The sequence below is a fragment of the Aquarana catesbeiana genome, linkage group LG05 (genome assembly GCF_042186555.1).
Source record: "Aquarana catesbeiana isolate 2022-GZ linkage group LG05, ASM4218655v1, whole genome shotgun sequence".
Classification (NCBI taxonomy): Eukaryota; Metazoa; Chordata; class Amphibia; order Anura; family Ranidae; genus Aquarana; species Aquarana catesbeiana.
This window is the reverse complement of record NC_133328.1, coordinates 398537671-398805878: the sequence shown is the minus strand read 5'-3', so window position 1 is coordinate 398805878 and position 268208 is coordinate 398537671. Positions and strand designations below refer to the sequence as shown.

General features: G+C 42.2%; 1 protein-coding gene across 2 annotated transcripts; it reads right to left on the bottom strand.

The window, feature by feature from the left end:
• Positions 1 to 42065: 42065 nt before the first annotated feature.
• Positions 42066 to 254375, bottom strand: CAP2 (cyclase associated actin cytoskeleton regulatory protein 2). 2 transcript variants are annotated; one of them, XM_073631112.1, is made up of 14 exons: positions 254006 to 254375; positions 240712 to 240789; positions 212600 to 212732; positions 193253 to 193353; positions 168298 to 168375; positions 106231 to 106374; positions 104714 to 104799; positions 97874 to 97979; positions 67687 to 67876; positions 63508 to 63674; positions 61649 to 61772; positions 61193 to 61275; positions 59137 to 59277; positions 42066 to 52675 (listed from the first exon to the last, which is right to left on the bottom strand). In XM_073631112.1, exons 3-14 carry the CDS (start codon positions 212721 to 212723, stop codon positions 52592 to 52594), a joined length of 1428 nt encoding a protein of 475 aa, XP_073487213.1. In that variant the 5' UTR covers positions 212724 to 212732; positions 240712 to 240789; positions 254006 to 254375; the 3' UTR covers positions 42066 to 52591. The 2 variants fall into 2 exon arrangements, with proteins under 2 accessions (XP_073487213.1, XP_073487212.1); XM_073631111.1 differs by lacking the exon at positions 240712 to 240789.
• Between the last annotated feature and the right edge of the window lie 13833 nt (positions 254376 to 268208).

Genomic DNA, 268208 nt, shown 5'->3' with positions numbered 1-268208 from the left:
TGAAAAAAAGTCCCTGACCCTTTCCAAAAACGCAGAGGCACAAAAATGCATTGATGTGAACATGTTCCATGGGAACCCATGTTAAAAAATTCCCATGCATTTCTGAAAAATACAAAATGCATCAAAAAATGCATTAGTATGAATAGAGCCTTAAAAGCAAAACGGTGCTTTTTTTGCTTTTTTTGGTTAAATAGACTTCAATGGAGAAGCTGCAGAAAAGCATGTAGTGCGTTTTTGCCACAATTTTGCTGTGATTTTTCTGCAATTGTACAGTGGTTTTGCAGCAATTTGCATTTTTTTAATCTGCCCAACAACAAATTAACCAAAAAAAAGGATAAAATATGCAAAACGCAAATTGCAGCAAAATCGGAATGTACAAAACTGCAAAATGCACAGCAAAAAGCACCACAGAAACGGATTGCAAAAGCTAACTGCATAGGTGTGAACCAAGCCTGGCATTCAGTGATATAGCTGCCCCTACTTTCAGGGACTTTCCCTTTAGGCTCGATTCACAGCTATGCATGTTGCGGTGTATTTATTATTTATTATTATTATTGCAGTGTTTGCTGCATTTTTGGATTTACCGCGATTTTGCTGCGATCTGTGTTTTGCGTTTTTTTTTTTTTTTACACTGCATATAGCTGGTTGCTAAGGAGGGGGCCAGGGAGCCAGCCACCACGTCCTTAACAACCGATGAGTCATCAGCTGTCAGCAGGCTTCCCCGCTCCGTTTGAGAGCAGGTTCTAAAATTTTCCGACAACAAAACTTGTTGTCGAAAATACAGATCGTGTGTATATAAGTCCAACGCACAAAAATCCACGCTTGCTCGGAATCAAGCAGAAGAGCCACACTAGCTATTGAACTTTTTTCGTCTCGTCGTACGTGTTGTACGTCACCGCAATTTTGACATTCGGAATTTCCGACAAGATTTGTGTTAGCGTGTGTATGCAAGATAAGTTTGAGCCAACATCCTTCGGAAAAAAATACACGGTTTTGTTGTCGGAAAATCCTATCGCGTGTATGAGGTGCCAGTCTTATAGGGCGGACTGCGCTGAAAGGACTGCTTCCGGTATGCGGGCGGCCAGCATTCCGCGCAACTGTGGGGGGGGGGGGTGCTTTTAATTTTGACTGCCCTATCATCCTGGACCACAAACCTTCCTAAATGTGCTATATGTTTTATGCTGCACCATTGGCATGGTTACATCTTCTTAGTCCTCTCCATAAAATTATCAGAAATTTGTGCTTAATATTACTATAGGCAACACTTTTTTTTTTCATTTTGGATAGAGTAAGGGAGGGGTTTGGGGTGGGTCATATTTAAATTAGGGGGGTACACAAGTTTAGTCAGGCCTAGGGCAGCACAAAACCTATATACACTAATGTATGGATCTGTTTTTTTTCGGCAATGACTTTGTCATTAGTAAAGATAACAAGGTAGGCATCATTCACATTAGCATGTCTCCAAAGTTTCCAGTGTGACTTTGATCTTACATTACGAGACCAAAGTTTCATCAAAAGTCGCATCAAAGTAGTGCAGGCACCTTTTCAAAGTTGTGGCGACTTTAGGTTGCACCAATTTGAACGAGTGCCATTGAAAAGAATGGGCTGCGACTTGTCATGCGACTTTGATGTCCAACGTCGCATGAAAAGTCACAACCGTGTGAAAAAGAGCCTAATACATATATTGTTTTGTTTTTTTGTTTTTTTAGGGCAAAATGAGACTTTCTTTTCATGATATTGTCTTGCAACAATATTTTTTTCACAATCCGTAGACAATAAAAACTAACAAAACAAAACTAAATTCAGTGTTAGTTTAAAAATAATTAGTAGATAATAAAAGAGAAAAGAACAAAAAAATCAGTAAGAAAATAATAATTGAATAGAAAAGAAGGAGATGAAGTGGAACTAAACCCAGCCATGGAGCATCTTAGTTGGCCAACAGAGTGTCAGACTTTTGTCTGAAGGGCGTGTGCCAGGAACTTGTCTTGCATACTAACTGCACACAATTGTCGGCCAACAAACACGAACATAGTAACGTACTACGTGGAGTTCCAGCTCTTGTGCGCCACCCTTTGGGCACCTTCTGCTAATGTTGTGTTTGGTAAGCATTGATTCCGAGCATGCGTGTTTGTACTTTGGACTTTGGTGTGTACACACGATAGGAAAATCTGACAACAGACCGTTGTCCGCCAAAAATTTACTAGCCTGCCATCCAACATTTGTTGGCGGAAAGTTGGACAACAATTGTCTGAAGGAGCGTACTAACGGTCGGATTTTAGGCAAACAGTCTGTGATTACATAATTCCCTGCCGAAAATCCGATTGTGTATACAAGGCTTTAGTCTCTATTTGATCTGCAGTTGTTATGGTGCTGCACATGTGATCAGGTATAACCGGCATGTGATCAGCATGTTTTTTGAAACTGTTAAATTGATGTGTTTAGTTCTGCTTTAGGAAAAAGGAGTTGAAGGGTTATACCCTACTATTTCTGGACTTTAATGGCATGACTTGAGACAAAGACCATGATATACCATGATATATCATGGTCTTTGTCTCAAGTCATGCCATTAAAGTCCAGCAATAGTAGAGTATATCCCGGCAACTCCTTTTTCTTGCTTCTTGATGAATTGGATGTGGCATTGGTAAATGTCTTCCTTTGCTAGTTCTGCTTTAATTATAGCTGTTTAGAGTAAACTAAGGGTTACTAAGGGGTTAAACAGAGGAACATTTTATTTACAAAAAACCTACTTGTCATGTTGCTTTAACTGACATCATCTTCAAATTTGATCTGCAGATGAATGAACAGAAAGATACAAATGTAGCAATATGTTACATTGTATCTTTCTCTAAGCAAGTGTTATTTATAAACAGTGTCAGACTTCTTTGTTTGACAGCTGAAGCTGCTGACCTTCTCTGTGCACACAACCAGTGCTGGCTCTTATTAATCAAAGACCTTTTTTTGGAGTGTGTAGGCACGTAAAGTCTACAACTAGTTAAGGTAGGGTAACCAGATGGGGACAAGCCAGGAGTAGGGAGGGGAGTGTGTCTGCTCCCCGCTGTGTCAGGGGTTACTGATGTCATCACATGCCAATATCACGTGGTCTACCCAGGCCCTCCCTTCTCATCTTGTGTGGACTTTCTCTTTGGAGGTAAATGGATTGTTTGCTGTTATGCTCTTCTTTGTAATGTTGACCGGAAGTGCACATCTGGGTCTCGGGCCAGTAAGTCAACAGTATGCAAGGGTACAGAGCAAGGGGGTGGGTGGGGATCCAGGAGGAGCAGTTGCCCCACACACAGTGGTTTAATGTAGGGCTGCCATGTGACTAATGCCCTGTACACACGATAGGATTTTCCGACAACAAAATCCATGATGGATTTTTCTGATGGATGTTGGCTCAAACTTGTCTTGCATACACACGGTCACACAAATCTTGTCGGAAATTCTGAACGTCAAGAACGCGGTGACGTACAACATGTACGATGAGCCAAGAAAAATGAAGTTCAATAGCCAGTGCAGCTCTTCTGCTTGATTCTGAGCATGCGTGGAACTTTGTGCGTCTGAATTGAGTACACATGATCGGAATTTAGGAGAATGGATTTTGTTGTTGGAAAATTTGAGATCCAGATCTTAAATTTTGTGTGTCTGATATTCCGATGGAAAATTTCCGACAACAAGCTCCCATCGAACATTTTCCATTGGAAAATCCTATCGTGTGTACGGGGCATTAGTAAATCTGAAGCAGTAGACACCAATGGCACTTTGCAACTTTACTATACTAAACTGGATTGTGACTGGACAGCCTTCTGCTGGCAGCCAACTCTAAATGCAGCCTGGGACATGAAATATTAAGCTAGATTCGCATTACTTGTGCAAATGAAAGCAGCTGGGAAATTGTGTCCAGCAGCAATCATCGCAGGTAAGTTGCCGCCACCACCGACCTGTATTTGAGGTGTACAGAGCTCAGTGGCCACAGCTAACCACTCGCAGGTTTTAGAAACAGCTGTAGGAATCAAAAGATTCTGGCTGCTCTCATTCGCACCAGGGCTATTCGCACCTGTAAATGTAGGCTCAGGCTGCGTTCACACATATGCGAATTGGATGTGGATTTCTCTGCATCCAATTTGCATAACAGGAGAATGTGACCAGCTCTCAATGGAGCCAGTTCACACAGGTCCGGGGCGGCCACGGTCCGCATTTAAAAAGGGTCCTGTGCGTCTTTGGTTCCGATTCAGGTGCGAATTCAGGCAAAAGTTCAGACCTAATTCACGCCTGAATCGTTAAACAGGGACGCACCGGATCCCATGCTGTGAACCTCGGCGGCAGCATATGTGAACCCAGCCTTATATAAGTGTGTTGGTGATTGCCTGTGCAGAGAGATTAGGAAGGTGCTGGAGAGGTGATATGCTCTATCTGATGCCACAAACTCCTTCCCATCCTGTAAGTACAGTGAGGGAAAAAAGTATTTGATCCCCTGCTGATTTTGTACATTTGCCCACTGACAAAAAAATTGATCATTCTATAATTTTAATGGTAGGTTTATTTTAACAGTGAGAGACAGAATAACAACAACAAAAATTCCAGTAAAACGCATTTCCAAAAAGTTATGAATTGATTTGCATTCTAATGAGTGAAATAAGTATTTGACCTCTTCGCAAAACATGACTTAGTATTTGGTGGCAAAATCCTTGTTGGCAATCACAGAGGTCAGACGTTTCTTGTAGTTGGTCACCAGGTTTTCACACATCTCAGGAGAGATTTTGTCGCACTCCTCTTTGCTGATTCTCTCCAAGTCATTAACCACTTCCTTACCAGGCCAATTTTGACATTTCTCTACTACATGTAAAAATCATTATTTTTTTGCTAGAAAATTACATAGAACCCCCAAACATTATATATGTTTTTTTTAGCAAAGACCCTAGAAAATACAATGGCGGTTGTTGCAACTTTTTATCTCACACGGTATTTGCGCAGGAATTTTTTTTGGGGAAAAAAAGTTTTGTGTTTTAAAAAAAAAACAAAACAGTAAAGTTAGCCCAATGTTTTTGCATAATGTGGAAAATGAAGTTACGCCGAGTAAATAGATACCTAACATGTCACGCTTCAAAATTGCACACGCTCGTAGAATGGCGCCAATGTTTAGTACTTAAAAATCCCCATAGGCGATGCTTGAAATGTTTTTACTGGTTACATGTTTTGAGTTACAGAGGAGGTCTAGTGACAAAATGATTGCTCTCGCTCCAACGTTCGCAGCGATACCTCACATGTATGGTTTGAACACCGTTTTCATATGTGGGCGGGACTTACGTATGCGTTCGCTTCTGCGTGCGAGCACACGGGGACAGCGGCGCTTTAAAAAATTTTTTTTTTATTGATAATTATATTTTGTTTTTTTTATTTTGACACTTTTTTGAAAAAAAAAAACAGTTTTGATCACTTTTATTCCTATTACAAAGAATGTAAACATCCCTTGTAATAGGAATATAACATGACAGGTCCTCTTAATAGTGAGCTATGGGGTCAATAAGACCCCACATCTCACCACTAGGCTGGGAAGCCTGAAATAAAAAAAAAAAATAAAACGATCACCGCTTCCCAGCCGAAGCGGCGCCGTTTTTTTGAATGGAGGCCGGGCACGATGTTATGACGTCACGCCCGGCCTCCGATGATCATAGAGACTCCGGCGACCATCTGGTCCGCCGGAAATCTCTATGATCTACATCTGGCGCCGGCAGATCCGCTCTCCGCCTCACCGATCGTAACGGTGAGTCGGAGCAAGCACCGGAGGGCGGCGGGAGGGGGGGGACGTCATATGACGTGGGCGGGCGGGAAGTGGTTAAGGTTTCGAGGCTGACGTTTGGTAAGTGACCCTTCAGCTTCCTCCACATATTTTCTATGGGATTAAGGTCTGGAGACTGGCCACTCCAGGACCTTAATATGCTTCTTCTTGAGCCACTCCTTTGTTGCCTTGGTCGTGTGCTTTGGGTTATTGTTTTGCTAGAATACCCATCCATGACCCATTTTCAATGGCCTGGCTGAGGGTAGGAGGTTCTCACCCAAGATTTGAAGGTACATGGCCCTGTCCATTGTCCCTTTGATGCACTGAAGTTGTCCTGTCCCCTTAGCAGAAAAACACCCCCAAAGCATAATGTTTCCACCTCTGTGTTTGACAGTGGGGATGGTGTTCTTGGGGTCATAGGCACCATTCCTCCTCCTCCAAACACAGCGAGTTGAGTTGATGCCAAAGAGCCTGATTTTGGTCTAATCTGACTACAGCACTTTCACCCAGTTCTCCTCTGAATCATTCAGATGTTCATTAGCAAACTTCAGATGGGCCAGTACATATGCTTTCTTGAGCAGGGGGACCTTGCGGGTGCTGCAGGATTTCAGTCCTTCATGGTGTAGTGTGTTACCAATTGTTTTCTTGGTGACTATGGTCCCAGCTGCCTTGAGATCATTGACAAATTTCTCCCATGGAATTCTGGGCTGATTCCTCACTGTTCTCATGATCACTGAAACTCCATGAGTTGAGATCTTGCATGGAGCCCCAGAGAGAGGGAGATTGACAGTCATTTTGTGTTTCACCCATTTGCGAATAATCGCACCAACTGTTGTCACCCTCTGACCAAGCTGCTTGGCGATGGTCTTGTAGCCCATTCCAGCCTTGTGTAGGTCTACAATCTTGTCCCTGACATCCTTGGACAGCTCTTTGGTCTTGGCCATGGTGGAGAGATTGGAATCTGATTGATTGACTGATTGATTGATTGAAGAGAGTGCTCCTAATCTCAGCTCGTTACCTGTATAGAAGACACCCGGGAGCCAGAAATCTTGCTGATTGATAGGGTATCAAGGACTTATTTCACTCATTAAATTGCAAATCAATGTATAACTTTTTTTAAATGCTTTTTTCTGTGTATTTTTGTTGTTATTCTGTCTCTCACTGTTAAAAAAACCTACCATTAAAATTATAGACTGATCATTTGTCAGTGGGCAAACGTACAAAATCAGCAGAGGATCAAATACTTTTTTCCATCACTGTATATGGTGCCTTCTCCAGCTGTACAGGTGTTACCACTAGAGATGAGGGGAGGGAACTCACCAGCAGATGGTGGAGTGTAGGGACTCACCAGCAAGGACATGTCAAAGTTCGGTGAGTACAATTCAGGGAAGGAGGAATTTGTGCTGGAGGTGGCTCTGGTATGGGGTGGTAAGGGTTTGTATTAGGAGCAACAGGGAACATGGGCACAGGTACACTCCTTTCTTTTTATATTTTGTTGAATATTTTTTTGAGATAGCTCATTGAGCGAAATTATGTAAGAGGTGTGCTCATCGAAATTTATTCATAGATTACGTCTTCAATATTTCTTGAAACTTGATATATTGTTATTATATGTTAGCATACTTATTTTCCTATGTGTATAAGTATTGGAAACGTCTAATTATGTTTGAATCTTCAATTAAAATAATTGAAAAAAAAGCCGCAAACAGGACTTTTAAAAAGGCAACTGACCTGTGTGAATAGTTCCATAGGATTTAAAGGGATGCATTTTTCATGCTTTTTTTCAATTGAAAAATGATCAAAAACTGATCAGTGTGAAAGTGCCTTTAAGTTTAAGCCTGCCCCATGCCATTAAAACCCAAATCCAAAGTAAGAAAAGAACCCCCTAAATGGGACTTTACCTGCCCAAATAGATTTATACAGTTATCATAGGAAGGTAAATGATCAAAAGGGTATATAAAAATCCATACAAATTTATATAATAATGGCTTTTTAATAACAGAAAAGCCATAAAGAATACAGTTCTACATAGTCCCTGGACTATGGTGATGAAACCACCATGGCACAATGAGCATGTGCCGTCCTTGCTCGTTCTGCCATGGTGGTTTCATCACCGTAGTCAAGAGACTATGTAGAACTGTATTATTTATGGCTTTTCTGTTATTTTATTGACTTGAATGTATATCAGCCACTACTGTTGTTCTTTTTAATAATCCTTTTAATAAAATTAGTATGTATTTTTATATACCCTTTTGATCATTTACCTTCCTATGCTAACTGTATAAATCTATTTGGGCCAATAAAGTGCCGTTAAGGGGGATCTTTTCCTACTTTGTCCTACATTTGGGATGTGAGCCCAACTCACTAATCAACCATACCTCCATTTTTTTTTATTTTAAAACCCAAATCCTGCCAAAATCCTGCCAGGTGAGAGCCCTGTCAAGTTCTTGTTCATGTCAATGTCCCTTTTGGGGAGATTTCCCCTTGCTTCTTACCAGGACAAGTCAAATGGAGACACATACAAATACACATTTGGGCCAGGTTGACATTTTTGTAGTGTGTTTGTTAAGTCGCACGTGCACATTATTTGGGGATAGGGCAGGCAGTTCATTCTGAATGGACTACAAACAGTCTATTATGCCGCGTACACACGAGCGGACTTTACGGCAGACTTGGTCCGGCAGACCGGAGTCCGTCGGACAATTCGATCGTGTGTGGGTTCCAGTGGACTTTTTTTTCCCAAAAGTTCGACGGACCTAGAAATTAAACATGTTTCAAATCTTTCCAACGGACTCGAGTCCGGTCGAAAAGTCAGCTCGTCTGTATGCTAGTCCGACGGACAAAAACCGAGGCTAGGGCAGCTCTTGGCTACTGGTTATGAACTTCCTTGTTTTAGTCCGGTTGTATGTCATCACGTACTGTACGAATCCGTCAGACTTTGGTTGATCGTGTGTAGGCAAGTCCATTCATTCGGAAAGTCCGTCGAAAAGTCCGCCAGACCTAGTCCGTCGAAAAGTCCACCCGTGTGTACGCGGCATTACTGTTCCTGCACATTTTCCCCAGGATTCACAGCAGTGCTGGGACAAGTTTATCTAGAGCCCAGGGTAAACATGTCAAATTGCACCCCCCCCATTATGTATGAGCATTATGTGTCAGCAAAAATTGATCGCTAATCTGCATGCTCACCCCCTAACCAGCCAGCTCAAATCCTCTCTCTCCCCATATGCCCCCAGCACAAATCCCCTTCCGCCCCCAAAAATAAATATTCCCCCTCCTAGCACAAATCCTCTACCCCTCAACTTTCCCCTCCAAACACAACACCCCCCACTAACCCCCCCCTTTCCAGCACAAATTCCCCTCCCCCAATCCCCTTTCCTAGCACAAATCTCCCCCCACAAACTTCCCCTCCTAGCACAAATACCCCCCAATCACTCCTACTAGCACCCCCCAAAAAAATCCCCTCAAGCATATTACTTCTATAGCACAAACCCCCCAAATCCCCTCTCTTAGCACAAATCCTCTTCCCCCATCCCCCCTCCCAACACAAATTCCTCCAAATTAGCTTTCCTAGTACATCTCACCAAATCTGCCCTTCTAGAACAATTCTTAACCCCTACCACCCCCCTAAATTCCCCACCCAACACAAATCCCCTCCCCCCAATCTCCTTGTGGTGCCCCCCTACCCCACATAATACCACAGTGCCCAGGGCAGTCGCTCCTCCTGCCCACCCCTTGTCCCGGTCCTGATTCACAGTGATATCTATGCATTGTGTATACTAAAACACAGGTCCATTGTGGTTCAATGGGGATGCACCATTCATAAGGAGCAACATAACTACAAAACAAATATATTAATCTGGCCTTAGGAGGCTGAGAAGGGGCTAGGACCTGTGACAATGTTTTTATTGCTAGCCAGTGGAGAAACTACCAAGGCCGCAGGAGTCGCATTTGCGACTGGGCCCTGTAGTTCTGCTACCCAAGTCTTCTTGTTGGGATGACAACTATTCCCTCCACTTCTTCTATGAGACTCACAGGAACAGGAAATGAGGTAAAAATCTCCACAATAGAGTCATAAGCAGAAACACATTTTGACTCTTCTCCACTCTTATGGGGCCAAGGGGAGGATGCCTCCTGAAGTTGCTGGTGGAACCTGCCATTCGGAAAAGAAACTGTCTGGCGTCCATACCAGACAGTCTTTTCCCATTTTACCAGTCCACAGACCCCCTAGTTGCTTCTCCTTGTTTGTCCATCTGCCTCTGAGTGATACCATCGTTGGATTTGGACCCCCGATTGGTTGGGCCTCAGTGCACATACCAGCCTGCTATTAGTCTGGATCCCCGAACTTCAAAGGGGCTGGTGGGTGTAACCAGGGGATACTTATTATCCCCTCATACTCTATGACCCCCTCCCTCCTTTTCGACAGTCTAATCGATCAGCACCTGGTGGATGGGATTTGTGGGAGACTTTATGCCACAATGTTTTTTTCCTTGTTTTTAATCTCTATGGATGCTCAAATGTACTTGTTAAAGTGATTATGATATACTGTACTCCCTGTGAAAACTCTCTGATGAAGGAGACAACAATTCATCTCTGAAACGTTGTTGGGTTATGGAAGTCGTATCATTTCTCTTTTCTAATTCTCTGTATATTGTATTGCATCTGTGGTCATGTATTATATACGCTTTTTATGTGTTTGATATTTTCAATAAACCTTATATATTTTTTCTAAAATCTTGATGTGGTAGTGCCTCTAAAGTCCCACTCCTAGGGGGTTCTTTTTTCTTTATAGCTATTGAAGCTGAAGCCCACTGAAAAAATATACCAGAGAAATATTAATTCTTTATCTGTCCGCTCACTTAGAGGGTGCCATTTCCCTGATTAAGTAAAAAACTGTGACTAACAATGGGGAAAGAGGGTGATAGCTGAGGAGATTCCATGCTGAGGAAAACCGGATTCCACAAAATATTAAGGGGCAGTTCACAGACTATTGGTGGCAACTTTTCCCACCGAAACAAACTCAGCCAATCACAGGTAAGAGCAGAATCTTCCTTTAGCTCAACAATAGCCAATCCGTGACAGCCTTCTGCACAGCCGCGGGGACTTTGTGACTTGAAATCTAAAAGAGAGCAGCAGTATATCACTCAAGGAAGACTCTACCTATAACAAATTAATATCAGAGGGATATAAGGAAATGATGAATTAAAACTCAGGGGGAAGGTAGGCAGCCACTTGGGGTTATGGCATAATTGCTGAGGCCCTAGCAAGATGATTAAATCAGAGCTTAAAGAATAAGCTCACCTTTCAAAAAAATAAAAAATAAATGCACACATTTTTGCAGGTAAAAAATATGCATTTTTATTTTTTTATTTTTTTACTGGAGCCTGCAGCTCAATGCACCCGTGATTAGCAGATTGTGGGTGCAATGTCAGACACCTGCACAGTCTTCCTCCAGCTTTGTGTCCATATCCCTGTACAGGCTTTCTGTTACAAAGATAGAGGAACAATGAACAACCTACGAGCGTGCTGCGGTGGAAGGCGGTACTTGTAGTTTTTGCATTCACAGGTCCCTGCGAATGAATGATGCGTGTGTGGGGTGGGGGGTGGGGGGCATTTGTTTCCATATTATGCAAGTAGGCATGGCTGACAGCTCTAAGATCCCCACTACCACTGCTAACATCTTCTCTGTGGCTTCTTCCACGTGCATAGTCTTCCTTCTTCGACCTTTCAGCAGCCACTGATTTAAGTTACCTACTGATGTAAACTCTGCACAGATGGTGGAGTCTTTTATCCTGGTTCTGTCTCTATTCCCTGCTAGAAGTGGACAGAGAGTGTACACCACACTGCACATAGGCTGGATCTGTGTCTGGTTGTAACATAGGGGCCAGCGGGAGTAACCATTGATTGCACCCTGGGATCTGACATTCATAGAACTACATAGCTCCCAACTGTCCCTGATTTCGAGGGACTGTCCCTGATTTGGACCAAAGTCCCTCTGTCCCTCTTTCCCCCTCGTTTGTCCCTCATTTTGGTCTGATCTATATAGTTGTATATAAAATGCACTTTTTATCTTTCAAAAAGTGTTTCCCAGTGCTAAATCTTTCATACAACTTCTAAATTGCTGCATTTGCATCAAAAGCTAATATAAGGGAATAGTAGTGGTAGAAAAAGAAAAAAAAACACTAGTGGGTTTAGGTAAAACATTTTTTTGTTTAATTCTCTTTTAAGGGGGTGTTGCAGGGGTGTGTGTCCTATGCCTACATACGTTTGCTAGTAGGTTCAATATGTTTTTATTATTACTTTTTCATATTCTAGACAAAGAAGTACAAACATTAGATCAGGACCCAACATAGGGTGTACCGATTCAGAACATAAAACGTGTACATATTCATGTAGTACCTTCTTACATGCATGAAAATAATTAGAAAAGATGTTAGTGACAAAAAAGGGTTCAGATACAATACAAACTTTTATAATATTGCCTATACCTCTGGCTCGGGAACCCCAATGGAATCCTGCTGCTCCAGAGGCTGAGGAAATAGGTTTTCCATGTGTACCTTCAGAACCGGGGTTGATAAAACGTTCAAGTATCTTGGCTGCCTAGATTGTATATATTGGCAGCTACGTACATAATGGCACGTAAGGTGATTATTTGAAAAAGATAAGATATAGAGATAGAGTAAATGAAAGAATAGGAGAGAGAAGAGAAGGGATGATAAGAAAAGGGGGAACCTCGAGAAGGGGGGTAGGTAGAGGGGGGGGTGGGGTAGTGGCAGCGGACCTCACCTAATTGTATGTGTAGGAATCACACAAAGGTTAAGTGGGGAATTGGAAGGACTCAGTCCTTTAGGTAGTATTTACTGGTGAAAGTCTGTTCTTTAGTTTGTCTGAAGTAGAGTAATGCCTCCAGATACTCCAGATGAATGAAAACTTTGCTTCTTTTTCTATAGATTTAGCCTGCATCTCCTCCATAAGCATAATGTCGTTTATTTCAGCTACCCATTCGATGAGAGATGGAGGAGAGGTAGTTTTTCAATGTCTAGGAATTAATTGTCTCGCCGCACTCAGAAAAAATTTGAGCAGGCTGTGTTTTTGGGATTTGAGGGTCCCGGGAAGCACGGAGAGAAGTGCTATGAAAGGGGAAGGTGCGAGCGTTTTATCATAAATCTCATTATAAATTTGAAAAATTTGTGTCCAAAAAGGCCGAATCACATCACATTCCCACCAGATATGTTTATACGAGCCTGTTGCGGAGTTACATCTCCAGCAGACATCGGCTGCAGATGGGAACATATTCCTGAGAGTAGTCGGGACCCTGTACCACCTCGATATTAATTTATAATTTTTTCCTGAATGTAACTCGAGATAGATGATTTGTGGGTAATACGTTTGCTAGTAGGTGTCCCTCATTCCCATCTCAAAAAGTTGGGAGGTATGGAAGTATCAGATTCTAAAGGTTTCCCTTGAATACAACAGCCCTCAGTGGTGGAGGCAAAGAGAGCAGGGAGTATTTACTATCTTCTTTTGCAGAGGGCACTTCAGAGGAACTGCAGTCTGCTCACATAATTTGTAATAAAAACATCTTTGCCATTCTGAAACTTCCCTCCAACCACTTTGCATATTATTTTATATATACTGATTCTGTACTTGCCAAATATGCTGCAGAAATCTCCCTCCACTGAGTCTGGCTGCAGCCATTTTAACTGTGGGCAGCTGAAGCTGCTGCCTGTTCACTTCCTGGATTTACACACACAGAGGCACACCTCCAGCTCTGCAGCTCTCATTGGCCCTCTTATGACTCACCCCCCCCCCCCCCCCCTTCCTGGCAAACTCTCACGAGAGTGAGAGAAAGAGCTGTGCATGATGTCATAACCCTAGGCTTTTTACCAGACAAGAAACAGGAAGTGGGCTGTATAAGGTATTTACTGGCAGAAAAAAATGTTTTACTATCCAAAGTTAAAACAACAAGGGCAGGAGATTTAATAGATGGAAAGATTAAAAAATGACTGACGTTCTGCTTTAATTTAGCGACAGAGTCGCTTTAAAGCACATCTCCCAGTTTAAAAAATAAAATAATGAACTTTCTGTTCTGACACTTGGGGACAACACATTTCCCCTGTCAGTGGTAAATGGTTTGTCTCCACCCTCTAACTGCTACATCTGCAAGACAGCTTGTTCTGTTGAAAAAAAACAGGCTTACTGACTAGATCAACGGATGAAAATAGAAGGAATTAATTCTCACGTTGAAGAATTTGTAAGCTGCAATATATAAATGTTTGCTTTTTGAATTAATACCGCTGTAAGCAATCTACGTGGAATTTTTCCTAGCCAATACAAAAGGTTACCTTAACTTTTGCTATTTTAACAGGTACATAGTAACTGTCTGATTATAAAAAGAGTTCCCAATGATAGTGACCCATTTAGTCATATGGACCTTGCTATCAAAATTATAAATAGTAACATGCTAAACTGCAAAGACTCCTATCGGCCCCTCTGTAAAGATCTTTATTGATTAACAATTGTGGTTTTTTTTTTGTTTTGTTTTGTTTTTTTTAGTTACAGCCTTTAAATTTCCTTCCTAAATATTTTTTACTTGATATTGTCTGGCTTTCGGGTAAAGTGGAAACATTTATCATTGCTATTATCATGTCATTTTTTCTCTGACCTCTTAGTGGATAAATACTGTATATTCAATATTTAACCTTCTGCTTTACTGCCATCTAGTGCATACATTGTGAATCTGTTTTAGCCAAACATTGTTCACTTTATTTATGAAGGGGAAATGAATATTTAGAGACACAGAGCACAGTTATTTTACTATATTTACTGTATGATCTAAGTAAATAAAAGAGCCTAAAACCTTATCTCTTAGGACTTGTTTACACTTGTGGTGCCCTCTGTAGAGAGATTTGTGGTGGATTGCTATTCTGAGGGCTTTGCTAGGTGACAAGGAGGCATTATGTTGCCTCTTCATCTCCTGCTCTAATCCCTAAAATCATGCACCACCAACCTGCAACCACATGCAGTTTGCGGTGAGGACCCATTAAGGTGTGCAAGCGCAATGGAGGGAAAACTTTTTGCCGCAGCATGTGTACAGGGTACATACATTACAGCTTCAAGGGCAACATTGAAAATACATAAATCCTTTTATTAACATGCTTGGGGGCTGCCCTTTAAGCTGCCTGTGTTGAGTTATTATAGAAGAGTACAGTTTTCTCAGTGGGCATCACATATTTGGCCATGAAATAGATTTTTTCCTTTACCTGGCTTACACACAGCAGGAACACGCCAATCTGATTCATTTCAGTTTGAAGAAAAGTAATAAACAAAGTTACACACCAGTGTTATTGGCCAGCAGCAGAACAATTTTATGAACAAGATTATACCCAAATTTACTGGAGACAGAGAACACAGCCTTGGGCTATCCTGCGAAAATAAAGTGATATTAAATGCAATAATTAAAAACAAAAAACAAACATGTCATACTTTCCTGCTCTGTGCAGTGGTTTTGCACAGAGCAGCCCCAATCCTCCTCTTCTTGGGTCCCCGGTCGGCTCTCCTGGCCCCTCCCTCCTGCCGAGTGCCTCCAGAGCAAGCAGCAAAAGGAGAAGTACATAAGAGGGGGTCTCCTACAGGAAGGATACCCCAGGCTCAACACCCAAATCTCAGACTCTGGATAGTATATGTAACCTGTCAACTTAAGGTCCAAGTGGACCACATCTTATCAAACTTCCAGGGACAGCACCAATGGATATAGCTTGTACATAGGAAGGGCTGCATCCACCATAGCCTCCAGGAGGGCACTCCAGGATGGGTTGAGGTCGAACGAGCATTTCATAAATTTTTTTTTTTTTTAGCATAGTAAAGGAGATAAGATATTAACAACTTAGGGCTTCAGTCCCTGCTTCTTAGCTTGGACGCCAAAAAGGCTTTTGATCGCCTTGGGTGGCCCTTCCTGTTCGCCACCCTACTCCACGTTGGGTTCAGGGGGCCTTTCCTACGAGCAATTCAACACCTATACTCTAGCCCAAGCCCTTCCTCCCAAGTCAAAACACCCTTTGCTCTTTCCTCCTCGTTTTCAGAGACTAATGGCACTAGGCAGGGGTGCCCGCTGTCCCCCTTGCTCTTCGCGCTTTGCGTGGAGCCCCTGGCCGCCACTATTCATGGAAACCGAACATAAAGGGCATATTGGTTAGAGGTAGGGAGTTAAAAATGTCATTATTCGCTGACGATATTATCCTTACGCTGACCCAATCTAGAACTCCCCTGCCGAACCTCCATGCGGAACTTGATCAATATGGTGCTCTTTCGGGATACAAAATAAACACAAAATAATCTAAATCGGAGGTCCTTCCAGTAAACACTCCAGACGTAGAGATCGCTCACCTGAAGGCCAACTTCCCCTACAGCTGGAAACTAACGGACCTGAAATACCTGGGGATCTACATCACTCCAAAATTTACCACCCTGTTCCATCAGAGCTCTCCTACTACAGTGGAAAAAACATCATATTTCCCTACTGTCATCTTTACGGATTGCCTCCGTAAAGATGACAGTCCTCCCAAAACTATTGTACTTGTTCCAAACCCTGCCAATTCCTATACCCTACGGTCACCTGAGAAAGCTCCAGACTGACTTGCTCTAATATACTTGGAATTATAAAAGACACAGAATGCCTCGCTTGGCACACTCAGATGGGGGCTTGGCTTACCCTAACCTTATTAAATATTAACAGGCAGCTCAGCTGCGAGCAATAGCCTCTTGGTTTACCCAGCGCTCTTATAACAAGTGGACGGAAATCGAAAAAATATGGCTTGTCCCAGTACACTCGAACAAGCTAGTATGGAGTGCAAACGCGGGGGTAGACCCTAAAGGTTTGCTAAGCCCTATGTCCCAACTTCGGCGACTATGGTGCAAGCTGACACACCAGCATAAGTTGTCCTCTGACAGCTCGCTCCTGACCTCATTTGTCTGCAATCCCAAGGTGCCAGATAGCCTAACTCACCGTATGTCCTCGCTGTGGACTACTCGCAATCTTTTCCACTTTGGGAACCTAGTGGATCCCTGGTCCCGCAAATTGCTACCTTTTGCCGAACTACAGGCCAAATTTGATCTGCCACGCCAGGAGTTCTATGGGTATCTCCAAATCCGTCATTACGCCCTAACTATTGCACCAAACCTGCAATTCTCCCTCCCAACCCCCTTTGAAAACCTAGTACTGGCGAGTTCTGCCCAGAAGGGCTTAATATCCAACATATACAAAATACTGAACGCATATCCCTCGGAAAATATGGGCAAACATGCCTATATGACCAGATAGGAAAAGGCTCTTGGCGGGGAGATCCCTATGGAACAATGGCGGAGGATCTGGTCCCAGGCAGCAAAAAGTTTGCTCTGTACACTTTACAAGGAAAATACATATAAAATCTTGTACTTCTGATACATGACCCCAGATGTACTCCATGCCATTTACCCTACTAGCTCCGATCACTGTTGGCGCTGCCTGGGGGATAGAGGTACCCTCCTTCATATCTATTGGAGCTGCCCACTAATTGACCCTTTTTGGACCTCAGTCCAGCAGTTGCTGGCCCGCCTCCTTGAAGGGCCGATCCCTATCACTCTAAAATTCTTCTTACTGGATTTGTCACCACTGAAAATCCCAGTACCCTATAAGAAAATAGTACGTCATATCCTCACAGTGGCACTAAATTGGAAGCGACGCTCCCCTCCCTCCCCAGAAACCTTGCATGCCAGGATTAAGGATGTGGAAATGATGGAAAAAATTACTGCTAGAATACAGAACAGATTGGAGGCCCACGATAGGGTCTGGGAACTGTGGCACCTCCAAGGCGATCCACCCCGAACAGGTAGATAAGCCAATCCGATGATTTCCTACTCTTTTTTCCCCCTCTCTCTTTCCTTTCCCCCTCTCTCTTTCCTTTCTATACTATATTTTGTTGATAACTTTATTGACGCACTTACAATGATCTAATTGCATCAGATTGTTTATGTACACATGTAACGCATAGCATTTGTCCATGTCATAAAGTATAAATGAAAACTGTTATTTGGAAAAAAAAAAAAAAAGATATTAACTTAGTATGATGAGAATGTTGTTCATCATCCTGAGTGCCCAGTAGTGCTAAGGGTGGAAAAAAGCGGGAGGGTGAGTTGTAGCTTGAGATTTATCTCCTCAAAGATCTCAGCCCAGAATTTTGCAATGTAAGAGCATTCCCAAAACATATAAATATGTCCCAGGATGGAGTCTACAATGAGGACAAATAGGATCTCGATCTGGGAATATTCTATGTAAACCCGATGCAGGAACTTAACTTGTATAAGCTTTTCTTTGGATGAGATTACCAGTTTAGGACCCTGCTCTAAACAGTTTACCCAGTACTCCTTTTCCAAAGATGAGATATTGTCCTTCCAATACTCCCAGAACTTTTCAAATTTAGGTGAGTCAACAGATAGGAGAGCACCATAAACGGTCAAGAGAGGCTTGTCTAAATCACCAAGGATCATCATCTCCTCAATGGGATCAGTCTGGAGGCTAGGCAACTGTTGGAATCGGGACCCGACAGCATGACGTAGCAGAACATCATCCAGCCCGGCAGACAAAACCTCTTTGAGAGAAATTGAGAGAAAGATAGCAGAGTACCCAAGGGCATAATGTCCTTTAGTGTCCTAACCCCATAACGTGCCCAAACCTGTGGGTCTGGGAGTGTATGGAAATGAGACAGAGCAGGGTTACCCCAGAAGGGCTGAGCAGGTGACAATTGGTTGGGCCGTGTAAATTGACGTGTAGCAGCTTTCCACACTCGCATATGTCAGCCCTGGAAAAACGGCGTATGCCCGTGGTCCCCGATATGCTAAGTTCCTAAAGTCTGACAAGGACCCAAAAAAGCAGCTTCCAAACACGTGGCCCAAAAATACATCTGAAAATTGGGTAAAGCCAGCCCTCCCAACTGCGGTGGAAGAAAGAGCGGACTTCACCAAACTGGGAGAGCACCATTCCAAATGTCATTGAAAAAAGAGATAGGAACCCAAATTGGACAATTTCTGAATACGGTATATAATTAAATTTAGGAAGGATCATCATCTTAAAAAGATAAATCCTTGGCTGGGGTTTTAAAGAGGAAGTAAACTACCCTTTACAACCCCATACTAGCACATTATGACGTTACTTTACAGGTGACCAAAATAAAAAAGAAGCAGTGTTTACTTCCTCTTTAATATAAGAATAAACATATTGCAGATGATATACAGTAGCAGTGTAAATTTGGTCAGCAGCAGGACCGTCCTTGACTTTTATTTTATTTATATGAATAAAGGGATGTGGTGAATGTGAGTGATATAATGTGAGGTAGCTTAGGTGCACATTGTTCTTGCACTTTTTTACTTACAAACTTTGCAGCAGTGTGCGAACAAAAGATGTTTAAACACAGAAGGTTATAACAAGTGAATGCTCTGCTTTAAGCACCACAGATTTTAAAAAGTTCCTATTAACCCCTTCACGCTAATGTAACACATATATGCGGCCTCACTGCACTGGCCTTTTTTTTTACGTGGGGCCGCATATGCACTATATTAGCAAAAGTATTGGACCGCCTGCCTTTACACGCGCATGAACTTTCATGGCATCCCAGTCTTAGTAGGGCTCAATATTCAGTTGGCCCACCTTTTGCAGCTATAACAGCTACAACTCTTCTGGGAAGGCTGTCCACAAAGTTTAGGAGTGTGTCTATGGAAATGTTTGACCATTCTTCCAGAAACACATTTGTGTGGTCAGGCACTGATGTTGGACAAAAAGGCCTGGCTCGCAGTCTCCACTCTAATGCCCCGTACACGGTCAGATTTTCCGACGGAAAATGTTCGATGGGAGCTTGTTGTCGGAAATTCCGACCCTGTGTAGGCTCCATCAGACATTTTCCATTGGAATTTCCGACACACAAAATTTGAGATCTGGATCTCAAATTTTCCGACAACAAAATCCGTTCTCGTAAATTCCAATCATGTGTACACAATTCCGACGCACAACGTTCCACGCATGCTTGGAATTAAGCAGAAGAGTCGCACTGGCTATTGAACGTCATTTTTCTCGGCTCGTTGTATGTCACGGAATTTCCAACAAGATTTGTGTGACCGTGTGTATGCAAGACAAGTTTGAGCCAACTTCCGTTGGAAAAAATCCATGGATTTTGTCATCGGAATGTCCGATCGTGTGTCGGCATAATTCATCCAAAAGGTGTTCTATCGGGTTAGGGTCAGGACTCATGGACCTTGCTTTGTGCACTGGTGCACAGTCATGTTGGAACAGGAAGGGACCATCCCCAAACTGTTCCCACAAAGTTGGGAGCATGAAATTATCCAAAATGTCTTGGTATGCTGACGCCTTAAAATTTCCCTTCACTAGAACTAAGGGGCCAAGCCCAACCCCTGAAAACTACCCCACACCATAATCCCCCCTCCAAAAAATAATTTGGACCACTGCACAAAGCAAGGTCCATAAAGACATGGATGAGCGAGTTTGGGGTGGAGGAACTTGACTGGCCCGCACAGTCCTAACCTCAACCCGATAGAACACCTTTGGGATGAATTAGAGCGGAGCCAGGCCTTCTCATCCAACATCAGTACCTGACCTCACAAATATGCTTCTGGAAAAATGCTCAAACATTCCCATAGACACACTCCTAAACCTTGTGGACAGCCTTCCCAGAAGAGTTGAAGCTGTTAAAGCTGCAAAGGGTGAGCCAACTCAATATTGAACTAAGACGGACTAAGATTGGGATGCCATTAAAGGTAATGTGCACATAATGGCAGGCGTCCCAATACTTTTGGTAATATAGTGTATGTGTTTCTCCCTTTGGGTTCCAGCACAGAGACTGGGGTCTCACCAAGAGTGCCAGGCCCCGTAGTAATTAATCGGACCCGGATATCCCGTTTCCAGGTCACCTAATCACTGTGCTAGCCTCTGATTGGCTACCACAGTGATCCATCACTGTAAGCCCCGCCCCTGTGCTTTTTTCTTTCTGTGAATAGAGAAGAAGGATGCAATGGGGTAGATTTACTAAGGCTGGTGCACTCAGAATCTGGTGCATCTGTGCATGACAGCCAATCAGCCTCTAACCTCAGGTTGTTCAATTAAGCTTTGGCAATAAAACCTGGAAGTTGATTGGTTTCTATGCAGAAGTCAGCTGGATTTTGCACATATATAGTATTGTTGCGATCATCAGGAGCAGCAGAATTTATTTGGGTTGTTCTTTGGTGGTAGGTTATAATAGTAACAGGAAATATACAGCTAAATTTAAAAAAAAATGATTTTTTTGGGGCCAGTTTTCCTTTGATACTAAAAAAAAAGCCAGGTGATATCCACAACTATTTACTACTGAATGAAAGCCCAATTTGTCCTGAAAAATCAAAGTATAATCCACCTGGATGCACAAAGCAGTTGTGATGATATGTACGGTTTTACTTACTTATGTCAAAATTGTGTTTAGGCATTTAGATTTGTTTTATCCTGAGGTGTGAAGGGTTTAACATAAAATAAAAATAACAAAAAACAACAGAAGTAACAAGAACCCCAAAATACCACTTTTTTTGAAAATTCTTTTTATTGGAAATTTTCACTGTGAAGGTACAAAACAGGGCCATTGAGGCATACCCGGCCAATTGGTGCACATAGCCATGTGCATAACAGCGTACAACTCACCGTGTATCTCAAAACTAAAACAGATATACAGCAAAACCTTGGTTTGAGGGTAACTTGGTTTGAGAGCATTTTGCAAGACAAGTAAAATGTTTAAATAAATTTTGACTTGATATATGTGACAGACCTAGCTGGGACAGAGGCTTTTGGAGGGGACTGAATGCCAGCCTCTTGGCCTACCGATTATGGGCCCTGGCATTTGGGGGAATGGTGCTCGTTGTGAGCTGTATGCCTGGGGACCCTTACTGGGGCGTTACTTTAGATTTAGGTCCATGTCCCCCAAGACACACAGACTCTGGGTACCCTGGATATGCCATTGTGACGGAAGCCACTAATAGGGGCACACGGTGAATGAGAACCCCAATATGATCTGTGCTAGTCAGACTCAATGCTGTATATATGTTTATATAATGTGTGCTGTCTCCTTATGTTGTGTACTATTTGCTGTGATGGTTGGGGTGTTAGTGTATTCTATTGACTATTGTGGCTGTATGCCCCAACTATTATGGGGTGTCTAAGTGTCTTGCTGTGAGGAAAGAGGGAGGGGGATTCCTCCAGCAGCCCTCCTGTTAAGACTGTTTACTGATGAGAAGTTAAACACACCTGACCTGTGTGTCCATTGTCATTGGACAGTTTAACCCGCCCTGTTTTACAAGGGTGGGTGGGAAGTGTTTTGAAGTGGGATCTGTATAACATGTGTTTGAATAAAGGGTCATTCCTGCTTGAACCTCAAGACAGAGCCTTGTCTCGTACTCGGGGGAGAATTATTTGCATGGGTTCCTTGTTCGACTGATGGAAGTGTTTAGGTAGATGCCTTTGTGTTTGGCTATGGAATGTCCTAAACGACTTTAACCCCTTTCATACTCGAGGTGTCATTACAATATACAAGCGATGTTTTGATATACAAGTAGCGTCACATCACCTCATCACTCATCAACTGAGTATAAAAGAGAAGAGAGGCGCCTCTAAGTGTAGCAATGCGGTTACATTTAATGAAGGTACAACATTTAGCAAATCACATGGTTGATGATTAAAACAGGCACATCTAAGTATGCAGGCATCCGGGGCAAAGCTGTCCACATAGAGCATCATCCTCAACGCCATCAAAGTCATCCCTTCCACGCTGCGCTCCATGAGCGCTTCAAGCCTCACTTTCAGATCGCTCTACTGCAGGATAGTCTTCCTGGTCACGATTGCAGACTGACAGCTGTGAGAGCCGACGGTGCAGGGATGGTCTATGTGGACAGCTTTACCCCAAGTGCCTGCATACTTATGCCCCATACACACGGTCGGATTTTCCGATGGACATTGTCCGATCGGAGCGTGTTGTCGGAAATTCCGACCGTGTGTGGGCTCCATCGGACATTTTCCATCAGATTTTCCGACACACAAAGTTGGAGAGCAGGAGATAAAATTTTCCGACAACAAAATCCGATCGCGTCAATTCCGACCGTGTGTGGCCTGTTCCGACGCACAAAGTGCCACGCATGCTCAGAAGAAATTCCGACACGGGACAGCTCGTTCTGGTAAACTTAGCGTTCGCAATGGATACAGCATTTTCGTCACGCTGCAATGTTAAAAATGATTTAATACAGCGCACTCTCTGCTTCTTTATAATGTGACAAGAATTAAGTCGTTTTGCTGCTCATATTCACACACACTTCTCACAAACTTTTATTTGTGTTTTTTTAGTGGGATTCCCTGAATATATTGTTATTAGTTGTCACATCTGACAATTTTATATTTTTTAATTTTTTTTTATTTTGGATTTTAAGACTTTTTTTTTCTTTAATGTTTGGATTTTTTCCAAGGCTGATCTTTGTTCAATGTTATTTTTATTTTTACTCCCGAATATTTTTGTGTGTGTTTTGTGTGTCAAGTTACCCCAACACCATTGATATCTTTTATTATTTAATCTCCAGGAGATTGTTTGTTGTTGGTGTCCCTTGTTCATTTCACATTGTATATTTGAAATGTACCTGAATCCTCACAAACCAACTGTCATTTTTGAAGTAAAACACATAGGAGAGTATAATTCAAAACAAAAATCCTTTATTAAGGGATCAGAACCAAACAAAGAGGAAGGCAACACTGGATCAACAAGAGAAATTAGCGAAGCCTGGGACCCCCACGGCAATTCATCAATTCTTCAACATCAAAATTGGTGGCCTGAGGAGTCCATATGTAAGGGAGTGCAGTCTGGTCCGGGATTCACAGAGACTCGGATAGCAGCAGATGACATCTGTGTCCCCAGGCTGTGGTACCACAAGAGGTTGCATTTTTTGGCCGACCAGACTGAACCCAGGACAATCACTGTCTGGTCTTCCTTCCACGCTTCCTTCCGGGCTGTGGCTGTGCAGTTGGAGATGTGGCAGGAGGAGGAGTAGTACCTGGAGGAGGAGGAGGAGGAGGACCTGCAGGAGGAGGAGGACTGGGAGGACCTGGAGGAGGACTGGGAGGACCTGGAGGAGAGGGAGGAAGAGGAGGAGGACCTGCAGGAGGAGGAGGAGGACCATCCCAAAGATGTGTGTGAGGTGTAATTTGGCCCCTCATACCTTTCTCCAGAGCCTCCGATATGAGGGCCTCACACAAGACTTTTTGGCCCTCCTCCATCCTCTGCATTTTATATGCTATGAAGGCAGCAATGTTCTCCTGCATGGTGTGGGGTGCTCCCAGGACCTCTGTAGCCCTCCAAAAGAATGCTATAGCCGCCTCCTCTAGGGTACTCGTCCTACTGCCACTTTCTCTTTTCAGGGGGGGTGGAGGGACCTTGATATCATCCAGCCGGCTCGGCCCGGCCACCTCCTGGCTGAGACTTCCCTGTGTATGAAAAAGGGACATAGTTTTAGTTTTTGCTTCATCAATCACAATCCTAAATTAGTACTCCCAACTAACATCTAGTTAACATCATTGATTGGACAAGCAGAAATATTTAGAGGAATGCTATACCTGGCTCAATCTGGGCTCCTCCACATGTGGCCTGGAAGGCCCAGGTTGGGCGTCAGAAGCCTCAGCCGGGGGGGAAGGAAGCTTGGAAGGAAGACTGGAGAGGGATGGCCTGGGTTCAGTCTGGCCTGCCAGAAAGTGCAGCCTGTCATAGTACAACATCCTGGGGACATAGATGTCATCTGCTGCTCCGGATCTCTGTGAATTCAGGACCTTCTTGCGCTCCCTTAGATATGTGCTCCTCAGGCCACCAATGAAAATCTTTAAATAAGTGATGTCTGCCGTGGGGATCTCCTGCTTCACAATGCTCCAGTGCTGCCTTCCTCTTTGCTTGGTTCTTGAAATGGAGGTGGGTAATCTCCCACAGACAGGGCAGCTCCCTTAGCATATCTATGAATACTGACATGAAGTCATTATCTTTCATTAAGATATCCATGTTCACTGCAAGACACAACACAAGACAAAGCCTAATGTCAGACAAAACTCTCCTAATCTTGTTACAATATAGGCCTCAATCTAGAAGCAGTATAGGCACAAGTTTGTCTCTTACCTTCGTTCTTACGATCGGCGCATCCAATGCTCCTTCCTCCGCTCACAGATCGTACGTAATACGCACGCGTGTTACGCTTTATACACACTGCGCATGCGTGTAACTCCGCCCGCCCCTGACGTTCTTTCTAGTGTATTCCCCGCCCCTTTTGGTTCGGCGCAGTGGGTGAAGAGCACATGGCGGAGTTACAGCAGGTGCGTGCTAATTCTAGCAACGAGGAGGAGGAGGAAAGCCCGGATCCAGGCACGTCCCGATCCAGAAGGAGACGTTTTAAGGCCACAAATATGTCGTTTGGGGAGATGTTGGAGATGGTCGACATCATGAAGAAGTCCGACTATGACGGAAAATATGGGCCTTACCCCAACCCCAACATCCGAAAGGCCAAGATCATGGCGAAAGTGGTCAGGAGTCTTGAGAGGAATTTCGGGGTACGAAGATCAAAAGATCAGCTCAGGAAGCGGTGGTCGGACCTGAAGTTGAGAGAGCCAGAGCAGTACCGAAAGATCCGGAGAGTGCTGCAAAAAAGTAAGTAGTTGTGCTGTGTTCCTATTCTTTCTGTCTTTATTCCGTTCGTTCTGCTCCATATGCTTTTATTAATTGTAACGTTTAAAAAGGTCAACTTTAATGTTCATGGGCCCATTATTCGTTCGTATCAAACATTTTTCTTTCGGCTTCTAGAACACCATTGTTTAGGCCATATGCATTTTCACACATTTTTGGGGGCCTACTTGGATGCCAAATATTTGTTTGTGTAGATGGATTTGTTACTAGAATGAAATGCAAACCTGATTGTGTGTAAGGAGAGGACACTGAGCAGCTGTTTTCACATCTGGACACTGGAGCACTAGTGTGGGACACAAGAACACCATTTTTATTAGGGGGGGTACACAGGTGCTCCAGTGTATACTATAGGGGGGTCTCCAACTGTGAAGCTTGTACCAAACAGGTAAAGTATTGCAGCTTGACAAAGGACACTAAAAAAGATACATCTTGGAACTCGGCTAAAATAGACAATTGTACCCCACTTCCAAGCAATGTTTCCTATTTCTAGTTCTGCCTTCAAATATCTGTGTGCTAAGTATACCATTTTTGTTTTACATAGGGGAGAAAAGACTCGGAGGACACCCCTCATCCCAGGAGACCAGAGACCCCCCCCCTCTGGAAGAAGGGGAAATACCAACCCAAGAAGCTGAGCAGGAGGAAGAAGAAGATGTGGTGGAGATTGGCACCACAACAGGTGAGTGTCTGCGACCACAGGCTCAGGTAAAAGAGATGGATGTTGGCAGATTTTTGAGACCTTTTTTTTTGTTCTTTATCTCTTTTTAGGTGATCGTGATCCAGAACGCTTTACATCTGAAAGTGCCCAGATACTCATCGGGGAGATCATGGGGTGTAATCTCCAATTGCAAAACATCCAGCAACAAATCAGTGATGTTATTAAAAAAAATAATAACATCATTGATGTTTTGGGGTGAATTTAAACCCCACAAAATCACCTGTTTTATCTTACGAAAATTGTTACAATGTTTAGAAAAGCCAAATTTGGAGGATGCACACAGTGTGCCAACATGTGCTATCTGCCATCACGGGAGATCAATGGACGCGTTTTGGGGGTGCAACCCCTTCCTCAATTATAAAGTCGCATTGAGGAAGGGCTTGCTCCCCCAAAACACGTCCCTTGATCCCCCCTGATGGCAGATAGCACATGTTGACATCAGGGGCGGATCCAGAGCCTAGTCTCAGGAGGGGCACTGGCAGAAAATACACTAACTGACCCCCATACTACACTAACTGACCCCCATACTACACTAACTGACCACCATGCTACACTAACTGACCCCCATACTACACTAACTGACCACCATGCTACACTAACTGACCCCCATACTACACTAACTGACCCCCATGCTACACTAACTGACCCCCATGCTACACTAACTGACCCCCATGCTACACTAACTGACCACTATACTACACTAACTGACCCCCATGCTACACTAACTGACCCCCATGCTACACTAACTGACCCCCATGCTACACTAACTGACCCCCATGCTACACTAACTGACCACCATACTACACTAACTGACCCCCATACTACACTAACTGACCCCCATACTACACTAACTGACCCCATGCTACACTAACTGACCACCATACTACACTAACTGACCCCCATACTACACTAACTGACTTTCTCTCTCTCTCTCTCTCCCCCCCGGGCCAGTAACAGGACTGTCACGAGGGAGTCTCACTCACCTTCGTGTCTGGCTGGCTTGCATCAGTCCGGAGGAGGAGAAGAAAGCGGCGGCTCACAATGCTTCTCTCCCCCACGCTGTAGCTGCCATGTTCAGTGTCCGGCGCAGCGCTCTGTGATTGAGTGTATGGGGGTCATGTGCGGAGGCGGGACTTCAGGAGCAATCACAGACAGGCCAGCTCTATGCCTCACGTGACCCCCATACGCCCAATCACAGGCCGCTGGACACTGAACATGGCGGCCGGAGCCCGGGGACACAGGAAGATAAAATTAGGAGGAGGCAGCCAGTGACACATACTGGTGCCCCCCCTAAATGTCACGCCCGGGGCCATGACACCCCCCACGCTAGGCGCTCACTCACCTACCAACTCCCGCTGACTGGCCCGCCCGCACACTCGTCCCTGGGCCCTGACTGGCCTGTTCATCGCACTAATTTCTCGGAGGGGGCAATTGCCCCTTTGCCCCCCCCCTGGATCCGCCCCTGGCTGACATTCGTAAATTGGTGTGCATCTTGCAAATTTGGCTTTTCCAGGGGTGATTTCCCCCCATCTGAACGCTATATCAAACACAGTTCCTAAATACTCATGTCTGATATAGCCTTCAGGTTTTACCATATGTGAACTTTGTAAGTTCAAGTTTTTTGGCTTTCTTGTTGGTTTTACACAGGCCTGTTTTATGTGAAATGGATATTTCGATTTTTGAGAATGCTACTGCAAACATTGTTATACAACAAACATGTTGGTTTGTTTTAAAAACCTTTGGGAAATGCACATGTGATTGTGCAGGTATAAAAAAGTGCCTTACTCAAGAATGTGTGGATTATTGTCTCAACACTACAACACTTTTGGGGTGATGTAATTGCTGTTTTATGCAAAAATGGGGGTTATTTCCTAAGGGCAAATACACTTTGCACTACAAGTGCAGGTTCAGTGCAGTTGCAAGTGCACTTGTAGTGAAATGTGTTTTGGCATTTAGGAAGTACCAGCCAACACTGTTTTTTATAAGGTTACCCAATCACGACATTTTCTGCACTCAACACATTTCTGTCAGGGTCAGCTAAAACAAACACAAGCAGTAAATGTCCACAAAGAATTTCTTTTGGTTGTTTTTTATTTGAAAAAGGTGTCACAGATTGTCTGGCATATTGATAGCCCCCCTACCCGCAAAGAACTCCAGGTAGCGTAACCGGGCATCACGGGCATTCAGGGAGGGCAAGCCAGGACGGCCACTTTCAAGCGCCGTCAGTGTTGATGGATTAGGGATTCCGGCCTCAGGCCCAACTGAGCCAGCATAGTTGGCTGAATGTTTTCTTAAAAAATTATGGAGAACACAGCAGGCAAGTATTATATGGTTCAGTTTATACTCCGCCATATGGATGGGTGTCAGAAATAATCGGAACCGGCTGGCCAGGATTCCAAATGTGTTCTCCACCACTCTTTGGGCTCTGGCCAGCCGGTAATTAAAAACCCTCTGTTCCGGGGTGAGGGTCCTCATCGGGAATGGCCGCATCAGGTGGTCCCCCAGCGCAAATGCTTCATCAGCAACTAACACAAATGGGAGACCTTCAACATTGTCCTCTGGAGGTGGCAAGTCCAAGCTGCCATTCTGGAGATGCCTGTAGAACTCCGTCTGGGCGATCACTCCACTATCGGACATCCGGCCATTCTTCCCCATGTCCACATACAAGAACTCGTAATTAGCCGACACCACCGCCAACATCACTATACTATTAAACCCTTTGTAATTATAATAGTACGACCCCGAGTTGGGTGGTGGGACGATGTGGACGTGTTTCCCATCAATTGCCCCTCCGCAGTTAGGAAAGTCCCACCGCTGGGCAAAGTGGGAGGCCACAGTCTGCCATTCCTGTGGCGTTGAAGGAAACTGTTGAGGAAAAAACAATAAACATTACTATTTTTTCTAAGATACATGGCAAGCAGATTAGACACAAACATTATGGGGCAACCTCCAGATAGCATTTACTAAGGGGAATTTAACAAGGCCAAAGTATAAGGTACACCTATCATATTCCCCCTCCCCCCCTCTCATGGGCCATTTCTAACATTATAGGGGGGGGGAACTCTTGGACAGGTAACCCTCTTCACTTTATTGAGAGATGAATGCCTAAATACAGGGTATTACTTGTAACAGACCCTCCTTAGTTACACTATTGGCAGCCCACTGGACAGGTAAGAAGTGTCATAATACAAAGATATAAATACACACAGTACACATTTGAGGACATTTGGACATTCTGCTATTACCTATCAAGATAATAATAGAATAACAAAACTTTAAACAGTACCATTGGAAAGTATACAGGCAGGCCCTTGCACTACATGCTTTGGGGAATTCATCCATACATCTGACCAGTAAAGAGATGGGTATAGTGTGTATGGGTTTGGCAAAGTCAGCAGATAGATGATTGAGGATAGAGAATTGGGATCAGCTGACTTAGCAGTTGGGGGAGGGAGGGTTAAAAAAAATTGGGGGACACCACAAAAAAAACCCTCTGGCACTCTGCCTGAATTGAAATCAAAAATCACATTTCCAAACATTTTAGGGGGTGTTTGGGGTAAAGCACTACTATAGAGCTGATAAAATACATTGTTAAGTGACTACATGAGGTGAATATAGGGCAGGAGACACCATGCTGGAGAGGTTATTGAAGGGCAAATATGTATGAAGGACCTAACATAATAATTACATAACAATCCAGCATGCATGAGGACAAAGGGGACATTCACAGCATATTACAATCATGGTAATTAGGGAATGAGGGAAGAAATACAATATATTATCAAACATTCAATACAATAAAATGTGATATAAAAGGATAAAAATCTTACCTTCATATACTCCTTCTGCAGGACCTGGATGATGGCAGAACAGGTCTCTGGGATAATGATCCCCAGAGCCTGGGGGGAGATGCCTGTCGAGAACTTTAAGTCCTGCAGACTTCTCCCTGTGGCCAAATACCGCAAGGTAGCGACCAACCTCTGCTCCGGAGTGATGGCTTGCCTCATGCAGGTATCCTGCCTGCTGATATAGGGGGTCAGCGAAGCCAACAGACGGTGAAACACGGGGTCCGTCATCCTGAGAAAGTTCCTGAAATCATCAGGATTATTCTCACGGATCTCACGGAGCAAAGGCATATGAGAGAACTGGTCACGCTGAAGCAACCAATTCTTGGTCCATGAACTCCTCCCCACCCTGTTCATGGACTGGACTTGTGTCAAGGTCAGGACCCCAACACCAAGCCCCCGCACAGCACGAACTCTACGAGGAGTACGCATACGAAACATGGCTAGAAAACGGTCGGCTGCTCAGAACGAAGTAACAGAACGCACTGAAGAACAGCAAGGCCTGTGAAGAGCGACCTGAAAAACAGCAACGAGCGGGCAAGATCGCACAGAAAACTCCGATACGAACTGACTGCACGCACTGAAGAGCAGATACAAACCCACAAGCACAAACTGAACGGCAGAAAACGATCTGAAAGCCACGAGTCTGAAAAACCGCGAATCGTCTCTCACCAAACTTTTACTAACACGAGATTAGCAAAAGGAGCCCAAAGGGTGCCGCGCTTGGTTCTGAACCGGCCTTTTCTAGTCTCGTCGTACGTGGTGTACGTCACCGCGCTGTTGGCGATCGGAAATTCCGACAACTTTGTGCGACCGTGTGTATGCAAGACAAGTTTGAGCCAACATCCGTCGGAAAAAATCCTAGGATTTTGTTGTCGGAATGTCCGAACAAAGTCCGACCTTGTGTACGGGGCATTAGATGTGTCTCTTTTAATCATTAACATGTGAGTTGCTAAATGTTGTACCCTCATTAAATGTAACCATATTAATACACTTAGAGGCGCCTCTCTTCTCTGTTATACATTGTAGCTCCTGCTGGACTTTGCTTCTAATCTCCTATCTCCTATATGGAGGCTGCCATTTGTGGATGGACATTTTATGGTTACACAACCTTTTGCATTACTATAAACTGAAGGATTTATGAAGAAATGGTTGTGGAATGAATCATTTCAGTTTCCATTATTTCTTATGTGGAAATTCGCTTTGATATACAAGTACTTTGGATTACAAGCATGTTTCTGGAACGAATTATGCTCGCAATCCAAGGTTTTACTGTAGCTATAACTAAAAAACCAAAACAACCACAAATTCGGTAAATTCAGTTCCCAGGTTTCACATGGTAGTATGATGGTAGGACATATCTTTTCCCATGGAATTACTCTTCCCTCCCATCTATCCAAGCTGGATGTTACGTGAACGTTTAGGATTAAGTGTGATCACTTGATCTCTGGACTAACCCCACCACTCACTTGTTTGGGGCATGGACCTCAGCACTCAACAGGGCCAGGTAATTATGGAGTGTACCTAGCCAGGGCGATGCCCCATGGGCTGATCATCCGTCATAGACTCTGAGTCCGTCCACAAGTGCCAAACTTTTTCATATTTTTTGGGGCATCCTCGGGACAAATATGTTGCTTTGTAGAGGGGTATCATTGTATTGATTAATATTTTCCATGATGACAGGGTGGGGGGATTGGGTGACTTCCATTTTAGTACTATGGCTTTCCTCGCGCAAAATAATATGATACTTATTAGAGTGCGGGTTGCTTTAGCTAACGTCAGGTATTCCACAAGGCCGAGGAGGCAGACACTGATTGTCAGAGGAATAGGTATGGCAGTTAACTAATGGATAAATTGAGTTATCTTCCTCCAATACTCTTGAATCTGTGGGCAATCCCAGAAAATATGCAGGAAGCCTGCAAGGGTGCCAGAGCATCTCCAGCAAGCAAAACAATAAAGGTGATTTCGCGCAGTGATCTAATAGACTAGGGATGTCTCCTCTAGGCATGATAAAGTGAACGGTGATAACAAGTCTACCAAAATCACATAAAGTGCATTCAAAAGGTGATCATAAATTCATAACTGATAAAAACATATAATATAAAAGGGCTAGTAGAAATAACTGCAATACTAGTAAAATGCTGCTGATAAATTCATAATAATCATAATACTATTCAATGTGCAATATAAATGAATAGTCCAAAAAGGAGGAGATGGATAGAAATGCCAGGTCCCCCTGGGGAATAAGGTGATACTAAACAGTCACAAGAGATGGGGTAGATGAAATTCCAATAGCTGGCTTCTCAGTAATAAAATATATAGTGGTGTTGCCCATAGAAACTTCATACAGTTAATATAATGCAGTCTCCCAGAACTCTCACCTCAGGGCTGGTTAATTAATGCATCTGTGAGTTCAAGTATGCTGATCATGCCACTGTTGTATGTAGTTAGTAGATGGATTGTAGATTTCTCCTTGTAAGCCCTCTGCTGGAATACCTCTGAAACTTATGTCATCATCGCTTTCTGTACCCAGTTTTGTACAGTTTTTACAGCATTGCCAGCCTATGAAAGTTTCCTCTCTGGAGGTGTCTCCTTCTATACACATCTCCAGCAAGCAGCTGATGAGGTTGGGTAAATGCGGTGAAGGCGTTGGGGTATATAGTATATTCTGTGTAGGATTTTGAATTGGATCAGCTTGTCCCTAGTTGCAACTAGTGGCTGAAGCAGGTAAACTCACATGTCTTCCCAGTCCTCATTGTCCAGTTCCTGCACCTCCACCCGCCACAGATCACGCAACCCATCCAATCCAACCCGAATGGATGGCAGCAGTGCTCGGTATATTTGAGATAGTGGCTTTGAGAGTTCAGCATAGTTTAATAGAGTTTTAAGATCGTCATGCTCCATCTGGTTCTGAACCGATTTAAATTGTGAGTCAAAAGCATGATGGAGCTGCAGCAACCTGAAGAAGAAAGAACTCGGAAATTGGAATTTGTTTTTTAGTCTGTCAAAAGTGAACAACCCAGAACCATTGCAGATATCCTTCAAGTATTTGATGCCCCTGCTGGCCCATAATCCTGGGGTCCTGTATAGAGTGAAATTCCATCAGCCTGGGATAACTAATACACCAGAGCGGTGTATTAGGGGACCGTATGGCTTTCACCAGGTTAGGTTTTATTACCACCATGTGCCAAGCCCTGATGACCGCTTTCATAACCTGTGTTAAGAGTATCGGAGAACTCCTCATCCCTCTATAAAGTGCGTTACGAAGGGCCTCATAGGATCCCAAATGTGCCACCTCCAGGACTACTGACGCACTGGTATCTTTCAAGACCAGCCAATTATAGGCATGAGTAAGCATTGCTGTCAAGTAGTACATGTGGAAGTCAGGGCAGGCAAGTCCCCCCTGTGTCCATGGCCTGCGTAGGATTTTCTTGCTAAATCTGGCTGGATGTGATTCGCCACAGGAACAAAGCCACTAGGGAATCTAATTGTTGGAAAAGGGTTTTAGGCATCCAGATCAGGGAGTGCCTTAAAATATACAATAGAACTGGAAGTACTGTAGTTTAATTTTAATTAAAAAGAATTTTTCCTATAAGGGTCAGTGGGAGATTTGACCAGGCCTTTAACTTAGATTTGCACCATTGTAGCACTGGGGACAAATTAAGTTTACTGAAATACTGAGTGTTGGGAGAGATATTGATCCCTAAGTATTTAATGGTACTTGGCCATTGCAGAGGTAAATTAGGATTACTCAGCTGCTTCGCCCCTGGATCTATTGGAAGAATGCCAGAAAAAATTGCAAAGCGATCCAGGATCTGGAGTGCTGCGGAAAGTGAAGTGCCAGGGTCTTGCAAAAAAAAAGATCAGATCACCAGCATATAATGCTAGTTTCTCGACTATTGAGCCGACCTGGATCCCAGACACCTCAGCTGACTTCTGCAGGGCCTCCGTTAAGGCCTCCATCACCAGTACAACCAGAGCAGGGGAGAGAGGACACCCCTGTCTCCTCCCCCTCCTAATTGGGATGGAGGGTGAAAGTTTGCCGTTCTATTTAATATAGGCCATAGGGGACTTGTAAAGTAGACTGATCCATTTCCGGAAGGTTGGGCTGAAGCCAAAACCCTCAAGAACCTGCATCATATATTACCATTTGACTGTGTCAAAGGCCTTCTCTATGTCGAGGGCTAACAAGGCCCGAGAGACACACTCCTCGGTTGGGAGCAGGAGGTGGGTGAAGACTCGTCTAAGATTTATGTCTGTAGACTTGCCAGGCATAAAGCCGGTCTGGTCCATATTGACAAGGGATGGCAGCACCTACATAATCCTATTGGCTAGCACCTTTGTAAGTTTCTTAAGGTCGTAATTCAGTAATGGTATGGGCCTATAGTATGAACAACAAAGATGGTCCTTCCCTGGTTTGGGAAGCAATACAATGTGTGCCTGGTACTTACTGTCTGGCAACCTCCTGGTTTCCAGGCATTCTGCAAAGAGTTGAGTTAGCCTGGGGACCAGGAAAGTCACGTGGGTTTTATGCCATTCCCTGGGTAGTCCATCCGGACCCGGGGTTTTGTTGTTAGGTAAGGAGTGGATTGCATTCTCTATTTCCTGACACCTTAAGGTCTTATCTAGTGTGTCCTTGTTCACCTCAGAAAGAGAGGGCAAGGCAATCCCCCCAATTCCTCAAGTATGGCTGCAACCGGGGTAGGGTTCCGATTGTCATATAGTTTGCTATAGAAAAGATGAAATTCCCTCAGTATACACTCAGGGTCTGTAGTTTGACCACCCATGGAAGTCTGGATCCTAGGAATTACTGTTTGGAGTGAGGGTTCTGCCACCAGGTTGGCCAGTAGTTTATCATTCTTGTCCCCTGATTCAAAAAGTTTGGCAACAAACTTCCGCGTATCAGATTGGACCAGCAAGGTATAATGGAGCGTCAAAGCTCTCCTCGCTTGAGCTAGGGATGAATAGTTTTCAGATGTGGGATGCGCCATGAAGAGCTCCAGTGCCAGTTTTTCGTCTTGTTTCAATTGAGTGATTTGTGTTGCAAACCCGGATCTCACAGACTAATAGCGGAGACATACTCCCCTTGGGCAAAAATACCACTTTTTAAAAGAAAGATTTGTAGCAAAGAAAGCTATTTATCCTAAACTAACGTCCCTATCAACATAAGATTTCAAGCAATATACCCAAAAAATAAATGTAAACTACCCCCTGAAACAAAAGCCTTTTTTAGGCTAGGTTTACACCATTGTGAATTGGATGCGGTATCCCCGCATCCAATTCATAATAGGGGGAGATTTTGACCGGCTCTCTATGGAGCCGGTTCACATATCTCCGCAGCAGGTCGGTGCTTTGTGTGTCTTTTGGTCCATTTTAGGTCCAAATTCAGCCCAAAATTCAGGCTGAAATCGGAACTGAAACGGTGAACCGCATGCACCGGACCCCTGCTGTGAGCCGCATGCGGCTCATATGTGAACCGAGCCTTAAGGGAAACCATGCAATAAGAAAAGTTTGCAATGGAAGGGACAGCTGACATCAAATCAACCACAAAATAAACATGATTGCAGAACCAGGTAAATTTACCTTCAGTCAATTATTCAACAAAAACATCAATAAATATAATGGTGTGCTGTGCAAAACGTAAGTATATCTTAGCATCAAAATTTGATATTGCCCCCCTTAGCAGAAGTTATTAAATTAGGCATTTTGTACAACTGCTCCATGGTGAAAATCTTGAACACTTCTATGTGCTAAAAAATTCCTTCGATGACAAGATTTGTGGGTTTCTATGCATGAACTGCACCTTTCAAAACCCACTTATGAAATTTCCAATGGGAATCAAATAAGAGTTTTGGTTAGGGCAGCCCATAGCATTTTATTTATTTATATTTTTAACCATTCCCAGGTGAATTTGCTGGTGTGTTTTAACCTCCCTGGCGGTATGATTATTTCAGATTTTGCGTTTCAAAGTGGTACAATTATTTTGCATAGAAATTTGGCGTTTTATATTGTAGGCCTGTAATTCTTAGCAATAAGACACTTAAATCTGTCCACCAAGAGTCTAGTAGATATCCCGGGTGATGAAGTTTGAAACACAAAATTATAAATTATAATATAATAAATATAAATAATTATAAAAAATAATAATATTATAATAATAAAATAAATTTCCCCACGATTCACTATCGCTCAATTCTGCAAGTGTTCTAATTTACGATCACTGTTTTCTAGCTGGTCTAAAACCACTTTTGAGTTAAAGGGACACTTTTTGGTTGCTATGGACAATCTCCAGTTTCCAGGCAGAAAGAACAGTATATATCATATAAAACTGCATGCAGGGCATTGGATAAAGCACTGGGGACAAAAGGGATGTGAAATGATTTCATACAGTACTGTAATCTGTAAGATTACAGTGTACTGTAGGTGTTATGAATTTTCACATTTTTGAATTTGCCGCCAGGCTCCACCCCGTGCGTTGCGACGCTCGTAGGGAACGGAGCCCGCAACAGAGAGGCTTCGGGAGGAGGACAGAGCCCACAGACACAGTGGGGGGACATCGCAGGATCCTGGGGACAAGGTAGGTTTACCGCACCAGGATCCTGAGATGTAATCCAGAGTGTGGCTCGGGGTTACCGCTAATGGTGCTGAAATTTAACCCCGAGCCACACTCGGGAAAACCGCCAGGGAGGCTACATCATTATCATGGTATTATCATTATTCATATTATTATAACTATAATAATACAGAATTTATATAGCGCCAACAGTTTGCACAGTATTTTACAAAATGGCGGATAGTACAGTTACAATACAATTCAATACAAGAGGAATCACAGGGCTCTGTTAAAGACTCTGAACAGATGACCTCACATTCTCATCAAGCACACTTTGATGTGATGCAGAATGTAGAGTAGTCTTGGCAACTGCAATCTGAAAAGGTCCTGACTCCTAAAGCAGTAAAATAATCCAAAACCATAGCATTTTCACCACCATGCTTTACAGTTGTTATGAGTTACTTCTTAAATGCTGTTTTCGGTCTTTAACAAGCATGTATACTGTTACTGTGACCACGCAACTTTATATTTGGCTGATCAGTACATTATTTCAGAAAGTCAGGTATTTGTCTATATGTCATCTTGCTCTGATGTTCTTTTTGGGCAGCAAAGACTTTTCCTTAACACACCTCTAATACAGGTTGAGTTGGTGCAACCTCTTTCGAATTGTAGACACATGCACTTTGACCCCCAATTGAGCAAGGGTTACCAAAAACACCCCACATTGGAATTTTTGGGCTCTTGGAGACTTGTTTTAGCATCAAACTGTCAGCTGTTGATTTTGCTGGGCTGGCCAGACCTATACAAGTTAGCAGTCATTTGAAATCTATGACATTTGTAGTTTATTTTCTGTTCAGTGGAATGATTGATTTCAAATCATTTAGCAGTAATTTTATATCTCTTGCCAGACTAAGCAAAATCCACAGCTTTCTTTCTGAGGGCCTTACAGAGCTCTAGTAATCTTACAGGAAGACCACACATATGTCAATAGCAATGAAAACAAAAGACCCTAGATGTCAGAGGTTTAAATAGGACAAGTTCCACCTGCATATTTTCTAAGAAGGTTCTAAACATTGGTACCTAATTTGGAACACTAGATTCTAACTTCATGTGAAGTCTTGGTACATAGTAGCTTGTACTTTTATGTGTCATTTGTTTAGATATATTACCTTCATCTATAGACACTGTTTGCTTGTTAAAGCGAAGCTCCAGCCCCCCCCCCCCCCCCACACACAGAAAAATGAAAAGTCAGCAGCTAAACATACTGTAGCTGCTGACTTTTAATATTAGGACACTTACCTGTCCTGGAATCCAGCGATGTCGGCACCCCAAGTGATGTTTCCATTGGCTGCCGCTGCCATAGTCTGTAAGGGAAATCGGCTTCACATGTTCCTGAAGCCCTTCACCACTCTCCCAGCCTTTTCTCGGCTGCCCAGCTGGGCTATTCCTGGAGCCTGCGGCTGCCCACTCAGCCTCTTAACAGCCGCCCATTCAGTTCACGACATGGCTGGGGGGCAGAGACTAGTGGTAAGCAGATTGGTGAGGAATGTGAGGTGGGAGGGGCTGGAGGAGACCCTATCTCCTGATTTTGGCATAGGTGTCACTGCTGCAAGACACCAACGAGCTGGAGACACAGTGAGTAACACTATCTGTGATTATAGTTGTCATTAAAAGTCCCCACTACAGTTCTCAGATCAGCAGATGACCTTGATCAAGAGCACCTTGATGACCTTGATCAAGTTGGCTGATCAGAACTCCCCCCCCAGCACTGCCACTCATCCCACCCACCACCAGCACTGCCACTCATCCCATTCCTCACCCCCCCCCCCCCCAAGGAGTAAGAGAAGGAATAAAAATAGAGAAAACATGGAAGGGAGAGGAAAAGAGGGTAAGGAACAAAGATAAAGAGAGAGAAAGAATAAGAGAAGAAACAAGAAAGACGGCTAGAGAGAGGGATGGGGAAAAAAAAGAAATAAGGATAGAGAGAGATAAAAGGCAAATAAAGGAGAACAAAGAGAAAGAGTGGTACATCCTAAAATGTACCAGAAGGGGGTTTTAATACTGTACGAGTGGAAGGGACTCAGCTACGAAAATAATTTTACTTTTAGGGGTCCCCACAACTTGGGAAATTTTATCAAGGGGTCATGGCACTAGAGTGGTTGAGAACCACTGACCTAGAGCTTATTTCGAAGGCATAAGCAAAAAAAAATTAAAAATAGCCAGATGCCCCTAAAAATTGCATTTTTTTCTGCCAGTGTGCATGAGGCCTACAAATGTACAAAAAAAAAGACATCTGCATTGCTGGTCAGTATTTTTACCCACATACGCGATACTCCCTTGATTAAAATAAAGTTAGAAAAATGATTGTGCATACAGGTAAATGGTATACAGTCCATCCTCACGTTTTTTTCATGCCAGAAATGTCTGATGTTCGTAGATCAGTACAGTGTGAAGGTACCCTTATAGTTTTGCTCAGTCCTAAATCTATTTTAAGGTCCTCTGTTTCTAATGATCCTTTTTAGTAAATCTTGCTCATTGTGTACATATAAATTGAGGAGAGTTTAAAAAACAGTGATAATTTGTTACCCTACAAATCTCTTTAATTGCCTATTTTTTAAAATTATTTTTATTCCGCACTCCTGACTATATGAAATATAGGCTCATTAATGATTTATTGAACATTATTATAATTATTGCCCAAAACGTAAAACAATGTAATTGCAGAGAAAGTCATACTGAGGAGCGTTTCACCTCCCTGCTACTGAAACCTTTTCCAAGTATAGGAAAACTATGACAGGTTACTGCAGCAGGAACAGCACAGGACACCCACAGCAGATTATTAAGTACTTAAAAGAAGTGTTCAGGATTTAAAAAACAAACAAACAATTATACTCACCTAGGTGGATACAGCATTGATCCGATGCTGCAACTGTCCCCCCGTCGGCTCTGCAGTGAGAACCGAGTGATCAATCACTGCTGATCGCTCAGTTCTCCCCCTCCGCTCTGAGCAGAGAGCTTTGACTGTCAGTCAGCGACTCCCTGCTCTCCCCTCCACTGCTCACTGGAGCACTGGGCTGTTGAGGGGGCGGGAGGGGCTGTCTCAGGCGCTTAGCAGATCACTGAGGGGCTAAGCCAGGTGCTGATTCAGGCATATGGGTGGTTCCTGACCACATGGTCGGGATCTTTTCAGAGCCTGGACCGGCTGAGTGACTCAGCTTTAGCCCACTGTCGGCTGAAAACAGGTGCAGAACAACGGCTCTCCTGTGATCCATAGGAGATGTATGGCCAAAAAGGCTTTGGCCATATTTCTACTTTATGTTTAATGGAAAAAAATATCAGTGTGTACCCAGCTTAACATGTTCATATGGTAGTTGAACAATGGTTTTTAGACAAAGGACGCAAAAGGCAAGAGGCCAAACCTAGGGACCTAGTGGAAATTTTGTAGTGTCCCCAGTGGTCTGGCAGGGGTCGGGGGGGGGGGTCAGTCCCCCCTCTTCATCTTGGACCGCTGAGTGTTTGAGAGAACATCTGCACTTTTCATACGAAATGCATGTTAGCAACAGACAGTAAATGCTCTTCCATACTGTAAATATAAATGTGAATGAAATGTGGATATTAAACTCAGCGCTGCTCCAATGAACAATAAATAATAAAGTGTCTATGTTAATATAGTAAATATCATAGAATTAATTAACAATATAAAGTGCTTAGTGCAAATATAGTGCAAACATATAAAGTGCAATCATATAAAGTCCATCCATATAACCATATGGTGTGTTGAACTTGTGTAACTTATGTAGTTGGTGCAGATCTTGGTGACACTCCATGCTCCCCTCCTGGGTCCCCACTCACCAACAATAATCTTTAAACACGCCCGGTATTAGGGTTGGAATATCACCTTTCACCAATAAACTAGGACTTCTAGATGTATTCTGTGTATAGGTGAAGATGTCACCTTTCTTCCACTGATGAGTTAAAAGATGTCAGGTATATCTTAGATGGAAATATCACCTTCAAAACTCTCCCGGTGAGCGGATATCCATATTATAGACATGTGGCAATGAAGAGAAAAGGATTTATAGAGTAATACTGCTAAATGTATTTGTTAAAAGTCAAAATCATTACACTTACATCAAAAATTTAAAACCATGCAAAAAACACCACCTTGGCGTGCAAACAACCGTCACTAGGTCTCCTCCGCGTTTGACGCGTTTCGCCCCTCCCACTGGGCACTTTATTATTCATTGTTCATTGGAGCAGCGCTGAGTATAATATCCACATTTCATTTCCTTTTTTTTTTTTTTTTTTTTACCTTGCACTACAGCAGCAGCCCAAAATACACATTTGTTTTTGTTTCATTTTATTTCATTTACTTTAGCAATTGTCTCCATAGCGCGGGTATTTCTATTAGTAAATATAAATGTGCATTTTCACAGCAGAAAACTTTCCAGACTGGCAAATGAAGTGTTTATATTCTCAGGTTCTTACACTGGCCACTTATTTCTGCACTTCATGTAACTTACTTAATCTGTTGCAAATGGGGTAATCAATAACAAGATTATGTCTGGGAACAGACATAAAATGGACAACTCTAGGTGGTTTCTAAATGGCCAGAGCAGACTTTGACTAGGTGGTATCAAAGTAAGCTTTCTTAGCGCACAAGGACCCTCTTCTGTCTGCCATTGGCTGTGCTATATGCATGCCATTCTTTACAGAGTAGTTTTTAATAATAGCCACACACATTTTCTAAAGGATTTTTTGATATTCTGATCCCTTCTATATTCTGAACCCAGCTATAAAAAAAAGCAAAAAACACAGAATGGTCGTTTGCTTAGTTCCAAATTAGTTGGGAACAATAGGACAAAAAGAAACATATGGACGGAATAAAAAAAATCAAAAATGTTTAATGGAACTGCAGCATGTATTCTATATTTTTTTCTATTTAGTTTTTGTTGACATGCATAAAATTTAAATTCTGACAAAATACTACAATTTCAATAATAATGATCACAAATCAAATGCAACAAAAAAAATCAAAATACAACAGTTCCAAGCATTAAATCTAATCAAAAAAATCAATCCATAACTGATGGGTGTGACCAACAAATGCCCATTGATTCACCATAAACCAGCAAATGAAAAGCAGATGAACCACCTATAATAGTTCTATGTCTGATCACAAGTGTATAGGACTAGTATTTTACTGGCTTGGCTGGTAAAAATTGGACTGATTGCCAATATTATTGATAGGAAAAAAGACCATGATGCGTGTATTTTTCCCCAGAAAATATGGCAACCCTACTGGTATGATGCCATATTAATTTTGAAAATATTTTAGCATGTATTCTTTTTTGTAAAAATCAAGTCATTAATACAACTGCAAGTATAAAAATAACACGCCAACATACCCATGTTGATAAAAAGTCAGCTTTTTATTTTAATGGTAACAAACATATTTATTTTGAAAGAAACCATTTTAACAATTCATGAAAAGATTGTTAAAAGTCAAAAAAGATGACTATTGCATCACATCACTAACAAGGCCAAGTTTGCTTTCATAGAAAAGCAGAAGTGACATAACTATCATTTACAAACCCTTTTTTCCCCAGAGTGCTTTACATGTGCGTCATTATTCAGCATTAGATGGAATGGTTTACATTACTTGTACATGAGCACAATACATAATCTAGATTCTGGGCAAAACTCCATTTTTATTAGCATGCCAAATGATTCTATATGCCTAAAATTGAAATCAGTATCTTAACCATAAGAGTTTATATGTAGAATTTATCGATTATTCTTTGTAACCACATACAGTTCTTGGGAGCTGCCCCCTACAGACATTAAAGATGGTTCACCAATGTGCCTAAAGCAAATTTTCATATCTGTAGAAAGGTCTTTCATTAGAAATATCACTGGTGGCCAAGACGTGCATGTACATTTAGCTGCTGTCTGTAGGTAGCTTAAAGGGTCAGTTCACTCAAAACTGAAATGTGATTTCGGGGCGAAACACACCTTTGTGATCTGTTCTGATGCAGTAATGCACACATCAATGTTTGTGCCATTGTAATGCACATTACGTGTGCTAGCACGTGCTGTGCCATTCATTGTGAATATTTGCAATGGCACTCAAACCCATTACATACAACGCAGCTCCAAAGCACGTGTTGGAGCTCACCATAAGACATTGTAATGCAATACCTTGTGTTGTGGTGCATTGTGTCAAAATAAAATGCTGCATGCTATTTTTTTTGGTCCATTCCTGTGCATTGGAAGCCCATTCAAAATAAAGGGGCTGTTATAACACAAGGCATATTAATGTGTGGCACAACGTGTGTTAACACCATGCACAGAAATAGAAGTGTGAATGGGCCCTTATCGGTGGAACCTGCCATGCTTAGTCACCCACAAATGTCTTGTATGGTCTCTAACCCCAATTCAGTTTCCTGACTCTGCTCCCAACTACTATGGAATTTCATATGTTCCCACTCTCATATTTGTATTTTCCCACTCCATGCTATAAAATAAAGAATCTAGGAATGAGATTGGAATAATTATATAAGTGCCACCAAACGTGGCAATGCAAGAACTTAGATTTCACAAGCAGAGCATGTGAAATAAAATGTTAGAGCTTAACTTTCCATCACCTACCATACCTATCAGTTTTATGTGCACAGACCCTTTGGGCCCATTTACACTTGTATGCTGCACCAACACTCACTACAATGTATGTTACCACGCATTTATGCAATGCACCTGCTCTATGTGTGGTGCCATTCATTAAGAATGGCACCCCAACACACAATATAGTACGTACAATGCACCACGCAGCACATCACAACACAACACACATACCGTGCATTGTGATGCCCTATGTTGCAAAAAAAAAAGGTCATGTTTTTGATCCATGGTGGTGTGCAATGTGTTAATGCCCCTGTAACTTGGCCCTTTAACATATATTTTTAAAGTTCTTCAGATGTCTAGCTATATGTTTGTGATTAGCATGGTACTAATTTTACTCTAATGATACTAACTTTACTGATTTATGTGTATCAATCCCTAACTTTAGATTTTGTCATTCAAGATATGAGGCCAGAAAGAGGCATCACAGAGCCAGAATACACACATAACACAAGGGAAATTTAACAATTTCTACCATGTAACTGTTTACACCAATGATATCACAGCACATATTACTTCACACACTTTTTCACTCACTTTGTCAGAATTCACATTGCTGTTCACACAAAAATAATTGCCATATACCGGTATTTACTGACTGGTGAAAATTGCACTTAAAGCGGAGTTCTAGCGGAGTCATAAAACAAATTTTACATTATTCAGCTGCATTAAATACAAATAACAACCTTTGGAAACATTTTTTTTTTACTCACCTTTTCAGGTCTGTTGCTAGGGGGTCCCTTGTAATCTTCCTTTTCCTCTCCAAGGCGCTTGACGTCATTTCCCTCGGCGCACGTGCTCGCTAGTGCTCCTGGGAGATGTCGGTCATCATTTCTCAGGAGTCACTGGGCAGCGCTGAGGGCTTCGTTGCCATCACAACGGGGGCGGGCACTTCCGACGACGACGCCCGTTGTGATGGCAACGTCAAAAGTCTACGGCGTTGTGCCGTACATACAGCAAATGCACGAGAACGGGCGGTGCATGCTGGTCGCTCAGTTGCACCAGAGCCCGGAAGATAGTGCTTGTGGGCTTCACATGCCCACAAGCAAGATGGTAATGTACAAGAACAAGGAATAAAAGAGATCTTTCTAAATTAAATCGGCAATCGAGCACTGTTTAAACAGAGACACGTGAGTGCTATTAACAGCTTTTTAAATATTAACATATTTATCCTAAAAAAAAAAAAATTCACAGTTGGAACGCCGCTTTAAGATACAAATTTAGCTTGGACATGCCAGCTAGTCTGTAAAGGTATTATCTCATGTAACGATATGTTTAATGTGAAATGTGTTTTCTGTGCACTGAAAGCACCAGAGCTGCATTAAAGAATGCACCTCTGTACTTAACATATGGACCTCACAATGTATAAACATTCATGAAGTTCTGAAAGCTGAAGATAGGTCTAGATGCTTCCAGAGTGAGTCCTGTGCTCCATGAATGTGTATAATGGGTGTCACGTCATTTTGTGTTCTGTAGATTTTCACCACTTAGTAAATCTCACTTACATAAGCTAGCCATATGTGGGAAAAAATTTTAGCTGATTTTTATGACTATCCAAAACGTCTACTGTTTATCTTCCCAACTTTTTTTTTATACAAGCACATAGTAAGGATTGTTTCTGAGAAAAAAGGAACAAAATACTGAACATTTGGGCCTGGTTTACTATAGTGTGAAGTGAGAGGAGCAATAAACTAAACCTGTATAGATAACTTTAGGCAGATATAAAAGACACAAAGAATTGAAGCGTTAATTTATTAATTTTTTTTTTTAAACAAAAGCAGTGTAAGTATCTGAATGTGACTTGTTCAGCCTTTTGCAACTGCATATTCAGCAAAGCTCAGAGTGGGAAAGAAAAAGCAGCACTAGTAGAAAGCAATCATTTCATGTGAAGACAAGAATCAAGTTGATAAAAGGAAAAAGCAGAGTGAGGGTGGAATACTCTCATCACTGTGCCTCTTCTCTTTCACTGTTTAATCACAGGCTGAGATATGTCCATGGTGTCCTGGGCTCATATGAAGTAGGTTAAATGATGCTGGCCATCAATAAATCCTTTGGGCAGATGGCATTTAATAGTGGAAAAGAAGCTATGGATTAGAGGTGAGTGTTGTAGTTTAAAACTTTATTATGTTGTCTTTTATTGGGCAAATAACTTTTTTTTTTTTTTTTTTTTACTGGAATTCTTTTTCTGTTCAATGTTTTTATTGGCAACATATCAAAAAACATGACAATGGGTATTCATTGTTTTCAATTAACCAATACATCGTTGACATTGAAAAAGGAATTCCAACAAAACATCCTTGACGTTTTGGGGGTACAGAGAGGTTTAGAGCAATGGTGTATATAAGCTCAAGGGAGAAATACCCTGTGGTTATCCTGATGTTGGTGAGAGTAATTTGTTGTACCATTTTATCATACTACCAGTAGGGAACTTGAGAAAAGGGGTTTACTGGAATTCTTACAGCCCAGCTTCCACAAAAACATTTTTAGCCTAGGAGTTCAATAGTGTGTAGGGTCAGACCTTTTGTCACGTTTTAATTGCTGTCTGTTCCCCCTTGTGGTGGTTTACCCTCACTTTCTATTTGACAAGAGTCAGAACCGGAAATAAGGAAAAATCTTTCCAGTTGGGACACAGTCAGCAATAAAACATTGCTGTGTCCCCACTGAGAAAAATATTCCCATTTCCCATTCAACTGACAAGTTTAAACAAAAAAAAAAAGTGAGGGGTGACACAAATGGCATCAAAGCCTTGTATGAAATTCTAACTCTTTCCTGTTCTACTAAACATGTTTTAGAGCTTTCTTTGTCTCTATGGGGGAGCTTTCTCCTCACTTTCTGTTCTGTCTGACACCAATCAAATAGACAGGAAGTGAGAGGACAGGCTTTTTACATCTAATCATATGCCAAAGAAGCTCTATTTTGTATTGTTCCTACATATGACTGGGTGTTTGTGCTCACTACACTTCACACTATAGTATATCAAGCTTTTGGTCTTCGAATACTGGAGAAGACCTATGGCTGAGGCTGCAGGTCTATATTTATTAAAATAAAAAATGTGGTTTATTTAACAAAGTGTAATAAAGCAATTTCTAGAAAAACAGGAATAAAAAAGATGATTGTGATGGATGACTACACTTTGTTTGCTATATATAAAAAAAAACATTGTGATGTGAGATAGGATCCCTGATGGGCTTATTTAAAAAAAAAAAAAAAAGAAGTAAAAGTGGTAACCAGAGTAAAGCTTACATTAGCTATGGTTTACAGTTTATAAATGCTTTTTCAACATTTTATTAACTAAGCTGCAATGACTTACAAGCAAAAGAAAAATTAGAATTTTAGTGCTCCAGCTCTGCTGAAAGGTCCATATACAACCTTATCCCAGTAAGGGTCAGGGAGACAATAAAAAGGATAGACAGCATGTTTCAGGAGTCCAAAAACACCCCCTCATCTGGGCTTGAGATAGAAAACAATGTATATGGACTAGATGTTAACGGTACTGGAATAAAGTTATGTCTGGACCTTTTAGCAGTGGTGTAAGGCTTCAGTTAACATTTTGGTCACCTTAAACTACAAGCCAAGAGAATGGTGGAGATCCTTTGAGGTGTAGAAGCCACCTGCCCAGAAACCAGATAACCTCCTTCAACATTATTATATTAGGATCGGATAGCAATACCAATAAGATAACCTTACAGTTCCAGCACTGCAAAAGAAGACACATATGTATTTACTTTGGTCTGTTTGGTGTTGACAGTGTCAAACTTATGTTTATGCTGCAGAAATCTATTGATCTCAACAGCAAGGATGGGTCAAGGTTTGCGTAATGAAAACATCTGTGAATCTGTTCTGCTAGCATCTATAGTACTGAGCATATTTATGGTGGTATGCCGCTAAACATAATCAGACTATTTATGAGGCTAGGTTTACACCTGTGTGGCCATTCTGGCCGTGGTTTGTGGGGGTACGAGAGCCCATTCATTTAAATGGGCTCCTGTGCTCCACGACACTCAGGAAAGAAGTCCCTGCACTATTTATGAAATTGCAGCCCACACGAGAACCGCTGTTCCCAGTACGGGTGCGATTTCTAGTGTGGGCGGTATGCCATTAGGATTAATGGCACCCGCCCGCGGGTCCCGCACTTCTCTGTGTGGGTGGTTGTGACTGCCGGTATTTGGGCAGGTCGCACAGTGGCATATGTAAACCTAGTGTAATTCATCGAATATACAGGTTTCATTGGGAGGAACTGGCATCAGCTCTACCAGATGAAATGTAAAAAGATAGCTTTTGTATGTGGGTGTGGAGTCCTACACTAGGACTACAATGAGATTCCACCATTTGTTTTACTATAACATCTGACTTGTTGACTATTTGACACAGTAAAGGAATTTTTAACGATGGACTATTCAAAGCATATCTAAACACTTATTTTTATTACACAATTTGAAGTTCATAGTCTTTAATTCACAAATCCAAAATTATAACTCTATTATTTTTAACTGACTATTGAGAACACTGGTTGACCTCCACCTTACATTCCTACAAAGTATTAAACAACTGCTGGAGATGTACATTTTATACAGTACAGGAATAACAGCCAAAGAACAAAATCTGTAATGCAGATAATCTGCATTTAGCTACTTCTTATGGTTGCTACAATGCATAGAACGGATAGGATGCAAGTAAGAAGGCCTGATATAAGAATTTGCTGTAATTCCTTAGCAAACATTCTGACTTTATATAGTCTTTGGCTTGATGAAGGGCTTTTGCTCCAAACTGTTCGTAATATATGTATAGCATGTCTATGGTGTCACCCAGGGTTTCCACCCATGCAGGTTGAGGGTGTCCGGGTTGTGTGTCTCATTAGGTGAAACCTGGTCTTTCAATTTTCTCCAGGATTTGTACCAGAACATATAGAGATAAACAGAACCTGTCTGAACCTGTATCTAGTGCTCCTCTGCTCCCCAGTTTAAACATAACTATAATCTACATACAAAGGAAAGAGCAGTTATACTCTTATACTCTTATATACTCGTTATACTCGTATATAATAACATAATATAAGCTCATTTAGTTAGAAATGTTAATAGAGTGCATCCAACAAGTACCGGTATATTTGCCTAAACAAGTGTGCTTTATTTCAGAATGGTGTCTTTTTATTGCATATTGAGGCAGGAAACAATACATGAAAGCCACAGTGTATGATGGCAACTGTGACATGTATTTACTGCACACAAACTAAATACCCTGTACAGAACCTCATTAGATTGTCAATAATGAAAAAAACAACAGCATTTACATAGCTGTTATAACCAGCATTAAAGTATGATTTAAATCCACAATATGGGAACAGCACTACAAAGGTCTAAATGTGGCACAATTATGTAGATGTATGGTGAGATGAAGGCCCTGATATGAGCTTCAAGTCAGATCATGCACTAATCTCCATGCCTACAACTCATTGCATTGAGAATGAATGTCCCACAAAATGTTTGAGTACACTTAGCAAAAGTTAACCGATTAGCACCATGTTCAACACAGGAATTAATTATTGAATTATTACACCCATATACCACTATCTACCTGCTTGTGAATTCAGCTGCAAAGTAGCACATAAGGAAATCCCAAGTCCTGACTCTAGTGCACCAGAACGCTTGTTAAATGAAAAAAATCTTCCCATAAACTTGCATGTGCATTTACCATATGTATGTTCTTTACCTGTAAAAGCCTTCCTTGTGTAGACTTCCAATAGCCCTGTGTTAGCTGCTGTTCATTGCTATCTTGGATGGGATGCCAGCAGCCCCAGTAGATTCAGAGCTGTCACTAACGTTACACTGTGTAGTATTCCCCTTTGTTCCTTACCCCTGTAGCTAAATAAAGGGAACTTGAGAGAGTAGCAGAGAGTAATTAGACATCTCCAGTAGAGGAGTGGGCTATGCCATGCAATAAGAGAGAGGGCTGTGCCAGGGAACTGACTCTACTGGAGTGGTCAACTTTTCTAGCAAGTTCAAAGGTACATTGAAAGTAAATGAAAAAGTTATTTATGGAAAGAAAAAGAAAACTGAAAATATACATTTAAAAGACTTGATTTTTCTTTGCTTCTACTGGCATTTTTTTTACACTGGTGACAGGGTCTATTTAAACCTTTCTCTAATTAATGCTTCTTTCCATTCTTCATATATGTTCTTCGTAGTCTCTGCTAAATTGGTCATACTGATTTGGCTAATTGAGTCAAACTTACAAAGAATACAATATAAGTGTCTCTATGATAACTGCAGACACAGGCTGCCATTGTATAACTGTTATCCAACTATGGACACCCCATGGTTAAACTAATTATGCAAAGAATAGGCCATTCCAGACCTCAAGTGCATTGTATATGGACACATGTAAATATAGAGCTCATTGTTCTACAAGTAGAGTGACTTAACTTTCCAATACATAGTGCAAAGACAACATGAAGTGAGGTGAGCAAGCTGTCTATAACTGTTCTGTAGTGACTTAAGTGCATTCTAAAATATTACTGTATTTTACTATTACTATTACAATATTACTATTATTAGTGTAATTATAAAGAAACTATAAAATAGCTGGAAGCAGACCAATAATATTTTCATTATTTTTATAATGCTATATTTTTTTCTTAGTCATAAAATATCTGGGGAAAATGTGTATACTCAATTAACTGCTTCTGAATATATTCCCCACTTTATTTCCATTTTATGGTGCGGTAAATGTGAAAGTGTGCATACAATAGAATATATAAGATATACTGAATGTGGCACAGTTATGATTGTTACAGTACACTTTGCATCAATATAAATGGCTAGTGCTTGTTTTTGGGTTGTTTGCAACAGGAAAACTATCAAACATGCTCAAGAATTTAGTTGGTTTGATTTGATTTACTTCTAGAAAGTCAAGCTTTTCCTATAATATAGTCAGAGCACAAAGAAAATGTTAAAAAAATGGTACTTGTGACTACTGATACATAAGTGTTAGATCTGTAGTGCTGTGTTACAAACAACAGGGAATATTTCAAATTTTAAAATAAATAAGACCCCTTTCACACTATTACACGCTATTTTTAGCGCCACTTTACCGTCGTTTTCGCGGCGGTATTCGGCCGATAGCAGTGAGGTTTTAACCCCCGCTGGCGGACGAAAAAGGGTTAAAACCGCTCGCATAGCGCCGCTAAAGCCGCGGTATAGCCGCACTGCCCCATTGATTTCAATGGGCAGAAGCGGTGAATACACCGCTCCTTCACGCTCCACAGATGCTGTTTGCAGGAGTTTTTTTTCTCTGCTGCCAGTGCACCTCTTCAGTGTGAAAGCCCTCGGGCTTTCACATTGGAGAAATAGCAGCGGCAGTTTTAGGTCGGTTTGCAGGCGCTATTTTTAGCACAATAACGCCTGCAAACCACCCCAGTGTGAAAGGGGCCTAAGTGTATAGGCACAAAGTCCTAGTAATATTCTGACTTCGAAAAATCAGACTACTGAACCAACTTTACAAGCAGTATACAGTCTGTACAAGTTATTCAAAGGAGATGTGTGTAAAATGTTATCCTCCTCCCAGGGAAAGAAAAATGTAATTCAAATTTTCCTTTGATGGGCACTACTCGAATGCATGATCATGAAATATTGCAGTCCTACCCAAATAGGACTTGTTCCCACCAGAGGTACTAGAAAACCATGTTAACATGTGTGCTCTGCCATGTTGTTTCAAATGGGTTCTGTTTTTTAAGGAACATACAAATAAAGGAATTTTGAACAATAAAGGTCAATGCACAAAAAAGTTCCGGATACAGGATATTTTTAAATGCACTGAACTGTACTTTTGAAGGACACTACTGATGAAAAACATTTTTTTCTTTAATGTCAGTGCATTTTTGCTGAGCTGGAAACAATAGCAAAATGCATGACGACACATTTTGTGATAATTAGGTTCTAGTCATGCATGTCATACCATATAGTGCCCGTCACCATTTTCATTCTCAACTGTAGCTGTGCTCTGAAGGTCTAAAGCAAGCATTGGTTTGCTGCCTGGCAATCCTCATCTCCACATATTTTGATTGTATTTATGTACTTATGAATGTTTTTATTTGTTTAGTATGTAGATTAATGGATAATTGCTGCTTATGCAGTGTTTAAAGTGTCTGTAAACCTCAGTCATGGAATCTGAGCAAAGCACATATATCTGTAGTATATATACATACTTATCTCTCTCCAAAGCTCAAGGTGTTGTTTCTCTCTGGTACGTCATTCCTCTGTTATCAGCATGAATCACTTCTGAGAGGTTTTCTTGACACATGAGATACATTTGTGTTGGGAGGGGGGATAACTCAGAACAGAGCTTGTCTATTCACAACACAGTTCTGCTGTGTGGAGGGGGGTGTTCGCCTTCCCTCCAAACATCTCTCACACACTGTATCTGCAGCCTTTCTGCCCCCTCCTCTGTGCTCCTGACAGATGGAGAACAATTTTAACACTTTTATGCCCTTTTGAAGGGATGTAGGGAAGAGAAGACTGCAAATAAACAAGTAAAACCTATGTAGGAGGATTTGTTTTATCTGTGTATCATCTGAGGCTGTTCACTTCACTGGGTTTATGTGAGGGTTTACATCCACTTTAAGTCCATATTCACAAATTAAATCAACAACACTTTTTTTTAATGTAAAAAATATTACCTTGTAAAAGCAAAATCATTTTAATGCCAGGCACACATAAAAGAAGTGTTTTTGTGATATTATCCAATACTCCAATGGTGGTAGTGCATTTTAAAGAGACATTTGATTATGTAGGTAGACTACTATACAAGTACCTATCTATGGTAGTCTGATCAGCATACATACACAAACAATTTTGGGATACATTAAATCTTGGTCATAATAGAAATACATTTCTATCTATTTTCAACAAAAAGAGGAAACTAGAACTGCAAATGAAACAAATTTGATAATGAAAGAATGAATTAAACAGCTGATTGCAGCTTATTCTGGAAGAATTTCTTTACATACTAAGGATGACATTTAAACTGCTAGTGCTAAACAGCCTGCTCAGTATTATTAATACATTTATTTACTTTCTCTGCAAGTTTGCTATAAATTGCTTCCAGGGAGATTAGATGGAAATGCTCATTAGATTAATATATGATTTTTAAATTTTTTTTATGTATACTGCACACTAAGGCTGCATGCAGCATGCCCCAATTTAAATGCAGCTTTAAAAACATCTACTGGGTCGGATGCATTTACAAAATGAGAGTATTAAATTAGCCCATCATCTCTGCAGGTTCAGTGACCAACTTTGAGCCATCCCATGATGTCTTGAACTGTTCAGGAACAGGAAATTCTCTCTGCAGGGAGACAAAACCAACAGAAAAGATTATGTAAACTTTTGGATACAATACATAAACCAGAGAGAATGAGATTCAAATTGCATGAATGACTAGGCCTTTAGAAATCAGACAAGCCTGGATTATAAACTTCTGCCCATTGAAACTCCCAGGAAGTTGTTGTTACAGAACAGAGATAAAAATCATGGTGAGTTCACACACAGTAAAGCTGCCTCTGTTTTTTTTAGTGGGAGCTTTCTTGTTGAAATTGCTACATATAAAACCCAAATCATACTAAACTTTTTAAAATTATATTTTTAATTTATAATACATACACCAAAGCATTTCTGAAAAATTTGGCTTAGGTACATTCAGTATTAACATTTTAGTTTACATGATAACGTTTCCTGAATATGACAATTTGAGAAAGGGCGAAACCCAAACATCCATTGAAGTCTATGAGGGCTGAACCTTGATACCAAGTTATGCCAATTTTCAAGGCTTATAGGCAATCAATAGGCTATTGTCAGATGAAGGACATGAAGGGCTGGGCACTGCCATAAATTGAAAACTAAATTGTAAAAAATACTGAGCAGCAGGGAGAGGGTCCTTTTAATTTGACTTTGAGGGTGATATTATGTCACATTACAGAATAGTACTATTTTCACTGATACCATCAGCGACACCATGTTCTGGTATTACATATTTGGATGTGTAACTGATTTTTTTAAGTGATACAGTGCATTTAGCTTTTCTTAAATGCAGCAGCAGCACCCCAATCTGATTAATTTAACGTACTATTTTTTAGGTATTTTTTTATTACTAAGCCGTATTAAGCCTGAATTAACCGGTGGAGGTAGCAGCCACGACAGATTCTAAAGCTATAGGAAAGCTTACTCTTAAAGAAAATAAAGCTAAAGCTCTTAAAGCGGGGTCCACCTATCTATCGTTTTTTTTTTTTTGGGTTCATTCACAAACTTTTCTTCTCATGATTATCTACTCACATGTTCTGTGTAATAAGTCTGCCTGTGTCCGATTTCGTTGTAAAGAATAACTTATAAAATTCACTGAAGGCGGTTTCCATCTTCATTGTGGGCATTTGAAGCCCACAAGCATGTATTTCCTGGATGCGGTGAATGCTGTGCTCCCAGCATTCACCGAGATGTTGTGATGACACTGTTGCACAATGCATGCTGGGAAGCCTGAGACTAGCTCCCAGGGGACTGTGGGAGGTCTGGGAGAGGCTAGAAACACGCCTACTCCCATGGGAGGAAAACCAGGAAGTGCTAAGAAGATTAGAAAAAAAAAAGTAATTACGGCGATTTAAATTTTTTTACACAGCATGTCAGCATCTAGGCAAGGAAGAGAATGCATAGAGATAATGTTCAAAATTTGGGTGGAACCTCGCTTTAAAATGGAGCTATAATATCCACCCAAAAGGGAAATCTCTGCTTTTTCGCACCCTCCCCCTCCACTGCCATTTGGCACTTTTTTGGGGGGCAGGGTTGGGGGGTAGCAGGTAGCTGGTTTTGACAGGTACCTGCTCCCACTTCCCGGTAAGATCGCCGATCTACGTGCATTTCCGGCCCCTCGTAGAGGTCTACAATTAAGCCCAATATGAGTGAAACATGTCAGAGGGGTGTGACCGATGGGCTGGGATCTGAGCTGAAGCTTGTCTTGCATTCACCTTACACTGCAGTTGAATACAGTACTTGCATGCAGGATTTACCCTACAGCAATTATTAGAAATTTGGCATCTGAGGTCTAGCTCAGAAACCTTTTGTGACACCTTTACAGTGCTGGAGCTCTCGAAATGGCCACAAAAGTTGAGGTTCCACTCAGGATTTACCCTACAGCAAACATTAGAAATTTTGCAGCCGAGTTCCAGCTGTGGAAATGTTATATGGCACCTTTGCAGCACCAAGGTGCCGGAAGAGGCTGCATACTTTGGAGCAATGCAGGGCTTTTTGCTTACTACAGCAAACAATAGAAATTTGGCTGCTGAGGGGCAGCTGCAGAAACAATGTGTGGCACCTTTACAGTGTCAGAGCAGAGACTATTGCAACTCTCTCCTTGTTAGCCTTCTTCTACACAGGCTATTCCCCCTTCAGTCTATCATGAATGCTGCTGTCAGAGTCATTCATCTTACCAATCACTCATTGTCTGCCAAACCTGTTTGCCAGCCCCCCCACTGGCTTCTGCTCACGCAACTAAAAGAATTCAGAATACTAACAACAGCATACAAGTTCATCTATAACTCTTCCCCCATCACCAACCTCATCTTAAAATATACCCAAACTGACCTCTTTACCCCTCCCATGACCTCCCGCTCTATAGCTTGCTTGTCACTTCCTCCCATGCTCACTTCCAGGACTTCTCAGGAGCCTCCCCCATCCTCTGGAACTCCTTACTCCAATCTATCGAACTTTCCTACTCTGTGCCTCTTTAGACAATCCCTGAAAGCACATTTATTTAGGGAAGCCTGTCTCCTCTTCCTAAAATCTAAAATTTTACTTTCTCTATCAACTTGTCCGCCACAGTTATTACCTTTTGTGTCACTGGCCATTGCCTTTTGGATTATAAGATCTTATGAGCAGAGCCATTTTAATCAAAGTGTGCTAGCCTACACTTTCTTGGAAAAGACACTGAGTTAGCCACCAACATCACTGTACTTCCTTTCAGAGATTAGAGGATCTAAGGCATGTTCATCGTCAGAGGGGTTCTGCCACCATCATAGGCGTAGGAATCTTATGCTGCATCTCCTGAAAGTGCCACATTTTTTACCTCCCTCTTGGATAGTGGCAGTAGACTGGCCATTTTACTCTTCTATCATGAATCTAGTAGAGTGGTCATCCAATAGTGTTCCCCTCTTTGATGACTGACGTCTTTGCACAGGCATCTGAGCAAAAAGACCCCTGCAAAAAAGACTGCTTGCAGTAGAGGTCCCGAGTCCTTGAGGTCACTGAGGACAACACTGTCCTAAACAATCTCAACCAACCCACGTACAACTCCATGGGTTTGGAAAAGGTGAAACTTCTCTCTTTAATTGTGCCCTGTTGCCTCCTCTTCACTGCCAGTAACCTAACCTTACTCCTTGTAGTCTTCCTCCTGTTGCCTTTGCCTCACAGGGATGAAGGCAAAGGATCTCCTACTCCTGCTGTTGTGCCTCCAGTTTCCATTCTGTTAGGCCAAAGAATGTGTGCTCCAGGAAGAACATGAGAGGGAATGAATCACTAATCTTTGCCTTGTTATGGCTCACCATTTTGGTCGCCTCTTCAAAAGATGCCAAAACGCTGCATGTGTCCTGAATGATGAGCCTGTCCTCCTACCATAATCACACAGGTACTCATTGCCTCTGCATAATGGGCAATGTTGAGCTCCAGTGTGTGGGTGAGTCACAGATGAAGCCATTGGCAGGCAGCTTATGTTAGCATTACATTTTTCCAGGTGCGGCATGGCCACTAATAACTGCCTACAAGAAGCCACAAACTCTTCTGTTCTAATGAAGGACTTCTTGGTAGCCTAGGTATTTCATGATAAATTATCTCCCTACTAGGTTTAAGACATGTGCCAGGCAAGGTACATGTGTGATTTTTCCCAAGCAAATGGCTGCCTGACTAAAAATGGCCTGGAGTCAGCTACCTCTCAGCCTGGACTGTTTTAGTGTCTAATAGGACTTGTTTTTCTTCATCAACCAATGTCTTATGAATCTTTTAGCACAGTGGCAATTAGACTAGTAAAAGAAAAACCAGCACAGGGAATAGACTCCTTAATGTGCTGCTGTTCTTTCATTGTCCAATCAGAGGGCTGAGGGTAGTGGGTCCAAGCTGTATTGCTTAACTGCAGCAAAAGCAATATAAGGTCACAGACCTGGCTGCCAGGTCACAATACTAGATGAACAGAACTACAAATCCTTTGGTAATTAACCAATTGAAGACCAAGCTTTTTCTGGCACTTTTTGTTTACAAGTTTAAATCAGTATTTTTTGCTACAATATATATATATTTTAGCAGAGACCCTAGGGAATAAAAAGGTGATTGTTGCAATTTTTTATGTCACGCGGTATTTGTGCAGTGTTTTTTCAACACAATTTTTTAATGAATTACAAAAAAAAAAAAATAAAAACACAATATATACCCCATTTTTTGGTAAAATATGAGGACTATGTTATGCCGAGCAAACAAATACCTAACATGCTTTAAAATTGTGCACACTCGTGGAATGGTGACAAACTATGGTACTCAAAAATCTCCATAGGCGACGTTTTCAATTTTTTTACAGGTTACCTGTTTAGAGTTACAGAGGAGGCTAGCACTAGAATTATTGCTCTTGCTCACCTCAGTGATACCTCACTGTTTAATAAAAGACCATACAGATCAGTTCTTGCTGGAAAAAAATATTTTAAGCAACAGACAGCTTGGGTTCACAAAAGACAGAAGTTGTCAAACAAATCAGATTTTTTTTATGAAGAGGTAAGTAAAACCTTGGACAGAGGGGTGGCTGTGGACATGGTATACTTGGATTTTGCAAAAGCGTTTGACACAGTTCCCCACACACAGCTCATGTGTAAGGTAAAGTCTACAGGCTTGGAAATATCAGTTTGTAAATGGATAGAAAACTGGCTAAAAGACCAAATTCAGAGAGTAGTGGTTACTGATTCTTACTCTGAATGGTCTATGGTTATCAGTGGTGTACCCCAAGGTTCAGTGTTGGGACCCTTACTTTTTAATATCTTTATAAATGATATAGGGTCTGGGATTAAAAGTGCTATTTCAGTCTTTGCAGATAACACTAAGCTATGCAGTGGAATAATGTCCTTACAGGATGTCTCCAATTTAAAAGCCAACCTCAATGCACTGTCTAATTGGGCAACTAAGTGGCAGATGAGGTTTAATGTTGATAAATGTAAAGTTATGCACTTGGGGGCTAAGAATATGCATGCATCATACATATTAGGGGGAGTACAACTGGGGGGATCCATCGTGGAGAAGGATCTGGGAGTTTTGGAAGATCATAAGCTCAATAATAACATGCAATGCCAAGCTGCGGTTTCCAAAGTGAGCAAAGTCCTTTCTTGCATTAAGAGAGGTATGGAATCGAGAGAGATATCATTTTGCCCCTATACAAATCATTAGTAAGACCTCATCTGGAATATGCAGTTTAGTTTTGGGCACCAGTTCTCACAAAGGATATCAGGGAACTGGAGAAAGTGCATGTGCCAATATATAACGGGTCCATATAGTGAACTTGGTGTTGAGTTATTCACTTTACAGTCAACACAGAGGACAAGGGGGCACTCTTTACGCCTAGAGGAAAAGAGATTTCATCTCCAAATACGGAAAGTTTTCTTCACAGTAAGAGCTGTGAAAATGTGGAATAGACTCCCTCCAGAGGTGGTTCTGACCAGCTCACTAGATTGCTTTAAGAAAGGCCTGGATTCTTTCCTAAATGCACACAATATAACTGGGTACTAACATTTATAGGTAAAGTTGATCCAGGGAAAATCCGATTGCCTCTTGGGGGTCAGGAAGGAATTTTTTCCCCTGTTGTAACAAATTGGATCATACTTTGCTGGGGTCTTTCACCTTCCTCTGGATCAACTGTGGGTATAGGATTGGGTATATGGGACTGTTTGATATTATTTTTTATTTCTTTATTTTTATGGTTGAACTAGATGGACTTTTTCAACCTGACTATGTAACTATGTGTGGTACGAACACCGTTTACATATGCGTTCACGACTTATGTATGCATTCACTTCTGCACGCAAGCATGGAGGGAGGAGGATGCTTTAAAAAAAAATCTTATTTATTTTTTATTTTTACACTGTCCCTTTATTTTTTTAAATCACTTTTACTCCTATTATAAGGAATGCAAACATCCATTGTAATAGAAAAAAAGTATGACAGGTCCTCTTTATGGAGAGATCTGGGGTCAAAAAGACCCCAAATTCTTCTTTACCTTTAAAAACAAAAGATCTTTTGTTTAAAAAAAAAAAAAGTGACGTCATGACTACGCTCCGGTCCTCCAAGGCCATAGAGCCAATTTAGAGGCAATCTTGTCTCTCAATACCTCTGTGACCTGCTGGCCACACCTTTGGATCATTTCTTAGGCGTGCCGGTGAAAACGGTAAACCAGAGAAACACAGGCAAGTGACAGAACGGGGGCTGTCCCCTCACACCGCTTCAGAAAGGGATCCAGCGGCTAATGAGCCACTCGGATCACTTTCATGAGAAAGCCAGTTGCAAAAAAAGATACCTGGGTTATGGCTGATGTACACAACATGTACATAGCACATCAGCATTCCTCTTTGCTGTATAGAGGAATCTGTAAATACATAGCTCTGGTATCAAATTAAAGACTATCCAACAATATTTCATTTCTGATGGGATATTGATAGTGATACAACACAGACACAAATAAGTGAGATTCATTTTTTTTATATAGTTATTTTAGTAAAAATAGACAGAGTTTTCTCTTACATAATCTCCATGATCCGGGACAAGAATGTTCATTTCCGATGATTTGGCACTTACAATCTCACAGTTTATTGAACTTTCACTCAGGTAAACATGGCAGCCATCTGTCTTGTTAATTGAAATTGTTGGCACTTTCCCTATGACCTGTACAAAAGAGAAAGGTGAGCAATATATACTATGATTTGCCTGGAAAGAGCCACCAAAGCACATTCCATTTTAGAAAATGTAGCTATATATTAAAAACAGAGCTATCTGTGGTGACGAGCCCTGTCCTCCACAGATTTTATTACACCATGGTAGCCTTATGTAGCCTTGATAAATTCAAAATAGATTATGAACTGTGTACATACAGTTAGGTTGCAGGAAAGAAATTCCCTCAATTACCCCATCAACATAGATAGTGTTGATGTGGGAATCCCTCCTGCCGGGCTAGTGTCCTCTCACGGAGGTGGGGCGGGGGAAGAGAAGACAGTGATTATCGCTAGCGGCTAGCGATAATTGCAAGAGAGTCCACCAGGCTGGTTGTACACAAGTTGATCAATCATTCAACTTAGTATATTCAGCCTGCCCATTAACGGTTCATATCTCAGCCAGTTCCTGCTGAACCTACCGAGATTCGAACCATGTATGGCCGGCCTAAGTGTGAGGTTCAGTATAGTTACAATGCAGAATTCAGACATACTGTATACTTGTACCCTGTCTCATTTGATTTAGTATACAATATACAACACAGGCATCCCTGCACCCAAGTGTTCCCCTCAATATAAAAGTCATTATACAATTATAGTACAGGCTTTTTCATGTATCCTGTCTCCCATGCTGGCAGACAATTAAAGGCATCCTCTGTATTGCCCTGCCTTGTAGGAATACAGAAGAGAAGCTAAATAATTACTTTTGGTCTGTTTGCACTTGTGTGGCAGTTTCTGTTCTTTATTTTATTGTAAACTTGATTTAAAGTTGAAAGTTAGCAAATAGAACTCAACTTTAGAAAAGGTTTATTATATTCCTTGGAAAACAATATTTTCAATTATGCAATATTCTAACTGAATAGCATCTGCAAAACCCAGAATGCAATCATAGTGTAAACTAAGAAAGCCCTGTAATTAGTATATAATTCCACTATACAGCCTTATTTAAAAAAAAAAAATAGCAAACTGTGTAAGATATAGTGGTTGCATTAGTTTTCTTTTTTCACACTTTTATTTTTACAATGCAATGATAGGAATAACGTACTCTCTGTACTTTTTGTTTACATTCACTTCTCTACTGTATCTATGTCCGAATCTGTTTTTGTTCAGCAGGGGATCCGTCCGCTGATCCCCTGCTGAGCTGACTGGAGTGGGCAGATCACAGGTCTTTGCCCACTCCCCTTATGCAGAGCGGACACGGACACAGCCCGCTCTGCTCTATGGGCATCTGGATGTAAAAGGACCAGCTGTCCGTTTAAACCTGGCTGCCCTCCATACCGGCTAGCTGGAGGGGAACAGATCCCCTTTTGTTTTTTGTTTTTGCTGGATCGAATCGGACCTGGAGGTAGCTGGGTGTAAATGGACACAAGTCTGTTTACATCCAACACTCCATAGAGGAGAATAGAGGGTCCAATCAGGTCCAGCTGAAAAATGGACAGGCAGACCCGATCGGTCTTACGTGTGAAAGGGGCCTATGTATCTATGGAAGGAATCATGGCTGCCACACAGACTGAACAAGCATGTCTGCCTTTATTCATTTCCATTATAAAGTGGACTGATTGAATACATAGTTTTCAAAAGAGAGATACCATTGTTTAAATAGTATTTCATATTTTTAGCTCTCTGGAAGTGACAAAGGACATAGCATTTTTGGAAAGATCACCAGATAATTTCTGTACTTACTAAAAATGTCCTTTGCCTGAAAATAGGAAATTAATGCAACCACATTTTTGTTTTTAGTTTTAGATATGCTTTAAAATGACATGACAAACAATGCATTTTTGTACTTTGCTGTATTTTTTTTTTTCTTAAATTTGATTCTGCGCCACTTGCCTACAGCTACATCTAATTTGGCCACTAAAATTCCTTACCTGTATCTGCACATCTTTAGAGTTAATGACTTCTACAATGCCGACAACATCATCAAACACTAGGCCAAGTTTTGTGCAATTATCTGTAAATAGTACAGAAAGTAGAACTAAAATGTTCACTTGACACTAAACAGGAAATCATTGTATTTAAAATATATTTATAAACAATGAAACAAAAGTGTAAAAAACATCATTAAAGCAGGATTAATTCCACGGATTTAATTGTTTAATAACTAAAAATGGAAAGGTTCAATAAAAGTTATTATTATTATTTACTTTTTGAAAACTTTAACGTTTACCCTAGTGAGTATATAAAAAAGAAGGAGATATGAACATCTGGAGTAGTATGTTTATAACTGGTCAATTGTAAATTTCAGATAAGTAGAACTAATATGAAGTATCAAAGTAACCGATTGACAAACGTAACTAATTTTCACTATGATTGAGTTCTCTTACCTATTATTATGGAATTGATTTTTCCTTTTATTTGTAATGTTGCTTTCTTGCACTTGTAAATGTAAACCACTTGTTTCAACTCTGTGTCAGAAATCACTAAGTTGTTCACTCCTTCTTGGTACTCCTAAAATTAGAATGAAATCATGGATGAGATCACAGCTAAACAGAAATGGTTGTAAGTAGTCTCTAATCTAAGAAAAAAAAAGAAAAAAACTTTACCAAATAAGGACTTGCATCATCTGCACCTGTAGCACTTAACGCTAAGAGATTAGGGTCATTACCTAAACCCCATACTGCATCACACACTAAGCAATCAGACACATGCTTGACTTGTCTCAGAAACAATATGATAGCACTAATGCTTACTCTAATGCAGGCTTTCAGTGAGTTATCTTTTCCCTTAGCCAGTTAACTCCAACATGTCATTAATTTCTTGGGAGAATGCTTTGTTTAAAATTATTACTTTTAAAACTTTCCAATTTTAGTTGTAAATTTCTAATAGGCGCTGGTTATTATTTTATGCTGAATTGTAACAAAGTTACTAAAAAGAAAAAAAATCCTTTACTGTCTACCACACACCAAATACCAAACACCCAGAGATGCCTCATGGATTAATAGGTCTAAGGACTCCTTCACACTGGTGGCAATACTTATCGCCTTTTGAGAAGCAATCCATGGTGGATTGCATTTCAGAGGGCAGTATAGCATCAGCTGGCAGGAGTTCAGAAGGCACGGCAAGGCTGCCCCGCATTGCAAGCCAAGCATTTGGCTCGTGATTGCAGAGCTGTCCCATTTATCTCAATGGGCAAGTCTGAAAGGCAGTGCCATCTGTCAAACTCTTTAGCCTAAGTTAAAATAACCAAATTGCCATGGTCACGGAATGTGTACAGCCCTGTCATGCTGTAAGGTTAGCATTCTGGTGGGTTGCTAGGGGGAGTTAAAACCTCAGTTCAGCCACCTTTTTTTAACACCCCCTGGCCACCAGTGTCAAAGTGCCCTCTATGAGCATGTCTGACATGTGTTTAGGGATCCTGTAAACTTCCCATTCATGGGGGTTGATTTACTGAAGGCATATAGACTGTTCACTTTGCAATGCAAGTTGCATTTTGCAAGGAAATTGGTCCCAGAGCTTAGTGAAAGTTTGCAATAAATACCCAATCATGTACAAAGAAAATAACAACGCAGCACTTTTGCTTAAACATGATTGGATGCAGGAAGTCAGCAGAGCTTCACCTCATTCACTAAACTCTGGGGCAAATTCTCTTACAAAGTGTAACTTTCCTTCCAAAGTGAACGTCCTATTTGCATTTAGTAAATCAACTCCATAGTGTTTTGCAGTGTAGGTCCAACCTGGGATGTAACTTTTCCCTAAGTACAATCTATTTGCATTGGTCTTACACACCTCATACTGCATCAGAGACCCCAATCTGTGAAAAACATGAGCTTTGCTGACTGCAGAGCTATAGGTCTAACTCAGTAGGGGGCTTCTCAGAACTCTACAATGAAATCCAACAGAGAACAAGGGTTACACTCTGCAGGTGCTTGCAGGGGACAGGTTTTTCAACTCTGTGGTTGCTTTAGAAAAAAATTGAACCACAACACATTGAACACCTTTTGTTTTGATGAACCTGGAATGTATTTCACTGATTTAATTTAAGAGTTCAGGTGCCTATTCTAATAATAATAATGCTAATAGAACTAAATATGCTAGGTCACTAAATTTGCTTTCCATCTTCTTCTGTTTACTTTCTGTCCTATTCTTGGTATTGCATATCACCCCTTATTTCTAAATGTTAAATAAATGCTTACATCTAGATGAACTAGTATTCAGGTTTCTGGAACCAGAAATAGTGACTTACCACTCTCCATTTCTTTCCCTCCAGCTCTAGCAAAGGAGGATAAGACTGGGGTGGTGCCTTCGGAGAGCCAGAGCTGGAACGATTTGTGGGGGATAGGGCTGGTACCCCTTGCCCACGTAGTTTAGGGTTCTTGTGGGTCTTCTTGTCGTCAGAAACATGTTTAAGCCCTGAAAAATGTTACCACATATACAGAGTGCATAACTGATATGTACTGCATATGCTTTTACATGCATGTTTTGTGTTAGGTTACATAGATAAAAATTAATCTAGCACAGTGACTGGACCTGTAACCCCTAGAGCAGGCATGTCCAAAGTCTGGCCCGCGTACCGGCTTAGTACAGCCCACAGGCCACAAAAGATATATACCGTATTTATTGGCACTGCTTCGGAGGGGACAGGGAGGGGGCGGGATGAGCGCCATCAGATTACATACAGGAGAATCTCCTGTTTACTCAGCGGCCTCTGTAATAGGAAGTCCCGTCTATTGGGCTGGCATTGGAGGACCGTTCTGTCTATCATAGGAGGCAGGACTTTCTATTAAAGAGGCTGCTGAGTAAACAGGAGATTCTCCTGTGTGTAATCTGTGAGTGCTCGTCTCACCCCCCTCCCTATCCCCTTCGAGGCTGCAGATGGGCATTGATCAGGCTGCATTCATGGCAATGGTAAGGCTGCATTCATAGCAATGGTAAGGCTGCATTCATGGCAATGGTGAGGCTGCATTCATGGCAATGGTAAGGCTGCATTCATGGCAATGGTGAGGTTGCATTCATGGCAATGGTGAGGATGCATTCATGGCACTTGTAAAGCTGCATTCATGGCACTTGTGAGGCTGCATTCATGGCACTTGTGAGGCTGCATTCACGGCACTTGTGAGGGTGCATTGATTGCAATGGTAAGGCTGCATATATGGCAATGGTGAGGCTGCATGCATGGCAATGGTAAGGCTGCATTCATGGCAATGGTAAGGCTGCATTCATGGCAATGGTAAGGCTGAATTGGTTGCAATGGTAAGGCTGCATGCATGGCAATGGTGAGGCTTCATTCATGGCAATGGTGAGGCTGCATTCATGGCAATGGTGAGGCTGCAGATGGGCACTGATTGGGCTGCATTGATGGGCACTGACCCTTATTTTGATACACAGTTCCTTATTTAAAATTAAATTTTTTTCCTGAAACTTCCCTCTTAAAGTGAAGATTCGTGTTATATGCCAATAAATATGGTATATCCAAATAACACACCCAAGCTCATCCTTAGTCCTGAGCGGCGCTCAGGGATTCGTTGGGGGCCACAAACAAAAGATATATATTTATCCAAATAACACGCCCCGAGCTCAGCTTTTTACCACACACAGCCACAAAGGCAAGAGAATTCTTGTTGGGCAGTGTATTAGTGCTTGGGCGAACACACTTGGACCGAATTTTAATGGTTCAAAGAATGTCAGGCAAAATGGTCGACGCTCACGCATGTTCACTTGATTAAATCCGGGCCTCTTGAAAAAAGTTTGGACACCCTTGCCCTGCCCTACTTGTATGTTGTCCCATAATATCACAATCAAATTTACATGTAGAGACAACGACACTATGCAAATAGTGTTTTCTTGTATGGGGGACAGGGGGAGGCGAGGCGTAGAACCCCAGCCTCTGAGCAGCTCTTATTTTATGTGTCATACTTCTTGGTCTAAGATCAAATGTAGTATCTGTTCTTATCAGTTCTTATTAGTGTCCAGTAGGCATGCTATGCCGTCATTCTGGCTTGACAGGAAGCTGGAGTGTCTAGTTATGTAGTAGTAGTCCCTGCTGAAGTGATGGGGGCTCTGAAGCCTAGTACCGGCTGGAAAAGAAACCGGGGCACCCACAGGCTGTTGGGGCATGGGAGTAGATCCCCCAGGAAAACTGGATGGGCCTCCTGATTTGAATGGTTCTACCTTGTCTGGCCATGGGCTGGGAAGGCAGAGAGTCTGCGGTGTCTGTGCCCCCTGATAGGGGTGCTTTTAGTAACACGTGGGCGTGAGACCTCACAGTGTAAAAAGGCACATGGTCAAGGTCACCAAAACTTTTTCTGCACTGCGTCTTTTAGGGCTAGGCCTTTTGGCTGACGTCCAGGGCAATTTTTGTTAACAGGCCTCAGGACCTAGCCAGTGCACTATTGCATGGCCACCTATTTATTTTTCCCCACTGTTTGTCACTCTTTCACTTTTCTGTGTGTTTTTTTTCTCACTAAAATGGAGGGTGTGAGTCCGCGGGCTTGCCCTGACTTCTAGGGGAGGATGTGTGGCTCTCAGGTTTAGTGCTTAGTCTACCCTTTTTAGTGTGTGTTTCATATGCACGTTTATTTTTTTCACTTTTCTGTTTTCGTTTTTCACCACCACCGCGGATTAAAAAAAAAAAATGTGTACAATAATTTTTTGCCTGTTTTTTTTATTGATTTTAGTTGTGAATTTTATAGGACCTACTTTCTTTTTATGTGTTTATATGTTTGTTCTGGTCTTGTTTTAGAAGAGTAGTGCCAATCTATTTTTTGTAGTGTCAGAACTACCCCCACAAAGCAAGGTGTGAAGCACCGTGATCAGGCACACAAAATCTACCATATATACTCGAGTATAAGTCGACTCGAATATAAGCCGAGGCACCTAATTTTACCACAAAAAAACAGGAAAACTTATTGACTCGAGTATAAGCCTAGGGTGAGAATGCAGCAGCTACTGTAAGTGGAAAAGAGGGTCAGCAATGCCCATCTGCAGCCTCACTGTGTCCATTTGCCTCCTCACTGTGCCCATTTTCAGTCTCACTGTGCCCATTTTCAGCCTCAGTATGCCCATTGTAAGCCTCACTGTGTCCATTTTCAGTCTCACTGTGCCCATTTTCAGCCTCACTATGCCCATTGTAAGCCTTAGTGTGCCCATTGCAAGTCTCACTGTGCCCATTGCAAGCCTCACTGTGCCCATTGCATGCCTCACTGTGCCCATTGCATGCCTCACTATGCCCATTGCAGGCCTCACTGTGCCCATTGCAAGCCTCACTGTGCCCATTGCATGCCTCACTATGCCCATTGCAAGCCTCACTGTGCCCATTGCAAGCCTCACTGTGCCCATTGCATGCCTCTCTATGCCCATTGCAAGCTACACTGTGCCCATTGCAAGCCTCACTATGCCCATTGCAAGCCTCACTATGCCCATTGCAAGCCTCACTGTGCCCATGTACCTTATCCGCCGTGTCAGTATTGATGCGGAGGGAAGGAAAGGGCTGTGTGTATAGGAAGTCTGCGCCATCCACTCCGTCCCGCCTCCTCCTCGTCCGTCCATGATGAGGAGGAGGAGGCGGAGCTTTGTTACAGTGGCTGTGTGTACAGGAAGTCTGTGCCGTCCGCGCCGTCCCGCCTCCTCCTCTTCCGTCCATGACGAGGAGGAGGCAGAGCTTTGTTACAGTGGAAGGCGTGGACTTCCTATACACACAGCCACTGTAACAAAGCTCCACCTCCTCCTCATCACGGACGGAGGAGGCGGGACGGCGTGGACGGCGCAAACTTCCTATACACACAGCCCTGCTGTGAATCGGAGGGGACAATGTACGGCGTAATATGGCTTTCCTTCCCCCCACATCAATACTGACACGGCGGCAGATAACCTGACTCGAGTATAAGCCGAGGGGGCATTTTCAGCACAAAAAAAGTGCTAAAAAACTCGCCTTATACTCGAGAATATATAAAAAAATATTTCCGCTGCAGGTTTTGGAACAGTTAGCATGTTTTAATTAAAAGCCTTACCTTAAATTCTGTGGACTGTTTTTTGGAGACCCAGAAAGTTGTCTGCCCAGGGGTCAGTGCTGACTCTCAGTGCCCCTATTCATAATACGTTGTAGGATACTTCAAGCAAGAAAACACAAAACTTCTAAAGGACTTGATACAGTCTTTAGAAATTTAGGAAGTTTGCTTAAAAATCAACCTAGAGTTGTGATTCAGCAACATAAATAACGACTTCTCTTTGTTGCCTACATAATAGAGGTCTTCCAGTCGGCATATTTAAATTTAGTCTCAGGTAGACTGTATCCTAAAAATTGATATTCCTATGTACTTCTCATTTTCCTGCTTAGTTTATTTAGCACAAAACAGCATGTTATTTATGTCTTAACAAGCCATTATTTGCCTGCCACCTACACACATGTTCTTGTCTCTTTGTTTACCTTTTGTAATGGCTTCTCCTTGGTTGAGTTGGTCAAAGAGTGCAGATCGATCCTGGGACATGTCATCTTTGGGTTTATTAAAAATATCTATACTCGGAGGAGGCCCTGGAGGTGGTGGTGGAGGTGGTGGTGGAGGGTGACTTGATCCTGATGTTGCATTATTGTTCTGAGGTTCTCCTTTTAAGGATAGCTGTAAAAAAATTATGTTACTAAAAATATGTTAAAAAATGATGCCTTATTGTACATTATATATAACATTTTGCAGCCAGTCATGTGGTGTTCTCATTAGAATAAAGGCACAGGAATCAGCATGATAAAAAAATAGTATAGGTTTGCTTGAGGGTAGGGAATAGACAAGGAACAGCAAAGAAGGTACAGAGAAGAACTGAGATATAGCACAGTGTATAATATACAGTGCATACAGGAGGGTAGAGAATATGATGACACAGTCTAAAGCAGTGGTAGTAAATGTAGAGGGCCGCAGATTGGCTATATGACAGGGCGGGGTTTTAATTTAGGAGAGCTTTTTTTTCCTTATGCAGTGTTACATTGCAATGCACCCAGGATAGATTATCAAAGCGGAGCTCCACCCAAAAGGGGAAGTTCCGCTTGTTTGTTCCCCCCCTCCGCTGACACATTTGGCACCTTTTCGGGGTAGGGGGTAGCAGGTACCTGTTTTTGACAAGTACCTGTCCCCACTTACGGGAAACCTCGCCGCGGTGAAGTCTCCCGGAAGTTCGGGCCCCCTCCTCCTTCCTCCACCGCCGGGCCATTCACAAAGCACAGCGCATTTCGCGCATGTGCAGTAGGCATCACTGCTGGTTTCCCTTACAAGGAGTGGTGGCAGCAGCACCCAAGAGCAAATAGAAAAATCGGCTGGGGTGCCGAAATCGCAGGATCACTGGACAGGTAAGTGTCCTAATATCAAAAGTCAGCAGCTACAGTATTTGTAGCTGCTAACTTTTAATTTTTTGGTTGGGGGGGCTGGACCTCCTCTTTAGGCTCAACTCACAGGAAGCGACAAGGACAACAAGTATTTTCTGTTCTTGCTGAAAAATGTATTTCCCTTGAAAAGAAATCTAATGCAGCCACCACATCTACAGACTGGCAAACTGCAATATACTGTATTGCATTTTAACTCTTTGATTTAGATATGCCTTTATTGGGGTTTGCACACTAACACAATAAACACAAATGACAAGCAGAGCATTTGACTTATAATTTGGGGCCTGGGGATTAAAGTGGACCTGAATTTAAAAAATATAAAATGGCCATGTTATAGGGAACAGCTAAAAAAAAAAAAAAAAGTTATATTAAAAAAACTATTTTTTTTCTGGAGCCCCTCCTAAAAAATAGCAACGCACTTCCTGGTATGTGTATGTGCCTAGACACCCGTAGCCAGTATCCTCATAGCTATATATCTGCTGTGTGAGGTCATATGCCCCGTACACACGATCGGACATTGATCGGACATTCCGACAACAAAATCCATGGATTTTTTCCGACGGATGTTGGCTCAAAGTTGTTTTGCGTACACACGGTCGCACAAAGTTGTCGGAATTTCCGATTGCCAAGAACGCGGTGATGTATACCACGTACCACGAGACTAGAAAAGGCCATTTCAGAACCAAGCGTGGCACCTTTTGGGCTCCTTTTGCTAATCTCGTGTTAGTAAAAGTTTGGTGAGAGACGATTCGCGCTTTTTCAGACTCGTGGTCTTCAGATCGTTTTCTGCTGTTCAGTTTGTGCTTGTGGGTTTGTATCTGATCTTCAGTGCGTGCAGCAAGTGACGCGTGACTCTTGTCATTCTGTTCTTGTTCGTTCGTTACTGTTTTTCAGGTCGCTCTTCACAGGCCTTGCTGTTCTTCAATGCGTTCTGTTACTTCGTTCTGAGCAGCCGACCGTTTTCTAGCCATGTTGCGTATACGTACTCCTCGTAGAGTTCGTGCTGTGCGGAGGCTTGGTGTTGGGGTCCTGACCTTGACACAAGTCCAGTCCATGAACAGGGTGGGGAGGAGTTCATGGACCAAGAATTGGTTGCTTCAGTGTGACCAGTTCTGTCACATGCCTTTGCTCAGTGAGATCCGTGAGAATAATCCTGATGATTTCAGGAACTTTCTCAGGATGACGGACCCTGTATTTCACCGTTTGTTGGCTTTGCTGACCCCTTATATCAGCAGGCAGGATACCTGCATGAGGCAAGCCATCACTCCGGAGCAGAGGCTAGTCGCCACCCTGTGGTACTTGGCAACGGGGAGAAGCCTGCAGGACTTGAAGTTCTCGACAGGCATCTCCCCCCAGGCTCTGGGGATCATTATCCCAGAGACCTGTTCTGCCATCATTCAGGTCCTGCAGAAGGAGTATATGGAGGTAAGATTTTTATCCTTTAATATCACATTTTATTGTATTTAATGTTTGCTAATGTATTGTATTTATTTCCTCATTCCCTAATTACCATGATTGTAATATGCTGTGAATGTCCCCTTTGTCCTCATGTATGCTGGCTTTTTAGGTAATTATTTTTTTTCTCCTTCATACATATTTGCCTTCACTTACCTCCTCAGCATGGTCTCCTGGCCCTATATTCACCTCATGTAGTCACTTAACAATGTATTTTATCAGCTCCATAGTAGTGCTTTACCCCAAACACCCCCTAAAATGTTTTAAAATGTGATTTGTGCTTTAAATTCAGGCAGAGTGCCAGAGGCTTTTTTGGGGGGTCCCCAAATCATTTTTATCCCTCCCTCCCCCCAACTGCTAAGTCAGCTGATACCAATTCTCTATCTATCCTCAATCATCTATCTGCTGACTTTGCCAAACCCATACACACTATAGCCATCTCTTTTGTGGTCAGATTTATGGATGAATTCCCCAAAGCATGTAGTGCAAGGGCCTGCCTGTATACTTTCAAATGGTACTGTTTGAAGTTTCTGTATACTATTATTATCTTGATAGGTAATAGCAGAATGTCCAAATGTGCTCAAATGTGTACAATGTGTATTTATATCTTTGTATTATGACACTTCTTACCTGTCCAGTGGGCTGCCAATAGTGTAACTAAGGAGGGGCTGTTCAAAGTAATACCCATTATTTAGGCATTCATCTCTCAATGAAGTGGAGAGGGTTACCTGTCCAAGAGTCCCCCCCCCCTATAATCTTAAAAATGGCCCATGAGGGGGGGAGGGAGAATCTGATAGGTGTACCTTATCCTTTGGCCTTTAAAAACTCCCTCAAATAAATGTTATCTTGATGTTGGCCAAGAATGTCTGTGTCTAATCTGCTTTCCCTGTTTATGAGCAAAATGACTAAATTTTTTTTTTTGTTTGACTCCACATTTTCTTTCCACGCCACAGGAATGGCAGACTGTGGCCTCCCACTTTGCCCAGCGGTGGGACTTTTCTAACTGCGGAGGGGCAATTGATGGGAAACACATCCACATCATCCCACCACCCAACTCGGGGTCGTACTATTATAATTGTAAGGGGTTCAATAGTATTGTGATGTTGGCGGTGGTGTCGGCTACTTATGAGTTCCTGTATGTGGACGTGGGGAAGAATGGCCGGATGTCCGATGGTGGAGTCATCACCCAGACAGAGTTCTACAGGCATCTCCAGAATGGCAGCTTGGACTTGCCACCTCCAGAAGACAATGTGGAAGGACTCCCATTCGTCTTTGTTGCGGATGAAGCATTTGCGCTGGGGGACCATCTTATGCAGCCATTCCCAATGAGGACCCTCACCCCGGACCAGAGGGTTTTTAATTACCGGCTGGCCAGAGCCAGTAGAGTGGTGGAGAACACGTTTGGAACCATGGCCAGCCGGTTCCGCATATTTCTTACACCCATACATATGGCGGAGTATAAACTGAATCATATAATCCTGGCGTGCTGTGCTCAACTTTTTACGGCAATATTCTGCCAACTATGCTGGCTCAGTTGGGCCTGAGGCTGGACTTCAAAATGAAACAACCCTGACGGCGCTTGAAAGTGGCTGTCCTGGCTTGCCCCCCCTGAGTGCCCGTGATGTCCGGCTAAGATACCTTGAATACTTTGCGGGTAGGGGGGCTATCAATATGCCAGACAATGTCTGAAACCTTTTTCAAATAAAAAAAAACAAATAACTACTCAAATCTTTGGTCACATTAACTGCTTGTGTTTGTTTTAGCTGACCCTGACAGAAATGTGATGAGTCCTGAAAATGGCGTGATTGTGTAACCTTACAAAGCACTGGTGGGTGTTATTTACTAAAGGCAAAGACACTTTGCACTACAAGTGCACTTGAAACTGCACTGAAACTGCACTGTAGTGCAAGTGGATTTGCCCTTAGGAAATAACACTGTCACAGAAAACACCAATTAGAGCACCACAAAAGTGTTGTAGCGTTGAGACAATAATCCACACATTCTTGATTAACAATCTTTTTAATACCAGCACAATCACATGTGCATTTAGAAAAGGTTTTTTAAAACAAACCAACATGTTTGTTGTATAACAATTTTTGAGGTCACATTAGAAAAAGTAGAAATGTCTATTTAAGATAAAACAGGCATATTTAAAACCAACAAGAAAGACACAAATCTTGAACTTACAAAGTTCACTTTTGGTAGAACTTGAAGGCAATATCAGACATGAGTATTTACAAACTGTGTTTGATATTGCATTCAGATGGGGTGAAGTCACCCCAGGAAAAGCCAAATTTTGAAGATGCACGAATGTCAACATGTGCTACCTGCCATCACGGGGGATCAAGGGACGTGTTTTGGGGGTGCAACCCCTTCCTCACAGCTACTTTATTATTGAGGAAGGGGTTGCACCCCCAAAACGCGTCCATTGATCTCCCGTGATGGCAGACAGCACATGTTGACACACTGTGTGCCTCTTCAAAATTTGGCTTTTCTCAAATTTGTCACAAAATTTCTAAAATTTGTAGCACACAAAAAAACAAAGGGATTTGGAGGGGTTTTAAACTCTCCCTAAAACATCAATGATGTTTTTCATTTTTTGAATAACATCATTGATGTTTTTCTTGATGTTTTCCAAGTCCCTATTACACCCCATGATCTCCCCGATCAGAATCTGTGCACTTTCCGAGGTGAAAGGATCTGGATCCACAACATCACGATCACCTAAAAAGATAGAAACCAAAAAACACCATGTATTATAAATATGCCGGCATCCATCTCTTACCTGAGCCTGTGGTCGCAGACACTCACCTGTTGTGGTGCCAATTTCCACCACATCTTCCTCCTCCTGCTCTGCTTGTCTTGGGTGGATTTCCCCTTCTTGCAGAGGTGGGGGGTCTCTGGTCTCCTTGGATGAGGGGAAAAAATAGGTCTACTTAGCACACAGATATTTGATAGCAGAACTATAAATATGAAACATTGCTTGGAAGTGGGGTACAATTGTCTGTTTTGGCAGAGTTCCAAGATGTTGCATTTTTCTTGTCCTTTGTGAAGCTTCAATACTTACCTGTTTTGTACAAGCTTCACAGATGGAGTCACCCCTATAGTATACACTGGAGCACCTGTGTGGGCCCCCTAAAAAAAAGGGCGTTCTAGTGTCCCATACTAGTGCTCCAGCATCCAGATGTGTAAACAGCTGCTGAGTGTCCTCTCCTTACACAGAATCTAGTTTGCATTTCATTCTAGTAACAAACCCATCTACACAACCAGATTAGTTTTACACAAGTAGGCCCTAAAAAATGTGGGCAAATGCATATGGCCAAAACAATGGTGTTTTATAGGCCGAAAGAAAAATGTTTGATACGAACTAATAATGTGCCCATGAACTTGAAAGTTGACATTTTAAACTGGATAACAGTTAAGAAAAGCACATGGAGCAGCACGAACGTAATAAACATAAAAAGAATAGGAACACAGGACAACTACTTACTTTTTTGCAGCACTCTCCGGATATTTCTGTACTGCTTGTGCTCTCTTAATTTTAGGTCCGACCAACGCTTCCTGAGCTGATCTTTCGATCGACGTACCCCGAAATTCCGGTGCAGACTTTTGACCACTTTCGCCATGATCTTGGCCTTTCGGACATTGGGGTTGGGGTAAGGTCCATACTTTCCATCATAGTCGGCCTTCTTCAGGATGTCGACCATCTCCAACATCTCTCCAAAGGACATATTTGATGCCTTAAATCGTCTCTTTCTGGTTTGGGACGTTTCTGCCTCCGGGCTTTCCTCCTCCTCCTCGTTGCTGTAATTATCAGACACCTGCTCTGACACCGCCATGTGCTCTTCCCCACTGTGACGAACGAGAAGGGGTAGGGAATAGACTAGAAAGAACGTGAGGGGCGGGCGGAGTTTCACGCATGCGCAGTGCTATAAAGCGTAACACGTGTGCGTAGTACGTACAATCTGTGAGCGGAGGAAGGAGTAACGGAGGCGCCGATCGTGATTGCGAAGGTAAGATTTAACATTGGGCCTATACTGCTTCTAGATTGAGGCCTGTATTTGCACAAGTTTAGAAGACTTTAGGCTGACATTAGGGTTTGTCTTGTGTTGTGTCTTACAGTGAAAATGGATATCGTGAAAGATAAGAACTTTATGCCAATCTTCATTGAGATGTTCAGGGAGCTGCCCTGTCTATGGGAGATAAACCACTCTGAATATCAGAACCAAACAAAGAGGAAGGCAGCGCTGGATAATTTGTTGGAATTTGTGAAGACGGTGATCCCCACAGCAGACATCACCTATTTGAAGATCCTAATTGGTGGCCTGAGGAGCTGTCATAAACCAGATGTGACCAGAACTGTGTGACTGCGACAGAGTGAACCAGACATAAATAGGTGAAAGTAAGTTTATTAAGGAAAATGCATATGTGAACACACCACCAATACAGAGTGAACAACCAAACAAACAGTGATATTAAACCAACCAGCATATGTAGCAAGAGGGAGTACTAGAATCGTAGTCAAGCCAGGCCAGGGTCATAAACAGGGGATAGTAGCTGGGAAGGGAATAAACAGGACAAGAGAGGATGGATGGATAACAGGAGGGACGGGTCAGGTACAAGGCTCAGGGTCCAGGGTTCAGGTAACAGACAGGAAACAGGATAAACAGGTTCCAGGAATCAGGCTTCAGGTTCAGGCTTCAGGTTCAGGAATCAGGAATCAGGAATCAGAGTCACTGGATGGAGGTCAGGGCTCAAGGACAATACCAGGGCAACATAAGTGTGCAATTGCTGGGTATTTATACTGCAGCTCTGCTAATTAAGGTCAGGTGACACCTCTCTGCAGAGGGGAATACCTGCTTCATACTGCCAGGATTCCTCCGCTGGTGGATGCCAGTACTGCGGCCCAAAGGTGACAGAATACTTGCAGGAAAGAGCTCTTCTGACAGCTCCGAACTGCCAGGAGACACCTGCTGGTGGACCTCAGTACTGCACGCCAAATGATCCATATTACCGGCGGAGGAGACCTTTCCTGACAGTACCCCCCCTCGAAGGAGCGACCTCCGGACGCTCCAACTAGCCGTTGCTGGGGAAAGTCCGTGGTGTCCAGCCAGGCAGCGGGCACCTCAAGCTGGGCAGCAAGCAGTGGCACATCAGGCTGGGTAGCAGACAGGAACACACCAGGCTGGGCAGCGGGCAGGAACACGCCAGGCTGGGCAGTGGGCAGAAACACACCAGGCTGGGCAACACTTCAAGCTGGGCAGCAGGCACGGGCACTTCAAGCTGGGCAGCAGGCACGGGCACTTTAAGCTGGGCAGCAGGCACGGGCACTTCAAGCTGGGCAGCAGGCACGGGCACTTCAAGCTGGGCAGCAGGCATGGGCACTTTAAGCTGGGCAGCAGGCACGGGCACTTCAAGCTGGGTAGCAGGCACGGGCCCTTCAAGCTGGGCAGCAGGCATGGGCACTTCAAGCTGGGCAGCAGGCACATCAAGTGGGACAGCAGGAACATGCACATCAAGCTGGGCAGCAGGCACATCAAGCTGGAACACTGGCACCTCTGGCTGGAACACTGGCACCTCAGCTGGAACACTGGCACCTCAGGCTGGAACACCGGCACCTCAGGCTGGAACATTGGCACCTCCGGCCGGGACACTGGCACCTCCAGCTGGGACACTGGCACCTCCGGCTGGGACTCTGGCACCTCCGGGTGGGACTCTGGCACCTCCGGCTGGGACTCTGGCGCTTCAGGCTGGAACACTGGCACTTCAGGCTGGAAAGCGGACATCAGGATATCGAACTGGATAACAGGCACTGGGACGTCAGACTGCATTGCAAGCACTGGGACGTCAGGCTGGATTGGATTAGCTGGTGCGGAGGCAGGTTGGGTTACTGGCAGGATCATCTTGGTTGGAAAAAACTTTTGTTTTTTCTTTGGCTTAGCCACTGAAGCTCTGTAGGTGAGGGGTGCATCAGACTGGAAAGGAGGATTGGGATATGGTAGAGAAGAGGTAACAGTAGCTGGGGGAAGTTCCTGTGGATTTGTAGGCAGCTGAGAAGAGGCTGGTGGATTGAATGCAGGATAGGTACAGGGAGCAGAGACTGGATATGAGTATTTGGTTGGGAGCAGCGTATACTGAGCTGCAACTGCGGTTGACATGGGTGATGGGGAAACATACATTTTGGGTAGGCTCGTGTTTGGTGGCAGAGGTTGTTTGTTTGGCTGGAGCTGATTGCATTATGTCAGACCATGCTGAAAGTATAGATTGTACAAACTGTGCTTTTAAATCTCGCTGTCTAACAAAAGACTGTGCAGACACAATGCACTCAGCAATCACCTGTGGGGAACAGGCTGAGTAGTGCTCACAAAAATCGGCTGGATCATCTTCAAAAAGCCATACTAGGGATACAACCTGATTCATATCAAAAGGAGGAGTGAAATCATCACGGCCCTCTGGAATACAGGGCAGGGCCAGCTCAGTGCAGATCTTGATCAAAGGCTGCACCTCCCCAAACAATATATAACCCTGATCGACCAGTGAGTGAGCCAAACGTATAGTGGCAAACAAGTGGTCACTAGACCATCCTTTCAAAGCCTGGCGGCAATAATCACCACTTTCAGATGCCAGCAGAGAAAAATAAATAACCTCATCGGCATTCATGTTTGCAACCAACTAAATCAAAATGGTTCCCCTGTGCAGCCACTTCTGGTCAGGGATGGCCCTGGTATTCTGTCATAAACCAGATGTGACCAGAACTGTGTGACTGCGACAGAGTGAACCAGACATAAATAGGTGAAAGTAAGTTTATTAAGGAAAATGCATATGTGAACACACCACCAATACAGAGTGAACAACCAAACAGTGATATTAAACCAACCAGCATATGTAGCAAGAGGGAGTACCAGAATCGTAGTCAAGCCAGGCCGGGGTCATAAACAGGGGATAGTAGCTGGGAAGGGAATAAACAGGACAAGAGAGGATGGATGGATCACAGGAGGGACGGGTCAGGTACAAGGCTCAGGGTCCAGGGTCCAGGGTTCAGGTAACAGACAGGAAACAGGATAAACAGGTTCCAGGAATCAGGCTTCAGGTTCAGGCTTCAGGTTCAGGAATCAGGAATCAGGAATCAGGAATCAGAGTAACAGGATGCAGGTCAGGGCTCAAGGACAATACCAGGGCAACATAAGTGTGCAATTGCCGGGTATTTATACTGCAGCTCTGCTAATTATGGTCAGGTGACACCTGTCTGCAGAGGGGAATACCTGTTCCATACTGCCAGGATTCCTCCGCTGGTGGACGCCAGTACTGCGGCCCAAAGGTGACAGAATACTTGCAGGAAAGAGCTCTTCTGACAGCTCCGAACTGCCAGGAGACACCTGCTGGTGGACCTCAGTACTGCACGTCAAATGATCGATATTACCAGCGGAGGAGATCTTTCCTGACAGGAGCACTTATCTAAGGGAGCACAAGAAGGTCCAGGATTCCCAGAAATCAGGAGCTGCAGATGACATTTATGTCCCCAGGCTGTGGTACTATGACAGGCTGCATTTTCTGTCAGGTCAGACTGAACCCAGGTCAGCACTCTCCAATCTTCCTCCCCCCCAGCTGAGGCTTCTGACGCCCAACCTGGGCCTTCCAGGCATCAACATGTGGAGGAGCCCAGCTTGAGCCAGGTATAGCATTCCTCTAAATCTTCATGGTTGTCCAATCAATGATGTTAACTAGATGTTAGTTTGGAGTACTAATTTATGATTGTGATTGATGATGCAAAAACTAAAACCATGTCCCTTTTTCATACACAGGGAAGTCTCAGCCAGGAGCTGGCCGGGCCAAGCAGGCTGCCTGATACCCAGGTCCCTCCCCTACACCTTCAAAGACAAAGTACCAGGAAGAGGAGTAACCTGGAGGAGGCTGCCATAGGCCTCTTTTGGAAGGCTACAGAGGCCCTGAGAAGCCCCCACAGTGTGAAGGAGGACTTTGCTGGCATAACTGCCTGCAAAATGATGCAGATGGAGGAGGGCCAACGACTCCTGTGTGAGTCCTTAATTTTGGAAGCTCTCAATAAGGGGTTGAAGGGCCAAATAACATGTGCTACCCACATTTGTAACCTCACACATAGTCCTCCTCCTCCTCCAGGTCCTACTACTCCTCCTCCTCCTCCAGGTCCTACTACTCCTCCTCCTGCCACATCTCCAACACCAGAGCCACAGCCGGGAAGGAAGCGTGGAAAGAAGACCAGAGAGTGATGACCCTGGGTCCAGTCTGGTCTGGCAAAAGATGCAGGCTCTTGTATGACCACAGCCTGGGGACATAGATGTCATCTGCTGCTTTCCGGATCTCTGGGACTTCTGGACCAGACTGCACTCCCTTAGATAAGGACTCCTCAGGCCACCAATTTTGCAGTAAAATAATTGATGTGTGCCCTGGGGGTCCAAGGCTTCCCCAATTTATGATGTTTCTCCAGCATTGCCTCCCCCTTTGTTTGGTTCTGAGCTCTTAATAAAGGAATTTTTGTTTCAATTATACTCGCCTATGTGTGTTTTCCTTCAAAAAGGACAGTTTGTTTGTGAGGAGGCAGGTACATTTCAAAAATTCAATGTGAAATTAACAAGGGACACCAACACCAAACAATCTCCTTGAGATTAAATAATACAAGATATCAATGGTGTTGTGGTAACTTGACACACAAAACACACACAAACATATTATGGAGTAAAACTAAAAATAAAATAAAACAAAGATCAGCCTTGAAAAAATACAACCCCCCCCCCCCCCAAAAAAAAACAGCCTTGAAAAAAACAAAATCAAAAATAAAACAACAAAAAAGAAATTTGGTCAGATGTGACAAATCAAAATATATTGAGGGAATCATGATAAATAATAAAGAAAGAAGTTTGTGAGAAGTCTGTGTGAATATCAGCAGCAAAACTACTTCATTCTTCTCACATTATAAAGAAGAAGAGAGTGCGCTGTATTAAACCATTTTTTACATTGCAGCATGACAAAAGTGCTGTATCCATTCCGAATGCTAATTTTACCAGACCGAGCTGTTCCGTCTCGGAATTTCTTCTGAGCATGCATGGCACTTTGTGCGTCGGAATTGTCCACACACGGTCGGAATTGACGCGATCGGATTTTGTTGTCAGAAAATTTTATAGCCTGCTCTCAAACTTTGTGTGTTGGAAAATCCGATGTAAAATGTCCGATGGAGCCCACACACGGTCGGAATTTCCGACAACACGCTCCGATCACACATTTTCCGTCTGAAAATCCAACCGTGTGTACGGGGCATAAGGCATTTATGCCTCTAACTGCTAGTTTCAGGAGATTGAGAGTGAGATTTGATGTCACTGCTGTGCTGGGCCACCTCCACATAGAAACACAGTGCAGAACAAGACATGGTAGCTCAGTAATGGAAAAGATCAGCTACTTGGGGACCACAGGCAATACTGGTGACAAGCACTCTGCAGAATTTTTTTTAAAAAGGTACAGTTTCTAGAGGTCAGTTCTTCTTCAATGGGAAGAGTGGCTTTTTTAAAATCAGATATTTTTTTTTTGCATGTTTTCCTTCAGTAGGGTGCTGGGGTGTTCTGGATCAAGCCAGTGGACAGCTGATCCAGCCCCCCATGCACCCCTGCGCCAACATTACTTCTAATACTGATCTATTTCTTGCTGTTATTGGAAAGCAATTGATCACTACTGTAGTGATCTGTAGCTGCAGGAAGTGGTAGGGCAGTGCTGGTTCTGTCCTGTCACAACAGCTGAAGCTGATTGATTCCCCTCCTGGGCTTAGTGCTGGACTGAATTAGTTAGTGACAGCTGACAGTTTTAGCATTAAAGTATGCTAGAGCTGCTGGTACTCAGCATGCTGCCCATTATGCACTCAACCTGAATTGAGGTCTGGGGCACAGTGGGCCTTATGTTGAGCACTTGTAAGTTGCATGTGGCCTGTGGGTCACATATTGGGCACCAAGGGTCTAAAGAGTATAGTGTACAGCAGTTTTTCTCAAGTTATTGTAGGCAATCCATTATGAAAACTAGTGCTTACTGAGTATTACCTGGTATGAGTTAAAGCGGGGTTCCACTCAAATTTTTAACTTAATCTTACCCCTTTCAGTTAATTGCATAGATGTTCAAATGCCGCACGAAAATTTTTTTTATCGATGTAATTACCTTTATATTGTACTTTATTGTGGCACTTCCTGTCTCTCCTCCCATGGGAGTAGGCGTGTTTATTACCTTTCCCCGGCGCCGCGCTGTCTCCTGGGAGCTTAGTGTCAGGCTTCCCAAGATTCAATGCGGGAACAATGATCATGCTTGTGAACAAGCTGTGAATGAACAGCATTCACCGCATCCAGGAAATCAATGCTTGTGGGCTTCACATGCCCACAAGCAAGATGGAAACAGCCAGCATCACATTTTTAAAGTTATTCTTCAGTACGAAAACAGACAGAGGTGGAAATATTACACCCAAACTGTGAGTATTATTTTGGGATTAGCAAAGTGTCTCAATGACCTAAAAAAAAAAAAAAAAAAAAAAAAGATTGGTCGCCGGACTCCCACTTTAACTTACATTAAAAGGATTATGCCCCATACACACAAGTGAAAATTCCACCAGCAAAAGTCCGCTGAGAGCTTTTGGTCGGAAATTGCGACCATGTGTATGCTCCATCGGACTTTTGCTGGCAGAATTCCAGCCAGCAAAAGATTGAGAGCAGGAAAAAGTTCCTATCCGAAAATGTGTTCGTCTGTATGCAATTCAGACGCGCCAAAAATCACGCATGCTTGGAAACAATTCGACGCATGCTCGGAAGCATTGAACTTCATTCTCTCGGCTCGTCGTAGTGTTGTACGCCACCGCGTTCTTGAAGGTCGAAAGTTCAGAGAACTTTTGTGTGACCGTGTGTATGCAAGCCAAGCTTGAGCGGAATTCCATCGGAAAAACCATCCTAGAACAATCAATGGGTATTGCATAGTTAAGGGTTAATTGTATATTAAATGGGAAGTGCCAAATAAATGGTCAATGGTACAGTTCTGTTTGAGAGTGTGCATCAAAAAAGGTAATGTGCAATGGGGGTTGAACAGTAAAGGTTTATTGTTTACTGGATGTAAAGTGCACAGTAAAGGGTTAATATATGGAAAGTGTTAATCAAAAATTGCATTGTACAGTAATATGAAAATGCACAGTAACAGGTTAATTACAATGGTACAAGGTAAATAGAAAAGGGTGAATGTGCACTAGCAGTACTGCAGGTCTGAATAAGGTGTGAGAGCTAAGCGGTGTTGTTGTGTGGTGTGTGAGCTAGACAAGAGAAATGCTGATGTGTGGTTTATGTACTGGTTTTAGTGTGTGGTTTTAGGGCGCACTTCTCCACTCATCACTGGTGTAAAGTGACACTACGATTGTAAAATAATTGGCTCTGGGTATCAAATGCAAGGTATGACATATTCTTATAAATTTTTTAAACAAGTATTAAGAAATACTTAGGTACAAGCACAAAAGCAGCATACATATCTCATCAAGTTCCAGTATGTTTCAAACAAGGTACAATCCAATCATTGTCTCAGCAATTCATGGCATTTGTTACAATAGCAAAAGAATTTGACACTATGGTAGTAAACAAAGAATTTAGATAGAAGCTGAAGATATAGAAATAAAATCAGCATCACAACTATTAATAAAATAAAATGGACCATTAAAGAGCTTTCTACTGATAGGGCCAAAGTGTTTAATTAAACTGGGAAGGAGCAAGGGGAAGAAGGGGGAGGGGGGGGGGGGGAGAAGGAAAGGAGCAAAAATCTTGCTCACCTAGTTATAGCTAAACGGACTGTATTTTGTCAAACTTTTTAGGATAATTTCTATTATTGTAGGTAAGCTTCTACAGAGGTAAGACAGAGTTAATAGTATGCCAGGAGGATATAATAGGCGGGATAAGAACTGCATGCATACAAAGTATAACACATAAACAATTTAACAAATTGTCCCAAGGTGGAATTGTCAAAAAAATTTATGAGTAGCACCTTAGGGTCCAATCTGAGGGTCAACTGACATACTCAATTAAAATCGGACACAACCTCCATCCAGTAAGATCAGAGGGAGGGGCAAGACCATACCATACGAAAGAAGGATGCCTCAAACATTTGACAGGATGGGTAGGAGGAGCTTGTGGAAGGGTAGATGGCTGCCAATCTCTGTGTCATATAACAGGCCCTGTGTAACTTGAGTTGGCAAAAGCTATCAGTATCTGTGAACATATTAGTGGTATACATACTCAAAATTCCCAGTCCTTTTCATATTCTTATATTTAAATATTTTGTAAATATATATTTTTAATATTGTTAAGACATTTTTAAGATAGAATCTTTTTAGCAGGGGTTCCCTGAGACCTCCAATTGATTTTTAGGGTTTCTCCAGGATAAGGTTGAGAAAGGTTGTTCTACATGTAAGTAGCTTCAAAATACTTTTGTACACATTTACTAATAGAATGTAATACATACACCAATCAGCCAAAATGTTATGACCACTGACAGGTTAAGTGGATTTAGCACCCTGAAGTTTAGGCAGGGTTGCTCCTCACAAATTTACTTGCCAGGAGTAGTTATCCTTGTTGATTGATAGAGATCTATTGATTTCTCCCTAAGTTTGGCCTTGTTGCACTTTTCTCTTCTACCATTAGGTGGCCAGGTACTTGGTGGTACTAGATATAAGAAGGGCAACGCAAGGTCAGGTTATGGGTATATGGGGTATCTCAGCCAATGGGCATGGGTTTTCTTAGAATCCCTTGGACTGCTGAGAGAGCCTATATATTCGGGTGGAGTCAGGTGATCTGTGTTCTGTGCCACCTGGATTGCTGTCTGGGTGGACTCGTGTCGTATTGCCTAGGCTGCTAGGCCAGAGATTGGGCCTATCCCGGGCACATCTGGCTGCTAGGCTGCCAGAGGGCCTATCCAGAAGTAAGATAGCAGCGCAGGGTTGGGATTGTGGCTTGCAGTTCAACCAAAAGTGACGATTCTGTCGGCCGGAAAACCTGTCGTGGTCGGAGGTAGAGGGAAAGCTGTCACCAGTAAGGGACAATCCGCCTTATTACCAGGGCCCACAGTGAGTAACTGAAGCAAGTACCGGAGCAGTATTCCCACCAACCGGGGACGGTGAAGAATCTGGAAACTTCAGTGGGAATCAAGCCAGGGACCCAGCCAGCGGAGGTGACGCCTGCAGAACAGCCTTGTGTATCAAGCTAGGGACCAAGCAGGCCAGCGTGGGTGAAGCTTGAGAGGTATCTAGAGTGCCAAGCTTGGGACCCAGCAGAGAAGCGGGGGGTGACACTTGATGGAAGATACCACTGTGAAGATTGAAGGAGCTCAAGGGATTCAGTGACAGTGAAGAGACCAGGAGCTCAGTGTACTGAAGAACTACAAGGAGAAATTGTAGTGAAAGTGAAGGAACTGTTAAGCCTTGTGTTTGGAACTGTTAATGACTGTTGGCATAGGACACAGCATTCCTGCACATGCAGATGTGGCGTCTTGCTGGGGCCTTTCCCAACATGGCTGTCTTCCTATTGAAGTCTCGGAGTCTGCCAATCAATCTTGCAACTATCTAAGGGTGTCCTGGCCCTTACCCTCTCTCCCCCAAAAAAGATTGTTAAGAGAAATAAACTTTCTTTTGCATTCAAGAAGTGTCTGGCGCCCAATAGCTTTATTCACCTTGCACCCACCATGCCTCACAACCCACCATATACAGAAGGATGTCAGCTATCTCTGGCCCTGGAGGTTCTCATCAGACCAAAGGAGGCCTGGGACTTTGCTACATGCATAACTTTGATTATTTCATTACAGTGGCAACTGAAAGTCGGTGGGCTATATTAGGCAGAAAATTAACATATTTTATTTACTAAAACTGGAACGTGCAAAATCTGTGACAGCTCTGCATAGAAATCAATCAGCTTCCAGGTTTTTTTTGCCAAAGCTTAATTGAACAAGCTGAAGTTAGAAGCTGATTGGCTTCCATGTACAGCTACACCAGATTCTGAGTGAAACAGTTTTAATAAATCTCCCCCATTGTCCCTGAATTTGATGTGTTGAAAGCAGAAAAATTGAACATCGCGGTTTGTTGTGTATGGGACTGCATTCTGCCACTCTGTAAAAACAGTTCAAGAATGGTTTGAGGAACACAAGGTGGTGTTGACCTCCAAATTCTCCAGATCTCAGTCCAAACAAGCAGCTGTGGGATGTGCCTGAAAAAGCAAGTCCAATCCATGGAGACCCCACCTCACAGCTTACAGTACTTAAAGGATGTGCCACTGGTGGCTTTATGCCAGATAACACAGCAAACCTTCAGAGATCTAGTGGCATCCATGCCTCAATGGGTTAGAGCTGTCTTGGTGGCAAAAGGGGGAACCTACTCAATATTAGTATAGCTGTATAGTGTGTATTACATGTGCTAATGATATGTGTTACAGGGAGGTTGTCACTTTCAGGATACACGAAGAACATGTGACACAAATACTATAGAGCTTGGCATATGTGCTTAGGTAACAAATGCTTTGCTAATCTCTGCAAGGACACATGGCGAGGGGTAGAGATCCCTACATATCGGATGTCATCTCTGGAGAACAGGTGGATTGTCACACAGACACTGATCTTTTGTGAAGGTGTTCCTTGTGTAAATGTAGATGCTTCTTCTATTCAGGGCACTCTTATAGCCACCTGTCCGATGTGCTTTCATGTATAGAATTTACAAGACGAAGCAGCTGATGTTCAGGCACTTTGGATGTCACTGAAAGGGGAGAGCTGCTTCTTATATATCTCAGAAAATACGTCTGTTTATCTAGGTCTCAGGCTGTGTGGCTTTGTTTAAATGCATATTAACAGGATACCTGCTCACTTCTACATGTGTTTCTGCCAGAGTCAGCCATGTGATCTCATAATTCCACAGCAGAAGTGCTGTACATTTTTGGACAGTGTGACTTGCGCCTTTACATGGTGCCAACATCCCAGTATGCAATACAATAGAAAGAAAATCAGCGAGGTGTAGGGGTCGTTAATGGCACCACAGAATACAAACAACCAAATAGATAAAATAAATTAACCGAGCTTTATTGTTGGCAGATTAAAATCATACAGAAAAATGCTCAGGCTGAGTGATCAATACCAATCAACACCCTCTATTGATCTCTTTAACCACTTCAGCCTCGGAAGATTTGGCTGCTCAATGACCAGGCCATTTTTTGCAAAACGGTACTGCGTCGCTTTAACTGACAATTGCGCGGTCGTGCGACGCTGTACCCAAACAAAATTGACGTCCTTTATTTCCCACAAATAGAGCTTTCTTTTGGTGGTATTTGATCGCCTCTGCAGTTTTTATTTTTCGTGCTATAAACAAAAGAAGAGCAAAAATTTTGAAAAAAACACAATAACTTTTACTTTTTGCTATAATAAATATCCCACATTTTTTAGGCTGATATTTATTCTTCTACATATTTTAGGTAAAAAAAAATTGCAATAAGCGTGTATTGATTGGTTTGCGCAAACGTTATAGCGTCTACAAAATAGGGGATAGATTTATGGCATTTTTATTATTATTTTTTTTTTACTAGTGATCTGTGATTTTTATCGGGACTGTGATATTGCGGCGGACAAATTGGACACTTTTGACATTTTTTTGGGACCACTGACAATTATACAGCGATCAGTGCTATAAAAATGCATTGATTACTGTATAAATGTCAGTGGCAGGGAAGGGGTTAACACTAGGGGGCAATCAAGGGGTTAACTGTGTTCCCTAGATGTGTTCTAACTGTAGGGGGGGTGGGACCGTCTAGGAGGAGAGAGAGATCGGTGTTCATACTTAGTATGTACACACGATCTGTCTCTACTCCCTTAAAAGAACCGGATCAGTCACGAGCGATCACGGGTGCCCGGCGGTCATTGCGCCTGCTGGGCACTTGCATCGGCTCTGGGCACAGGCTGCGCACGGACCCCTAGTAGCCAAAAGGCGAAGCGTCGTAAGGTAATGTCCTTTCCCCCAGCCGTGTCATTCTGCTGCAGTAAAACTGTGGCGGCTGGTTGACAATCGGTTAAAGCCACTGTGTTTACAGACCAGCACTTTGCTGTAGTGTGCTGCGCTATGCTGTACATTTTATACTCTCTGCTGTATATTAGTTAATTACATACTAAGGACCGCTATACACTGTATGCTATTCTTTACATTACACTATCTGAACGACATTCTGAATGCTGTGCTTTACATTACATTCTCCAGACCACTTTACTTTGTATGCTGTGCTGTATTTTACATAGTAGGAAGGGACCACTTCATTCTGCACTTTGTGATGTATGACACACATTGGGGTTGATTCGAGCAGGGCCCTCTGATTCCTCCTGTATTGAATTGTATTGTAACTGTACTGTCTGCCCTCATGTTGTAAAGCACCACACAAGCTGTTCTTTCTATATACAGTGCCTGGAAAAAGTATTTATACAGTACCTCTTGAAATTTTCCACATTTTGTCATGTTACAACCAAAAATGTAAATGTATTTTATGTGATAGACCAATAGGAAGTTGTACATAATTGTGAAGTGGAAGGAAAATGATAAATGTTTTTCAAATTGTTTTACAAGTAAATATGTGAAAAGTGTGGCATGTATTTGTATTCAGCCCCCCTGAGTCAATACTTTGTAGAACCACCTATGGCTGCATTTACAGCTGCAAGTCTTTTTGGTAATGTCTCTACCAGCTTTACACATCTAGAGTGAAATTTTTGCCCATTCTTCATTGCAAAATAGCTCAAGCTCTGTCAGATTGGATGGAGAGCATCTGTAAACAGCAATGTTCAAGTCTTGCCACAGATTCTCAATTGGATTTAGGTCTGGACTTTGACTGGGCCATTCTAACACATAAATATGCTTTAAACTAAACCATTCCATGGTAGCTCTGGCTGCATGTTTAGGGTCGTTGTCCTGCTGGAAGGTGAACCTCTATCTCATGTCTTTTGCAGACTCTAAAGCCCCGTACACACGATTGGATTTTCCAATGGGAAATGTTGGATGTCAGGCTGTTGGTGTAAAACCGAATGTGTGTATGCTCCATCGGACAATTGTTGTTGGACTTTCCGCCAACAAATGTTGGCTACCATGTCTTCAAATTTTCCGCCAACAAATGTGTGTTGTTGGATTTTCTGATCGTACACAAGTCCATCGGACAAAAGTCCAAAGTACAAGCACGCATGCTCGGAAGCAGAAGCGGTCGGTCTTGTAAACTAGCATTTGTAATGGAGAATTAATATTCGTGACGTGGCAAATTATGAAATCTCCAAATTCAGCGCACATTCTCTTCTTCCTTAATGGGATAATAATGAAGCTGCTTTGGTGATACCGATGGAGTTATTGCAAACAAATTTTCAAAGGCTTTTTTTTTTCCTAGTGATATCAAGAATAATATTATTATGTTTTTTTTTTTTTTTTTATTTGTGCAAGTTACCACAACACCATTATCCTGTAGTTTTTAAGAACAAAGATACAACTATGTTGGTGTCTCTTGTCAATTTCATATTGTATTTTTTAAAATGTAAATGCCTACTCCCAAACTGTCATTTGAAGTAAAACACATAGCCAAGAATTATTCTCCACAATTTTTTTATTGTGCATTAAAAAAAAAAAAATATTAGACATGCTATCTGCCAATAGAACTTAACGAAAAAGTGCATTCTATGCATCCAAAAATATAGAAAATATACCAAATCAAATCATTATTCAACCAAAAAAATAATGTCAAAGCAATAACTCCAAGGCCAATAATAAATAACACGTTATCTCCTCTGATTCCGCAACATGGCTGGTTGACGAACGGCCGTTCAGAAACAAGCTGAAAAGCACGAACTGAAAAGCGCTAAATGAAAAACATGAAAATAAAAGCGCGAATCAACACTCACCAAACTTCTACTAACACGAAATTAGCAGAAGGAGCCCAAAAGGTGGTACTAAAGAGCTGAAAAACCACGTAGTACGTCACTACGTTCGTAATTATTGGGCAACATTTGTGTGACCGTGTGTATGCAAGACAATTTTGAGCCAACACCCTTCGGACAAAATTCCACAGTTTTGTTGGCGGAAAGTCTGATCTTGTGTATGAGGCATAACAGGTTTTCTTCTAAGATTGCCCTGTATTTGGCTCCATCCATCTTCCTATTAACTCTGACCGGCTTCCCTGTCTCTGCTGAAGAAAAGCATCCCCACAACATCATGCTGCCATCACCATGTTTCACGGAAGGGGTAGTGTGTTCAGGGTGATGTGCAGTGTTAGTTTTCTGCTACACATAGAGTTTTGCTTTTAGGCCAAAAAGTTAAATTTTGGTCTCATCTGACCAGAGCACCTTCTTTCACATGTTTGCTGTGTCCCCCACACGGCTTCTCGCAAACTGCAAACGGGACTTCATTTGGCTTTATTTCAACAATGGCTTTCTTCTTGCCACTCTTCTAGGCCAGTTTTGTAGAGTGCACCACTAATAGTTGTCCTGTGGACAGATTCTCCCACCTGAGCTGTGGATCTCTGCAGCTCCTCTAGAGTTACCATGGGCTCTTGGCTGCTTCTCTGATTAATGCTCTCCTTGCCCAGCCTGTAAGTTTAGGTGGACAGCAGTGTCTTGGTAGGTTTGAAGTTATGCCATACTCTTTCCATTTTCAGATGATGGATTGAAGAGTGCTCCATGAGATGTTCAAAGCTTGGGCTATTTTTTTTATAGCCTAGCCCTGCTTTAAACTTCTTTACAACTTCATCCCTGACCTGTCTGGTGTGTTCCTTGGCCTTCTGGATGCTATTTGTTCACTAAGGTTCTCTAAAAAACCTCTGAGGGCTTCACAGAACAGCTGTATTTATACTGAGATTAAATTACACACACAGGTGGACTCTATTTACCAAATAGGTGACTTCTGAAGGCAATTGGTTGCACTAGATTTTAGTTAGGGGTATCAGAGTAAAGGGGGCTGAATACAAATGCACGCCACACTTTTCAGATATTTATTTGTAAAAAAAAATGAAAACCATTTATTATTTTCCTTCCACTTCACAATTATGTGCCACTTTGTGTTGGTCTATCACATAAAATTCCAATAAAATACATTTATATTTTTGGTTGTAACATCCAAAATGTGGAAACTATAAAGGGGTATGAATAATTTTTCAAGGCACTGTAAATCCTGTATAATAATAATAATTTACTAAAAGTTAAGTAAGAGTGCAAAATCTGATGCAGCTATGCAGCCAATTTGCTTCTAACTTTAGCTTGTTCAAATAAGCTTTGACAATAAAACCTGGAAGCTGGTTTCTATGCAGAGCTGCACCAGATTTTGAACTCTCCAGTTTTAGTAAATCAACCCCATAATATGGACCACGTCAGTTTAAAAATTTGTAAACTTTAAATGAAATAAAACTGGCCCATGACAATCATAGTTTTATTTTATAAAGAACACAGAGCAGCACCAATCTGAGTATAGCAATTTAAAAGGCAAGATTTAATCCAAAATGAATGCACTCACTAGACAGTGGTGATTTGCTTGAGGAAGGAGCATGCATGATCTGAACGTGTGCATGATTCTGTATCCGCCCACCAATAACCATCTGACACTAAAGAAGTCCTGCTGATGACGTCTTCCTGCGCCCTCTCCATTCAGCCTGGGACAACGGTAACCACTGGTGCCGCCGAGTGTGATGAAACCGCGCTGCACTGAAGCCGCCCTGGACACCTAGAACCCCTTGGTTACATTTATCGATGTACCTGCAAATCACCAATGTCTAGTGAGTGCATTCATTTTGGATTAAATCTTGCCTTTTAAATTGCTACACTCAGATTGGCGCTGCTCTTTGTTCTTTATGTTTGTATACCCAGAGTGACTTCTGCTCTTCAGCGTGCTGCCTCTCCAGTGTTACCTCCAGATCTTCATGAATTCCTGAGGTTACCACCCAGGATACATGGACTTTGTCTTGGACTACCTCCAATTAAATTAATTTTATTAATTTTACTAATTTATTTCAAGCACAACCAGTAATACCATTCCCAATCCATTTCCTCCTTTTCCTACCAATAATTTGAATATTGTTTTTATTGTCATTAACACTGACTCAATTCCAAAACAATTTCACTATTGTGTATGGCTATAAGTTGCCCCTTCTCTAGAGATGTCCCTGCTCATGCCTTGGAGTCCCTAGCGCGACAAATATTGTTGTACATAGTTTTATCTTAATATCTGTTAAAGTTGGGCTTCTTTCTTAGGCTAAAATCAAACAGGTGTTTGCCTTTAACGCACCAATAGTATTAATGCGTATTTCAGATGCGTTGCACACATGTTCATCCTGATTAATCTGTAAACTTTGCAACTGTATCCTAAACGCGTGATGGGTGCGGTTACAGCGTGTATATATTGCACTACAATAGAAGCCAGTGGAGGTGGTTGCAAAGCTTCTATGCTTGCCAAACTCTACAGGCAATGTAATTGTTGCCTCACAGTGACGTGAAACAATTCAAATCCATGCATGTTTCCAGTTCTATCTGCTCCCCATTTTTTAATCAATGAAGAGCTTTTACAGGTAGGCGGGGTTGGGGAGCAGCCAAAATGCAGTCAAACCGCGTCTTTTTACTACCTGTGTGGACAAGGCCTTACCCCAATTCCTAAGGCTGGAATAGGAAAAGGGAAGGAGAGGTAGCAGTTGTTACTACTAACTTGGTACAGAACAGGTTTGGCTTTTACACTTTCAAGATTTGTTTTCTCTTCCCTTTTGATTGCACCAACATGAACATCATAATGATGAGTTTATTAGCTAAAAAAAACTTTTCACATGCACGTGTTTGTGATTTTTTTTTACCAAATACCGATGAACATTGGGTGCAATTACCAATGAGGGATGTGGGGAGGCCATGGTTCACCCTTGACCCAGATGAACCCATGATGTGTTATTTATTTGTTTTTTTTTTACAGGGGTTTTAACAGTTCAGAAATGAACGCATGTATTCTGTTACCAAGCCCTATATCGCTTGATAAGTTTTCAACATTTGCCTTTTATGTGGCACGTGCTTAGAGGCATTCAATGGCAGCAGTTGTTCAGTGGATTATAAAGGCACTGTAAGTGTTTTCAGATTACTAGTTTGATGGTCAATGCATCCAGCATTAAAAAGTCCTTCTTGTTAGGCTGTGAAACAGCTGTTGTTGGGTTTCTTCCTCTCTGCACACAGCAGCCCCCCTAGTGCAACAAGCCACAATTCAAAAACACCGCTGCCAATTGCCTTTTGACAGGTGCTACTGCAATGAAAGGAACAGTTGCTTTATACAGCTGCTGGTGAAAGGTCAGCTATGGTAACAAATTGTAACTGTTCATCCAGAGTAGATTTTCCATCATTGCTTTGTAAATCTTTCCAGGTTGGGGATGAGCACACACCGAAACCTTAAATAACTCTCATGCAACATATTTTTCTTGAAGCATTTGAAAAATCAGTGTATAACTAAACAACTATCTAAAAATATAACTCAGTAACAGACCTGATTGGAATGTTCTAAAGAGGGCCTGTCATCAGGAGAAACTTATTTTTAACCCTTTTCTAAATTAAGCAACACTAGTGCATAATAGTGTTCCTGCATTCTCCAAAAACTGCTTGTAGTTACAAGAAAAAGTACATTTCCTAAAGCTCAAATGGAACTTTCAGTTTAAGGGCCTGTTTACCCCAAAACGCAGTGTGTGTGCATCTCCAGCACCATGTTCACAATGCACTGCACTTGTGATCTGCAGCAGGTGTCCATGCAATGCTAATAACACCCCAAACGCAGATCGCAAACGCGGTGCATTTGGCTGCACTGGATCGCATGGTACAGAAATACCATCTGATCTGGCTGCTGAGCATTTTGTAAAGTAGCACATGCACTGCAGTATGATTTCAGTCCATTCAAATGAATCGGGTGAATACTCAATGCACTCAACTTCCACAGGAATCACACAGGAACACAAGCGTGTTCCTTTGCGATTCCTGGTGTGAACCAGCTCTACATCAGCTAAATACATTTCAGGTGCATCAAGCCAAAAGGTGCGCAAAGTCCTACAATTTTTTTCTTTAGAAAGCAGCAAAACCTGTTTAGAAAAGTCTGTCTCCTGCCAGCATGCTGTAGAGAAAGACCCTTGCTCTCTGTGTCGAAGCAGTGGTCTCTCTGTTGAGGTCTGACACATTCTCTGCTGAGTCAAAGCTGGAGCTTTCCATACAACAGACAGCCTGAACCTTGTTGATTGGAGAGCTCTAGCTACAACTCAGCAGGGGGCGCCAGACCTCTACTGAAAGATCACAGCTTCCACACAAGAAACACAATCCTTTTCTTCAGTATGCTGGCAGGGAACAGGCATTTTTAAGCAGGCTTTAGCTGCTTTCTAAAGGATACAAACTTTCTAAAGTATACAAACTGTAAGGCCCCTTTCACATGGGCTGTCCGATTGGGTTTGCCTGTCCTTTTCAGGCAGACCCAATCGGACCCTACATTCTCCCTTATGGGCAGTTGGATATAAATGGACTTGTGTCCGTTTACACCCAGCTACCTCTGATCCAAACTGGCAAAAATAAATGAAAGGGGGATTATTTCCCCTCAATCTGGCTGGATTTGATCAGAGGGCAGTTGGGTGTAAAGAGACAGCCAGTCCATTTAAATCTGACTGCCTATAGAGCAAAGCAGGCTGTGTCCGTGTCTGCTCTGCATAAGCATAGCGGACACGGACCTGTCATCCGGCAGCTCCTCTCAGCTCAGCAGGGGATAAGCAGACAGATCCCCTGCAGAGCAAAACCTGATCTGGCCGGTGTGAAAGGGACCTAAGGCTTTGCATACCTTTTGATGCAACTGCAATGTATTTAGCTGATTTAAAGCAGAGTTCCACCCAAAAGTGGAATCTTTGCTTAACTGCTTCCTCCCCCCTCTGGTGCCACATTTGGCACCTTTGAGGGGGGAGGGGGGAACGGGTACCTGTTTTTGACAGGTACCCTTCCCCACTTCCGGGTGACTGCACCGCGGCGCCATCCCTTGGGAATTTGGCCCCCTCCACCTTCCTCCGCCGCTGGACTAGTTAGAAAATGCAGCACGGCGCTTAAAAGCATGCACAGTTGGGAATTGGCTGTGAAGCTGAAAGGCTTCACAGCCAGTTTCTCTTGCGAAGAATGGCTGCGGCAGCACCCGACAGCAGACCCGAAAATCAGTTTCAGGTGCTGACATCGTGGGCTCCCTGAGCAGGTAAGTGTCCATATATTAAAAGTCAGCAGCTACAATATTTGTAATATTTTTTTTTTCCCCAGGCAGAACACTACTTTAAATTGAAAGTTAATTTGGGTTTTTAGAATCTAACACTTTCATGGAGTATGTTGGATCCTTCTATCTTTTAGGCTTTGCTTCTGCCCCCACAAACCCTCCCTCCCTTTCATCTGATATGTTGTCACCCTTGCAAAGAACCCTTCAATGAAGATACCAGCAGGAGTGCAAGTGCAAGTTATATATATATATGCTCTTTCACATGATAGGTCTTCAAAAGCGAACCAATATTTTCAGTTTGTAAACAAATCCTGTCTTGTGACCTTCAGTGATCACATCTTGTCAGCATTACAATGGGAAACCACAGAGTGCAGGCTCCTGGCAGCTAGTAATATGGAATATTAAATCACAGACTGACAGCTCCAAGGGCGATACAGATCTGCTGCCGCCAGAAACAAGATGGAAGCAGCGAGGAGCAGACAGTGTTATTTTCCCATCCAAAGCATAGGACAATTTTGGAGGTCAATCTAAGACTAAAAACAGCAGGTATGTTGATGAAAAGCAAAAAAAAAGTGAGGTTTGGGTCGTTTTTAGAGGAAATTTGTACTGAGAGAAAAACAGAGGCAGCCATTTGTTTACCTCTTTCTCAGAATGCTGGTTGTCATGCTTATCCGGTGGTTTCAATATCAGTCACTGGGATGCAATAAGTATGCAGATTAGGAGTTCTGACTTTCTAATGTATTAGCTTACTGCATGCTTGTTCCAGGGCTGCAACGCACAGTATGGAAGCCAGAGATAGTCAACAAGCATTTTTTAGAAGGAGGTCGGTAATGGCAATTTTCATATTTCTCTCAAGTTTCCTTTAATTTAGGTCTTTTAGTGAAGTGTATTTGCTGTCTTTGCATATTTCCAGAACTATTAAACTACTTTTAAAGTATTGTTTTATTATTTTAATGTGGATCCTTTGGACTTTGTGCACAATGTGTTTCTGAGGACAAAGTTATTTCTGCTTGGCGGCTTTCCCTGTTGAATCAATGATTTTTAAAAAGCTGACATAAAAATAGCACACTGATGTTCTGAAGCTTACACAGAGAGCTGTATTAAGAAAGTAGACACGTAGGACCATTACTAAGCATTAGCACATGTGATAGTCAAAGGCATACTTGCGCAAGAGCTGTTTTCCCAGCCAAAGTGAAGAGAACATGACCCATACTGTTTTGAATGCCACCACACATTACCTGTTTAAATGTAAATGTTGTTTGCCCATTTCTTTAATGAATAAGTGTAATTACAATTTATTGAGGTTGTTGTATGCAGCTCTATATGACTCTTTATACACTTGAGTACCAGTCCATACATCTTCATTATCAGACAATTTCTGACTAACAGTTATTCCAATCATGCAACACTACCCAAAACGGGTAGACAGATAAAACTGTGGAGGTAGTTAATAGCCATTGTTTTTTTTTTTTTACTATAAAACAATAGGGGAAAAAACCAAACTTTTGAAGAAACAAATAGTTTCCCCTACTTTATGATAAAAAAACCCATTACAAATGAACATACCAGGAGAGTACAAACACCCCTAAATGCTCCCTTTTGGAAAGTATACTGTACAGCCGAGGTGATCTTACTTGTTACCACAATTTTTTGGAAATGAAAAAACATATTGGTATTGAGGTGGTTAAAACATGGTGCTTGGTTGCACTAGATACAGTACATCATTACAATGAACAGGTAATACACAGACAAAGAAAGAGGTGAAGAGCTTAAAGTGATTCTATAGGTAAAACTAAAAAAATACAAAACATGTCATACTTACCTGCTCTGTGCAATAGTTTTCCCCTGTCACCGCTCCTGGCTGCTTCCCCCCACAACGTGCCCCATAACATGTTTACCTATTATTTTGAATATGTTGTTGCTACTGTACAATGATTTTGCATGAGTTTGATCCGAGTTCAATTGGTGAATCAGATTTTTTCTGGCAGTGGATCTGGATTGAACTCTTCACACAAGGTTGGAGTGTATGTACCGTGTACTGCAGCGATAACATTTGCACGAAACGTGTCTACCTCTTTGTCCCCTGCACCATGCATTAACCACCTGTCATGAAGTTTCAATAAAGAGGATCTTTGAAAGTGCCCCCCATAGCAAGCTGCTTGCTATGGCGGCAATAGTGCGTGCTTGCTCCCGAGCCCTGCTCTGCGTGTTCATAAGACACACAGAGCGTGACTCGGCCCCGTCACCCCCTCCCTCCTCACTGACTGTGATTGACAGCAGCAGAAGCCAATGGCTCCCAATGCTGTGTCTGAGCCAATGAGGAGAGAGAGCCTCTGCTCTCGTTCACATCGCTTGATTGAGATCGGGCTCAAGTAAGTATAAGGAAGGGAGGGCTGGTGGGATTCTGCTTGCTGAAGGTTTTTACCTTAATGAGTAAAAAAACCTTCTGCCTTTAGAAGCACTTTAATGTGCAGGCCACCTACAGTGTGAAGATGAAGGGAGGTTAATGTGCAGATATATGCAGGATAAGGGAGGTGATGGCATTAATATACATGTCAGAGAAAGGATGCAGCTCAGATGAACAGCTCACACTCAGAAGAGCAGGGGTTGTGTTGAAAGGGTTAACAAAACAATCCCACAATCAGCTAAATCCTTCTCATTTAATCTGCTGTTGCCTCTGTTTTTCTGATAATTAATGATTCATTTAAATAATATTTCCTCCATCCTTCACTATGATAGAATGGGGTGGGCTCTCCAATGTAAATAGTACAGTGTTTACGTTTGTGATCGCTGTGATTGGTCATCACAGCGATAACAGGGTCATTCGAATTGGCTCAGTACTATGATCAGAGCGGGCCGAAAAGGACTCAGATCACAGTTATTCACAGGCGCACTGGCCACGTGTGTCTCATTTCTGCAGTGCTGTTTATAAACATCAGAAATACATGTCCACCCCTCCACCATTCTAAAATGTATGGTGGTGGTGAAGTGATTGAAGTCAGATTCCAAATAAATGCAGCTAGATATTCATTAATAAGTCATCAAATGTATTTTTAGTGCAACTATTATCACCTTTCTTGTAACCTCCTATGCAGTAGCCAGGGGAGCAGAGAAGAGGAATACTAAAGGATGTCACCTAAGTGGTAGGTCTTAGTATTCTGGGGCTGCAGATATCACAAAAAAATTTAGCACACAGCGGCAGTCTCAGGACTTTTGAACATCTACACAAAGGAGGCTTTTACAGGTAAACAAGTGCGAAAAATATTTTAAATACACATATAACGTTATGAGAAGCTTTTTGCTAAAAGAAATGGCCTGGCAACATGGTCTGTTTAACAATCCCCTAAAATCAAGACCTGTAATGGTAGAAAACTAAGGTTGCCTTTGTTGTCCTCTCGTTTTAAAAAATGCTGGATGTTGTTCCAATGACTTTTGTACTTTCAAAAGCCCAGAAAAAAAGTGAATTGATAAAAATCAATAAAAACATTTACAAATAGGAAACGTAATCATTGCTATATCAACAGGTAGAAGCAGCATGTGATTTCTTCTAATGAAGGGGCTATGTTGCCCTGAAATGCGTAGGTGTAGACATTTACTGTACATCTTCAATCTGTCAGTGTTGACCCTTTTTGGTAAATCCAGCTGGATGTTTTCTTACTGTTAGTGCATCCAAACATCTCCTTTTATACAGGGATGAACTATCTGCTTTCCCTTGGTCGATAACTTAGTGGTGAAGGGCTGCTTCTCCGTTAAGGGTTGGAGGAATCATGTGGTACATCTGACTGTTGATACACCTATGATTTTACCATATGTAAATGCAATTTATTGATTTTTATTGTTTTATTAAAAAGGTGAATTCTATTCAATTCAACATGCTTTTCCCTTTTCTCTGATGTGTTTTATTGGTTACATATTACTTATGAATATGTTATGAGTCTGCAGGGATAAGCAGCATAATGAAATTAGTGCTGCTGACATTGGGTAAAAAAATAAAATACATTTCTGCATGTCATTTGACATAACAAGCAATGCCTTTGTGTAATTATGAAGCCACAATCACATTTAAAATTAAAAACAGGACATACACAAAAAGTTACGGTAATTCTAGTTTTCCTTTCTCTCATGTTAACTTACTAAAATTGGTATGCTCGGACCTTAGTTGGACACCTTGCATCAGACTTCCCCTCATATACTGGTAACTGCTTCCAGAAGCTTGAGGGTCTCCAACCTAAAGCAAGGTTGGGATTCACACAACCCATCCAAGGAGGCCCCTAAACCTTTGTGCACTAATGGCATAGTTGAACTTGCTACCTGTTAACAAGTAGCTTTATCTTTAACAACTGCTCTAAATTTTGAATGTATTTTGAATGTGTGACGGCTATTTCATACGAATTATATGTTCTGTGAAGCTGACATTTTATTGTGTATGTCGTATACCACTAACTAAAAAATGGAAAAAAAGAAAAAAGAAAAAAAGAAAAGTTAATTCTGTGTAGTTTACAAATAAATTGGGTATGTACTTACTGCATGGCCCCATGAAGTCCCTGTTGTATGATGTTCCTTAATGTATGCTTGCAGCTGATTCCAAATATTCAGGTAAGATTTTACCCAATCAACATGGCGCACATCACTTAAACAAAATAAAAGATCAAATGTTACTCTCCAGGAGCACATCAAGAGAAAACATTAAACAGAGATATAAAGAATAACCATGGTGTGCGAGAATTGGACAAACCAACACACTTCATCGTCGTGTTGTACACTTCTAATATACAGCTCTAGGAAAGTTATTTACAATACAGGGGAGGAATACATAGTTCACACTCAGAAACGTTCTCAACAATTCTCTTTGCCAGTAAAGCAGTCTTCATTTTCTTCTGCCAGAAGATTAATTACTCAAGATATTTTTCTGAGCTGTGTGCGGTCTCCCAGGATTAACATTAAAGTGGTGCATTAGATAAAGTGTTTTTTTTTTTTTCTGAAAATGAAATGCTTGTCAATGTTTCTTTTCTATCAAAAAATACTACTGAGAATACCCTAAAATTTGTACTGAACTTCCATGTTGGCTTCTTAAAATGTCCTTGTACCATTTTAAAAAGGTTTACCTAACGTTGAACCAAGTCTATTTCAAATGTCTATTCAAATTGTATAGACGAATAGGATCCTCCCAATCGATGACTGAAAGCTGTGGCAGATTATATTTTTGGTGGTTTGTGTGGTCACCCGGGGCCCAAATATTCCAGGCAGCACATGCCTGACTGCCCATGGTTTATTGACACAACCAAGCAAAGATCCTTGCAGAGCTTTGGGGAAGTCCTCAGGGTTTAAAAAGATGCTGGAATACCTGGTAGACCATGTGGACCCTCTCCCCTACTTATCCCCATGGCTTCTAGAGTGGATGACCCTACGTGTCCTACCTAAATGGCAAAATAAATAAAATATCTGATCTAATGCACCAAGTGGTGTTTCTCCATCCCTACATAAACATATGTTATGTGTATTTAATTTTAGCTCAATTGTAAGTATTGGGTCCTTCAGGTGGCCCTTGAGGTTGAATAATACCATTAATTAACAATGGTGATATACCTTAAAATTGATATTCTACTTTACAGGTATTTATGTACGTGCATCTAGTCCTGTGGCAGTGAACAAAGATTTATGAAAATCCATTGAGTTTTAAGCATGGTACACACTAATAGATTTTTTTGTTCAACCCAGTGGGTTGAACGAAAAAAAACTGACAGCTCTGGTCAGAGCCACTGTACGAACGATCCAACGTTAGTACAGCGTTCTCCCCCACTGAGCTGTTGTGTTCTGACAGGGGGATGGCCCCACCGCCACAGCACTCCAAACAGCGCTCTCAGCCATTGGCCGAGAATGCTGATCGGGAGTCGGTCGTTTGCTAGTTTTCCAGCATGCCCATCCGACAAAAGCCGGCCAAGCGGCCCGGCTCTGTCGGACCGGCTGACATACACACGGGCCGAATGTTGGCCGGTTTTTATTAAACCGGCTGATGTCTCCCGACATTTGGCCAGTGTGTGCTAGGCATTAGGATTAATTTTTCAATTCAATTATATATTGATACTTGGAATATTTTAATCATGTACTAAATTTTATGTTATGAAACTACTATAAATCAGCTTGATATTATCTGGTCTGTTTTTTATGCAATGTAATGAGAATTGTACTTATATATTAATAAATTGGTAATCATGTATATGGGTGTATTGAGTGGCTGTGTGTGTTGCGCCTCATATAAAGTCCCAGAGCAAACCAATGTTTTTATACCTAAATAGCATGAACAGGTGCTCTAGCTCATTCACAACCTGCACATGCACAGTGCACTCTCTCCCACTCTGCTGCAGTAGTGGCTGAGCTCAGTGTTATGCAACAGAGGAATTCCTACAGGTACACCTTGGAAACTAAAGTTCTTTTTAATAATGTTAGGACTACTTTTTAATATACTGGAGCAGTTGGAATGCATAGGTTTTTTTTTTTTTTTTTGGAAAAAGTGATTTCAAGTTGAACCAACCATTTAAAGTATAGAAAAATACCTGTTGATCTACCAATATTGCACTTAAAATGTCACTAAACCTACATCATAAACAACTATCAATAAATGCTGTATTACATGCTGTTTATACTCAGTCACTATGAGATTTGTTTTCTGTTTTCTGCAAAAAACCTGGTTGATCCCTATCTCCACCTTCTGTTCATGTCCCCAATTCAGCTAGGGATTTTGCAGCTTTCAGTGAGTTTCTATGCTGAGCAGTTGACATCCCTATTACATCTCAGCAGCCCATGTGACTGTAGAGTCACACATGTGGGCATATACACAGTGGAAATGACAGCCCACTCCCTCCCTCCTACTCCATGCCTCCTAACCAGGCAAACACAACAAGATGGGATATCAAATGTAGATTGATGGAGGCTTCACCTCCCTGTTATTCTAAGACACAGGCTGGAGGAGTGTGACACAGCCTGTGGCTGGCAGAAATCCGTCCACACCATGTTATTGCCAAGAAGCTCCTCCTGCTTATGCTTCCCTGCAGACAGGCTGGGAAAGATCTGGGTCATACTCATGTGACAGCTGTATATTGATTAGGAAAAAGGTACTTAGATGGGTTTTTTTTAAACTAAAATAATTACAGTACCGTCGTCCATATACAGAAATCAAAGGGACAATGTAAATTAAACAGGGTGTGTTTAGTAACACTTTAAGCCTCGTTGTGAGCTGTCAACCCACAGCACTTATGTGGATTGAGTAGTATCAGCCCTGCCCATGGTCTGTTGCTAAACTGCTTAACTATTCCCACTCTCAGATCTCTATAACATAAAGGCTAGCCATTCTATTATCCAAGATAATAACTAGAAGGGATCTTTAGGATAACACAAGAAGGACACATGACAGCTCCACATTTCTGATCAAATTTTTTTTTGCACTTTTCATAACAGGTTTGACAAAATGCTTCAATTTGTATATTAAATTTGAACTGCAGGAAACCTAAAAGTCCTCTCTTGCAGTGTGGCGGCACCTGCACTGCAAGGGTTAACTGCTCATTTATGTGTCGAGGAAAGGGTAAAGTTTAAGCCGGCCAGGAACCTGTCAAATTTGTGATCCATGTTTGGGTACCCTTGTTGTATAGAAGTTAATCTATCAGTATTGGCCCCCATTTTTTTTCTCATTCATTCATTGAATGAAAAAAAAAAAAAGCATACTTCTTTATACTGCTAGACTGGTTCCTGCATCCTATTCTCCCCTAGGCTCTGGTGATCTAAGGTTCCCTGACACCATTAAGACAGATGCAGGGGATCTGAGGGCACTGAGAAACAGTCCACTGCTGGGACATAGGGAAGCTTTGTCTGCTGGAGAAGCAGAGGATCTGGTAAGTAAAAATTCTTTTTCTCCCCCTAGACATAAGAGAGCAGTTAACCCTTGCAGTTGGGCTTCAAAACTGATTATAAGGAAGCAAATGAGCGAACTTTATTATTTACATACACTGCAATTAACGCCAGTATATCCTACAGATTTTTACAATTTACATTGTATCCCCATATTAAAATAAACCTTATAACAGGATTCACAGACTCAGAAAGCCCATATTATATAACACTTCAGAAGGTGGTTTTTAAAATGCAAATTTTGATGCTAGCCCAGTCTTTCTACTTGCTACTACAGACAGTGATGTTTAGGTATATTGTTAAGCCTAAACTGACTTATTATCACATGTATAGTTTAATAATAGTAACATTTCCTACAGCACTGTTGCATTTCTCTGTATAGGATGAAGGTTATTTAAACAATGTTAATACATTTCATGGAGATGAAAGGGAAGGAAAAACACAATAAGTAATGCCTGACTTTACATTACATGCAATGCAAGAGACTAATAAGTAATACCATACAGAAGTCTGGCATTGTAACATACAACAGAGATGAACCAGGACCATAAACCAAGGTCTAAGTGAATAATGAACATTAGTAAACCAGTCCATGTTAAATTATGTGAAGCTGCAGGTGTGAATCTTAACATGATATTTATATTACTAGTTATATTTGTCCTATTTAAATAACTGTATGCAGACAACCAATAATTTCCAAACATGCAGTGGTAAATTAGCCACTTTAGGTTTATCCCCCTTCATGACCAGGCCATTTTTTTTGCGATACGGCACTGTGTTGCTTTAACTGACAATTGCGCGGTCGTGCGACAGTATACCCAAATAAATATTTTTGTCCCTTTTCCCCACAAATAGAGCTTTCTTTTGGTGGTATTCGATCACCTCTGCAGTTTTTATTTTTGGCCTCATAAACAAAAAAATACAGAAAATTTTGGTATAAATTTCTGGTATAAATCATAGCCAATAAAAAAAATGTACAAAATCAAATGTGTTTATCAATTTAGGCTGATATATATTCTGCTACGTATTTTTGGTAAAATAAAATCCAAATTAGCATATATTGACTGGTTTGCTCAAAAGTTATAGCGTCTACAAACTATGGGATATTTTTTTTTTTAACTAATAATGGTGGCAATCATCAATTTATAGCGGGACTGTAATATTGCGGTGGACAAATTGGACACCTGACACTTTTGACACTTTTTGGGGATCAGTGACACTAATACAGTGATCAGTGCTAAAAAATATGCACTGTCACTTTACAAATGACACTGGCTGGGAAGGAGTTAACATCAAGGGAAATCAAAGGGTTAAATGTGTGTTTAAGTTGTGCTCACTAACTGTGGGGGAGGTGCTTTGACTAGCGCAAGGCAAAGATCCTTGTTCCTGCTTAGCACAAACACAGGATCAGTACATTCCCCTCTGACAGAAGGACAATCAGCCTAGTTTGCCATTCTGCTTGTGTCCCAAACGATCGGCGGGTCCCGGCAGACATTGAGACCGCCGGACCCACTGATTGACTCTCACTGTGTTCAATCACAGCGGGAGCGGGTTGCCGGCGGCGCCCGTTCAAGACCCGGAGCTGTCAGATCACGTACCAGTACCAGTTAAAAAAGAACAAAAGTTTTTTTTTTTACTCTGGATAGTGTAAGGGAGAGTGTAACCCTTGTCATTTATATTTTATTTTTTGCCATCTGCATCCCATTGTAGAAATTTCCTATCACTTCCTGTCCCATAGCCCAAACAGGAAGTGAGCGGAAATCCCTCCATAGTGAGGGAATCCCTAATTGTCACCAGGATCACTGGAACAAGTGTCTGCATTGGAAGGTTTCCTCTCTATTCTTGTTCTAGGGATGACCTACAATTTGGGATTTTCTATTACTTTCACACTTTCACTCTTGATGATACTAATTAACAGGACAAAAAGGAGGGTGAATCTCTCTTCAGTGGCTGTTTATAAACGTGTCTGAAAATTGCTTAATGTTTCACTAAGGGCAAGAGGGATTAGAAAACATTTCAGGTTTTATTGCTGCCTGTGCTACCCTTTAGGGAGACTCACCCTCTCAATTTGTCCTGTTTACCATTGCCACCGAAACTGAAAGTAAATGAATATCCCAAATTTTGAGTTGTTCCCAGAACAGGAAAATAGGAGAAATCTTCCAATGGGGACACTAGTTCTGGTAATCCTGATGACAATCAGTGATTCTCACACTGTGGAGGAATTTCCCTTCACTACCTGTTTTGGACATGGGACAAGAAGTGAGAGGAAATCTCACTCCTCAAAACAGAGGGCAAAAATCCCTGACAGGGGTTATAACACTCCCTTTCCTTATCAAAAACGAACAAAAAAAAAAGTTTTGACTACAATTCTACCTTAACAGGGAAGCTTTGTTAAAGAAACAACAGTCCCTCAAATCAAGCTTAATACATTGCATGGGTATTGGAAAATGTCATTGCAGAATTTTAACTGTTTACACCTTTTAGTGTTCCCATTAACATGTCTATTCTCAAAGATATTCCATTTATTCTCCATGCCTTCAGTGTTATGATAAGGAAAAAGAAAGTGAGGATCAGCTGAACCCCCCATTCCCCAATGCAGTGTTTTAGAAAAGGTCTTATGGCAGAGGAGGCCTCTAATTTGATTTCCAGCTATTTGGCAGACTTCTGGAAAACATAGTAAGGAGGTATTCTCCTCTATGGGTAGTCAAATGTAAACTGGACTTGTGTCTGTTTACATCCGGCTACCTCCGATTTGGCAAAAACAGGGAAGACGATCCGTTCCCCTCTGTCTGGCTGGATCAGAGGGCATCCGACTCTCCATAGAGCAAAGTGGACTGTCCGGCCGCTCAGCTCAGCCCAGTCCAGCAGGGGATCAGCAGACAAATCACCTGCTGAGCAAAACCGGATACAGCCCGTGTGAAAGGGGCCTAGGACAATCACGCAAGCAACAAATTAGAATTCTGGGGACATGTTCTACACACACTGGGGTTGATTTACTAAAACTGGAGATTGTAAAATCTGGTGCAGCTCTGCAGGGAAACCAACAAGCTTCCAGGTTTTTTGTCCAAAGCTTAATTGAACTAGCTGAAGTTAGAAGCTGATTGGCTACCATGCACAGCTGCACCAGATTTTGCACTCTCCAGTTTTAGTAAATCAACCACATAGTGTTAGAAGTGGCTCATTTAGCAATGATACATGCTCTATTAATATATTAGGTATTGGGGAGGAGTTCCTTTAAAATTTACTTCTTTGTTTTATAGGTTAGTAAGAGCTTTCAGTACAAGTATCCTAAAGCCTGCATTCTTAAGCAAGTCAATGCAGCCGTTGTGCTTGTGTCCCTACACCTTGTCTTTACTCTATATTAACATTATTATACTGCAGCTACTGCATTAATAAGGGTTTGCAATGTTTTCTACAATGTATGAAATATACTATATACTGCATCATTCACATAATACGTACATATTTTTGTAGTCTTTTAACACCCGGTTTGTGTAAAATGCGGCAGCATCGGCCATCTCCTTTACATAGGGACCTGGAGCAGGGGTCTAAATATAAGACAAAATAAGAGAAAGGCACTTATTAGACTGACAATAAAACTTAAGTCACCTACACAAGTTTTTAAAGAAAAAGTTGAATAAAATGCAATAGGACAGCAAAAGCTAATTCCCACTCAAGTTTCCATATTGTTCAATAATAATAAACAATTTTGGTAATCATTATTATAATAGTTATTGCAACCTAGAACATTTTATACTACAGAAAGGGGCCATAAACATTTCTGAACATATTTAGTTGTGAAAAGATATAGGGAAGTATAGCCCTTGGTCTTGCTCACATGCAGCGTACACCTGTGGAGGGCCGTGTTTACCCACACAAGGATGCATTGGTGTTCCGTGCATCTCCCTGAAGTCAGCCCCATTGATGTCAAATGTGACGCGGCAGCTGAATATACACAGACTCTGCTCTTAATCTGATATCCGTGTGGGTGCAGGTGCATGGCCCTGAACACAGGCAGTGTGCTTTTGGGTCTGTGCACCCGCACCCACATGGATGTCAGATCGAGAGCAGCGTCTATGTCTATGCAACTGCTACGTCACAAATGATAGCAATGGGACTACCTGCACAGGGATGAACTGAGCATCCCTGTGTGGGTAAACAGCCCCCCACAGGCATGTGCTTTAGTACCATAGAAAGTACAGGCTGGCAACTCGACAGCTTCTCCATAGAAAATATTTATTTGAGCATTACAGCAATAACATCACCCAAAAATCTGACGCGTTTCGGCCTTAGGCCTTCATCAAAATCTTGCTTTTGATGAAGGCCTAAGGCCGAAACGCATCAGCATTTTTGGATGATGTTATTGCTGTAATGCTCAAATAAATATTTTCTATGGAGAAGCTGTCGAGTTGCCGGCCTGTACTTTCTAGGGATCTTTTGTGAGCTTAATTAGCCAGAGCACCGACTACTCTACACACCAACTATACTATATAGCGATAGAGCTGGGGTGAGTTTTTCTGTATGTGCTTTAGTATGCCCCATGTGAACAAGCCCTTTATCAACTAATGAATACCTGAAACTTCCTTCAATTTAAGAGGACTATCTTTGGACCAAAAAACACTAGTTTGACATGGCTGTACCAGAGCATGATTATAATATATATATATATATATATATATATATATATATATATATATATTACTGCAAAGTTATTGGATTTGAGTTAAAATATTAAATCAGTTGGAATATATATATTTCTAGATTGTAAGCTCGAATGAGCAGGGCCCTCTGGTTCCTCCTATATCGAATTGTATTGTAATTGTATTGTCTGCCCTCACGTTGTAAAGCGCTGCGCAAACTGTATTATAATAATAATAATAATTATATATATATATATATATATATATATATATATATATATATATATATATATATGCGTTTGTGTGTGGCTTAAAGTGTTAAAAAGGGGGTGATCTTACCACAGCAATCCAGCCAAGTGCCAGGATACTTTCACTCACAGCAGAAAGATGGTTGAACATTTGGCTTCCTCGGTTTTTCTCTCGGAATGTCTGGATCTCAAGTATTCTTTCTGATACAGGTTTTAAGATCAACACCGTCTCATCCTGTAAGTCAGTACACAGTATGAGAAATGGATGCATGCCACAATGTATTTAGTTTTGAATTAAAATCTCAATACTATGCAGCAGAATATATTCACTTATACCTTTATTATTTTTACTATTATTATTATTAACACTTTTCTAATACTACTCTAGCATAGTAGTTGCTGTATTAGAGCACCCTTAGATTTTGTTGTTTTTTCTCCTTTTGGAACCCCCTAGATGATTCAGTATTTTCCGTTCAACCTGTAGGTTGAATGCAAAAAAACCTGACCCCATTCCCCCATCCACACATTCAAGATGAATGGGGGAATCACTCCCGCTTAGCTATTGGGGTTTAATAACTACAGGAGACTAGCCTTTGCAAGTGCAGTTGCTCCAGATCTTAGTAAAAGGGGGGAAGCTCTGTTGACTTCCATCATCCAATCATGTGCAAGCAAAAATTCTGTCTTTTTTATTTCCTTTGCATATGATTGGCTATTCTTTGTAAAGTGAAGCTTTACCTTCATTTACTGAGCTCTGGAGCAACTGCACTTGAAAAGTCTAATTTGCCTTTAGTAAATCAATCCCGCTGAGCAGGGAGACTTCCATGTGAACGAGGACATCAAGATCTTAGAAACAGGTTTTGATTTTTTTTGGCTGGTGCTGCCCAGCATCAGACATAAATTTATAAACAGTAAATCTTTTGCCCAAATGTAATAAAGCATTTCATGGCAAGTGTTCTTGTTCAATGGCAGCACACAGGCAACTAGACACACTACTAAATAATAAAAGCAACAGTAGTATCCTCACAACTTTAAAATGCATACAATTAAAAAATTGGCAGTGTAACAGCAATCTTTGCTCTTAAATATATACAGAGAACCGTTCTACACAAACATTTTTCCCTTCTGTGTTAAGGCCACTGTTACAGCTGTTTACATACTGGTAGCATTTCCAACTCAATACAGTATTGCAGGGTAAGTGATAAATGTGCACAAGCTACTGTGCTTTCTTATTAAGACAAAGCTGATACAGGCAGAACAGCCAACAGAAGATCATGCCAGCCTTTCAATTATTCTCAGGCATTCCAACTTGTCTGGCAAATTCTAAATTATCAATCTGGGCTGTGCTGTTTAATCTCATGAATTTGAGTTCACAAAATCACAATTCTGTATTCAGTTTTGTGTCAGAAATTCCTATTCATTAAAGGCTTTCAAATCCACTCATTGAGTCTAGGATTGCAGATTTGGTGACTTTGGTTTTGCCACAAACCACCAACTTGGCTCAAACTACCAACTTTGGCTTGGGCCACAGTGGGAACTCTCAATTTTGCACATTCAAGCTGGACTAAACTGTATCTGAGCACCACAAACTGAAAACACTATTTTATTCATTTTTAATATTCAAAGCAAACTCACCCATCCATCCATTTCCCCATGCTTTGTTTTTTTTTGTTCTTAAGAAATCTCTTTGGAAAACACCCCCTGGCCTGGGCCATCTTAAGTAAAAACATCCATCCATCTACCCTTAGCTTGGGTATGCAACAAGGAGGGTGTGCTTAGCTGAGAAATCCCCTCCTCCCTTCCTGATGACTCTTAGAATGTATTACATAATTTTGCCTAGGCCTATAAAGTAGGAAGTAACTGAATTGCCCAGGCCTATAACGTAGGAAGTAACTGAAAAATGTAAAAAGAACAAAACAAAACAGTTTAAAAAAAAAAAAAAAGATATATATATATATGTATATATAATTTCCTATCTACTTCTAAATTTACTAATGCTAGCAGCATAAGGAATAAAAAATAGTCAATGTTGATTGAGAGAGTTTATTATTGCTTTAAGGTGCTTGGGTAAATCCTGCTGGAAAAAAGATTAAATTATTCATCTTTATTTAGGGGGCAAGTATTATGTGGTTGTATTTCAGTAGTTGAGTTTATTTCATTTATTTTCTTTGTACTTGTGTTTTTCATGTGCTGCCTTATTAAGTTTACTTTAACTTCACTTTTTCATTGTTTGTTATAAAATTCCTTGCAAAAAAATTAAAACAGGTTACCATGGGGTCTTTTGGCACAAAAATAGGTCCATAAAAGGGGGCTTACTTTACCCTCAGGGGCATTTAGAGCCTGCTGCACCCCTAAAAACCACCAAAATCACCTTAGTTTTACTGTTCCCACCATAAAGTCAATATTTCATTAAAATCTCCAGATTTTCCCTGAAATTATAGGAAAATGAAAACTCTACATTTCATTAATCTCTAATCCACATTTTTGTACAGTATATAAAGCAAAATCATATTAAATAAAAGGGCTGCTGGATTGACTTACTACTGGAGTAAACACTGTTAATCTAAATAAGTGATTTTTTGGGGGGGAAATGGTGAAGACGTTGTTCACTTTGGGGTGGATTTACTAAAGGCAAATAGACTGCGCACTCTGCAAGTGCAGTTGCACTCATTTTCCCCAAAGCTTAGTGATTGTGGAGCGTCACTTTGTAAAGAATACCCAATCACATGCAAGGAAAATTAAAAAAAAACAAAACAAAACAGCATTTTTGCTTCAACATGATTGGATGATGGAAATGAACAGCGCTTCCCTGCATTCACTAAGTGCTGGAATACATTGTTTATGTGTTTTGTGCAACAACTACATTAGCCAGTAGATGACAATGTTTTATAAGTTTGTAGCTGCATCTATGGTATTGTATACTCTGTTGTCTTTTCCTGAATAAAGTTCCTGTTTCCTGTCTGCAGTTAAGCAGCAGAAAAGCACATGTGGACTGTGCACTATCTGTTCTGTAGGGCTAAGACTAAGCTCTGTGGAAAATTACTGCAATTTCACTTGCAAAGTGCACAGCCTATTTGCATTTAGTGAATCAGTCCCTTTGAATAACCAAACATAGAATAGGGAAAAAAAAAAAACAGGATTTTTTTTCTAGCAAATTACTGGTTATTTAATGTGAACACTGCTTTACCTTATTCACTAACATTTACTTTGCAATGTGAACAAACACTACTTTAGTAAATCAACCCTTGTTTTTAATTGTTCATAAAAAACACCACTTTGGCTTATTACTGCTTGATATAGGTCTATGTTACAGACTCGAATGATGATGCATCCGGTAAGATTTGTCATGCTGCAAGAAGATACTCTTATTTTTTGTGCTTTTGACAGAATTTGTCAGCCGACGTGTGATAGCCATACACAATTTACTAACAGCGCTCTGTAAATCTGAAGAAACTCCAAGGGTCTGAATAGGCATGCAATTTGTCTGTACTGATTTTAAAACTATACAGTAAAACCTTGGATTGCATGCATAATTCGTTCTGGAAACATGCTTGTAATCCAAAGCACTCTTATATCAAAGCAAATTTCCCCATAAGAAATAATGGAAACTCAGGTGATTCGTTCCACAACCATTTATTCATAGGTCTTTAAGTTTATAGTCTATATAAAAAGATAACAATATGATAGGTTGTGTAACCACAAAATGTCCATTCACAAATGGCAGCCTCCACAAGGGGACAAGGGGCAAAATCCAGCAGGAGTTACAGAGTATAAAAGAGAAGAGAGACGCCTCTAAGTGTAGCAATATGGTTACATTTAATGAAGATACAACATTTTGCAACTCACATGGTTGATGATTAAAACAGGCACATCTAAGTATGCAGGCATCCGGGGTAAAGCTGTCCACATAGACCATCCTCCTCACCACCGCCTCTCACTACTGTCAGTCTGCAATCATGACCAGGAAGACTACCCTGCAGTAGAGCGATCAGAAAGCGAGGCTTGAAGCTCTCATGGTTCGTAGTGTGGAAGGGATGACATCGATGGCGGTGTGGAGGATGGTCTATGTAGACAGCTTTACCCCGGATGCCTGCATACGTAGATGTGCCTGTTTTAATCTTCAACCATGTGAGGCACCTCTCTTCTCTTTAACACTCAGTTGTGACGTGACGCTACTTGTATATCAAGACATCGCTTGTATATCAAGTCAAAATGTATTAAAAAATGTTGCTTTTCTTGCAAAACGCTCTCAAACCAAGTTACTCTCAAACCAAGGTTTTAGTGTACAGACATAAGCATGCTTTAAAGCAGATGATATAGTAATACATGCCACCCTTGTTTTCAGTACATTTATCATACAGAATGGGCTTACCTAAGTACAAATTCACTGTTATGCTTTCCCAGACAAAGTAAAGATTTAAATCCTCTAACGATGACAACGTCATGACCACGAATTTATTTTACTGGAGCTTTTTCATTCTTTCTGTATGTGTTCACTTGTTGGGCAAAGAGTGATTCACTTAATTTTTGAGTAGAAATTGTGTACAATATAACTCTGGCTAATTTTTAAAGAGTTTATTTACAGCCCTAACTATATTCGGGTGCCCCACTTTTAAACAGCCAAAAAAACCATAATATTTTGGAATGGTTGTCATTTTGATGAAGACCACAGCCTGGAAAATGATGGCCATGAAGGACACAGCCATAAACAATAGGGAAAAAAATCTGTATTTACAGTCTCAAATTACATTAGGCTCAACATTGCATCCCTCATTTTCCATGTCAAAAAATGATGGCTACTATATTCTAGAAACAAACTTAGAACACACCATAGGTATGGTTACAGTGGTTTTTTTGCTTGGTCGAAAAAAGTATTTTTCTAGTTTTGGATATAATGAAAAAAAAAAGAGGCATTAGAATCCCTGTTGGGTTTATATTGCTATCTGAGTCCCCGTTGGGGAAATTTCCCTTTACTTCCTGTCCCAGTGATAGTAATGTCACTGAAACAGGAAGTGAAGTTAAAGGGATACTAAAGGCTTTTTTTTTAATTAAAATGTTTTAATAAAAAAGAAGTTATACTTACCTGCTCTGTGCATCTATATTGCAAAGAAAGGTCTTTTACTGCCTCTTTTGGCAGTCCCCCGCCAATGGTGTCCACTCCTTCCACCTCTGGGTGCCTCCTTAGCAAGCCTGGCCTGCTTCCTCCTCAGAGGAGTTTGACTGACAGCAGCAGGAGCCTATGGCTTCTGTGAAAGGAGGAAGCAAGGATGTGGGCAGGTGCAGAATGGTGCGGTGGCAGTATACACTCAGAGTCTGATTGTAGATAACAGAACTTGTATTAATGCAGATTCTAACAATTCACATCATACCCAGTAGGAGGGCACCCATTCGGGAACACTAAGACCCTTTTCATCCTGTGGTGCTTTTCAGGAGTTTTAGAGCTAAAAATCGCATCTGTAAAGCGCCTGAAAAGCGCCTCTAATGCTACCCCAGTGCAAAAGCCCAAGTGCTTTCACACAGGGGCGGTGCACTTGCAGGATGGGAAAAAAAGTCCATCAAGCCGCATCTTTGGGGCAGTGCAGGAGTGGTGCATAACGCACAGCCCATTGAAATGAATGGGCAGCGCTGCCGAAGCGCCTACAAAGCACTTCTGCAGCGCCACAACACGGGTGCTTTTAACGCTTTCTTCGGCCGCTAGCGGGGGGTTAAAAGCACCCCGCTGGTGGCCGAAAAGCATCGCTATAACAGCAGTAAAGTGCCGCTAAAACTAGCGCTTTACCGCTAACGCCGGCACCGCCCCAGTGTGAAAGTATCCTTACAGTATTTAACAGCAGTTTGTAGCAAAGAAGGTCTCAGATGTGCCAGCAGCATCTGTCTTAAGGGGCCTGGCTGGTCCGCACCAAAATGGAGAAATTCACAGGAAGGATGACATGTTCCTATCCTTTCCTTACTCATTCAGAACCTCTCGCTGCTGCTAATCACTGTCCCTGTCAGAGGGGTGACACACTTTGGGATTTCAATGTAGCAGAGGAAGTGTTGTAAAACATGAAATTCGTTCACTGAATTTCTGGAAGGTTTACCAGGTATTTTTCTGTACTTGCAGCAATTTAAGAGGATAAGCATGAAAAGCAGTACGTATATTAAAGAAATGTACTGCAGATGTATTTTTTTGCCAGCACATACACTATACAGTAAGTTACACTATTATCAATTGTAATACAGCCTCATTTTGTTGAATTGCTGTAATATGTTTTAACTCCTGCAAAGCTATTAAAAAGGATTGGCTCTTTATCTTGATACTAATTGAAAAGGTCTTCCTCACAGCAGAAACAGCCCCTCATTTTCTATGTTCCTATAACCTATTTTTTAGTTCACTCGATAAGTAAATCATTGAGATAAACCAGTAAGATACCAATTCAGCTAATGTATTGTGGTAACACTATCACCAAGGAATGAGTGTGCAATGACAACTCACAAGTCATTCACTGTCCAAGTCACCAGAAGCACAGTATAACTAAGAACCCAACAGCTGGGACTCCAGAATGAGCATGCCTATCAGCGACTGATAATAAAGAGGTACTCAGTTCAAAATGTTTCAGTTGAAAATGAGAAAACCCAGCTGCTGGTCTTTTTATCACCATCGTCTATGTCTTCTGCATTCTTTGCACCTGTTTCACTGTTCAAGTTTTATGTCTTTCATACCACAGCCCTAGATTACTTGCTTAAAATAGCATGACTACAAATGACATGGGCTCTGAATGTACATGCTCTGGAAGAAAACATATATTTATACCAAAGAGTACTGACTGCTCTGAAAAAATATCATGTCCTTTGTATGGCTTTATCCATCAAGTAAATGAACGCTAGTAACAGTTTATTTTTTAAAGCCCATGATTTCCTCAAAGAGTGTCATATCAAGGTCTTGAAACTATTACTAAAAATAAAAAAAATTATATATTTATTTATAGAAAGGGTTCTCATGTGTACTGCCAAGTAATGTACTCTTGCGCCAAGTTCTGACTTCTCTAAGGGCCTGTGTGGACAGGCTTTGGGCTAGCGTCGATGGCATCAGTTTGAGATGCTTTTGAGATCATTCAGAATTCAATGACAGATACAGTGCATCCGAAAAGTATTCACAGCACTTCACTTTTTCACATTTTGTTATGTTATAGCCTGGTGGCTCCAGACTTCTTCCATTTACAGATGACGGAGGCCACTGTGCTCATTGGGATGTTCAATGCTGCAGAAATGTTTCTGTACCTTTCCCCAGATCTGTGCCTCGATATAATCCTGTATCGGAGGTCTGCAGACAATTCCTTGGACTTCATGGCCTGATTTGTGCTCTGACATGCACTGTTAACTGTGGGGCCTTATATAGACAGGCGTGTGCCTTTCCAAATCATTTCCAATCAATTGAATTTACCACAGGTGGACTCCAATCAAGTTTTAGAAACATCTCAAGGATGATCAGTGGAAACAGGATGCACCTGAGCTCCATTTTGAGTGTCATGGTAAAGGATGTGAATACTTACAGTAGCTCACAAAAGTGAGTACACCCCTCACATTTTTGTAAATATTTTATTATATCTTTTCATGTGACAACACTGAAGAAATGACATGTTGCTACATTGTAAAGTAGTGAGTGTACAGCTTGTATAACAGTGTAAATTTGCTGTCCCCTCAAAATAAATCAACACACAGCCATTATTGTCTAAACCGCTGGCAACAAAAGTGGGCCCAATTAGCCATTTTACCTCCCCGGTGTCATGTGACTCATTAGTGTTACAAGGTATCAGCTGTGAATAGGGAGCAAGTGTGTAAAATTTGGTGTTATCGCTCTCACTCTCTCATACTGGTCACTGGAAGTTCAACATGGCACCTCATGGCAAAGAACTCTCTGAGGATCTGAAAAAAAGAATTGTTGCTCTACATAAAGATGGCCTAGGCTAAAAGACTGCCAAGACCCTGAAACTGAGCTGCAGCATGGTGGCCAAGACCATACAGTGGTTTAACAGGACAGGATCCTCCCAGAACAGGCCTTGCCATGATCAACCAAAGAAGTTGAGTGCTTGTGCTCAGCATCATATCCAGAGGTTGTCTTTGGGAAATAGAGGTATGAGTGCTACCAGTATTGCTGCAGAGGTTGAAGGGGTGGGGGGTCAGCCTGTCAGTGCTCAGACCATACGCCACACACTGCATCAAATTGGTCTGCATGGCTGTCATCCCAGAAGGAAGCCTCTTCTTAAGATGATGCAAAGAAAGCCTGCAAACAGTTTGCTAAAGACAAGCAGACTAAAGACATGGATTACATGGATATCATGTGGTCTGATGAGGCCAAGATAAACGTATTTGGTTCAGATGGTGTCAAGACTGTGTGGCGGCAACCAGGTGAGGAGTACAAAGACAAGTGTGTCTTGCCTACAGTCAAGCATGGTGGTGGGAGTTTTGGGAGCTGTGTGAAACGTATCACCTTTTGCCCCTGCCATTGCCTATGTCATTGCTTTTTGTCTCATGATTTTATCTCCTCAATAAACTTTTCTATTTTTGCATCTTATTATTATGGGAGTGCTGCCATCCTAATTTTGTGTATCCATGGTGGTGGGAGTGTTATGGTCTGGGGCTGCATGAGTGCTGCCAGCACTGGGGAGCTACAGTTCATTGAGGGAACCATGAATTCCAACATGTACTGTGACATACTGAAGCAGAGCATGATCCCCTCCCTTCGGAGACTGGGCCGCGGGGGGAGTATTCCAACATAATAACGACCCCAAACACACCTCCAAGATGACCACTGCCTTGGTAAAGAAGCTGATAGGGTAAAGGAGATGGACTGGCCAAGCATGTCTCCAGACCTAAACCCTATTGAGCATCTGTGGAGCATCTTTAAACGGAAGGTGGAGGAGCGCAAGGTCTCTAACATCCACCAGCTCCGTGATGTCATCATGGAGGAGTGGAAGAGGAGTCCAGTGGCAACCTGTGATGCTCTGGTGAACTCCATGCCCAAGAGGGTTAAGGTAGTGCTGGAAAATAATAGTGGGCACACACAATATTGACACTTTGGGCACAATTTGGACATTTTCACTTAGGGGTGTACTCACTTTTGTTGCCAGCGGTTTAGACATTAATGGCTGCGTGTTGAGTTATTTTGAGGGGACAACAAATTTACACTGTTATACAAGCTGTACACTCACTACTTTACATTGTAGCAAAGTGTAATTTCTTCAGTGTTCTCACATGAAAAGATATAATAAAATATTTACAAAGAACACCCCTCACATTTACAAAATGTGGGGGGTGTACTCACTTTTGTGAGATACTGTATGTACATGTGATTTTTATATTCAATCTGTTTATTGAAAAGTATTTTTACATACAAAATTTCATACATAGATGGTATTATCATACCACCAGTCACAATACAATACAAAAAAATATATATATAAAATCGACAATACTTATGAAAGTCACTTTGGCATAGAGGACCTCGTATGCAATACAAGAATACCGCACAAAAAAAGAAGATATGGATAAGACATGTGTTATATGGACCTATATTACTAAATAAACGGACCAATATACTTATATACATATATCAATTAAAAGGGTGCTAAGCACCAATGAGTATTAGAGCACAGTGGACCACCTCCCCTCGAAACTATTAATAGTTATGTAAATAATTCAAATAAATTTCGCGCAATATTAGCAAAGGTGATGTGTATGGTGGGGGCAAAAATGTTGATAAGGTGTCTGTGTTGATAGATAGGGTTAAAGATCTCTATGTTAAAACACGTGCCTATTCCCCCTATTTGACATTGGAGTAAAGATTCTAATATTCAAAGTGAACAACGTGCCAGTGCTGAAATACCAAAAAAAAAAAGAAGAAAGTAAAATAAAAAAAAAAATTATATATAGTGCCAGCAAGTTTAAAATACCATAAATAAATTAACGTGAATAGATGCTGGTGAGTAAAATCTTTGTGTGAAATCCTTATAAAGTTGAATGAATTAATTTAAGTGCAACCCATCAAAAAAGTGTATACCTTATATACATATAAATATCAACAGTGGATTAAAGTATAGTGCAAGGCACAGTTAGATGAATTGTAATTGCACTATACTTTAATCCACTGTTGATATTTATATGTATATAAGGTATACACTTTTTTGATGGGTTGCACTTAAATTAATTCATTCAACTTTATAAGGATTTCACACAAAGATTTTACTCACCAGCATCTATTCACGTTAATTTATTTATGGTATTTTAAACTTGCTGGCACTATATATAATTTTTTATTTTATTTTACTTTCTTCTTTTTTTTTTTTGGTATTTCAGCACTGGCACGTTGTTCACTTTGAATATTAGAATCTTTACTCCAATGTCAAATAGGGGGAATAGGCACGTGTTTTAACATAGAGATCTTTAACCCTATCTATCAACACAGACACCTTATCAACATTTTTGCCCCCACCATACACATCACCTTTGCTAATATTGCGCAAAATTTATTTGAATTATTTATCCATTGAGTGGTTGTGTGAGCACTTTTAATTTTGCTGCAATATTCACATTTATTTATTTAGAGAATTTCTATTCCTTTTATTCCTTTTTTTATACATCTACCAGCGCGAAGGAAATTTTCTATAATTTATTAATAGTTATGGTCTATGGTATTCTGGTCCTTAGCATACAATAGCAACTCCAAAAAAGTGAGAAAAAGAAAAATGAAAAAAAAAAGGAGGGGGGAAAGGGGGGGGGGTAGTAAGAAGGGATGATTAAATTAAGATTAAAATGAAAACAGCCAGAGGTAGGCATCCATACAGAAACTTCACTTAGTCATATTTTGGGCCTACTATGATTCCATAGAAAGATTCTGGATTTCTATTGACTCCCTGAATGTCCTCCAGGTGGCCCATATCTGACGGCATTGTTCATCTATATCCAATTTATGTGCCAAGATGGACTCCATCCTTTCAATACAATCCATCTTTGTGACCTACTCATTCACAGAGGGGAACTGTGTTAAACACCAATGTCACAGTATAACCGATCTCGCTGCTGTCAACCAATGTCTGAAAAGACCTTTTTTGATGCTTTTGAAAGAACCTGGTAAAATATAAAGCAAGGTGGTTTAGGGGGTATTAGGGGCAACCTCCCTGTGAATGTAATATACAGCCGCATAATCCGGTCCCAAAAATTGTGGATTTGAGGGCATGCCCATCAAATGTGCAAGAGCGAGCCCTTAGCAGAATGGCAACGCCAACATATATCAGGTGCATCTGGGTATATACAATGCAGGGACGTTGGACACCGATACCAGTGGGAGAGAAGCTTATAGTTCATCTCTTGGGCTTTAATCACTGAAGACAAACAATGTGTGAGAGTGAATGACTTCTCCCACCCTTCTGCTCTAATTTGGACATTGAGATCATTTGCCCATTTGTTTGTGAATTCCAGAAGATCAGGATTTTTTTTGCAAAAAGAATCTTATATACTGCTGATAGAACAGTCCTTATCAACCCTGTCCTCTGTGCCCACTAACAGGCCAGGTTTGCAAGATAACTGAAATAAATCACAGGTGATATCATTTGCTGCTCAGAGAAGGGACTCCAAGGAGTCTGGATCTCTATTAAGATTATTCATTCATTCATAATATTATTCTATTCATTTAAAGAAATAGAAGACAAAAATTTAGACAATTGCCGATATTCCATCCATTGCATAAATGAAGTCTGTTGTTTAAAAATTAAGTTCAATAGGGGCGAAAGTGTTCCTTGACAAAGAATTCAGCTCACTCTTTGGTGAGACTCCTTGTTCTATGTCAAGAAATGTGTCTGGGCCACCGCAGGTGGAAATTGTGGGTTACAAAATAAAGGTGTCATTGGTCGTGATTGTGAGGAAAGCCCTAGTTGGGAAACCATTTTATCCCAAATACATAGTAAGTGAGATGTGAGAAAAGGTAAAGAGGAGGGTGGGACCCGTTGAGAACCACAAAGAGGCGGGTCTATCCAAGGAAGCGCCTGGAGATCATATTGATTCATCGACTGTTCAATAGAAACCCATTATTTAAAGTGAGAATGATGGAACCAGTTCACCAACCTGGTCAGAACTGCCACAGAATGATAGTAATATAAGTCCGGTGCACCTACACCTCCCTTCATTTTGGGTAGGGATAGGATTGTTCTGTGTAGTCTAGGTCTACTACGTCCCCAAATAAACCTTGAAAAGAAGATATAGATTGTAGTGTGTTAAAGAAATATCTGGAAACCGTAATAGGAATAGTTCGAAAAAGGTACAAGAAACTAGGTATTATGTCCATTTTCACTATGTTAATCCCCCCGAACCATGAATATAAGTTAGTCATTATTTTTGAGATCTTGTAATGTATGTTGCAAAAGAGGAAGATAATTCGTTGAATATAGATGAGCTGGATCAGGGGGAATTCTAATGCCTATAAATTGATTTTTATTTTTTTTATTTTTAGTAAATTTGCAAAGATTTCAAACAAACTTCTTTCACATTTTCATTATGGGGTATTGAGAAAAATAAATAAATCCATTCTATTTAGGAAAAGACTGTAACATAACAAAATGTGGAAAAAGTGAAGCGCTGTGAATACTTTCAAGATGCACTGTACATGGGACCTGCAGTCCACATGCTACTGATCTACATTTGACTTGCTTCAACTGGGTTTAGTATTCACATAGACTTGTATAGGGATGAAAAACCAATTGGTCATAGCAAGTAATTTCAAGCTTATTGTGATACTACCCCTCTCTTCTCTGGTACACTGGAGGAGCACAGAGAATGCACAATATAGATATTGCTATCACAAACTTATTTATTTACTATATTTATCATTTATATTTATATGATGTAGGAGCTCACAAAGAAAACAGTAAACTGTAAGCAAAATGAGGTTGATTTACTATAGTAGTAGAGACTGTTCACTTTGCAAAGCAAAGGATCCCTTTACAAAATGAATGTGTGTACTTAGTAAAAAGGTGAAGCTGTGCTCAATGCAGTTATCTAATCATGTACATGAAAATATCCTGTTTTTTTAAATTTTCCTTGTAGATTATTGGGTGGCTGAGGTGAACACAGCCTCACCTTTAGTAAATCAACTCACAGTGTCCCTGGGCTGTAAGGCAAGAGTACTAACTGTATAGGTAATATACTGGCAATGTAAAAGGCAAATGTGTATACAAAAATACAGAACAGATATTGCGGAATGAGATACCACATAGAGTTGCCTTTGCAGCAAAATGTAACAAACATTTTATTGAAAAAGTAGAAGTCAATTAGCATCCAACCCCCTTGATAAAAAGAACAATGTTGTTTATAAGGCAAATGTCTGCATGATCAGAAAAGTCTTAAATTCTAAAACGGTAGAAAACTGAACAACAAAATAAAGAAAGGAAAGAATTAGATATTTACAATCGTTTTACAGTGGATAAAAGATAATAACATTAGGAGCCTTTAAAGTGATTTTAAAACTTCATACTTTGTTTTATTTTAATGTTTTTAATAATAAATATATTTACCTGCTCTGTGCAATAGTTTTACACAGAGCAGCCCTGATCCTCCTCTTCTGTGGTCCCCCACTGGGGCTCCTGGCTTCTCCTTTATGGCGAATGCTCCCATAGGAAGCCACTTCCTAAGGGGGCACTTGTACCGGCTTCCTCATTTCCGCCCCCTGCTACCTCATCACAGGATTTGATTGACAGCAGCCAACCTTAAGCCTTAGAACCACATCAAGAGGAGTCATCTCGGAAGGTCATAATCCACCTGGTTGACCAACACTGGCATGAGTCTAAAGTTGGCCATAGATGGATCTAAATTTGGCCTGTTCAGCAAGGGCTAGCCAAATTCCGACCCATGTGTGGCCACTCCCGGTTGCCAGAAATATTTTCTCAATAGCCATCAGCTGCTGATCGGTGTATTTTGACAGTGAATAAGTCCTGTTGTCAGTATACAATGACACAGTGGGAGGATTAAAAAAAAATGGAGTCATTTATGGCTAGTCTGAATTAAGAATAGTGTAAACCATATTGGGTAGTCCAAGTATAAAACATCATACATTTCAGACTGGGCAAAGTAGAAAAAAATTGTAAAAGTATTTTGTATTATAGTATATGTAATAGACCTTTGTCTAGTCTTGCCCACTGCACCTAATCATGAGTTATTGTACTATATCTGAAAAGGTGGCTAGTAGGATTGCATTGCAAGTCCTTCTTTTACAAATAAATATATTAAAACGACATTTTAATGCAGCGGCTTTTCAGTAAAACAGTTAAACAACTATCAACTGCATGGAACAGAGTTGTTTACTTTATATTAATGGCTTCAACCTAACCCTTATCTATGATAAGTTGAGAAAGCCTTGCATAACTATTTATGGAATGGTGCTGCAGCTATATATAATTCAACACGTCACAGTAATCCATTTGGTTTCTTCTTAAGGTTGCAGAACAATATTGAAGGGTTAGTTATTTATGTTACAATGATGAGTTTTATCAAATCAAAGTTTCTGGACAAGTGACTGGCCCATGGGGAATGGAGGATAAGAATAAGGGTTCTATTAGTAGCAAGCAAGCAAAAACAGAGAGTTCAATCCTGAACACGAGAAAAAAAAAAAATAAGCAGAGAAGACACAGAAGTGATCTGGATAAACCTCCAGCATGACTGAGGCATGTGCTCTATGAAATGTCTTGTCATTTTAGACAGGGTACAGTTGCTTCAGATTACGTTAGGATCTTTTACATAAACACTTCTGTTTTATTACAGAGTATCTTAAGATTGTTTAGAAGAAGAGGTAAGTGCTGCAATGCCCAATGACTCATCTTGACTCATCCATCGATTTTTGGTTAATTAACTCCTTCAGTAGGTTAGTATCTCAGTATGTCATTTGAAAATCATCACTAGGCATATTTAACAAATTAAAACCAGCAAATTGAAGCCAATCTCCAACTAATACCTTATAAGCAGTTACAGCAAACAGTTTTTTTCTTCTTGGGATAAAAGGTTTTACGTGCATAAATAAAAATTGATCATTGAGCACAACACTGTCAGTAGTAAATGGTTTGTCTCATCCCTGTAACTGATACATCTGGGAACGTGTTCTTGTAAAAACAATAGACTTACTGTCTGGATCACAAGATGAAAATAGAAGAAAGAAAGCCTAAAAAAGAAAACGAATGCAGCCAACACATCTAAGAACTGGTAAGCTGCAATATAATAAGTGTGTGCTTCTGGGTTTAATACTACATTAAAATATAATGTCCTAGGTTATAGGACCCATACACAACTGCAAGTTTTAGGTATGTTCTCTAGCTCCCTCGTTACCTCCTCCCATGCTCGCCTCCAGGACTTTTCCAAAGCCTCTCCAATCCTATGGAATGCCCTACCCCAATCTGTCCGCTTATCTCCTATTCTATTAGCTTTCAGACGATCCCTGAAAAACCTTCTCTTCAGAGAAGCCTACCCTACCCACACCTAACAACTGTATTTTAATTTTCTCCATCAGCTCACCCCCCACGGTTATTACCTTTTGTTTCCACTTGACCCTCCCTTCTAGATTGTAAGCTCTAACGAGCAGGGCCCTCTGATCCCTCCTGTATTGATTTGTATTGTAAGTGTACTGTCTGCCCTTGTGCTGTAAAGCTCTGCGCAAACTCTTGGCGCTATATAAATCCTGTATAATAATAATGTTGCAGGGTGGTGCTTTGAAAAGTGACCTGTTTGCTACATTTTTTATATAATTTCCAGTAAAATGCTTGAGTTTAATGGTAATGGGTGTAAATTGCACCTACAAATGCACATTTACATACAATGCAAATTGAGATGTGAACAGGCCCATAGAGAAAGATACTGGGGCCAGCCGGGCTAGAAGACGGTCAATCTTTCAGTTGGTATTTCCATTGAGGGAGGAACTGAGGTAAACAAAGGAAAATATATGGACTCATTCGGAGTGCCATGTACAGAATAAAACCCATAAATCCAGTATTGCAAGGAGTGCTAACCACAAAAGCTACAGCTGGAAACAAGGACTTCTGTTCCTGCTCAGTGACTCTGAAAGTATTTAAGTCAGTGGGTCAGCATAATACAAGGCACTCAGCAATGCCAACCCCGTAGTTCTTCCATGACAGGTTTACTCAAAATAGATGAACTCAGAAATAGTGTTTTTACTGCCGTGTCACAAAATCATGAAGCACCATCCTAATATATTACAGTATTTATAATGAGAAATATGTTCTTCTGTTAAGTTTTTGGATCAAATAGTAAACCCTTACAATTGTACTTACTGGATGACCCAATATTCTACAGTATTATTTTAATTATTCAGCTGATTAAAGCAAGCATATAAAATGATACTATTACCATGGTACATGTAGCACATTCTTTCGAAGCTCTAAGGTAATGGGGGACATTTATGAACACAGTTGCACCCTACTTACAATCAGCTTTTAGTATGTGCAGCACTCTACATAATACCTACATCTACTATACACTCAAATGTGGAATACAAGAATAAAAAATAAAATTATCTATAAAGTCCACAGTGCAGTCCCAATTAAATTATAAAGATATAATAATGATAACAGCTTTCTTCCATGTGCTCCTCCTAATAGTAGTTCCACAGAATTTTTTTTATGTGTATCCAAAATCTTGTGATATCATGCCAAAAATCCTTCAGCATATCCTTCAACCGTAAAGACCATCAACCATACATATGGAATTATGCTTACCCTATATTATAAACCTCTAATAGAAAGTCCAATGCTGCTTTTTTTTTATATCCCAATGATTTATCTTCCACCAATTCACAATGTTTTTACTTCTAATATATTTCACAATCCAAGAAAACCTCAGCAGGTAAGAAGAAAGGACAGCATAGTGCTTACTATTTCCAAAACGGTATTTAAAAAAGGAATTCCAATATACTCACATGAGAACATAATTTCAATATATACTGAAAAACCCCCATGATATTGTGCACAAAAGGCTTTTCAGCACGTCACATAAATGTGCCTTCCCCCAAACATATGAAAACATGCTCACCCTGCAGCATGGACCTCTTAAGAAATAGACTGTCTAATGCTGCTATAAATGTCTCTAGCGATGGACTCCTTAGGCTCCCAGCATCTCCGTATCTGGTGTATCCAAAGATCACCAAGAACCTCAGCAATCAAGCAGAAGAAAACCTCATAGTGCTCACTGTTTCTCAAATTCTATCAAAATGTAAAGCGTTAAAAATGTACAACTACACACAAAAAAACAAATATTCCAGTGCATATAAAACACCTTTCAACCCTGCCTTTCATTCACCCTCATCTGTACAGCGTTTATCTCCTCCCTGCTGTCAGTGGGAATCAACTCCCAAAAGAAAACGTGATGATGTCACTGGGACTAAGCTCCACCTTACATGTTATGTCCAATTACAGACTTCATCAGAGGATAATTGACTGTCTAGATGTTTGTGTTTGTGATTCACAATTCGTGCAAGCTACATTAATAGGTTGTAATTGAATCATAGCTGTGTGGGAACACTGATAGTTTCAACTCCATTTACAATGTCAGTCAATTTTTTTCTCATTTTTTCTCATTTGTCACAAATGGTGTGAACTGGAGTGCTGCAGTATTAACACAGCGATCTGTCACTTAATTAAGAAGTGATGTGGACCACTTTTTATAATGTCGGAAAATAACTTAAATGTTTTTTCTGAGGGCTAAATTTTAGGAAGATTGCAACAAGTAGGCTAATAAAATTTGCCACACTTTGGCATAACCTGACAAAACAATTGGCACAAAAAGAATGCAAATCTGTTGCATCCCTACGACAGATTAGCAAACCATGGCCCATTTAGGAATGCATCGGCTGTGACTAAACATCCTACAATGAGTTTTATACCATGATTAGTTAATATAGGCACCACCATATACATTGCATCAGTGGCAACAAATTGATTTGTTAGCTTATTCTGCACATTATATGCTCTATAGTTTTATTGGTTAATTGTAGCCTTTTATTAATCCAGTTGCACAGTTTGGTACTTTTCAGACATAAGCACACATTGCACTCTTATGAATACTGTTATTGTCCACTAACAGATTGAGCTGGTACATTGGTATTTTGGTAGCCAAAGTGCTCAAAACCTACTCTATGTTATTATAGTGGATTTTACATTTCAAAGGGCCAGACGCCTACACACATTACTGCAAAGCATATCTTCCAGCTGTCCCAATTTTGTCTGGCCCAGTTCTGATCCCTGAATTGGTAAGGCTTACCGCATATGGCTGTGATCTCAATTGAGTATAGGCATATTAGGTGGCTAAATCGGTTCTTCAGTCAGGTTTAAAATTCATCGCAGGATTCACCCCAGGATCCTGCAATGTCTCCCCACTGTGTGTGCGAGCTGTCCTCCGCTCGATCTATCACAGCGCCGGCTCCTTTCCCTGCGAGCGTCGCAAGGCACGGGGACGGAGCCCGGCGCCAAATTCAAAAAGTGAAAAACACATAATACAATACAGATTACATTACTGTATCAAATTATTTCACCTCCATTTTGCCCCTAGTGCTTTGTCCAGTGCCCTGTATTCAGTTTTATATTATATATACTGTTCTTTCTGCCTGTAAACTTGGGAATTTCTGCAAGTAATTCTAATTTACAGTGGGGACGGAAAGTATTCAGACCCCCTTAAATTTTTCACTCTTTGTAATATTGCAGCCATTTGCTAAAATCATTTAAGTTCATTTTTTTCCTCATTAATGTACACACAGCACCCCATATTGACAGAAAAACACAGAATTGTTGACATTTTTGCAGATTTATTAAAAAAGAAAAACTGAAATATCACATGGTCCTAAGTATTCAGACCCTTTGCTGTGACATTCATATATTTAACTCAGGTGCTGTCCATTTCTTCTGATCATCCTTGAGATGGTTCTACACCTTCATTTGAGTCCAGCTGTCTTTGATTATACTGATTGGACTTGATTAGGTAAAGCCACACACCTGTCTATATAAGACCTTACAGCTCACAGTGAATGTCAGAGCAAATGAGAATCATGAGGTCAAAGGAACTGCCTGAAGACCTCAGAGACAAAATTGTGGCAAGGCACAGATCTGGCCAAGGTTACAAAAAAATTTCTTAAGGTTCCTAAGAGCACAGTGGCCTCCATAATCCTTAAATGGAAGACGTTTGGGATGACCAGAACCCTTCCTAGAGCTGGCCGTCCGGCCAAACTGAGCTATCGGGGGAGAACAGTCTTGGTGAGAGAGGTAAAGAAGAATCCAAAGATCACTGTGGCTGAGCTCTAGAGATGCAGTCGGGAGATGGGAAAAAGTTGTAGAAAGTCAACCATCACTGCAGCCCTCCACCAGTCGGGGCTTTATGGCAGAGTGGCCAGACGGAAGCTTCTACTCAGTGCAAGACACATGAAAGCCAGCATGGAGTTTGCTAAAAAACACCTGAAGTACTCCAAGATGGTGAGAAATAACATTCTTTGGTCTGATGAGATCAAGATAGAACTTTTTGGCCTTAATTCTAAGCGGTATGTGTGGAGAAAACCAGGCACTGCTCATCACCTGTCCAATACAGTCCCAACAGTGAAGCATGGTGGTGGCAGCATCATGCTGTGGGGGTGTTTTTCAGCTGCAGGGACAGGACGACTGGTTGCAATCGGAAAGATGAATGCGGCCAAGTACAGGGATATCCTGGATGAAAACCTTCACCATAGTGTTCAGGACCTCAGACTGGGCTGAAGGTTTACCTTCCAACAAGACAATGACCCTAAGCAGACAGCTAAAATAATGAAGGAGTGGCTTCACAACAACTCCGTGACTGTTCTTGAATGGCCCAGCTAGAGCCCTGACTTAAACCCAATTGAGCATCTCTGGAGAGACCTAAAAATGGCTGTCCATCAATGTTTACCATCCAACCTGAAAGAACTGGAGAGGATCTGCAAGGAGGAATGGCAGAGGATCCCCAAATCCAGGTATGAAAAACTTGTTGCATCTTTCCCCAAAAAGACTCATGACCAGGGGCGTAACTAGAAATAGCAGGGCCCCATAGAAAAATGTTGTATGGGGCCCCCCTGCAAACATCCCCCCCCCCCCACAGCTACCCTAGTGTCAATGCAGCGTGACCTGTGCCACATACAGCGTGACCTGTGCCCAATGCAGCGTGACCTGTGCCCAATACAGTGTGACCTGTGCCCAATACAGCCTGGTCTGCCTGTGCCCCATACAGCCCCACCTATGCAGAGGAAGAGGCAAGCCACCCAGATCAGCAGAGAGCGGGATTGCCCGCTGTAATAGCTTTCATTTGAATTTCCTGTCTTCCCGGGCTCATTGTCACATAGCCCCACCTCTTGGCCCGACGCCTTTGATGACGTCACATGTCGCGCATTGGATCGGCGTTCTGTCTATCAAAGGCACAGGGCCAAAAGGTGGAGCTATGTGAAGTGAGCCCCGGGAACACTGGAAGTTCTAATGAAAGCTATTACATCGGGCAATTCAGCTCTCTGCTGATACGGACAGCTCGCCTCTTCCTTTCCTCTCTCTTCCCCTGGCTGACTGAGACTGTGCCGGCGGTGCTCTTATCCTCACTGGGCCCCACTCGGCTGCGGGCCCCATAGCGCCCGCATGGGTCGCTATGGTGGTAGTTACGCCCCTGCTCATGACTGTATTAGATCAAAAGGATGCTTCTACTAAATACTGAGCAAAGGGCAAAGGGTCTGAATACTTAGGACCATGTGATATTTCAGTTTTTCTTTTTTAATAAATCTGCAAAAATGTCAACAATTCTGTGTTTTTCTGTCAATATGGGGTGCTGTGTGTACATTAATGAGGAAAAAAAATGAACTTAAATGATTTTAGCAAATGGTTGCAATATAAAAAAGAGTGAAAAATTTAAGGGGGTCTGAATATTTTGCAGAATCGAGCGATAGTTATTTGTGGTGAAATTCGTCATCAGACACTGAAAGTAACGACAGCGACAATTCTGCAACTGAGCAAATGTCAGTGTTTTTGATTTGATTACATTATGGAATATATTTTATTATTATTATATTATTATTTGTTATAATTTTTATAGTTATTTATTATAATTTATGATTTAGTGTTTCAAACTTTATTATACTTGGGATGTCTGCTAGACTCTTGTTTGAGCAGATTTAAGTGTGTTATTACTAAGAATTACAGGCCTACAATATAAAACGCCAAATTTCTATGCAAACCAATGTACCACTTTCAGCATCAAAAATCTGACATAATCATACCGCCAGGGAGGTTAAGAGTGAGCCACAAATATGGTGTAAGGTTGTTGTCAGTTGAAATGTTATCATGTTTTAATAAGGCCATAAGTACTTGGTGGTGCCGCTCCAGGCTGAGGTGTAAAGCTCTATTGGCACTCAGGATAATAGGGATGCCAGTGTAAGAGAAACTCATCCAGTGAGCAATGAACATTATAGCCTGAAAATGCCGCTCGCCATAGCTGATCCTGGTGTAGATGTATACATGTGAAAACCTCAGTCAATGCCACTCTTCAGGCCATGCCCCCTGACATGTTTCGCCACACTCACCCGGGCTTAATCATAGTTATGAAGTGTTAAGGCTTGATAGCAAGTAGCATAATAAGGCACTATTCTCCAAAACGGAATAGAATCAAAAGCTTTTTACTTACGGAAAAATGTAAAAAGATTTATTTTATAGAGGATTATGCTGGTATTTCCACTTTACCAAATACAGGTGGTTGCCGGTGTGACAGAGACAAAGGGGCTGATTTACTGAAGGCAAATAGACTTTTCACTTTGCAAGAGAATATGCCCCAGAGCTTGGTGAATAAGGTGAAATACTGCTGACTTCCATCATCCAACCAAATGCAAGTAAAGATTTTGCTTAGTGAATGTGATGACATTTCACTTTCCAGTGAATATCTAATCCTGTAAGGAAAATAAAAAAAATGATTTTTGCTTGAACATGATTGGATGTTGGAAATCAGCAGAGCTTCACCTGATTCACTAAGCACTGAGGAAAATCCACATGCAAAGTGCAGCTTTGCTTTCAAAGTGAACAGTTTGAAATAGTGTGAACGATTTGAAATATGTTTATAGTGTGTCCTATAAACATACATGGCCTTGATGATCCAAAAGCCAGGCAGGCACAGGCAGCAAACTAGTCTGTGTATCTGGAATATTAAATCAGTTAATTCATGGTAGTATTTGAAGTAGAGTATAAACATTCCTTGTTAAAGAAGCAACAATGAATTCTAAATGGACGTTTACCTCGACAAAGATAAAATCAGCTTACTACACATGCTACCCTAATGCGGAATTCCAGCCTGTGGGGAAAAAAATTAAAAGTCTTCAGCTACAAATACTGCATCTGACGACTTTTAATATAACACTTACCTGTCCAGGGAGCCCATGATCTCGGCACTCAAAGTCGATCTGTCCAAAGGCCCTGGTTGCAGGCGCTAGCATCCTTACTAAGGGTAACAGGAAGTGAAGCCTTGCGGCTTCACAGCCTGTTTCCTACTGAGCATGCATGAGTAGTGCTGCGCTTTCTGAATGGTCCCACTGTATCTGGAACCTGCATATCTCCCAGAAGGCAGCAGGGGGGGGAGGAGGAGGAGGGGCTGGAAGTTTGGTAAATTGCTGCACAACAATGTGGCGATCTTACACGGAAGTGGGAGTGGATACCTGGTTTTGTGACAGGCATCCCCCCCCCCCCCCCCGAAAGATGCCAAATGTGGCAGTGGAGGGGGGAAGGAAACAAACAAGCGGAGCTTCCCCTTTTGGGTGGAGCCCAAGCAGTGGAAAAAATTCACTGCTTCATTCGCTGGCATTCACAGAGGAGATCGTTCTCCTCTGTATGCCAGTTTATGAAACTTTGTAGATCGCTTCTCCTTCGGAGGAGTGAAGCGATCTACAAAAGCTTCAAACAGTGGAGAACGGCTCCTGATGCTGGAATCTCATGAGACTTTACGAGATTACAGTACCAGAAATTCACCGAAACACAGAGATGTCAGTTTATTAAGCAGTGATAAATTATTGCTGCTCAATACACGGACAAACAGCGTGGTTAATGTTAATAAAATAAAGAGTCCCCCTACATAATATATATATATATATATATATATATATATATATATATATATATATATATATATATATATATACACACACACACACACACATGTTATATATACATATATATATATATATATATATATATATATATATATATATATATATATATATATATATACACACATTTTATATATATATGTATATATATGTATACACATAAATATGACAGGGGGACATGGTTACTGTCTTGGGGGGTCTGAACAAGGCATTAGGAAGTTAATAATCAGATCCCCCAGGATTCTCTCTTCACTCCCTGATTCTCCACCTCTGAGCTGGTGAATCGGTGAGTGTGAATTCTGACTCAGATTACCAGTGAAGTGCTGAGATCGCAGCTTCATAAACTGGCCGTTTCTGTGTCAGTCAATGAGGATTCTCTGTGTGCGGAGATCATCGGCGGGAGAACACGTTCAAACCTGTTTTCCCCCCGATTATCTCTGTTTCATAAACTGTTTATGGAGTGTGATCAGTGGCGATCCTCTGGATCACCGCTGTTCACTGCTTCATAAACGGACACCTATGAGTTTTTTCCGTTCAACCCAGAGGGTTGAACGGAAAAAAATGTCAGCTCTGGTCAGATCCACTGAACTAATGATTCGACGTTAGTATAGCGATCTCCCCTGCTGAGCTGTTGTGTTCTGACAGGGGGAGGGTCCCCTGCCAAAACACTTCGATCAGCGCTCTCTGCCATTGGCTGAGAGTGTTGATCAGGAGCCAGTCGACTGCTGGTGTTTACAGCATGCTCATCCGACAGAAGCCAGCCAAACGGTTGGCTTCTATCAGGCCGGCTGCCATACACACTGGCTGTATGTATGGTAGATATAAGCATATAAAAATCACAAATGTTTTGATGTTTGAGGAAAAAATGTAAGAAATGAATCAGATATACTCCTGACAAAACATGGTAGCAGTAGTAAGAGTTTAATCATTGGTCTTAGATGTGGGATAATATCATGGTGAGGAAATTGTGATAACTCGCTACTTTTAAAGAATAATTGTGCGATTAGCGGAGTTATCTTTTAAATTATCCCTTCCTTTTTGTATAGTATACTTTGCTGTGCCCATTCCTACGAGGTCTTTGATGCGTGGCACATCTTTTGTCTTGTTTGTTGTATTTGGTGTGTTCACTGTTCCCCCCTCCTGTTTTGGTGCTAGATGGAACAGTCCCTCTAAACTCTACTTTTCTCTGTTGCTCAGTTTTTAGTTTCCCTTTCCAAACAAAGCAGGGCCTAGAAAAGTCATTGGCTTCTTACACTTCAAAAGACTAGAAAAACATTCTTTGTACTGCACTTATCTTAAGTAAAATTACATTGGATCTGACTTCTGTGTCTCGCTGAAGTTAAAAGAGTAGTGCAGGAATATAAAATAATAAAAAATTATACTCACCTAGATGGCTGCAGCATGAAACCAATCCTGCAGCTTTCCCCTGCTGGTTCTAAACTGAGAACTGAGCGATCAAAGACCACTGATCACTTAGTTTTCAGGTCTACTCTGAGCACAAAGCAGAGACTGTCATGCACCTCTCTGTGTTCTGCCCCTCCAGTGCTCATTGGTTGTTGCAACCAGGCCCGGGCTGGGACAAAAAATAGGCATTTTGGATTGAGCAGCCCATAACATGTTAACTGGCCCCTTCCCAACTCTCCACCCTGACGGATCCCCCAGGAGAGGGGAAGGGGGAACCCGGCAGAGGTGTGGGGGGGGGGAGGCGAGGGGGACCAGGAAAGAGCATGGGGGGGTGGAGAGCACAGGGGGGCAGTGAAGAGCATGGAGGGATGTGGAGAGCACGGGGGGCGGAGAGCATGGGGGGATGTGGAGAGCACAGGGGGGGCGGAGAGCATGGGAGGATGTGGAGAGCACAGGGGGGGGCGGCCGGGAGCATGGAGGATATGGAGAGCACAGGGGGGCTGGTGGAGAGCATGGGGTGAGGTGGGGAGCATGGGGGGAGGTGGAGAGCATGGGGAGATGTTGAGAGCATGGGGGGAAGCGGAGAGCATGGGGGAATGTGGAGGACACAGGGGGGCAGTGGAGAGCATGAATGAATGTGGAGAGCACAGGAGAGGTGTGGCGGAGAGCATGGGGGGAAGTGGAGAGCAAAGGAGAGCAGCAAAGAGCATGGGGGGAGATGGAGAGCACAGGGGGGCTGCAGAGAGCATGGGGGGTGGTGGAGAGCACGGGGGCGGAGAGCACAGGGGGGCAGCAGAGAGCATGGGGGAATGTGGAGAGCACAGGGAGGGGGGTGGCAGGGAGCATGGGGGAGGTGGAGAGCACAGGGGATGCAGCAGAGAGCATGGGGGAATGTGCAGAGCACAGGGGGGTGGAGGAGAGCATGGGGGAATGTGGAGAGCATAGGGAGGGGGCAGAGAGCATGGGGAGATGTGGAGAGCACAGGGGGCTGGCGGAGAGCATCATGGGGAGGTGGACAGCATGGGGGGCAGCGGAGAGCATGGGGAAATGTGGAGAGCACAGGGGGGGTGGAGAGCATGGGGGAACGTGGAGAGCACAGGGGGGTTGGTGGAAAGCATGGGAGGATGTGGAGAGCACAGGGGGGTGGCGGAGAGCATGGGGGGAGGTGGAGAGCATGAAGGGAGGTGGAGAGCACAGGGGGGTGGTGAAGAGCATGGGGTGGGGTGGAGAGCACAGGGGGGGGGTGGAGAGCATGGGGGAATGTGGAGAGCACAGGGGGGTGGTGGAGAGCATGGGGGATATAGAGAGCACAGGGGGGCAGCGGAGAGCATGGGGGGATGTGGAGAGCACAGGGGAGCTGGCGGAGAGCATGGGGGGAGGTGGAGAGCATGGGGAGATGAGGAGAGCAGGGGGGCAGCGGAGAGCATGGGGATGTGAAGAGCACAGGGGGGTGTGGTGGAGAGCATGGGGGGAGGTGGAGAGCACAGGGGGCAGCAGAGAGCATGGAGGGAGGTGGAGAGCACAGGGGTGCAGCAGAAAGCATGGGAGGAGGTGGAGAGCACGGGGAGTGGAAAGCACAGGGGGCAGCGGAGTGCATGGGGAAGGTGGAGAGCACAGGGTGGCAGTGGAGAGCATGGGGGAATGTGGAGAGCACAGGGGGGTGGTGGAGAGCATGGGGGAATGTGGAGAGCACAGGGGCGTGATGGAGAGCATGGGGGTATGTGGAGAGCACAGGGGAGTGGTGGAGAGCATGGGGGAATGTGGAGAGCACAGGGGGGGTGGTGGAGAGCATGGGGGAATGTGGAGAGCACGGGGGGGCAGGGTGTGGCGGAGAGCATGGGGGGAGGTGGAGAGCACAGGGGGGCAGCCGAGAGCATGGGGGAAGGTGGAGAGCACGGTGGGTGATGGAGAGCATGAGGGGATGTGGAGAGCACAGGGGGGGCGGCGCAGAGCATGTGGGAATGTGGAGAGCACAGGGGGGGTGGCGGAGAGCATGGGGGGAGGTGGAGAGCACGGGGGGCAGAGAGCACAGGGGGCAGAGGAGAGCATGGGGGAATGTGGAGAGCACAGGGGGGTGGTGGTGATCATGGGGGAATGTGGAGAGTACCGGGGGGTGTGGCGGAGAGCATGGAGGGAGGTGGAGAGCACGGGGAGGTGGAGAGCCCAGGGGGGCAGCAGAGAGAAGCAGGATAGGAGGAGCAGTGGGGACAGCTGCATATAGAAGAATCATTCTCTCCATCTTCCTCTTGCAGTCTTGCCTGATTCTCCTCTACCCCTCGCAGGTATTCAGAGACTGCAGGAGGAAGATGAAAAGAATGATTGTTCTATATGCAGCCGCCCCCACTGCTCCTCCTATCCAGGTTACAGGGGGGCTGCAATCACGTTTTCTCTTACCGGTCGGCTCCATGGTGTCTGCTATAGCTCTTCCCCCTTCGCAGTCACGCCCCCTGGCACCGGCGGCTGACCTATATGGGCGAGGCCGTAGGTGTCTCATCTAGCTTCTCCCCTTTCATGTTTCCATCCCCCGGCACTGATGGCTGAGCTTAACTGCCAGCCGAGGAGAAGCTGGGTGAGCGGTGCAGGCTCAAAGAGCAGCCCAGCTGCCTTGGGCCCCGCAAGGACTGGCAGCCCCGGCCCACTGGGCAAGTGCCCAGTTAGGTTTATGGCCAATCCGGGCCTGGTTGCAGCCATCTTAGGCTCTCAGAGGGACGCTGAGAAGCTGAGCCAGCTTCAGGTCAGACATCTGGGTGGATCCTGACATTATTGGATCCTGAACAAGCTCTGTGACATCAGCCCACAACAGACTTTAGTCCGCTGTTAGCAGAATCTGGGTCACAGGAGTGCAGAACTAAGTGCACTCCTATGACCCACAGAAGAATGGCCAAACGAGCTTTGAAGGACTGACGTAACGCATAGGGCAGAGCTTTTTGTCAGTTGTGTGCTTTGAATAGAGGCCATTCCCCTGTTCCATTGCTGCTGCAGCACGATCCATTGACTCCCTGAACTGTCAGCCCGAGGCTCTCGCTTAGTGTTGAGCCGTGGGTATAACTCGCTGTTTTAATTCAGCACACATAGTACTCTGTGAAGCGTTTTTATTGTTTTTAATAAAGAGACCTGATCAGTATTTAAATAGAGAGCACTTTTGGGTCATCTTTTTGTATTTTCATGAGCTGCATCAGTGGTAAATCTGACTTGAAAAAGGAGGGGAATCCACACTGAATGTTTGTCGCTTACAGCTGATCCAAGCTATTTAAAGGGAAAAATGCATGTTTTGACCTTTCAACCTAAAGATACATATCTTAAGGTGAGCGGTCAATCTGTGTGGTGGTTTGTTCCTGTCCTAATTGATGATTGATTACACTCTGCCATGGCCCTGTCAGGTTTCGTTTGCCATGTGTGTCCCATTGGGGTTCATTTCACTTCCTGTCCCATAGCCAAAACAAGAGGTGCTAAGAAATCCCTCCAAACTGGGGAAATCCCTGGTTGTCATCAGGGTCATCAAAACTAGTGTCTCCGTTGAAAGATTTCTCATTACTAATCCATAATATGAGAATTTCTTCAGTAAATATGACAAATACAGAGGTCACCCTTAACGGGGGCATCAGCAGCAATGAAAACTGACAGGTGTTCTAATCCCTCTCCACTCGATCCAAAACTAGAAGGGGAAGTGAGGAGAGGAAGAGGCGAGCTGTCCGTATGAGCAGAGAGCTGTAATAGCTTTCATTAGAATTTCCTGTGTTCCCGGGGCTCACTGTCACATAGCCCCACCTCTTGGCCTGGTGCCTTTGATAGAAAGAACACCGGTCCAATGCGGGACATGTGATGTCATCAAAGGCGCTGGGCCAAGAGGTGGGGCTATGTGACGGTGAGCCCCGGGAACACAGGAAATTCAAATGAAAGCTATTACAGCTCTCTGCTCGTGTGGACAGCTCACCTCTTCCTCTCCTCACTTCCCCTGGCTGGGGGACTGTGCGGGAGGTGCTCGCCCCCCCCACTCTGAGGCAGCCCCACGCTCGCCAACAGCCATTTGAGGGCTGCAGTATGCATTCCTCATCCTCCCCGGTAGTTCTGCCACTGGCCCGCCTCTTCCTCTGCACAGGTGAGGCTGCATTGTGCACGGGTCATGCTGCATTGGGCACAGGTGAGGCTGTATTGGACACAGGCAGGCCACGCTGCATTGGGAACAGGTGAGGCTGTATTGGGCACAGGTGAAGCTGCATTGGGCACAGGTGAGGCTGCATTGGACACAGGTGAGGCTGCATTGGGCACAGGCAGGTCACACTGCATTGGGCACAGGTCACACTGCATTGGGCACAGGTGAGGCAGTATTGGACACAGGTGAGGCTGCATTGGGCACAGGCAGGTCACGCTGCATTGGGCACAGACAGGTGAGGCTGCATTGGGCACAGGTAAGGCTGCATTGGGCACAGGTGAGGCTGCAATGGGCACAGGCAGGTCACGCTGCATTGGGCACAGGCAGGTGAGGCTGCATTGGGCACAGGTGAGGCTGCATTTGACACAGGTGAGGCTGCATTGGGCACAGGCCACGCTGCATTGGGCACAGGCCACGCTGCATTGGGCACAAGTAGGCACAAGTGAGGCAGTATTGGGCACAGGTGAGGCTGTATTGGGCACGGGCAGGCCACGCTGCATTGGGAACAGGCAGGCCACATTGGGCACTTGTCACGCTGCATTGGGCACAGGTGAGGATGATTGAAGCGCTAACACCAGGTGCTTGGAGTTTCTTTATCTGTTGATCGTTAAACTTTCTGGAATACATTGCTATTGTGGTGTAGGATCTGGGCCTGTTGTCCCTCCATCCCTTTTCTTTCTTTCTTTCTTTCTTTCTTTCTTTCTTTCTTTCTTTCTTTCTTTCTTTCTTTCTTTCTTCCTCCATCCCTCATTCATCTCAGACTCGAGCCACGCCCTTTGAGCCACACCCACTATTTAATTTAAGCCCCACCATTTTTGTTGTGGGGGGGCTGTTTGCAGGGGGGGCCCATACAACATTTTGCTATGGGGCCCTGTGATTTCTAGTTACGCCCCTGAGCCCCTGCCATTGAAATCAATGGGCAGTGCTGCCGAAGCACCTATTAAGCACTTCGGCAGCAGCGCTTTGTGGGCGGCTTTAACCCTTTCCTCGGCCGCTAGCGGGGTTAAAAGCGGTGCTCTAGCAGTGTGAGAGGGGTCTAAAAGATATCCTTCCAACTGCCCAAAGCTAGGAAATGTGCATATACTGTATATTGTAACATGCACTCATGTGTTACTAGTGATGAGAAAGTAGTACCATATACATAGGAAAATTCTCTTGCCTTTTTTGTCTTTGTTCTGGCAAGCTGTTAGTCTCTATGGCAACAATAACTGTTTCACTCAACTCATTTAAAATCCTTCATAACTGAGCTTATTCATTCTGTTATGCTCTTTTCTTACACTAATGACAAGTAAACTGTACTTGCTTTCTATTAAATGTTCTTGTTTTTTTTTCTATTTAACATTAAGCCAATTCGGGGTCAAAATACATTAGCTTCAAGTTTGGCAATGGCATTCTATTTCCACAACCTAAATTGGCATTAACCCTGCAAATGCAAAAAAGATAAACATGCAGAAACTCTGAAGCAACCGAGGTCATTGCAAGGACGAGTACAAGATGTTTGTTCACAAAGCAGGACATACTCAGCTCAGGCGACACCTTATACCAAAGGACCTACTTGACATACAATAGACCTGATTTCTTTAGAGAATTCTGATAGAAACGTTTCTGGGTGGTCTAAATTCTAAAAACAGACTTTTCCAGACTGTTGTGATCACAATCAGTGAGATTTTTCCATAATGATATACTTCAAATAAAGTTATTCTTGATACAACTACTTTTAGCATACTAGGATGTTATGACATCTAGAAACAAGCAAGTTTATTTCAATTAAACTTGTCATGAGAGAAATAAGGGGGTGACCTCCATCTGAAATCTCCTTCTGAAATTGCTAGCTGACTGGCTGTTATAACATGTCTGACTTTTGGTCAATGACCAGAGCAAGTATGCAGATCAGGAAAGTCAAAGAAAAAAAGTATTTCACTGCATGCTTGTTCTAGGTCAGAGAATTAAAGAATTGAAGCAAGAGGTTCAGTATTATTGGCAACAATAATATGCAATGACACCCCTATAAAGTATATAGGCAAAACAGTGGCTTAGGCAGGCCATAGACAGTGTGAATTTCTTTCCTGCAACCACGAGTTTCAGGAAAGAAATTCACACACTTTTCCCATCAATACAGACAGTGCTGACAGGGACATCCCTCCTACCGAGCAATTGTCTGCTCCCTGCGGGATGGCGGGGGAAGCCATCCCTGCCGAGAGAAGACAGTGATTGTTTTGCCACTAGCGATAATCGCAAGTGAATCCGGCAGGCTGGTTGTACCCAAGTTGATAGATCGATCAACTTGGTACATTCAGCCTGCCCACACATGGTTTGAATCTCGACTGGTTCCTGCTGAACCAGCCGAGATTTAAACCGTCTATGGCCAGCCTTAGTGGTTTGCATGTTCTTCCTGCACTTGTGTAGGTGTACTCTGGTTTTCTCCCACACTCCAATGGCATGCTGGTAGGTTAATTGGCTTCTGTCTAAATTGGCCCTAGTATGACTAATTTGTGTATGCATGCTCATTGGTTTGCATTTTGGCACCATAAGAATTTATTTTGCACAGAATGCATGCACTGTTACTCACTCCCGATTAGTAGGGTGTAGGTCTTCAGACTTACCCTGAAAGTCTTGGGGGGAGGACACGTGGCACTATGGTCAGGGTCTCCGCCTCCCATAGGTTCTCTCTTTGGGGGAGTCCCATATAGTACTTGTGTGACCTTGCCTCAGCAGGTACCTTGTAAAGTGGGGTCAACCTGGTTTTGGCCAGGTGGATCACAAGTACCCCAGTCCCCATCAGGAGTCTAGCACCTGGGGGATCATGGGCAGGGTCCTTTCTCTTCGTAGGTGGACCATGTGTTACACCCTGTGCACTTTTGATCAGTGTGTGGCTATCCAACAGAAGTCGATCATTTGATTGACTTCTGTTGGATGGACAAGTTGGAAAAATTTAGTCGTTCAGCGTATTCTGACAACACCAGGTATTGCTGTGAGAATACAATGTACCAGTGGGGGTGGGGAATTCCTCCATCTACCTCATTTGTATGAATTAATAAAACTGTTCTTTTTTTTGGTTCAGCCCACTGGCACCATCTATGGCCAGCTTTAGACAGTTGTCCTAATTTACCCTCAGCTCCTATTGTAGTGACACTTGTAAAATTTTGGATTTTTCATCACATTCTGTCACAGTGACAGTGGTCACTACGAAAAATGAAGGAGGGTGAATCCTCCTACCAGGAACACCGATAGCAGTAAAAAATTTACAGGGGGTTCTAACTTCTCTACAATCTATTCAAAACTAAATACACTATATACACTTTATTGCTGTATTAATACATAAGCACATGTTAAGGCTCAGTTTCTTGTGGGTTGGTGATCATTTTGGAGTTAACTAGCCTAAATGCATGAAAAAAACGCACCTGCTTTTTTTGCGCTCAATAGTGCACAGGACATTTCTGTGCGTCGTTTGTTTTTGGATTACACTGTGTCCCCGGACTGACCCATCACAAGGGATATTAAAACTACCCATACACTATACAATATGACTGTACTATCTCCTTTAGATCTACCATCAATTATGTAGTGCAAGGGCCTACTTGATTTAATACTATAAATGGATTGTTTAAGTTTGTAATCATTTTACATAGTTTTGGTATAGATTGTCTAATCAGATTTTATAGTGTATGGCTAACTTCACATTGGTCCAAGCTGGACCAGTGTAATTATGCAATACAATTCATACATAAACTTCAAATTTAAACCAATAACATAGGCAGTTCATCTCAATATGTTCCTCCTTTGCTCTCTGTACTGTGCAGCAAACATAATAATGAGACTGTAGGCCACACACCCACCCACCTTAACACCACCCGAAAACTGCTAAATAACCACAGACATCTTTTGGCAAAATAATTGGCCATGGCACCTTTATTTGTTTAACATCTTAAACAACTTATTTTATTCTCATAATAAAATATCAAATTACTGCCCAGTTTTCAGAACTCGGGCAGCCAGTAACCATTCTAAACCAAACAGCCCCCCGGGGTGACCCTACCACATAACAAGTGCACGCGATTAGGGGAGGGAGGGAGTACTTCTGCTGCTGGTCTGGGGGGGGGGGGGGAGGGAATAAGCCCCACTGCAGCTGCTTTTTATAGGCTGTCCAGGCTTCCAGCACCTTCCAAGCAATTCCATTGGACCTCCAGAACCTGTAATCAGAACTTTTACAGTTACAGTTTTACAGTTACACAGTTACCCTATTAACTCCCTCAACTATACACCTTATTACAGGTGTGCTGGCCACAGCCTCACGCAGGTGGGCCCCAATTAGTGCCCCCCTTTGTTATGAGACTGTAGGCCACACACTCACCCACCTTAACACCACCCGTAAACTGCTAAATAACCACAGACATCTTTTGGCAAAATAATTGGCCGCGGCACCTTTATTGGTTTAACATCTTAAACAACTTATTTTATTCTCATAATAAAATATCAAATTACTGCCCAGTTTTCAGAACATCCAGTAACCATTCTCTTTAATTAACAGTCCCCACCGGGAGGCTTGCCTCAAGTCCGGCCCTACCCCACCACGGCGGCCATTTCAATTCTGGACTATAAACCTAAATTAAATAAGTCCACACCTACATCTGAGAGGTGAACCCCATCAGCTCTGTACAAACCAGGAATACCACCCTCCAAGTCCACATGCCGATATGACAGACCGCCAATGCTGGGCATGTACTTCTCCATAGCCCTATTCACTCTCTTCCTCATCCTCTCCATCTCTCTGCTCAGAGGTGAGGATAGCCATGAAAGGCGCGGAATTTTTTCCGAAAATATGATAGTTGTATTTGGGGAAGTAATATCTAAGCGGTGAAGATCCCGTTTAATCATGAATAATACATCTAAAGTCCTGATGTTCCCCAAATCATTACCACCTATGTGAACCACCAAAATGGAAGGTGGAGGCCACACCTGAAATAATTTTGACAAATGAAAATATAATTGAAATCAATGAAAGCCTCGCACGCACTTCCATAGCAACTTAAAGGATTTTGGCTGTAAAGATAAGTTCAAAGAGTAAGGATGTTGAGCTGCTCTTTTATGCGCCCAGTGTACAAAGGAATGTCCCACAATCCATACTGTTCATTGTAAGTCTGAAAATCAAACAAAAAAAATTAGCCCTTATATACAATCTAAAACATTCAGACCTCCACCTCCCCATTTCCTTAATGGCCGAATCCTCCAGGCCATCAAGATAAAATTAAACTGATACTTTGATAGAGGTACTAAGTTGACATGTACGAGGAAATGCTCACCGCCTTGTGGCCTAACCCCCAAGAGCTGCTGTACCACTGATACCGGGCACACCCTTTCATCCACCTGCGCCTGCAAGGTAATCCAAGCTCCCTTACCACACTGGTCAGTCTTTGAATGCTGCAGCCATATGTGTACTGCAGATTGTTCCAACACCACTTGATTATAATGGATGCCCGAGCAGCCATATTTAGAGTACGGCACCAGCTCCGAGATATGGAATGCACCAAAAAATCCTAGCACAAAACAATACAGCTTCATAAACTGAGTAACAAACTACTGCAGTCGCAGTACAAAGACCGGCAAGTATTTCCAAGGAAATTGGCCTCCTGCTATCTGACACAGAGGTCCTTCTTTTGTACCCTTTAACTGTCTGCTTCACAGAGAAATACGACGTACAAGAAGGTAGACCCTTAAAACGACAGAAAAAAGGGATGCCACAAAAGCCAAAAGCCCGCCTTCCATAGGCCTATTGCCATCGTAACCGGAACTGCTGGCAAACGACAACCAATTCCTCCAAGATGCCGAATATCCTGCCCAAGTTCTGGGTGCCATCGAACCCATGATAGCCTCAGCTGCCAACTTCATACCAGCATCCACACATGATCCGGACACCTGGCTCCGTCTTTGTCCACCTCTGGCATCAAGCTCAGAAAACGGTCCATCTGAAATCGTGATAAAAAGTCAGCAATAGTGTTCAATTTCCCAGGTGTATGCTTAGATTTTAGCCAAATATTGTGTTTAAGGCACAAAAAATACTATTGGACGCAACACTTTAATAACCTACAAAGAGCCGGAAGAAAGGGCAGTTCACTGCAAAAAGAACCCCTTTGTTGTCCGTCTCCACCAATATCCGTCGGTTAGCAAAGGACTATCTCCACAGCTCCAGCGCAACCAAAACAGGGAAGAACTCCAAAAGTACTACATTTTTGGTGGCATTCTGGCGTATACAAGAATCCGGCCAAGCAGCACAACACCAATGGGATCTGCAAATTGCCCCAAAACCCTTAGAACCTGCTGCATCAGTAAATAACCGAAAGTCCGGGGAAAAGACAAACTCTTGCTGAAACAAAGACCGCCTGTTGTAGGACTCCAAAAAACGGCCCCAAACCCGCAAATCCTCCTTCAAGGAGCAGGACAACCTGATGTGGGCATACAGGGACTTCAGACCCGAAATAGCCAGTGAAAGCCAACGTGAAAAAATGCGACCTACCGGCATAATCCAACAAGCAAAAGCTAAGATTCCTAACAGTGACTGCATCTCGTTTAAAATCACCTTTCTCTTCTGCAGAAAGCGTGTTAATAAAAATCTCAGCTTCCTTACCTTCGCCTAAGGCAAACTGAACTCCATCCTAACCGTGTCAATGTGAATCTCCAGGAATTCCAATGAAGAAGCCGGAGTACACGTCTTTTCCTCTGCCAATGGCACACCAAATGACTGCGAGATTAACAGAAAAGCGCGCGACAAGCCTTCACACTGCGTATCATCCGCTGGCCCAACAAATAAAAAATCGTCCAGGTAGTGAACCACGCTGTCCACTCCTGACTGAAAACAAACCGCCTAATGAAGGAACGTTGAAAAAATCCTCAAGGTATGAACACGATAAAGAGCAACCCATGGGAAGACACTTGTCAAAAAAGAAACAATCGTCAAAATGAAAGACCAGGGAGTTAAAAGCCGCAGGGGAGATAGTCAAAAGGCGAAACGCCGACTTTATATCGGCTTTAACCATTAATGCCCCCCGCACCACACAATCTAATTTTCTTATTTGCATCTTCAAATGACGCATATGAGACTGAACATAATGACATATCAATGTCATCATTCAATGATTGTCCTTTTGGAAAGGACAGGTGATGAATAAGGCGGAAAGATTTAACGTATGTTCCTTTTTAGGAACCACCCGCAATGGGGCAGGTGAAAATTCCTGAACGGGGGTCCTAAAAGGGCCTTCCACCCGCCCCTCAGCAATCTCCTTCCATACCTTCTTCCTCACTACCTGTAGAAAGGTGGCAACCGACTTGAGGTTGTTCACCACCATACACCCTACCCCCGTAAAGGAGGGTAAGGGATAGCCCTGTGAAAAACCCTCAATGAGAGCACAAGCCTTCTTCCTGTTTGGATATATGTCCAGCCATGGGCACATTTTTCCCAGCCTCACTGGAGTGCAGGCCCTTGGGAAAAATATCCCTTTGCCCAGGCACAGACACAGTAGCATTCTTCTTAAAGCATTTGGACATTTGAAAGAGCACTCGGGCCTATACTTACAGGAAGCGTTCCACCGGCATTGCTGCTCGTTAAACGCAAAACAGCAGCCCTTCCTAAATACCGCTGGCGTGGGGACAGCAGCACTCTGTTTAGGAATGACCGGCTTTTGGGGCAAAATTAAGTTGAGCCACAAGCCTACGTCCTTCATGCCCCACTTGAGTGAAGTGTGAATAGCCAACTTCTGCCTAAATGATTCATCATAAAAGAACCACCCCAACCCCCCAAAATTTTTATAGGCTTCCAAAATATGGTCCAAATGCTGGAACAGACCACCGCCTATTTCCGGGTGCTTCTCGACCATTACGTCTGTAACCAATTGTGGAATGATCAGGGTACCTGTCTGCACCTATCTTCCTCCTGCTTATCCTCCCCCCGTCTATCAGATTTAAAAGCAAAATCCTTATGGAAAGGGAGCAGTGACAAAATATCAATAAAATCCCCTTCCAAATTTTTTCTTTTACAGACATGCTTAAATGGTAACCTAGGGGAGAAATCTCACAGGGCATTCCATCTTTCATACAGGATTCTGATACCCCTTTAACTAAAGGCGCCTGCCCTGCGGTAGAACTGTGTTCAATAACATGTACTGACCTAACCAGGGGGGAGGCAAGCTGTGACACATTAGAAGCAGGAGTAAAGCTGGAAACAATACCAGGGGCTGAAGAGAGCAGAGAATTAGCAGGAGCAGCAAGGACAGGGTTAACAGCAGGAGACAGAGATTTTACCAGAGAAGACAGAGAATCCACAAGCACAGTTAATGCATGAAACTGCTTACACTCACCAGCTACTGGGGCTGCCCTGTTCCTTGCTGAGCCATCCCATCCAGTAGCAGACTTTGCACAGCATTCTCCACCACCTGCCTGTCTTCCACACGGCATTCTGCTTGCTGCACTTGCTCCTGTGAGACCTCCTGGATCCTGGGGGCCCATGGCGGAGACGGCCGCCCCCGTGCCTTCCGCGCCGTGGGCTTTTTGACAGAGCCCTGCCAACCACTGCCTCCAGACGACAAGGACCCAGTCTGCCTCTTTGTGCCGGAACGGCGGTTGTGACCCGACCAGCCGCCGCCATCCTCCGCCGCCACACTCCCGCCTGTCACCGCGTCCTCGGTTCCTCCTGCTGCTGGGCTGTATTGTGTGGGAGGCATGCTCCGGCGCTGCCGCACACTGACCGGTGGCTCATCGACCCACTGGCCCTCGCTCTGCCGCTGTGAAGCCGCACCTCCGTCCTCTTCGCTCCCTGTAGCTGTCTCCAGATAGCGTTGCAGCCATGCTTCTCCTCCTTCCTCACCAGCCTTGTCCAGGAACTGCCTCACAAGTGCCTCCATGCTTCTATAGTAAGATGCCAAGGTAGGAAAAGTTCCGACAGTACTTCTGCTGCTGATCTGGTCCGGGGGGGGGGAGGGAACAGGCCCCACTGCAGCTGCTTTTTATAGGCTGTCCAGGCTTCCAGCACCTTCCATGCAATCCCACTGGACCTCCAGAACCTGTAATCAGAACTTTTTAAAGACACAGTTACCCTATTAACTCCCTTAACTATACACCTTATTACAGGTGTGCTGGCCACAGTCTCACACAGGTGGGCCCCAATTAATGCCCCCCTTTGTTATTCTGTTTTTTTGGGGGGCTTTAATATTAACCACTTGCTGACCGGGCCATTGCCGAAAGACGGCAACAGCGCGGTCGGCTTATTCTGGGTTGATGTCCGTGGGACGTCATTCCAGAATGTTGCTTCCGCGTGCCCCCTGGGGCGCGCACCCGGGAATGCGGCCAAATGACGGAGCGATCACATGTAAACAAACCTGCGTCACGTCATGACGCCGGTTCCTCCCTCCCCTCTGTGTACCGATTGGTACAGTGCGAGGGGAGAGGAGGAGAGGGGGAGAGATGGCAGCAGCGCTGTGGGCTGGATGTTTAGTGCCCACAGCGCTGCTCAATGTAAATACACTGCAATACTCTGCAACACTGTGCAATACTCTGAAACATGGTGCAATACTCTGCCACATTGTGCAATACTCTGCAACACTGTGCAATACTCTGCAACACTGTGCAATACTATGCAACACTGTGCAATACTCTGCAAAACTGCAAAACTCTGCCAATACTCGCCAATACTCTACCAATACTCACCAATACTCGCCAATACTCTACCAATACTCGCCAATACTCTACCAATACTTGCCAATACTCTGCAATCAAACAGAAACAAAGAATTTTTTTTTTTTAAATCAAATTTTCAGTCTTTTTTGATTTATAGCGCAAAAAATAAAAAACCCAGCAGTGATTAAATACCACCAAAAGAAAGCTCTATTTGTGTGAAAAAAAGGACAAAAATTTCATATGGGTACAGTGTTGCATGAATGAGTAACTGTCATTCAAAATGTGAGAGCACCGAAAGCTGAAAATTGGTCTGGTTAGGAAGGGGGTTTAAGTGCCCAGTGGTCAAGTGGTTAAATAACCCTATGTGGACATGGCAGTGCTACCTTTGAATTCCACTCCTTAGGTCCCTTTCACGTGGGCTTTCCTATCAGGTCCATCTATTAGTTTCTCGGGTGAACCTGATCATCAGAAGCTCCATGCAGGTCTATGGGCACTTGTGTCTGTTTACATCTGCCTACCTCTGTGTCTGCCCAGGTCCCCCCTAAAAAAAAAAAAAAAAAAAAACACTGACAAGAATTTTGTCCTTTTCCATTTTTCTGGACCTAAACGTGATGGCTCAAAGGTTGACTAATGTAAATGGACACTAGCTCATTTACATTCAGCAGCCCATATATTCAACGTGGGTCCATCAGAGTTTTCTGTAAAAAAAAAAGAAAAGTGACAAACAAAAATGACAACTGTCCCATTCTGCTCAGATTCAGCAGAGAATCTCCTCATGACCCCCTGCTTACTGAAGCAGTGCGCTTCCAAGTGGAAAGACCCTAACAAGTGTTGTTTATTAAATCCACCTCATTGTGTTAATACACCTACAATGATTCAGCACTGCAAATTACTATCCATCTATCACTATCCAGAAGAACTAAAGAAAAATTTGTTAACAATAATAAATTAATAAATATCAAATAAAGTTCAATAAATGAGTGGGAATCAAATAAAGTTCAAATGAAGTGTCCCATGCTTATCACTAGCAAAAATCCAAAATTCTTCAAATCTGTAATTCATGTTTATCTTCCATGAAAGCACACACCACCACTAGCAGCTCACCTTATGTTTTGACCTATATAAATCAAGTCAATTTGCGTCTGTCCCTTTAAAGGGAAAACCATGCCTTGATGTACCATAAAGCTGGGATCCCATCACGGTTCCATTGGACAATGTATACAATCGCAAAATTCCAGAGGTAGTGTACAGAAATAAAGAAAAAAGTAAACTATCATAGTGCTTTCTGTGTTAAACCACAATTTTTTTTAGAAACAAAGAAAAAATGCACGCACATAACTATGTGCACAATAACTGGTGCACTGCAGATATAGGGCTCCTTTCCCACGGACAGACAGATCAGGTCCACCTGTCAGTTTTTCACACGGACTCGATGGGACCATCCATTGCTCTCTATGGACCGGCAGATGTCAACGGACATGTGTGCGTTGACATCCGATCTGGTCCTGTCCGCTAAAAACACACAAATGGGGGATCCGTTCCCCATCCGTCTGACGAGTCAGAAGACAGTCGGTTTGAAATGGACAGGCGGTCAGTTTCCATCCCACATCCCATAGAGGACAGTGAGCTGTGTCCATGTCCGTTCTGCATCAGTGGAGTGGACATGGACCTGTCATCCACCTGCTCAGCGGGGATCAGCAGAGGGATCCCCTGCTAGGCAGGAGGATTCGCTGGCAGATTCCGCCAGTGTGAAATGGGGCATAAAGCATTCACTATTCCTAGACTACCACAGGAGGCAATATAAATAGAGGCTGCAGCTTGTGGATACACACTCTTCAGCATGCACATATTCTGATTATTGTCCCCTTTACAATTGAAGTCTGTTCTGTGTGGCTGACAGTATTCCACGGCATTACCTTCCGCCCACTCTGAGATTAGATCTTTTGTGTCACCGACTCTGTCCTTCACAAGGGTTACGCAGGGATATTTTGTTTTATTATTGTTTGAGGTTTCCACCCCGTTGTGTTATCAGTTTAACAATACAAAACTATTACAGTATCTCACAAAAGTGAGTATACCCCTCACAATTTTGTAAATATTTTATTATCTCTTTCCATGTGACAACACTGAAGAAATGACACTTTGCTACAATGTAAAGTAGTGCTTGTATTTTAATGCTATCCAATCAAAATAAGTCAATGCACAGCCATTAATAACTAACTAAACTAACTAAACCGCTGGCAACAAAAGTGAGTATACCCCTAAGTGAAAATGTCCAAATTGGGCCCAAAGTGTCAATATTTTGTGTGGCCATCATTATTTTCAAGCACTGCCTTAACCCTCTTGGGAATGGAGTTCACCAGAGCTTCACAGGTTGCACTGAAGTCCTCTTCCACTCCTCCATGATGACATCACGGAGCTGGTGGATGTTAGAGACCTTGCGCTACTCCACCTTCCATTTGAGGATGCCCCACAGATACTCAATAGGGGTTAGGTCTGGAGACATGCTTGGTCAGTCCATAACCTTTACCCTCAGCTTCTTTAGCAAGGCAGTGGTTGTCTTGGAGGTTTGTTTGGGGTTGTTATCATGTTGGAATACTGCCCAACGACCCAGTTTCCGAAGGGAGGGGATCAAGCTCTGCTTCAGTATGTCACAGTACATGTTGGCATGCATGGTTCCCTATATGAACGGTAGCTCCCCGGTGTAGCCGGTGTCTTGCCGAGAAAGTTCCACCGGCGGATAAGGACCCCCCTGTACTGTGCAGGCGCAGCGCCTGCGCAGTATGAACTACTATGAGCCGCCGAAGATAGCTGAAAATCTTCAATCAGCTGTACACGGCGCCTGCGCCCTGGGTCCAGGTTCAAGCCCCACCATCCAAGTGGACCTAGAGGGGGAATAAAAAAGAGCCAAGCGAAGCGAGGCCGTGCCCGAAGTATGGCGTGCGAAGCAAGCCCGCGAGGGGCCCTCTTACAGACGCCGTGTACAGCTGATTTCCAACTATTCATCTTCGGCTATTTCCGCCGGCTCCTACTGCGCAGGCGCAGCACCTGCGCAGTAGAGGGGGGTCCTTATCCGCCGAGCGGAACTTTCTCAGCAGAACACCGGCAGCACTCATGCAGCCCCAGGCCATGACACTCCCACCACCATGCTTGACTGTAGGCAAGACACACTTGCCTTTGTACTTATCACCTGGTTGCCGCCACACACGCTTGACACCATCTGACCCAGATAAGTTTATCTTGGTCTATCAGACCACAGGACATGGTTCCAGTAATCCATGTCCTTAGTCTGCTTGTCTTCAGCAAACTGTTTGCGGGCTTTCTTGTGCATCATCTTTAGAAGAGGCTTCCTTCTGGGACAACAGCCATGCAGACCAATTTGATGTAGTGTGCGGCATATGGTCTGAGCACTGACAGGCTGACCCGCCACCCTTTCAACCTCTGCAGCAATGCTGGCAGCACTCATACATCTGTTTCCTAAAGACAACCTCTGAATATGACGCTGAGCACATTCACTCAACTTCTTTGGTCGACCATGGCAAGGCCTATTCTGAGTGGAACCTGCCCTGTTAAAGTGCTGTATGGTCTTGACCACGGTGATGCAGCTCAGTTTCAGGGTCTTGGCAATCTACCTATAGCCTAGGTCATCTTTATGTAGGGCAACAATTTTTCAGATCCTCAGAGAGTTCTATGCCATGAGGTGCCATGTTGAACTTCCAGTGACCAGTATGAACGAGTGGGAGCAATAACACCAAATTTAACACACCTGCTCCCCATTCACACCTGAGACCTTGTAATACTAATGAGTCACATGACACAGGGAAGGGAAAATGACTAATTTGGCCTAATTTGGACATTTTCATTTAGGGGTGTACTCACTTTTGTTGCCAGCGGTTTAGACATTAATGGCTGTGTGTTGAGTTATTTTGATGGGACAACAAATTTAAAATGTTATACAAGCTGTACACTCACTACTTTACATTGTAGCAAAGTGTCATTTCTTCAGTATTGTCACGTGAAAAGATATAATAACATTTTTCAAAAAATGTAAGGAGGGGTACTCACTTTTGTGAGATACTGTATGTATAACCTGAATCAATTAAATGAATTGTGTTCAGAAAAACTCTAATGCCCTGTACACACGACCGGTTTTGCCGTTGGAATAAACTCTGAAGGTTTTTACTACGGAGTTCCGACGGAATTCCGCTCAAGCTGTCTTGCATACACACGGTCACACCAAATTCCGACCGTCCAGAACGCGGTGACATACAACACGTACAACGGGACTAGAAAACGGAAGTTCAATAGCTAGTAGCCAATAGCTTCCGTCTCGTACTTGCTGCAGAGCATGCGTCGTTTTTGGTGTGTCGGAACAGCATACAGACTAATGGTTTTTCCGATAGTAATTTGTTCTATCGGAATAATATAGAACATGTTCTCTATCTAAGTCTGTCTGAATTTTCGACAAAAAAAGTCAGATGGGGCATACACACGGTCGGAATATGCGATGAAAAGCTCCCATCGCACTCTTTCTGTCGAAAATTCCGCTCGTGTGTACGTGGCATAAGTGATCTTATTAGTTATATAACTAGAGGCTAGATTCTTTCTGAAATAATCATTTATACAATAAACATGATACCTTGTTTCCCATTAGCAGAGCCTTAGAAACGAACCCACATGCACAAAACGGGTCACATCAGGATATAAAAAATGTGTTTTTGCAAAGACCCTTCAATGTCTATTTATATAACTGTTGCTTTAGAATGGAGCAAGCTAATAATGACAGAAGATTATTTCATATTAAAATGTGCTCGATAGGAATGTCAGCCCTCAACAGTGCTTAATTGTCCTATCCTGGAGTATCTGAGCTCTGTGCTTCCAGCGGCCACTAGTTAGTACACATAAACATTTATATCAGGTAGGAAGCCATCTGACTGTTCCCATCACACATACAAATATAGAACATGACCATAAAAAGTCACAGAGCAGGGTCCTCTGCACAGTAAGTTATTGCAGTTGCTGCAGGATTGGTATGCCAGCTGGAATTATATTCCCAGCCCAGGCTTATTTCACAATGAGTGCACAAAGGAGGGGGCCATTTTATAACAAGTCGGTGCACTGAGAGATGTTAATGTACACTTTATGCTCATCCCCATAAAAAAGGCATTTACACATTTGTGTTTTATATATGCCAGTGGTGTAGTTTGGAAGATTTGCACACTGATTCCAGAAGATGAGCTGTGTTATACACAGAACAAATATATACAATATCTACCAAAACTGAATAATGTCACTTTGAGAGACAGTAATTGCTGTACAAATAAGGGAGTACAAAGAGTACTATGGAAGTGAAAAGTGAGGTAGTCCCATAGAAGACACATTTTACTTTGATTAGAGCAGCCAGAGCTGCTACTAAAATTGGAGAAGACAGAATGTGCTTCATAGTAACCAATCAGTTTCTAGCCTTAGCTTGTTCAGTTAGGCTAAGTTTACGTTTTTGTATGTAGGCAGTAAAATCAGCCGGTCGAGTCGCTTTTTTTCCACCCCTTTCCCCGAGCTGCAAAGACCATACAGGGGTGTACACATGCTGTGGCCATGGTGCTTTGCACTACAAGAAAGATCCCCTCCGCTGTGTTCGCCAGGCAGTACCGCACGCCAAATGTGACCCATTCAAATGAATAGGGCTGCGCCACTGTGGTGTGGGCTTTTAGGGGTTAAAACAGATGGTGCAGAAGCAACATAACCCCTTACTACCTGATCACCCTTTAGAGGGTGACACATGTATAAATGATCCCCTAAGCTTTTAAGATAAAAATGGAAGCTGATTGTCATGCAAAGCTACGCCAGATTGAGGCTGCAATAATTTTTATTAATTTTGAAAAAAAGATTTACATACAAAACACAGCATATATACTTACATACTGAGTAATGTTACAATTCGCAACGGGGGTTATTTACTAAAGGAAAATCCACTTTGCACTGCAAGTGCACTTGAAAGTAAAGTCGCTGTAGATCTGAGGGGGACATGCAAGGTAAATAAAAAAACAGCATTTTAGCTTGCACATGATTGGATGATAAAATCAGCAGAGCTTCCACTCATTTCAGATCTACCCCTTAGATTTAGAGCGACTGCACTTCCAAGTGCAAAGTGGATTTGCCTTTCGTAAATAACCCCCAAAGTTTCTTAAATAATTGCATACATTCTGTCCTGGATTCGGTACACGAAAGGAAGACCTTTCTGTATATATCACAGTGATATCGCCTAAAAATCTCTCTATCAAAAGGACATGTATAAAACTTTAACCAAGACTGAAAAAACTTTGGTATAGATGGATGAATACACGCAACTCAAGAAGAAAAGACAAAAGAAAAAACAATAGGAAGAAAGAGGAAAAGACAAGATATAGTATGCGGAGAGGTGTGTCTCACCGCTTCATCCGTTCTGAGAGTCCATCTCACAACACTATTCATTGTTCCCTGGGATATAACGTAACCACGAGTCCCATATTTTTTTAAATAAAGGCATTTTGTCATTCAAAGCGGCTGATAATTTTTCATTTATCATTATCTACAATAGATCTCCATGTATGAGTGTGAACGGAATAGACAAGGATCACCATGATGGAGCGATTGCTATTCTAGCCGCTAGAAATATAAAAGATGTCAATTTTTTGGTACATTTTCGTGTATCCTCATTCGCTCAGGCCAATTAGACCTGCAGGGGAATTTTTTAGATTGGCCTGAGTCACAGAGTATATAAAGCAGGGGTATTGAATTAAAATTCATGGAGGTCCAATTAGTAAAATTTTCTTCCAGCCAAGGTCCGAATCGCAGTTTTGTGCGATGACTTAGATTCTTTACATCACAGCCCAGGTGTGCAGGCATGACAGTCCATTCATTTTCTCCTGGAAAAAAAGGTCCTGGCACCTTTTTAAAAATGCAGCCGCATGGAAACTGCATGGTGCATTTGTACCATGCTATTTCCATGTGCGGGAAATTGCACCTTGTATTTCAGTACGTTTAAGAGTCAATGGTACCTCTGCATGTACCTCTGCATATAAGAGTCAATGGTACCTCACATATTATTGCCCCTCTTCACATATCACCCCACACAGTATTGCCCCCCTTCACATATCACCCCACACAGTATTGCCCCCCTTCACATATCACCCCACACAGTATTGCCCCCTTCACATATCATCCCACACAGTATTGCCCCCCTTCACATATCACCCCACACAGTATTGCCCCCTTCACATATCACCCCACACAGTATTGCCCCCTTCACATATCACCCCACACAGTATTGCCCCCTTTACATTATCACCCTACACAGTGTTTCCCCCCTTTACATATCACCCCACACAGTATTTCCCCCTTCATATATCACCCCACACAGTATTTTCTCCTTCACATATCATCCCACACAGAATTGCCCCCCTTCACATACCACCCCACACAGTATTGCCCCCTTTACATATCACCCCACACAGTATTTCCCCCTTCATATATCACCCCACACAGTATTTCCCCCTTCACATTTCACCCCACACAGAATTGCCCCCTTCACATACCACCACACACAGTATTGCCCCCCTTCACATATCACCCCACACAGTATTGCCCCCCTTCACATATCACCCCACACAGTATCGCCCCCTTCACATATCACCCCACACAGTATTGCCCCTTTCACATATCACACCACACAGTATTGCCCCTTCACATATCACCCCACACAGTATTACCCCCTTCACATATCACCCCACATAGTATTACCTCCTTCACATATCACCCCACACAGTATTGCCCCCATTCCCCCGCTCCCCATTGTTCACAGTTCCATATATTTTTCTTCCTTCACTCTCCTACCTTTCACAGAGCGGGGAGCAGGAGGCGGGACAATCCTAAACTGCAGGCACAGCAGCACTGGGCAGGGCGCGGGAGCTGCCGGGTTGACTTTTCAAATTAGTGAACTGGTGATTGGCTGCTAGGACCTCCTCCCAGCAGCCAATCACCTCCCGATTAATGTAACAGGCAGCTACCTCTCTACTAACAGTGCTGGTCCCGCCCTCAGTCCAAAATTGTCCTGCCTCCCGCCGTCTGATAATGATAGTGGAGGTGGCTGGGGACAAAAACAGCGACTAAATGGTGCGATTGTGGCGGTCCGAAAAGAGCAGCAGCTCGGGCCGGACACGGACCGAAGGCCGCCATTTAGTAATGCCCGATATCAAGTAATAGACTCTCGAGCATGTCCACCAAATATGATAGTACGTACCTTCCTGACTACAGCCTCTGAAGCCCATAGAGGAGGCCCGGGGGACATATGAAGCTATTTTCTTAGGTACCATGTACCATCTCAAAAGTACTTTGTAGTTGGCTTTGATAATGGAGGTGTTAATATATGACTTATAGGCCAGAAGGGCAAACTTATTCTACTCAGTAAGAGCTAAAGCCTGTTACACACTATTAGATTCTTTCTGTTCAACCCAGTGGGTTGAACGAAAAAACTGTCAGCTCTGGTCTGAGCCGCCGTACTAACAATCCAACGTTATCTCCCTGCTGAGCTGTTGTATTCTGACAGGGGGACCCCCCCCCCGCCAGAACACGCTCCAAACAGCGCTCTTAGCTATTGGCTGAGAGCGCTGATCAGGAGCCGGTCGGCTGCTGGTATTTCAGCATGCATGTCCGACAGAAGCAAGCTGAATGGCTGGCATACCCACAGGCCAAATGGCAATAAAGACTGGCTGTTGTCGGCCGGCATTTGGCCCGTGTGTATGTGCCTTACGTCCCCATCCAAATCCCTTTCCCACTTTGTCATGTATGGTAATATATCAGAATTTAAGTTAACAACTAAGTATATTGCAGAAATGTGGCCAGGTATCTTCTTGATATTTTTGCATAAGTATTCCGTGGGTGTCATATTGTTCAGATCTGTGTGGTGTGCCAGGGTTTGTAGAAAATAATTGATCTGCCTGTAAGGATAATGTTCAGCTAAAGGTTTTTTTTTTTTCTTGTAGGGTTTGTTTCAGCAAGATCCCCTGGAGATGTACCATTTTAGTAATACCTCTGTGTTATAGGTTACTGCATTCTGCACATTCTGTTCTATTAAAGCCCACCTGTTTGTGCAGTTGAAGATACCTGCACATGGAGCAGTCCCTGTGGCTCATTAAAATAAAAAATCATCTATAGCCAGCCTAAGTTGTCACAAGAACGTGTCACCATTGGCAGATTTCCACTCAACTCTTGTGCAGGTGACAACTGTAAACATCTGGACATTCCATCACTTTCTTTCCAAGAGACATTGATCACCAAGACAGGTACAGAGTATACATTTCCCCCCATCAGGGACACAGATAGCAATATAAACCTAAAGGTTTATAACACTTTCCCAATTTCAAAAAGTATAAAAGGGTTTTGGCTAGATATACAATTTTAAGCACAGTAGACCTATGCCTGTAGACACCAGAGACAAAGCAGCAGGTTTTCCCTGTATTATTTTTTTGCCACATAACTTTTTCCCATCAATGATAGAAATATAGACATCTCACATACATTTATTTACACATTCTAACAATATTCTAAGACAGGTTAGGACCAGTTGAACAGAAAATTTAAAAGTGCTGATGCTAACAGAAGGATGGTGCTTTGGGTGCCTAAAGAGTCCAGAAATGGAATTCTAGCTTTGACTATAGAATAATATACATACAGTATATATATTAGTTTCTGTAGTATATACCAGAAAGGTCTAGTTTCTGCAGAAAAAAATGGCCTAATTAGGAAATAAACCAAATGCATACATTCTGTGGAAACTTGGGAGGACAGCCAGGACACTGAGTGCTGAAACTATGATGGTGTAGATTTTTACCTAAATCCCTTTACCATTTGCTCAGGTTAATATATATAATTGTGATAAGCTTTGATTTTTCACTGAGATCTTCCTTCCTGCCCAGGGAGTTGGAAAAAGACCACCCCTGCAAGGCCATGATGATGAATGAGGTTGCTTTTGTCACCAGCCAAAGCTTTCCTAATATACAGTATATCTCCAGGGAGCATAGAGTAGTTGATATGCATCTCTAAATGTGCCAAATACATTAGGTGGTGTCAAATATTTTCCATTCTCCAACATCAATGGGTTACAACATGCCATATTAGTGTTATAAGGGATCTCTTCTTCAAGCTCCAGCACAGTGAGAGGACTCCACTGGAGATTTTAGCTCTCTCTCATCCTAACCAAAATAGAGAAATATATTAGTAATGTGACCACTTGTCACTGATACCAAATGCTGGTATCCTGTGGAACAGACTTGACCCTAGATGTGTGCACTTATACAGAGAACACTAGGTGCAAGTATAGTATAAAATAATATGATTTATTGAGATACAATGAATAGGCAATAATGCAAACACACCAGCAATATACCAAAATCCCATAAACCAAAGCCAGAAAATCTAATAAGGGAAAGGGCTAACAATGAACAAACTACCTAAACCAACTAAATAACAATATAATAATATACAGACAATAGGGTATGACTGAAAAGCGTAGTCAGTATCACAGCCATAAGCATACACAGGAGATCAGGCAGAGGGAGCAGGGAGCAAGCTGGGACAGGAAAAGGGTAAATAGGAGCAGGAACAAGCAGGCAGGTGAGGATCAGGAACAGAGTACAGGTACAAGTTTGCCAGGTTAGGAACACATGGGCAGAACGCCAAAGCAAGGGGGAGTAGCACAGGATGGACTAAATATCCTCCTAGCAAGCAGCCTCAGGTGAAGACTAATTACGAAGAGCTGCTGACTGCTGGGAGACACCCGCTGGAGGACACAAGAACTACAACTGGTCTAGGAGCCACAGTGCCACCAGAAGATGAACCCATTTCTGACACCACTGATTTTTATCTGGTTGCTGTCATCCTCCATGATCATCACTCTATCCTTTTATTTTGATTGGATTGAGGGATTATTGTAATGTCCATGACTGAAACAGAACTCAGCAGACACCCGTGTCAAAAGGGAAAAGTCCAGAAAGGCTTTCCTGGGGTGAACAGTTTTAAAGTACTGTATAACTAAAGGCAGAACTTTTTTATTTTTGGACAGAGTGGCGATGCATTAGAACATCTATTAGGTTTTTATTGCTGTTGGTATCCCCATTAGGAAGATTTGGCATGTTTACCATTATCACTGAAAGTGAAAGTAAAAAGAAATTCCAAAGTAATAGAGGGGAAACCTACCAATGGGGCACTAGTTCTGGTGACCTGGGATGCCCCAAGGGATTTCCTTAGTTTGAAGGGATTTCCTCTCACTTTCTATTTTGTCTATGGAACAGGAAATTAAGGTAAATCTCCCCAATTGGAAAAGAAATATCTGACAGGGGTTATAACCTTCCTTTGTTCTATCCAAAATGAAAAAAAAAAAAGATTTTGCCTATGTTTAACTGTTATGTTAAAGTGTTGTTAACGTTTAAATGTTAAAGTCTTTTAACACTGGAGCTGGTGTTATTTTCCAAGAAAACACAGAAATGCAGTCAAGTATGATCAGGGCCATCTCTAATATTGATTAGACCCTGGGCAAACATTTTCTCGGGCCCCCCTCCATGCAATTTTGCTCTCCACCTGTCTGCACACCATGGACTTGGCGAGGGGACCCATCAATAAACAGGAAACCCCTAGGGATCGTAGAACTCCTGGGATTAGTGGCAGTACTGAGGGGAGGGTAGGGTGTGATCAATGGCAATGCAGATTTTTTATCGACTACCAATATGTATAATAGGAGTATTAACACTGGACACCAATGTTGTAGGGGTTTACACTGACCACTAATGTAATAGAAGCATTCACAGTAACCACCAAAGTAAGGAGGGATTTACAATTCCTACTAATGTAAGGGGGACCTTCACACTGGCCACTATTGTGAATAAAAGGATTGTACCCCAAGCCCCAATGTAATGAGAAGATTTACAATGACCACCAATGTAAAGGGGATTTACACTGACCACTAATGTAATAGAAGCATTCACAGTAACCACCAATGTAAGGCAGAGTTCCACCCAAAAGTGGAACTTACACTTTAAGCACTCCACGGCCCCTGACATGCCACAATTGGCATGTCATTTTTTTGGGGGGGAGTGGGAACCTTGTTTTGAGTGGGACTTCCTGTCACACTTCCTGCTTCCTCTTCTCGGCCACCTAGGCGACTACTCCTCTCGCCCTAGGCAACCCTTCCCTGCCAGCGATCTTCTGGGACACGTCACAGGTCCCAGAAGACAGCGACTCACGTATGCGCAGTGCTCGCCAGCCATGAAGCTGTCACGGCCAGGTGCCCACAGATGCTATGACGGCGCCGTGGAGAGGAGGGGGATAGGAGTGAGGCTCCGTTCACATGCATCGCTGGACCATGGGACAGGTAAGTGTCTGTTTATTAAATGTCAGCAGCTACACTTTTTGTAGCTGCTGATTTTTAATAAAAGAAAAAAACGGGTAGAACTGCTGTAAGGAGGGATTTATAGTGACCACCAATGTAAGGGGGATCGTCACACTGCCCACTAGTGTGAATGAAAGGATTCTACACCAAGCCCCAATGTAATGAGAAGATTTACACTGACCAATGTAACTGAGACATTTAGCCTGCGTTCACATTTGAGTGTGTTGGGAATGCATGCAAAATCGCTTTCCTGACACCACAGAAACATGCTGCCCTTTAGCAGATACACAGCAGTGCCATGAATTGTTGACACCCTCATGCATCTGTTGACATGTTTTGTGCAACCGTGTGATTTTGAAAAAGCATTAGGGACTTTCTTCCGCATTTCTAGCGCATAGAGCAGTCCATTTAAATAAATGGGCTGCCCTACACGCCCTACATCCGAACTACATCTTTATCCACCCTGTCAGTACATCTTTGCATCCTCCTGCTAACCTCTGCAGCCCAAACCTCCCCCATCCACTCCACTCTAATGCCCCGTACACACGGTCGGACTTTGTTCGGACATTCCGACAACAAAATCCTAGGATTTTTTCAGACGGATGTTGACTCAAACTTGTCTTGCATATACACGGTCACACAAAGTTGTCGGAAAATCCGATCGTTCTAAACGCGGTGACGTAAAACACGTACGTCCGGACTATAAACGGGGCAGGGGCCAATAGCTTTCATCTCTTTATTTATTCTGAGTATGCGTGGCACTTTGTCCGTCGGATTTGTGTACACACGATCGGAATTTCCGACAACGGATTTTGTTGTCGGAAAATTTTATCTCCTGCTCTCCAACTTTGTGTGTCGGAAAATCCGATGGAAAATGTCCGATGGAGCCCACACACGGTCGGAATTTCCGACAACACGCTCCGATCGGACATTTTCCATCGGAAAATCCGACCGTGTGTACGGGGCATAACCCTCCACCCCTTTAACTCTACCTGCCTCCTCTGTTCATCTTTGCACCCACCTTCCTTACCTCTATACATCCCCTCCTTGCTTACCTGTGCACCCCAAACTGTAATTCCTTCTCTGCCTACCCCACACTACGCTCCCCCCACCAATTTGCTTACCTTTGCAGAACAGACTGATGTTAGGCTGAATGATCACAGTTGCAGGCAGGACTTTCAAGCGTGCCCCAGTGGGCAGCATTCAGTATAGGTGATGGTGGATATGACCTCAGGGCGGCATGATATACATATGAATGCCGCCTCTATTTACATATGAATGCCGCCGGTCCGTGGCTATTTACATATCAATGCTGGCTATTTACAGAGGGTCTGCAGGTGAGTCATCTGTACACAACAATAGGGCAGAGCTGTGCAGCATTACTAGCATTACTAGCAGCACTTCACACTGAGATATCGGGACACAGCACGGGACTAAAACTTCAAGGGACCAGGGAACTTAAAATGGGATAGTTTGCATGTATGAGGTAGCTGTTTTGGGCTCCACAACAATGACAGGGTCCAGGGCAGCTGCCCCCTTTTGCCCTGCCTTAAAGATGGCCCTGAGTATGATCTAATATGGCATGATGTGAATGTAATTGTATGTGTGTCACAGGTCCTCCAGTAGTTCGACTGTTTTCTAATGTCCAGCCACTTTCTGATCTCTATGACCAGCCTGAATAAAATTAAGAAATGGTCGCACTCTGAATTTCAAAAAAACTTGCTTGATGTACCTTTATTGTCACAAGTGTATCAGATAAACACTGGACAAGCAGTTGACATGTAGTATGACCACCCTACTTCTTTCTCAGAACTCAATCTTTCCAACTTTGGAGTCAGTGTAGCATTAATCTACAAAACCTGGAAACTGACATATTTATGGATATTTTAATATATTAGTTGATGCTGGCCAAAGCTTTATCCCTGTGACGTACTGTATTGCTATTTTACGCTGGCCATACACTAGTAGAATTGAATTCGAATATTTTCATTTTCAGAATGTTCATTCCATTTTTTCCAGTGGTTAGTGGGGTCAAATCAACATGAAAGTGTAAGTTCACTTTCAGCAACATTTTACAAAATGCCCCTATGCTATTCTATACCACATGAATAGAACATACCAAAGAGCTTTATTTTTCAAATGCTACTGAAGTTAAGCTTACACTTTAATTTTAGATTGTAGTGATGATAAAATTCGAAGGAGTAGAATGGTATTTTTTTTCTAACAAATTAAATTCTCATTATGAATGTGGTTTTTATTTGGGAATTAAAATCTATTAATATGTCTGGGATTCCATTGAAATAGTTCTTGAATAAATGTTGAACAAAATTATTTGACGCAATGATGGAAAAAAAGAGAGTGTACTGATGAACGATATTTCTACAAACGTTCGAGCGAAAATCTAACCATGTATGGCCAGCTTTAAACAGTACTGCAATACCAGATAAGATAATGTATCTAATAAGTTTCCTTCAGTGAAACACAGACACATAAATATACAAACAACTTAGATAAAAATGGCGACTGTAAATAGTATTTTATACAATAGGCTCTGCAGTTGGCTCTTGGTCTAAAATGAGAGATACCGAGATAAATATTGTATTTTAGAAGTCACATTGTCTGACATTGAAAGACAACAGCAAAGCAAATCCTCTCAGTCTCCACATCGCTGTCTATGAATCTCTGCAAAGCTTCTGTGCCTCAGTTGTGACTCAATGGCTCATTCACAGCTTTACATTACTAAAACAAACAGTCTAGACAGATGAATGACAGAATTACCCCTTCTCTCTGGTATTAGCAGATATGCTGTTATCTTCATTTGCTTTTCTCATCCCCTTGCATTTTGATAAACGAATAGTTAGCTTTCCTGTTTGGATTCAACAAAGTCTGTGTAGATTTAGCCATTAAGAATAAACAGAACTCAATGACACCATCATATTATTATTCTTATTTTCTTCTCTTTAGACTGATCATGGGTCAACATCACCCTTGGTAAACTTGAGGAGCTCTTTAGGCCATTAAAACAATATTGTTTTTATATTTTTCTTTTCCATTCCCAATCATTCCTCCAAGTAAAAAAGTACCATATGTAGACACCAACCACTTTAGCCCACTTATATGATATTCCAGACAGATGGTGTTCCCAAAAATGTTGGCTGTATATGAGATCATTTTTGGGAAAGCTTTGACAAAGGCTTTTTGGATTTTCAATAATTATTTTCTTTTTGCAGAAAGTAGCTTTTTACGTATGTAGAGCAAAACATTATATTTTTCTTTTGGATACAATAGGGAATTATTTGTTTTTCTTTTTTAATGTCTGTGTCCCACTGGGAAGATTTCCCTTAACTTACTGTCCTGGAATGTGAGAAGAAATCTCACCAAAAAAATCCCCTCTTTGACATTTGTCACCAGAACAAGTATTTTGATTGGAAAATTACACCTCTAGTTCTAGAGACAGCTGTAAAATGTTGGGTTTCCCATCACTTTCTGATAATGATCTTCCACATCTTATCCAAATATTGTTATTTATTCAAAATTATTTGTGGGTTTTAACAGTATACTGTTTATCTTTTAGATTTGAATTCCCACAAATGATAAATGATTGTTTGTATTGATAACATTTTTGAAAATTGAATGTTGAAGTTCTATTTTTTGTTCAGCTAAAGAAAATGGGTATACTGTGCACTACACTACAAAAAACAGTGCAGCTCTGCTCAAACTAACAGTGCCAAGTCTTATAAACAAATTTGCACACACATACTGTATATATCATTGACAGTAATAATTTGCAATATTCAACCAAATAAATGAAAAATATCCCTTTAAGTATATTGACCCCCCACACATATAAACATACAGGTGTATCTAAAAAAAATAGAATATAATCAAAAAGTTAATTTATTCCACTAATTCAATTCTATTATATAGATTAATTACACACAAAGTGATATATTTCAAGCACTTCTTTCTTTTAATTTTGATGATTACAGCTAGTAAAAACCCCAAATTCAGTATCTCAGAAAATTTGAATAATGTAAAAAAGTTCAATAATGGAGACTCATAGTGTCACACTCTAATCAGCTAATTAACTCAAACTGTAAAGGCTTCCCGAGGGTTTAAATGCTCTCTCAGTCTGGTTCAGTAGGTTACAAAATCATGGGGAAGATTGCTGACTTGACAGTTGTTCAGAAGACAGTGATTGGCACCCTCCACAATGAGGGTAAGTCACAAAAGGTCATTGCTAAAGAAGTTGGCTGTTTACAGAGTGCTGTATCCAAGCATATAATGGAAAGTTGAGTGGAAGTGTGGTAGAAAAGGGTGCACAAGCAACAGGGATAACCACAGCCTTGAGAGGATTGTGAAGCAAAGGCCATTCAAGAATTTGGGGGAGATTCACAAGGAGTGGACTGCGGCTGGTGTCAGTACTTCAAAAGTTACCCCACACAGACGCATCCAGGATATGGGCTACAACTGTCGCATTCCTCGTTTCAAGCCACTCCTGAACCAGAGGCAACGTCAGAAGCGTTTTACCTGGGCCTAGGAGTAAAAGGACTGGACTGTTGCTCAGTGGTCCAAAGTCAGATGGAAATAAATTTTGAATTTTATTTGGAAATCAAGGTCCCAGAGTCTGGAGGAAGAGTGGAGAGAATGTAAGTTGCATGAGGTCCAGTGTGAAGTTTACACAGTCAGTGATGATTTGGGGAGCCATGTCATCTGCTGGTGTTGGTCCACTGTGTTTTATCAAGTCCAAAGTCAGTGCAGCCCTCTACCAGGAAACTCTAGAGCACTTTATGCTTCCCTTTGCTAACCAGCTTTATGGAGATGCTGATTTAATTTTGCAGCAGGACTTGGCACCTACCCACACTGCCAAAAGTACCAATACCTGGTTTAATGATCATGGTATCACTGTGCTTGATTGGCCAACAAACTCGCCTGACCTAAACCCCATAGAGAATATGTGGGGTATTGTCAAGAGGAAGATGAGAGACATCAGACCCATGCCGCATGGATGCAGTAATTCATGCAAAAGGAGCCCCCACCAAGTATTGAGTGCATACTATACTGTACATGGACTTACTTTTTCAGTAAGTCAACATTTCTGTATTAAAAATCCTTTTTTTATTGGTCTTATGTAATATTCTAATTTTCTGAGATACTGAATTTTGGGTTTTCACTAGCTGTAAGCCATAATCATCAAAATTAAAAGAAAAAAAATGCTTGAAATGTATCACTCGGTGTGTAATGAATCTATATAATATATCAGTTTCACTTTTTGAATTGGATTACTGAAATAAATTAACTTTTTGATGATATTACATTTTTTTGAGATGCACCTGTATACAGTATATATAAAAAAAGTCTCTCCCAGTGTGATCATAGAACAAACACATCCCTCTGTGTCTTGTCCTCCAAAATTCAAATATTGCTTCACTACATTCTGTCATCACTGGTACTCCCCACTGGATGTACGCTCAACTTAGAACCACGACCAATATATTGTAATAGGTCAAAAGCGCAAATTTCCCCTCTTAGGGGTCGTCCAGGCTCAAATCGCAGACAGCCTCTTCTCTTAAAGTACTACATAGTACTTTATCCATTGAAACCTTTTATTAAAAACAATTCATAGAATTTACACACTAACATTACTCAGTGCACTTTAACCTAGTGCACACAAGGATTCATGTGCCTCAATACAGTGTTCAGTAAAATTATTGGTCTCCAGCATACATACAGACAGAATGATTACTTCCTGGTCCACAGGTACGCAGTGACGTGACCCAAGCTCTGCCCCAACATGTTTCTTCACGCCCACATGACTTCCTCTTGGGATAATGATCGGGTGATAGGATACTGCTTTTACATAGCTCCCACCTATCTCAACTTATCTTAATCAGAGAATTGCTACATACAAGAATACTTGTACCGCTACCTCTAAATCCAAATAACAAATCCCGCTTTATATAGAATCTCAAACAATATTATTTCTTTCAAATAACCTATGCCGTACCAGTATAATAAATTAAATGCAATATTCCTGTAATTACTAAATGAAACACACATTGGGAGTCATATTTCTGAAGATCCCTTAAATCTATAAGTAATTAAGGGAACTTTAATAATTAGTAAAACATAAAATACCATATAAAACCATACCTTAAATAAAATAAATATGCTTCTCTTTAAAAAATGTATTATAATATTAGGCTTATCAGCAGGACACCACCCCCAGTGTACACTTACGAGAATACACTATCAAAAGATCCAGGGCAGAGCAAAAAAATCACTTTTAAAACAATTTAGATCAAATTTTATTTTCAGTCCTTTAGGAGCCAATGTTTTTAGCTCAAAAATACACCTTGATGCTTTAAAAAAAAATTGTTTCATCTATGACCACCTTTAGAGTAATTACTATAGTAATCTTTTATTTTATTTGTATTTAATTGATCTTCATTGAATGTTCCAAAAGAAAAAAAAATCCCATATATGAACAGTCAAAGGTTAAGCCTTCTCAAAAATAATTATTCAGTTTTGGATAGACTTTAGTTAAGTTCATCACCAGTTAACTTGTTAAAGCAGACCTTCCACCATTCGTTGTACTTTATTACTCTTTCTCTCCCTTCTCTCTATTATACAGTTGCAACAAATTTTGATGTTTTGTGACCTGTAAATAGTTCCTCCTCATATCCATTTGATGTACCACCTACTGTACATAGATTCTGGTTCTGCTTGTAAGCAAGTGCAGTTTAGCCACATCTCTGCAGATGGCATTATTTCTGGCAGCCGCTGTGCAGATGGAATAGAGGTTGAGAGGAGCTTTTGTTACTCTGAGGCCTCAGTAGGTGTCATCAGGGGAGCAGCCAACCAATTGGATGCTGCTGCACTGTATGACCTCCGTGGCCATCTTTAGTGAGGGCAATGCTAATGTAGCGCTACCTCCAAAGAAGCCCCTGATAGATTTGGGTCCGCTGCTCTTCTTTCTGGCCCTAAAAATAGGCAGATAGGCAAGTGACAGGCAGAGGCACATCAAGCTGGGCAGCGGGCAGAGGCACATCAAGCTGAGCAGCGGGCTGAGGCACATCAGCTTGAGTAGCGGGCAGAGGCACATCAAGCTGGGCAGCGGGCAGAGGCACATCAAGCTGGGCAGCGGGCAGAGGCACATCAAGCTGGGCAGCGGGCAGAGGCACATCAAGCTGGGCATTGGACCATCAGACTGGAGAGCAGGCACTGGAACATCAGGCCGAACAGCGGGCACTGGAACATCAGGCCAAGTGTTAGGAACTGGATCATTAAGCCTGACATCGGGCATCATATCATCAGACTGGACAGCAGGCACTGGAACATCAGGCTGGGCAGCAGGCACTAGAACAGCAGGCTGGACAATGGGCACTGGAACATCAGGCCAGACAACAAGCATTGGAACATCAGGCCAACCAGCAGGCACTGGGACATCGGGCCGGGCATCAGGAACTGGATCATCGAGCTGGACATTGGGCATCGGGTCATCAGACTGGACAGCAGGCACTGAAACATGAGGCCAGACAGAGGGCACTGGAACATCAGACTGGACAGAGGGCACTAGAACATCAGACCGGACATCGGGAACTGGATCATCAAGCTGGATATCAGGCTTTGGATCATCAGATTGGACAACAGGCACTGGAATATCAGGCCGGGCAGCGAGTACTGGAGCGACAGGCTGAACAGCGGCACTGGAACAACAGACTGGGCAGCGGCAGCAGCAAGATGGGCATCAGGAACCTATTTGGCAAGCACTGTATCAGCAGGCTGGGTAACGGGCACCGGCTCAACAGGCTGGGTAACGGGCACTGGCCCAGGAGGCTTGGTAACGGGCATCGGCTCAGCAAGCTGGGTGACGGGCATCGGCTCAGCAGGCTGGGTAATGGGCACCGGCTCAGCAGGCTGGGTAACAGGCACTGGCTCCGCAGGCTGGGTGACAGGCACCAGCCCAGCAGGCTGGGTAACGGGAAATGGCACATCAGGCTGGGAAACGGGCACCGGCTCAGCAGGCTGGAAAACAGGCACCGGAACATCAGGCTGGGCCGTGGGCAATGGAACTTCAGGCTGGACCGTGAGCACCGGAACTTCAGGCTGGGCCATGGGTCCTGGAACATCAGGCTGGACCGTGAGCACTGGAACATCAGGCTGAACCGTAGGCCCCAGAACATCAGGCTGGACAGTGGGCCCTGGAACATCAGGCTGGACCATGGGCACCGGAACATCAGGCTGGACCGTGGGCACCGGAACATCAGGCTGGACCGTGGGCACTGGTACATCAAGCTGGACTGTGGGTACTGGAACATCAGGCTGGACCATGGGCACTGGAAGGTCAGGCTGAACCGTGGGCACTGGAGCGTCAGGCTAGACCATGGGAACTGGAGCATCAGGCTGAACAGCAGGTAGGAGGTTGGCAGGGTTAGGTGGGTCATCAGGAGTATGACCATCAGAGGCTAGCCTAACCCCATTGGCAATCATGGAGGCAGGTTGGAGTGGATCAGCTGGTGTGGAGGCAGACTGGAGCAGATCGGCTGGCATGGAGGCAGACTGGAGAAGATTGGCTGGTGTGGAGGCAGACTGGAGCAGATCGGCTAGCGTGGAAGCAGGAGGGAGCAGATCAGCTGGTGTGGAAGCAGGCTGGAGCTGATTGGCTGGCGTGGAGGCAAACTGGGATAATGGCAAGATTGTATGGATTGGGAAAAACTTCAGTTTCTTCTTTGGTTTAGCCACTGAAGTTCTGTAAGTGACTGCAGGGCTGTAAGTAGGGGGTACAGCTGATTGAAGAGAAGGGCTGAAGTACGCTAAAGAGGAGGGAGCAGTTACTAAGGGGGATCTTTGTGGAATTGCTGCAGGCAGCAGAGAGGAGGCAGATGGGTTAAAGGCGGGATAGGTGCAGCAAGTGGAAACAGGACACTGATATTTAGTTGGTGGCAGGGTATATTGGGCTGTGACTGTGGTTGTCGTGGGTGATGGAGAAAGAGACCACTGAGCAGGCAGGTCTCTGGCAGCAGGAATGGGCTGTTGCAATCTGACTGAGGCTGAGTGTAATAGATCTGACCATGCCTGTAGTAAAGGTTGAACAAAATTCGGCTCACATACTGCCTGTCTAACCAGGGACTGCACTGCGTTAATGCACACTGACAACACCTGCTGAGAACATGAGGAATAATGCTCAAAGAAAGAAACTGGGTCATCCTCCAATAACCACACCAGAGACTCAACCTGATCAAAACTGAAGGGGGGATAAAAATCATCACTGCCTTTTGGAGTACGGCACAAGGCTAGCTCTGCACACACCTAAATCAGAGGCCGAACATCCCCAAACAGCATATGGCCCTGATCAACTAGGGAATGAGCCAGTCGGATACATTCTAGTAGCTGGTCACTGGTCCACTCTTTCAATATCTGGCGGCAGTATTCACCATCCTCTGTCACCAGCAGAGAATAATAAACAACTTCCTCTGGATGCATCTTAGCAAAAACAACAGAACCAAGATGGTTCCTCTGTGCAGCCACTTCTGGTCAGGGACGGCCTTGGTATTATGTCATGAACTGGTGCGACCACAACTGTGTGGACTGCAACAGAGTGAACCAAACACGTGTAAAGTGAAAAGTAATATAATTTATTATAAGAAAAGTAAATAAACAAAAGTAAACACACCTCCAGTATAACAAACAGTGACTAACCAGCAACCAACCCCAGTGACACACAATAAATAACTCATGAGTATTCATCAATAAAATAAGTAAAAGTTATAGTAATATATAAAGAGTCCATATAGCCGTGAACTAAAATAGTGACTGCTATGCCGAATAGCAGTTGGTGCGGATCCAAAGAAGGTTGTTCATGACTTGGTGAATTGGAAATAAAATTCTTCAGTGTAAATTACACCTCTGTGCAAGGTGGTCCCTTACCTTACTGCCATAAGGTAACGGCGTGAAAAAATACAGAGATTACAAAGGTAATCTGGATTCCTGCCACAAACCAGTAGGGGTTTTACTTTGGATACCTCAGCGGTGAATATAAGAAAACAAGGGGGGAGCTCCGGGTACAGTGTGAAATATAGGAGGGAAGGAAAATGGAGGTGCAGATCGTGAAGTATGTTAAAAATAGGTACGTACGTCGGAACTATGTGTTCCGACACGTAGCATCACAATCACGTGACTTCATCAGTTTAGATAAAAGGATATTCATGTGTTCGAATGGCCCAAAATTCAGACCTAAATCCAATTAAGAATCTATGGCAATACTTGAAAATTGCTGTTCACAGACACTGTCCATCCAATCTGACAGAGTTTGAGCTATTGTGCAAAGAGGAATGGACAAACATTTCACTCTCTAGATGTGCAAAGTTGGTAGAGACATCCCCAAAAAGACTTGCAGCTGTAATTGCAGCAAAAGTTGGTTCTACAAAGTATTGACTCAGGGGGGCTGAATACAAATGCACGCCACACTTTTCACATATTCATTTGTAAAAAATTTTAAAAAATATTTATCATTTCCCTTCCACTTCACAATTATGTTCCACTTTGTGTTGGTATATCACATAAAATTCCAATAAAATACATTTACGTTTTTGGTTGTAACATGACAAAATGTGGAAAATTTCAACGGGTATGAATATTTTTTCAAGGCACTGTACACTTGCAATCAGTCACAGGTGATGCCTGATTGCAGGAGATGATGTCAGCTCCAGACTGCCTGGAGACACCTGCTGGTGGACACCAGTACTGCGGCCAATAGATCTGACAGTGCCACCAGCTGGTGAAAACTTTTCTGACAGTTATACTTTTGTCATAGTGCTTGGAACTGTAACTAAATTTCTTGATGCTGTTTTGTTACTTCTACCAAATAATAATTGTGACACCTTCCTTGCTCTCTGTGTACTTTTATTTCCATCTCAGGTACCAATTAACTGGCCCTGCCTACATGCTCCTTATTGCAGACAATCCTTAGCTTCATTTCAGATGGTGTCATCTGCATTCCCCCAAGACAGACACGCTGTACACACACACCTAGATGCACACACACTTCTGTGGGTATCCGGGGTCAGACATCTGTCCCAAACCGCAGGTAACCACTGGTGCACGGATACATGTGGACAGCAGTGGCGCCTGTTAGTCTGTTATTGTTTTGTATAGGTTGAGAGGCTGCAATGATCGGAAACCACCTCTCATCCCAGCTACATCGATACTCTGTCTCTTGTCACTGTCTGCGTATGTCCATGCCTGTACGCCCGTGTGTACACATAAATGTCACAAATAATATTTTGCCACTAAGCAGCCTGTAACAGGCATAAAGTCTCTGGACACTGAAAACTCTCCCACATTTTAGCATATCACTTTTGCTTACCTCTGAGGGCTGCTGGTGCTGTGATGCGTAAACCAAAAATCCTCTTTCTGCTTTAAAGGCATTTTCCACAAGACTTGCCTAAAAAAAAAAAAGATAGGAAAAACACACAGTCAATGTCACATGAAGTATAATAAATGCAAATCTAAATTAACACTATATATATATTTAACTCACATTGCCAGACTTCACAACAAGTCTGCATTGCATGACTCCAGATCATAGGCGTACGCACAGGGTTTGCTGGGTGTGCCTTGGCACACCCTAATCACCTAGTGCACATTAGCATTATCGCTCTGTGTGACAGCGGGGAGATCAATGTGCCAGGACCATATATGTAGACACACACACCCATGTGTGTTTGAGCTTTGGGGTGCACACCTTAATGCAATAGGCTGCCCACACCTATGCTCCAGATCAACTTTATTTACAAACACTCTGCAAGTCTGCTGCAAGTTCTGATTCAGTTATGTTGTGCAACAGTCAACCCACCACAGGGGTCACTGTGACATGCAAAGCTTGTGCTGTAGACTCACCTCTGCAACTTTGCTCATGCTAGAGACTCGCCACAAAAATTTGCTACAAATTCCAAAAGTGTCAACTATAACATGTGCTTTAAGTGCTCTTCAAGTGTACAACTTGCCAGTGAAAATGTGCAGCAAGTTAAAGAGGTTGTAAACCTTCGAAAAAACAAAACAAAAAAACCCCTGCAAGACAAAGGCATAATGAGCTACTAGCTCATTATAAAATACTTACCTAAGAACGATGCCCTGAATCGGCGTCGGCACTCCGAGTACATGGCGGATATCTTCCATCAGAGTTACTTTTGGGTTCGCGGCTCTGGCACTGTGATTGTCCGAAGCCGCGATTACGTCACTCCCGTGCATGAGCCACTGGTCACGGCACGAGTCCTGAAGAAATGGCATCAGCGGCCCGTTTCTTCAGTGCTTATGCGTCGATGACGTCGGCAGCAGCGCATATACTGAATATCTCTTAAACTGTGCAAGTTTAGGAGATATTTAAGGTACCTACAGGTAAATCTTGTTATAGTCTTACCTGTAGGTAAAAGTGGTGTAACAGAGTTTACAACCACTTTAACAGCCTTACAGTTCAACACTGCCAGAAATGTGTGGCAAGTTATTCTTGCTATCTGCGTAAGTGCCAAAAGATTTTCTTTTCGTTTTAAACTGTATCGGAAAAGTGAGGATAAATCTCCCTAGTGGGAACATCAGCCGGCAATTAAAACCTGACAGAGGTTCTAGCCCCTACACATTTTACTATTTTTAAAGCATTTTTGGTATAACATATGACCACAGTGAAAAAATTTCCCTTTATTTTATGTCCTGATGATGAAGAAAATCTACCTCAACAGGACAAAAAACCAGAATCAGTAAAAAAAGAGACATGGGCTCTAGTCCGTACAAAACAAAGAAAAAGGTTGGCTTAAGTTCCATTAAAAAAAAATATATACCGGTATATATTTATTCCAAAGCTTGTGCATATAAATTAAATACAGATACTGCATGCCCTTAATCTGTGTATCTACTTTAAAGTATATGTAGACAAAACTTTAGGAATAAATAGCACCAAAATGACATGGATCTACAGCTGATGATGCTCCTCACTTGCATTCTGGGTTGGCCGAGGCTTTTCATACAGTTATCTCACTTGGTCCTCCCAATGGAGCAGATCTTGTTTAGTACAATAGTTCAGCAAGCTGTATTTCAGACCTCATTGTTTACATTTCTGCTGACAGCATGCTATGAACTTATTCCAGTTCACTAGATCCTAAGCCCTCAATGACACATCTACTGGGTAATGGATGTACCAGAACGTACAGCCTTATGACAATAAATGAATGACATAAGCACTCAGCCTCTCTATTTGATGCGCTTTTTCAAATGTTTGATATTTCTGAAGTGAGATTAACATATAAGAGATATCTTTAAACTATTATTGTTATATTGAGATAGTAGTGATGTCAGCTTATATTTTAGGTACATTTATGCCTAATCCGAAAAACCATAACCCTTGTTGGCACATGAGATGTAAGATATCTAGAAAAAGATGTCACATGACTCATTCAGATAAAAAGATGTCACATTACTCATTCAGCATTAATTACCATACTTTAATTTGGTCACATTCCGTCAAATTGTGAAACCTGAATTATGCAACATGGAATACCAAAAGCATCTGCTGCCAACATGGTTGTCAAGCTTTGGGGGCTCATCCAGCTTTCACTGCTAAGCAAGTTATTGACTAAGGGCATGTACGAAATCTAGAAAGTCCAACTCCCAATAAGCATTATTTGTTCAAGGTCACACAAGCAAGTATGGGGACAAAACAAAAGTTAGCAACTTTAACATTAAATCCGCATTGTCCGCTTTCATGTTTTTAATCTGATTGGCTCCCTTTAATTAAACCTGCTTTAGAATTCTGTTAGTGAATTTATTACTGCCAACTGAAGTAGAACAATAGACCAATACCACAAGATGCTGTCTTTAAAATTAAATTAATCAATTTGTGTTAGTAAAGCTAATATAAAGACACATTTATTGAGTTAAATAATCATGAAAAAAAAAAAAACCACTTAAGTGTTTTTTAACCCTTTCACTGCCAGAGCCGTTTTTGCATCTTTTTTTTTTGTGGTTTGCACACAAGTTTAATTTTAGGCCTGAAGATTACATAACCCCCCCAAAATATTTTCTGAAAGTAGACACCCTAAAGAACAAAATAGTGGAAGTACCAAATATTTATGTCACACGATATTACCTCAAAGGTAACATTTTAGTAGAAAATGCACTAAAGTTAATTTTAGGGCATACAAACACAGTAAATTACCTATTATTTTTTTTTTGTAGAACACAAAACAGTTATATTCAATGTTACTGTATGTCATCTTGGCATACCAGTATTACAGGAGTGATATATTGAAGGGTTTAGTTCTGCTTTAAGATGCTTTCAGTGTTACTACAGGTTGATGAATCAGTACCCTCTATGTTTGTCTGTTGACCTATGTTTTTACAGATAGAAACATTTTGCCATTATATTAGTTTTATCACATGAAATATTATTTCTTACAGCTTTATCTATTTATAGAGTAGAGTAGCCAATTTCTTCACTGGCTTTCACTAGGCCCCATTCACACCTGAGTGTTTGTAACTCAAAGCTGGAAGCTCCAAGATGCTCAACAAGCCAAATCTCATGGGATTGCAGGCTGCACGCTCACAGACATTAATCTACCCTTAAATGAAATAACAGACCAAAATATGGCAAAGAAATCGGCCGCAACACTCTATTGGTTACAGAAATAAAGATACATATCCAACGGATTACTTTTACATTTATAAAAAAAATCAAATAACGTATTCTATGTATGCTTCATCAAATGACTCAAGCCAAATAACACAATAGTCTTTAAAGGGGTTGTAAAGTCAGAAGGTTTTTTTATCTTAATGCATTCTTTGCATTAAGATAAAAAGCCTTCTGTGTGCAGCAGCCCCCCTCAGCACCCCTAATACTTACCTGAGATCTCTCTGTATCCAGCAATGTCCACGAGTGTCTGAGCCGTCCGATATTCTTCTTCCTGATTGGCTGAGACACAGTAGTGGTGCCATTGGCTCCCGCTGCTGTCAATCAAAGTCAGCTAGCCAATCAGGGGAGAGAGGGGGCGAGGCCGGGTCAGGACTCCATGTCTGAATGGGTATTGGGAGCTGTGACTCAGCTTGGGTGCCCCCCATAGCAAGCTGCTTGCTGTGGGGGCACTGAACAGGAGGGAGGGGCCAGGAACACCAAAGAGGGACCTGAGAAGAGGAGGATCTGGGCTGCTCTGTGCAAATCCACTGCAACAGAGCAGGCAAGTATGACATGTTTGTTATTTTTATAGGGCAAAAAAAGGGACTTTACAGTCACTTTAACAAGTCCCCCCCTTGAATTCAAGGGTGACAAACCATATAACAGTGCCTATGACAAGGGAGGGTGTGTGGGTGGGTGCTCGTCGTCCTGTGGCTGCCAAACTGCACAAATCCCACAGGAAGGCTGGGATGAAATACCCTTCATCCAGGCTGGGGGAAATTCCGGGAAAGACATGTCATGGGAAACCCACCAATAAAAATACCTGTACAGGTAAGCCACTTCCAATTAAAGGGGCAATAGCTCCAACACACCTATATTAATTAACCTACAGTGAGATAGGCATATACAATTGAGAGCTGCAGCCGCTAGCCCGTGACGGCAGGCCCACATTGTGCACACCTTAGCTTCATTAATTTTAATGGCCCCTGTCCTCATGTGAGCATTTTATCACCTGTAGCAAAAAGCCTGTTGCCCGTAAAAGTATACAAGCTTCTTTTGGAATGTTTTTGGCCACTTAGACATCAATTGGAATGACTGAAAATGTGTGGCATGAGCGTTTTATTGAGTGTTTTCTGGCCAAATGACAGCTCTCCAGCCCCAATCCCCTCCTCTATTAGCTAAAAAACAAAGGCCAAATCATCTAGCAAAAAAATATTTTGTGAATAGAGTTTAAAATTTTTTTTTTTTCATACTCTAATTCTTATGGCAATTTTTGTGACAAAAAAAACGTGCAAAAGTGCAAAATATGGAATATTGTGTGACTTATGTGTAAAGATGTGTAAAAGGCATAAGATGCCGATACTGTTTTACTTATATTCATATAAAGGTGGTGATAGTTTAGTACACTTATTGTTGGCTTTAGACTAATCTAAGTAGGTAGATAAAATACATTGTATTTCTCTTCAAAAAGTTAAGTACAAATGAAATACATGAGAGATTTGTATTTCTATTCAACAAGTTCTGAGGTTTACAGTCTTCTGTCATACAGGATGACCCTGTCTGGCAGGGCAAGAAACCTGTTTTCTTTCTGTGCTGCAATGAAGTCAGCCTTACAGGTCTTGTCCTTTCCCCAGACTGTGACTAGACAGTGGAAGGAGAAGCAGCACAATAATGAGCTCATCTCTCTTCACCACTCTGCTCTCTCCATCTTCTGCATGTCCCGGGTTAATACATGAGCACCGCAGCACAACTAATTGGCTCCTTGTGCTGCTTCTCTTTCTCCCAGTGTATGCTCTGCTGCACAGGAAATGCAGGAAGCTTTTACCAAGTCAAATTAGGAACATACACAGCTTGCACTCAAAAATACATGTAATTGTATTTATTTATAATAACAGAGTTGCATTAGACCCCTTTCACACTGGGGTGCTTTGTAGGTGCTACAGCGCTAAAAAGCCTGCAAAGCGCCCTGAAAGAGCTGCTGCTGTCTCTCCAGTGTGAAAGCCCCGAGGACTTTCACAATGGAGCGGTGCGTTGGCAGGATGGTAAAAAAGTCCTGCCAGCAGCATCTTTGGAGCGGTGAAGGAGCGGTGTATACACTGCTCCTTCACCTCTCCTGCCCATTGAAATCAATGGGGCAGCGCGGCTATACCGTCGGCATAGCGCTGCTGCAGCAGCACTTTGCGGTGGTTTTAACCCTTTCTCGGCCACTAGCGGGGGTAAAAGCGCCCCGCTAGCGGCCTAATACCTCCGCAAATATGACGGTAAAGCGCCGCTAAAAATAGCGGCGCTTCACCACCGACGACGCCCCCTTCCCAGTGTGAAAGGTGCCTTATTGTGTGTTTTTATATCTCTCCAGAATTCAGCTGGTCTGAAGAATTGTGAGTTTTACATGTTTACGGCATGTTTTAGGCCTGGTTCACACTAGTGCGATGTCAGACATTGCACTGCTGTGCAGATAACATGCGATGTCTGTGCAATGTCATTTCAGCCATACAAATAGTATGGCTGAAATTGCATTGCATTCGCACCAAAATGAATCCTGCACCATTTCACAGTTGGCACTGCGATCTGTGAACCGATCTGGGGGTGTCATTAACTTTACATTGACACCCGCAGCAGTTCGAGGATCTCAGTGTGAACCAGGTTACAGTCCCTCAATTTAGGAATTGTTTAGCGGGTATTAGCTGAAAACATGACTATCAGAGCTGACACTGCTTATCGGACATAAAAGATAAGATAAAATGCCTGTCTGATTCCTCCACTTACCCACATGAATGACAGCAAATAAAGGCCAACAAATCAACATGTTTATCAGTTACGCACAAAAGAAAGCATACATGTTTATCCTTATGAAGGAGGTAGAGTAGTTAGACACTTCAGACACCAGCTCTTGGGGAATCAAAATGATAGTTTGAATCTTGGCCGCTTCAGCAGGAACTGGCCGAGATTCGAACCATGTATGGGTAGCCTGAATGTGGCAAGTTGATCGATCTGTCAATTTGGGTATAACCAGCCTGCAAGATTTACTTGAGATTATATGTAGCGGCTGCTATAGCCGCTAGCAATAACCATGGTCTTCTCACGGTGGTGGCGGCTTCACTGCTCCCCCCGCCGGAGAATACAATGTCTCTGCAGGAGGGATTCCCCTGTCAGCACTGTCTGTGTTAATGGGGAAATTGTGCAAATTTCTTTCCTGCAACCTGTGGTTGCAGGAAAGAAATTTGCACCATCTATGGCCTGCCTTGGTGGTCTGTTGCTACACACTGGTCTGCTAATCCAGCCAAAATTGGCCATATTGGGTGACAATAATCTCAAATTTTAGACACATACCAAATTCAAATAGGAACTAAAACATTTTATCTGTAAGGTCACTTACAATCTTATATAATAGAAATGGGGGACAGAAAAGAAAAGTTTCAAACCAATAACTTTAAGGGGACGTTAGAGAAAATTTTTTACAAAACCGCTTACAAGTAGGGTTTTTATGACCTAACCTTAAAGTTGAACTTAACTGTATCTGAGCACCACAAACTAAAAACACTATTTAATTTATTTTTAACATTCAGAGCAAACTCCCCCTCTCACTATGCTTTATTTTGCTGAGAAATAACTTTTAAAAACACCCCCTAGCATTTTTGGGTCATGAACATCTTGAGTAAGGACAGATGATTCATGTAGCATTTACTTCCTGGAATCCATCTGCCTGTAGCTCAAGCATGCAGGCAAGAGGATGTACTTAGAGGAGAAAACCCCTCTTCCCCATGAAATGAAGACTCTTGGGATGTATGACATCATTTTGGCAAAAATCAAGAAGCAACTGTGAAAAAAAGTTTAAAACAAGTAAATATAATATACCTTCCTATCTATTTATCAATGGTAAGAACAAAAAAGTGCATTTCAATTTTTTGAAGCTAAATTGGGATAGAACTTGCTTTATATTTGTCATGTGCCCCCATTCACATAGCATAACTTGAAAAACAAATTGCAGCTTTCCGTTGTTAGATGCCCTGTTCTGGAAACTCCAGCAAACAAAATCCTGTTAGTTCTCTTTATTTATGAGGGGGCTGGGGAGCTGTGTTTGCCATAATTAGCTCTGTTTGTACTGTGCTAATCAAGCTCATTATCAGTTGCAAACTAGATTTGAACACTGTTCCAACACAAGGTTAAAGAAATAAGCTAGAAGCTAGTCATGTCCTAAGCCTTTCTCTTGAAATAGAATAGAAGGCGTTCTGTAAATGCCAGGCGTGCAGAACGAGAGGCCCTCTGTGGTTACTATGGAGCAAGGCAGCCACTCAGCACAGGACACAAAGGACGACGATGATCACCTTAGTAGCGGCAACTACTACAGCGATTTTGTGCTTCCATAGAAGTCTCACACGTATACATACGTGTGCGCAGCCTATTGCATTAGGGTGTGCACCCCAAAGCTCAAACACACATGAACGCCACCTGCTGTCACAGGGAGGAGGCTCTGATGGTGGGAGACAGTTGATTGGGAGTATATTACCTTACGTTCTAAGTATAGGTGTAATGTGTTCCTACAGTTGAACCTAGCCTTTAATATAATGGGGGCATTTACACTGGCCAACGGCACCCCAACCACCCACCTGGTGCCACCCCTAGATAATGCTAATGCACATGGGGTGATTAGGGTGGGCCCAGGCACACCCAGCACACCCTGTGCGCACGCCTATGCATGTATAATATATGTATACTTACATTGGTCCAAGATGGCATATTTGTGCCCATTTACGTCATATGCTTCATACAAAGTCCCACTGTTCTCGACCCTAGTTTAACTATGCAATAAAATCGACCTGCAATTCATCTTAAAGTGGCTGTAAACCTCAGACATGAAATCTGAACAAAGCATATCCCTCTATAGTGTGTACTTGTCTCAATTAAGATAACTACCGTATTTATCGGCATATAACACGCACTTTTTTCCCCTTAAAATCAGGGGAAAGTCGCGGGTGCGTGTTATACGCCGATCCCCTGCGATCCTGAGCTTCAAAATCGCCGACCGCGATTTGATAATGGCGCCGCCGACGCCGAAATACGCCAAGTTCCTCGGCTCTTCTCGGCCACTTTTGGCTTCACTCGAGCGCCGCCCGAACCTAGCCGAGTGTACTCGGCTAGGTTCGGATAGCTCCGCTCACAGTCACGCCCATCCCGGGCGGGACTACGAGTGGAGCCGAAAGGGAACGAGAGCCGCCGAGAAGAGCTGAGGACCGGCTCTGTGTATTTCGGCGTCGGCGGCGCCATTTTCAAATCGCGGTCTGTGATTTTGAAGCTCAGGATCGCAGGGGATCACAGGATCGCAGGGGAGCAGCGCCATTTTCAAACTGCGAGCTGCAAGGCTGCACTGGGGCAAGGGTGCACTGGGATAAGGCTGCAATGGACACTGGGGAAGGCTGCACTGACAAGGCTGCACTGACAAGGCTGCACTGACATGGCTGCACTGGGGCAAGGCTGCACTGAGAAGGCTGCAATGATGGGCATTTAAATGTAAGTTTTTTTCCCTTAAACTTCCCTCCTAAAAGTTTTTTTTCCTTAAAATTCCCTCCTAAACTTGTGGTGCGTGTTATACGCCGGTGCGTGTTATACGCCGATAAATACAGTAAGTGTCATTTCTGTCTACTGCTTCATTTCTCTGCTATCAGCATCAGTCACTTCTGACAAGTTTTCCTGACACCAAGAGAAAAAAGGTGACGGAAGGATCTCTAGCAGGTTGACAGCCTCAGCTCTGTTCCTGTGTACTGTTTGACGGGGTGTGCCCCTTTTCTCCAATCAGCTCTCAGAACTCTCCTCACTGAGCTCTGCAGAGTGTAACTTCAGCTTCCCCTTTTTTTTGTGACAGCTCAGACAAGCTTTAAAAATTCTGACTTTAAAAGGCTGTACAGAAGAGAAGCCTGCTGATATACAGGTACAACTTATGTAGGAGGATTTGTTTCATCTCTGTGTATCAGTCACTTCACTGGGTATATGAAAGGGTTTACAACAGCTTTAACTAACCCCCTCATCCCTAATCTTAACCTGTAACGCATCCCTAGAATTTAACCTGACACCTAATTTAACAAACCTCTAGCTCCTAGCCCTAAACCTTAATACTAAACCATGGCCCTAACTCCAAAATCGAACCCTTAACCTGAAACCTAATAAACCACCTAACAAATAAAAACCTTGAATAACCCCTTAAATCTTAAAAAAGAAAAGTATGACTTAAATCTAGTACACACGGGCCGCATGTCGGGTGGCATAGCTGGTTCAGAAACCTTCTGACACTTGGTCTCTGTGTACTGAAGAAAAAGGTAACCGCTCTCTGCAGGGAAAACCCAATCCATACACCAGGTCCACTCACAGGTGCCGAGGCTTGATGTATCCCAACACACTCGAATGCAACAATAGTAAAAAGAGCCGACAAGACTGTAATTCTTGAAGAGGCATTTATTGGTACATCAGATTGACAATAAAAGAATAATTCTGACGCGTTTCGGCAATAGCCTTAGTCGTAACGACTAAGGCTATTGGCGAAAAGCATCAGTATTTGTTTTATTGTCACTCTGATTTACCAATAAATGACACTTTAAGGATTACAGTCTTGCCGACTCTTCTTACTATCCGTGTGCACTGAAGCCGGTCCTCTCTGCCAATGGCTGAAAGCGCTGACCAAAGTGTTCTGGCGGGGGGGGGGGACTGTCCCCCTGTCAGAACACAATAGCACAGCAGGGGAGAGTACTGTACGAACATCGTAAGGTTAGTACAGCGGTTCCTCCTGAGCTATCAGTTTTTTTTCATTCAGCCCTGCTGGGTTGAATGAAAAAAAAATAGTCATGTGTACTAGGCATAAGGCTTTTTGGTTGTATTTCTTTTAAGGGGCACAGAAGTACATTTACTTTTGTTCTCCTGTTACCCAGACTAAGCTGATTGCAGGCCATTGTCCACTATCAGCTGACAGGGCCGAGCCATGCCAGGATCAAAAAGGATCCTGACAATATTGTCAATATGCACCCAGTTGCCTGATTGCCAGATGGCTCTGCCTTTCAAAGAATGTCTAAGATTTAGAGCTGGCCAAGTCCGCCCCCTTCCCAGGGGGTGAGCTCAAATGTTCTCAGTTTTACAGCCAACGTGGGAGAGCTGCAGCATCCATACCCGTATCCTGGATCTTGAAACAACCCCAATAAATTCTAAGCCTAGCTTTAAAGTGGCTGTAAAGGCACAAGGTTTTTTACCTTCATGCATTCTATGCATGAAGATAAAAAACCTCTGTGTGCAGTACCCCTCCTAGCCCCCCTTAATGCTAACCCGAGCCCCCTCTCAATCCAGCGAAGTCCACGACAGCCTTGCCTCTCCCGGGGCTCACACTCCCTACTGGCTTTTCGCAGCAGCGGGACTGTCAATCACAGCCTATGAGCCAATCAGGAGACAGAGTGGGCGGGGCGGGGCGGGGGGTGAATGGACACATGGACCCGCTGATCAGGAGCACACCTGCTCAGGTGCTCCTATTGCAAGCAGCTTGCTGTGGAGGCACTCGGCAGGAAGGAGGAGCCAAGAGCGCCGGCGAGGGACGAGAGAAGAGGAGGATCTGGGCTGCTCTATGCAAAACCACTGCACAGAGCAGGCAAGTATAACATGTTTGTTATTTGAAAAAAAAAAAAAAAAAACGAGACCTGACAATCACTTGAAAGCATATTCAAAACTTGAAAGCAGTTTTTTTTTTACACAGCAGCTTCCCACTCCTTGGGTTTTGGTGCCTATATCAGCTTTCTTTTTTTTTTCTTTTTTTTTTTTTTTTACTTGGTAGCAAACTTCCTCTTTCTGTATGGCTATACTCATTTCTCCACTGTATCTATGGAAGGAGCTATTGTTCTGTACACTGTTCTATACATTACATAATAAAGATCCTTCTACGCCATATGCTGTTTTATATATTACATACTATGGACCTCTTCACTCTGAATAATGAGCTACTGTATATGTTACCTATTACAAAAGACTTTATTTGGTAAGGTATGCTCTAAATGATACACAACAGACCTGAACTTTGTATGATATACATTATATACTCCAGGTCACTGCCCTCAGTACATGGTGCTGTAGGTTGGATACTATGGACTACTTCACTCTCTTCCAAGTGCCTTATGCAATGTTGGCAAACACATTGACCATCTGCTATCATTGACATTTGATTCCCAGCTTGCAATTTATTTATTAAAACCGTGAAGGAAATTGATGGAAACCACTGCAGTGCCAGTCAGACAGGCATTTAGCAGAGTCACCAACACCTGTTATCAACTTGCCAAGAAAATTACCCAGACAAATGTGTAAGCATGCAACATAGAGGATCTCCCTTATCTGACAACTGGGGGAAGCACTTACACTGGCTGCCCCAATCAGGTTAGCAGCCTTGTCAGCTGTCAATATCTTCCTGGTACCTCTCACTCTATCTCAAGAATCCGGATACTACATGCACTCTGGCATCAGTGTTTTTTTTCTGCCTGTTTTCCGACAAGCACCTCTTGGATCTCAATCTGTTTTAGGGTTGCTGGAAATCAACGAGAACCCAGTACTGGCATGTGCTCTATGAGATGACTTACTTTCTTTTAAAATCTTTCAAATACAATCATATATTAAGATGTTATTCTAAACGACCGTTTTTGAGAGTTTGGGCGGTTTTTTTTAACAGCCCATAAACTCCTCTCTATGTTATCCTATGTGTCCATGCACACATGGACATTTTTGGAAGTTTATCAGTAGTGGAGTTTATGGGCTGTTGTGTGATTGCCCTGTGATTGCCCTAAAACCGCGTTCAAGAGCTGTTTTTCTGACTACAAAAAAAGCGTAAAAACGTTAAATGGGCATAAACATTGATAAACGTCAATAGATGCTCAAAAACATGGCTCACCAGCATTTTTTATAGAAGTTTTTGATCCATTAAAAAAAAAAAAAACGCTAAAAGACGCTAAAAAACGCTAAAAAACGCTATTACAAAAACATTAAGACTCACTGCAAAGCTACTGGCATTTTTATAACGTTATTTTAACGTCCAGTGCGCATGGAGCCTTAAAATAACTTGCAGTCAATAAAGAACATAAGCCAAATTAAAAGAGAAGAGACATCCGGGCTCCCTGGACAGGTAAGTGTCCTTATTAAAAGTCAGCAGCTACAGTGTTTGTAGCTGCTGACTTTTAAAAAACAAATTTGCTGGTGGAACACCGCTTTAAAGCAGGCCTTCACTCAAAAGTGAATATACAACTTATTCAACTCCCTACACTCCCACTTCCTTTATTCTTGCCTAGGCAAGAATGACGTGCACTGGAGCCTCCTGGACACATTACACAGCCGGATGATTAATTAGCCCTCTATGCATGATGAATTTTCTAAAAGCAGAGACCCTAGAGAATAAAATGGTGGTAGATTACAGTTTATTCAACCCATATTTAAAAAAAAAATGCACACAAATGAAAAATATTACACAATTTTTTGGTAAACTATTAGGCTTCATTTAGACGTGCATTTGGTGGGGCTACAAAAATGCATGGTTGAGCCACAATTTTGCTGCCTGCCAACCTCCCCCCTTACTAAACCCACAACAGTAAAATCAGTCCGTATATGCAGTAAAGCATGCTTGTTATGCTCACTGTGGAACCTAAGGGTTTAAGGGTTTGTTAACCCACATGTCTTACTTTATATAATCCGCTCGGTCTTCTAAGGATATGTCCCCCTGTGTATGTGTGTTGTATAAAAATAAAAAAAGCTGTATATACCTTATTTGTGAGCGCTGATCAGCAGTCACGTGACCCACCGCCTCTCTCATCTCCTCGTCTGACAGATGCAGCGGGAGGGGCTGAGATTCCCCCGCTGACATCAGTTTGGAGGAGAGGAGGAGGGGAGGAGAGAGCTGGCGCATCACATGACCGCTGATCAGCACTCACAAATAAGGTATATACAAGTTTTTTTTTCATATACAACTCGCACACAGGGGACATATCCTTAGAAGAAAGAACAGATTATTTAAAGTAAGACATGTTATTACAGCAACAGCAGGAGGGGGGGGGAGAGGGCGGGCCCTGACTCAGAAGCCGACAGGCAAGGTGAAGGGGGGGAGGAGGACAGAGGATAGACAGCAGGGCTGCGGATGACGGAACTGACCACGGTGTCAGGGCTCAGCAGCCATGATATACCATGGTCAGTTTACAAAGGGGATGGCAGAAACTGGCAGGATCAACCAGGTATTTCAGATGTTAGAAGGGGCCAAATGACACAGCACAAGCACTATGCTGTATAAAATGCTTTAAAGGCGCAGGCTTCGTTTTTTTTTTTTTTTGGGTTAACAAACGATTTAATCCTCTGCATTGTCTAAAAAGGCTTTTTGATCCTGTCGCCTCTGATCCTCCCCTTCTTTTACTATCTCCAATCCAACTGCTGATCGTACAGAGCCTTGGAGGCACTCTGCACATGCTCAGTTTGGTGTGTATTGCTAGAGTTTCTTTTGGGGGGGGGGTGCATGTGATCAGCACAGGGCCAATCAGCACTGTCCACACAGAGGGTCCAGAGTCATGCAGCCTCATAGGACAGTTAGAGGAGAATGAAAACGCCTCCTACAGGCTTTAACCAGTGCTCGGCAGGACACTGATAGAAGTCACAAGACTGCTATATACTGCTGATGAGAAAAGGTATTTAGCAGTTTGTAATTACTAAAATAATTGCATTTTCATGTTCTGTGTACTGTGGGAAAACAGATATATTGAATGCAGGGTCCTGGGTTTAGGAACTGTAAGCTGTACTTAAGCTGTAATAGGCAGTAGATAAGGGGTGTTTACATGCCGTGACATTTCACTTTGCACCTGCAGCAAAGTTTACTTGGCATGCAGTGATCAGTGGGTGGCAGTGTGGTGTGCGATGCAGCGCATCACACCGCTCCTTTTTTTTGTACAAATTTTATGTGAAGTGTATGTGAGGGTAGAAGGGTATGTAAGGGTATGCAAGGGTAGAAAAAGTAGCTAAATGTTTTTTTACCTTAATGCAGGGAATGCAATAAGCTAAAAAACATTTAGACTTTAGAACCACTTTAAGAGTGCTAGATGCGAAGCACCACTTTCAGCTACTTTCCTTGCAGGGAAACAGTTTATTGGCAACCCAATAGCTGACATTTTTTGGAAAGTGGTACTATTACTGCTCCAAATCCAAAAAGAATTACCTCCAGTTTGTAGATAACGAAACTAGAGGTATTTAAAGTGGTTCTAAAAGTAAGACATTTTTTACTTAAATGTATTCCCTGTATTAAAGAGGAACTGCAGTCTGCTCATGTAATTTGTAATAATTTCCCCTTTCTTTTCTGCTCATGATGATTGAGGAAAAATCCCCCCAAAAGAGACATTTTTAGTAGAGTAGGAAGAATTAGGGCTTATGTAAGTTTGTGTTGTTGATTGTATACTCTTTTCTGTGTATTCTCTCACTTCTTGTTTAAAGAGGATTTGTAGTCTGCTCACATAATTTGTAATAAGAACATCTTTGCCATTCTGAAGCCTCCCTCCAACCCCTTTGCATATTATTTTATATATACTGTGATTCTGTACTTGCCAAATATGCTGCAGAAATCTCCCTCCACTGAGTCTGGCTGCAACCATTTTCACTGTGGGCAGCTGAAGCTGCTGCCTGCTCACTTCCTGGATTTACACAGACACACAGAGGCACACCTCCAGCTCTGCAGCTCTCATTAGCCCTCTTATGACTCACACCCCCTCCCTTCCTGGCAAACTCTCACTAGAGAGAAAGAGAGAGCTGTGCATGATGTCATAAGCCTAGGATTTTTACCAGACAAGAAACAGGAAGCGGGATGTATAAGGTATTTATTGGCAGAAAAAAAATGATTTACTATCCAAAGTTAAAACAACAAGGGCAGAAGATTTAATAGATGGAAAGTTGAAAAAAAAAATACTGAAATTCCCAGTAATTGTATCCCCCCTCAGTCCCCTTATACTTACCTATTTTCATTCAGAGCTGTGCTGTGATGTTCTCTTTCTCTCCTCCCAGGACACAAAAGAAGCAGCGGTGAAGAGGGAGTGGGGGGCAGGGATGAGCTATGCTATATGTGGCTTGAGAGCGAGCCCACACGTGCGCCCCATAGCAAGTGGCTTGCATCTCCAGCCTCCATGGACGGCGGTTGCTGCTCGGGTGTGGACGCCTCTCTTCCTCTCTTGATGCACCTGTGTGATGTAAGGAGGAGCCTGTGGGGTGTGCCGAGTGTATTTAACATCCTCACTCTGTGCTAGCCAGTCCTCATGGCAGCACCTTTTTGTGCACATTGCACACTACTTGGAATTCGCTTTTCTACATCAGTAACAGGTAATTACATTGTTATTCTTTTCCTGTTCATGTTCACAGAGTCTCACTCTTATTTTTGTCATCCATACCTGTTTCATGGTTTTATTTTTTTTCTCTTTTATCTCTGATCTGCTCTTTCCTTCTCACACACTATTTTCCTTTACACTCACTTGGGCTCTAGCAACTTCCCACAATATAGAGTATTTACAGTATACCCAATATATATTTTTAGATATGAAGCCCACTCACACCACTATCTGGATCTTTGTCCTTTGTTTTCTTGGGGATCATGTTTATATCCCTCTTCTGTGGGTCCCTTCCACAGCTCCCGGTACAGACAATTTGGAGAGCCTCTGATTCCTCGTCCCCCATTTTCCAGACTTATTATGATGTAAGTTTTCATAGGGATGAGTAACTCCCTTTCTTTTTGGTACATATCCTCCTGGTTTAGGGGTACACTGGATCATACTGGTCTACTTATGTTTTTTTTTATAGATTTGTGTGTACCCGCCCCTGAAGACTGGTATTATCCACAAAATGCGTCGGGATAATTTGGATGCACTTATTCTCATGCAGACGCCCCTACTCAATACATTATCTGGATCTCTCCATCAACCATGTAATTTTAAGTGTTTTTACTACATCCAGGATTAGTTCCATACCACACAGTGGTTGGCTGGTTGCTACTAATGTTTGTTTCTATATATGGTCTATAATATGTGATTGACACTTTTATTCATTGCTGAATGTATCATGACATTTTGCCATGTACCTTGTTTCACCAATAAAAACTTGTTTTTGATATCTACTCATCTTCTAGCCATGTGTACTCACCTCATTTAACCGCTTCCAGACCAGCTGCCGCAGCGCTTCACTTCCTGATTCCCTTACAGAGAATGGCGGCGGCAGCACCCGAGGACCGAGGGACGATTCGGTCTCAGGTGCCGACATCGCTGGACCCTGGGACAGGTGAGTGTCCTTATTTTAAAAGTCAGCAGCTGCAGTATTTGTAGCTGCTGACTTTTAATTTTTTTTTTTTTCGCGGGACTCCCTCTTTAAGGATGCTATTGGCTTCACAGCTGACAGCCTCCTAGCAATCAGTGACGTGGACAGTAGACAGAAGCTGATGGGGGGAAGCCAAGACATTGGTTCCAATCAGATCCACTATCTCCTTGTGATTGACTACAGGCAAAAGGTAGATTCTAAAGACAATAGCTTCCTGCCTTTTGGCAATGGATCTGCCCACTGCCTGCTATCAATCAACAGGTACAAAAATATGTCACCTGCACCAACAGTTGTCATGTGGAGGCTTGCCAGAATTCTAAAGAGTGTCATAGACCCTCTTCGTAGATTCCCCAGTCCCTGCTTGTCTCTATCCACTCTACTATGCTTATTTACCGTTTTTAAACAATAAAACCCAAATTGCTTTTTATCCTGACTTAAACCTACCCAGGACAAGGGAAATAGCACATGAGCAGAATTCAAACCCATCTATTCTTTCCAGACAATTAAAAGCGATGGAACTCTTTACTGCCCAATGGGTAGTCTTTTTTTTTCTAGGGGATATAGTATATATTTTGTCCCTTTTTTACTTTTTTGTCTTGTTTTTTTATTTTTTTGTCTGGTTCTTATCATTTTGTCACATCACTTGAAAAGGTTTTGTAGATTTAAAGAATATTAATAAATATATTATGAAACAACAAAAAAGGAAACCATACAATGTAAGATTATTTTAAGTCGAGGGTACATATTTTCCAACATTATAAGGGGGTGGCCATTTTACATACACTCTTACTTTAGCCTCAAATATTCTGGAGGTGGTTAAGGAATTCCCTTAAATACAGTATATTTGAAAACACATTTCATTTGAAAAAGTTATTTTCTTTTCCAATTTACAATTCAAATGCCTTTTAATTTATTTTGGCATGGAAGTTTTACCGATACAGCACACACATATTTGTAATACGTGACACAGCTATTTGGGTAGAAGCAGATGGAGAGGATTTTGAGACTGTGGCGTTGTATAGCAGATGGTGATTTCATCTGTACTGTAGTATATTAGAATATGATCAGAATAATACAGGGGAGACCTGCATTTAGAATGTTTCTGCTCCCAAACATTATTATTCATAAAAATGCAAGCTTTGTAGAGAAAGGAAGAATCTACCACAGTACCGCTCTTTGTTTAGGGAGATGCTTTGTACTTTGTCCAATGTTTAAAAAGTTGGTCTGATATTCTACAAATAAAAGAACCTGGAAGGATAGGAATGTGGCAAGTGACATTGCTGACTTTTGTTTAAGTAGCAGGCTATAAGTTTGTCATCTTGAACCGAGCTTTATTATCCAGTCCATGAAGTTGTCGGACTTCCCAGGTGCTTGTCATTGATCACTAAAATACACTAGGATTGATTTACTAAAGGCAAATAGACTGTGCACTTTGCACTCTGCAAGTGAGGTTGCGCAAGAGCTTAGTAAATGAGGTAAAGCTTCACTTTGCAAAGCATACCCAATCACATGCAAGAAAAATTAAAAAACAGTATATGGCCCGGAGCAGAAGTGAAACTGGGAGGAGGGCCAGCATGATGGGGGTGGGCAGTGAGACGGAGTGTATAGGGGGTATTATTTGAAATAGGGGGGTATTCACTTACCTGATTGGGTCCTGAAGGGGGGAGGGGGGGTGTCCCGCAGGGTGTGGAGGGAGGAGGTGTTCAGTTGGAGAGTAGTCGGAGCTTCTCACAGGATAAGGAAGGTGTCCCCCACCCACCCTCCCTAGTTGATGGGTTTGGGATATGTGTCGATGATAAATAAGGGTGTGGTTGACTTTATGGTGGGATCTGTAGGGGGTTTTAGATTTTGCCTTACTGTTCAATTTGTGGGTTCTTTTGTTACTTGTCATTGCAGCAGGAGGTGGTCTATTGGGTCTTTGAAGGCGGTGCTGGAAAAAATACTGGAGAATTAGGGGGGTTGGGCCCATCTGGAGCTTTAGGTGTCCCTTCCCCTCATAATAATACAATGGTAACATTGGGGGTTTTAAGTTGGTTGTATCTGGTAGTAAGACAAAGATAAAAGGAAAATGCTGCGCTAACCCAAAACAAAACCAGACAAAAATGTGACAAAAGCAGCTAGCACGCAAACAAACCAAGTCAAATCATAGTATAAATAATTAAGTGCAGCGCTGAAATATACACGTGGGTAAATATAAATGTAAATACACTTGTGGATAAGTGAAATATAATAACAAACCAAAAAAGGCAAACAATATAGTTGATAAAATAAAATAGTCTATAGTGAAATATGAAACAGCAAAGGAACAAAGTCCCAAAGTCGGGTCTCAAAATGTCATTCTCTGCTGCAGAAGTGCTTGACATTTTCCAGCCTGATTTTGGAGCCCCGTATCTCGGGGGCCACTTGGTGCTAGGAACCCCAGCTTTGGATATGTTTTAGTGCTAGTTCCACTGTGTTTGCACACCAAATCTGCTGCAGTTTACTATCATATTTCTGTGTTTTCTGGTCCAAAAAATAGGGTTCCTTTAAAAACACTGATAAACGCAAACGCGGCTGAACGCGGTACCGGCGTTTAGCCACATTTAGCCACGTTTGGCGTCTGAAACGTGGAAAACTTTTGCGTCTGAACCCATTTTTTTGCTTCCGGAAAAACGAGGTTAAACACAACTGCCTAAAAACGCCAAAAAACTAGACTGTGTACATGGACACATAGGATAACATTGAATGAGTTCAGTTGAAAAAAGTGTCCAACTGCCTCTGAATGCACATTTAACAGCATCTTGAGTTGATAAAATAAAATAGTCTGTAGTGAAATATGAGACAGCAAAGGACCTCCAGGCGTCTCCAGCTTCCCACATTGCCAATTTTATCTGTCTGTGATCACTTTTAGTAAGTGGTACTTGTCCCCAAGTCGGTGTAAGTTGCGGCTGGGGGCCTTTCATGGGTGACAGATACAACCGGTTGGTAAAAAGAAAACTGGCCTTCAAAGATCTTTAGACCGGGTAAGATTAGACTGAGGTTTTTTGTTGATGGGTTACGTATTGTATGTAGTTATGCATTCCCTGTTTATGGAATTTTTGTATTTCAATTGTTTGAAATATTAAAACAAAGGCTGCTATGGCCATTTCGACTCCAAAATTTACTGTGTTGTCTGGTTAATTTGGGAGGGGAAGGAAGTGGTCAATTGTTACTGTTATAGGTAGCCGAGCCTCAGCAATCTGCACATCCATCCGTCATGCATTTTTTGCTTGCATGTGATTGAGTGATGGAACTCAGCAAAGCTTCACTAAGCTCTGGAGCAACCGCAAAGTGCACAGTCTATTTGCCTTTTGTAAATCAACCCCACGGAGTCTGATTTATTGTAAACCGCGGATGTTTAAAAAAACCAAGCAAACTACTGTAAGGCAACTGCATAATGTGCTAGTATGCATTGCATACTAGCACATTATGAAACACTGACCTTGGAACAAAGCCCTCCAGCGCTGTGCTGTCACAGCTGAGAGGGCTGACATGCTCCCCCGGTCTTTCTTCCGGGTTTGCGCGCTCCGGCTATGTGATTCGCCGGAGCCGCAATGACGTCACTCATGTGCATGTGCGCGGGAGCCCTTGGTTCCGGCATGCAGCTTTGGAGGTCCGGCAGGGTATGCCGGACCTTCAGAATGCATATGCCAGTGATGTAACTGGCTGTATTCAGGGTGAATATCTCCTAAACAGTACATGTTTAGGAGATATTCATTTTACCCACAGGTAAGCTGTATTATAGGCTTACCTGTAGGTAAAAATGACCAAGCGGGGTTTACTACTGCTTTAAATGTGCTGCAAGGGATTAGCATTAAGTGAACCAACCCAGGTTTTCTAAAAATGACCCCTTAATGTAGCCCCCAATCATGAATACTTTGGGGTTGATTTACTAAAGACAAATAGACTGTGCATACCTCCCAAATGTCCCGGATTTTGAGGGACTATCCCCCATTAGGGACAGAGTTCCTCTGTCCCTCTTTCCTCCTAGTTTGTCCCTCATTTTGGTCTGATCTTTACAGTTATATATAAAATGCACTATTTATCCATCAAAAAGTTTTTCTTAGTGCTAAACCTTTCATTCAATTTCTAAATTGCTGCATCTGTAAATTCCGAAAGCCAATATGAAGGAATAGTTACATAGTAGTTACAAAGTTACATAGTAGGTGAGGTTGAAAAAAGACACAAGTCCATCAAGTCCAACCTATGTGTGTGATTTTATGTCAGTATTACATTGTATATCCCTGTATGTTGTGGTCATTCAGGTGCTTAATAATAGTTTCTTGAAACTATCCATGCTCCCCGCTGAGTAGGTTAAGCACCGTTTCTCCAGAGAGAATAAGTTCTGTGCTTGCAACCTTTCCTCATAACTAATATCCTCCAGACCCTTTATTAGCTTTAATAATAAATAGTAGTGGTAAAAAAGCACTTGTTGGCTTAACCAATCATCTTTTTTTTTTTTGTACAATTCTCATTTACGGGGGCATGGCGGGGGTGTGTCTTATACCTACATACTTTTGCTAATAGGTGTCCCTCATTCCCATTTAAGAAAGTTTGGAGGTATGACTGTGCACTTTTGAAAGTGCAGTTGCACTCTGCAAGTGCAGTTGCTCCAGAGCTTAGTAAATGAAGTAAAACTTTACTTTGTAAAGAATACCCAATCACATGCAAGGAAAATTGAAAAAACAGTATTTTTGCTTGCACATGATTGGATGGTGAAAGTCAGCAGAGATCCTCCTCATTTACTAAGCTCTGGAGCAAACTGCACAGTCTATTTGCCTTTAGTAAATCAACCCCTTTGTGTCCGTGTTGTGGTCCCCAAATTACCCAGTATCCTGCAAGGTCCCACTTTGGGGAAAGCTCCATGACCCACAGGAGCACAGCTGCCTGACACCACAGTTAGCAAGCAGATGGCTGCTTTGTTAGCGAGTGCCTGTCTTTGGTCACAACACCTAAGCAGAGGTGAGCACTGGCATTAGGAATGGCATTTCTCATCTCCCTCTGAATTTGTCTTGCTTCTGGCAGGGGGTTAAGGGTAGACTAAGGAAATGCTTCCTCTTGCCTGCAGCAGATTGATGACATTATCTCAGGCTAGCCAGTCACCTGACTAGAGCTGAAAGACTGCTTTTTAATGATAAAATGTGAAATTTTTTTGAAAAAGTTTGAAAAATGATACTGTTGCTGTATACTGTGACATCAGAAATGAATTCATTCAGACTTGCTTGAGCAGTATCACATGCAGCAGTGTGACAGGTGGTTTTTATACGAACGCGTTCATTTTCTAATAGCTGCTGGGGGAATAATGAAATGTTTACATTAGCTTAAATAAGGCATTAGAATTCATTCAATCACTATCACATTAATATGATCATTACACACAAAGAATGTACAGCTTTTTTGTAAGTTATACAGAGGTGCGGCATGCTCAGCTTTCACACATCACCTCAGTGGATCTCAGCTATCAGAGTTCATCTGCAGGTTTGCGTATCCACTTACACAAGTGCGTACATTCAGAGGTCGTTTCTTAAATTAAAGGGAATCTCTCTTGTTTCAACGAACAAAAACAAGAGTACTCTTAGACCCCTTTCAAACTGAGGCATTTTTGAGGCATTTTAGGGCTAAAAATAGCTCCTGTAAAGCGCCTGAAAAACGCCTCTTAGGCCTCCCCAGTGTGAAAGCCCAGAGTGCTTTCACACTGGGGCGGTGTGCTTGCAGGACCGAAAAAAAGTCCTGCAAGCAGCGTCTTTTGGGTCGGTGAAGGAGCTCTCCCCGATTTGTTCATTTCCCAATTTGTTAATTCCCCGACTTAGTTGGGGTAGGAAGAACAGTTTGGTGGGGGTGGGTCAGCCACTCCTCTTGACCTTTGACCTCTGGGGACATGCCTGCTGACCTTTGACCTTTGGAGGAGGTCCCTATTTCATTGCCATTGCCATTGCTTTGCAGGCGCTTTGGCAGCGGCGCTTTGCGGGCGCTTTTAACCCTTACCTTGGCCATTAGCGGGGTTAAAAGTGCCCCTCTAGCGGCTGAAAAATGACGATAAAGCACTGCTAAAACTAGTGACGCTTGACCACTAACGCGGCCCCGCTAGCAGTGTGAAAGGGGTCTTAGGGGTTGTTTTATAAAAGGCAAATAGACTGTGCACTTTGCAAAGTGCAGTTGCACTCTGCAAATGCAGTTTCTCCAGAGCTTAGTAAATGAGGTAAAGCTTTACTTTGCAAAGAATACCCAATCACAAGCAAGGAAGATAAAAAAAAAAAACTGCATTTTTTGCTTCCACGTGATTGGATAATGGAAGTCATCAGAGCTTCTGCTCATTTACTAAGCTCTGGAGCAGAGTGCACAGTTTATTTGCATTTAGTGAATTAAACCCTAAGTATCTTGTTAATGTTGCATACTTCTTCTTGCTCCACTTTATTCTGAGAAATGTGCTAATACTGACTACTTCAAAAAAGCCAGTTCCTATCAGTGAAGCTGAGAGGATGATGTTTTTCTAAGCAAAAACCTGCCTGGGACAATTGTGCTGCTAACTCTCACTGAAACTGGTTGCATTTTTGGAAAACACACCTTCGGGCACTGTTTTCTTTTTGTGCAGGAAGAGTGCCAGTGGTTGTAAACTCTTACATATACCCAGGGAACTGACTGGCCTCAGAGATTAAACAATTGGCACCCATTTATCTGCAGTCTTCTCTTCTCTACAGCTGTTCAATGTGCTGAGTTTATACAGCTTTTCTGAGCTTTCAGAAAACAGGGGGTGGGGAGCTCTGCAGAGCTCAGTGAGAGCTTATTGGAGGGAAGGGACACACCACCTTCACCCAGCAAACACGAACAGAGCTGAGGCTGTCGATCACAGGCTGTGTGCTGGAGCTCTCTCCCCTGTCGTCTTTTTACCTCTTAGTGTCAGGAAAACTTGTCTGAAGTGACTCATGCATATAGCAGAGAAATGAAGCAGCAGAGAGAAATGACACTTAGTGCTCTAGGTTGAGACAAGTACACACTATAGAGGAATATGCTTAGTTCATATTTCATTTCAAAGGTTTACAACCACTTTCATTCTGTGAATCTTGCTGAAAACTCGTATTGTATTACAAAATCGGGTCATGTGCGGCTTTAGCCATGTTAGGGTGAATTGACATCCTTTTCATTTTGAATGAGCTGACTTGATGCAACATGCAATGATGTGCAATATAATGTGTTTTAATGCACCGCAAAGAAGTTAATTGGCCCTTTAACTTAAATTCTAGGCAAAAACTACTATGAATAATTAAACAGGGGAATGCTCAGTCACCTGTCTAGGATTGTACATTTATAATGGTCTCCAGTTTTCAAGCGATTCACAACTTTCATGAATAGATGTCCTCTTTGTGCAAGAAGGCCCCTTTTTCCTTGCAAAGTGATTGGTCTGTCACTATGCAAATGTTTGCTATTCCCAGTTCCGCACTACTTTTGAAAATCCACCCATTCTAATACTTGTCCTTTTGCGGAGCTTAGCACTGTGTTGCTGGCTGTTACCTACCTTTGCAGGCTGCTGACAACTCCATGCAAGGCAGCAGTTAAGGCTGCACAAACTGATGCTTAGCAGAGTACACAGCTCTACACAGTCATCTATCAGGCTGCCTCAGTGACGACAGGGAAGTTCTCTGCTCTCCTGTAACCTGCCCATCATTGGTTCTGTCATTTATAAGACTCCACCCACAGCATTTGTGCCCAGTCAAACTCCACCCACTGGCTGCTGCTGATAATGAGTGAATTAGAAAGGGCAGAAAACTTTGAATATCTATATTAAGGAGTACCATTTGTTTTAAAATATTCATAGGGATTTGAGAGGGATAATATTAAGTATTGTTTAGGTTGCCTAAAGTTCAGCTTTAAATAAAAGTAATTTTGGCCTAACACTAATGCACCACCCTAATACGCCAGGCTGTTGGCCAGCAATCAAGGATATTACCCAGGTACAAGGAAATGAGGCAGAAGCCTCCAGAACTCTGGGTTGATTTACTAAACCTGGAGAGCGCAAAATCTGGTGCAGCTCTGCATAGAAACCAATCAGCTTCCACATTTTATTGTCAAAGCTTAATTGAACAAGCCGATGTTAGAAGCTGATTGGCTACCATGCACAGCTGCACCAGATTTTACACTCTCCAGTCCTAGTAAATCAACCCCTCTATGTGTAGAAATTAGGTTAAAAACACTTCAGATAGAAAACTATGATTTTATAGCAGTTTATAACATTTTCACTAGTTAAATTCATCTTTGAAAAGATTTGGTTGTCCTACTTTCTAGTGCAAAAAACAAATCTAATGAAAAGACTTACATGTGTCTCTACATCTCCACCAATGATCTTGCTGTTTGTAAGATACTGCTCCAAGGCCCCAGCCAGCAGGGCATCAAAGGCTTCCACATATGGAACAACACCTGCAAAGCACAGAAAAACTGATTAAGAGACATGGAAAATAAATTGTATTTTCTAAGTCATAAGGCTGGCCATAGACAGTTCAAATCTTGGCTGGTTCAGCAGGAACCGGCCGAGATTCGAACAGTGTGTGGGCAGGCTGAATGTACTAAGTTTGATCGATCAATTTGGGTACAACCAGCCTGTCGAATTCACTTATGATTATCGCTAGCGACTGCTATAGCCGCTAGCAATATTCACTGTCTTCTCCGAGCAGGGACGGCTTCCCCTGCCCACACCTACTTCCTCCCCCTACAAGGAGCAGACAATTGCTCAGCAGGAGAGATTCCCCTGTCAGCACTGTGTTGATGGGGGAATCATGCAAATTTCTTTCCTGCAACCCGTGGTTACAGGAAAGAAATTCACACCATTTATGGGTAGCCTAACTGTCCCACATGTTATGTATAGGTGTTGCTTTTTAATAGCCATTCCTCTATATACACTTTGTGATCTCCAACATGGCCCCTTCCATTAGGAACAATCTGCTCCCGATTATCGCGTTACCTTTCTAATTAGACTCATCTGAACTTAGTAAATAAACTTTGGGAAGGGTATGCTTTTATGGCAAGTAAATGTTACCAGAAAATTAGAAGGATGATCAGGAGCGTTTTGCAGCTATCAGTGAGGGTCAGGTTGGATGCATTACAATCTTGTCATATGCTCTTGTTCTTTGCTCCTTGTTTCTCCCATGTTGCATCGGTTCTGTTCAACAATCCTTTTTGGAAGCAGCTTGACTCTGCTGCTCACAACTATTGTACATACAACCCCTGGCAAAAATTATGGAATCACCAGTCCCTGAGGATGTTCCTTCAGTTGTTTATTGTTGTAGAAAAAAAGCAGATCACAGACATGGCCAAAAACTAAAGGCATTTCAAATGGCAACTTTCTGGCTTTAAGAAACACTAAAAGAAATCAAGAAAAATAATTGTGGTAGCCAGTAACAGTTAGATTTATAGAACAAGCACAGGGAATAAATTATGGAATCACTCAATTCTGAGGAAAAAATTATGGAATCACCCTGTAAATTTTCATTACAAATACTAACACCTGCATCAGATTAAATCTGCTTGTTAGTATGTAGGTAAAGAGGGTAAATCATCACGCAGTGTTGCACAAGATGTTGGTTGTACACAGTCGGCTGTGTCTAAAACATGGACCAAATACAAACAACATGGGAAGGTGGTTAAAGGCAAGCATACTGGTAGACCAAGGAAGACATCAAAGCGTCAAGACAGAAAACTTAAAGCAATATGCCTTGAAAACAGAAAATGTACAACAAAACAAATGAGGAACAAATGGGAGGAAACTGGAGTCAACATCTGTGACCGAACTGTAAGAAACCGCCTAAAGGAAATGGTATTTACATACAGAAAAGCTAAAAGAAAGCCATCTCTAACACCTAAACACAAAAAAACAAGGTTACAATGGGCTAAGGAAAGGCAATCGTGGACTGTGGATGATTGGATGAAAGTCATATTCAGTGATGAATCTCGAATCTGCATTGGGCAAGGTGATGATGCTGGAACTTTTGTTTGGTGCCGTTCCAATGAGATTTATGCAGACGACTGTCTGAAGAAAACATGCAAATTTACGCAGTCAATTATGATATGGGGCTGCATGTCAGGTAAAGGCACTGGGGAGATGGCTGTCATTAAATCTTCAATAAATGCACAGGTTTACATTGAAATTTTGGACACTTTTCTTATCCCATCTATTGAAAGGATGTTTGGGGATGATGAAATCATTTATCAAGATGATAATGCATCTTGCCATAGAGCAAAAACTGTGAAAAAATTCCTTAAAGAAAGACACATAAGGTCAATGTCATGGCCTGCAAACAGTCTGGATCTCAATCCAATTGAAAATGGCCCATGACAAGGCTCCAACCTGCAAAGATGATTTGGCAACAGCAATCAGAGAAGGCTGGAGCCAGATTGATGAAGAGTACTGTTTATCACTCATTAAGTCAATGCCTCAGAGACTGCAAGCAGTTATAAAAGCCAGAGGTGGTGCAACAAAGTACTAGTGATGTGTTGGAGTGTTATTTTGTTTGTTTGTTTTTCATGATTCCATAATTTTTTCCTCAGAATTGAGTGATTCCATAATTTATTCCCTGTGCTTGTTCTATAAATCTAACTGTTACTGGCCACCACAATTATTTTTCTTGATTTCTTTTAGTGTTTCTTAAAGCCAGAAAGTTGCCATTTGAAATGCCATTAGTTTTTGGCCATGTCTGTGATCTGCTTTTTTTCTACAATAATAAACAACTGAAGAAACATCCTCAGGGACTGGTGATTCCATAATTTTTGCCAGGGGTTGTAATAGTGACAATGAGGATTTGGTCTTGGTGAGCAGTTAGCCTGGACCAGGAGACATCTGCATGGTTACTTTGGGATTCATTGAGCAGTTTGAAGCTACCTGACCATCATCATGGGACTCATATACCGAAAAGCTCATTTTCTTTTAAGAAGTTAACTGAAGTTTTCAAAAGCAGAAAGTGTCCTGTTGTGTATCATAGGTCCTAAGATGTATGATATTATTCCCTCCTTTTTGTCTCCTGATAAATCAAGTGAACGATCATATAAGGAATGTATGGCAAAATGCTTTTTACCTTACCCTTGTGTCTCTGTAAGGTGTTTCCATTTTAACAACACGAATACACATCCAGATCAAAGGGTCTTGTAATTTATTGCACAAATTGTCTGTGGACTGTAATTCTGGCAGTAGTTTGGATTCTTCATTAAGGGACTGGCTTTTGTAGTAAGCAATAGATAAAATCCAACACAAGAGCAATATAGAATTTTTCTTTTGGCATGGCTCATCAACATGAAAGAAACATTTTAAACAAAACCTCTCCATTTTCCTTACATACCTTATTTTAAACCGAGTGACCTCATCTCTAAGTCTCTGTGCTTGACTATGCAATGCAGATAGGTCATAGCTAGTGGGAGAGGCTCATCACCCTGCCTTAATACTCTTCTCAAGAGCCCTCAGCCCTGATGCAAGCACTGGGCTGGCTATTGGTAGGAGTTATGCAAACATCAAAATGCCTTGATGGGTGGATGCCAGTCTGGAGTATTATGCTTTTCTAGGCCAACTGCATTTGCATGCAGAGCGCCTTAGGTAGTGCCCACATTTGATGATTACTGAGATTGAGCTGTTTATCTCATCCTCCAGATCGTTAATGAATAAATGAAATAGGATTGGTCCCAGGACAGAACCCTGGAGGACTCCGCTTTCCACACCAGACCATTCAGAGTACTCCCCATTTATCACCAACCTCTGAACGCCCTCGTAGCCAGTTTTCAATCCATGTACTCACCCGTTGGTCCATGCTGACAGACTTTAGTTTGTAAAGGTTTATGGGGAACTGTATCGAATGCCTTTGCAAAATCCAGATACACCACATCTACAGACCTTCCTTTATCTAGAAGGCAGCTCACCTCCTCATATAAGGTTAATAGATTGGCCTGGCAAGAACAATTCTTCATGAATTCATACTGATTACTGCTAACAATACAGTTTTTATTACTAAAATCTTGTATATAGTCCCTTACCATCCCCTCCAAGAGCTTGCAAACTATTTTTTTTTCAATCTCTTTATTAATTTTCTTTATAGCAAATATATATCAAACGATAAAAAACACTTTTCAATTACCATCACAATTTGCAGTTATTATCCCCCCCAAGAACTGCAGCACTTCTCTCCAATATCTTTATATTTTTGGACACATCCACCATATGTGGGCCATAGTTCCCACTGCACCGCATCCCTGCCAGCATAGCCGTGAAACCTCCTTCTGACATTTATGTGCCTTATTAGGTGTTAAATACCAGCATGCTAGACATTTGTAATTCATTTCTGTGGTGTTACTATCTATTGCCGTGGTATGTGTCACCTTAAGTATTTTGCCCACGTCTTGATCTTTTTCTCGCTTTCCCAGTTCCTCTTCCCACTTAACTATGAATGGCGGTATTTCCAGCCCCTTCAGTCCCACAAGCACTTTATAGATCCTAGAGCTCCCTCTCTTTGTGCCTACTGCTGTACATAGCCGCTCAAACGGCCATAGGTTCTCCTCGGACTTACTGGTTGAGGCAATGATGTAACAAAATGCTTCAGCTGGGAGTACCACCATTCATCAATTACCATTAAATCTTTTTTGTGTTTTAAGTCATATAACGTGTATATTTTACCTTTCACCATAATATCTCTTAATTGTGCATTTTCTTTTTTTATCCATTCCCTGAATACTTTCCCCTTCCCCGGTGGAAAAAAAATAGTTTCTCTTAATGGTATCAGGGGTGAGTTGTATTCACATTTTTTCCTTTATGTGCATCAGATCCCATGTTGCCAAAACTTTCTTTGTTATAACGTGTGTATTTTCACTCAATTCTCTATACTCCGGTGGTATCCATATAATTTTCCCCAGTGGTAAGTTACTAATCATGTTTTCCAACTTTACTCATCTTTTTTCCTTATTCTCCTTTACCCATTCTAACAACCATGAAAGTAATATTGCATTATTGTAGTTTTTGATATCTGGCACCCCCAGCCCCCCTTGCTTTTTATCTCTAATCAATACCAGGAGGCTTATTCTAGGCTTCTTTTTCTGCCATATGAACATTAATAATAGTGCTTTTAATGTCTTAAAGTATACTCGTGGGAGGGGAATTGGCAACATGTGCATTTTATACATGATCTTTGGCAAAATTACCATTTTGAGAATATTTATTCTCCCTAACCAAGAGAGGTATCTTGTTGTTGTTTTATTAATTTTAGTTTTTATTTCATTCAGAAGCGGGATAAAATTAGTTTGATATGTTGTTTCCTCAAATGGTGTTATTTTTACTCCTAATTATTTTAGTTATTTTTCTCTCCATATAAATGGGAATTCTTGTTGAAATATCTGCATGTCCTGTTTCCTCACATTGATATTAAGAATCTCTGATTTAGAGGAGTTCATCTTAAAATTTTATATTTCTCCATAGGATTTTATTAACTTCATTAAGTTGGGCAGAGTTACCCTAGGCTTATTTACGTAAAACAATATGTCATCGGCATAAGCCGCTAGTTTGTGCTCATCACCCCCTATCTTAATCCCCCCTATATCTGAGTTCTGTCTGATCTCTGCCAAACGGTTCCAACGACAGAACAAACAGCAAGGGGGACAGAGGACAGCCCTGTCTCATTCCGTTATACATCTCGAAGGGCATAGATACTGTGCCGTTAACCTTTACCCTAGCTGTGGGGTGATTATACAGTGCTTTAATCCAGTGGGTCATCTTTGGACCCACTCCCATTACCTCCAGTGTCTTCAACATAAATATCACATGTCAACCCCGTCAAACGCTTTTTCAGCGTCTATTGAGAATAGTAGCTCTGGGGCTTGACCTTTTTTAATTTTCTGCACTACTAGCAGCATTCTGACCCTGTTATCACACCCTTCCCTTCCTGGGATGAATCCGACTTGGTCCGCGTGTACCAAGTCGTTCATTACCACTTTCATCCTACTGGCTAGTACCTTGGCAAATAGTTTTGTATCTGCGTTTAGCAGTGAAATAGGTCTATAGCTTGAACATAGGGTAGCATCTTTTCCTTCCTTTGGAATAATGGTAATGGCTGCCACTAAAGCCTCCCTTCTCATCTCCCAGCTTGTTCCTATCCCATTCATGTAGGTACCTAATCTGGGAATTAATATTTCCCTGAACCTCTTATAGTAAAATGTCGTCAGCCCGTCTGGGCCTGGGCTTTTCCCTGAGGCTATATCTTTTAAGGTCTGACTAATCTCTTCCTCTGTTATGGGTTCCTCTAAAACACTTAGTTTATCTCCTCAGATTTTGTTTAGGCTCACTTCCCTCAGAAAGGCTTTTTTTTCTGTCCTCTCCTTTTCCCCCTCTGTTGTCTCTTTCTGTTTAACTGAGTACAGTTCTCCGTAGTATTTTTGGAATGCTCCTGCTATTTCTTTTGTTGTATATACCATTTCCCCAGTGCTATTATGAATTTTCTCTATACAGTTTTCATTTTTTCTTTTTTAACATTTTTGTCAGGTACTTTCCTGTCTTATTCCCTCCAAGATGCCTCTCTTTCTTAATTCTATTAAAGGTCTTATGGGTTTCCTGTTCTATTAGTTCTTTTAATTCATCCCTATTTAGGGTGAGCGCATGATATACTTATTGCTAGGCTTTTTTTTGTGCTGCTGTTCTAGCTCATGAATTTCTTTCGTTAGTACTTAACTTTTTCTTACTCTCTTCTTTTTTTTTCTGCTCCCATAGCTATCAGAATTCCTCTTATGTAGGCCTTTTGGGCCTCTCACAGCGTTGTCTCTGATATTTCTCTGGTATCATTAATTTTGAAGTAGTACTCTTTTTTTATTCTATCTTCCACTTCTTTTCCCTGGATTAGTTCTTTGTTTAGTCTCCATATATTTGCCCTATTTTGGGCTCCTGCTATCTTCATTTTCATAGTCACTGGGGCATGATCTGAGAAGGATGTGACTTCTATATTTGTACTAATCACTGATTCCAGTAGCCTATGTTCAATCAAACAATAATAAATTCTTGAGTACGTCCCGTGTACAGGGAAGTGGAATGTATAGTCTCGTATTTCAGCATGCTGTATTCTCCATGCATCCATCAACTGGTTCTGGTATAACTTATTTTTTACTATCTTTAATTGAGCATTCCCAGTCCCCTGTACTATCTATCCCAGGGTCCATACAAAAGTTAAAATCTCCTGCCTTAATTTATTTCTTAAACTCCATTAGTTTCTCCACAACTCATTTTAGATATTTTCTTGGGTTCTTATTTGGGCAGTAAATATTTGCCAGAGTGCAATCTACCTCGTTTAGTCTTCCCCTCAGAAACAGGTAACGCCCATCAGGATCTACTAACCTCTCCAGGGTAAACCTTACCCCTCTGGCAAAACCAATGGCTACTCCCTTTGTCTGTTTTGTTGTAGAGTCTCCATAGAACCATTTTGGAAAATCTTTTAAGTTTAATTTCACATTTGTTTCATGGGAGATATGGGTCTCCTGCAGGAATACTACGTCTCCGGAGAGTTGCTTAATTTCTCTTAATATATTATATCTTTTTATAGGTGTATTTAGCCCTCGCACATTATATGTCAAGAAATTTAATGTCATCTTTGCTCCTTGTACTCCCCGCTCTACTCCTATGCTAGGGATTTTTGTCTTGATGGGGGTTCAGTGAGAAAAGAGGAGTTGTTGGATTCATGGCAATCCTTAATTTGATTATGAGAGGTTCCTCTTCTATCCCCCCCCACCCCCATGACCAATGGATCGAAGAGCTTTCCCTCCCTCTCCTACCCTTCGCTTCTCTCCCCTTGAGGTTGAGCTCTATCCTTGAACCCCAGCTAGAGCCATTGTCCCTTCTTCTTAAGTGATAAAAACCTAGAGCCCATTCCACTCCTCTTATCTGGTCTTCTATTCATTTCTCTCTTCTTACCTCCCGTTCCTCCCCCCACCCTCAGTCCCCCCTCTTGATGTCATTCTTCCCTTCTCCTCTTCTTCATCTATGTTTCCTCTTCGTTGGTGCCTTCTTCTTTAGACTAGGTACCATTGTTGATCTTCAGTATTTATCACTTTTCCATGTACCTCTAACCAGCCTGGGATCGCTGGAATCGGCATGTCCAATTTTTTACAGAACCCCTCTGTCTCTTCTGGAAACCTTAGAATTGTGAAGCGACCCTCCTTCCGCCATATCAGACATGCCCGGAAACCCCAAGAGTACTGTATGTTATGAATTTTCATTTGTCCCAATAGGGGCTTAAGTACTCTTTTTCTTGCCAGTATTTCAGATGATAGGTCTGCAAATATCTGTAGTGCAGTTTCTTCATATTTTACGCGCTGTTTTGCTTTCAGATGTTCCCATACCTGTTCTTTATCTTTATAGTTGTGAAATCTCACAATTATATCTCTCGGGATTTCTATAGTCATGTTCACAGGTTTTTTGATCCTATGTATTCTCTCAAACTTTATTTTTTCGGTTATTGATCTTCCAAGCAATGGACCAAACATTTTATCCATTTTTTTGTACTGCTTGGACCTTGAAGAAGGGGACATACCCCGAAAGCTTGTCCTGAAAAATTGTATGTTAGTGCAAATAAAAAAAGTATCACAGACAGTACTCAATTTTCTCTATCCATTTTTTTGCAAATCCTCTTCTTGTGTTGCTTCTTGTGTTGTTTCTGGTAGACCCCGAATTCTTAGATTTTTCCTTCTGTTTCAGTTTTCCTGGTCTTCTACCTTATACATCATGTTCCTCTGCTCAATTTGTACGCTTTCCATCTGTTCCTTTAGTTCTTTTATTTCCACTGCTTGTATATCCAGTTTCTCGTCTGTCTCTTCCACCCATTTTAATATTTGGCTCAGATCTCCATGTAAGGTAGCCATTTCCCCATTTAAGGATTGCTCCAATATTAAGAACATATCCACCATTTCACTTTTAGTTGAGAGTTAGCCTTTTATTCTTTGTTCTTCATTTTGTTCCTCATGCTCTTCATTTACATACACTGAGCTATTTGCTCCCATGTGTTGTCGGTTTTGCTAGTTTTTATTAGTTCCATCAATTTGTTTACTTTTTGCTCCCAACTGTTTTCCAGGACTATCCTTACCCCCTTCTTGGGTCATATATCTCTTTATTGTACCTGGGCTTGAGCTTACTTTGGGGGGGGGGGTTAGCTTGGCCCCTCTGACTGTTTTTTTAGTTATCTTCCTCCTTTGCTTTTCCCAAGGCTGGTCCTCTCCCCTTCGTCCGTCCAGAGTGCTCGAGGGGACGGGGGACGGGGGGGTGGAGGTTACAGACCGGGAGCAGGAGGCTAGGGGATCAGCCAGCCAGCTTGCTGCCTTGACTCTCGAGTGCTCCCCGGGTTATGCCAGCAGTTGTCAGTCCTTACTGCCACCTGGGAGCCGTTCAGACATCCCCTCTCACCAAACGTCTCGGCGCCTCTCCTCCGGCTCCCTTGGCACGCTCTGCCTCACTTCTGTCTTCCGCACCAGCAGCTTCCTATTCCCAGCCCATGGCCAGCGTCACTTCAGCAGGTCCCGAGGACCAAAGGCGAAGGTAGGGGGACATCCTATGGAGGGGGTGAAGGGGGAGACGAGAGGGACTTGCATGGCCTTGCAGCGCCATGTAGGTGAGAGCTTCACAAGCTCAGCAACGGCTCTCCACCGGCGCCATCTTCAGGCTCCTCCCTCCAAACTATGGATGTTAGGCTAACTGGCCTGTAGTTCCCAGGGATGTATCTTGGCCTTTTTTTAAAATATTGGTGCTACATTGGCTTTTCTCCAATCAGCTGGTACCATTCCAGTCAGCAGACTCTCTATAAAAATTGGGAACAGTGGTCTGGCAATCACTTGACTGAGTTCCTTAAGGACCCTCGGGTGCAAGCCACCTGGTCCCGGTGACTTAGTAATGTTAAATTTTTTAAGTCTATTTCTAATTCTATCCTCTGTTATCCATGAGGGTGCATCCTGTGATGTGTTATGAGGATAAACATTGCAGTCTTGGTTGCTGAATCCCCCGTTTCCCTCGGGAAGGCTGAGGAGAAGAATAAATTCAAAAGCTCCGCCATCTCTCCGTTTTTTGTAACCAGATTCCCTTCATCATCCTTTATGGGGCCAATTTGTTCTGACCTCCCTTTCTTACTATTTATATACTTAAAGAATTTCTTGGAGTTATTTTTACTCTCCTCCGCTATGTGCCATTCATGTTCTATCTTAGCCGCCCTGATTGCACCCTTACATTTCTTGTTGCATTCTTTGTAAAGTTGGAATGCTGACGATGACCTCTGAGCCTTGTATTTTTTGAAGGCCTCCTCCTTTGCTTTTAAATACATTTTTACATTGGAGTTAATCCCACCCAGGACTTTGTTAGCTCTTTTAAATTTATTTCCCATTGAGATGCACTGGCCAATACCTTTATTTAATATGCTCTTAAAGCACTCCCATTTTCCCTCCATGTTCTTTGTTCCTAGGATTTTATCCTATTTAATATCTTCTAGCAAGGAGCGCAGTTTAGGGAAGTTGGCTCTTTTGAAATTCAGTGTCTTTGTATTAACCTTGTGTTTCCTATTTGTGTGATTTATGCTAAAGCTAATTGACCTGTGGTCGCTGTTTCCTAAATTGCCCCGTATTTCTACATCCGTGATCAGGTCTGTATTGTTAGTAATCAGTAGGTCTAGTAGGTCTAGTAACGCTTTGTTTCTTGTTGGTGCATTTACCATCTGACCCATGAAATTGTCCTGCAAGACATTTAGGAAATGGCGAGTCTTAGACAAAAGCGTGGTTCCTTCCGCCCAGTCTATGTCTGGATAATTAAAATCACCCATTATAATCCCGTGCTCCATTAGTGATGTTGTCCCCCACATTCACTTGTACATAATTCTTGATATACAGGCATAACAAACATTTTTGCTACTCACCCTGTATTTTCCTAATTCTTTTTTCTTTTGTCTGTGTTGCTATTAGATAACTTTTTGCTCACTACCTGTCCCTGGGACAATTTATTTACCAGACAATAAGTGAAGAAAACTGTTTAGCAGAGCCTCTGACTACAGTAAAACCTGATAGAAGTTCCCCACTCTATTCAAACTAAAAACGCATTTTGCATATAGATACAGTACACTTCATGGATTTTCTCGGAAGACATCAAATACTGTTCATGCAAAAAACATTTGCAAGAATATATATGTATAGTGGCTTCAAGTGAATAAAGGGATTGAAAATAGCTAAAGAATCATGTTTCAAACTAATCCACACCCATTCATTGTGATTTAGCAAAAGTTGTAATCCACACTAGGTAATCACAAGAAAACCATCATCCTTTCTAGGGACTTTGTTGTGGTTTCATTCTCACAATGGTTGGAAGCAGTCCATGTAAACTCATACGACATTTACTTCCATACAAATATTTAGAGGACTTTTTGTCACCTACAAATTACTGGATAGAAGAATTATATCTGGTGGTTGTACAATGGTAATTTCTACTAAATTGGTTTTTATAGGTAGTAACCTTATTTGCCTCTTTCCAACAGCATCATTCCCATCTTAAATGGATGGACTAAATACATGCTCCAAACCACAAAATATGCATTAAAAGTAAATGTTGATGAAGACTAGAACAAGAAACCGATGAACCTCTTCCATCAGCATTGAGCAAGAGACTTAAAACCTGTTTGGATCAACTTTACCTTGTGAAGTGGGGATGTTTAAAATTGGTTCAAACATTGATACCATATACTATGATACTGGATAAAAATGGATAAATAAACAAAACATACTGATCTTGTGACTTTATCACCTGTATGTACTGTTAAAAAGTTAAAATAAAGAATTAAAAAATAAATAAAATAAATAACATGCTGATCAGCGAAGAATGTAATAATGAAGATCCTAATCATTCAAATGACTCTTGTCTAATGGACATTCCAAATGACTTAATTTAGACACCTACTTAAGAGGATGGAAATAGCCCCTTCTAAGTGGAACCGCCTCATGAATTATTGACAAGTGGTGAGAATGATCCTGGTGAAGTACCATTTACCAATGCACATGGTCAACGTAAAAGGGATAATGATATTTGCGTTATCTAGTGGTGAATGTATTGACTATATCTCCCAATTAGCAGATAGTGCTAACACTTGCTCTTTAAATGTTTTAAATATTTCTGGAAGCAGTCTCCCACTGCTATTCTCAGCTATAGTCTTGGTACATAAAACATTAACCCTGCAGGACAGAGTCAGTATAAATACAATGATTGATCATTGTTACTAAACTTTATGTAGTGTAGCCAGGCATGTACTGGCCATTGGGACTACAGGGAGTTTCCCGGTGGGCCGATGGCTCAGTGGGCCGATTTCAGTGACAGTGGACCGCTGCCTCCCTCCGGTCCTCTGTCCCCCCCCCCCCACCCCGCAGTGCTCACCTCCTCTCCCTGGCTAGTTATGCAGCGCGCCTGAATACAGACATGATGCTCAGGAGTCAACACTGAGAAGCTCATCATACGATCTGGAAGGAGGGCGGCCTCACTTTCCTGCCTAATCTTGTCCCATGGGGGGGGGGGCGCCAAACTGATTCTTTGCCCCAGGTGAAATAATGTCTAGCTTCCCCACTGGTACTGCCTATAAGAGAAATAATGTAGAACGGCTAATGGCTAGTGGGGGGTGGGGCTTGGGTGGCAAGCCGTCATGGGAGAGACCTGTCAAAGTGGGCCAGTCTGGATGAAGTCCAGGGCCAAATTTTTGTCCCAGTCCAGCCCTGAGTGTAGCTATTTCAGTAACCCAATTATAAAAATTCCAGTAGCACTAAAATTTGTACAAAAACATGTAGTCTTAGAACCTACATAGTAGGTAAAATTTCAAAAAATCAACACAAGGAATATTATTTATATTTATAAACCTAGCGCAGTCTTTTCCTGTATTGCAACATGTGGAGGGAGTTTTTAACTTCACTCCACGCTTTGTCTGCGGTTATTTTACTGGAGACTTTGTTTTATTTTGCAGCATGAGGAGTGAGGCTCCACATGTTGCTTGCAGTCCATTAAGTAAGGCTATTGCCTTGTATTTCCAAATTTTTGTAGCTTTCACATTGTTAGTTATTGCTTTGCTTGGTTTGCTTTAAATCTAAAATCATATTTATATTGCTACGCTTCTCCTTTCTTATGCAGTTTGGGTCCTTCTTATTCTTTGGCCTCACGTGTTTTTTTACATCCGGGCAAAATTGGAATAATAATTATGTTCCAATAGTCAATTTTAATTTTATACATGGAAATGTTTTATACCTGTAATGGCATTTAGTATATACGCTTTTTTTGACTTATTTTGACTTTTTGTATAACGATTGATATCAAATCTTGTGCAGGTCCTCATGATGATTAATTTGATTTTGTTTATAGTCGTTTTGTGACTTTTCACATCTGCATCTGTATTTGTATTATTATCTATTATACATTTTTCTTTATTATTTCCGATTTTTTTAGCCTTTGATTGCACCACGTGGAGAAGCTGCATTTAGCTTACAACTACATATACATATATATCTTTTTATTTATTCATTCCTTTTAATTTTGTTGTATTCATTAGCTCTTTGCTTCTCCCTTTCAGGTGCAATTCATTTTGCGCATTAACAAGGTCTGATTTTATGGGGAGGTTTCTTCCAACATTGCTTTGCATTTGATTGGCTGTCTATTTTTCATTAGCTCCTTATATACATAAGATCAGATTTTGTTTATTCAGCTATGACTAAGCATCTGTTTGTGATGTGAAACACGTTAGCTGTTCTTCCCTGTCTTCGATGCCTAAGATATGTCTGTTCTTGGGTTTTAATCTTTCAATAAAGATGCCTTCAGCGGTGTGCGGCCGTCCAGGATTTTTCCTTCCTTCCTAATTTGAGCAGAGCCAGCACCTGCAAGATCATATAGGGCAGGTGTCTTCCACAGGCTGACCCCCCACCCCTTCAACCTCTGCAGCAATGCTGGCAGCACTCATACATCTATTTCCCAAAGACAACCTCTGTATATGACTCTGAGCACGTGCACTCAACTTCTTTGGTCGACCATGGCGAGGCCTGTTCTGAGTGGAACCTGTCCTGTTAAACCGCTGTATGGTCTTCGCCACCGTGCTGCAGGCCAGTTTCAGGGTCTTGGCAATCTTCTTATAGCCTAGGCCATGTTTATGTAAAGAAACATTTCTTTTTTTCAGATCCTCAGAGAATTCTTTGCCATGAGGTGCCATGTTGAACTTCCAGTGACCAGTATGAGAGAGTGAGAGCGATAACACCAAATTTAACACACCTGCTCCCCATTAACACCTGAGTCCTTGAACCACTAACGAGTCACATGACACCGGGGGAGGGAAAATGGGTAATTGAGCCCAATTTGGACATTTTCAATTAGGGGTGTACTCACTTTTGTTGCCAGCAGTTTAGACATTAATGGCTGTGTGTTGAGTTATTTTGAGGGGACAGAAAATTCACACTGTTATACAAGCTGTACACTCACTACTTTACATTGTAGCAAAGTGTCATTTCTTCAGTGTTGTCACATGAAAAGATATCATAAAATATTTACAAAAATGTGAGGGGTGTACTCACTTTTCTGAGATACTGTATTAACACAGAATGGTTAAAGCGGAACTTCACTTTCTCAATCAACATTAAAGTGGAGTTCCACTCAAAAGTGGAACCTCTGTCTATTAGCTTCCTCCCCCTTCCAGTGCCACATTTGGCACCTTTCAGGGGGAGGGTGGAATGGGTACCTGTTTTTGACAGGGCCCTGTCCCTACTTCCGTGAGACAGTGCCGAGGCGCTGTTCCTTGGAAGTTCGGCCCCCCTCCTCCTTCCACCGCCGCCGGGCCAATACAAAAGCTTCGTGCATGCGCAGTAGGGAAACAGCTATGAAGCTGAAAGGCTTTATTGACGGTTTACCTTAGTGGAGATGGCGGCTGCAGCACCCGGCAGCCAATCTGAAAATCGTCTGGGGTGCCGGCATTGCGGACTCCCTGGACAGGTAAGTGTCCTAATATTAAAAGTCAGCAGCTACAGTATTTGTGGCTGCTGACTTTTAATTTTTTTTCCCAGGCTGGAACACCTATTTAACTATTTTTAATCATTATGCTGCTAGCATTAGTAACTAGACATGAAGGATTGTTATATTCATTTTTTTTAAACTTTTTTTTACATTCCTTGTTTCCAGGTCTAGGCAAGTTATATCATATATCTCAGGAGTGTTCAGGAGTAGAGGGGGGGGGGGTTCTTAGCGAAGTACACCCTCTTGCATGCATGCCTGAGCTAAGGGCAGATGGATTCTAGGAAGCAAATGCTACATGAATCACCTGCCCTTACTCAAGATGACCACAGCCAGAAATGCTAGGGAGTGCTTTTCAAAGTGATTTAACAGCAAGATAGAGCATAGAGACATGGATGGATGGATATGTTTGTTTTAAATAATAAAAATTAGTTAAATAGCAGTTTTGGTTTGTGGTGCTCAGATGCAGTGTAATTCCACTTTAAAGTATGAGGTGTGTGTATTAAATAATGAGACTGATTAACCATTTCCGGACCGCCGCACGCTGATATACGTCCTAACTTTGAAGAGGGATATCTTTGTTATGGCAGGAGCTAGCTGCCATAACCCTGGTATCCTCTTCTTCAGCGGGCGGTCCGGTTTCCGATAATAGTGGTTTCTGCGGCGGATTCACCGCAAGATCACTTTTATCGGTGCCCTTCGCTGTATCGGTGCCCACCCGTCTCCATACCATTGCAGGGCCTTTTTTTTTTTTTTCAATTGACAAAATTTTTTTATTGCATTTTAGTGTAAATATGAAATCTGAGGTCTTTTTGACCCCAGATCTCATATTTAAGAGGTCTTGTCATGCTTTTTTTCTATTACAAGGGATGTTTACACAGTAACACATTTTTTTTTTAAAAGAACAGTATAAAAATAAAAAATTAAAGGTAACATAAATAAGAAAAAAATAAAAATAAATTTTAAACGCGCCCCATCCTGCCGAGCTCGCGTGCAGAAGAGAACTCATACGTGAGTAGTGCCCGCATATGAAAATGGTGTTCAAACCACACATGAGAGGTATTGCCGCGATCGGTAGAGCGAGAACAATGATTCTAGCTCTAGACCTCCTCTGTAACTTAAAACATGCAACCTGTAGAATTTTGTGAACGTCACCTATGGAGATTTTTAAGGGTAAAAGTTTATCGCCATTCCACGAGCGGGCGCAATTTTGAAGTGTGACATGTTGGGTATCAATTTAATCGGCGTAACATTATCTTTCACAGTATAAAAAAAAATAACTAAACGCTAACTTTCCTGGTGTCTTATTTTTTAATTCAAAAAAGTGTATTTTTTCCAAAGTGCGCTTGTAAGACTGCTGCACAAATACGGTGTGACAGAAAGTATTTCAACGACCACCATTTTATTTTCTAGGGTGTTAGAAAAAAATGTATAATGTTTGGGGGTTCTAAGTAATTTTCTAGCAAACAAACCTGTTTAACTTGTAAACAACAAATCTCAGAAAGAGGCTCGGTCCTTAAGTGGTTAAATAACTCACCTGTATTTATATGTATTACAAATGTAATGCTTGTCCCCTTCAATATATTCCTCATTTGCACTAATACATTTTTGCAGTCTTGTTTTCCACTGGTCGAAGGCATGGAGAACATCAATTCCTGTCAGCTGTTTCAACACATCCGCTGTTTCCTTCTTTACAGCATCAACTGACTCAAAACGTGTCCCTTTAAGCACTGATTTAACTTTTGGGAATTCATTCTCACGTCTCTCACTGAATTTTTTGTGTCACTCAAACACACCCGCACCAGACAGGCCGTCATTCCCATAAGCTGTAGTAAGCATTTGAAAACATTCTTTTGATGTTTTGTGCAATTTTACTAAAAATTTCAAATTGACAACTTTTAAACATAGCTTTTTTTTGGCACACTACAGAAAACACAACCAAACTAAATGGCGACTCACAATCAACTGAACGTCATAGAGTGTTGCTGCTTGTCATGCAGGTTCAAACATGTTCAAAGTCACCACGCATGCAGTTATAACCAGTAATAACTGCTTTGTTTACTAGGTGGGATCACAGTCTCATTTTTTAATAGACATACCTCATATACTGGCATAGCCCACTTTTAAGTACACAATGGGGTTTATTTACTAAAGCTGAAAAGTGCAAAATCAGGCTAATTTCTGCATAGAAACCAATGAGCTTCTAACCCCAGCTTGTTCAATCAAGCTTTGGTAATAAAACCTGGAAGCCCATTAGTTTCTATGCAGAAGTGAGCCTGATTTTGCACTTTCTAGCTTTAGTAAATAAACCCAATCGTGTACTTAAAAGTGGGGTATGCCTGTATGTGAATCCTTGTAAAACAACCCCTTCAGTTCAAAATAGAAATGAAAGGCAAAACATGTAATATATATATATATATATATATATATATATATATATATATATATATATATATATATATATATATATATATATATATATATATATATATATATATATATTGTATGTATACGCACATTCTAAATACCTTTTTTCACTTTTTATGTGATCACATAATCTCTGTTCTCAGCTGCATAATGAATTTAGAGAGTTGGGGATGGAGAAACATCAGCCCACTTATCTTTTTAGTGAATGGCTGTGCAGGGGGGGAGGGGTGTCAGAACAAGTCTTGGCCCTTGGAGGACAGGCAGGATGCTCTCCCAGCACAGCCAGAAAACTGACCAGGCTGGAAATGATCTGCTTCTATATCAAGTGTGGTCAGTTTGAAATAGGAAAGCAGGGGGACTGGCAGGGTCACCATGTATTTCAAATAAAGGAAACATTGAAAAGAAAACAGGATACTTTTTAACACAAGTACATTGTACAACAGACACATATCACAAATATGGAATGTAGGGGTAACATGTTCTTTAACCACTTCCTTACCAGGCCAATTCTGACATTTCTCTCCTACATGTAAAAATCATAATTTTTTTGCTAGAAAATTACATAGAACCCCCAAACATTATATATGTTTTTTTAGCAAAGAATACAATGGCGGTTGTTACAACTTTTTATCTCACACGGTATTTGCGCAGGAATTTTTCAAACGCGTTTTTTTGGGAAAAAAACAGTTTTGTGTTTAAAAAAAAAAACAAAACAGTAAAGTTAGCCCAATGTTTTTGCATACTGTGAAAGATGAAGTTACACCGGGTAAATAGATACCTAACATGTCATGCTTCAAAATTGCACACGCTCGTAGAATGGCGCCAATGTTCGGTACTTAAAAATCCCCATAGGCGACGCTTGAAATTTTTTTACTGGTTACATGTTTTGAGTTACAGAGGAGGTCTAGTGACAAAATGATTGCTCTCGCTCCAACGTTCACGGCGACACCTCACATGTATGGTTTGAACACCGTTTTCATATGTGGGCGGGACTTATGTATGCGTTCGCTTCTGCGTGCGAGCACACGGGGACAGCGACGCTTTAAATTTTTTTTTTTTTATTGATAATTATATTTTGTTTTTTTTATTTTGACACTTTTTTGAAAAAAAAAACATTTTTGATCACTTTTATTCCTATTACAAGGAATGTAAACATCCCTTGTAATAGGAATATAACATGACAGGTCAATAAGACCCCATATCTCACCATTAGGCTGGGAAGCCTGGAATAAAAAAATAAAATAAAATGATCACCGCTTCCCAGCCGAAGCGGCGCCGTTTTTTTGAATGGAGAGGCCGGACGTGACGTTATAACATCGCGCCTGGCCTCCGATGATCATAGAGACTCCGGCGACCATCTGGTCCGCCAGAAATCTCTATGATCTACATCCAGCGCCGGCGGATCCACTCTCCGCCTCACCGATCGTAACGGTGAGTCGTAGCAAGCACCGGAGGGCGGCGGGAGGGGGGGGACGTCCCCTCTCGCCTCCCATAGGAACGATCAAGCGGTGGAACAGCCGCTATGATCATTCCTATGGTGTAGAGATTCGCCGGCTGAAACCGGCAATATCTGAGTGATGTCTGTAACTACAGGCATCATTCAGATATACCCACCCAAAGCCCAGGACGTCATATGACGTGTGCGGGCGGGAAGTGGTTAAGTATGAATCTACCCTTGATTCCTCTGCACTTAACCTTAGTCAGGTCAAAGGGTACAGGATTCGTTGATGAAATTGTTATTGTATGTAGAAAGCAGCTTTATTGGAGAATGCTTTGATCCAAATCAATCTAGAACTGCCAGTGTAAACAACAAAACATTGTACATATCATAGCCACATCGAAACCATTAGAAAAAAAAATCATACATCTTTTCACTGGCAAAACAGCTAGACGCAGGGGTAGGCAACCTAGGCCCTCCAGCTGTGGTAAAACTACAAGTCCCATGAGACATTGCAAGACACTGACAATCACAGGCATGACTCCTAGAGGCAGAGGCATGATGGGATTTGTAGTTTCAAAACAGCTGGAGTGCTGAGGTTGCCTACACCTGAGCTAGAGAGATGAGATATGGGTTATTGCACATCATTACCCTTTGTATGATATTAATAAAAAGTTTATCTTTACACATCTTCAATTTCAAATTTCTCCCCTGAAAATCTAGTCTTAGTTTACTCACTACTACTTTCCAGTATCCTGTATTCAAGACATCTATAACCACTCATCTGCATCTTTATACTTTACCTCCATCAATTCCATTCACAACATCATTTGCAGCAGACTTGGAAAAGGTGGATGAAGCGAGGGCTGTCTCGAGACGAATAACAGCTTTCTCCAGCCTGTCCATTAACCCTTGCACATCTGCCATCTTGCACACCTAGAGTAAGAAACACAGAAGTTATTTTTTTCTCATGTGAGTAACAACCTGAACAGCAAGGCCTAATACTGCTATCTTGTCATCGCAGTATCCTGTACAAGGTTTCAAAATTCTACCTTGCCTGCCAGTGCCAGCTAGCTGGTTCCTTTTTGGAGCTGCCCCAGCACAGCCTGTGAAATGCAATTGGTGAAATACTGTATTGCGTATTTCAGTATGCTTTCACTGGGACTGATCACTTAGTACTTAAAGTATATCTAAATCCATGATCAAAAATGTAATTGATTGCAGCTTACCAGTCGTTTGATGTGTTGGCTGCATTCTTTCCTTTTTTCATGCTGTGCACATTTTATACAAGTACAGATAATACCTATTGATCCTGCCAGAAATCTGATACCTTCGTAACCTCCTATGCACTTAAGTGAAACCTCAAACAATACTATAAGACTTCTCAGTTCTTTTCTGTGAACTGCAGAACCCGTCCCCATATGTTATGGAGATAAGAAGAGGGGAGATATTTGTAGTCCAAATCAGGAGGGCAGCTTTAGGTGACAATGTTGCTGCTCCATAGATACAGTACAGTGAGTAAGTATTGTTGGCCTAGCACTGGAATTCTGGTACTGGCAGGATTACCAGGTGACAAGAAAGCAAAAACCCCCAAAAAACTGAAAAAGTAAACTTCTGCAGTCACCGTATGCGACAATTTACGCATCGCTTTCTATATACTGTATATTTTGTTAAAAATGTATATATTGGTGACTGTTTTGTTAGTAGTCTGCTAAAAATAAATATTCTATTAATGGATACATGCTGATTTGAAAAAAATAACCCACTTGCATCTTATTTCTATTCAGTAATCAATTTCTAATTCTAAAAATTCTAGTAGGGTGAAAGATACACCTTAAAATAGAACTAAAGGCAAAACCTTTTTTTTCAATTTGGATAGTGTAAGGGAGGGTTATAATCCCCATCAGGTTTTTTGCCATTTATTTCCCACTGGGGAGATTTCCCTTCATGTCCTGTCTCATAGCCAAAACAGGAAGTGGGAGGAAATCCCTCCAAAGTGAGGTAGTACCGGATTGTCACCAGGGTCACCAGAACTAGTGTCCGCCAAATGGAAGATTTACCCTCTTTTCCTGTTCTGCTGACAACTATAAATTGGGGATTTTCTCTCACTTTTACTTTTGGTGATAACAGTAAGGAAAGGAGAGGGCAAATCTCCATAACGGGAGCTCAAACAACAAGAAATGCCTGACAGATGTTCTAATTCCTCAAAGCTAAAGAAATAGTTTTTCCCTTAAGTTTATTTTAATAATTCTCTTGGGCAAACCCAGTAAATCAAGTGAAGATATTTGGCTTCTATAGCCTGGAAAACTGCTAGTATGCAGTTTAGTGGGGGAGACATCTGAAATGCAAATATCAGATTTGGCTGGGCTGACTCATTGGGGATATGAGCTTTGTAGTATATGTGTGAGGTAGCACTTAGACCTTGTTGGTGATGGTCTGTGGTGGTACGACCTGAGTCCTCAGAGTGGGAAGATGGTGGAGGTAGCTGAGGACTGTCTGTGTGAACAGAAAGTCTTAAAAACTTCAACAGGTTGGAGAGCAATAATCCCTTCCTCAAAGCTTTGGTAGTGTTAGATCTGTTGTCAGTCTGTGTCATGATATAAGTGTTGCACCTACAGTGGCATAATATTTTCATCATTATCATAATAGGACACAGATGGCATTGTCAATGACCAATACTATCAAGATCTGAAGAAGAGGAAGTCCATATTGCGTTGGCTATGTCTTACATCATATACCAAGTGATCACTGTTCTCCCACAGGATGGAGTTTCCAAGACATTCAGTACATGCACTATGCTCCTCACCTAAATAAACAACTTCCTATTAGCGATGTTATTGTTTATGTTGTCTATATACATGTGGGCATTGGATGTAAAAGCACATTCAGCACCCATGTGGTGTCCAGACCATATTTCCTGGCTTTCAAATGCAGGGGTGGTGCCACCAGGAGAAGCAATGAAAGCAAAGGTACCAAGTTCAGCCCTAGCAACATTTTGGAGAAGGCAAAATATGCAATCGCTTTGTTTTTATGACCAAAAAATATCTGGTTGAGCAGTCTACCAGCTCCTACTAAGAATATATTAAGGGACTCTACAATAACTACTTCAGGGTGTGTGTGTGTGTGTGGAGGGATACTATAGGAACACTCTTAAACAGAGCATATAGCACAGCGGCATGGAGGGGGGGGGGGGATATTATAGGTACACTCTTAAACAGAGCATATAGCACAGGGATCTCCAGATTTTCTAAAAAAAGGGTCAGTTTACTGTCCTTCAGACTTTAGGGGGGCCGGACTGGGGCCATTGGGAGTAGAAATTGTCCTTGCATCAGTGGGAGTAAACAATGCATCTTTGGTATTAGGGGGAAGAATAGAGCCCCATCGTTAATGTCAGTGGAAGGAATAGTGCCCCATCATTTGTGTCAGTGGGAGATATAGTGCTCCATTGTTGATGTCAGTTTCAAGAATTATGCCCCATTGTTGGTGTCAGTGGTAAGAATAGTGTCTTGTATCAGTGGGATGAAAAGTGCCCCAAGAGCCAGATAAAGGGAAGCAAAGGGCCGCATCCGGCCCCCAGGCAAGCAGTTTAAAGACCACTGATATAGTATTTAGCCTGTTTGTCATAATAAAACTTTGTTTCTATTGCATTATTATCTGAAAGATGTTCTTTCTACACATTTAAAAATGTAAAACAAAACATCAGCAACTTCCTGAGCTGTAAATTACAGAATTAATGTGTGTACTTCATGTTCTCTTTATTGATACAAATGACGTCCTGATACATTTGCCAGGAAGGAAAAAAAAAAAACACTCTTCGATACTTCATGTCCTCATTTGTGTAAATAGCTTTATTGTACTTTACTGTATAAAATAAACACTGAAATTACTCAGCATTGGTGACAAGCAAATAGTTATCTTAGAAACATAAACTATAAAGTGCAGTGCAATAAATCTATCACACATGTATATCAAAGTCCATATAACAAGACAAGTGAAACACAAGTCTCAGATAAGGTGAGCAGAATGTATCCACGTGTTTGGAAAAGAATCCGGAGCACAAATCTGAAGTGATAATCCCTCCACCTCCAAAATATTCATTTAGCACACCTCATGTAGTTGACCCTTGAACTAACAGGCAGTCACAAGCCCATGGAGCAAAGTACAGCAGAGTACTGATGTTCCAAATCTCCAATACAATACACCAGGACCCCGGGCCCTGATGAGGAAGTTCTGGTTAACGTAACGTGTATGGGGGGGAGGAGCTACCTTCGGATAACGTCACCCGCTGCCATCCTATGTTCATACACAGTGTCCTCTGTTATGTGCCTGATTTTAATTGATACCCCGTGAGTAGCAAATTTTTGTTTTGCTTTTTTAAAGCATTGGATTATTCTAATGGAGAAACTTAGATCTTGTTTTTATTTGTATGATCCGGGTGTTGGGTCCTGGTGTTCCTCAGTGTTTTCACATTAAAAGATAGAATAAAATATTTACAAAAATCTGAGGGGTGAGATACTTTTGTGAGATACTGTAACTATGCCTTTCACTGTGATATTTGCAGACAGTGCTTATTCTTTATCAGAAGGCTCACTACAAGGTTGTCATTTAAGATAGCTGTGTCTAAAAGGTGACTACTTCTGCTGTGCTGTCTCTTTAGCAAACCCCTAGTGTTCTGGGGATCCTTCTTCACGTATTAAACATTTAATATAAAAACAAAAAAACTGATATAAAACCAGATGATATAAATCAATTTAAAAATGTATAAACCATATAAGAATCACTAAAGCCATTTTAGTTTCTCTTAAAAAAGTGCTGTATTATTAAGGATGAGTGGTGCATACCAGATTTCAAGCAGAACTCCAGCCAAAAGTAACAGGATAAAATGAGCAGAGCAAAAAAAGATAAAATAAAAACTGCTTTTGCAGCAATATTCAGCTTCAATCCAGATATTTTCCCTGCAGTACTCTTTTTTCTGTTGCTAGATTGTTCTTAATCTGATGGCCAGCATCATTCAACCCATTTCCTTGTACCTTGAACAGCTTGGACCTATCCCATCCTGTGACTGGAATGAAAGGAGGAGCAGCACAGCAATGCGCTCATCACTCTGCCAGTCTGCCCTCTCCTTTTATCAGCATGCTTGTGTCAAGCACATGACCTGATTGGCTCCTTGTGCTGCTTCTTTCTATCACACTTCAGTGATGCTATATAAAGACTGCAAGAGGTTGACACCAGGTCAAATTTTGGTACTTACACTACTTGTATTTAAAAGGTACATTTAATGAGGCACTAACGATTACAGAGCTGCATTAATTTGTGTATTTTACATCTAATATCAGTGTATAGTTTTAGCTGGTAGTTTACCTTCACAGTAGACTTTACTGTACTATTGTACATTACATTTGTCATTTGATAGGCCACAATCTCTATATCCTCAAATGAAAGGTCCATGCAATATGCAGGACCAACATGGGAGAGCCAAAGGGGAATGCATGTTCCCTGTTCTGTATTTCAGGATGACAATTGGTGGGCAGCAGCCTCCGCAGGGTAGCAACAAGCAGCTGATTGGTGCAATCTGGCGTTCCCCTTAAGCCCGCGAATTTCAGAGGTGATAAAAGAGGGCCGTCCGGCCGTTACCGTCAGACCGTGTGGCGCAGGACCAGGACTCACACCACAGCGCAAGGATGGAGAACCGTTCGCCTGTGGGAAGACTGTGGGCCGAGGACCGCTCTGAGGAAGATAGGAGACGTTCTGTGCCCAAAACTTTTCAAAATTGGTTATAAGCTTTCTGCATTTATGCAGCGGTGCTGGGTGAGCAATCCCCAGATAAATGTTCAGGCTTATTTCAGCACGTGGACATAATTGCGGAAGCTTTTCGTCATTTTGGTGGTACCTCATGGTTTACCTATGATGAAAATTTCAGACAGAAATTGGCGGTTCATCCATCTTTAAAATGGGGTTGTAAGGATGTCGGCTTATGGCTGAACCTAATGCTCCCGCAGAAGCCCTCATTTACACCTCGAACGGTTGCCCCACAGAATGCCTTTCGCAAAGGGTTCTGTTTTGCTTTTAATGAAGGGCAGTGTAAATTCCTGTCAAACTGTAGGTATAAACACGAGTGCTCCTATTGCAATGGGGCCCACCCAGCGAATAGGTGCTTTCGGAAGTCATCAGCAACTTCCCTCCCATCCTTATCCAGGGACACTGGTGGCAAAAGCCATGACTCCAGTGAGTTTGTTAAGAATGCGACCGTGGTTAGATCTCTACCCAGATCGCAGGATGGCACGGCTCCTAATTGACGATTTCCAGGATGGTTTCTTGGTTCCCTCATTTTCTGGGCCGGGTTGCGTTTTTGTAAAGAACTTACTGTCTGCTAGGAGGCATCCTGTCATTGTTCAGGAAAAAATAGATAAAGAGGTTAATGAAGGCCGGGTAGCTGGCCCTTTCCGCAGTCCACCGTTTTCTAATTTCCGTCTTTCTCCTTTGGGCATTGTCCCCAAGAAGGAGCAGGGTACTTTCAGACTTATCCATCATTTGTCCTTCCCAGCTGACAATTCTCTTAATGACGAGGTTTCAGAAATCCTTGCCCCTGTTTCTTACTCCTCTTTTGATGAAGCTCTAATGCTTTTGAAGCGTTTTGGACAGGGGGCGTTGTTAGCTAAGGCAGACATCAAATCTGCTTTCGTGCACCCGCAAGGTTTCAATTCCCTGGGTTTTTATTTCCAAGACAAATTTTATTTTGACAAATGTTTGCCCATGGGCTTCTCCTTATCATGTTTTTATTTTGAGGCTTTTGCTACATTTCTACATTGGGTTTTGTCGGAAGGTTCCCCTACTGGGGGTCTGCTACATTACTTAGATAATTTCCTTTTTATTGGCCCAAAGGACTCACAGTTATGTCTTGAATCATTGAACTCCTTCTTTGATATCTGTGATTCCTTTGGGATTCCAATTGCGCATGAGAAAACTTTATTTCCATCAACTACTATTGAATTCCTGGGGATTATCATAGACTCATCACTGATGGAGTTTAGGCTACCCAAAGAAAAGTTGTTCCGTATGAGAGCAATGATCTCGTTGTTTTTATCCAAACGCAAGGTTTTGTTGAAGGAGGCTCAATCCCTATTAGGTCTTTTTGCGTTTGCAGCTCGGGTCATTCCTATTGCCAGAATTTTTTCTAGGCGCTTTGCTTTGGCTACGAGGGGTTTGAAGAATCCTTACTCTCATGTTTGCATTTCTGCAAACGTCAAAGAAGACTTAAGAATATGGGATTCTTTCCTTTGTAATTTTAATGGGTCTACGGCCTGGCAGCATCCTTTTATAGACAATTTTAAGCTGAATTTCTTTACAGATGCCGCTGGTACATCCGGCTTTGGAGTCTTCCTGAATGGTCTCTGGTGTGCCTCTGAATGGCATTCCAGTTGGCGGCTTCCAGATATTTTGCATAATATAGTCCTCCTCGAGTTGTTTCCTGTGGTAGTTTCTGTGGTAATCTGGAAAGATAAGTTCATGAATCGCAGGGTAATGGTTCATACAGATAACAAAGGTGTACTTTTTGCTATCAACACATTGTCATCCAAGTCAGAGCCAGTTATCAAACTCTTACGTTTTTTAGTTTTGCACTGCATGCGTTTCAATATCTGGTTGAAAGCTCGCCACATTGCAGGTGAAGATAATACAATAGCTGACGCTTATTCTCGTTTGCAGTTTCACAGATTCCGGGAGTTGGTTCCATCAGCGGATCGACATGGCACCCCTTGCCCAGATTGCCTCTGGGGCTTGATTTGGGACTGATAACTGCTCATCTCCAGAATTCGGTAGCACAGAAGACATGGCGAGACTATAACCTAGCCTGGTCCAGATGGTGCTCTTTTTGCTCTGACATGGTGGTGGATGTTTTAGACGTTAATGATTATAACGCTTTGGCTTTTGTGTCCTACCTGATGCAGGCCCAGCTCAGCCCTGCCTCAGTTAGTAAGATTTTAGCCGGGGTTTCCTTTTTTCTTAAATTTTCTGGCAGACCTGCCTTGACCTCTTTTTTCTCGGTCAGTCAGATCCTTAAAGGATTTCGGAAGTCCTCGCCTACAAAGGATGCTAGGTGCCCTATTTCAGTTTCTTTATTAATCAGACTAATGTTGGTTTTGGAGGATGTTTGTTTTTCTAGTTTTGAACTCCTGCTTTTCAGGGCAGCATTTTCGGTGACCCTTTTCGGTGCCCTGCGGATGGGTGAGTTTACGGCTCAAAACAAATCATCTTCTTCTTTTCTGTTGTTCTCTCATGTGTCCATGCAGCCGGACGGTTTACGTCTTTTTCTTTGCAGGTCCAAAACTTTTGGGTTGGGTAATGGTAAGTGGATATCTCTGGCCTCCTCTCCCAACCTGTTGCTATGCCCTGTTGCCCACATGGCCAATTATATAGCGGTTAGACCCTGCTTTGACGGTTCTTTCTTTATCCATCAGGACTTGTCTCCTTTGACCAGATATCAGTTTTCTGCTGTGCTTTCCTCATGCATTAAGCGCCTTAACCTAGCAGGTTTGAAATTCTCATCACACTCCTTTAGATTTGGGGCTGCCACTATGGCTAACCTATTGGGTTTCCCTCCTGAGAGTCAAAAGAGGGTTGGCAGATGGGTTAGTAATAGGTATAAGCTTTATGTTCGCCCTGAATTGTTAATTGTCTGATTTTATTTTTCAGATCCTCCTAAATACATTATTTGGATTGTAGGCCACTCCTACGTTTATTGGGCTGAAAGGCTGTCTGCATCCAGGAGCTATTCCAGCAATTTAGGTCTGGACTTTAACGAATTTAAGATTTTGTGGTCTGGTGTTAGGGGTCTGAGATGGCGTAATCTTAGAGACCATTTACTATATTTATCTTCTATTTGGCCCACCCCGGTAGTTTTAGTTATTCATTTGGGAGCGAACGATATTGGCAAGGTTAGGACGTGGGAATTGCTTTGCGAGATGAAGAACGATTTTTGTGCCGTCAAGCTGCTGTTTCCTCGTACTATTTTGGCCTTTTCTGAAATGGTCCCTAGGCTCCTTTGGTCCCCCTGGGGTAATTTCTTTTATGTGGATAAAATTAGGAGACGTTTGAATAGGACCATTCATAATTTCCTTGCATCATCTGGGAGTTTGTCCTTCCGCCACTTAGAGTTGGAGGGTTTTATTCCAGGATTATTTAGAGAAGATTTGGTGCACCTATCAGACATTGGTATTGATATTTTCAATATGGGTCTGCAAAATTTGATTGAGAATGCCATGGTGTTGGGGGGACCTCAGCCAGCAGCTGCTCTCCTGGCCTCGGTCGGTGGGGAATAGTCGTCCAGCATTGTCTGGATGGACACCGTATAAATTTTGATGGTTATATAGCCAAGATGGCTTCATATTTATTTGTATTTATTTAAACATTGACAGGTTACCCTTGAACAACACCATGGCCAATATTTTATTACCAAATTAATAAATGGTTAAAGAAAGAATTGTTGTTGTCTCTTTGTTTAATAACTCCTTTGTGCTAGCCCATGAAAGGTCCATGCAATATGCAGGACCAACATGGGAGAGCCAAAGGGGAATGCATGTTCCCTGTTCTGTATTTCAGGATGACAATTGGTGGGCAGCAGCCTCCGCAGGGTAGCAACAAGCAGCTGGTTGGTGCAATCTGGCGGGCCCCTTAAGCCCGCGAATTTCAGAGGTGATAAAAGAGGGCCGTCCGGCCGTTACCGTCAGACCGTGTGGCGCAGGACCGGGACTCCCATCTCCCCACCCCTTTATTTAATACATTAGTCATGGGTTGTTCAGTGGGGAATAGTCGTCCAGCATTGTCTGGATGGACACCGTATAAATTTTGATGGTTATATAGCCAAGATGGCTTCATATTTATTTGTATTTATTTAAACATTGACAGGTTACCCTTGAACAACACCATGGCCAATATTTTATTACCAAATTAATAAATGGTTAAAGAAAGAATTGTTGTTGTCTCTTTGTTTAATAACTCCTTTGTGCTAGCCCATGAGAAATCTATTTCTAATATATGCTTTCATATGCATTTATTGTACCAAAAGTTCACAGTTGTGAAAAAAAGCATCATACTAAAGATTTTTTACACATTCATTTATGGCAAATAACCCTGCCTGGACATTTATTTGGAATTCCGCAGTTAAATGTGTTTGCATATCTCAGCTGCAGCGTCTAATCTTGAATAAGTTAATTGGTGCACATGCTGGAGGTTTTTCTTATTTAGTCACGCATGGCAGATGGCCCTGCTTGGACAATACTTGTATTATTTGGAGATCTGCAGCTATACAGTACATGCTACATGCCAGTAGTAGTGTTTTATCTGAATGAGTCTTTTTGGTGCACCCTTTGTGAAAAAGGTCCCTCATGCTGGAGTTATTCTTTATTCATGTATAGAGATATTTGAGAACTTTGCTGTATGATATGTATGTAGTAAATTAATTATACCAAGACATTTAGGGTCATTATGGGGAATGATTCTAATAATGCTATGGAATTGGTTGCGATCATGTTTGATCAATTATTTGCAAAATATATTATCTATCTATCTATCTATCTATCTATTCTATCTATCTATCTATCTATCTATCTATCTATCTATCTATCTATCTATCTATCTATCTATCTATCTATCTATCTATCTATCTATCTATCTATCTATCTATCTATCTATCTATCTATCTATCTATCTATCTATCTATCTATCTATCTATCTATCTTAGAATGGCATCTATCCATCATGACATGCTACAGAAGACTGTCAGAGAGCCAGGGGACATGTTATAAGAGACTTCAGGGGTCATTGCCATTACAACCCCCTTAAAAAAATACAGGCACCATATTTAATATTTCTGTTCATAAAATATTGGAGCAAAAAATACACAAAAGAAAAAAAAATATGACAGCACAGCAAAGTAAGTAAAAGAATTGTGAAATATTAACCAAAGTGTTTAACATGTAGAATCCAGTAAACTATATTATCAGGCTCCAAAAATGATTCATACATTTAGGTTAGGCATCAGGGATCCATGAGTTTATGGTGAAAAATAATTTGTAAATGCTATTTGTTTAGTGTCTATTTGGTTAATAGCTTTAAACAGCCCCTCTACATTTAGCCCTGGTTCACACCAGTGAGATTTGTCATGCGATTTGACAGTTCAAAATTACATGACAAACCGCACCCCATTGCCAACAATGGAACCTTTCAAATCTTTGCGATGTAAGTGGCAGCGACTTTGAATAAGGTTCCTGCACTGCTTTTTTGTGATTTCATTGCGACTTGCATTCACTTCTGTTAAATGAAGTCGCAAGCCACAATGAAATGGCACATCAAAATCGCACCGATCGGGCGGCTTTGAAATTGCGCTGAAGTAGCGTGTTTTCAAAGCCGCACTGGCGTGAACCAGGGCTAAAAGTAACTTAAGGCAAAACTTTTGTTTTTTTTCGTTTTGGATAGAGTGGAGCGGGATTAGAATGCTTGTCAGTTTTTATGGCTTTCTGTGCCCTCGTTAAGGAGATTCATCATCTCTATTTGTCCTGTTTAGCATTATCATTGAAAGTGAAAGTAAAAGAAAATCCAAAATTTTGGGTTGTCCCCAGAAAAGTAATAGAGGGGAAATCCTCCAATGGGGGGCACTAGTTCTGGTGACCTGTGGGTCTCCAAGAGATTCCCTTAACCACTTCCTGCCCATAGGATGTCATATGAGCTATAGGCATCATCCAGATATCTGTGTTTTTCAGATTTTAGTTAGGGGTATCAGAGTAAAGGGGGCTGAATACAAATGCACACCACACTTTTCAGATTTTTTTTGTAAAAAAATTTGAAAACCATTTATCATTTTCCTTCCACTTCACAATTATATACAACTTTGTGTTGGTCTATCATATAAAATCCCAATTAAATACATTTACGTTTTTGGTTGTAACATGACAAAATGTGGAAAATTTCAAGGGGTATGAATACTTTTTCAGGGCACTGCATTTACTCGGCCTAACATCATCTTTTACATTAAACAAAAAATGAGGTTAAATAATGTGTTTTGTTTGTTAACCGCTTGCGGACCAGCGAACGCAGTTTTATTGCAGCAGGTTGGCTCCGCTGCGTGAAATCACGTTACTGTACATGATCTTGCGAGGTCCGGATACCAGGCGCGCGCGCCCGCCGCATGCTCCATGAGTCCGCGGGGATACCCGCGATCGTATCACGGAGAGGAAGAACGGGGAAGTGCTGATGTAAACAAGCATTTCCCCGTTCTGCCTAATGACAGGACACTGATCACAGCGTGTCACACATAGCCCATCCCCCCCACAGTTTGAATCACTCCCTAGGACACACTTAACCCCTGCAGCACCCCCTCCTGGTTAACCCCTTCACTGCCAGTCACATTTACACAGTAATCAGTGCATTTTTAATCGCACTGATCGCTGTATAATTGTGAATGGTCCCAAAATAGTGCCAAAAGTGTCCGATATGTCCGCCATAATGTCGCAGTCATGATAAAAATCGCTGATCACCGCCATTACTAGTAAAAAAAAAATATTAATAAAAATGCCATAAAACTATCCCCTATTTTGTAGAAGCTATAACTTTTGTGCAAACCAATCACTAAACGCTTTTTGTGATTTTTTTTTACCAAAAGTATGTAGAAGAATACGTATCGGCCTAAACTGAGGAAAAAAAATGTTTTTTCATATATTTTTGGGGATATTTATTATAGCAAAAAGTAAAAAATATTGCTTTTTTTCAAAATTGTCACTCTTTTTTTGTTTATAGCGCAAAAAGTAAAAACCGCAGAGGCGATCAAATACCACCAAAAGAAAGCTCTATTTGTGGGAAAAAAAGGACGTCAATTTTGTTTGGGTACAACGTCGCTCGACCACGCAATTGTCAGTTAAAGCGCCGCAGTGCCGAATCGCAAAAAACGCTCTGGTCAGGAAGGAGGTAAATTCCTCCGGGGCTGAAGCAGTTAAAATTCATGAAAAATGTTTTTATTTTATTTTTTTCGCTAGGGTCTCTGCTAAAAAAATATATATAATGCTTGGGGGTTCTGTGTAATTTTCTACCAAAAGAATGATGATTTTTTTATATGTAGGAGAGGAATGCCAGAATTGGCCCAGTATGGAAGTGGTTATTTTGAAGGGGTTTGCTTTCACTTCCTGTTTGGATATAGGACAGGACCTTAATGGAAATCTCACCAATGGGACACAGATGGCGAGAATAAATATCAGACAGGAGTTATAGCCCTCCCTTACTCTAGCCAAAATGAAAGAAAAAGTTTCGCCCATAGTTCTACTTTAAAGCAAATATATCATGAGAGGCATAATTGGCTTCCACTGCTGCAGGTGCTTGATGTCTGGCTATTATGTGGTCTATGGCTCAGTGTCTGCACTACTTTCTGAGTCACTGGGCTTGGAATAAATATGCAGATCATTTAAGTCAGTGTAAATTCAGAAGTCCTCTAATCCCTCTTTGCATGTTTCCAAGGTGAGTGACTCAAAGGCTAGAATGACAGCAAGGCAGCTAGCATCTTCAGATGGCGAGCTCAGCATTGTTTTCATCATGAAAGTCCAGGGAATACCACCTTCAACCATTAGAACCTCATTATAAAACTTTTCTACTTTTCTGCTTTTGTTGAAAGTTAGGTTACCTAAAGTACCCATTGCAGATTCACCAAGGAAAGCCTCTGATCGGACCATCCCCTCTAGGCCATGAAAAGCAATGGTGTCTTCCTGAAAAAAAATCTGGTTTATTTTCTCTAGAAAACACCCACTAAGGTTTTCAGTGAATATTCTGTATCTGAGGAATGGCCAAGCATACATGGCCTACCACCAATAAAGTACAGGCAGCACACTGCTGAGTAAATGACAGATGGCTAGAGGTAGAGAATGCCCTAGTTCCATAAAACGCATTTGTCAGTCTAGATTTTTTTCCTCTAGAGCTATTTTTAAAATGAGTAAAAATGTCAGGCCATTGTATGCATATAAAATGAGCCCACCTCTAATTTCTGTTAATTAAAGCCTCAGAAATGTGCTAGTCTAGTGAAAGGAAGCAGATATCCTAGCATCCCTCCTCTGCATCCTTATGTCTCCAGGCTGTCATTTTTCCTGTACTACATGAACTTCTGCCACAGGGAAACTGCTATAATCATTTGTGTGTCAATCAAGGCCTTTTTTTTTTCTGACGGAACAGTATTCTACTGCACCACACTTAGCATTTATGCCTATACACCATTAGAGGTAATCACCTTTTCTAAAGTACTGTGCGTGCCATGTAATTATATGTTTGTAACAAATAAACTCATTATGTAGTATATAGCGCAGAACGCAGAGCGTTTTAGGAAGCATTATAATCAGGCAAATCTAAATTTTCTCAAAAACCATAAAAGAAATGACTAATTCAGAAATATAGACACCATGCTGCTTGTGGTTAGGGATTATTGTATGGGAGACTGAACCTGATCACCTACACAAGTGTATAAAAATAAATTTCTAAATCTTTTGTTCATATTCACAGGGGCGTTCTACAGACTCCTGCCTTCCTCCTGTCTTCAATTGGGCAGGATAATTGGAAGTTCTCCTGCAGTCAGTATTTATCAGTAATGCACTGTTAAACCGTTTAAAAGGTCATAAAATATAACCGCAATGGGCCACATACATACAGCTGTCTGAAGGAAGAATAGTTCTTGTTTTTCTTGCCAGCCAATCAGATCCTTACTTTTATTCTTACATTCCGAGCTGGAAACATAAAACTATAACCTGACTGGCTGCTATGAGCAATAAGAGCTCTTTTTAATGCATGAAATCTAAGAAAAGCTTTAAGAAAGACATGCAGAGAAGCTGGTTGCAGACAGTGAAATCAGCTCCTCAACCACATTCCAGCATGCTTAGAAACAATCTGATGAAAATACCAAACCTACATTAGATACATGTCCCACCTGAACAGACAACAGTACTGGGAAAAGGACAAGTACAGTAGCTGTTCTTAAATTGTTTCAAAGGAAATGCCTATTAGTCTTAAAGTGGTTGTAAAGGCTAAAGGTTTTTACCTGAATGCACTCTCTGCATTAAAGTAAAAAACCTTCTGCTAGAATCCCCTTAATACTTACCTGAGCCCCATCTACTGTAGGCTCCCATTGGCTGTATCGAAGGTCTTGTGAGTAGACTTTTAGGTAAGGAGGGTGTAGATGTCTATACGGTGGGGGAAGAAGACATCTGTACCGAGGTATTTCATATTTCTGACCCCCTGCACTCTGCATTATGTACTCCTGATTCCTGCACTCTGTTTTTTTTTTTTTTTAAATCATAAAAGTTTTTATTGCTCATATGAAAAAACATATATTACATTACATTGATATTTGCACCGTAATCAGCATTTCTTTTTCCCACATATTAACATATCCATCGATAAGGTGTCATAGTTTGCATTTTGGATCTTTCAGCATTCAGACTCTGTGCTCCATCTAATCAAATCAAAAACATATTCTCCATTGTCCCCATACCCTCCTCCTCCGCTCTCCAATACCCACTCACGGTGTCTATCTATCGTATCTTTAAACACCCCTCAGCAACCTCATCTGTACCAATTCCGTGGGGCTTATACCTGGCACATCCAGCCATGGGTCCCACAATCTGTCAAACTTTCCAGGACTGCCCCTGTGCTGGTAAATATATTTTTCCATTATAAGCGTTTTTCCCATATTTAGTATCCATGTTTTGCCACTAGGCGGCGCAGCAGACTTCCATCCCATCAGTATTACCTTTCTAGCCTGAAATAGCGCCCGTGCAAAAGCGACTCTCGTCACCTCCTCCGTAATCACCCCCTCCAGAACTCCCAGTAAGCAACATAATGGATCTAATGGGACAGTGACCTGGAACACCTGATTTAGTGTAGCCAGGACCTCCGTCCAGTACCTATGGAGTTTGGGGCACCGCCAGAGGAGGTGAATCAAGTCCCCAGACGCCGCCCTGCATCTGCCACACAATGGGTCAGGCGCCCTGCCCATCCTGTACAGCTTAACAGGTGTATAATGTACTCTCAACAAGATGTAAAGTTGGGATACCTTCTGCGCCACGTTTAGTGAGCAGGAGTTAACTGCTTGCAGAGCTTCTTCCCATACCTCCCCTGATAGGGGGCCTAAGTCCGCCTCCCACTGAGCAGCCGCCTTTGTGGGATACCCCTCTAACAGTGACGCTAATAACATGTTATAGCATTGTGAAATCATGCCCTTAGTCTCCAATGCCTCCTGCAATATATGAAAAACCGGTGTGGGGGATTGGGACCAGTCAGTTGCATCCCCTTGTGCTTTAATTGCATGCTTCAGTTGTAGATAGTAAAACAGCATATTGGCAGGCAGTGAGTATTTTTCTTGTAGATCTTTAAAGGATAATAATGTTCCATTACTGAAAATCTGGTGCAGATGTGTGATACCCTTGCAGCGCCATCTGTGCCCTTGTTGGATCTTGGCCAGCTCAACATATGTTTTATTTTCCCATATCGGGCTATACTTAGTAAAGCCCAAAACGTTTTGTAGTTGTTTAGCTTTGTTCCATACTTTCTGCAGCAGTGTATATGTAGGCATTTGTTTATTGGGTTTTTGGAAAAGGTGGGCCTCCAGTCCCTCAGGTATTGACTCCGCCCCTGTGCCCACCAGCATAAGTTTAGCCGATGAGCCCAGTGGGCGAGGGGCCATAGCGCCTATCAGTTGCTGCAGCTGCGCCGCTAGATAGTATATCCATGGGTTGGGTAGGGCTAGGCCCCCCCTCTCCTTAGAGCGCTGCAGCTGTTCCAGCTTGATTCTGGGGGGCTTGGTATGCCACAGCAACAGCCGGAATAAGGAGTTAACCACTCTGAATATCTTCAGCGTGATAACTACAGGCGTGTTGTGTAGCATGTATAGAAATTGTGGCATCAGAATCATTTTTATGAGATTTACTTTTCCTGCCAGGGACATCCTAAGTTTATTCCAAATATTTATCTTGTCTCTAAACCGTGACAGCAGGGGGTAGACATTTAGACTACAAAAGTCTGTAAGTGTAGGCGAGATGTGTATACCCAAATATTTAAATGTAGAAACCACCGGTATCTGGGTCGGGGGTCTCATGTTGGTTGTCGGGGAACCGTCTATAAACATTAAGGCAGATTTAGTCCAGTTGATAGTGAGGCCTGAATAGCGACCAAATTCAGTTATAAGTGACATTGCCTGTTCCAGGGATCCCTCTGCGTCTTCCAAAAACAAAAGCATGTCATCGGCGTAGAGCATGATTTTTTCATGCAATTCACCATATTGAAAACCTTTGATCTGTGGGCAGTCTCTCACCTGTGCCGCCAGGGGCTCTATAGCCAGTGCGAAGAGCAGGGGGGACAGAGGACATCCCTGTCTGGTCCCCCTGCCCAGCCCAAAGACATGGGACATTCGATCCGCCACACGTATAGCCGCCCGGGGTGTATCATACAGCAGCCTAACCCACCCGATGAACCTGGGCCCAAACCCAAACTTGGCCAGAACCGCCCACAAATATCTCCAGCACACGCTGTCAAATGCCTTATTGGCGTCAAGAGACAGCAAGGCTCTACAGCCCATAGACTCCGAGGGGGTCTGCATGTTTAGGTATAGGCGTCTAAGGTTGGTTGCCGTAGATGTTCGAGGCATAAATCCCGCTTGATCTAAGTGAACTATTGTTCTAACAATCTTATTAACCCGCATGGCCAGTACTTTTGCTAGTATTTTAATGTCGCTCTGAAGGAGCGATATAGGCCTATAGGAGCCCGGGTCTAAGGGGTCCTTACCCATTTTTAACAATAATATAATGTTAGCTCTAGTCATAGTGATTGGTAGCCTTCCCAATTTAAAGGATGCGTTTAATACTTCGAGCAGTTTAGGTAGGATTGTTTCGCCATATTGGGTGTACACCTCCATGGGGAGCCCGTCGTCCCCGGGGGCCTTGCATGTAGGGAAAGAGGCAGCCGCCTCCCTCAGTTCATCCAGCGAAATTGGTGCCTCCAGCTCCCCCCTAGCCTGGTGGGTCAGAGCTGGAAGCGTTATAGTGCTCATGTATGTCTGCAGTTCTTCGTCTGTATAGTTGTCACACGGTTTATATAACTCTGCGTAGAAATATGCTAGCTCCTCTATAATTTTCTCCGGATCATTCACCAGACGTCCCGAGGAGCTACGTATCGCTCCTATAGCGGGGGACGACTGTTGAGATCTGGCTATCCTGGCCAACAACCTACCAGTTTTTTCACCCTCTTCGTAAAAAGCTTGTTTAGTAAAGAACCGTTTACGTTCCGCGGCGGAGGACCTCAACCGATCCAGGGACTCCTGGGCCGATATCCATGCCTCCCTCGCGGACTCTGATGAGTCTAAAATAAAAGCGAGCTCCAATTGCTTCACCCGGTCTTCCACCTGTATCAGTACGGTTGCGGAATTGTGTTTTACGTCAGCAATTTCAGCTATAAATGTGCCTCTCAGGCATGCTTTAAAGGCATCCCATCTTACTAAAAGATCAGTTTGTCTTCGGTTGTCTAGAAAGTATTGTTCTATCTGTTTCGCTACTCTGTCGTGAGAGGTGAAGAGCTTTAGCCAAAAAGCGTTCAGCTTCCACGGTGCTCTAGGCAGTGTGGTCGCCGGTCTAGTAACAAGATAAGCGACTAGAGGAGAGTGGTCCGAGACCCCTCGGGGTAAGTATTCTACCTTGTGTATCACACTTAGGAGTTGGGGGGACCCCACACACAGGTCAATACGGGAAAGTGACCCATGGGTTTTGGAGAAGCAGGAAAATTGTTTTGTGTTAGGGTATTTAGCTCTCCATAAGTCTATCCAACCCACCTCTATCAGTAGTCTACTCAGAATAGTGCCCCTGTTTCCCGATGGTGGCTGTGCCGGGGGGTGTCTGTCTAGTCTGGGATCTAAGTAGCCATTAAAGTCACCCATGATCATTATTGGGACATCAGGTTTGTCAACCAGGTAAGTCAAGAGGAGCTGTAAAATTTCCCTGGAGAACGGAGGAGGTACGTACACAAACACCAATATCAATGTCAAGGTATACAACCTGCAATGCAAAAACACAAATCTACCCGTGGAATCAATCACAGCATCTAATTCCTGGTAAGCCAAGGATTTATGTACCAAAACACTCACCCCGCGAGAAAATGCAGTGTGAGTAGAATGGTAGGCCTTGCCCACCCAGGAATACTGCAGAAAACTGACTGTTTCCTTCGTTAGGTGAGTCTCCTGGAGGCCCACTATTGCTGGGTGAAATTTTTTCAGACATGTGCTTATCATGGTACGTTTCAAGGGATCAAGGACACCTCGGACGTTCCATGTCACAACTGGGGTGTTTGCCATGATTGATATTGTAGATTGAAAAGTCCTGGGTGAACCTGTTTCTTCGCCTCATCTTCTGGCCGTAAAGTATCAATGCATGTCTCGATGACCCAGACTGTCCCGGTACAGCATTCAGCGTTGTTTTGCGATGACGATCCGAGGCATCTGTGGAAAAAAGTGCGTGGTGTCTTCGTATGCAAAAGTGTCCCTCTCCTCTGTAGCAGTGTGCTCCACGGTGTAGATCTCGCCCTGTGGGTGTGAGCAGTGTTCCCACAGTGGTCAGGGGGGGATTCCCCCGTTCCGACTGTGCACCTTGAGTTGTGCTTCAAACTGGTGCCAACCGGGCACATTTTAACTGGCCCCTGCAACTGGGCCGAAACTTGAGTGTTCAAAAAGAAAGAGTTTCCTGTGGGTACAACTGTCCCACCTTGACTTTTGACTTTTCTTGGTATTTTTCTTTTAAACAAAGCTCTTGTCTCGCGTTAACTTTATAGATTAATGATATTGTCCCGCAAACTATGTTGTAGACTATAAAACGTCTAATGACTGACCAATTCTCCAGCTTCGCGTTGTGTGAGTCAGTCTCCCATATCAGCTTCTCTCCTCCTCCTTAGATCCTGTTCGTTGCGGTCCAGCCAGGCGGATGCTTCGGCTGCAGATTCAAAGAATGTGGACTGACCTCTTGCCGTAATACGTAACTTAGCCGGGTATAACATGGCGTATGCGACTTGGATCTTCTGCAATCTTTTCTTTACTTCTGCAAATTTGGCCCTTTTGCGCTGTACCTCTGACGAGAAGTCAGGGTAAAAGGAGATTTTGGTTCCATTATAGTGCACTGCTCCCTTCTCCCTGGCCAATCGAAGTATTATTTCTCTGTCCTTATAGTTCAGAAGTCTGGCCAGCATTGATCTAGGTGGATTGCCTGGGGGGAGGGGTCTCAATGGTGTACGGTGAGCTCGCTCCACCGCAAAAAGCGCGGTAAAAACATCTTTGCCGAATATGTCTTGTAACCACATTTCTGTAAATGCTGTGGGGTCCCTCCCCTCCACCTTCTCTGGGAGCCCCACTATGCGTACATTATTCCTCCTGAGACGGTTCTCGATGTCGTCATTTTTGGCATTGGCCTGAGCCACTTGCTGTAATGCACTTCTAGTATCTCTAGTGAGGGGGGGTAGTATATCCTCCACCTCGCTGATCCTTCCCTCCACAGCTGTGGTCCTCTCCCTGATCTTTTGAATGTCATGGCGCAATAGTGAAACAGTCTCAGTAAGGCTCCCAAATTGTGCTTTCAGTCCGTTTACAGACGCTGTGCAGCACTGTACCGCCCGCAGAATATCACTTAGCGTGGGCTGCTGTCCCTCATCAAGCACGGGGTCAGGGCCTTCAGTATTAAGGATCAGAGAGCCCTCTAATGGCAGCGTATCATCCAGCGCCATGGCGCCTTCATGTCCCTCAGTGTCCATTGCCATTGACTGCTGATTCAGGGGGGAAGCACCGCTCTGTCCCTGCATCTTTTGGGCATAGTATACCATGTCCCTGGGCTGCTCTTTCCCCCATTGTTTACCAGATTTTGCCGTCTTACCGCTCGGATCCTGCGCCCTGTCTGTGCTGCGGGCCGCACGCTGTGGTAAAGGTGAGCCGGCGCCATCTTGGCCTTCCATGGCCGCCACTGCTGCTGCTTCTTTCTCCCCTTTTCTGGTCATTCTGGACCTCTGGCACCTTCTGGGAATGTTGTGATGTGTCCTGTAGGGTCGCGGCGTACTGATGGGTCAGTTCTGGGTTCGGATCGGTGGCGGGTTCAGGATATTATAAGGATCAGTGGCGGGAGCTCCGTGCAGTGCGTCCGCTCACATGCCCGTCCAGGCCACGCCCCCCCTGCACTCTGTTACATACTCCTGAGCAGTGGTGGCCCTTCCATTAGGGGCGCACGGGCCCTGTCCCCCTATCCAATGCGTCTGGACCCCTGATCTACATACAGGGCGCCGGACAATGGATTCCAATAAGGGGGGTGTTTTTTTTTTAAGCACATGATTAGAGCCAGAGGCTCTAATAAGCTTCAGGGGGGGGGGGGGGCTCAGGGCGCAGAGCCATGCGTTCTGATCCCACCCAGTTGTGTTACAATAGTGAATAAATATTCGCTATTATCACACTGATTCTCTTCCCGGCCAGTCAGGAAGTGGGCCGTGAAACCCGTTTCCCGATTGGCTGAAAGGAAAAGTCATCCTATTGGCCTATGAGGAGAAAGGAGGAGGAGACATACGGCTGAGGAGACGCATGGGAATCCCGGGACACAGAGGAGTCTGAGGGAGTAAGCCTGCTGCCACCGCTACCAAGAGAAGCCTGAGAAATGGAGGAGTCTGAGGGGGGAAGCCGCCACCGTTGTCTCCACCTGTCAGCACAGGGTGAGTGAGCTGGTGACAGGGGGGTATGGTGTGGTGCAGGCTGGGGGGGGTCCATCATGGTCAGGTCCGTCTGCCACCGCCCCCCAACCGATGCAGCACCAGCCGCCACTGCTCCTGAGCCTGTGTTCTGTACATTATGCACTTGTGATCCCTTGTTTTGTGTAATATGCACTCCTGTTCTTTGCGCTCTATGCTCCTGACTCCTGAACTCTGTGCCTTATGCATTTATGACTCCTGCACCTTGTCCATTATGCACTCCAAATTTGTTTGCTCTGAGCATTAAAAAACCCTCCTGTGCTTCGTGTATTACAATCTCCCAAAATGTGTGCTCTTTGCCTTAAACACTCTTGACACCTGTACTATTACACTATATTGTATATTTCATACGCCAGACCGTTGCACTCTAAGCATACTCCTGAAACTATATTATACATTAGCTACTCCTGACCAAAGTGTTTATTGTCTCAACATGTCTACCTAAAAGCATAGAAATAGAAAAAGAACAAACACTAAATTGGTACAAGCATAATGAAATATGGGTCTGCTAATGTCCATGTATAGATAGGCACTTATGCCATGCAAAGGCTGAGCGTGTAGTTGCTTTCACTGCGACTGAGGCATTCTCATTTAGTGGACCACTCCATCATCAACTACTGGAACTTAGAGGCCAATGACAGAAAAGCAGGGCTGGGAGACACTCCAAAAAAAGGAAAAAATAGTGGAGTCAATATAGTGGAACCATTGTTTACTAAGGACTATTGGTGAGTCTTTAGACTGGTAGAATTTTTGTTGAGTTGATAAATCATTTTGCTAAGATTTATCTTGCTGATTCAGTGGTAGGGACCCCTAATTTGCATCCTAAATTTAATTTTTTTGGATGACTGGGAGGAAGTTGATGATAGGGAAATGAGTTAGATCAATCTGGATCTAGCTTGAAGTGTGGAATTTGTCAGAAAGGAGTAGGAATTAGGAGGGCCCATAGGAAAGGAAGTAGACTTCTTACAGCTTACCCTAAGCACGAAACGCACGAAACAGTCAACAATATTTGGTAATGCACAGTGGCACCCCCTTTCACCAGCCACGGCCCTCTGTGTATAATGGATAGATTCCTGCATAGCAGGAATCTATCCATGGCCGCCGTTGTCCCCCCCTAGTCAGGCGTCCGGCCCCTTTTCGGACGCCAGGCGCCTGAATTACAGCGGCGGGGGTGTTTTTTGAAGCACCTGATTAGAGCCATATGCTCTAATAGGCTTCACAAAAGATGGACTTGGTGCGCAGAGCATTGCGCAGGCAGTCCACCCAGATGTGTTATAAAAGCAAATTAATATTTACTTTTCTAACACTGAATCGCCTCTCCACCAATCAGGAAGTGCGGGTATGTTACACGGTTGTGATTGGCTGAAAGCTTAGGCGATCCTATTGGATGCCGAGGAGAAAGGAAGGAGAAGAGCAGCGGAAGCTGCCGTGATCTCAGAGGAAGACACCATCCTGCTGCAGCCTGTCTCCCCCTGCCCCGATTATCCCCGCCGGTAGGGTAAGTGCCGGTGGACCGGCAAACAGTGGGGGATAAGGTGCCGGGGGGGTGTGAGGTGCCCCGGGGGCAAACCCCCCCCAAACAAAAAAACACCAGCCACCACTATTAATGCATTAAAGGATTGAGAAGATCCACCTAAGTACACCAGTGCATCATCAACATAGATGGCTATTCTCTCCTCCAGAGTTTCACATTAGAAACAAGAAAACGAGGATGTCTGTCAAAGCAAAGGACTCCATTACATAGTGAATTTATGAACTCCAGTCTAAATAACAAGCAACATACAGACTGCTACAAAGTAGTCCTTGAAATCCCTGATTATAACCCTGCATGGTCAGGAAAAAGGTGATACTATGAAAATTAACAACTTACTACATACATTTCTGATGTGAAGACATGATTCAACCTTCCTTCTGTGGCGCATTCTATAAACCAGGGCCAGGTTATAGCCTGTCTGATCTTAAGGTGCAGTGAAAAAAAAAAAAGTCAGGGGAGCAGGTGTGAGTGTGACAGAGGTGCAGGGAACCAGTATTCCCTTTTCACTCACATGCTTTTGTACTACAAGTCATGACTTGGAAGTCCATGTATTAGGCCAGTGTTTCTCAACCTTTTTTCACCCTTCACATCAGAGTTCCCCCATTACATCAGAGTCAGCCCCCTTCACATCACAATTCATCTATTACATCAGAGACAGTCCTCTTAACATCACATCTGAGTTCCACCTGCCCACCAGTGTCCTCCACTTCACAGCAGAGTCCCCCCTGGTTAGAAATTCTATATATAGCTACAGAACAGACAGATAGTGCACAGTCCACATGGGCTTTGCTGCTTAACTGCAAACAGGAAATTTTATTCAGGAAAAAGACATACAGTTTACCATAGATGCAGATACAAACTTATAAACACTGCCATCTATTGGCTGTTGAATATATCTGTATTAAATACTGATGTACAGTAGTTGTTGCACAAATTACAATTCTGTATTCCAACACCCCTTCATATCTGAATCCCCCACGACATCAGAATCAGACCCAATCACATCAGAGTCCTCAGTCCCCTCTTTACAAATAGAGTTCTACGTTCAAATCCTCACTGTGGCTGCAGCTTTATAACAGGTGGCAGAAGGCAGAGCAGGTCTGGATGGAAGAAGGACTCCTGTCCTCTTCTGAACCCCCAGCCTGGATCAGTGTTAACCATTTCCATGCCGTGCCAGAGCCACCATGAAACCGAAGTCAGTGGTCGTGGGGGGCACAAGTTAAATCTGGGGAGGCACAGCCCACCTCAGCATTCCCAAGATCCAGCCCTGCTATCAACTTGGATGTTCAGCTATTGATTGTGATATAATTTCCCAGCATTCTTTTTGAACCTATTTTATAAGCTAGTTTTATAATTTGTGCTGTAACTGGCCAGTATTTTCTGTAATGCTAATTTATCAAATGAACTAAAGTAAAAGGACCAAGATGATACCCATGGAAATATACAGTAATTTCATTTTTACCTATAATAACAGCTTGCACATGTAGGTCAACAAGTCAAAGCCAAAAAGTAAAATGAGTTTTGAAAAGGAACACTAAAAATTTTAAACCTATCTGGGAAGCACACTTTATTGTGTCTGCAGAATTCATACTAAATCACTTTTAAAAGCACATAATAAACTGTTCTAAATCCAATCTGTTACTCAGTCATGTATCATCCGGCCTGTCATGTATGTCCTCTAACTAAAGCAGAGCTGTGCCAAAACACTGGAGCAAACATAATTTTAATAGCCTACAAAAGTAGAACAAAGGTTTTGGCTTCACATTGAGAACCTTCACCCAAAATGATTAAGTAAAAAGAGCAAGGTATCATAAAACAAGATTATATCAATTTGCTTGTTATTATAGAAATTACATAAAATCTCACATTCAAGGATTTCAATTACTTTAAATGCTCATGTTTAAATTTCCTACACAGGCTCTAAATTTGGCTTTTTCAAGATCAGTGCTCTTCACTTCCGAAACGGAGTAGGCATGAATGGTAAATAAGGATTGCAAAGTTACAGTATTAAACGCTCAGTGTTTTTAGCTTAACACATTCAACACAATAAAATAATAATTCCCCAGTAAACTATATTAAAATCCCTGCAATTTATAACATTTAATGCTGCTGGCTCTCTTAGTGTAGCTTCCCTGAATTCCTGGTCTTCACAGCAAAAAGTTAACAGTGGGCAGTCTAGCCTCCAGCCAGTCTTAGCTTGGAGAAGGGAGAATTAAGGAAGAGTCAGGTAGTGCCTTACCATCCTAGGCTTTGGTGCTGTGTGTTTATATTGATGCACACAGTGTAGGGAGCTACAACTATAGTCCCTGCATGCAAAAGTTGGCTCCATTGGACGCTGCAAGAGAAAGGAGCCACCCTGAAACAGAAAACCTGGGGTAGTGATCATAGAACCAGCTCAAACAGGAACATAGGCAAGGATTAAAAGATAAAGAATCCACTAACTCAGTAAGTGATTAGATCAGTTGTTGAAAGTGCGTAAAAAACTGAAGGTTAAATATTGCTTTAATGCTGGTAGATGCTACAGCCCTTGCTTATCATTTGGCAGCACGATACACAGTCAGGGGCGGACTGGGCTGGGAGGCAGTGGAGCAATTACCCCCCCCCCCCCCCCGGGCTGCTCGGATGCCCCGTAAAAAGGCTGTATCCTGGCCAGGGAAGACCGGGCTTCCTGGTGAATAGGAGTAAAAATTCCCCACTGCAGTATACACTTAGGGTAATATTACAATTTCAAGGCCCCCTGCTCCATATGGTGGGGTGCTCTTGATTCAAACTTCCTTACTAACTGTCCTCAAATGATTTGTACTTTCTACCTTTATGCTTTGTCATATCTATTATAGATTATTGTGACATTTTTCTACTTGGTCCCCCTTCTGCTGTATGATCTTACTGTTGATCATGCCTAGATGTGGTTTGTTGGATATTTTGTTAAAATAAAGAATTTGCAAAAAAAAAAAGTCCCCACCAGTGTCCTTCCGAGTGTGGGATGAGGACGAGGACAGAGTGCAGGTCGCCCCCTCAGCATGGATGGTGTACGCTGTTTCAGAGCTGAGGCCAGCTTGGTGGCCCACCAGAGGCTCTCCTCCACTGGCCAGCCCAACGGAGCCGCTCCAGCTCCCCATTGCAGCCCCTGGCCTCCCCCTGCCGGCTAGTTCAGGGACACAGAGTCTGTGCAGTAGTCGGTGTCCAGTCTTACCTGCCTGGTGAGCAGAGAGTACCTGGAGTGGAGCTTCAGCCTGGGATGGGTGTGGGGAGGAAGCAGGGAAGATGGAGAGTGGGAGGGGGGCCTCGTCGCTGCACCATGGGCATTAGTTGTATATGGGCAAAAGTTGCCAGTCAGCCAGTATACAGCAACATAAGAACTTAGATACAATCATACAGTATGCATTTATTGGACCAACGCTGTTTCAGCCCTGGGTTTTAAGGAATGTTTAGCAGGTATCAGAAATACATGCATACCATCCAACTTTCTGAGATGGGAATGGGTAATACCTTTTGGCACAAATTATGTTGTAAAAAGACACACCCAAGCCATACCCACGGTGGTCCATACATCAGACCAAAAAGAGGGACAACTCAGGAAAGAGAGACAGGAGGATCTGGTTCCAAAAAAAGGACAGCTAAGAGAAGAGGCTTTAAGTCACATGTGCTTCTTTTTTCAATTATTCACTTAAAGTGTATGTCCAGCTAAAACTTTTTTCATGCTGTCTGAAAGCCGTTGTTACTGTCACAGTAAATGAGGGTGAATCAATCTAACAAAGCACCGAGGAGCACTGGAACATGAGAGAGCTTCTAATGCTTTGCCACACTATTCAAAAAAAATTTTGGCTGGACTAACACTTGACAGTTAAGCTGTAGCCATCAATTTGTTTTGGATAGAGAACAATATGTCAAGTTTTTATTGTGATTACATAAGACAGAAAGACAAAAAAATACTATTAACTCATCATTTTTCTTGTTGGAAACCTGGGCAGCTTGAAGACATTGAGTCACTATGAATTCAGAATCATACCAATGTATGTTTGATATGAACATGAGGCCATCTGTCCAAAAGTTGAAGCTGGACCAGAAATTGATTTTTCAACAAAATAATGTTCCAAAACACACTAGAAATCCACCAAGAAGAAGAGCAATAGAAGATACTTTTCTGAGCTGAGAATACATGCTTGAATAGATTTTTTTAACCAGAGTTTAGTGTCGCTTTAATTGACTTCCATTGTAGAGCTGGAGGTCTGTGTTCTATGCAGGTTTACAAACCATATAGTAGATGGCTTAGTAGCAGTTTTAGAGGAAACAGAAGATGGTCACCCAGTCTTCATTTTACTTTAGAGATGTAGTCTGCGCACACATCACTGAATCTTGTATGAATCCTCTTTGTTTGAATTATTAATTAAGACACGAGCACTGTCGCTCTCATTCATCTACACTGTACTGTAAGGATAGAATTGTTCTCACACATACTCTATACTAACAGACACAGAAGTCTGCTGAGTAGGTCATGGGCAAATTATAAGTGTATAGATGAAATTCAAAAGAACCCAGTACAAGCTAGGAAATACAGCCCACTAATCATTTTTAAAAACAATGATCAATATTAAAAATACTCTCATTTCCAATATAAACACGCAAAAGCAACAAACTGCAAAAAAAAAAAAAAAAAAAGAAGGAAAGCACAGTATCTTATGTGTTTATAAATTATAAAAACAGTGTATTTTATTTTTCTCTATGCACTGGTGTTGATTTACTAAAGGCAAATAGACTATTCATTATGCAAGTGCAATTGCATTCATTTTCTGCTAAGCTTTGTGAATGTGGCAAAGCCTCACTTTGTAAAGAATATTCAGTCAGGTGCAAGTACATAAAAAGAAAAAAAACATTTTGTTTGCACATTATTGGATGATGGAAATCAGCAGAGCTTCACCACATTCACTAAGCTTGTAAAGTGCACAGACTATTTACCTTAACGTATTCAACCCCAGTATGTTCCTGATTCCCTATAATTGAAAACTTTTTTTAAAAATAGTCTTTTTACTGAAATTCAGAAAGATGGACTTTTTAGGTTGCCACCTTTAACCCCAAATATAAGAAATGAGTACTCAAAAATTGTATAAAAGTACAAAGGTTTATGTAAATTAGTTAAAATTTTCATGGCATAAAAGCACAAAAATCTCAAATCCATCAAACATATTACATTGCACTCCCTAAATAACATGGGGGCAATGTTATATTTGACCCAATAAATTTAGCACTTAGGTATATGAAATTGATTTGGGTTCTTCCATATATAGAGCCAAAATACAGGGTTCACTGATGTAGATCTCTATACGTTTTGCCAATAGGCTTCCTCTGGAGATCTTATATGCACAGCGTTAGAGCCAGAGCCCATAAAATTTCCAGTCCCCCATAAAAGGGGTGGGGAGGAAAAGGGGACCCCCAGAGCAGCCCGCAGACGTGAAGGGGACACAGTAGGGACAATATGGCTATAAGATAAGCCTCATAGAGCAATATGCAGATTCAAACAAAGAGTGAGTGGTAAATGGTGAGGGCAGATGACCAAAAACAGGGGAATAGCCAAAAGGGGATAACTGAAAGTCTATAATGACATACCCCAATAGTTGGTGAAATCCAATCACATTGCGCCTTGCACTTATTATAACTTCACCATCCAATTTGTCCAGTAGCGGTCTGTAATGAGACACACCAACCCCCATTAAAAATGGATGTCCATCCTTTTTTTACTGAAATTCAAAAGAGCATGTAATATTTTGCATGCTTAAAGTGGAAATCCAGCCAACACATTGTTTTACTTTTTGACGGTGTGAGTAGGGGTTAGAATCCCCCTCAGGTTTTTATTGCTATTTTCAGTAGAAGAGGAGATTACCTCCTCACTTGCTGCCCAGTGACAACATTGTCACTTTAACAGGTGTGGGGAAATAGACAAGAATAAGGACAGGCTGAAAAAATAAAAGAGGTTACAACCTTCTACCAGTCTACTGAAAAAAGCATTTTTTACTGCTGTTGTGCTATTGTTAAACAGATTTTTACCCCGAGTTCTAGAAAGCCAGATAGAGGTTCTACCCATCTTCTATGGCTCTGAAACTGAAAATATTTGCTGAAATTTCTGAATTACTTGTTAAAATGCAAAACCTTATCTCAAACTACTTCTATATGGTAAGGCATATATTAATTATTTTGCTTGTTTATGGTGACTTGGGCTGTTGCATTACTTGCAACCTCTCTACTTTCTGGGCAGTAAGGAAGACCATCATAGCGATGGACAAATAGGAACCTGCATCATGTGGGAGTGAGCAGGACCAGATTAAATCTTTCTAGATATAACAGCCTGGGATTTGGGCATCCTGGGTTGCAGATAAATGCATCTAAAAGCATTATGGCCAGCACTAAGTTGTGGAGCCTGTCAGTACCATTTGGGAACTGTCATACAGTAAATCCAGCTTTCACAGACTCAGTAGGCTTTCCTATACAGTTCTTAGAATTTAGTTTTATAATCTCACACACATGATTTTTTTTGTTTGGCTCCTTTAAGCCTCTATGCTTTACAGGGTCTGCTCTGTATAGGGTTTACATGTGCAATTTAAAACAGAGAGAATAGAATATACAAAGATAATTAATGGTTGTGTATTGCTTGGGTTATATAAAATGTTTTGTAACATCACTAGCCTCTAAGTGTACCTGTAATGCCTGGTACACAGGGCCTGGTACATACAATGAGATTATCGGACGAATGATTGTCCGTTTTTTCTTTTGCATGCTAGTCTCATATCGAAAAGAATTTATGAAGTTTTATAAGGCAGTGACGAAAATTCGTGTACAAAAGAATAACAATTTGGAAGTGATGTCATGTGTTGTAGTGTATTTGTATTACATTTTCGAATGACAACTGTACTGATTGAATGAAAATCGTACAAGAAACATTTTTGTGCTTGGCCCATTAGATCATTTTGCATGAATTATCATGACTGACTCTCGAAAGCTGTGTACTAACGATCAGATTATCGTGGATCGGTTCGAAAGCGGTATATTTTGTACGATTGTGTGTACAGGTCTTATATCTCTGCCGTAACCTCCGTCTCAATTTCCTTCTTATGTTACTAACCACATTGCTCATATCAATAATATTCCTCACTTACTTATACAGAGACAATAGCTTGGTAGCTAACTAGAGTTTCCAGCAACGAATAAACTCTAATACTGGCCATACACTATACGAAAAGTCGGCCGAATCCATTTTCGAAAGACGAACATTCGGCCATGAGCGCAAACGATAGTGCCATCATGTAACGACCAATAAATCGTTCCGTGGACATAAATGAATGCATTTTTTGTTTGTTTTTTTAAATATACCTAGTGCAGACAGTTCGGATGGGAAACACATTAACCTTTCAATTTATCGTTCGGCAGAAAATTTCCAAACCTGTCCATCGTTTTTTTGGCTCAAAAACGACCTAACGATTATCAATCTTGTGCCCACTAAGCGGCTGAAAAACAAACAAAACTGTCTAAATGACCGAATTTTGGACAATTTTTCATATAGTGTATGGCCAGCATCAGTAAAAAAAACACACAAACACATTTATTGCACCAACACATTCCAGGCTATATAGGGTTGTGAAGAGCAAGTCCATATTTTCAACAGTTATCTCTTGTTCAAATGCAGATAAGCTACTACTCTGATTTCTAGAAAAAAAAAATCCTGTATACTAAATTTTAAAAAGTTGCAACATCTTTTTGCAGGATAACTTTTGCAAACAATATTGTATGTGTTATGATAATGTTTAGTGTAATGTTTAGTTTCTTTTTATTTCTGATGCTTAATTTATATTGCTCTCCACACTTACATGCACAGACATCCTCTCTTCAGCTTCTTCTGGGTTTTGGGTCTTCAGCCATTTTGATTGGCTGGCGGGCAATGAGGTAACTTGCACACATGCGTACAGGAGTTTATTCATTCTGGCAACAAGGTGTGCCAAGAATGTATCCTGAGTTGCTGGTGTGCGATGCAGTGTACAATCCAAAGAAGATTGCGAGCAGGCAAGTTTATTTTTTTTGCAGAACAGACATGTCTTTTCTGCAATAAGGCCCGCCTGCTTGTATTCTTTTTTTCTTTTTTCTTTTTTTATTTACTTCAAGATTAAATCCTCTTAAAAAAAAAAAAGTTTGTTGCAATTGCTTAAACACCCCTGACAGTTTTATGTGGCTTGTTCCAACTCCTATCGCTGTCACGGTTGCTGGACAGCTTGATCTGCATGTAAATATGGAGAAAAACATAAATAAAGGCATGCAAAATAAAGAAACTAAATATTATGTTGTATTCTATCAATAAAATGTAGTTATCAGAAAATATATTTCTTTATAGTGACCCATAACCACCGTAAAATGCCCAATACTACCTGTGTTTAAACAAACTAAACCACAGCTCTATAATCCTCGCTCCTTTGAGGTCTGAGGATCAGGACTTCCTCTCCATTATAAATGGCTGGGAATAAAAATTTCCTTTTTAACCTTGTAATTTATAAAACTAATTTAAATATACTCTACAGCGTGATAATATCATAAATCATAGTCAGTTATATTTGACTGTCTACATTTATAGAAACCGACCACAGTACTTTTCTTTAGGATGACAAGATCTGCTTCTGACAATTCATTTCCAAATACAATAACCCTGAATGAATTACTGGATGTTCTGACATTTCAAATATCAGTTGATCATTTACGCATCAGTTTATTGTAAATATAAATAGCAAAAAAGGATCGACTCCTAACATCCAGCTCATTAAAGTCGAGTTCCAGGAAAAAAGACAACTCGGTCTCAAACAATTGACCACCCCATCCCCCACCCCTCGTTTTTGGATATTTATTTTTATTTTTTTGTCTTTTGGGTACCTTTTTTTCATTTATTCTTCGGAACTTCTGTCCTATTTCGCCACGGCGAGGTACATTACTTCAGCGATTGCATCCAGGCCCCCTCCTCCCCCCGCTGCCCTCTGGGACCTGTGTGTGTTCCAAAAGATGATGGGACCATTCAGAAAGCTCTGCGCAACTCGCGCATGCACAGTAGGAAACTGGCTGTGAAGCCTGAAGGCATCACTGCCGGTTTCCCTGAGTTGCAATGCCGGCGACTGCACCCAAAGCCAATGGACGGGTCGCCTTGGGGTGCCGACATCGTGGGCTCACTGGACAGGTAAGTGTCTTTATATTAAAAGTCAGCAGCTACAGTATTTGTAGCTGCTGACTTTTATTTTTTTTTTTTCCCAGGCTGGAACTCCGCTATAAACTCTCCCAAACTTTTCACTTATTTATATTACCATTGCTTTAAATCCACTGACGAGAAGAGTGTCTATGTTCCCCTTTAGCTATGAAATACTCTTGGATGACTACAGTATAAAATAGGTGGGAAACCAAGAATGCTGCCTCAGGATTTCATTCAAAGTTCTTCAAAGTGTGAAGCAAACTGTGAGACCCTGATCACACCAACATGCTAATAATGTGATATCCATGTGTTAAGTATGAATAGAGACTGCACTAATAGAGTCTCTTTCATGATGAAGGTTCATTAAATGGCTACAGCATAGTGCACATATAAGATACCCATAGAAATGAAAAAAGATCTGTATGAGTAGCTGCCGATGTCTATACAGTAGTATTTGTGATTCCTTGCTAACAGCGCATTCACACAGGTGTCCACAGGTGTAAAAAGGGAGGGTTCTTTGCAAGTCCCTCATCCACTGAACACTCCCCAGAAGTGGGGCCTGAACAGATACGAATGAACATTTAAAGCATTTCCTTTGCTTTAAGCTCATAAGGCTGGTGCAATCATGGCCTTTGAGTTCCTGCTGCCCTTCACATTAAGTCAATTAGGACAAACCTTCTTACAAGCTTCATCTATTCCATTTCATGGCACCCAAAGGATATGCAGAACCTTCATTGAACTAAGCAGAACCAATAAGGTGCCTGTAGAAAAAAAGAGCAGATGATTGTGTTTATCCAGCTACAGAGGGTCTTGGCACTCCTGTCAGCAGCCCCTTTATCATATTCTCCTTCACCCCATTCCGCTACAGTAGGCCATAGATTGACCCACACATGTCCATAGGTGGCCAGATATGGAAAAATACAATTCAAATCACAGATTGTAAATAATTTACTTTGGTGCTGTCTGTCCTGGTACAGGGTACTTTATATTGGATATAGCACCAGACGTTGATCCTGTGACACTTATGCTATGGACACACGATAGGATTTTCCAACAACAAAACCGTGGATTTTTTTCCGAAGGATGTTGGCTCAAATTTATCTTGCATACACACGGTCACACAAATGTTGTTGGAAATTCCGAACGTCAAGAACATGGTGACGTACAACACGTACAACGAGCCAAGAAAAATTAAGTTTAATAGCCAGTGCGGCTCTTCTGCTTGATTCCGAGCATGCGTGGACTTTTGTGCATCGGAATTGTGTACACACAATCGGAATTTCCGACAACAAGTCTTGTTGTCGGAAAATTTGAGAACCTGCTCTCAAACATTTGTTGGCGGAAATTCCACCAACAAATGTTCTATGGAGCATACACATGGTTGGACTTTCCGCCAACAAGCTCACATCGAACATTTGTTGTTGGAAAATCCTATTGTGTGTACGGCCCATTATTCCTGCCAATGGCAATTCAAAGGCTACTATGAAGCTATGGCTTCCCATGGTTTTATCAAAGTATAAATTAATCCTTACCTTGTAAACCAGCCCATTCAGTTTAAAATAGAAAAACATAGCAAAATATTTGTGTGTGTATATATATATATATATATATTTAAAGCATTTCCTTTGCTATATATATATATATATATATATATATATATATATATATATATATACAGTATCTCACAAAAGTGAATACACCCCTCACATTTTTGTAAATATTTTATTCTATCTTTTCATGTGACAACGCTGAAGAAATGACACTTTGCTACAATGTAAAGTAGTGAGGGTATAGCTTGTATAACAGTGTAAATTTGGTGTCCCCTCAAAATAACTCAACACACAGCCATTAATGTCTAAACCGCTGGCAACAAAAGTGAGTACACCCCTAAGTGAAAATGTCCAAATTGGGCCCAAAGTGTCAATATTTTTTGTGGCTACCATTATTTTTTTAGCACTGCCTTAACCCTCTTGGGCATGGAGTTCGCCAGAGCTTCACAGGTTGCCACTGGAGTCATCTTCCACTTCTCCATGACGACATCACAGAGCTGGTGGATGTTAGAGACCTTGCGCTCCTCCACCTTCCATTTGAGGATGCCCCACAGATACTACACAGATAATAAATAGGGTTTAGGTCTGGAGACATGCTTGGCCAGTCCATCACCTTTACCCTCAGCTTCTTTAGCAAGGCAGTGGTCATCTTGGAGGTGTGTTTGGGGTCCTTATCAGGGCCCTGCGGCCTAGTCTCCAAAGGGAGGGGATCATGCTCTGCTTTAGTATGTCACAGTACATGTTGGCATTCATGGTTCCCTCAATGAACTGTAGCTTCCCAGTGCCGGCAGCACTCATGCAGCCCAAGACCATGACACTCCCATCACCATGCTTGACTGTAGGCAAGACACACTTGTCTTTGTACTCCTCACCTGGTTGCCGCCACACACGCTTGACACCATCTGAACCAAATAAGTTTATCTAGGTTTCCAGTAATCCATGTCCTTAATCTGCTTGTATTCAGCAAAGTGTTTGTGGGCTTTCTTGTGCATCATCTTTAGAAGAGGCTTCCTTCTAGGATGACAGCCATGCAGACCAATTTGATGCAGTGTGCGGTGTATGGTCTGAACACTGACAGGCTGTCCCCCCACCCCTTCGACCTCTGTAGCAATGCTGGCAGCACTCATATGTCTATTTCCCAAAGACAACCTCTGCATATGACACTGAGCACGTGCACTCAACTTCTTTGGTCGATCATGGCGAGGCCTGTTCTGAGTGGAACCTGTCCTGTTGAACAGCTGTATGGTCTTGGCCACCATGCTGCAGATCAGTTTCAGGGTTTTGGCAATCTTCTTATAGCCTAGGCCATCTTTAAGTAGAGCAACAATTCTTTTTTTCAGATCCTCAGAGCTTTCTTTGCCACGAGATGCCATGTTGAACTTCCAGTGACCAGTATGAGTAAGTGAGAGCGATAACACCAAATTTAACACACCTGCTCCCCATTCACACCTGAGACCTTGTAGCACTAACGAGTCACATGACACCGGGGAGGGAAAATGGCTAATTGGGCCCAATTTGGACATTTTCACTTAGGGGTGTACTCACTTTTGTTGCCAGCAGTTTAGACATTAATGGCTGTGTGTTGAGTTATTTTGAGGGGACAGCAAATTTACACTGTTATACAAGCTGTACTCTCACTACTTTACATTGTAGCAAAGTGTCATTTCTTCAGTGTTGTCACTATAGAATAGATAGAATAAAATATTTACAAAAATGGGAGGGGTGTACTCACTTTTGTGAGATATTGTATATATATATATATATATATACACACTTTTTTTTATCATTGGCTGTGCAGGGGGGGGGCATGTCAGCACAAGTCTTGGTCATTGGAGGACAGGCAGGCTGTTCTCCGAGCACAGCCGAACACAGCCAGAAAACTGACCATGCTCAGATGGATGTGCTCTCATGCCTAGCATGGTCAGTTTGAAATAGGAAAGTAGGGGGACTGGCACGAACACTAGCTATTTCACACATAGGAAGCAATACAAAAAGAAAAGGATACCTTTTAACACAAGTACATGATGCACCAGGCATATATCAGGAATATGAAATGCTGGGGTAACATATTCTTTAAGGGAAACAAATCTGCTGTTATGTATAAAGTGCAGGTACCTAGAGGATACAGCACATCTGAAGCAGCCTGTGGTCTTTGTTGCTATGGCTACATTTCAAAGCTGGTCAATTCCCCACTGCCTCCCACATGGTCCTATGGGCCCTTAAAGGGGTTGTAAAGGTTCATGTTTTTTCACCTTAATGCATCCTATGCATTAAAGTGAAAAAACACCTGGCAGTCACCAGCCCCCTAGCCCACCTGTTTTACTTACCTGAACCCCTTCATTCAGTCAGCGTGGACGTGCTGTCTCTCTCTCCATGGGCTCCCGGCTCTTGATTGGATAGATTGATAGCAGCGAAGCCATTGGCTCCCGTTGCTGTCAATCAAATTCAATGACGTGGGCTATGGGGGGCGGGGCTGAGTCCTGCAATCGGCCTCTATGGACGCCGAATGCCTGACTCGGGAGCACGCCCGTAAGGTAATCCCCCGGGAGAGCGCTTCTCCCAGGGGGTTATCTGATGCGGGGAGCTGCGAGAGCCGCCGGGGGACCCCAGAAGAGCAGGTTGCACTCTGTGCAAAACGAGCTGCACAGTGGAGGTAAGTATGATATGTTTCAAAAGGGTACATAAGTGTGGTTAACAAATATACAGAATTTAACGTGGTTGGCAGATATGTTTAAATAACACACTTGTTGGAAATTAAGTCCCAAGAACATCTACTCAAAGTATACATATCTGACATATGCTGGTGTAGAAAAAAGTCCATGAAACATCCGTTGAAGTATATGTATAACAACAAGAAGTGCAAAAAAATATTAGTATCGTGTTGATAGGAGATCCACCACCATATATATGAGAGGGGGGCTTACCAGAGCAACTGGACACAGCTGGGTGTACACCCACTGTGTCAAATAGGCTTATATGGATGAGGATCCCATATAAGCTTATTTGACACAGTGGGTGTACACCCAGATATGTATACTTTGAGTAGATGTTCTTGGGACTCAATTTCCAACAAGTGTGTTACTTAAACATATCTGCCAACCACGTTAAATTCTGTATATTTGTTAACCACACTTATGTACACTTTTGGGATATATCTACATTGTATGTCATGAGTCAATGTTAGTTATTATTGATTTTCTAGCGCTGCACTTTCTTTTTGCATTTTATTATTTTTACAGGGTTTTGATCACTTGTTTGTGCTAGCTGCTCACGTTCACTTTTGACAGCGCGATATTCACATATATAATTTTTTCACAAGTATGATATGTTTGTTATTAAAAACAAAAAAAAAAAAACCTTACAATCACTTTAAAGCTCAACATTTTAATTTATATACAGTGTATATATATATATATTCCTCAACAGACACAGAGCATATAAGTTCTCAAAGATCACAACAGAGACTTTGAAGTCAAATTTCAGCCTGTTGCTAACATTTCAGAAACATTCTATGTGGTTACAATAGAAGGCTGCCAGGCTGCCAAGATTCTGCTTCCAAAGAAAATAAGGCCCCATTCACACCTGTCAGTTTTGTAACTTCAAGCTCCAAAAGGCTCAACAACCAAAATTATTGTACCATATATTTTGTTCACGTATGAGCACTCCGATACCTGTATTAAGCCTGATGCTTGAAAAGCCTCATGAGCTACTTTTTAGGCAGATGTGGACGTTTTTTGGCCTCACAGACTTCAATAGAAACACCTAGAAACACTAAAATCTAGTGTTTTCAAGTGTATTTCATGTGTATTTGAGCCTGTAAGAACTGATCTCCTTCCCCTAGCGCAGGGGTCTCCAAACTTTCTGATCAAAGGGCTGGTTTACTGTCCTTCAGATATTGAGGGGGGCCTGGACTCTGGCCCTTAGGAGTAGAAAATTCCCTGGCATCAATGGGAGTAAAGAATGCCCCATCATTGGTATCAGTGGGAGGAATATTGCCCCATTGTTGGCATTTGATGAAGACATAGTACTCCATTATTGGTGTCAATGGGAGGAATAGTGCCAGATTGTTGGTATCAGCCCCTGTACTCCATCCCCCCTTCAGTTTTTTAGTGATATTGAAACTGAAAGCAATGGAGCAGCACAGATTGTTCAAAATAATTTGATAAATAAAATATTTACAAGTAGCATATTTGGAAAACATGAATGCCATTCATATCTAAAAACACAAGGGTATGTTGTCCCTCACAAAGGTATTCCATTAAGAGATTAATAAATGTAAATAGACAAATGTAAATCTCTACATTTTTTATGTAAAATGTCTGAATATAGACACTAATACAGAGGAAATGGCTGGGCTTCTGCTCTGGAAGATACTAGCCAGGTTTCATTTTCATTTTGTGACCTGTAGTAAGAAAATGAAACACGGAATCTTATTGGTTGGTATGGACAACGCCTACACACATCTTTTCTCATACATAAGCAATTTTCTGAAGTAGCCTGGACAAAATAGGCTGGAGATGTTTGTCTTTTCTCCTATCCTACTTAATATATAGGTTGAGCTGGCCAATTTTAAGAGTCATAAGTAGGAAGCTGAGATATGCCGGAACCAGGGGCGGACTGACCATTGAGCCACTCGGGCACTGCCCGAGGGCCCTGGGCCACTAGGGGGCCCCATCAGGGTTGCCAGCCTCAGTAAAACCAGGGACAGTATGTATAAATCTGTGTTTTTTTTTACATCTGTCTGTGTATACTGTGTGTACATGTATGTGTATACTGTGTGATTGTATACTGTGTGTGTGTATACTGTGTGGCCCCATAATCTCTGATTGCCTGGGGGCCCCATAATCTCCTATTGCCCGGGTGCCCCATGAGTTATCAGTCCGCCCCTGGCCGGAACCAAGCAACCAACAAAAAAGTCGTTAGGACAGTAATCATGAATGGATTTACTGGTGAGAGTGAACAAATTTGGTGGCTTCTTAGTGCTTATACCTGCAACATTCATAAACTGTGTATTTTCTATGTTAATTTTGAAGTCCAAAGGAAAGCCACTAAAATTATGCACTGAGGTACGATCAGAGTATATAAAATGTTACATTGTTTATGGACCCAGTAAATCATTAACAAGTATGTGTATAATTTTAAGCACCTTTAGTACATTGTCAATTTGCCAGTATATTTAAAAAAATATGTCATTAGAGAACTATAGGGGCCACCAAGTCACAGATCCAAAACAAACATACAGAGGTAAAAGTCAAAAATAATTCCCTATCGCTCTGCTTTTTTGGTTGCAGCCTAAGCATCAGCGTACCAGTCAGGCAACTATCATCTTCAGTAGACCTCAATACTGATAGCCTATGTATGTCTCTTAAAACAGGTTTCTTAGACCTATGAATGTACGTAAAGGTGCAATTTCCTGGGCAGGTGCATTTTCATTCCTCTACATCAGTGGTCTCCAAACTGCGGCCCTGGGGCCCAATGCAGCCCTTTTTCTTTATCCGGCCCTTGAGGCATTTTTCCTGCTACTGAAAACAACAATGGTTCATAATTCCTTCCACTGACACCAACAATGGAGCATTATTCCTTCCACTGACACCAACAGTGGGGCCCTATTCCTCCAACTGATACCAACAATGGGGCACTAGTCCACTGACGCCAATGATAGGGGATAATTCCTTCCACTGACAACAAAAATGGGGCACTATACCTCCTAACAACACCAACTATTTTCCCCTAATACCTAAGATCTGGCATTATTTACACCCACTGCACCATCTGGCCCCCCTAAAGTCTGAACTTTCTTTAGAAAGTTTGGAGACCCCTGCTCTACATGCATTGACATGCGCCTTTAGAGTGTTTTTGAATTTAGCATTTGGAGTAGGGTAAACAGCCATTGACCAAGCCTTGTTAATACCTGTTACCAACGCATCAAAACATGTTATAGTCATTTATAGGTATGATTGTGTGCAGAGGTGCATTTTTTTGGGCAGGTGTATTTTCCCACCTCAGTGTGCATTGATGTTCATCTTTAATGCATTTTTTAAATCTAGAGCGGATAGGGATTACAACCATTAACCAAAGCTTGTTAATGCCTGTTGCCAATGCATCAAAACACATATTATAGCTATTTAGATATATGAGTGAGCGTAGAGGTGCCTTTTTTTGGGCAGGTGCTTTTCCTAACCTCAGTGTGCATTGATGCTTATCTTCAATCCATTTTTAAATTTAGAGTGGATGGAGCTAACAACCATTGACCAAAGCTTGTTAATACCTGTTGCCAATGCATCAAAACACCTGTTATAGCCATTTAGACATATGAGTGTTTTTTGGGCAGGTGCATTGATGTGCATCTTCAATGCTATTGACCAAGGCTTGTTATTACCTGTTGCCAACACATCAAAATGTGTTATATACGTTTGAATGCTCTGCCATTCACTTCTAATGGCCTCCCAAGGCAAAAAAATGCAGAAATATCTTTATAAAACACACTGCACTAATGATGTGGGAACAGACTCAACTGAAATAATCAAGACTCATGCATTTTAGCACTTTAGATCACGTGACGCAACATTGTAAATGGACCCTAAATCTGAATTCTTTATATTATCTATGACCTGGCAAACCAGAGGATGTCATAAGAAAAGTATAATTTCACCCCTAATGTTCAGATCCCTATGAGGATAGCCTAGGCCTTGACCTTTCTAAGAATTCCTTTCTCTTCCGCTAATGCCGTGTACACACAGGCGGACTTTTCGGCATCAAAAGTCCGACAGTCTTTCCGACGGACTTTCGACGGACTTTTGACGGACTTCTGACTGACTTCCGAACGAACGGACTTGCCTACACACGATCACACCAAAGTCCGACGGATTCGTACGCGATGACGTATGACCGGACTGAAATAAGGAACTTGATAGCCAGTAGCCAATAGCTGCCCCAGCGTTGGTTTTCGTCCGTCGGACTAGCATACAGACAAGCGGATTTTTCGACTGGTCTCGAGTCTGTCGGAAAGATTTAAAACATGTTCCAAATCTAAAGTCCGTCTGATTTTCGACCGAAAATGTCCGCTGCAGGTCCGATGAAGCCCACACACGATCAGATTGTCCAACGCATTTGTCCCGTCTGACCAGTCCGGTCGAAAAGTCCGCTCGTGTGTACACGGCATTAGGCTTTCTCCAAATGTGCACAATTTGTTTTGCTCATGAAAGCACCAATGATTACAAAGAAAACATAAATTACATTAAAGAAAAAAAAGTAACTGTGTTACCTCCCCGCTATAGATATAATACAATTTGTACAGATTCCAAAAGTGGTACATGACTGCGTACTGTCTAAGAATAATGGGTGATGCTGGTCACATGCTCTTCTCATGGCTAAAATATAACAGCAGTATATAGTGCAAACTGAATGAAATAAAACAGGTTATAAAATGAAGTCACTATGTAGTGCATTGCGAGTACACGCATTTTCGCACGTTGTCATGCTTCGCACTTAGGGGAGCCCAATAGACTGCCCTACATGTGGCACGTGGAAGGAAGCTCGTGCACCTTTTTGAGCTGCCAATAACAATTAATAGGACCACAAGCGTGATGCGCATTTTTTTGCACGGGTCACGAATAAACGCATAATCACACAGTTTTGTGTGTGTTCATCACCTACTATAGCGTGAACGCAGCCTGACATTTATTATCCACAAACATAAAATAACAAAGAAAACATCAAAGTAAACAAATCCAACTTTTTCAAATGTATACGTAGTGCTATCAGCAAGAGAGATTTTCACAAATCGCGCAATCATTATCCTCAGGGAGTAAAACAATTCCCCCTTTTACCCAGGCGCCTACATAATTCCTCATAAACTACAAATCAAACTGCAATGTGGATTTCAAGAAGGCCTTGGCAGCAAGAAAAAAAAAAAGGGAGGGGGCGGGAGGGGAGGGAGCCAGTGGTCACGCTTGATGACTTGAACCTTAATGCTGTCTATCAGAGGCGGTAATAGGAACTGTCACTTGTATTGACCCTAAACATGAAGATCATCCAGTGCACCCACAAGATCAAAGTCCCCATACACCCCCCTATCCCTGATGATGCCAGGGATTGCACCAGATCCCCTCCACAGTCACACCACACATGATATTACCTGTTTTCTAAAGGCTGGGCTGATGCAGATCTGCTGTAAGCCAGTATTAGCAATGGCAAAGGAATAGCACAGATGCAGAAGAGATGGAGGAGGCACATAAACACAGGCTGCGGTTCAATCCCTGTGTGTGTCAGTCATGAAGCAGAGAGATGGCTGTGCTTTCCGGCATCTCCAAATAAAGACAAGTGTTGTGGGGGCTGCAGGCAGGGCAGAAGGGGTGGGGAGAAGGAGGACAGGGATGGAGAGATGGACACAGAGCAAGCTGCTGCCTCTCCACCATGTATGTGCAGTGCAGTCAGCACCAAGCAGATGGGGAGGAAAAGCTTATTCACTGTGACAGCTCAGAGACAACTGCAAGAACTGCCTTCTGCCTTCAAATCACTTGGCTTCCTGTGTGCGAAAAGCACGAGTGAGCATTCGCCAACCATTTCAGATGCCTTTTTTTTTTTTTGTTCTCTGATTCAGTGGAAAAATAAGATGGTTAAGGTGGCCAAACATTATACAATTTTCTTGTTCAATTTCCTTTAGATTTACCTTCAACGATGTAGTGCAAGGGCCTTCCTGATGGCATACAAATTGAAAGTGTTTAGGTTTGACCTCATATTATATGGTTTTGATAAATCTAAAAGAAAATTGTATAATGTATGACCGGCCTTACAGTAAAAAAAACAATAGATAGCTATGATGCAGCACCAGCAGGATTTTGTGTGCGTTCACCCCCTGCACATTTGTGTTATGACAGGTAGAAATCATCAAGATTATCTTCAGCCAATCTTCAGAAATGACCTGTTTTTAATAGTTACAGTGGTCTATCTTGGCACAATGTAAATATGCAAATTTCATACCTAAAGCGGTATTAAACCCAAAACCAAAAATGTAATATATTGCAGCTTACCAATCATTAGATGTGGTGGCTGTGTTAGTTTTCTTTTTTTTTTTTAGGCCTTTTTCCTCTTTGTTTTCACCTGGCGATCTGGCCAGTAACAAACCTCCTGTATTAGGCCCCATACACACTAATGCCCCGTACACACGAGCGGAATGTCCAACAGAAAAAGTCTGACGGGAGCTTTTCATCGTATATACTGATCGTGTGTATGCCTCATCAGACTTTTTTACATCGAAAATTCTGACGGTCTAGAAAGAGAACATGTTCTAAATATTTGCGACGGAATCAATTTCTATCGGGAAATCCACTCGTCTGTATTCTGTTCCGACGTACCAAAAACGACGCATACTCTGAAGCAAGTATGAGACGGAAACTATTGGCTACTGGCTATTGAACTTCCTTTTTCTAGTCCCGTCGTACGTGTTGTACGTCACCGCGTTCTTGATGGTCGGACTTTGGTGCGATCGTGTGCACGCAATCAGCAGAATTCCATCAGAACTTCGTCGGGAAAACCTTCAGAGTTTATTCCGACGGGAAAACCGGTTGTGTGTACAGGGCATTAGATTTTGAGCAGATTTTTGTCTTCAGATTTACCAAAACCATGTTGTGCAAGGGCCTGCCTTATTACATACAAATTGAAACTCTTAAGGTTTGACCTACTTGATTTGATTGTAGCCGTAGGTTACCTCATATTAGGTTTGACCTCATATGAGGTTTGACCTCATATTAGATAGTTTTGGTAAATCTGAAGACAAAATCTGCAAAGAATCGAATAGTGTGTATGGGGTCTACGAATCTACTTCGAAGCAATGAGCAGAGAAGGCACAACAGTCACAGCAGCATTGTCATTCTGGGGGGAGGGGAGTATTAAAGTGTTACTAAACCTCTTCGATTATAAGCTCTGACGAGCAGGGCCCTCTGATTCCTGTTATACCAAATTGTATTGTAACTGTAATGTCTGCCTTCATTTTGTAAAGAGCTGCGCAAACTGTTGGCGCTATATAAATCCTGTATAGTAATAATAATAACCCACAACTGAAAATCAGCCTGTACAGTATATTAGAAAAGTGTGTACACCCCTCACATTTTTGTAAATATTTGATTCTATCTTTTCATGTGACAGCACTGAAGAAATGACACTTTGCTACAATGTAAAGTAGTGAGTGTACAGCTTGTATAACAGTGTAAATTTGCTGTCCCCTGAAAATAACTCAACACACAGCCATTAATGTCTAAACAGCTGGCAACAAAAGTGAGTACACCCCTAAGTGAAAATGTCCAAAATGGGCCCAATTAGCCATTTTTCCTCCCTGGTGTGCCAGGTTCCACTCAGAAAAGGCCTCGCTGTGGCCGATCAAAGAAGTTGAGTGCACGTGCTCAGCATTGCTGCAGAGCTTGAAGGGGTGGGGGGTCAGCCTGTCAGTGCTCAGTGCGCACACTGCATCAAATTGGTCTGCATGGCTATCATCCCAGAAGGGACCTTCTTCTAAAGATGATGCACAAGAAAGCCTGCAAACAGTTTGCTGAAGACAAGCAGACTAAGGACATGGATTACTGGAACCATGTCCTGTGGTCTGATGAGACCAAGATAAACTTATTTGGTTCAGATGGTGTAAAGCGTGTGTGGCGGCAACCAGGTGAGGAGTACAAAGACAAGTGTGTCTTGCCTACAGTCGAGCATGTGTATATATGCACTATTCATTATTATTTCAAGATATGTTATATGCATAAAAAAACACTGTTTACTGTATATCTCTGTATATCTTGTATCTGATTTTTTGCTATTACTATACTTTAGATATATGATTGACCTTCTTATAAATATCCCTGGACAAGGAGCCATAGATACACTGAAACGCGTCGGGTGAATTGTGAGAATCTTTCAGTCAATCATTGTGGTGATCTTGTATCTAGCATACAGCTATTGTAACCATTCCAGTATATTCTGTTTTCCTGGTGCCTCCATGGCAGCATAACTGTGATAAGCTCCGCCCCCGGAGTCCTCCCCTCAGGATAGTTAATACATTATAAAAGTGACAACCATACCCCCCTAGCATTCTCCTTTTTTTCCTCATACCTGTTGGATAGTGTCAGTACGTGTCTTTCCTCTGCCTTGTGCAGCTTCCGTCTGAGTTCAGGCCCCTCCCAGATGCAGACCCCTGTCTTGGGCTGCTAACATCGCTAATAAGAGGGGAGCCCCTTCTGAGGGTCTTTTGGGGCAGCAGCAGCTTCCTAATTAGGGGCAACAGTCCTGCGTTCAGGCTAAGCTGATTTTCTGCAGGGCAGGTAGGGACTCTCTTTCTGAGACTTTGTTTTTTACTATTTTTATTTCTGTTTGCTCTGTTGCTCATTTAGTTTGCTTATTTCTTCTTAGTATACCTGTTCTCAGCTCCCTTGAGCCGCGAGCGCCGGAGAGCGGAAGTGCCGCGATAGGGGCGGTATTCTGTTCTCGGTCTGTGTGCGATTGGCTGAGGGGCAGGCACGGCCTTCCGGCGCATGCGCGGGTGGTTGATGCCGCTGGCGCCATCTTGCTTGTGGGCAAAGCCTGTGAATTCTCCCTCTCTTATGTCAGGGGGAGGAGCCAGTGAAAGGGGATAGGTGAATTTGCTTCCCCCTTTCCTATTTAAGAATGCTAGGCTTATTTGGGGGCAGGCTCTGTCTGTGGCAGGTTCTGCCTTAGGAGTGCTCCTGTGCTCTGCATTCTTCTCAAAGAAAGTGACTATTTCCTATGTTAAAAAAAACAAAAAAAACAGTAATCTATATATTTTTATTTTTTGTTTAACCACTTCAATACCAGGCACTTAGACACCTTCCCGCCCAGGCCAATTTTCACCTTTCAGTGCTGTCGCAATTTGAATGACAATTGCGCGGTCATGCTACACTGTACCCAAACAAATTTTTTATCATTTTGTTCCCACAAATAGAGCTTTCTTTTGGTGGTATTTGATCACCTCTGCGGTTTTTATTTTTTGCGCAACAAATAAAAAAAGACCGAAAATTTCGAAAAAAAACAAGTTTTTCTTTGTTTCTGTTAAAATTTTTTGTAAATAAGTATGTTTTCTCCTTCAATGATGGGCACTGATATGGCTGCACTGATGGGCACTGATACGGCGGCACTGATGGGCACCGATGAGGTGGCACCAATGAGGTGGCACTGATGAGGTGGCACTAACGGGCACTGATGATGGCCACTGATAGGCGGCACTGATGGGCACTGATAGGTGGCACTGATGGGCACTGATAGGTGGCACTGGTATGCGGCACTGATGGGCACTTGTAGGTGGCATTGATTGGTACATATGGGTGGCACTGATGGGTACTTATGGGTGGCACTGATGTGTGGCACTGATGGGCACTGATAGGTGGGCACTGATGGGCACAGATGGGCACTGACAGGTGGCACCAATGGGCAATGACAGGTGGCACAGATGGGCAATGACAGGTGGCACTGATAAAACATTGCTGGGCAGATCTGGGCATTGCTGGGCAGATCAGTGACATAATGGTGCCAATCAGTGCCCATTTGTGGGCACTGATTGGCACAGATTGGGCACATGTGGATGGCCATGGGGTACATACCTGGCCATCTATGTTGCCCCTTCCCTGGTGGTCCTAGTGGCGATCCCTGGTGGTCCAGTGTGGCGATCTGAGGGGGGGCTGCGCTGAAAAACAATCAGCGCAGACCCCCCCTGCCAGGAGAGCCGCCGAAAAAAAAAAAAAAAAAAAGAATAAATAAATAAATAATTATATATTTTTTTTTGGCATAGCTGGTCTAGCTGGGGGAAATAACTTATTTTTCCTTTTATCTGGTTTCCTTTTCTTTTACCTCTAGTATTCTATCCAGCCGCATTTCTGCCCCTGCCTGCCCCTACAGTTATGAGTCAGCCACCGTTAGACCAAGACCCTCGTTTTCTTAGGTAAGGGCATGTACCTTAATATTTAAAAAAAATAAATACATTTTTTGAACAAAAGAGTGCCTTTATGCTATTACTCTCATTTCAGCCCTATACGCCAAGGCATGTCTAATCAGACTTCTGGCCATCACAGTGGACACTTCCGCCCTGGTTCTGGTCACAGCCGATCGACTAGTTCTCACCACCATTCGAATGGGAGGTCAACTTCTAAGAGACATCGGTCATCCAGCCCTCCCAGGCAGGAAAGTACCAAGAAATGCCAGGCATGTGGAGTAACCACTATGCCTGATAAGTTGATCTGCAAAGACTCTTTTCAGGGTTATGCGGATAAAGAAAAAGCGGAAGTGCAACAAGTGACGGATTTAATAAAGAGAGTGGTCAAGGACTCTTTAACCGAGTTAATACACTCGTCTCCCTCACAACAGGACACAACTAGTGGAAGGCCTACCAGTTGGCCGGAGGAGCCTGTAGGCCAGCTCTAGCATTAGCCTCAGTCTCTAACGCCATCAGAGTCTGAACCGAGAATATTGAGATAGCCATTCGGGAGGATGTACCAAAAGACGACATCATTAAAGCATTGGAGGAGCTCAAATTATCGGCGGACTTCGTAGGGGAAGCAGCAATTGATTCGATGAGGTATTCAGCCAGAGCGATGTTGGACACAGTTATGGCCAAGCGAGCATTGTGGCTGAAGCTGTGGGCAGCCGACGCAACAACGAAACAAAACTGGTGCAAAATCCCCTTTGACGGGAAGGCTCTCTTCAGGGAGAGACTGGAGAAAGCAATCTCTAGAGTGACCGGGGGAAAATCGGGATTACTTCCCCAGGATAGAAGAGTGGGGCGCTCTCGAGTGGTGTCATCTAAATTTCAATCCTCCAGGAACAAGAACTTCTCTCACTTCCGGCAAAATAGAGATACCAAAAAGAATTGGAGAAGTACTCAAGCCACCTCCCTAAAATCAAACAGAGGAGTCTCTCCAATCCCCAGGAGTGGACGAAAACTTTTTGACAGGAGGCCATGCCAGCTCCCACCAGTAGGGATCAGGTTGAAGACTTTTGCAGAAGTCTGGTCCAGTCGGTGGTATCTACAGTCCGGTTTGGTCATTTCTGGACGTTTCTAGATCATCTCCAACAAGACTCGTTCATTTTACCAAAACAACCAACATCTCCTCAAAAGGCTCTGCGGAAATACCTTCACCTTCACCTTCACCTTCTGCTAGTGCAGCAAGCAGTAATCCCTGTCCCTCCTTCCAAGAGATTTACAGGATTCTATTCTCCTCTCTTTCTTATCCCCAAAAAGAGTGGAGAATGGAGACCAGTAGTGGATTTGAAAAGATTCAATCATGGATTTGAAAAGATTCAATCATTTTATACATTTGGACTCTTTCAAAATGGAATCCTTACAAACGATCATCTAGATGGTCCAACCGGGAGACTGGATGATCTTGGTAGACTTACAAGACGCGTATTTCCATGTCCCCATTCTCCCTGCCTTCCAAAAATTTTTAAGAGTGGCAGTAGGTCCAACACACCTCCAGTTCCAGTGCCTTCCTTTCGGGTGATGCACATCGCCAAGGATATTCTTGAAGGTGTTAATTGCAGTCCTGGCACCCCTCAGGGAAAAAGGACTGCGAGTGTTTTACTTCCTGGACAACATCTGACTACTAGCCTCCAGTCCAGATCAAATGCTGGAACACAGGGAGATTCTCCTGTCCACCCTGAAAGAGTTTGGGTAGTTGGTGAATGCAGAGAAGAGTTTACTGATCCCGACCTAGGTAATGATTTACCTCGGTGCTCTTTTCAACACCTTAACCGGAACAGTGTGACCCCCCCCCCCCAGAAGGTAATGGCTATTGTCCAAAAGATGTGCCATGTAAGAACACTCTCTCACCTGTCAGCTTCAAATTGTTTAAGTCTAATCGGGACCATGTCATCCTGTATCCCGATGCTACCCTGGGCTCATTGGCATTTGAGGACTTTTCAGATGGGCTTCCTGATGCAATGGAGGAGGAAATCACTGTGTCAACAAATTACGATCTCGGCTTCCATGAGGAGGGGTCTCCTCTGGTGGTCGAAAGAGGACCTAATCTCAAAGCCTCATCTTCTTCAATGTCCCTCCTGGACCATTCTTACCACCGATGCAAGCTTGATGGGGTGGGGAGCTCACTGCGATCACCTTGTGGTACAAGGGAGGTGGGACGTCCCCACAAAGGGGGTAGTCTCCAATGTCTTGGAACTACGGGCGGTCTATCTAGCCCTAGTGAGTATGGAAGAACATCTGTACCAGAAGCAAGTCCTAGTACGTCTGGACAACAGAGCAGCAGTGTCGTATATACAACGTCAGGGGGGAACCCACAGCATCACTTTACTAAGAGAAGTGGAGCCCATTATGCTGTGGGCGGAGAGAAACCTGTTGGATCTGAAGGCGGTTTACCTTCCGGGCCACCTGAATCAAGAGTCAGATCATCTTTCTCGTTGTTTACAAGACAACAACGAATGGTCTCTTCACCCTTCGGTGTTCAATTGGAACAGGAGTCTGCAGAATCCTCCAGAAATCGACCCTTTTGCCTCTCCAACGAATGCCAAATTGCCAAGATTTCTCTCCCGCCTGCCTCATCCCCGCTCGGAAGCAGTAGATGCCCTCTCAAGCCCATGGCATTGCAAGACAACTTATGCGTTCCCCCCCAAACCCTTGATTTCAAAGTTTCTACTCAGATTGAAGAGGGAACCAGTCAGAGTGGTGGCTATTCCTCCTTGCTGGCCGAGGAGGCCATGGTTCCCCTGGGCAATGAGCCTCAGTATGTGTCCTCCATTCAAGATTCCGGTATTTCCACAGCTCCTTTCCCAAGAGAGATTTGTGCATCCAGCTCCTCACAAGCTGAACCTACATGTTTGGATGTTGAAAGGGGGAAATTCCAGTCCTTAGGGTGTTCTGCAAATGTAATTTCTACTCTTTTGAAGGCCAGAAAACCCTCCACAAATTATGTTTATTCAAAAATATGGAATAAATTCAAGTTGTTTGTAGCAGACAAGTGTTCGGATCCTACAATGCCATCTATTGCACTGCTCTTGGATTTTTTACAAACCGGCTTACATCTTGGTCTCAGTCTCAGTTCACTTAAAGTTCAGGTGGTAGCGATTTCAGCAGCTACCCAGAAAAGATGGGCAGAAGACGCACTCATCATTGACTTTTTCAGGGCAGTCAAAAAAATTCATCCCCCAGTAAAACGTTCCTTTCCTGTTTGTCCTAGACTGTCTGATGGCTCAGCCTTTCGTCCCAATAGAATCCACGTCCTTATGGAACCTGATGCTCAAGACAGTTTTTCTCATTGCAGTGACTTCAGGGAAAAGGGCTTCGGAATTACAAGCTTTAGGGGCAGAAGATGAGCACATATCTTTCTTTCCGGATAGGGTGGAATTACGGACAGTTCAGGGGTTTGTCCCAAAAGTCTCTTGTCGGTCGGTCCACTTTCTCGGAAGCCTGGGCACTGCCTACCTTTACGGATCACTCTCAGGTTCACTACAAGAATTGGACATTTCCAAGGTGCTAAGATGCTACCTCCAAGTCACAAGACCCTTTAGAGTTTCAAACAAACTATTCATAGTGCCTTGGGGCAGGAATAAAGGGAAGGAAGCCACATCAAGAACCATCGCTTCCTGGATTTGTAAGCTGATCCAAAAAGTGTATAGGGCTAAAGGGATGAATCCTCCAGTGGTAAGAGCCTATTCAACGAGGGCAGTCTCTTCATCATGGGTGGCAAGGGTGAATGTCTCTCTAGAAACCATTTGCAAAGTGGCCACATGGTCATCCCCGAATATGTTCATGCGTCATTACAGAATTGATCCAGGAGCACTCACTTCAGTGGAGTTTGGCAGAAGGGCGATTGAGTCAGCTCTTGCATTTCCTTAATAAATTTTTTTTTGTAAGCATTACCCACCCTGGTGTTAGCTATTTATTGTATCACAGGTATGCTGCCATGAAGGCACCGTAAAGATGCAGGAAAATACCGTAATTCCGTTTTCCTTTCCTGGTGCCTATCAATGGCAGCATACATGCCCTCCCATGGTATTCGATATAATAGGAGAATGCTGGGGAGGGGGGGGTATGGTTGTCACTTTTATAATGTATTAACTATCCTGAGGGGAGGACTCCGGGGGCGGAGCTTATCACAGGTATACTGCCATGGATAGGCACCAGGAAAGGAAAATTATGGTAAGTATGAAAACAATTTTCCGTTTTTATTGTGTTTATTATGTTTAATAAAATATTAGTTTTTTCTCCAAATTATGTCAGTGCCTTAAAAGTCCACTTAGGGGAACTTTCTTCTGTCTATGGAGGAGTGGAAGAGGACTCCAGTGGCAACCTGTGAATCTTTGTGAACTCCATGCCCAAGAGGTTTAAGGTAGCGCTGGAAAATAATGGTGGCCACACAAAATATTGAAACTTTGGGCCCAATTTGGACATTTTCATTTAGGGGTGTACTCACTTTTGTTGCCAGTGGTTTAGACATTAATGGCTGTGTGTTGAGTTATTTTGAGGGGACAGCAATTTACACTGTTATACAAGCTGTACACTCACTGTTGTAGCAAAGTGTCATTTCTTCAGTGTTGTCACATGAAAAGATATAATAAAATAAAGTTTCAATATTTTGTGTGGCCACCATTATTTTCCAGCACTACCTTAAACCTCTTGGGCATGGAGTTCACAGAGCCTCACAGGTTGCCACTGGAGTCCTCTTCCACTCCTCCATGACGTCATCGTGGAGCTGGTGGATGTTAGAGACCTTGAGCTTCTCCATCCTTCCATTTGAGGATGCCCAACAGATGCTCAATAGGGTTTAGGTCTGGAGACATGCTTGGTCAGTCCATTGCCTGTACCCTCAGCTTCTTTAGCAAGGCAGTGGTCATCTTGGAGGTGTTTTTGGGGTCGTTATCATGTTGGAATACTGCCCTGCGGCTCAGTCTCTTAAGGGAGGGGGTCATGCTCTGCTTTAGTATGTCACAGTACATGTTGGCATTCATGGATCCCTCAATGAACTGTAGCACCCCAGTGCTGGCAGCACTCATACAGCCCCAGACCATGACACTCCCACCACCATGATTGACTGTAGGTAAGACACACTTGTCTTTGTACTCCTCACCTGGTTGCCACCACACACGCTTGACACCATCTGAACCAAATAAGTTTATCTTGGTCTCATCAGACCACAGGACATGGTTCCAGTAATCCATGTCCTTAGTCTGCTTGTCTTCAGCAAACTGTTTGCAGGCTTTTCTTGTGCATCATCTTTAGAAGAGGCTTCCTTCTGGGACGACAGCCATGCAGACCAACTTGATGCAGTGTGCGACATATGGTCTGAGCACTGACAGGCTGACCCCAGACCCCTTCAAGCTCTGCAGCAATGCTGGCAGCACTCATATGTCTATTTCTCAAAGACAATCTTTGGATATGATGCTGAGCACGTGCACTCAACTCCTTTGGATGACCATGACGAGGCCTTCTCAGAGTGGAACCTTGAACACCAGGGAGGGAAAATGGCTAATTGGGCCCAATTTAGACATTTTCACTTAGGGGTATACTTACTTTTGTTGCCAGCGGTTTAGACATTAATGGCTGTGTGTTGAGTTATTTTGAGGGGGAAGCAAATTTTCACTCTTATACAAACTGTACACTGTGTCATTTCTTCAGTGTTGTCACATTAAAATATATAGTAAAATATTTACAAAAATGTGAGCGGTGTACTCACTTTTGTGAGATACTGTATATGTAGTAAAGCTTGCTTGTTATACTCACTATGAAACCTAAGGGGTTCATCCTCTGCATTGTGTAAAAAGACTGTTTGATCCTGTCTTCTCTGATCCTCCCCTTCTTCCACTGTCCCCAAACCATTTCCTGATAGAACAGAGGCTAGGGGACAAGCTGCAGATGCTCAGTTTGGTGTGTATTGCTAGAGAGTGTTTTTTTCTTAGGAGAGTGCATGTGATCAGCACAGGGCCAATCAGCATTGTCCAGACAGAGGGTCAGGGGTCCTGCAGCCTGATTGGACAGTCGGTGCAGAATGAAAACTCCTCCCACAAGCTTTAACCAGACACTGATAGAAGTCACAAGACTGTTCTAACTGCTGATGAAAAATGTATTTAGCAGTTTATATTTACTAAAACTATTGCATTTCCTTGTTCTGTGTACTGTGGGAGACCAGATATAGTAAATGCAGGGACCTGTGTTTAGTAAAACTTTGAATACACTAGTAAATTTAGATACACTAACAAACAAACTCCAGCTAACACTTTATAATCAGTTACGAGAAACTGTTTTCTTTTTCCTTTTGGGTTAAAGGTTTTACTTAAATAATTAAAAACTGATCATTCTAAGCAACCATGTCCATGCAAAATAGTTTGTCTCACCCCTGTAAACGAATGCATTCTGCTGGAGAGCTTGTTCTTTTGAAAAAACAACAGACTTACTGGTCAGATCACCAGATGAAGATAGAAGAATGAAAGCTTAAAAAAGATACTTGATACAGCCATCACATCTAAGAATTGGTAAGCTGAAATATAATAAAAGTTTGCTTTTGGGTTTAAAACTGCATAAAGTGTTTGTAAAGCTTCCATTTTTTAAAAATCATAAACATATCATACTTACCTGCTCTGTGCAATGGTTTTGCGCAGAGCAGCCCTGATCCTCCTCTTCTGGGGTCCCCCGTCAGCACTGCTGGCCCCCCTCCCCGGCGAGTGCCCACCATAGAAAATCGTTTTTATGGGTGCACTCGATCCTAAGCTTGGTTTCCTGCATCTTTAGACATAGATATTGGGGCTCAGACCCATCCCCAGCTCCCTCATAATAGGATTTGATTGACAGTATCAATCTGCCCAGTGAGGAGGGACAGAGACGGGAGAGCCACTGCTCTTGCACACATAGCTGGATCGAGATCAGGCACAGGTAAGTACAAGAAGGGGCTGGAGGGGAATCCTCTGCAAAAGTTTTTTTTTTACCTTACTGCATAGAATGCAATATGATAAAAAAATCTTAAGACTTTAGAACCACTCTAAGAGACAGCTAGGAAAGCTGAAAATCACTGTGGTAGTCGACACTACTACAGTGATCACTATGATCTTCCAGATCCTGTGCCCATGTAAACAGGTACAGGAAATAAACCTTTTTATACAGCCAAGAAAGCTACCATCTTGACTTAGATTTTATGTTAGATGTTACATTTGAAGTTGCCATGGTGCTGCAGTGCATATGTGATCAGCTGTACATGGCAGCAAAGCTGACATAAGTACACTAGTCATTGTAACAGTTATGTCTTGAAATGAGGTGTAACACTCCTAGTTAGGCTGCTAGGTAAATTTAGTTTTTGTCTTCTCCTGTAATCAAGGGAGCAGTGATTGTTTGGTCTGGTCTGTTTGAGGTTTCTCAGGCTGTGAGTTTGATTGCTTCCCCCTATCTCTAGGAGAAGTTTCTAGAGCTTAGGGAAGATGAATTCAAGCCTGAATATTGATCAGGGCCTAGCCAATCCCTGGGGAGGTGTGTCCAGATGGTGGCAGCAGTGGTAGCGGTGGCAGAGCATGAACCTGGAATAGACTGCAGGACTTCACCAAAGGCATCTGGTCTAGAGAAGGACTTTTTGTTGTTTTATTGGGGAAAACAACTTGAATAGGGTATAGGGATTATGGGATGACCAACTTGATTTGAACAACAACAGATGAGAACTTTGTTCCTATGTACAGAGAAAATATCCTAGACTGCTCTCTTTGCTAGAAACTCCCAATCTCTTAGATCAGTGGCAAAGTCCGTTACGGATCAGGTGCTTTTTGCCCCTTTGGAAAATAGCACAAAATGTTGAAAAACTGCATGCAGGAGTATCTCCCCTCCTTGGGTAGAACTTCTCCCAGCTTCACTGCCTGCAGGTACTAACAGCTCTCCTGGCAGCAAATCCCTACACTAGAATTTGACAACTACTTAAATTTTTACTTGTAAAGAATATTTATATAAACATTGGGAAAAGGAAATTGTGTTTTTAAAATGGCCTTTTACATAGCAAATGTTAACAGCCAGTGAGGTCTGTCTGGTAAGTAGGCTAAATAAATCTCTTTAGGGAGATGTGATTTTGTTAGTCAATAAATTTCAAAAGACCAAGAGATTAAGTTGCCTTCTATACTACTAATTAAACAACATGTATCATTTAAAGGTTGGTCAATAATACAAATTACGTGAACTGCTGTCATGATTTCAATTGATGTGGCAAAACTACAGAAAAGACCAAATAAAGTGCCCTAATTATGTATTAAATGAGTAAATTTGATATGGAACACTAGAGATATTTATTATTGATTTATATACCTCCAACATCTACTTCAGAGTTTTACATAATGTGAAGACACATGGGAGCTATAACAATAAAAAACAAATACCTGTATTAGATTTACACATACCTTAGCCTGCATGTGCTGAACATGATAAATTATATATAATTCTAGATGTGTGATTTAACTCTTTTACTGTTCTCTAACATATAGAGGACCCAAAGAATAAAAACATGACAGATTTTTTTTTAAAACCCTGTCCAATATTAGCACAAAGTCTATATTTTCAATAAAAAATATGTTGAAATTAATTTCAAACCTAATACCATTTGCATATTTCTTGTAATATACAACGTATAAAAGATGAGATGGAGTTGTGTAAACAGATACTAAATACATGAAGTTATGCTACTGTTAAGTCCAGCTGTGAATCAGTGACAAACTACAGCACCTATAATATTCCATGGGTGACCCTTTAAAAACATTTACAGCTCATTTATTAGAGTAAACAAAAAACAATGGCCTAAAATTATTACAGTGTGTGCAGCGATACCTTTTTTTTCCTTTTATTTATAATTTATTTCAAATTTGAAGAACATTTTAAATTTTATTTCACTTAAAATAATTGCCAAAACAAGGGGACTGATGAACCCCCTGTGTGATAGCAAATAGAGAGTGTCAGTTATACTTTACAGAGGCATTAGGCGTCTCTTGGACCCCTAATGCCTCCTCTGCAATGCCTCCAGCTAGATCGAGCACAGATTTTATTAGATCAGCTGTTTTCGGTCAGCCGATGTGGCCTGGTTCTGAAAGCTCTGAACCTGGAAGTGCTCAGTTCTGAGTGCTTCCCAATTCATTGCTTCATGAGTGGATGTTTTATGTCTTCCCACCGCTTGCCATCCTGATAGTACTGATTGACGTTCCAGGTTTACATGTTCAGGGGGGTTCACCATCTCTAACATTTAAAGTAATTGAACCATCCAAATCACTTCTATATGAATGTCCGAAGCCAGCTGAATAAAACAAAAAAACTCATGGCTGCATTGGAAATCATTCATATCCCAATGCTGCAGCACTATACATACATCAGCATTAAA

Coding starts and splice junctions, on each gene's coding strand:
- CAP2 (XM_073631112.1), bottom strand. CDS start 212,723: ATGGCAGATGTGCAAGGGTTAATGGACAGGCTGGAGAAAGCTGTTATT. Junction 63,675..67,686: donor AGGAGAAGCCATTACAAAAG/GTAAACAAAGAG, acceptor AACATTTTTCAG/GGCTTAAACATGTTTCTGAC. Junction 61,276..61,648: donor AATCAATTCCATAATAATAG/GTAAGAGAACTC, acceptor TACTATTTACAG/ATAATTGCACAAAACTTGGC.